Below are 286,500 nucleotides of genomic sequence, written 5' to 3'. Positions count from 1 at the left end.
TTTGAGAAAATCCAATACCCTTTCCTGATGAAAATTCTCAACAGACTAATGAGAGACAGGAACTTCTTCAATTTGACAAAGGACATTTGTAAAAAAAAAAACCTCTATAGCCATCATTATACTTAATGCCATTTTTCTCTCATTATGGTATCTGTTGGTCAGTTAATTAAAACTTTTTTTTTAATATTGTCAAATTTGTCAATCTTTTCTTTATTGTTTATGAAATTGTTTATAAAATTCTTCCCTACCCCAAGTTAACAAATATGTTCTTATGACTTTTAAAGTTTGTATTTATCTGTCTTTTACATTTAAGTATTTAACTCAGACTCTTTTCCTATATGGTGATTTGTAGGTTATGTCCATTTTTTCTAGAACTACACTTAACCCTTGAATAATGTGGGTTAGAGGTCCTGACCCCCATGCATCCATATGTGACTTTACAGTCAGCCCTCTGTATCCCTGGTTCCACATCTGCAGATTCAGCCAGCTGTGGATTATTTAGTACTATACGCATATTTACTGAAAAAAAAATCCACATATAAGTGGACCCACATAGTTCAAGCCCATGCTGTTCAAGGGTCAGTTGGTTTTATTTAAAAATTTACCTCCTTTTCCTCCACTATATGTAGTGTACCCATCGTTCTCTGTCAGGTGTCCACATGAACACAAGCTTTTTATTATGTTTGATTTCTCTGTTTACCTATCCTTTGCCAATGCTATGCTTCTTTCAATTACTGAAGAAATTTTGAATGAGTCTTAATATCAGGTGGAAAAAATTCTCTCATTTGTTCCTTATTTTTACCCATGTCTTAGTTAATCGCCCATTTTCATATACATTTTAGAACTAAGTTTATCAAATTCCAAATGTACATTAGTTAAGCTTTTAGCTGGAAATACTTTGCATCTATGGATCAATTTGGGGGAAGTGACATCTTCATAATACTAGGTATTTCATTCCATAAACTTGGTATGTATCTCTGTTTATTTAGGTCTTACTTAAATTCTCTCACTAAAATTTTGCAGTTTAGTCCTCAGAGGTCTTATGGACCTCTATAGCTAAAATTTCATTCAATTTATTAGATTCATTACTAAGTATTGATTTTATTAGGTATATTACTAAATATTACATATTTTATGCAATTTATCCTGTGACAGTTAATGCATCTTATTTCATTTTATAATTGCCTATTACTTGTGTTGCCTTCTGAATCTAGAATAATTTCTCTTCTTTATGCTGAAGGCATGCTCCAAATGTATTCAAAAGCTTATCAGAACTATTGAAAGATAAAGACCTGGGAAAACAGTGTCTTTAGGCTACTTGATCTGAGCCATGAATTAGGGACCATAAGAGTTTCCTTACCACTCAAGAGCCAATTATTAAAAGATAAGCAAAGATCAAAATGACTTATAATCCATTCTAAACTGTGTTCAGTTCCTTAACCTTCAGGATAATTTGCAACTATGCTCAAGAGTGAAATTGGCCTATGACTTTCCTTTTTCATAACGTCCCTATCAGGTTATGTGTGAAGGTAATACCAGCTTCATTTTGGCAGTTTCTTATTAAAAGATTAAATATAGACCTACCAATATGGCCAAGTCTTTCCACTCCTAGGTATTCACCCAAGAGAAATGAAGGCTTATAGCCATAAAATAGCTTATACACAAATGTTCAAAGCAGCTTTCATTATAACTGGAAATAATTCATCAACCGGTGAATGGATAAACAAATTGTGGTATATTCATACAACAGAACACTATCTAACAATGAAAAGAAATGAACTATTGACACAAGCAACATGGATGAATCTCAAAATAAGGATACTGAGTGAAAGAATAAAAAAGTAGTCCATACTATATGATTCCATTTACATAAAATTCTACAAACTACAAGCATACAACATCATAAAACCACAAACATAATAACAGAAAGCAGTGGTTGTGGGAGGGACGGGGATTACTAAAGGACATGAAGAAACTTAGGGGGTGATGTCTATGTTCATTATCTTTACTGTAGTGATGGTTTCATGAATTATACATATGCCAAACATATACATATGTTTACATATATGTAGTTCATTTTAAGAAAATTATGCTTCAATAAACATGTTTAAAATTACATCAATGGGGAAAAACTCTATGGCATTCTGCAAGAGTAGTTACGAATTTCTTCTTTCTTTTCCTTTTTTTCTTGTACTATGGAAGAGTTATATCTAATTAGATTTATTTCTTCTTTGAATATTTTAAAGAAGTCTGGTAAACGACAGAACAAAATTTTCTCAGTAGGGTGACTTGAGAACTAATTCAAAATATTTCATAGTTTAAGACTTCATAACTGCGATTCCTTCTTGAATCTAAATTGGATACGTCATATTGTTCAGTTTATTTGTCCATTTCGTCTAAATATTCACATGTATTTGGCCAGATTCTTTCCATTTTTGCAGAAGATGTTCTCTCTTGGTTCTAATTTGCCTGGCTCTCCTCTTCTCACGGTTTCGGGTCTCTGATTTAACACTGGTTCCTCAGACATTGCTGAAAGTCCAACTAATTCATCCCGCGACTTGCGGGAGGCATCCCCCTGAATCAGGAGAGGGTTTTATAACGCTTCTTTTATAACATTTTCCTTTCGAAAGGGGGCGACATTTAAACTAACTTCAAATAGACAAATCTCTAGACATAAAGACTCTTACCAGCGTCGAATTACCGAGCGCCAATTGAAAACCAATGGAAGAGTGAGGGTCGTCTTAAGCTAAAATAACCGAGACGTCCCGGTACTGCCGGAACAGGTGAGCAAAATTCCTTGACCTTTGTGCCCTGTCCCTCCCACCTCGCTCACTGTGCACACCCAACCCGGTAGAAGAGGGTCTGCAGGACCAGGGCTTGCGCTTTTCCCAATCCGCATACCTATGAACCAGTCTGGCCAAGGATTCTGAAGTACTTGCGGCCGAAGGAGGCTAACCGCCAACCCTACATTCTGAATCAATCAGATCTGAGGGGGTAATCTCCTCCGTGTTCGGATGCTGTAATCTGGCATCTGAGAGTGGGGACAGTGATGCCTGTGAAAGGCTCAAGGCGTGAAAAAAAAACCTACATTGCAACCACGAAGGGATTCGAACCCTCAATCTTCTGATCCGAAGTCAGACGCCTTATCCATTAGGCCACGTGGTCTTGTCCTTGTCTTACTACAAAAAAGTTTTTCAAGTGTAAAGAATCTGGACTACATATTATTTAGTGTAACCTTTACGAAAAAACATTTTTCCTATTAATTTTTATCTAACAGATGGTGCCATTGATACAAAAGCGAAGTAACTTCTCCGAGAAGTTACGGTACGAGGCTAAGGCGAAATGGAAAATTTGATTTTCATCAAACTTCTGCCCTTAGCTTTACACCAAATCTTTCTGAACAAAATTTTACACTTGCATTGCGATGCCTCTCTCACTGCGCTAACCTGTAAAGAAATCGGCGAAAAGGACTGAATGTCCCTCTGTTATCATAGCTACAGACAAACGCTCGGTTAACCTTCAGAATGAAGACAAAGTCAGATTAAAGACCCTCTGGTAGCAAATGAAAATCACAAAAAGACCCCTCCTGCGTCCCTCTACTAGGCGTCCAATCCAGCCAAGACGTCTTCAGTGAGGATTGAATAGAAAAGCGTCCTCCTAGGCCTGGCCCCTCCTGGAATCCACGGAGTAGACCCACTGAATATGCTCCACTGAGATGTCTGTAAAACCCCCAAGGATTGCGCTTAGTGAGCAATTAGAAAATGGCTGTCCTCCTGCTGATGCGGCTCAGAGGGAAGTAGCCATATTTCACGTTAGAAAAGTTGGGGTTCGAGTCAATTTGTGGTAGTCGTATATTTTCTTTCCAGCTCTTCATTTCCCCAGCCACCCTCATCTCAGGGATTCCCGACACCCCCCCCCCCCCGCCGCTAGTGATGGTGCAGGCTGCGGGCGAGGGAAGCACACGGACGGTGGGGAGGCGCGCGCGAGGCCTGGCTGGGTGATGCGCACCGCCTGCTTTGGACCCTCTGGGAGTGGTGAAAGCAACCCCGCCGGAATCTGACGCATCTGGGCGGCTTTATCCCCCATTATTAGGAACTGCGAGGGCTGGATTTTGGTCTTTATCCAACCTGCCTTCTCAGCACACCCTGGCTCCTAGCCCCACCCCCAAGACGATTACACATATTTGTTTCACTATTTAGAGATGCTGGAGAAATAGTATTTTCTCAAAAGTGCTTTTGAGCAGCGACGACACCGTGAAAAGACTGCGCTCTTTCTCTTGCTTTCCAGGAAAGCACCGTCCTGGTTCTCTCGGCCACACTAAGCCAAAGTGACAGAATGTCGGGGTCTGTCCTTAACCCAGCCTTTCAGTAAACATTCCAGGAACAAAACTTAAACAGATCTAAAATATGAGAAAGATTAACAACAACAACAGCAAAAAATGTGTATCCAGAAAGTGCGACAGAATGTGCAATGGTGTAAAGAATTTTGCCCAATTAATTTGAAAATTTAAATGAAACAGCAAATTCTGCAAAAATATAATTATTAAATTTGACTAAAGAAGAAATAGCAAATCTGTTCATAAAACCATTAAATACATTTCCACAGAGAAAACTCCAAACCTAGATGTTTTAACTTGGGAGGTTTATAAAAAATGTTTTAATGTTAATTAATTTTTAATATTTATTTTAAAATATTTTAATATTTTAATTATTAATATTTAATTATTTAATGTTATTTATTGCATATTACAGAATTGACATTTTTATATTTGGAGGGATAAGTACGTTTATCTACTGGAGGTACTGGGGATTGAACCCAGGACTTCAAACACGCAAGGCATGCCCTCTAATACTGAGCTATACCCTCCTGCTAACCTGGAAGTTCTATAAAACATTCCAGGGGAAATAATTTCAATCATACACAAACATTTCCAAATGTAGTAACAGATGGAAGCTTCTCCATTTCATTTTATAAGCCTGCTTTCATCCTAATAACAAACCCAGCACATCAAGAAATTAAAGGAAACAAGTTATGTTTACCTCAGTACAGGCAGAAAAAGCATTTAGTAAATTACAGTGTCCATTAATGATACAATCTGGAAACAGAAGGAAATTTCTTTGACCTGAATTTTAAAATACAGAAATAATCTGCAGAAAACATAATAAAGGCAAAAAATTCAAAAAATTCTGTTTGAGATTGGAAACACATGCGTACACCAAGAATTGCCACTTCTATTCCCTACCAGCCAAAAGGAAAGTTAAAAAGGGGTAATGAGTAGAAAGAAACAGAACTGTCGTCTTTTTTTTTTAACAGATCATAAGCTTGTGTACAAAGATCAACCAAATAAAAATAAATTATTATAATGAGCGTCAGAGTTTTAACACATTTTCATCACAGCTATAAACATTTACAAAAACAATTACATGCAATAAAGAAAAAGCTAGAGGGGGAAGGTACAGCTCAAGTGGCAGAGTACATGCTTAGCATGCAGGAGATCCTAGGTCCAATCTCCAGTACCTCCTCTAAAAAAAATAAAACTAATCACCTCCCCCATTAAAAAATTAAGAAATCATACAAAATGAGATATTAACATGATAATATTTCTATAACAAGAAAACATTCCAAAGCAAATACAACATGGTTTCATCTATAGAAATTACAAACTAAGCAAGCATACTAAATAATCTATTGTTTTATGAATATATATATAAATAGCAAAGCTAATAAATAAAAGCAAGGGAATGATTATTCACAAGCATTATTATAGTGGTTATCTCAGGTGAGAGAGAGATGTTAAATGGAGTGGGGCAAATGGAACTTCTAAAATAATGGCAATGTTCTATTTCTTAATTGATGGTTTTGTTTTTCTTTATAAAGTAAACTTTTTTTAAAAATTGAAGTGTAACAAACATGCAGGAAAGTGCCCAAACATGAGCATAGATAGAATATTTACATTTATGTACATGTATATCTGAATATATACATACACACGAATTTATATATCATTGAATATTTACAAAGAGAGCATATGTATGAACCCCCACCCAGACCTTTTGTTCCACTTTGTTATCACTATTTCCATCAAACGGGACTAAGTTTTGTCACTTAGGCTATGTATGTCAACAAATAAAACATTACCAGTATACCAGAAGCCCCTCTTATGCATCTCCAAATCTTTCTTCATAAGGTCAACCATTCTTTGGACTTCTGACAACATCTATTAGCTTTGCACATTTTAATAACATATAAATAGAATTATATCATATGTACTCTTTTATATCTGGCTACTTTTGTGTGGCAATATGAGATTTATCGATGCTGGAGCATTTAATAATGTTATCTTTTTGTTGCTATATGTATATATATTCATATTGTATGAATATGCCACAATTTATCCATTCTAGTGGTGAACGGTATGTGTTGTTTCCAGTTTGAGAACATCATGAATCGAGCTGTTAGGAACACTCTTGTTATGCTTTTTGTGGCCTTGTGCACAAATTTCTATTGGGTATTGTAATTAAGAGGTTGACTCCATTTTTGATATTTGCTGACAGTTTTCAAGACTGATCACTCTCACTCACATCTAAGCCAGCCCATAAGAAAGTGCTTGAGCTCCCTCTCTTGGCACTAGAGGGAAGATCAAACCGTACTAGTCCTGGTTCTCACTCAGGAATCTTCACCCCCCACCCAGCCCTCTAATCCAATAAAAACCAAAGCCTTCACCCTCCCTTGCTCTCTCAAGCCACTTTTGCACTTACTTGGGAGCCTCCCTTGCTCTTCAGAAAGCTTCGTTATGTGAGCAATAAAACATTTTCATATTCTCTTGGTGCATGTGTAGCATCACCAGTTTTGCCATTTGAATCATTTGGGTTTGGTGACCATTTCATTTCAGCTGAATGATTCCAAGACGGATGTATACTTAGGAGTGGACTTACTGAGTCACAGTAAGAATGTTTAATTTTACTGCAAGCATTTTTGCAAGTGCCATATGTGATTTCTATATATCTGTAATTACATATAAAAGAAATGAATAAATTGAAAATGGGGAAAAATAAAATATGACAAACTAGATAAAAAGATAGATGAAAGACAATTATCCATATCCCAGCAAACTCAGCTGTTGAACACAGGATTCTTTTTCAACACTATAGAAATGCCAGTGCCACTTGGGCCACTGGAATTTCTTTTTAATGTTGATTCAGGTTTTCTTTTATTTATGGAAAATTTTCTTTTTAATTGAAGAATACTTAACCTATAATACTATATTAGTTCTAGTTGTACAATATAGTGATTTCATGTTTCTACATTACAAAATGATCACCATGATAACTCTCATTACCATACAAAGATATCACATTATTGACATATTTCCCATGCTGTACATTTCACTCATTTATTTTGTTAACTGGAATTTTGTACCTCTTAATTTCCCTCATCTACTTTACTCATCCCTCCAATCCTCTCCCCTCTGACAAGCAACTGTTTGTTCACTGTATCTATGAATCTGTTTCTGTTTTGTTATGTTTGGTCCTTTGTTTTGTTTTAGATTGCACATATAAGTGAAATCGTACGGTATTTGTCTTTGACTTATTTCACTTAGCATAATGGTCTCTAGGTCTATCCATGTTGTCACAAATGGTAAGATTTCATTCTTTTTTATGGCTGAGCAATATTTTGTTATATATGTATGCCACAGGTTTTTTTATCCATTCATCTATTGATGGCTACTTGGGTTGCTTCCGTATCTTGGCTATTGTGAATAATGCTGCAATGAAATAGGGTTGCTTATATCTTTTTGAATTAGTGTTTTTGTTTTCTTTGGAAAGAAAAGCAGAATCTGAAACTAAAAACACTACCATTTTTAGCACCTGCAAAAATGAAATACTGAGGTATAATTCTAACAATATATGTACAAGATACATATGAGGAAAATTAGAAAACCTAATGAATGAAATCAAAGAAAAACTAAATAAATGGAGAGATATGTCATGTTCAATGGACAGAAAAAGTCAATATCGTCAAGATGTCAGCTCTTCCCAAACTGATCTTTGGATTTAATGCAGTCTCAAACAAAATCCCAGCAAGTGATTTTGTGAATGTCAACAAACTGATTCTAAAAGTTTATATGGAGAGACAAAAGATCCAGAATAGACTACACAGTATTGAAGGAGATGAATAAAATTAGAGGACTGATACTATCCAACTTTAATATTTACTATAAAGCTACAGGAATCAAGACACCTTGATAATGGTGAGAGAATAAACAAATCAATGTAATGAAATAGAGAGCCCAGAAATAGACCCTCATAAATATAATCAACTGATTTTTGACAAAGGAGCAAAGGCAACATAATGGAGCAAAGATAGTCTTTTCAACAAATGGTTCTGGAACAACTAGATATTCACTGGCAAAAAAAAAAAAAGAATCTAGACACAGATCTTACACCCTTAACAAAAATTAACTCACAATGAATCACAGACTTAAGTATAAAATGCAAAAATATAAAACTCCTTGTAGGTAACAGGAGAAAACCTAAATGAACTTGAGTATGGTGATGTCTTTTTAAATACAACACCAAAGGCACAATTCATGAAAGAAATAATCAATAAGTTGGACTTTACTAAACTAAAAACTTCTGCCCTGTGAAAGACAGTGTCAAGATAATCAGAAGGCAAGCCATAGACTGGGAGAAATATTTGCCAAATACATACTTGATAAGGTATCCAAAATATACAAAGAAAGAACTCTTAAAACTCAACAAGAAAACAACTCTAAAATGGTTCCAAGACCTTAATAGACGCCTTGCCAAAAGATATACGGATGGCAAATAAGCATATGAAAACATGCTCCACATCATGTCACTAGGTAAATGCAAAAGAAGACAACAATGAAATACCACTACACACTAATTAGAATGCCAAAATCCAGAACACTGACACCACCAGATGCTGAGGAGGTTTCAGAGCGACAAGAACTCTCACACTTTGCTAGTTGGAATGCAAAATGGTAGTCACTTTAGGAGATCATTTGTTACTTTCTTACCACACTAAACATACAATCCAGCAATCACACTCTTTGATATTTACCCAAAGGAGTTAAAAACTGATGTCCACGCAAAAACCTGCACACAGATGTTGATAGCAGCTTAATTCATAATTACTAAAACTTGGAAGCAACCAAGATGTCCTTCAGTAGGTGAATGGATTAATAAACTGGGGTACATCCAGAAGCCAACATGAAAAGGCTACATACTGTATAATTCCAACTATGTGGCATTTTGGAAAAGGCAAAACTGTGGAGACAGTAAAAGCTCAGTGGTTGCCAGGCTTTCAGGGTAGAGTGGTGGGATGAATAGGTAAAGCATCAAGGATTTTTAGGGCAGTGAAAATATTCTGTACGATGATACCATAATGATGGATACATGTCATACATTTGTCCATACTCAGAATGTACACCACCAAGAGTACAACCTAATGTAAGCTATATTTCTCCCGAGAGCCTCCATCTTTTCAGCCAATAATTATCTATGACACCAGGCGGAGAATAAAATTACCCAGGAGAGAAAGGGAGGAGAGGGGAAAGGGAGGAGGAAAAAAGGAGGAGATGAAAGAAGAGGGGAGGCTGGGGGGAGCGAGGGAGAAAGACTTCTTTGAATCCTGGAGGAAACTTGAAGACATGATCCTAACCTGAGACGTCATTCGTTCATTCATTGAAGCGTCTATTTATTCATTCAAAAAACACGGCGAGAACTTTTCTCTTACCAGGTACAACCAAACGTCAGTGTTGAGTGTACGGGCGTCTTCGAGGACCAGGATACCAGGAGAGGAAAAGCATCAGCACGCCCTAGGCAGGATAGACTGCGCTTTCTTGTCGACAGAAATGTGCTAGGATTATCTACAAAACATCCTGTTTATAATAATCAATCACTGACTCATGAGTTTATTGAATCTCTGCTTGAGGCATAAAATCTTAGTCCCAGAATAACCTGAAAAACAGTAGTAGTCCTTACTCGTTTTTAAACCTGGGCCACAGTGTGAAGCAACAATTCAGCCTCAGGCTGTGGCAGCAACCAGAGGATTAAAATTTGGGAATGTTTCTGCCAGACCCACTCCCCTGCCCTGGGCAGAGTCAGAACTCACCAGATGGGCACTTCTGAGCCACATACTTGACATTCCTCTGAGTCCCTCCTGGGACAACCTTCCCCAGAGGAAGTGAAGGTAGGCTTTCTTCTCCAGAAAATGACCCTCTTAAGTGAGCCTTTTCGTGATGGGAGGATGAGAGTTACACAAGTTAAGCTTATTTCTTAGAGTTCTACCTCTTTTGGGGTTGGCGGAGAAAGGAGACAGGGGCGGCTGTAGTACTGTAATTGGAGCAATTTCTTCATCCCTTCTCAGGGCTAAAGAAATGTTCACTAAAACCAGGAAGAACCAGGCCCCACTGGGATTTGAACCCAGGATCTCCTGTTTACAAGACAGGTGCTTTAACCAACTAAGCCATGGAGCCTGACAGACTACACCTCTCAAAATTAACTTTTATTTAATTCATCATTTTTCTTTTTTGAGAAATATCCAGCTCTTTTCCTGTTTCATTCATATACATACAAGCAGTTTGTGTGCATTTCAGTGACTGAATAAAGGTCTTGACAGTGTGATGATTACTATGCCTCACAGCAACACATGAGCTAAAACGAAGCCACAGACACATTTGAGACCAGAATTTGAGTGAAAATATTCTAAATACCTTACATTTTATAGCACTTCAGAATTTACCGGAAGCTTCTATATTTCTTTCCTCTTTGAACAACAATGACAACCCCAAACGCTGAGCATATTCTTATCATTCCTATTTCATGTTCAACTCCAAAAAAATGTAAGGACTTGTTCAGGTTTGCTCAGATAGCAAAGCACTGGGGTTAAGACAAACTCATCTTCTGATACTAATTCAATCACACTGTCAGTGCAGCGTTGTCTCAGTGCTGTGGAAACAAGCCCCCAGAATCACAGTGGCTTGCAGCCACAAAGGTATACTTCCTACTCGTGTTATTTGTCCGTCATGACTCTGCCCAGAATGATGGAGTCACCTCTACCTGAAACACTGATGGTCTCTTGACAGAGGAAGAAAAAGAAATGGCAAATCAAGGACTGTTCCTGGGTTTGTATCCAAAAATAACATGTCAATTCTGCTCACATTTCATAATCCAGAGTGAAGTAAATGAGTCAAATCTGATGTCTGTGGAGTGGGACAATATAAACTTACCCCTAGAAGAGGCAGTGAATACTTCTAAATAATAATAATTTATCACAACTACCATCCAGCATTGTCTCTTTTTGTTCTTTTTTCCTTTTAAAGATTTTTCTTTTTTCTTTTTAAAAATTTGTTCATCTCCTCCTTGTCTCTGCTGAAAATGTTCCATTTTGTGGCTTTTAAGCTCACAGCTTGGGAAACATGAGTATCAATTTTGTAAAAATAAGCTGGGGTAGTGTGGGAACTGTGGAAATTCAGTCAGTATATTGTTGCTATGTATTTGGGCTGAGTATGGGAAAGGATGAAAGATGAAATCGCAGTTAACTGAGTAAAAACAATGTAGTACTCCCCTGTACAACCCTCATCTGAGATCTTGATTGACAGCTTTGCATATGGCTAATAGTAAACACCACCACAAACAGGATATAGAATATTTCATCACCCCCCAGAATTCCCTCCACAATAACTAATTTTCACCAATGTATTCCAGCTGTTGAATAAACATAGTACATTTTATTCTGTGAATGGATATTTGGGTTGTTTCACATTTGGGCTTTTGTAAGTATTGACAGTTTCCCCCTACACTTACCTACTTACACACTGTGTCTAAACATGCACCTACAAAACAAACTTATTATCAACTTCCAACCAAACCACTAAGGATCAGCTTAACAAGCTTATCATCTTATTGACCCCCTCCCTTGCATTTGAATTCTAATTCTACCCCTTGAATTCACTTCCCTTCACTGATCAAGTCCGCCATTTCAAAGAAATTATTCCCCATCCTGAAGTCATCTTACAATCTTAATATCCTAATGAAATACAATAATAAAAAGACATACAAAATACAAGACCAAATTTTTTAATATTAGAATTAACAGATTTAAAATTACATCTTAATAAATATAACAAATATAACAGGGAGAAATAAAAGGATTATAAAAACTATACACTTTCTTAGCTGAAAGTGTACATATAGGCAATTATGTAGAGAATTGGTAATTTAATCATACTTTTCATACTCCCATAATGCCTATATACATACTTTGAAGTAACACCTTATAAATCAATATTTAAAGTTTTAATGTGATAAGTGAGCTTGCTTCTTGCTTGTTAATTTGTCTAATCTAGGTTGGATTGATGACAATGCTACTCTCAGGGGATAATGTATATTTAAACTGTTTCTATGTTTTGTTTTAATAACACTTAAAGTAGAGAACCCAGTCTCACAGAGGTATGTTGAGGGGAAAAGAAGAAGAGATTTTAAAGCAATCTCAGAAAGTTCAGGGTATTCATTTTTAACTTTTATCCAAAATGAAGCAAGTGATGCTGTATTTTCAAAATTCATTTTCAATCCTTCATCAGTAGCCAGCTTCAACAACTTATCCTGTAGGGTTACAGTTAAATTTAAATTATCTTTTGATGAAAGAAATGGATTTTGTATCCATGAATTTCCTATGCGTGGATCTTCTTTCGATGGAAAATACAATTCAAAACAATCTAACAAATTTGTAAGATGATCATTGATAACTTTTTGCAGATGTGCAATATCAAGATCATTACCTACTTCATTTATAATTGTTGTTAAATTATGGAACATATCATAACAATTGGTAGAAACTCTTTTTTTCCAAGCTTCTAACTTTTGTTTTTGTCCTTCAATCTTAACTGCCATTGAAAAACATGTTGCATTCTTTCCTTGCATGCACACATTAAGATCATTAAAAATACTGAAGATATCAGATAAATAAGCAAGTCTGGCTGTCCAATTCACATCTTTGAAAAGCTGGGACCAAACTGGTTTCTTGCTTTGCAGGAATACTAAGAGTTCATTTCGTATTTCAAACATTCTTGATAGAACTTTTCCCCGTGATAACCACCGTATCTCAGCATGCAGCAAGAGTTGCTTATGATCAACTTCCATATTATCACATAATAAAGAGAATAATCTTGAGCTTAATGCATTAGATTTTACATAATTCACAATTTTTACTATGTCAGTAAGCACACTATTTAGTTCAGGTGATATTTTTTTCATGGCAAGACTTTCTCGATGAATGAAGCAATGTGTTATTTTACATTCTGGTGCAAGTTCTTTAATCTGGGTGACCACTTCAGAATGTTTTCCTGTCATTGAAGCTGCACCATCAGAGCACACTCCCACACAAAACTTAAATTCCAAACCACATTTGTTGACAACATAATTCTTCACAGCTTCATACAGTTCTGAGCTAGTTGTGTTTGTTGGTAAAGAGGCGGAAAAGAAGAATTCTTCCTTTATATCATCATCATGTTCAAATCTCACATATACTAAAAGAATGATCATGTTAGCAATATCTCTGCATTCATCAAGTTGCAATGAAAAATACTTGGCTAGTTTTATTTGTTCTATGAGTTGATCTTCCATATCATTAGCCAGTTCCTGAATACGTCGCGCTATGGTGTCATTGGAAAGTGGTACTTGAGCTACCTTCTTTGCTGCTGATTCACCCAACATTTCCAAGCAAACTTCTTTGATGCAGTCCTTCACTAGGGTCTCGGCAATTGTGTATGGTGTTTTAGACTTAGCCACCGGAAGTGCTACTTTATAAGAAGCCCGCAAAGCACTAATGTTTATATGAGAAACATTGAACACCTGTTTTGGTTGGCTTTTCAATTCACTACTCTTTCTTTCAAAGAATTCTTTTGGTTGTGAACTTATTTCTTTATGTTTTGAATATAGATGCCGCTTAAGTTTCGATGGTTTCATTGCTTCATTAGCCAGTACATCTCCACAAATAATACATTGTGGTTTCAGCACTTCACCATCAATAACAGCTACAAAACCAAACTCGATATATGAAGGATCATACTTCCGGGTAAAACTAGCATGAACTCTTTTGGTTTTCAGTTCTTCAGGATGACTTCCATTGTTACCATTTCTTTTACTACTACTGCCGTATTCAGAAAAGGAGTGCCTTTTCTTTACAAAAAAGTCCAATGAAGCTTGTTTTGCCATCTGCAAATTAGAATTAAAAATAAGCAATACAAATTTTTATTAGAGAAATGCAAATCAAAACTACAATGAGATATCATTTCACACTAGTCAAAATGGCCATCATTAAAAAGCCTACAAAAAAATAAATGTTGGAGAGGGTGTGGAGAAAAAGGAACCCTCCTACACTGTTGGTGGGAATATAAATTGGTGTAGCCACTATGGAGGTTCCTTAAAAAATGAAAAATAGACTTACCATATGATCCAGCAATCCTACTCCTCGGCATATATCCAGAGAAAACTATAATTTGAAAAGACACATGCATCCCAATGTTTGCAGCAGCACTATCTACAATAGCCAAGACAGGGAAATAACCTAAATGTCCATGGAGAGACGAATGGATAAAGAAGATGTATGTGTGTGTGTGTGTGTGTGTGTGTGTGTGTGTGTGTGTGTGTGTGATGGAATATTACTCAGCCATAAAAATGAAATAATGCCATTTGCAGCAACATGGATGGACCTAGAGATTACCATACTGAGTGAAGTAAGTCAGAGAAAGACAGATATTACATGATATCACTTATATGTGCAATCTTAAAAAAGTGATATAAATTTATTTACAAACCAAAAATAGACTCATAGACATAGAAAACAAACTATGGTTACCAAAGGGAAAGGGTGAGGGAGGGATAAATTAGGAGTTTGGAATTAACAGATACACATTACTATATGTAAAATAGATAAATGACAAGGACCTACTATATAGCACAGGGAACTATATTCAATTTCTTGTAATAACATATAATGGAAAAGAATTTGAAAAATATACATATATGTATGTATATGTATAACTGAATTGCTTTGCTGTACACCGGAAACTAACATTGAAAATTGACACTTCAATAAAAAATAAAATTTTAAAAAAGCAAAAAAAAAAAGTAATACAAATTTTACTTTCCTTCTTTATCTAATAATGTCAAACTAGAAATAAAAAAACTAGGCTTGATTAAAAACATAAAATGATTTTTAAATTAAGTTATAAAGATAAATAAATGCTTACATTTTCTCAGAGTTTTACATACTTTTGGGTTACAGCTGACAAGCTAACCACAGCACATTACACATTGTAATCTGAACCTACTGTACTTAACTAATGTACAGCTCCTACTGACTCACTTTGAGAGTTTAACACCCAAATTAAATACTCTATTTGAAAAGATGAGTTCATGAATCATGTGCTTGGGTATTGCAGCAATGTCAAATTGTTTTAAGTTTCCAAATACTCTCAGTTTGTACCTTATTATGGACCAGTATAAATAGTTTGCAGACCAAAACTGGTCTGAAGATCACACTCTGAGTATCACTCACCCAAATCATGTGTAACCTGCGTATTTCAAAACATTAACCTGAACATACATTAGCTCTACTTCATGAAATCTGCTGACTGAAAATCTCTTTGGCCTTATTTCACACTCTCCATTTAAATCAGAAAACTAAAATCTTTCCCAACACAAGCTCATTATCTCCCAACCAAATTTATCATCTCCTGCCCTTCCTAAATATTTCTTCACTTGAGCTGAGATGCCCTTTCCTAGCTTATCTCCTCACCCAAACTCACATACAATTAAAACAAAGTAACGTTAAATTCATCTGTTCCCAAATTTATCCTTCTGTAGAAACATACAGCATGCATACCAGTTACCCCCTGGATTCTAGCTTTCTCATTCCCCAAAGAAATGTCTGACATCAGAATAATGTAAAAGAGATACTACTGTCCCCACCCCAGAATAATAAATAAAGCAGCATCCAAAGTTATAACTTTCAACTTGAAAAAAGGAGTGGAGAGAGAGCATTAAAACAATTAATTGGCCTTTCTTTGGAGAAAATATATCCAAGATGGCCATAGTGTCCTTTGGCATACCATGTCAAAAAATTCTCACTCATCATGATCAGAGTAAAGTGTAATAAGGCTCCTCTCCTGCTTTGATCTACAGCAGACACTCAAACTCTTACCCAATCTCCTACTTTGTCTGGTGAAAATGGTGTCTCTGATGGCTTCAACATTTTGGAAGGTTGAGCAGTCAAACTTTTTGAAATTTCATCATGTTTCCTTTTCGTTGTCGTGGTCTCACAGCAAAGACTACAAGTTACTCTATGACAATAACCCTCAGTCTCATGTTGAGAGGGCACTCCACAGACTGCGTGGACACCTCTATCACATGATACACAACTATTAGCACCTGTACATTCTTTCTCACAAACTACACATGATAAAAAATTCAGTCTGCTTTCAGGAGGAGTTTTTTGGGCCATCTTAGGAGTAATAGAAAGATTCTCTTCAATATCACTACTATCTGTGCCTGTCTCAATGTTTTCTTCATACTGGGCTCTTTGAGTATTTTCAAATTCTTTGTCAGTCTGGTCTGATTCATTTTCTGTGTTCAGACTTGCAACAAGTTCTTCAGTTAACTGAGAATGAGGAAGGCCCAGTTTAGCTTCAGAGATAAATGTACCTTCACATGGAGTCTGCTGCATGCCTCTGTGATAGGGTTGATTTTGGGTCATCTGAATAAACCACAAAAATTCAGCCCAGTGTGATGAATTATTAGTTTGCATCCAGGAGATAATCTGATTTTGGATATGCTCATTAGTCTGATTTACAGAACTTTGACTTTGGCAAGGCTGAGGTTTCCCATGGACAATTTTCAGTTCTGGCCAAATATTACTGAGTTCACTGACAATCTGGCTTGAAAATTCTCTCCCATTGTCAGATTGTAGGACACTCGGTGCTCCAATAATTGTAAAAATATCTAAAAGAGCATGTGCAACCTCCTTAGGTCTTTTAGATTTTAATGATCGCAAAAAACTCAACTTTGTACGAAGGTCTTGATAATGCATAATAAATTTATACTCCCCATCAGGATTCAATTGCATGTCTATAAGATCCACTTGGCATCTTGAGTAAACTTCTTTAATTGGCTTCGATGTTAGAACTTTCTTGAGTTTTGAATTTTTCTGTTGGCATGGTTTGCAGAGTGTCAAGTATAGCATTATAACTTCTTTTGTGATGTTCTTGTATTTTGCTTGTAACTCTTTTTCCATGCGGGTCCGTCCACCATGTCCAATGCTGAGATGTGTATCATGCAGTATGTCAAATAAGTCTTCACTGTGTAAATAATACCGTATTTTATCTGTTTCCCCATTTATAGCCTCAATCAGCTTCTCATGCCCTTGTACAAGGATCACATCAAATCTAGCCAAGCGACGGTAGTCAACTGATTCTTTTTTTGCCTTAGCTTTAGCTTCTTTCACTTCCCTTATTAATTGACAGTATTTTGCTTTAGAAAATATCTTGGTATTATTACTTTTGTTTTCCAGTAATACTGCCAAGCTTCTGAAAAACTTTTCTCTCATGTTTTCTGGTTCAATTTCTGCTTCATTAGTATCTAAGCTACTGAAGTTATCATCACCCATGCTTTGAGACATCATGGAAAGCCACAAAAATGACTCTAAAATAAAAAGGAAAAAATCAATTAGTATATTTGGGAATATAATCTAAAATATATACATTGCCCAATTAGCAACTAGAGCTTGGAGTAGAAGTAGATGCTATGGACACACAAGAGGAGGGCTACAATTTTCGTTAGGGAGACTACCCTTGGAGGAATAAAGAGAAGGTAATGAAGAACTCTAGCCACGAACAAAAAGTTCTGATAGAGTAAAGAGTAGAAAGCCAGAATGTGACTTTCCAGAGCTGTATCCAGAGTTAGCCTTAAAGTAAAGCACAATTTTATGTAAAACAGGAAGCAAACCAACGTTTATTATTTTTTCGTCTATGTATTAACTTTATTAACAACATAAGAACTTTTTTGGTGTTTTTTGTTTTGGGTTTTTTGTTTGTTTGGTTGGTTGGTTAGAGAAGCCTCAGAAATATAGTAATACATTTCTTAAAAGCCCTTAACTATACCACATTTTGTTTTATTCAGTCAGGTTAGCTGTTGTAGCAACACTTGGGACTTGAGTTTCAATATCATATATTTACATCAGCTCCCTTTCCATGCTTGTGAAACTATAAACTCAACACAAATAACTAATTTATTGTTATTATTAAAAAAGAAGCAGATGAACCTGAAGTAGTGAAAAAATCTCTGACTTAATATAGCATATTAAAATAAATGTTTAGAATATTCATAATAACAGAAGCATTTAGAATAATTCAAACTTGGCTAGTCTTAAGGAAACTATTTTAAAAAAAAAGAATAATTTAGAATTAGCATATTACCTCTAGAAGTCTTACGGCTGCTTAGAAAAAAATACTTTCTCTCAAGTCGACATTGTTTACACTACCAATTTGCCTTCCAAATTGAACTGGTAAATTTAAATCATTCTCAAATGTTCATAATTTCCAAAACTACATTCAAATTAATATGTTACTGAGTATTTTGGCTTTACTTAACTCTCAATTACTTCAACAAGATTTCCTTGATCATTTAATTTAAGCTTACAGTTAGTTCTCCTTTCTTAAAAACATAATCTATACATAACACAAACTAGCACTGTAACAGTTTCTTCTTTAACTGTTTCATATGTGGAACTAACACAATTGTAAGTTACTAAAGAGACAGTGAAGGAGGATTAATAAAATGGCCGCACTTAGGCTAACAGATTGCTTATTCATATGCTTGCCCTTAAAACGGTCAACTGATCTGACTGACAGTTCCAGGCCCATTGTCAAAACTAAAGCTATTGATCTTACTGTTTCTACTTTATTCCAGTAATTGAAAGTAATAATCATGTTTGGTCTCTGAGTCCTTCTCTAAGGAGAAGGTCACAGGACTGTAACCTTACAAAATAGCCTGAGTTACCAAGAAGACCACACCTTGAGTGCTTACGAGATAAAGAGATCTAACCTAACTGCTAGCCTCTAGAGAATTGGTCGCCTAGATGCCATTCTGTCTTCTGATGAGAAGATGATTCTGTTGATTATTATCGATGCTTTATTGTTTGAGCTATGGCTATATAACCACCCCACCCCATCCCCAAGGTGGGTTCACAGTTTTGAAGGCACTAGCCTGCTATGAGTCCCCTTTGCCAGGCAAAGCAATAAAATTGCCTCTTTTCTTCTAAGCTCCAAGATCTTGTCTCTGGGTTATTTGGCTTGTCAGAGACGGGGGCCAATATCTCGGTAACAACAGGGGTCACCTTTTTCTCTAGTATCTTTTCCATTATCTAACACACTACTACATAGAAAAATATTGGATAAAAATTTGTTAATTAACTTATAACGAAGATGACAACACTCATGATAAGCACTATCTCAAAATGTGACTGAAAAGACCATTACAGAGATAGTATTTCTTTCCATGCTGATACATTTTGTATCATGCTATGGAGCCATGAACACAAAGGAAGGTAAATATGATAAATTAGGGGGAGGGAAAAAATATAGGGCAATGTAAATGAGAACCAGGAGAATATGAGCTCCAGAAATTAGTAGAGTCAATATTAGTAGGTCTAGGATAAGCAGAAAATAGGGAGATGCTAGGACTATAATAAAAGAAAAAAATTGTGTCAGTTATACTTAAGCCTTTTGGAAAAGATAGCTGCTCCAGAACCAGGCCAGCCTATGCTCCTGCCTCCACCATCCACAACACTGTTAAGAGTCCTTAGATCGTTAATGGACATAGAGCTCAGAAATTCCATTTTCTTCAGTAGAACTTCCAAGTAGTATTTTCAAGTCTTAAACAGTCATATGTGACAAGAATTGGGAGCAGAGGCTATAGAAATGTGACCTGTGACTACAATGACAAGTGGTCAACATTAATATAGAAAGCCATCGCTGATTTATCCACAGGCACTTAATTCCATTGCAAAATATCCATGAAAAATCATGTGTTCAACTATTTTTTACATTATTACCTGACTGCTTAATTCAACTCTTTAATAGCACTGTACTACACTGGTCAGCCTTTCCTTCAGCTATATTCAGTAGAAGCTGCAATGGAAAGAGGTTTGACAGCCTTTCAACTACTGGACCCTTCCCTCTCCCAAATCTCATCCTCTTTCCAGAGACTACATTAGCCTCACCATTATCTTGAAGGAGGTGTGGCTCTGGGGATTCACATTCCATTCTGTCTTCTAGAGACTGCAGATGGGTACTTAAGGACTCCTTTGTAGTATCCAGAGTTGTCATTTCTTCCATAGGAACTTCCTGCCCATATGCACCCTGTGGGACCTAGGGGTAAATAGGTACATTTGGAAATTAATATAAGCAATCACTGCACAAACCATAGCTAAACCTCAAAACATTCTACTGAAATAGAATGACTATTAGAAGAACAAAAGTCTTCATTGAATTTGAAAGAGGAGTGCAAGAGAGATTAAGAAGAGAAATTTAAAATGCTAAGAAGAATAAAGCCAGAGCCATACAAAAGAAACTGACTATCTCCATTGGACAGGAGTTGATGTGCATCTCTGTGATTTCTGTTTTGGGGAATAACAATGGAAGCACATTAAAGGAATTGGTCCTAAACTGTGATAATTGGAAGAAAATTGTAAATGAGTTTCAGTGTGAACAATTAAGAGTAAGTATTTGAGGTGAGGGGTATGCAAATTATCTAATAGGGACTAACGAGCTGTTTAACCCAGGAAGAAAGCTGACAGTTGTTTTAGACCAAATGTTGAAAACATTAACCCAGTGTGTTATGGATAGGAAAAAAAGCCAAATCAGATAACTACATTGGGTGAAAATATTATCTTCTTACACTAATCATCTAGTATATGGTTTAAAATTAAATTTACCCAATTGTCCCCAAAATATACAGTTGACTCTTAAACAACATTGGTTTGAGCCTTGGGGGTCCACTTATGGGTGGATTTTTTTCAATAGTAAATATTACAGTACTATATAATCCCCTGGTTGAATCTGCAAATGTAGAAGGTAATACGGAAGAATCACATATAGGGAGGACTGAGTATTTTCAGCTGTGCAGAAAGTCACTGCCCCTAACCCTTCACCCCTTCTCTGGAGTTGTTCAAAGGTCACCTGTGTTTTCTGGGGTTTTTCTAAGTCCATGGTCCAATCAATACTTACACATTGTGTTTGGCTGTTATATCTCTCTTGCTTCTTTTAATCTAAAATCACTTCCTGCTTTTTTAATGACAATAAATTTTAAAAAGTCAGAGCTAGTTGTCATAGAATATCCCACATTAGGAATTTGACTGATTGTTTCTTTACAAGTAGATTCTGGTTAAACATTTTTGGAAGAATATTCCATAAGTGACGTGTACTTATTGTGTCATATCACAAGGTACATCAAGTTATCAAGTTATTTCATTGTAGATAATGCTAAAATAGATTACTTAGTTAAGGCAGTGACCACCAGATCCATCCATTTGAAAACATATTTTTTCCACTGTAATTAATATTCATGGGGTAATAATTTCAAACTATGCAAATATTCTATTCCCCAAAGGTTTTAGCACTCACTGATGATTTTTGCTTGAATCAATTTTTATACTGGGGACTGCAAAATAGTGAATTCTTACTTTTATAATTTCATCTATATTTATTAGATAATAATTTTCTATAAAGAGATTTCTGTCCATCCTTTTCTTAATTCAAGTTTTTTTAGAATTGAAGTATAGTTGATTTACAAGGTTGTGTTAGTTGCAGCTGTACAGCAAAGTGATTCAGTTATACATATATATAATTCTTTTTCATATTCTTTTCCATTATAGGTTATTACAAGATATTGAATATAGTTCCCCATGCTATATAGTAGGTCCTTGTTGTTTATCTATTTTATATATAGTAGTGTCTGTCTGTTAATCCCAAACTCCTAATTCATCCCCTCATCCCCCTACCCATTTCCCCTTTGGTAACCGTAAGTTTGTTTTCTATGTCTGCAAGTCTATTTCTGTTTTGTAAATAAGTTCATTTGTGTCATTTTTATATGTCAAGATACCACATATAAGTGATATCATAGGATATTTGTCTTTCTCTGTCTGACTTACTACACTTAGTATGATAATCTCTAGGTCCATCCATGTTGCTGCTAATGGCATTATTTCACCCTTTTTATCGCTGAGTAATATTCCATTATATATATATACACATATTCTTTATCCATTCATCTGTCAATGGACATTTAGATTGCTTCCATGTTTCAGTTATGTCTGTTTCTCTTTCTGGGTATCAATATAAACTTATTTTAAAATCCATTCTATCCTTACTCACTCTGATGTTCAAACTGACTCAGATTTGGCTGGTGGGAACCCCTTTAATCTGGCTCCTGAATCCTTTTGATATGATCCCACTAGTGTTCTTTTTAATAGCATATCCAAGCTTTCTAGAATGATAAACAGTACAAGAACCATATTGGATTTTTCCTGTCTCAAACCTAGTTTCAACTGTTTTTTCCAAGAAGCCTTTATTTATTCTAGAGGACAACAGTCTTTAGTAACAGAGATTGAGTAGTAGGAAGGCTCATTTTTAATGAGGTGTCATTACCTGTAGGCCTTTTCATGGATACAGCTAGTAAATACATTCTATAAAATACTGTGAATTCTGTTTCAACACCATAGAAATTTCCTCACCTTTCCATATTTCATATTAATATCTCCCTTCTCCCACAGTGAAAAAAAGCAGTTCAAAACTATATATATATATATATATATATATATATATATACACACACACACACTCACTTGCTCTAAACTACAATAACACAAAATAGTTTCAGAAGCACAATGCTTTGTGTTGCAGAAAGCTTCCAACAACATACCTACTAAGAAAAATTTAACATAGCTCTGTAGTTTTATAGGTCCATAGATTGTATCCCACTAAGAGTATGTGGTCAGAATACTATATTCAAATCACCTGAATTATTTGTTCCTCTATTATTGTTATTAATTTGATATACTGTTGACTTCATTTGTTTATCTTTTTGAATTTAATATTTTTAAAATACTTAAAACATTTACATATTAAAAAATTAAAATCTATATTCAGAGAAGTCTTGCTCATAGCCTACATTCTCATCTCCCTTACTCCCAGAAACTATTCTTTGTTGTTGATGCTTTACCCTCTGTGTTTATTTTTGTAAAACTAAGTAAAAACATTATATATATATATATTTTGTAAAACTAAGTAAAAACATTATATATACACATATATGTTTGCATGTATATACACATGTATTATATATACAAGTTAAATGCAAACATGTGTATACTTTTTATATTATATGTAATAGTTTACACCTTCCTTTTTCACTTAATATAAAAATATTATCTGGAAATCATTTCATACTTGTTCATAGATATCTTCTTTATTCTTTTTCTGTGTCTACATAGGACTGCTATATTGATGTGCCACTATATGGAAGGGCATGTAGGCTGTTTACAATATTTTGCTTTTACAAATGCTACAACGAAAAACTATGCTTATGTTGTTTCTTAGTTGTAGCCTTGTAAGTAACTTCTAAACAAGAATTTCTAAGTAAATTCCCAAAAGCAGTATTGCTGGGTCAAATGGTAAATTGATAAATAGGTGTTAGATGGTGCCAAAATCCCTCTGTAGAGATGGTACCATTTTGCACTTCTACCAGCTACATATGAAAGTACCTGTTTTCCCAGTCAGGCTAACAGATTGTGTCAAGCTTTTAAACTTTTGCCAATCTGATAGGTGATAAACGGTGCCTCAGTGTTGTTGTGATTTGTTCTTTTTATGATTGAAGTTAAGCATATTTTCATAGCCATTTGTTTGTAAAAAAAAAAAAAAACCTGCTCATGTCTCTTGATCATTTTTATTGCATTTGTTAAGGAGATTCACTTATATCTATGATATATTTTGCAAACATTTTGCTAGTTTATTATTTTGATTTGCTTGTGGGGTTTTTTTTTTGGCCTCCATTTTTAAAATGTTCCATGTAGAAAAAAAGTTTTTGATATTACTTCTGGATTTTGAGTAATTCTATATATCCAGATTATTTTTAAAAGTCATTCATGTTTTCTCCTATTCCTGGATGTTTAAAATTTTATATATTGATCTCTGACACATGTAAAGTTTATTCTGGTTCTGGGATATGGTGCAAGTTATGGGCTTCATGTGTTTCTTTTCAAAATGTCTATCTCTTTGTCCGAACACCATTTATGTAGAACACCATTTCGCCCCACAGTGATTTGAGATGGCACATATATCGTATACTCAATTTTCATATGTGATCCAGTCAACTTTGGTATTTTCTGTTGTTTCATTGAGCCATCTATTCATGTGTCTGTACCACAATTTTATGTAAAGAGGCTTTATGGTATGTTAGTATCTAATAAGACTTAAGACTATTCCTGTCTTCTTTACTCTTCAAGTTTTTCCTACTGATTCTTTCATGCTTATTTATACATAGGAATAAAACTTCTAAATAAGCAATTAGTTTTGTTTTTCCTAAGACAGTGGGTAGAATTTTATTTTCTATTGTCTTCAAGTTTGGGGTTCTAAGCAGAACAGATATCTTCACTGGCTATAGATGAATCTATAATATAGTGATATCTCATTAAGTTATCACCAAACAAGATAATCCTCTTAGAATTCACTTCAGTGGACACTGGCTGGTTGGCTGTGTTCCTCAGCTTCCCTGGGTTCTGTTTGCTTACTTCTTTATGTTACTTAACATTGGCAGGTAGTATCTCTTGGACTCAGCTATGGTCTGAAAGTTTGTGTCCCCCCAGAATTCACATGTTGGAATTCTAACACCCAAAGTGATGGTTTTAAGAGGCAGGGCTTTGGGGGTGATTAGGTCATGAAGGTGGAGCCCTCATAAATGGGATTAGTCCTGTAATAAAACAGATGGCACCAAGTCAATGTACAACCCAGAAGAGGGCTCTCACCCAAACATACTGGCACCCTTGTCTTGGATTTCCAGCCTCCAGGACCATTGTTTTTATTTGTTTATTAGCCATCCAGTTTGTGGTATTTTGTTATAGCAGCCTGAACAGACTATGACAGTATCAAACTTTACTAATGGTATAGTTAAATAAGGAAGATAATGAATAGGAGAGGATATCAATGATCACAAATAGGTTTATCTGGCAGGAATATTAAAAAGAAAAGTTATTACCACTGACTTTGAATAAACACTGCCTTCAACAGAAAAGCATGTTTACCTCCAAATCATCCATATGGCACTGTTTGTTACACTGGCATTTCATTAGGTTACACTTTCTTGGGAAACCAGAAGTAAATAAGGACCTATTTAAAGCTCTAATGTATTCTTTCTTTCAGCCTTTATGTAAGTTAATTTACTTAACTTTGTAAAATATGAATCTATAAATTCAGTTGTCACACCATCCAATATGTATGTTTTCTGGACTATGTTCATTTTTGTCATATGTTAAGAAATCCAGAGAAGGGCAGTTACTGGAATTGATTCCCATACCTAACAGTTTTGTCAGGGACCCTAGTTGTCTTTATATTTCTGCTCTGCCATTCATAACATATTGGCATTTGTCATCATGCTTATCATCACATCGTGGCTACCACAGCTCCAGATATCACATTCACATTCAAGAGATGATGTGGGAAAAGGCAGAACTAAACACACTTGTGCCACTTTGTAAGGAAAGTAAAAACTTCTCCAGAAACCCCCAGAAAATATGCCTATTTCTCTCTGGCCAGAACTATGTTGCACGGCCAACTCCAGTACAAGGGAAGCCAAAAAGTATTTAGTTAGGTACATAGCCAAAATGAACAAAATCAACATTTTTAAAGGAAGAAGAGGTATGTATCAGGTTGGCGGCTAAAAGCATCTGCAACAATGGCGTCTTTCCCTTTCCTTCAGAAATCACATAGAAACAAGAAAAATGAGAAACATTTATGCAAACTTGATATTCAACAAGACTAAGAAATATCTATAACCCTGAATCATATGAAAAACTATCAAATATGATCAGGGCATAACCCTGAACATTACCCAGGAATGACCAAACACCAAGGCCTACCAATGGCTGCATTTTTCAACAAAGCTAGAAGAGGAAAAATTTTAAAGTAACAGGTATATCTTAAGGGAAAAAACCACTATTGTTTATTTGAAACAAAGAGAAAAGGTGTGTTGCCTAGAGGTAAGAGACTGCCTATACAGGCATCTATGCGATAACATATGAACTCATGAAAAAAATATGCTTTCTGCAAAACTGCACAAAAAATAACAGGAATCATGGAGAAAATAAAGTTTAGGGTAGACTAAGTTCTACACAACTTTGTCATGAGAGCACTAATAAAACTATAGCAATTCTAGTAAAAACACAAGTATAGTCAAAAAGATTTGTTAAAATAAAAAAGTATTACATTAAGTATAGGATTTTGCCTTAGAAAGGTGATTGTATCTTGCTAGAAAGAGGTGTAAGGAAAGGGTGAGGCAAGGATGGAAGGCTATCATCACCAGAAGTTCAGGTGAACAAGCATTTGCACATTTCCCAAAAATGTAGTGATATTACAAGAAATATAATGATAGTTCGGGCTCATCATCTTGTTTTTGTTTTACTTGACACTGTGTTTGTTGCTTAAATATTCTTCCTTCAAAAAGAAACTGCTTATATGGCTCCAAATAGGACCTTATGGCACAAAGTGTAATCCCGCCATGTTCTGCATTGTAGTTATTATCTTCTATCCACTGCAACTGCTTCTCTATCATACTTAAAGCAGAAGATAACTGAGAAGTGAAAAGTTCTTGTGGGGCAGCTTTTTGAAATGCATCATCACCTTAGCACATCTTCCATCTAAGCCTCAGTATCTTCACTCTCAACTTTTTCAAATCCAACCTCCTTTGCAAGAGCAACACAGCTTGCTTTGATTTGGGGGAACTCTTCTGAAGGTTCAAGGCCTTTAAAATCATAAATTAAATTAGGGAAAATTTTACACCACACCTCATGCAAGCAGGCTTTTGTGACATTATTCCAGGCCTCCACAATAATTTCAGTAAGTTTAATCTTGAGTCAATTCCAGAATTCAATCACTGCGTGTGCATTATCACCCCCTGTAGGTACAATATACATCTTGAATGTTATCCTTAAATAATAAGCTTTAGGGGTGGGAGGTATAGCTCAGCATGTTTAGTATGCACGAGTTCCTGGGTTCAATCCCCAATATCTACATTGACCAAAAGAAAAAAAAAAAAAGCTTTAAAGGCTATGATCACACTGTGATCAAGGGGCTGGAGTAAAGTAGTTATATTAGTAGGTAAAAAGAGAGCTCTAATATTTGAAGAAAGTTCAGTAACTGTATCACTGAGAATTATAAGAATTTTGAAAGACAAATGGTTTCTCTTGCAATATTTAAAAAAATCATCTACAAAAACATCACCTAGAAGATAGGTAAATATCTGCCCTGTCATCCAGCCTCTCTTGCTAGATCTACAGCAGAACCCTCCAGCTAGTCATTACAATTCCTTTTAAAGCTTGTGGGGGCAGAGTGATATACTACCCAGGCTTTAGCTTTAAATCCTCACTGGCATTTGCACTCAGTATCCCAATCAGTTGATTGTTTGTAGCTTTAAACACTAGAGTTTATGTTTCCTTCTTCAAGACATAAGCTCCTGAGGGCATTTACTTCCAACAGAGACTGGTTTCATGAAAATTAAAGTCTGATCCAGGTTATAGCCTTCTTCATCAATTAAGTTTCTTAACACTGGAGAAAATGTCTTTGCAGCTTCTGCACTCACAGCTTCACCAGAGAGCTTGACATTGTGGAAATGATAGTGGTTCTTGAAGCCACTAAACCAGCCACTACTTGCACTTAATGAAGGCACTTCTGCAGGATTTTCCACTTTCTTCTTAAGGTCTTTATATATTGGTAACATCTTCTCTTTAATTTTGAGAAAGGTTGCCCTGATTGCTTCTTTGTTTGGTATTCAATCCACACACTTAACAAGTGTTCCATTTCTTCCATTTCCTTAGCCTTGTTCTAACAGATTTTGTAGCACTGGCTGCTGCTCCGGCTACATAAATTTTGTTTATTTTCCCAGCATTGTTTCTAATTGTTCGTGAAGTTGACTCTAATGCCAGATGCACAATCAGTGTCACATGTTCTTTCATTTCTCTCAAAACGTTTTATAATTTTGAGCTTTTCTTCAGTTGTTAAGTCTTTTCATGTTTTATACTCACTAGCAGAAATTTTATCACCAAGATGCTTCTGTGGCACTTGCAAACCCCCTTGCTTGCTCATTTTCTGGAATACAAAACACTTTAGCAAAAAGTGCACCAAAATGGGAGGAAACTATGCAAATAAGCACTACCAAAACAGTGACTGGGGCCAACAGAGCCAAGAGGAAGGATGTGGAGGTGAACCAGCATTATGTACAGTACTGTTATGTCTTTGTAACTTGCTGCATTCGCTGTAGTCACATACTTTGTATTCAGCTGCTCTTACCTGGTGGCCCCAAATGTCAACTTTCTGGGAAGTCATGTATGAGCCGGCAAATTTCATCATTACACTCACTCATTTCCCTATTTACTGATCTCATGTGAAAGGTTTTGCATTCTAGAAAAATGTGTTTTAACAAATCAGACTGTATACATAAAACATTCATATTCAAAAAGAGTTCAGATGAATGTATGGACGGTATCATTACAGAAATGTAAGTGTTTCGCAATATCCATAATGTTCTAAAATTACTGTCACAGAAAGCAGTATATGCTCTTAAAAATAACCTTGAGGGTAATGGTAAAAGAATACTGCGCTCAATACACCTCACATATCAACAACTGCAAGTACTGAAAAGTTTCTAGAAAATGATGCAGTTAATCTCTTTATTGCACACATGAAGACATTAAAGCCCAGAGAAGATGCGATATGCCCAAGGTTACATAGCTAATTAGTGAGACTATCATCGAATCCAGATTTTATGATTCACTGTTCCCTGATATTTCCATTAAATTAGGCTGCTTCTCTATTTATCTCGCCTAGAAGGTATTCCTCATATTCTTACAATGATTTGCTTTCATACATGGTAAAAGTAGTAGATGTCATAAGAAGGGATAGCTACTTTAATCTTACAGTTACTAAATAACATATATTTTCTACTGGTAAGAGATAGACCAAGGTTTCCCATTTGGCCAAATGATCTACTTACTAGGATTAGCTATCATTTACATGAAAACTGTTATCCCAGAAGCATGATTCTATTTATCTACATCAGCGATCACATAATAATGCCCAGAACCAGAATTCGCAGCCATCAGTGAGAAGTTAGTCCCGCTTCCCCCACCTTGGACCCATGCACTCAAATTCTCCGCAAAAGACGGCACCTCCAACCTCCAATTTCTCACCTGCTGTCGAGGTTCATCCAGCTCCCTCTCCAAATCTTCCAGCACAGTCACCACCTCCTCTCCACTCTCAGGATGCTGCTCCTGCACCCAAGCCTGGAGCTCCTCGGGCAGAATGGTCAGGAGCTGCTCCAGCACCAACAATTCCAGGATCTGCTCCTTGGTGTGTATCTCGGGGCTCAACCACTGACGGCAAAGTTCCCGGAGTCGGCTCAGCGCCTCCCTGGGGCCGGGAGTCTCCTGATAGCAGAACTGCCTGAAGCGCTGTCGAGAGAGTTCCCTGGTGTGAGACAAATGCCTCTGTACGCAGGATTCCTGATCCCAGATATGGTCTTCTTCTTTGACCTTTACTTGGATAATCTCCCCTGGTTCCTCTGAAGCCTGGCCAGCCTGGGCTGGGAGGACCCCGGGGGCTGCCGCCATCCTTAGTTCAGCTCAGAGGAAGACTGTTCGACTAGGGTCCAGGCAAGGCAGACGGGTGGTTTTACTTGAGGTCCCCACCCACGCCTTGGTAAGGAAAGCTTTTGATATAAGAAAACCCTGTTAACACACAAAAAGTACAGACGTAGCTGAAACAAATTTTTGTTTGGGTGACAACCGGGCAATTACTTGAGCAATTCCACTGAAAGTGAAGCCATCCTCTGATAAGACCGACAATAGTGAGCACAGAACTACTCACTAAAGCTGCGGGGTTACTTGGGAGATGGAAAACTGAGGAGACTTTGGCCCTAAATAAAGCCTGGGAGTACGAGCCCCGGCGAGGAAACCAGAGCGATCTGTCCGAAAACGACGCTCCGGGTAGCCCAGGCCCGGGCTGAGGGGTGAGGGCTCCTCCCACACCACGAGCCGTCGGCGGAGGAGGCCCGATGGTCGCCGCGCAGACACACCCTCCCCTCAGCCGCTGCTTCCACCTCTGAGGAGCTCTGACCCCTCTGGCGCCAAGCCAGATAACCGGGCCGCGGGCAATACTCCCAAGCCGAGGGAACGGTTCCCCTGACACACTCGCCTCAGGCCCCGGCACGTTCCCGCCAGGCCCGGGGAGCTACGCTCACTTCCGGTTCCGCTCTAGGATTCCAGGTGGTCATCTCATCTCGGTGGTCGTGGTACCGGGGACTCCTGAAGGTCGGGAAGCACAGAGCCTTCACTCCCTAGTTACCCAGTTCTCTGTCATTCGGTGAAAAAAAGGTTCACGGGGTGACTAGAGCTAGGGTAGAGGCTGCTCCGGGTTTTCTTGTCACGATGATAAACCGTATCTCTAGCACTCAGACCCGCGGTACTCACCACGGCATCCTAAGACAAACGTAAAAGAGCCTCCCTGCCTCGAATGTCAAGTCAAGGAATTTGTGGGCTCCGCCCGGCCTTTTCTTATGAGATTTGAGCCACCGTCTCCTTTCCCAGTCACCATAAATCAGACTCGAAAAAGAACTGTAAGATCTATTTTACAGATGGGAAAAATCAAGACCTATACAGTGATCTTCCTCCCCTAACTACAGCAATAGCCATTTATGCCATTTCTGGCTCTGTGAACGACGCTGTAAACAACTCCGGGAAACTGGCCCCAAAAAACTAACGAGCAAAATCGGGACGTGTTTTCAGAGTCTAACGAGTCACTGGAGTGGGGCAACCAGAAAATTCCCAACTGGCTCATGATCCTTCAGGCAGTGTGCTCTGCCAGGCAAAGTATTTGAAGATGCATGAGGCTGGCAGTGCTAGAGTAGATGCAGTTAAGCAGAGAAAACTCTGTTTCAAGAGGGAAAAGCTGAGGAGCCGGTTTCTGCCGAAGGTCTAGAAGCACAGGAATCATCGCAAGTGCCAGCCTTGATTCCCCTTCCTCCTGCCCACCCAGCGTGCCCCTGTGGCCTTGTTAAGAGCGCTCAGTAAATAATATGCTCGAGGAATGTTTGTTGAATTGCTGAATGGCTTCCTTTCCCTATTCTCTCTTTCCTTCTACTTCGTTCTGTATTGATTACTCACATTTAGGCATTTCTGATTCAAGAGACTGAAGAATCAGAATATTTCTTTTGTTTCGAAATCTCTAAATCAAAAATTCTTACCCTTGGGGTCTGTAAATGGCCTTGGGTGTGTCGCTAAACCCAATGAAATTGTATATAAAATTTTTGTCTATGTGCCCAAGTCATCAGCTCCTCAAAGGACAGAGATGGAGCTCCCCATTCATTTTCCTAGCCACTATTAACGTGTTGCAATTATCTTTTGTGGTTTTCCCCTAATCAACCGCTAATCCTTTGCAGTCAGGGATTCTAGCTTCCACCTCTTTCATTTTCTGCGTGCCAAGATCATGGACATGCTGAGAACGTAGGAGTAAACATGACTTCTAAGTCCTCAACTGAAGGGCATTAAATTTGGGGGGAGGGGGATTTTCACTTTTAATTACTAACGTGAAATATATATATATATATCACAGAAGTGAACACGGCAAAAAGTGGGACATTCCTTCATTTCCAATTCCACTTCTCAGAAAAACTCATGCCAAGAGTTTGGGATATATTCCTCAAACCTATTTTAAAAATGAATATATAAACTCATAAACTATGACTTACAAAAATTAGGTCATGCTATATATTACGATTCAGAACATTCCAGGTTTTGTTTGTTTTAAACTTAGACTAAATCCTCTCCAAAAACTTGCCAAACCGAGTGAATGTTATTCAATCATAAAAAGAAATAAGTACTGATACAGGCTACAACATGGAAACTTGAAAACACATGTTAAGCGCAAGAAGCTAGACACAAAAGGTCACATACTGTATGACTCCATTTAAACTAAATATCCAGAATAGATCAATCCATAGAAACAGAAAGCATTTTAATGGTAGCCAGGGGTTGAGGGGAAGGAGAAATGGAACAGTGACTGCTTAATGGGTATCAGGTTTCCTTTTAAGGTGATGAAAATGTATGGGAACTAGATAAAGATTGTTGGACAAACTCTGAATGTCCTAACTGCCACCGGATGGTTCACTTCAAAACAGTTAACTTTATGTTATGTGAATTTGACTTCAACTTTTAAAAATTGCATGTCTTCTCAATGAGGTGATATTAACACACTAAATAAAATCATAAACTTGCAAAAAAAAAACTTGTCAAACCAACCTGTGGGTACATATATCTATCCCATTCTTTTTAGTAGATGTTTATTATTCCCATTAAGTGAATGGACACATTTTCAAGTTTCTGATATTGCAAAATATTACAGTGAGCATCCTTAGACATATATTTTAGTTTTTTTTTAATATTTTGTATTTCTATAGGATGAGTTTTTAAGGAAAAATTGCTGAGCTAGAGATTATTTTGATAGATATTGCCAAACTGCTCTTTGGAGGGATATTTATCCAGTCTCACTAAGTGCCTCAAGACACCTTACTTGCCTGAGCCCTTTCCAAGGCCCTGAAAGGGGACGCCCTGTATGAACAGATGTTTTTGTGAAACTTCCAAAAGTATTTTATAGTGGAAATTGGTGAAGACTGCAGCCTCTTTTTACTCCAACTTTTCTTGCATACATCATACATGCCTTGGAGTGGCTGTATCTAATTTTGTGTTGATTATGTCTATTCTTTTTCTTAAAAAGGACCTCCTAAATTGTGTAAGCTTCAGACTTCACAAAAATCTGGATCCGCCCCTGCTGGTCTTCCAGAAAGCTAATTTACGCTCCTGGCGGAAGCGGAAGAGAGAGCGCCCAGATTGCTTCAAATTATAATTTTCCCATTACCTCTTCCCCAGCAACAATAAAGCATCAGATTTCATTATCTGTTATCTGTCTCAGTGTCTATCGCACTGAAGCCTGACCTAACTCTTTTGCACTGGAGCTACCGAAGTTATTATGGAGGAATTATTTAACCACCACTACGGATGGTTACTTACTTTCTCAGTTGGTCCCATGGTGTAATGGTTAGCACTCTGGACTTTGAATCCAGCAATCCGAGTTCGAATCTCGGTGGGACCTCTGAGGAGACGCTTTTGTACTTCCTGGTAAGACATCTGAACATGAAACAACACATTCTGCTGCTTTACACAGCACATTTGTCGTCACTTACAGCAGTATTCCGCTCTCCTACTCTGTTCAAAACTGAAGACCGAATAATTCTCCTGGGAAGCAACATACCCTCCTCCACAAAGCCAGAGATCCTTAGTAATGTTTAAGTAGTTTATTGGGAAGGGGGACACTTTAAATGAGCAAACTGGGTGAAAATTGCAGTAGTTAAAAATAGGCTGAAAATATCCTGCAAGTACATATTTGCTGTACATATCGGTTTAGGCAATATTTTCCTGTGCCCCTCAATTAACTAATTGCCTCCTCAGAAAAATATCTGGAGACTCCGCGTGAGTATAATCAAGCATCTGACAGTAAATACTGACCGTACTCACAACTAAGCGGCGAATACGGAACTATTCCGGTAAAGGGGCTGTTCTCGTGGAACCACTGCCTTCAGGTACCCAGGCAGATGTCCAAAGAGAACCTCGCGACGAGGGTGGGATTCGAACCCACGCGTGCAGAGCACAATGGATTAGCAGTCCATCGCCTTAACCACTCGGCCACCTCGTCTGCCGATGGTGGCACCTCCTCAGACGCTAATGAGGCAAAATCATGTCCTTCATCCATGCAATTCGTTCTGCAGTATCGTATTGAATTCCGTTTTTTTCCTTTTTCGGTTTAATCCTAACTCAATCCTCATACCCACAATCAGATATTTTTAGATACATTTCACAGCAACCACAAAACTGATAAATGACGTTTAAAGTGGTTCGATTATTTGGCACAACAGGTTAAACCAGTACGCTTCGGCGTTAAATACACAGATCCTTGTTGAACGCATGAGTGAATGAATGAACATAGCCAGGATTTCAACCCTGATTTCCTGACACGTCTCCTGTCGGCTGCTTTGAGTTCTCCCAGAGACCAGGGTCCCTCTGCCGCTGCATTCTGCATTCGAGGGGCCGAATTCCCTACGTCCTAATTACAATATCTCTCGGGATTCCTATTTTCTGGCAGAAACCAGGAAACAACAAAACCTGGCTCTGTAATTCTTACATTCTGAAATATGCAGGATTGCTAGGAGACGCCTACATTTCTGTATTGCTACCTTCTCTGGGGCTTAGCATTAATCAGTCTGCGACATACAGCAAACGAGGTTGGAAAAAAAGCAGAAACCCCCAAGGGGTTGTAGAGTAGATTGAAGTCAGAGTGTACGACTAATTTATGGTGGCTACAGCGGACACCGAGAAAGGCCGAGTGGAGAAAGCCCCACTAGTGCAGGAGCCAGGATGCCTGGGTCATGATTGTGGTTCTGTCTCACTCATCGTGTGACCTTGGGCAGGCCACTTAACCAGTTTCCTATCCATTCCCTTCCGCCTCCACAATTCCACCCTCACTCCCGCCCCCTAGGAGGAAGCTGAACTTGACAACTTCAAATAAACCTAGCATCAAAAAACTTCTTTCACTCACTAGGATTCAACTGCTTTTCTATATTTAGTGCAGGATTTTGGAGATAAATATGAAAAGATTCTCACATGCTAAAACACTGTTGCTCTTTCCTTCCTGTGAAAGCTCCACTTTGGTTCTCCTATTGGCAAGAATGACCCTCTTTTCCTCTCACATTCCTTTACTGAATTTCATAAACTCACTTTCAACGTCCAAGCACCCAGCATGGGAAACTCACCTATATTCCATGGTATAGAGGACTAAGAATTTATTCATTTAATGAGTTTGTTTGTTTGTTTGTTTGTTTACAATGTAGTTCGTTTTTATGATTTTCCTTAAGTCTTGAGCTATGACTACCATTCTGCTGGTCAAATCCCTTATGTTTCGCTTCTTTATGTACTTCTTCTATACTTCCAGGAAAACTAATTTTATACCAGTGTCTTCAAAACTATTTTCCAATACAAACTTTGAGGGGGAAATTCCCCCTCTTAGGTTAACAAAGATTTTATTTAGACAATTTTTCTTCCAATCCCCTCCAAAGGGCAGGGATCATATTTCTCTATTCATTATATTACACCCAGTGCATTGACATGTAGTAAGCACACCATAACTATTCTTGAGTGAAAGAATGAATGAATGATAAAAATCTAGATTTTTTTAATGAAAGAACCACCAAACACCAAAAATCAAGGTACACAGAGAGACTATTTTCAACATTTAAATTTCTTGGGCTAATAAGTAATACTACGGGGATGCTGTGAGTATTAAATGAATATGTAAAGTGCTTTTAAATGCCTGGTACTTAGAATCACTATGTAAGTTCTTTATATTGTCATATTTTCTTCATAAGAAAGAGAACCAGCAGAGGAAAAAAAAGAAACAATATCACTACAGGCAATCCACAGAAGTAGAAAATCAAATAGCTAACAAACATACTATAAGAAGCTCTATTTCATATATACCAAAAGTATGCTAATTAAAACAGTAATATATAATACTCTCCCTTTTACCAGGTTGACAAATATTTATAACATCAATAATAACAAGTCTGGGCAAGAGGATTGGAAGGGATGTGTTTTGAAACAGTGTTGTGGGAATACAAATTGGGAGAAATACATTAGAGAATAATTCTATAATCTCTATTAAAATTTAATTAAAACCTTTCTAAAACACAATTATTAAGTGAAAGGGGAAGAAAATGGACGTATAGTATGTATAGCTTTGTTACTATTATTATTTTAAATATATGTATAAGTAGATTGACAAAGAGTTTTAGATAGTACCAGCAAGGACCATTTAGCCATAGCCTCAATTTTATGAAGGCTTAAATTTGGATTTTTCTTATTACCTCCAAAGTACATTATTCATGTAATTACTGTATTTGGTGTCACTGGTATCAAAAGAATTCACCTTTAAACATAATTACTTCAAATTCATCCCAATTTTGAAAATCTTCCTATTGTGTTTTTTGATATGCTTAAAGCCTGAAAAAATGGAAATGCCATGGACTTTTGCAACTTCTGAAAAGCCTTGAGTGGTATTGACATTAAAAATATCTGCAAGAATATCTACTAACCGTCAAAAGTTGGTTTCTCTAAGGCTGAAATTATGGGACTTTATACATCCTGTATCATTTTTACAAGGCCTTAGTTTTTCCTTAGTCCCAAGCGTATATTAATTATGTAAATTTAAAAAGATTAAAATAGGACTTCCAGTTTCCAGTCCAACATATAAAGAGCTTGGAAGTCATCACTCCCATCCTCACAACAAGAAAAAAGCTGAACAAACTGCAAAGCATCAGAGAATTGAAGTCACAAGGCAAGCTGCTGCCCTGAAACCTGGAAAGACAGGCAGAGACTGGACAAAGAGAATCACAGTTTACCAGGAGCATAAACCCAGGAACAGAAGCTAGCAGCTGAAACCAGTACCTGGGTAGGAAAACTTAAACTATAGTCAATGAATTTTTGGAGACGCAGAGTAGAATAACTGGCAAGTTAAAAACTCCAGTGAGGACCCATCCTGGGAGGGCCCCATACTTTCCTGAGTTCTATCTCCAGAAGCTCTACCAGGTTCTTACTTTGAAGATCAGAGAAAAATCCCCCTCACACTTCCAGCAGGGAGAGGGGGAAAGTAGCCATGTTTGATGAATACACAATTCTAGATTGACAATTATTTTATTTCAGTTCTTCTAAAATAGAATTCATTTTTCCTAGATTTTATCATGGAAGTTAGACTTCTGTTAACATTCTAATTTTTCTTCCTTTGCTGGAGATCTATCCATTCTCTCTGGTTGATTTTAGACCTTCTCTTATCTTTGGTGTATCCCTTGGTAACTTCTAAACTATTTTCTGACTCTAGGAATTGTTTATTCTAGATATTTCATATAAGTGGAATCATACAATATTTGTCCTACTGTGTCTGGCTTATTTCACTTAACATGTTTTCAAGGTTCATTATGTAGCATGTATCAGAATTTCATTCCTTTTTAAAGTTGAATTATATTTCATTGTATGTTATTTTGTTTATCCATTCAACTGTTGCTGGACACTTAAGTTGTTTCAATTTTTTGACTATTGTAAATAATGCTGCAGTGAACATTCGCATATAAGTATCTGAGTCCTTATTTTCAATTCTTTTTCAGGGTAGAATTGCTGGATCATATGGTATCTCTATGTTTAGCTCTTTGAGGAACAGACTGTTTTCATAGGAAAACAGAGGAAGTGAGAATCAGTTTAAAAACAAAACAAAAACCTCCCTGGCCCAAATTCTCATCCTGATCAACAGCAACCTCATCCACTTCCGCTGGACAGGATCGCAGGGTTGGGTGTTGATTTACTGGACACGAGGATAGACTCAGCCTAGGAGAGTGGGAATAAGAGAGTGGCTTAGAAAGTAAAAATTACTCAAAATATGTTGGGGACATTGCAAACAGGCATAGGAAGCCAGTTTGAAGGGACTTCCACTGGCCAAACCTGGAACTATTAGTACACCAAAATAGTTGAGTATTGTAATCAATTATAAACCACTGAAAAAAATAGAAATTCATACAAATGATACATTGATAAATGAAGAAAATAATGGGGGAAAAACAGGCTTAGTAGCATGCCAAGCACTGACTATAAATGTGGTGGGAGAGCTGGATTTGGAAAAATCATTATTTTGCATCTATCATACTAAAGATTTGTTCAGATAGTGGATGTTGAATCTTGGGGGAGATTTTGATGAGGAACAGTCCTACAAACCAGGTGATCAAACTTAACTTCACCAATGAGTGATGGAAAGTCTTTACCTGTCTCCAGCATGATATTTTAAGAAGCACACAACATTATCTATATTATATTGCTCTGGGGAATGCATAACCTGAATCTAGTCATGGGAACATCAATCAAAACCACAGTGAAAGAAACTCTATTTTTAAAAAGAAAAGAAAAAAATGCACTATTATTCAAATTGCATGTCAATGTCATAAAAGACAAAGAAAGTCTTAAGAAATATTCCAGATTAAAGAAAACTAAAAAGACATGCCATCTAGATGAACACCTGATACTAGACTAGATCCTGTATGATGCGGGGAAATCGGGACAATTGGTCAAATTGGAATGCAGACTGTAGATTAAGTATAGCTATTTACTATGTTAAATTTACTAAAGTTCATAATAGTACAGCGGTATAGTAGGAAATACAGTAGTAAAATTATTTTAGGGTAAATGAACATGATGTTATCTCTCAAATGGGAGAGAGGAAGCAAAGGATAAAGCACATGGGGTAAAATATTAACAATAGCTAAGTCTAGATAAAAGGTATATGGTTATTTTGGGGTGCTACTTTTATGTTTTCAAATTTTAAAATTGTTTCAGAGGGAGAGAAAGAGAGGCTGTGCTGCACGTGCCCGAGAAATCAATGGCTGTGAATTGGGACCGGCCGGTTCCTTAAAATAATAGAAAGCTTCCCCCTAGCTCCCCAAACCATCCGGGGTACTAATAATTCTTCATAGTTTCCCGGTTCCCAAAGGACTGGTCACGGAGAAACAGAAGCCAGCCCTGCCTTGCCTTTTCACCTTTTATCTAAGTAACATCCCCATCTTCCATCAGCTCCGCACATAAGGGGGCAGCCAGGGTTTTGCGGGAGGCAAATGTTGCTCAGGTGAACTATCTGAGCTCCTTAAGTGATGCCTGTCACCCCGGCTCGTGCTTCCAATTTGTCCTAAGCGATCGATCCAGGACATCGTGAACCCACGGGGACGTTCCCTGCCATCACCACGGAACATTCAGTGGATCTTTTTTTTTTGACTTCCGGAAATGGAGATAATTTGAGAGTCTTTGTTCCAAGGGAGGTGGTGTTGGACCCGGGAAAAGGAGCGCTACAGGAGAGGACCCTTTTTGATTCCACCTCTGCTCGCTTCCCAACGCCACTTTCTCAGTCGGTATCCTGGCTGCTCAGCGTCCTGCTTCCGCCTCCTGAAGCCTTACGTGTGGAAAGAGGAGTGGAAGCTGTCTCTTTTCAGCTTCCTTCCTTTGGAATCTCATTCTCTCGCTTTCTTATGAGGTCGCTGCGCAGTCTGTTCCGCAAATGGAGAAGTTTACATCCACGTTTTCTCTGCAGTTTGCTAAGTCCTTAAGAGGCAAAGAAATAATGATTATAAATCACGAAAGGAATCTAAGGAGGAGTACTTACTGTTGGGGGTGTAGCTCAGTGGTAGAGCGCGTGCTTAGCATGTACGAGGTCCTGGGTTCAATCCCCGGCACCTCCACCAGTTTTTGAGAGAATGTAATTGGACCACTTTTCCTTTCATTTCTCCCCTTAAACCTGTTGTCTTCTTACATTCAATTTTCTGCCTACTTGTACTGCCTTTGTGGTACCCAATTTCTGCCCCAAGAACATTACCACCATCAGAAATGGCCTAGGTCAAATGTGACTAGCGTTTAAAAAAGATAATTGGCCTGATTTCTTTGGATTCCCAGCTAAAAACACAAAAGAAGAAAACAGATAAACATAACAGGACAAACAAAACAGGACTTCAGTTTCCTTCACTTTCTTCTGAATTCTGAAGACTTCTTAGAGCAAAAATCACACATGTACTGAGGATTCGATTATATTAAGAAGTTTTATTATTTTTGCTGGTTGTGATGTTATTATGGCAGTGTTAAAAAGAAAGTTTATAACTAAAATATTTATGGTCAAAATTAGTCTAATGTCTGGAATTTGATTTTTAGTCCTGGAGGAAAAAAAACAAAATAAGAACAACAAAATTATGATAAATGCTGAAGATTGGGTTATTACCCAACACGGGTACATGGGTACTCATTTTAGTATGATTTCTACACTGTTTTAGTGACCAAAACAAAAAGTTAAAAATTTAATACTTAATATATATATTATATGCTTTATTTGTATATTAGATATATTTTCATTTTTAGTTTCATCAAAGAATTGCTTTTCTGTTTCTTTTTAAAAAATATTTTTGAGTTATAAATGACATAAAATATATTAGTTTTAGTAGTACATGGCATGTGTTTCTCGAAAATCATTGCAGTGTATATAGTTTTCTTTCAGCTTTATTGAGGTATAATTGACAAAATTGTAATTATACAATTACAAATTATAAAGTTGTAGGATATAGTTAAAGTATAAAGCATGATGATATACTTATAAGGTAAATCAAAACTACAATGAGATATCACCCCAAACCTGTTAGGATGGCTATTATTAAAAAATAAAGTGTTTGTGAGGACATGGAGAAATTGAGACCCTTGTACACTGTTGGTGAGAATGTGAAATGGTGCAACAGTTATGGAAAACACCACTGAAAGTCTTAAAAAAAGTAAAAATAGAACTCCCAAATGATCCAGCAATCCCACTTTGGATATTTATTAAGAAGAATTAATAGTCAATTGCCAGTAGTCTGTAATAGAAAACTCATAGAGGCAGAGAATACAAAAGTGATTGCTAGGGACTGGGGAGGGTGGAGGAAATGGGGAGTTGTTGTTTGATGGGTACAGAGTTTCAGTTATGCTGGATGATATTAGAGATCTGATGTGCAATGTAGTGCCTATAGTTAACAATAAGCTATTGTGCACTTCAAAATTTGTTAAAAGGGTAGATACTTCTCTCTCTCTCTCTCTCTCTCACACACACACACAAACACACATACACACAACCACAACAACAGCAACAACAAAAGGCCATAAGGAAACTTTGGGAGGTGGTGGATATGTCTGTTACCTGGTTTGTGGTGATGATATAAGAGGTGTTTACTTATGATCAAATGCATTAAATATGTACAGTCCTTTGTATGTCAGTTATATCTCAATAAAAGTGTTGAAAAGAAAAATCTGAATAATGGCAAGAGTTGGCAGGTTTATTACTGATTTGCTGGTTTTCTTTAAATATTCTAGAAATTATTTTATTGTTGATTTTAAATATTGCAAATAATTTCTCCCAATCTGTCAGGGTTGTCCAGAGAAACAGAACCAATAATATATATGTATATACGTCAGTAATTCGGGTCTTTCTGATGAGAAGAAAAAGTTAATATTTAATTCACTCAAGTCACCTTAGATTCAGTTGAACCAGACCATCACTCATTCAACAAGCAATTGAAAAACTGGCTCACAATAGGTTGTATATATGAGTCAAAAAAGGAGCATATTGGTGAACCAGGATCGAAAAAAAAGGTGTATCTTAAATAGCTCAAACAATTCTGATATAAAGCTCAAAGTCTAAGTCTTGAGATCCAAATAGCCAAGAAAAGAGGGTAGAATTATCTTCAACCAAGCTTCATAGAACTATATTTCACCTTCAGTCAGTTGATGCCTGCCTGAATGTAAACCCCATTTTAGAGGAGGCTTGATAATCATTTGGGGACAATAAGGACTAATGTGTCATAAAAGTGTCATAAAATTGGAAGGTGTTCTGAAGTATTTACGTAGTCATAAACTTACAATTTCTATTAAATGGGGGACTTTGAACAATGTGTTCCCAGTAGTTCAATTACACCTAAATCACAGGTTTAAAAGACTCCATTACCTGTTTTACTATAATTCCTTCCGAGGGTTAAACAGTAGTGAGCAATCAGTTGGAATTCCTACACAGGAGTTTAAGTAAAGTGGAGATGCCAGGGATCGAACCCGAGACCTCATACATGCAAAGCATGCGCTCTACCACTGAGCTACATCCCCACGCATGAAAGTTTTCTTTTCCTTGTTGACTAATAAATCCCCCCAAAAAGTATGGCTTGTAGCTGCAAGTTCTGTGAGGCCTTCAATCTACATTCATAGAAACATAATCAGGTAGATTGAATAAATGCTTAGTAAATGATAGCATCCACATGTTCCATGTACTTCCCCTTGACACCATTTAGCACAGTTTATAACTGTAGATTTGTTATTTAATTCTTTGCTTCCTTCTCTAGTAAGACAGCTTCAGGAGGGCCAAGCCTGTGATTGATTTTTCTCATAACTGCATCAAGCCGTTAGCATAGAGCCTTGCACATCGCGGCCACACAATAAAGAATGGTAAAATATAAAGGTATACTCTGTTCAGGATATGTTACAAAACAGAGAATCTTGCAATGAAGTGTGTGTGGGAGAGGAGGATTCACAAATACGTAAACAGTAGAACAAGTGCTCTGGCAAAGACAAGCGTGCGTAACTACAGCAGCAGACAAAAAGTATACCACATTCTTGATCAGAAATTGAGGACTCCAGGAATCTTGGAAGACAAGACTTGGCCAAGTAATTAGAAGTCAAGAGTTGCATTTCAGGACCAATTTGGGTTTGCAGTAGTGGGTGGCTGTTCTCAAATTTCGGCCAAAGCATCTCTCTTACACGTTTATTCCACGGGATATAGGTTTCCTTACCCAATCTACTAAATGGGATTTTTCTTCTTGGACCAGGCTGAGAATTACACACATACTGACTGTAAATAATTCCAAGCCCAGAACCTAGATTGGCTGCACCTTGCAGGATGGCTCTCTCCCAGTTCTTTCCCCAGCTGGATTGGCTTCTGTTTACAGTTTGACTTTGTACTACATCATGAAATTTCCCAGTGGTTTGCTGTAGCCATTTATGGTTCTATGTTTTCTGATGCCAGGCTTTCCAAAAGACTCTTGATCTGAATGGCTTACATTCAGGGTCCTGCTGGGATAAAAGCCAATATTACAACCACTTTTTCTGAGCTGTGCCTGGTCAGGTTCAAGAGAATCCAAGGGCTTTAGTGACACTGATTTAAGTAACACATTTTTTTTTTCTGGTTGTCAAGACTTGTGAAATTCATATAATTCTTGCACAACAAAGTAAACAAAATATATTTGGGGGAAAAGTTGATCATATATCCTAAAGAAAAATATTATGAGGCCCTATTAAGTACACCACCATCTGATACGGCCAGTGTCTTGGGGATGTAGCTCAGTGGTAGAGCGCATGCTTTGCATGTATGAGGTCCTGGGTTCGATCCCCGGCATCTCCAGCTTCTCAGTGTCTGCCCACTAACTTTTTAAAAATGTTGGACCACGATAAACAGATATAGGCGGTTTTCAGCACTTCTGACAAATTGAGCAATTTAAAACTTAAACTGCTAAATCAGGTTTCATCCTACTTTGAAAGTAAAATATGCTGATACGCTGCTCAAAAAAATTTACCTTGCTTCAGACGCCAAGGCCCCATCAAACTCTTGGGGGAAAAAAGTCACCTGTGAGCAATACAACTCTTGAAATTACAGAAATAGGCTCTTTCACATTTGGGGGGATTTTCTCCCAGGAATCTTCCAAGATTCCTGGAGTCCTCAATTTCTGATCAGTACGCTTTCTGTACTTCTGGCAAAGTTGCTTATAATCTACTCTTTTCCATCTTAAATTTCCTTTCCAAAAAGAAAACAATAAAGAACTTAGGAAAATAAATCTGAAACTTCCCAGGTTTTTCTCTTGATTAGTAATTTTTCATGATTACATATTCATATTGACTTCCACGTGCATTCCAATTGCTTTAGTATAAAACTAAAACTCCCCAACATAGCCAATACAGGCCTGTGATGGTTTACCCCTATCCTTTTCCAGCCTCACTTCTCATCCTGTCTGCACATATTCTTTACATTCTAGCCCTATTGGCTTTCCTTCAGTCCTATGCATGTAGTCTGGCTTTCTCTGATTGGGTAATTTCTCTGCCTCTCTTTTCTACAAATTCTTTCCCTTTTTTGCAACTCAAGTCTCTCCCTCTATGACCTCTCTGATTAAAGAAAATCTCTCATCTATGTTCTCCTAAATCTCATTCTTTTTTGTAGCATTTATCATAGTCATGGTATTATACTTCTGTTTGTGATCATGTAGTTGATTTCTAGCTCCTCCTCCCTTTCCCCTAAGCTCTCATCCCCTTGGAGGTGGAGGCCAGATCTATTCATCTTACTTTTCAATATGCTGGATGTGTAGGCATTACAATACATAATTTTTGGAATGAAAGGCTGAATAAATATTTCATAGTTATGAGCTAAAGTAGATAAAGGTAGATCTTCTGCTGCTTGGGGCCAGTTGTAAGAGTTGTCTGTATGCATTGATTTTCTTCGAGAACTCATTTCAGTGATCTCACATCTAGAAACATAACTTCTTGAAATCGGCATGCTGGCCCAGAGTCGTGACACTGCCAACCAGATGTCTGTCTCTAATGGCCCAATTTAAGTCAGCCTAGGACAGAGAATAATAGTCCTATAAAAATCAACTTCAAGAAGTAAAATATACCTCTATAATAGCCTATGTTTCCTTAACATCCATTTGTGATTTATTCTATTGGTCAAGGATTTTTTTTCGTTGGTTTATGGACGTCCAAGAGCTTAAAAGGGTCAGTGAACAACTTCAAAGAATATACAAAATTTATCCATGTGTCTGTTGGGTTTTGTTGTTGTTTTGGGTTTTGGTGGGTTTTGTTGTTGTTGTTGCTTTGGGTTTTTTTTTATTACAAATATTTAGACACTCTCAAATGTTGATTTTCACAGTAGCTTTTTAGTCTTTTAAGATAAATTTACATTTTTTTCCTATTAACATCTCTTGGAAAAGACTTAGTGCCTTTTTTTTCTGTATTATTATTGAGTTATAATCAGTTTACAATATTGTGTCAATTTCCAGTGTAGAGCACAATTTTTCAGTTAGTGGTGGTCATAGGCAAGTTTTCAGCAAATAATCTAATGAGTTCATATGTCATACAATTTGAAGAATTATTATTCTAAATCATACTGGATATTGTTTAATTTTTAAAATAAGATTATTTGACATTTAAAACCATGACTTTGAACTGAGAAATATTAGGTTAAAACCCTAGCTTGTTTATTTATTTACTAACTACGATTTGGGCAGGTTACTTTATCTCTCTCCAAGTCTCAGTTTTCTCAGCTGTAAAATGTGCATGATAATGCTTCTTTCATGAGTATTTTTAGGGATTTAAAAGTATGTGAGAAAATACACAAAATGCAACATAGTAAGTGTTCGATAAATTGCAACCACTTTTCATCTATGTATAATTTAAGTGAAGTTGCTCGTTGTTTGAGAAACCAGCAGAATATTTCTTTAAATGGTTTGAATTAAAAGTTTCCAATTTTATTTTGGAAATTCTCTATCCATAGTTGATCTTGAACATCCAAGTAGTTAAATTCCGTATGATAGATCACCAGTAGAGAAACAGAGTCATTGAGACTGAAGATACAATGAGGAGGGGTTGCAGAGATTTAAAAAGCTCTAGGCAGTGCATTTGGCACTGTAATTAAAGATGGTTTCAGACTAAAAATTTGCTAAAGTATGACTCAAGTATAAACAGAGACAGGCCCTGCTGGGATTCGAACCCAGGATCTCCTGTTTACGAGACAGGCGCTTTAGCCAACTAAGCCACAGAGCCAGCTGTGCAGCAGGTGAAGCTTCCCTTTTGATCAAATCGTGCTCAATTAGGTGAAAAGCTGTATTGAAGTCGATAAGAATTACTGCGCACGCATGTCTCTAACAAATGGACTGTAGAAAAGGCAGACCCGCGATAGAGAATCCTGGAACATAAGATTCCCATCAAACCTAACAAAACGCATACACGCCCTCACACCACAACATAGAAAAAGTACTTAGAACAACCATGAAATGGGAAAGAGTGGGCACCAGCCGAGTGCTCATTGTGGAGGAAGGGGCTTCTCTGAATGAAGTCAGAGAAGTTCTTATGATTCCACCATTGTAGTAATTTAGAACCGTCAAGTGAGTGGATATTCCAAAAGTAGAGTGAAAGGCGTTTCTAGCAAAATAGGCTAGTTAGAACTTCAGTCAAAATGGCATTCCTGGTTGTTAGAAGATGGCACACGTGTACACTGAAAAACCAACAAAACAAAAGCAAACAACCCCAAATTCCAAACCCATTCAGACTCTGCTAATAGTCATCAAATTGTTGATAACTCTGCTTGAGGAAGTAGCAGTCAGCAAGGAGGCGGCTCGGTCTGAGCTCACTTAACTGGTTTAGGATTCAAATCCCAGGGGACTTTGCCTGCCCGAGGCCGGGAAATGACCCCTGCTCCTGCAGCTCTCGGGAAGGTGCACAGATGGAAACCGCAGCTCGCTCGGGTCGGGGAGGGGTCACAAACCGGGAAATTCCTCTCTCAATGCTGCCTTCTTCATTTTGGTTCTTTAAAGGATGTTCTTTAGAATTTTCCTCATGGACCCTCAACTTGTAGAAGCTAAACGAACATGAACTGATTGTATAATCACAAAATTAAGAATCTATTCTTGAACTGTTAAAAGACTGCATCCTTGTTTTCTGCCTTTAGTTAGAACAAGGTTGGTGCTGAAAGGGAGGAGAGTGAGTTGATCAGCTTAGCAGATGCTACTGCACATCCACCCAGATTCTGTTGCCTGGTTAAAATGCAAAATTAAGAGGACTCCAAAATTCTTTATTTAACCAAGTAAAGGCTGAAAGGAACTCTGGGCCTGGTAAAGCCCTTGAATTCCAGTCTTTTAAAATTCCTTTCTTGAACCAAATGTTCTGGCACTGCCATTTTCTATTCCACTCAGAATGTTTTTATTGGGACTATAAACTTATTTTCTTGCTAACCAGGATAGTCACTTTTTAATTTAATCTGTACTAACAAACTTGTATGATTAGGACTACACTAGTGCTCCATTTACAGTTACTGAATATTGACAGAGTTTGGAAAACAACACCCTCAAAATCAGAATGGACCAGGAATTGCAGCATTTCTGAATTTTAATTAGCTGAATTATTTACGCTCAGGAGTATATAAATTTCAGTCACAAAAGTACAACTGGGATAACAGCATTTATGGTGAAAAATTGTTCAAGTGTTATCCAACAAGAGTGATATTACTGAATACCTACTATGTATCAGGTGTTGAAATGAGTTCTATGGATACCACTAGATGGCCACAGACAATAGAAAATAAAACAAGACATTTTAATAAAAAATTTAATTTTATAATAAAAGAAGTAAGATGAGCACTTAACAGGGACAGGTAATTCTCAGTACTATAAACACTGCCCACTTCAATGCATTTATGATAATTTCTCTTTAATGTATTTGATTTTTTTGTAGAAAAAGGATGTGTGTGTGTGTGTGTGTATAAACTGTGCAAGTAGTACTTGGAAACAGCTTTAAAACTTTCAAGTTAATCCCAAATATTTAACCAAAATAGGAATCTCTGCCAAAGTGGAATGAAATAAATCTGATCAAGGCCCAATAGCAGGAAGATCTGCAAAGTACTTGCAATAAAATTGTCACAAGAGTAGAAAGAGGTAGAATTAGTGAAACCTATTCCAATGAGGTCCTCCCAGAAACAGATTTGCACTCAGGCAAGCAACGTGTGAGTGAATTGAAAAAGCAAATAACACATGAGACCCCCCAGGCCAATCTGATGCAAAAGTGCTTGATTAATATTAGACCCAAAATAACTAAATGAGGGGTATGAAATGGATACTGGAACATGGGGATTTTTCATAATTGCAATGATTTTTCATTATCCTCAGTGAATGTTTCCTCTGTTAAGACTAGGGTGATTCAACATAATGCTAGCTAGTAGGTGTTATTAGTTGAATTTTATTCTCCTAAAAATTCATATATTGAAGTTCTAATCCCCAGTACTTCCGAATGTGACCTTATGGAGAAAAAGGGTAATTAATTTAGTTAAGATGAAGTCATCCTGGAGTAAGGCAGGCCTCTCTGTTACAGTATGACTGGTGTCCTTGTAAAAAAGGAAAATCTGGGGAGACACACACACACACACACACACACACGTGAACACGAAAGCAGAGGCTGGAGAAGGGTATGGTGCACTTACAAACCAAGGGACACCAAAGATTGCCAGCAAATCATCACAAGCTAGGGGACAGGCATAAAACAGATTCTCCCTCACAACATTCAGAAGGTACAACACTGCCAACACCTTGATTTTGGATTTCTAGCCTCCAGAACCATGAGATGATAAACTTCTATTAAGCCACGCAGTCGGGTAGTTTGTGTTATTTTGTTACGGCAGCCCTAGACATCATCCTCTGAGTATGAATTAAATTTTTTCTTAAATTTTGCCCCAAACTTAACTGAAAAAATTTTATTTAGAAAGGGAACTAATGAATAAGGGGTGATGGAAGGTAAGTATGAGAGGTTCATATACCCTAACTAAAAAGCTGAACAAAAATTACTGTAAATTTTAATAGATATAATACTTGTAATAAAAGATAAAATGCAGATTGAAAGGATACTCATGGATTTCAGGATGGTGGTTACTTTTATGGAGAGAGGAAGGGGGCTGGAAAGTGCAGGATAATGCTTCAATCATACTTCTAAATTATTTCCTAAGGAAAAGAAAGATCTGGATAAAGGGTACATGACATCTATTATAATATTCTCTGTATTTGTGCTTAAAATATTTTGTAATTAATTTTAATTTGAATAAAAGAAAAATATTTGCATACGCTTTCGTATTATCATATTAGAAAAACAATAGAGAAGTAAAACTACAGGTTAGTGCCTTGCAAAGCCCCAAATATTTACATATTGGCTACACATGTAGTAGAGCCTCTTCCCTTGAGCATGTCAGAACTTTTATACTTCCTAGAAAATAGCAAAGTGCAGAGACATTTGCCATTAAGTAGCAAAAATGTTAGTTGACAAAACAAAACATATCTACAGGTAATGATACTGTAACTTTACCTACAAGTGTGGAAGTGTGCTTTTCCTGCAACATAGTGACATAAGAAAAGCCAAGTCTCCAACGTCTGATGTCAAACATACCAGAAAGATAATACAAGCAAAGGGAAAAAATAAAGACAATGACTTGGAATAGTGATCTGAATTTTCCTCACTTTGTGAAACAACAAATCAAAATCATGCAGAATTTACCTCAAAAGAAACCATTGAAGGAAAAATATAGGCCCCTTTAAGGATTAAGCACAGGAAGTTCTATGTGAGCAAATTAGCTCTCCCCAGTATAACTTTTTTCTGTCTCTTCAGTTTATTTTAATTTTTTTTAATTTTTAACTTTTATTGGTGAATAACTTATTTATGATACCAAGAAATATGAATATTGCATTTGTATGCATCTAGCACATTTGTTATTTTGTTCATTACTAGAAAGTTAATCCTTTTGTTGTCATTTGGTAGAAATTGCTGGATATGGGAGGCTATTTCAACCCCCATATCCAACCCTCCTCTCCTCTGATCACTTCACACTGTATGAACTTAAAACATGAGGTATTCATTCCCCCAGCCTCTCTTATATCAAGGGGTGGCATATACCTAGGTCTGGCCTAAAAGATATAAATAATAGACTACTGGGAAGTTTTGGGGACAGCTTTTTCCTTCTTCGTAAAGACAATACATATGGGACTGGTGTCAACTCCTCCCCCTTTCCTTCCCAGATTGAATGCAGATCTGATTCCTGGAGTTTCAGCACCCGGCTTGTGGTTATGAGGCAAAGGCACTTCAAAGAGGTACCTGTGCTGATGTCACTGAGCTAATGAGACAACATTAGTAATAATTTTTTTTCAGTTTATATCTATACCTTGATTTTTAATATACAAACTGAGAAATGCTCATTAGATAAGAGAAGGGCATCCCCTATGACTCTCAAGAGAACCCAACAGGAACTGAGGGTTCAAGGGAACTCCTAGACCCCTAAATTCTTTTCCAATTTTCAGTGTCAGTCTTTCCCCATCAGTCCTCTAAATTTCGCCTACAAGATCTGGAGAAGCTATAAATTTCACTGATTTAGTAATTTAACTACCCAAAAGTTGAAGCTGTATGTGATAATCAGCTATTTCATTTCCCCTCAACAACAAAAAAATTTTTTTCACTATTGTGACAGAAAGCTTGAGGCTTCCATTTATGCCATGAGTGGACAATTTAGACACTTAAGGACATTTTCCCTAATCATTAAACAGTCTGACGTAGAGGATGGTAAAACATTAATTTTTTTCTTTTAACACTGGGCTCCTATACCTCCTCTAAGAATTTGGTACACTCACTTCCCTCCTGTCCATGAGCCCTTGACCACACCCAGGCAAAGGCCGCCTGAAGCTGCTGGAGGCCTCGTTGAGAAATAAACAAGAACACAGAAAACTGTTTTCTGAATTTCCTTCACTTGTGAATGTGACAGGGTGTTACAAATTGGAAGTGGAGACAAAAGCATCACGATGAAAGAGATGCTGCATTCCAAAGGGGAACAGATCTTCAGCAAAACACACAAAGATTTAGAAGGAGAAGAGGATTCTTTAGGAGAATCAGAGTAGCTTTAGAATTAGCGAGGCAAATTTAGAGATTACAAAAGAGATCAGTAGAGCAGGGATCAAATCCACAGCGATGCGAACGCTGTGAGCTCACCGGCAAAACGCAACCGAGAGAGAAACATTTCTGCGCCAAAAATGCTTCCATTTCTCTCCTTTGTGTTCGATTTCTGAGAGAACTGTTACGTTTCGAGAAGCGACATTTACCCAGTGCTTTCATAGCCTCCGGGCTGGGAAGAGTGTATTTTCTTTTTAGAGAGCTTCCGGTGAAATCCATCTTTCTGATTGAGCCTAAAAATGTGAAACCTGAGACAGAAGCTCAGCTTACAGTCCCATCCCCCACTCCAAACCCCAGCACCAAACCAAAGTGAGAATCCTAATTCGTCTGCAAATCTTCTAATTTAGAGTTTACATTAGTAACTGTCAGTTTTTTGGTATTTTTTCATGGAACAGGGACCAAAGTCACTCTTGATTTCACTTTGTGGAAGGCCATCTCTAAACTCTGCCGAGGATGGAAAGGAATAAAATTTTAAAACGGAAAGGTTACTAGCATAACTGGAGAAAACTATAGATACCTGGAGGCAAGATGATTAATCTTCAGATTCTACAAGAATGGGCTGTGACCGTAACGTAGAAGAAAGATGTTTCGAGTAAGGACACAAAAGGTTGGAGATGCTGGGGATCGAACCCGGGACCTCATGCATGCTAAGCATGCGCTCTACCACTGAGCTACATCCCCACTACACGAGAGCCTGGTTTTCTGAACTATCTTCATGAAACAGAACAGTAATTTACAATTGCACTTTTACACAAATGTTCTTTTCTAAATGATACAGATACAATTTTCACCCTCTATTTTACAGGATTCTATTACCAAGGAATTCTAATTAATCTGTATCTTGCAGACATTCAGTGACTAATGAGAATACATTGAGCTCGGAAATCTGAGTAGGAAACAGTCTGCCAGACCCTCCTTTTCTGAGTGCTTTTCTCTTTTGTCAAAAGCTATGAGGGACAAAGGAAAATTCCTTACAGAAAAGTTAAAAAAGAAAAAAAAAACTTTGCCAATGACTGTCTTTAATTATGAAACCTACCAAACTATCCCCAGTTTTCCTCCCCAATTCTGCACCCTCCTCCCAGATTCCAGAAACCGCTATACACCTATATTTAGAAAACAAGGAGACAATGAAGGGATTTCTGTTACAAAAATAAATTCCTTCCACTCTTAGCAATGGGGGTGGAGGGGTGGGGGGAGGTGCGGGCTAAAGGATAAAGATGTTGGATTGCTTCCTGCGACCTTCTGATCCTCATTTTATCCAAAGAATACAAATCAAATCCACGGAATATGAATCTTCTGATCTTGCTCTGATTCTTTGGAAAGAAATGCAAGGAAATAAGTTAGAAATGTTACCTCTAAGATTGAGGCAAAACCTCTAATTCTGTTGTGCTTTATTCTCTGCAGAGGGAGTGGTTGGTTAGAATTCAGACCCCTTTCTCACCAAGGGTTGCAAACTGAGAAGGTTTTATCCCTGCCTAGTTCTGGGGAAGTCCCTGGACAGGGTGACCTGTGAGCAAATCTGGAGGAATGAATACGAATGTCAAATAGAAATGAAAGGAAAGCTGAGGATACAGCATGCATTCAGGAGTGAAAGTGTATGTAGTTTGGAATGGTTGGAGTTGGGGCAAGTAAGTTGGAGATGAGGCCAGAGAAATCAGCTTGACAAGATTACACAAGCATTTCTCATCTTTTCCCCTTGCTAAAAGAATCTAAATTTCATTCATGTAGTAGAGATGATGGGCCCAGACAATTGGCATAAATTATGAGTCATCTAAAATAATTATGGTTTTCCCATTTCCTTTTGCCAGTGATTGTTTTAATGGTAGGTTCATGTACCTCTGGTGGATAAGACATACCAGGCTGTCTGCTTAAAATCTTCAGATTTTTTTCAGGATAAAAGGAGAAACAAGAGAGGAGAGCCACACGTCTTAGTTTAGCATTGCTATTTGATTTCTGACGAGTGTGGTTAGAGATAACAGTCTGGAATCCTGAGAGAAACAGATAAAAATTATATTCTTTTGTAAATAACCACAATTTCCCTAAGAGAAATGTAAAAACAGCCCAAAAAAGAGGTTTTCTGTGACTATTAGTTGTCTGTTGCTGAATAATACTCCAAAATTTACAGGTTTGAAAAATTAATGTCTATTATCTCACAGATTGTATGCGTTGGGAATTCCAGTGTGGCTTGGCAGGGTAGTTCTGGCCCCAGGTGTCTCTTGAGGTTGAACTCAGGGTATCTACTGCACATTCAGTGCCCTGAAGGTTTGACTGCATCTGAAGCATCTGCTTCCAAGATGGCTCATTCACATGTTGGTAGGAGGCCACAGTTTCCCATCATACCTGTCTTGGTGACTGACTCAAGTAGGAGAAGACTGTACAAAGGCATGATTATCAGAAGGCAAAGATCATAGGGGGTCTTCTTGAAGTTTACCTAAGACACTGTGTTACTCTTAATTGCTTATTAGTACTTATAGCAATACTCACAAAAGCGTGAGTTTTACCTTTAGGAGTTTGACCAGATTCTCACATTAAATATCTAAATATTGAGGGGAACCCCCTCATGCTTCCAGCAGAGGTGGGAGAAGCAAAACCATTTTGAAATATGCCAAAGCACTCTGTTGTTCTCAACAAGACCTGCCTTCTAAAGAATCTATGTAACCAGACTCTCACCTGCTGGGGTTTTGTCAGAGCCTAACTGACCTGGAAGGAGGAAAATACTCAATCCCAGCTGGCTCTAGACATTAACATGAGGGAAAAACCCAACTCCACATACTTTGGCTATCCCATTCCACTTAAAACAGGAAGAAAAAAACTTGAGAGATAGTTGTAAAGTTCACGACCCAGAGGCATAAAGTCATTAAAAGACTGAGAAGACCTAATCATAGAACTGTAGAAAATTTCTCTTCTCCGACACCTCACCACCACATTACTAAAGTCCTGTTTACCCTTTTATCAAGTACACCAAGTCAAGCTATCAAGAGAAAATTACAAAACATATCAAAAGGCAAAAAAAAAAAAAAAAAAAAAAAGACAGAGCAAGAGCAGAACTAGACATGGCAGGGTTGTTGGAATGAGCAGACCAGGAATTTAAAGCAACTACGATTAATTTGCCAAGGGATCTAATGAATAAAGTAGGTAGGACACAAGAAAAGGTAGGCAATGTAGGAAGAAAGATGAAAATCCTAAAAAAACAAAAAGAAATACTAAAGATTAAAAACATAGTATCAGAAAGGACAAATGCCTTTAATGGGCTTAATTAGTAGAGTGGACATAACTAAGGAAAGACTCTGAACTTGAGGATATATTAATAGAAACCCCCAAAACTGGAAAAAAAAAAACTGGGTAAGTGTGCAGGCAGGGAATAAAGGGGAATCTCTGTATCTTTCACTCGGTTCTGTATTTTTGTTCAAGTTTCATGTAAACAATATCATATTTCAACTTCTATATACACTACAGCACACTCATCACCTAAAGTTTAGTTTCCATCCATCACCGTACAGTTAATCCTCTTTACCTATTTCACCCTCCCTCCACCCCCTTCCCCTCTCATAATCACTCTTCTGTTCTCTGTATCTGTGTGTTTTCATTTTGTTTGTTTATTTTATATCCCACATATGAACGAAATCACATTGTATTTGTCTTTCTCCATCTGACTTATTTCACTTAGCAGACACCCTCAAGGCCCATCTGTGTTGTTGCAAATGGCAAGATTTCATCTTTTTTGTGACTGAACAGTATTACATGGTGTGTGTGCATACATATCTATATATTTATATCTATAGATATCTATAGATATATATATATCTCTAAATATATCTTACATCTTCTTTATCCATTAATTCGTTGATGAACACTTAGGTTGTTTCCATATCTAAGCTATTGTAAATAATGCTGTAATGAACATGGGGTCCATATATCTGTATGAATTCATGTTTTTGTAGTCTTATGATAAATAGCCAGAAGTAGAATGGCTGCATCACATGGTAGTTCTATTCTTAGTTTTTTGAGGAATCTCCATAATGGCTGCAGCCCAATATAATCACAAGGGTACTTTCAAGTGAAAGAGGGAGTCAAGAGGATCAGAGTCAGGGAGAGATTTGGAGATGTTACACTGCTGGCTTTCAGGACAGAGGAAGAAGCCACAAGCCAAGAAATGTGGGAAGCCTCTAAAAGCTGGAAAAAGCAAGCTGTGATTTAAATCTTAGCATTCTAAAAGGTCCCTTTGGAAATGAAAAATGGGTGAAAATGAATGGTTAATTGAGAAATTTAAAGATTGGACAGGCAAGGCTCTTAGAATTTAGCTTCATCCTTGAGGTGGTTCCTGCTGGATCTCAGTCTCATGAGTTAAAAAAAAAAAAAAAATCAGCTGTACTTCAGGCCCTTGGGAGAGTTCAAGCCTCTGACTATGCTTTCTCCTGGGTTCTTAAGAAATGGTCATAGGACAGGTCTTTATGTTCTGAAATTTACTCCTGAGTGAAGATCCCGCCACAACTCATCTGAACTCATGCTATAATAACTGAACTAGCCTTGTTTTCATCTCATTTCACCAGTCATAATCTCTTTTCCACATTATTTACAGAACTAAATTTATAAAATTAAAATCCAAGTGTGATCATCTTGTTTGTAATGTTTCATTGGCTCCTTATTACCTATTGAGTCTTCTAGGAAGGTAAACATAGGGAAATTGTCATTGGAAACTTTTTTTTTAGTAGCTGCACTTTTCTTTTATGTTTAAGGAATATGACAGTTTTAGAGTCAGATGCTTGCTTTCCAAGGCTACTGCCATTGTTCTAGCCAAGTAGATATTCTTTTCTACTGAAGTTAACCATATTCAGTATTTGCTTTTTGCAGCCCAGAATACTAATTGATACAGAGTTCAAAATCTTTAATGAACTATATATTCCAACATCTCATGTGTTTCCCTATCTCATCCTATATTCTAGCCATATGTGACTAACTCAGTTTTCTAACATTTTATGTCATGTCTTCATGTAACTTGCATGATGTTTATTGTGACTAGAATAACACTGTGATTCTCACTTCCAGCTGTAAACCTCCCACTTATTCTTTATTACATATCACAAGTGTCTCTTCTTTTGTGGAACTTTGCCTGACCTGCCTCACCAAGAAGATTTGATTCTACCTTCTGTCTCCTGGTGTATATTTTATAAACCTCAATATGGTAATTATGATAAAGATAAATGATAAGTATTGTTTAGATACTGGCTCTCTCTCTCAACTGTATCCCCTGTTAGCATAGTTACATAGTAAATGATTGGATTTCCTCTTAACAAGTTGGGCAGAAAAATACATGTTGCCATTATTTTAATGTATTTTTAAATGTGGACAGAAGCAATAAGTAAATTACTGTTACATTATCGATAGTCCAAAACATTCTGTTGAATCGAGGAATGAACACAAGTACAATGCCGAAATTACGTAAAGTCTAAAAATTCATTTAATTACAGCTGCTCAGATTGTAACCTCAATTGGCTCCTCAGTGCCGACAGGCAATTTTTTAAGGGCATCTAACCAACTCTGCCTTCCATTTCCACAGGCTATTCCTAACCCTTACTACTTTCCCAGATCTCCTACACTGGACTGTGATCAGCTCTCCTGCACAGATACCTTGAGTAAAGCCAAAGATGCAGTGAGAAATAAAATGGTAACTATATTAGTAACTATAGCATATGAAGAAATTCCTCTTATGGTCCTAGGATGGACCCTGGAATACCGACATGCAACTACCACATCAACACTAAAAAGACATGCTATTTTGTCTTCCCCTAAAAATAAATCACTAAAATATTTTATCCTTACGGATTATTTTCCAGCAGAAAGTGGGAATGGATAGGACCTCTTCTAATTGAGCTGAATAGTTCTTTGATATACAGTTGCATTCCCTTTTCCTGGACATGTTCATAGGACAGATTTACTCCTGAACTATCCCTCTGGCTTTATACTGCTGGCTGCATAATAAAACACCCAGAGAAAGTTTTCAGGGAGGAGGGGATATGGCGGTGGTTAGTTAACCAAACGAAAGAGAAATAAACACACAGATGGAAAACAGCTCTATTTAAAGAAAATACTAATGGCAAGAAAGAGAAAGGGCTGAAATATTTTATTTAATAATGAGCGGTCAAAGGCTGAAGTAGACGAGGATGAAATGGATATTAAATAAGGAAACCCTTGGAGATGCCGGGGATCGAACCCGGGGCCTCATACATGCGAAGCATGCGCTCTACCACTGAGCTACATCCCCTGCTGGAAGCTGGCTGCTGAGAAGGATTCCTGTCCTTTTAAAAGCTCAAAAGCGTTTTACACAGTTATTTTGTGTTCAGACTAGCCGTCACTGAGGATGAATTACACCTAAAGTCTCCATTGGGGATCATTGGGTTCTAGGATAAGAACCTTTGATTATTTCATCCTTGTGTTATCTTATTTAACCTTAGTAAGGATCTTAGGAGATAAATACTATTATTACTCTCATTTAAGTGCTAAGAAAATGAAAGACTAAATATTTCCTCCAGAGTCACATGACAAGTAAGTGGCAGAGCTGGAATTTGAACCCAAGCAAACTATATTTTAGCATGTTTGTCTTATTTTTAAATTTTAAGCTAAAAGCTTATACGTACTTAGTCCTGTATATATTTTTTGCAATACTACTGTTCTTTCTGTCTATCCCGGTTCAATTCTACTTTGCTTTGATTATTGTAGATTTATAGTATGTTTTATATCTACAAAGGAAACTCTTCTCTCACTATTCTACTAATTTTTTTTTCAGTATCCAAACTAAATATATCTGAATTTGGGGGAGAGATTTTTATATTTATAGGCTAATATGAGGAGAACTGATTTTACAATACCCAGCATTCTGATCTGGGAACAAGAAATCCTCTCCATGTACTAGAGTATGTATATAAAACCCTCATTAAGATAGTATTGCTTTTTTTTATGTAACTGGTGGATACTTTAATTTATTATGTTTACTCTTTATTACAATTATCACATTGCCTCCTTATATTTCCTTGTAATTGACTATTGTCATGGTGGCTTTAAAATGTCCACAAATTATTTAATATTCTTCCCTTAAGAACAGGAGACTAATTTTCCTTCCCAGAGGAGAGCCACATGTCCTATTGAAAAGGAATCATATTACTCTATCTCAATCCTGTCAGCATTGTTCTCTTTCCTCTGGTCCTCTTTTGTTCCAAATGGAAGAAATGATAAGAATTATTTGATTTAATGTCTGCCAGTTTACCTGTGATGTAATAGTGGGGATTCATCTGTCAAGCATCCTAAATGGAAAGTTGGAACATTATTAAGCAAATAACCTCTGAATGTCTTCAAGGAGCCTGGATTGAAAAGGCTTATGTAAAAATTGTATACAAAACTTATCATATTATATAATATTTTACACTTATTCTCTATCTAATTAAATTCTGTGTGTTTGACATCTAACATATGACCTGAAATAGAAGAGAACCACTAATTGTGTATGTGTATGTGTGAGTACAGTATGATTTTTATGAGAAAATACCTCAAGATTTGCAGTCCTAAAATCTGGGCTTGGAATTTAATGTTATTTGAAAGTTGGTGACATAGGACAAAATTTTGAACTTATTTCATTATCCTTTACATATCCATAAAACAGGATCATGTAAAAGGATTTTTTATAATATCAAAAGATGTTATGCATGGTATGTGCAGTGATATTCCAACACATGAAAAGGATCTTTCAACATGACTTCTCTGGGATTCCTCTGAAAAAAACCACACATTGGCTTCTATTTTCCCTCAGGATATAAATTGGTTTAATATATGCTCCATATGTTTTAGGATTTTCTGAATAGAGTATTTTGGGCATGGGTGTGTTGTGTCTTCTGATTAAAATGTTGAGTTCCTCACAAAATTCTGTAATTTAAGAGTTAATCTCACATACTTCCATTGAACAGATGTTTCAATAATGCTGTGCAAAGAAAGACTGGATTTTGCCACAAAAATTCATAAAATAATTTTTGAGATATAACTGGAGACAAACAAACAAAAAATCCTCCATATCAGGAATGTACAAGACTCCACCTGGAATCCAGTCTGCTTCTGTCACAAAGTAGAGTAATGATTTAGCAGGGACACTGAACATGACCTTAGCTGTGCTTTACACCAAGACACAAAGGCAAATTAAAACCAGCTCAATTTCCCCACCCTACACATTTCTCTCCCTCACTGTTTCCTATTCTAAAATTTTAGTAGTCCAAAGAGTCTTTTGGACCAATAGAGATATAAGTTCTTCCAGACAAATTAGGTCCTTTCAAGTTCAAAATCTACTTCATGGGATTTCTGTGAACATGAGCAGAAGTCTCACACAGTCAGAGGAGGGCAAGGAGGAGATAGCAATAACCTCAGCTGCATTTCTAAGCATTTTCTGGGATTTCTAAGGAAGTTCAAGGAACATTATGCTACCTGGAATGAAACCAGAGTCCAAGATCACTCTGGCTTAATACACATTTTCCCATGAGTATCATTAATAAGTTCCCAATCTTCAAATCACAATGCATCTTTTCTATTCTCACTCTACACACTATCCCTCTCTTCCATAGTAATAAAACTCATCTCAATCATAGATTCCTGCAGAGTTGCTGTCTTAGGGAATCACTGCGGTTGCCAAATACCTTCACAGGACTGCGTCTTAAATTTGCAGGCATCTCAGTCATGTTCAAATCCAAGCTTCTCCTCCTTTCTGTCTCAATCTAACATCCACAAAACAAAAACATAACAGACTACCAACAAGCTGAAAGGAATCCATCCTTACTCAAAGTGATCCCATCATCGAAGATTTCACCCCTTTCTTGCTTAGTTGCTGGAAAGTTTATCTGAATGTCTTCATTCAAAGGGTTATTGATTACTTTTTCCTCTGGGGGCTCAAATGCTGAAAGTACTCAGTATACACTTTTTAGATATAAGATTGCCTAAGGAAGAAAATGTAGACTCCGCCCGAACAGGGACTTGAACCCTGGACCCTCAGATTAAAAGTCTGATGCTCTACCGACTGAGCTACCCGGGCTCATACTGTATGGTTTTCTGACCACCCAGTAAAGGTGAGTTCATTTAGGTTCTTTTCAATTTTGTTTTGCATTCTCAAGGTGCTAAAAACCAATTGCTTTACCTGTACCTCATATACCCAAGCCAAAAGCAGCTGGTGGATCCCACTTCTACACGCACTAACCTGCTGCCACCACATCCAGGCACTGGGTTTGAAACAATTTGGCTTTTCCCAAAAATTCAACCACAACGGTTCTCTCTGAAGAGCTCGGCCAGGGAAAGAGCTCCTTGATGCTCTTGAAAACCAACAGACATTGGGTAAAATTAAGCGGGATCTTTCTGTTGGACAAAAGTTTTCTGCTCACTTCCCTAAAATGTACAGAATTCCAATATTTCCTTGTTCCTATAGAATGCAGAGAAAAGAGGTGGAGCTTGGACACGTCCTTCCAACCCACTTATGCAAATCCCATCCATGATATCCCTCAGGGACTATGGTGTCCAGAGTCTCGGTGCTTTTTGGAGACTTTCCATCTTTCATGATTCTGCTCACTGTCTTAGTTTATCTGAGGCTGTATAGAGGTTCCATGTTTACTCCAATGAGCATGAAGAATAAGAAGGAAAAGATATATCGGTGTTCATAGCATAGAAAACACCCAGTACAAGCTTTTGCTCTCTGCTAGGAGCTGCTAGGAGTCACTAGAAGGAAAATAAAGAGGACAACAGAGGTAATTCACTCAAAAAGAAATTTAAAAGCAGTCCGTACTTGGCATCTGTCCTGAAATAGACCCTGCTTTGTAGAAGCATTTCTTAACAGGGAGAGTCTAAAAGCAACACCCTTGGACCTCTGAAATAAAAATGGAACCGATTTTGATATATCCATGCAATGTAGAATCATGTTCACAAAGTAGTTCTATAATTTTTATTGGCTCCTTGTTTATAATGATAATTTTTGTATTAGGAAACACAGAAATTTGTGCATCTATTTATTCTTACCCTTCTCTCTTCATGTCCCGGATCCCACATATAATTCCCCTACAAACACACACATACACACACACACACACACACACAAAACCTTTGGTTGTATCTCGGAAGTCTTTGGTATGTTGTTAAATCATGTACTCCACCTTATGACTTTATTTAAAATTCTAAAAACAAGAAACTGGAATTCAGTGGGCAAAGATAGGAAATGCAGAAGGGAAGAAATTTTAAATTCACTACTTGCCAATATCCTTGCGATATTATTTCAGCCAGAAATGTGTGTACGAAGTTGAGAGTTCTCTGGCCTGTGAAAATCTCCAATGAGACCCAATTTACCAACTACCAGAACAACCGCTCTGCTAAAATCCGGCATCTAACAACAACAACAACAACAACAACATAACAAAAACCAAACCAAAACAAAAACAACCTTTAACACCTTAAGTCTTATTTTCACCCAAATCAAACTGTTCCTGCCAGCTAATAGTGTTTGATTGTTCAATGTTCTCCCAGTCACTCACTCAGAAAGATCTGGGATCTGCACCCCCACCTCAACTGCTTGCGTCCAGTAATTGACCGAGCTGGATAGGCAGGTGGAGGGAAACGGGGCGGGAGGGGCTCGACAAGAAGGTGTGGCAGGGGAGGCAGGTGGCAGCTTTTCTCTTGTCTATCACATGACGCAGATCTGACCGTTCAGTTAACTAAAAGAACTAGAATAGAACCGTTTCTTTCCCCCTTTATTCTGTCCCTTTTCTGTCCTCCCCTTTCACGACATACCCAATAAAACCCAATTTGAATGTGCCAGTGGTGGCAGGATTCTCGCTTCGGAAGTAGGAGATTCTGGTGGGGATGATTCCTTTCTTTTTCTTCTTCTTCTCCTCCTTTTTTTTTTTTTTTTTTTTTTTTTCGTTTTGCCTGTGTCCCTCCCTGGGAGGTGGTAAGCCCGACGGAGTAAAAATGGGAAAATTATAAAAGCAATCCACTGCACTTCCTTCCACTGCACTTCCTTTTACAGAGAACAAGAGAAATAAGAGAAAAATAGTTGTTCAAGAGACAAGTGGAGGTGCCAGGGATCGAACCAGGGACCTCGTACATGCGAAGCACGCGCTCTACCGCTGAGCTACACCCCCCAGGCTCGGATGCTATTCGCTGTTTCGTAAAATATTATTTCTTCTTCTTTCTTCTTCTTTTTTTTTAATCTAAGAGTTAACCGCTGAAAGTCTACCAGGTTCACAATTTCCGAACTTACTAAACGGGATACTTTCTAGTGTCTTCACTAGAAGAAGAGTTACTAGATTGTAGTCAGAAAGGCACCACTTCTGACTCCAAGAACTTCCCCTTCTTGTTAGCCTGTTCCAAGGCCCAGTCATCAGTAGACAGTTTGGGTGAAAGTTACTTGCCTCCATCAGGCAAGCTTCAAGGAAATCATGCCTCCAACAAATACCGCAGCAGTCGTGATTCAGCATAGCAGTGATGATTGCAATGCTTCTAAGTGCAGAGGCAGCTGCCAGCTTTAGTTAAAATGTTGCCGGAGATAAGGTTCTTGTCTCTCACAAAAAGGAATTCAAGAGCGAGCCATAGTAAAGCGAAAGTAGAGTTTTTCGGGGAGATACAAACTCTATAGACAGAGTACGGGCTTCACAGAAGGCAAGAGAGGCGCCCCAAGGTGTTTAGTTTTTATGGGATGGGTAATTTCAAAGGCTAACAAGAGGGAGGATTACTCCAACTATTTGGGGGAAGAGACGGGGATTTCCGGAATTGGACCCCGCCAGCTTTCTGGCCTTTTATGATCAACCTCTGAACTGTCCTGTCACCTGTGGGTGTGTCATTCAGCATGCTAATATATAACAAAGAGCATCTAATGAGGCTCAAGGTCTACTGGAAGTGGAATCTTCTGCCATCTTGGACAGTCGATTCTAACCAGTTAACCTATCCTCAGCTGCTGTGCCATTTTTTTAATGGTTGCACCATCCTTTGAGAGATGTCTTTGCCTGTTCCCTCACTGAGAAGAAGCTGGGATCCACATCCCGCCACATGCCACATTCGGTGGTAGATCTGAACTACTGCCATCTGTGTGGAAGGGAAATGAGGGGAGAGAAAAATCAGGCGTTAGGTTTTTGCTCCTCAGCCTTCACACAGGCACAATGAAGAACACAAAAGGGAATTTAACAAGATTGCCCCAGGGCCTGTTTTACTTTTCTTTGATCCTTCTTTTCTTTCTTGTACCTCCAGAAACTGTGAAATGGAACCAAAGGAGTATGCGCTCATTCACGTGGTGGTCGCATGTTGTTTCCTCTCCTTTGAGGTCATCCTGAGTGAGCATGATTTTTGCTCTCATTCCTTCTAGTCTTACTTGTGCTGATGTAGCTTGAATGCATATGGCTTTGAAGTCGAAAGAAAAACACTGGAATCCAAGAACAGCAATATTTACCATTTATAGGTAGTATCTCAATATGATGAGGATCGAAATGATTCTAAAAACTGAAGACCAAGATTGGTCCTATCAGTTTTAGGCAGAAGTGTGATCATTCATGAATTAAGTTTGGTTTCTTCACTTTCATTGAAGGGGAGGTGCTGAGGCATAGTCGGTTATTTGTAGAAATGTGCTGTCTAATCAAGCAACAAAGCTATTGAAACTTAGGTAACAGTTCTGTTCTTTTAACAGAACAAAATGAGTTCTTTGAAAGGAAGATTGAATTCAAAGGCCGTTGGAACGGACGCTCGGTGGTTTTCATAACATCAGTGATGCAGGAGATTTTTATAAAATGGCACTTTATTAAAAACTCTGATGTCCAAGACATTAGTGACAAGTTGCATGAAAAATGCTGGCTTGGAAATGTTGGCTGAATGTATGGCAACATAAAAATAAAATGATTTACTATCCATATCAAAGAATGTCAAGAAAGAAGTTGATGTAAGAGAAGAAATTGGGTTGTCATACCTGGATCTTTATGACCTGACTTTTCATCTACTTTCAACTTTCTGTATTCTAATCTCAGAGGTGAACCTCTCCTTCATTTAAGAATGCTTAATATTGTTCTGTCCTGGAGCCCTTAAAATTTGGAGTTTCCAGACAAAGGACAAAACTCTACCAGTGATGACATATCAGCTACAGGGGTGTTTTGTCAGTAAGGAGAATGTGAAGGCTCTGATATTTTTAAAATGTCAGTGATGTTCAGCAATTTCCCTCATGTCACCAGTTTAATAAAGCAATGAAATCAAGATGGTTAATGTTAAATATTTTCTCATAACACCTTTCACATCACACTCTCTCTCTCTCATACACACACATATACAATATAGTGATTCTTCTTTTATGAGTCAATTCACTGTATCTTTTGACTGATCCTCACACTCCCCTTACCTCATGCACAGAAACATAAAAAATCTCAAAGAAATAGAACTGAAGTAAAAGTTTGTGGCTGAGTAGCACACTGGAATTTCTCACCACCCAGCTTTCCTAGACTTTTCCAACTAAATTTTGGATTTTTATTTTAAAATCTTTAAATGTAATCACAACCAGAACCAGTCAATTAAATGTAGTACAGTTGATGGATTATGATAGTTCCATTTGGATTCCAAAGTTTCAATATGAAATTCTCTGTAAGGAAGGGGAATATATTTTAAAATCTGAGAAACCAGTTAATTTTGATATCACTCCTATGATTACCTATGTGTTTGTGTGTGTATGCAAAATAAAACAACGAAATGTCTAATATTAATAATAAAGGCATTTGTAATGGAGAAGTTTGAGCTGGAGGCTAAATTCTACAGTGAAGGTGAATGAATGACAATAGGAGATGTTAGGAAAGGGGAAAAGTGATCTCCAGAGGCAGATATAATAGGAAACTTTGCATAGCAGAATAAAGAAGGTAAAGTCATTCCACAAGTGCAAGCAATTGTCCTTAATCCATGGAGATGGTGTGTCTGCATGTTTAATACTTCCATAAATGCTTAAGACTCCTCTGTATTCCTCCTTTTGCAGCTTTGTCAAGAGGTGATGTTCTCTAAAACATACCCAGACTGTGAGTTCAGGACAAGTAGAAGGAGGAAGACATTTTCCTGCACTCTAGTTTCTTCTTTCAATTATGGAATCCAAATACGACAGGACAGGGATGGAAGTCTGCATGTTGAAAGAGCATCTCCCTCCTCCTCAGCTCAAACCTAGCATTATTGAACACAGACATCTCAATCTTTCAGGAGAAGGCAAGGACACAGAACAGTGACTTACTTTTAACTAGAGTGATCACTTCTGTATCTGTCATCAGGGCTTCATGGGACTGTGGCCAGTGCAGTTCACAGGATTCTGTGTCCAGCAAATTATGTAGCCAGTCTGTCCTACATCTCACTACTGGAGAATCCCGTGTTCTTCACCCCAGAGGAGGAACTGTTGCCCCCAAAGTACTAGAGCAGGCTGATGTTTTCAGATTTTCCAGCCGCTTAGTTTTTAACTTTCCTCGAATTCAGGAGGAAACCCCTCCTGAACTGGTTCTTGACGCTCGTTTGAAGTGCACAAAAGATGAAGTGGGAGCAGGTCAAGCGTCTTAGGAGATGGTCTTTCAAGTCCAAGAGATTTTCCAGCGCTCAGAACAGTTTTGCGTAGTATGAGACTTTTGCCAACCTAGCGGTAATGGTGGGAGAGGAGGGAATTGAGACAAACAAGCCTCAATGATCTCGTTGTATCCGGAAGAGAACATGGCATAGTAGAGATGAAAAATGAAAGCAGAAAACTGTTCTTACAGAAGAACAGAAGGAAAAGAGAACGAAGTAACCAGTCCAAGTGGAGGTGCCGGGGATTGAACCCGGGGCCTCGTGCATGCTAAGCACGCGCTCTACCACTGAGCTACACCCCCTCACTGGTCACACGTAGCGTGTAAAAGAAATTTTAATTGGCAGAATTTGCACGTCACGTGAAAGCAATAAAAAGTGGGCTACTCTTTTGAACTCCGACACAGCATTGGGCCTATTGGGCAATGAGACTTCAGCATGCTAAAGGAATTCGATGTTCGTGAGCACAGTTGGAGTGAGCACCTTTTACAACTCTTCCTTCATGGACCAGGAGGCAAATTACTCTCGGAAGCGACTAAAACGCTCGGCCTGCCGAAACCCGGGATCGAACCAGGGACCTTTAGATCTTCAGTCTAACGCTCTCCCAACTGAGCTATTTCGGCTGGCTGGAAGCGCAACTTCCTGACATTTAGTTTTTAAGGTTTAGGCTGTTTTCAACTTCTGTGTTTCAGAAGGTTTCAGATTCCTTCAGCGTGGCTCTCTCGTTCTACAATATACTTGCCTGCCCAGAAGGAATTGGAATTTATTGCCTTCCATGTCTGCCAGCTGCATCCAATTCTTGGCAGCGTGAATGAACTGACAAAGGCCAGAGACTTGGAAAAAAGGTGATAGGGAGGGACTCAATGGAAAGCCTTTCTGCTCCTCTGCATCCTGTCACTTGACCCAGAAGCAGCTCAGAAACTAAAGAAAATATTACTGGGGGGCTACTAATTATCTCTTCGTTCTTTTGTCTCTCACAATGGCACTGAGTTCCCGAGGCTGATGATGTGTTTGTTGTCTCAGGCTCGGGAGAGGCTGCATGAGCCACCTCTTTTTGTTTGTTTGTTTGTTTGCTTGTTTCAATCAAATGTTCCTTGGGAAGACAAACCTCAACAGTGATGATGAGGCCCTTGGAGAGGAGTGAAGGGGTATGAGTTTAACTTTACTACTGAGCAGGAAAAAGTAAAGGAATATAAAGAGGAAAATGGGAAAAGACTGTGCAAGCATGGTTTAAGAGCGTGAAAGAGGGCAGTAATGGAGGTGCTAGAAGTAAAAGATTGCTTCAGAGGTACTGGCTTAGAAATGTTGAATGAATATGTGGCAAATTTAAATTAAATGATTTGGTATCCATATCAAGCAACATCATGAAAGAAGTTGTAGATGTTAGAGAATAAATTGGATTGTGAAACCTGAATCCTTATCATCTTACTTTTCAACTCCTTTCAGTTTTCAGTACCCTTATCTCAGCAGTGAACTTAACCTTTATTTAAGAATGCTTAATACTATCTCCTGAATCCCATAGCATTTGGACATTCCAGACAAAGGGCAAAACTGTAACAGTCATGGCATGTCAGCTGCAGGGGTCAGTAAGGAAAATGAGAAGGCTCAAGTAGTTGTTAAAACGTCAGTGATGCTCAACAATTTCCCTCATGTCAGCAGTGTAATAAAGCAGTGAAATCAACATGACCTTATGTCAAATATTTTCTCAAACATATACATCTTACATAAAACATACACACACACACACACACACACACACACTACAGAGATTATTCTTTTATGGGTCATTTCATGGTGTCTTGTGACTAAACCTTACAATAGCCTACCTCTATTCATATACACACACATTTAAAAAACCCTCAAAGTGAAGTGTAATAAAAAGTGTGATGCTGAGTAGCATATTAGAATATCTTACCCTCCAACTTCCCTAGATTTTTCCAACTAAATTTTATATTTTTATTTTTAAATCTTTAAATGAATTCACAGCCTGAACAGGTCAGTTAACATAGCACAATTGAAAGATTATGATAGTTCCATTCAGACTCCCAAATTTTGATATGAAACTCCTTTAAGAAAGGAGGATGTATTTAAAAAGCTGGGAGACCAGTTAATTTTGAAGTCACTCCCATGATTACGTATGTGTGAGTGTGTGTGTGTGTGGGGGGGTGTTCAAAACAGAACAACAAAAAACGCCTACATCATTGATTAACAATGACAGCATTTGAAATGGAGAAGCCTGAGCCAGAGTCTAGATTCTGCAGCGAAGGTGAAGGAAATGAGGATGAGAGATGACAGGACCAGCGGAAAGAGAGTGCCAGAGGATGGTATAGTAAGAAGGTTTGCCTGTAGAGCAAAGAACCTCCAGGAAGAACCTACAAGCAGCGCCTGACATCTATAAACTAGGAAGGGAAAAAAAAAAGTCTTTAATACAATTCATTTATACTTTAGATTTCAAGAACGTGATCCTAGAACATACATTTGGCCGAATCACCAGATATTAAGGATGGGTAGACGTAGTGGGACTTAAATCTGAGAGAGTGAAGGGAATGTCTTCTTTGGAGAACGTGACCTCAAAGCTACCTACAGCACTGGCTTGGAGTCGCTTGGTGGGGCGCTCCTTGCAAGAAAGACACATATACTTTGAGTGGAGTGCGCTCGCTAGAGTTTGTGTAATTTGGTTCAGAGAATAGTTGATTTTGCATGGCTCAGCAAATCTCCACTACTTCCTGTTAGGAATGAAAGAGCGCTGAAACGGCGGGGGTGTAGCTCAGTGGTAGAGCGCGTGCTTAGCATGCACGAGGCCCCGGGTTCAATCCCCGGCACCTCCACTTGGGAAGTTCGTTCAGTTCTCACTTTGGCGAAGCAGGAAGGTTTTTGTCCCTCTGAGTGTGCAATAAGCGCAAACTTTCCTGCTTCAGTTATCAATTCTGTTACGCCTACACCATATCCTCTTCCGAATACAGTGAGATAATTGAGACTTACTTGCCCTCAATTCTGTTGTTCCCTCCATTTCTCTGCAGTCACTTTGACGAATCTCTGCTATGTTGGCTTATATTATGCAAAAACTAACCACTGATTCGTTAGTTTTGTTTTGTTGTTTAGTTGAAACTGCAAGCATTCCTTTCCAGGACTATACCCCGATTCTCCTACATCGCCTCAATGACTTGGAACAGAACACAGAGACCCTCAATGATGAAATGCTGAATGAATCACTGTTTCTCTTCTGGTTCTGTTTTCCACCCTGCCCCTCTGAATCGGCGTTTTAATATTCCTTTTGAGCAAAGAGCAACTATCCCAAAATGTTTTGCCAGGGAGAAGACGAAGTCCAACAACATAGCAGAGATTCGTCAAAGTGACTGCAGAGAAATGGAGGGAACAACAGAATTGAGGGCAAGTAAGTCTCAATTATCTCACTGTATTCGGAAGAGGATATGGTGTAGGCGTAACAGAATTGATAACTGAAGCAGGAAAGTTTGCGCTTATTGCACACTCAGAGGGACAAAAACCTTCCTGCTTCGCCAAAGTGAGAACTGAACGAACTTCCCAAGTGGAGGTGCCGGGGATTGAACCCGGGGCCTCGTGCATGCTAAGCACGCGCTCTACCACTGAGCTACACCCCCGCCGTTTCAGCGCTCTTTCATTCCTAACAGGAAGTAGTGGAGATTTGCTGAGCCATGCAAAATCAACTATTCTCTGAACCAAATTACACAAACTCTAGCGAGCGCACTCCACTCAAAGTATATGTGTCTTTCTTGCAAGGAGCGCCCCACCAAGCGACTCCAAGCCAGTGCTGTAGGTAGCTTTGAGGTCACGTTCTCCAAAGAAGACATTCCCTTCACTCTCTCAGATTTAAGTCCCACTACGTCTACCCATCCTTAATATCTGGTGATTCGGCCAAATGTATGTTCTAGGATCACGTTCTTGAAATCTAAAGTATAAATGAATTGTATTAAAGACTTTTTTTTTTCCCTTCCTAGTTTATAGATGTCAGGCGCTGCTTGTAGGTTCTTCCTGGAGGTTCTTTGCTCTACAGGCAAACCTTCTTACTATACCATCCTCTGGCACTCTCTTTCCGCTGGTCCTGTCATCTCTCATCCTCATTTCCTTCACCTTCGCTGCAGAATCTAGACTCTGGCTCAGGCTTCTCCATTTCAAATGCTGTCATTGTTAATCAATGATGTAGGCGTTTTTTGTTGTTCTGTTTTGAACACCCCCCCACACACACACACACTCACACATACGTAATCATGGGAGTGACTTCAAAATTAACTGGTCTCCCAGCTTTTTAAATACATCCTCCTTTCTTAAAGGAGTTTCATATCAAAATTTGGGAGTCTGAATGGAACTATCATAATCTTTCAATTGTGCTATGTTAACTGACCTGTTCAGGCTGTGAATTCATTTAAAGATTTAAAAATAAAAATATAAAATTTAGTTGGAAAAATCTAGGGAAGTTGGAGGGTAAGATATTCTAATATGCTACTCAGCATCACACTTTTTATTACACTTCACTTTGAGGGTTTTTTAAATGTGTGTGTATATGAATAGAGGTAGGCTATTGTAAGGTTTAGTCACAAGACACCATGAAATGACCCATAAAAGAATAATCTCTGTAGTGTGTGTGTGTGTGTGTGTGTGTGTATGTTTTATGTAAGATGTATATGTTTGAGAAAATATTTGACATAAGGTCATGTTGATTTCACTGCTTTATTACACTGCTGACATGAGGGAAATTGTTGAGCATCACTGACGTTTTAACAACTACTTGAGCCTTCTCATTTTCCTTACTGACCCCTGCAGCTGACATGCCATGACTGTTACAGTTTTGCCCTTTGTCTGGAATGTCCAAATGCTATGGGATTCAGGAGATAGTATTAAGCATTCTTAAATAAAGGTTAAGTTCACTGCTGAGATAAGGGTACTGAAAACTGAAAGGAGTTGAAAAGTAAGATGATAAGGATTCAGGTTTCACAATCCAATTTATTCTCTAACATCTACAACTTCTTTCATGATGTTGCTTGATATGGATACCAAATCATTTAATTTAAATTTGCCACATATTCATTCAACATTTCTAAGCCAGTACCTCTGAAGCAATCTTTTACTTCTAGCACCTCCATTACTGCCCTCTTTCACGCTCTTAAACCATGCTTGCACAGTCTTTTCCCATTTTCCTCTTTATATTCCTTTACTTTTTCCTGCTCAGTAGTAAAGTTAAACTCATACCCCTTCACTCCTCTCCAAGGGCCTCATCATCACTGTTGAGGTTTGTCTTCCCAAGGAACATTTGATTGAAACAAGCAAACAAACAAACAAACAAAAAGAGGTGGCTCATGCAGCCTCTCCCGAGCCTGAGACAACAAACACATCATCAGCCTCGGGAACTCAGTGCCATTGTGAGAGACAAAAGAACGAAGAGATAATTAGTAGCCCCCCAGTAATATTTTCTTTAGTTTCTGAGCTGCTTCTGGGTCAAGTGACAGGATGCAGAGGAGCAGAAAGGCTTTCCATTGAGTCCCTCCCTATCACCTTTTTTCCAAGTCTCTGGCCTTTGTCAGTTCATTCACGCTGCCAAGAATTGGATGCAGCTGGCAGACATGGAAGGCAATAAATTCCAATTCCTTCTGGGCAGGCAAGTATATTGTAGAACGAGAGAGCCACGCTGAAGGAATCTGAAACCTTCTGAAACACAGAAGTTGAAAACAGCCTAAACCTTAAAAACTAAATGTCAGGAAGTTGCGCTTCCAGCCAGCCGAAATAGCTCAGTTGGGAGAGCGTTAGACTGAAGATCTAAAGGTCCCTGGTTCGATCCCGGGTTTCGGCAGGCCGAGCGTTTTAGTCGCTTCCGAGAGTAATTTGCCTCCTGGTCCATGAAGGAAGAGTTGTAAAAGGTGCTCACTCCAACTGTGCTCACGAACATCGAATTCCTTTAGCATGCTGAAGTCTCATTGCCCAATAGGCCCAATGCTGTGTCGGAGTTCAAAAGAGTAGCCCACTTTTTATTGCTTTCACGTGACGTGCAAGCTCTGCCAATTAAAATTTCTTTTACACGCTACGTGTGACCAGTGAGGGGGTGTAGCTCAGTGGTAGAGCGCGTGCTTAGCATGCACGAGGCCCCGGGTTCAATCCCCGGCACCTCCACTTGGACTGGTTACTTCGTTCTCTTTTCCTTCTGTTCTTCTGTAAGAACAGTTTTCTGCTTTCATTTTTCATCTCTACTATGCCATGTTCTCTTCCGGATACAACGAGATCATTGAGGCTTGTTTGTCTCAATTCCCTCCTCTCCCACCATTACCGCTAGGTTGGCAAAAGTCTCATACTACGCAAAACTGTTCTGAGCGCTGGAAAATCTCTTGGACTTGAAAGACCATCTCCTAAGACGCTTGACCTGCTCCCACTTCATCTTTTGTGCACTTCAAACGAGCGTCAAGAACCAGTTCAGGAGGGGTTTCCTCCTGAATTCGGGGAAAGTTAAAACTAAGCGGCTGGAAAATCTGAAAACATCAGCCTGCTCTAGTACTTTGGGGGCAACAGTTCCTCCTCTGGGGTGAAGAACACGGGATTCTCCAGTAGTGAGATGTAGGACATCTTCGGAGTGAGTACTTACTTCTTATTTATGCAAACCACCCTCGGAATCAATTGAAACACACTGTGCTGAAACCCAGAATTGAACCTGGGGCCTATGCACCCTCAGTCTAACATTCTCCCAACTGAGCTATTTCAGCCTACTGCAAACTCAGCTTCCTGACGTTCATTTTTAAATACATATGTTGTTTTCAACTTCTGATTTTGAAAGTCTTCAAATTCCCTAAGAGTGGCTGTCTGGTTATTCTTATATTTGCCCGCCCATGAATAACTTCGAATAATTTGTCTCCCATGTATGCCAATTGGATCCAACTCCTGGCAGCGTAGAAAGGACAGGTGAAAAAGGAGATTTTGAAGAGAGATGATAGTGAGGGACTCAATGGAAAGCCTTTCTGCTCCTCTGCATCCTGTCACTTGACCCAGACATGGCTCAGAAACTAAGGGAACCTAAGGGAATATTTTAGGGGCTCCCTTACTTTTCTCTTCTTTTTGATGTTTCATCTCTCATAATCTCCCAAAATACTGAGAAATGGAATCCAATAATGCTATAAATTTGCTGAAAGAATACAATATACAAGAACATTACCAAACTAACACTCGTCACAATATTCCAACTAACAGGAGGCAACTGTCACAAAAACTTGAAAATTTGAAAGTTTGAAATGACATATCTCATCACAACAAAATTTCTTCACACACAAAAATTTGTAATGAAAATCAGGTTGCAACCAAGTCAGTTTATGATTGGCTCCTTTGTTAGCCAGGCAAGGAAATCATTTACTGTGGCAAGGTAATTAAGTAATGTTTACTTGTAGTAGCCAAAGGAATATGTCTAGATAAAAGATTCTTGTTTAAAATTGTTAGTATTTTGGTGAGAACAGTTGATTGAGGCTTGAGGACATTGGGAGAAATATCAATGGTTGATTTTAAAAATAAGACTAACGGTGGAGGGATAAATGGGGAGTTTGGGCTTTGCAGATACTAACTACCATATATATCCAGCCACTAGAAGATCCCATTGTGAACACTCAGAACATTAAGCAGGCCAGACCTCAGTAGCCTTCTGCCAGTTAGAAATAACTGGAGAATAAATTCAAACACACAGAACCTGAACCCCTATGGGTTCAAATTTTGTTTCCCCCAGTCAGAAAATCCTAAGTTTACCTGTTGAGCTGTCAGAATCTAAAGGTCCAGCCACAGCACATATGTTCAACTAACTTGTTGAGAAATCTTGTCCTAGTTGCAAATCTCCTTTGCATTCTCTTCATTGCAGAGAAAACTCCATTGAGAAGAAAAGCTATAAATGCTAGGAGTACGTTTTGTTCTCTTCTCTCTTTCTGTCTTCCAATCCTTTAAGAATCCAGGCCAAGAGCTATAGCATCCACTAGAAAATGTCACTGCAAGGTTTGCAGATCGTGTTGCTGGACTGCAAAGTGATGTTTCATTTCCTGGTAAGTATTGTGAATTCCTCCCTTTCTCTCTTTCCAATTTCACCACATACAGTTAAAGTCTTGAGGAAGCCTGCTACTCTTCATCCCTCTGCATTGTGTTTTTCATTTGTCTTGCAGTCTGTGTAGGCAGAGGAGAAAAAATTGAGGGAGTGAGCATTTGAAGACACAAGGGTATGGTCCACAATGAGCCTCTTTCTTTTGGCAGATGGAGCTGCCACTCAGGCAATCCCTTGGCAAGCAGGCCTCCGAGTTGGCCAACTTTGGGAAGACCATGTGTAACTGTATCTTTTCATCTAGCCTGCAATGCTCCTTCCCCTGATATCACCACAAGACCAGATTCAGATAGAAGCTTCAGAAATAAAGGAGCTAAACAAACTAACCTCTGTTCTGCCAAATATGTGGTCCTCAAAGCCATCTTGTAAAGGAAAATAATTAGTCACCAACTTTTTCTCAGCAGCCACCTGTCTGGGTGGATGTAGGTGAGTTGTGGTGAGATTACGGAGCAAGGAAGATGCTCTAGGTTTAATCTTCCATATCTCTATGCATGCACTTCTTCACAGCTCTTTTTTCCTCTCTTTTCTGTCTTCTCTCTTTTTTTTTTTTTTCACTTTTGCATTTCTTTACTCATCTTTCCCTGCTTACACTCAAGGGAGACTGGTTATCTAATTCAGTTGGTTGCCTTAAACACTCAAGCATTTCTACTCTGAGGGCTTTGGAGCCCATGGCCTAACCTAATTGTCTCAGAACAAGGAAGACTAGGTTGACTGGAACAAAGGAAGATATTGTTCACTGAGCACAGCAAACAGGTCCAATCCACATTAACGAGCCAGTTCATGATTCATTTGCAAAAGAATTGAGCAGTAGGGGGGCAAGAATGGAAAGAGGAAAAAAATAAGAGGACAGTGAACAAGTTCCTACTCCTGTTTTCTCAATTGTGCCTTTCTCAAGAAACAGGTTGCTAGCTGAGAAGCAAAAAGCCTGCCCACTCATTTTCTTCCACTCCCTTATCTTCCACATGCCAGTGAGAGCAACTAAGTGCAGTAACCAGACATTGAAGCCTATAGATCTCAGTTCTGTCTCCGTGGGGAGATGCTGTGTAATACCCCCACTTGAAGGGGAAGATACAGCTCAACTGGTAGATAGCATGCATGAACTCCTGGATTCAATCCCCTGTACCTCCTCTAAAAATAAGTAGGTAAGCCTAATTCAAGAAATAAATAAATCCACCACCTCTCACAAGAATGCTATGGCTATCCAGACATCAGTTCATTAAATAAGTGGATGAGGTAGAGTCCAAAGATTTTATGGTTTTGCTAGTTTCGTCCCTTGGAGAAAATGATCCATTCAGAATATTGATCTTCTTGCAATTTACCAAAATCACTGTCCCCGTGCTTTCTGAGGAAATCTGCGCATAGTCCCTGCCTTTCTATCTTGCTTGAATTTTTCTGCCTAAGTTTCCCTAAGGCTCCACATCAACCAAATACAGTAAGGTCAGGCGGAGCAAAAGGAAAAGAAGACTGATGAATAACGCTTGGGTCAAAGCTGTAATTCACAGAATGGCTCTGACCCCAGTAAAAAGCCAAGGGAATGAAAGCACAAGAAAGGAGTAATTTCTTCTTCTTCTTCGTTTTTAAGAAATGAATGTATAGTTCTCGTTCCAAGCTCTATTCCGAAATACATCAGTGCAAAGTCATTCTCTGACAAAAGAAAACCAAATTGGGGTTGTTGTGTGGGCTCCGTGGCTTAGTTGGTTAAAGCGCCTGTCTAGTAAACAGGAGATCCTGGGTTCGAATCCCAGCGGAGCCTTTCCACCCTCCGTAGTTGAAGGCTTATCTGTCCCACCAAGCACCTGTTTTGCTGTCTTAAAATTACGCAGAATGTTTTCTACAGTCTGCCTGTCACCACCCTCCAATTTTGGATGTCACAGGTGGTTTCCAAAGGCTTTGGAAACAAAATGGAACTGATGTGGGTACGTTAGCACAACGCAGGACTATACTGAGACAGCAAAGAGCAGAACTGTGATTTTAGTACACTACCTTATTTTCTTAATGTTTCTTTTTGGAAACACAAACTGCATCTTCCCTTGCTATTTTCCTTGCAATGTTATCTCAGATATTCCAATCCTAACTTCATGTAGAGTTAAGAACAACTAATTGAAATTCAGAGATGGAATATAGACTGTGGCATGGATTTTAATAAAATATTCACTAGTGTTCTTGAGATAATTCAGTGAAAGGTGTGTGGAGAGACTGGGTGTGGGTGTGGAGATGGATATACATAACCTCCAAAATTTGTGAAAGCATAAAATAAATGTTGATTTAATGTTGGTCAGGGACAATCCCCAGTACCTCCACAATTCATGGGATCAGTGAAAAGTGCAAACTAGGGGCCCTTGTTCAAAAAACAGGGGGAAGGTGCCAGTAAAGACAGTGAAATATAAATTTAGCTTTCTTCTTTCTTCCTCTTCTCTTGACCTGTTATGGTATTTTTTAAGTTGCTATTTAATGTCATTGTAATTAAGTAAAAGTAACATTGTAAATTATAAGCATGAACTGTACTGTACATCTTTATTTTGCACATCAAAATTCACAGGGCATTGCAATCGCTGCATATATAAGGGAGAAGCAAGAAGCAAGGAACGCCAGACACGCTGCATGCGTTTGCCATGTTCATGTGCGACGCTCCGCTGTTCCATCGAACAATTACAAGATACGAATTCGAAGATATAATTGTCCAGGTGGTTGCAGGTGGTTGCTGAAATTGCTCATCCTCCCGAATGTTGACTAAAACAACCTGCCGAAACCCGGGGTTGAACCAGGGACCTTTAGATCTTCAGTCTAACGCTCTCCCAACTGAGCTATTTCGGCTAGTTAAGGGTAAAACTTCTTGACATTTACTTTTAAAAGTTGAGATTGTTTTCAACCGATTTTTAGAACATTTCAGACTCTGCAAATGTTGCTGTTCAACTGTCCAATATACTCATTCATCCAAAAAGTTGTGGTTCTGTCTCCCATGTATGCTTCTTGGATCCAATTCCTGGCAGACTGGAGTGGTAGGTGGAGGAGAGAGACAAAACAAAAGTGATAGGGATTCACCGGAAAGCCTTTCTGCTCCTCTGACCCAGCTCAGAAAAATAATAGACATTAAAAAAAAAAAAAGTCCTAGGGTCCCTTATTTCTCTCTTCTTTTCGTTCGTTCTTCCATAATTCAAAGACGCTGAGAAATAGATTAATTTTTGTTTATGCGAGATGAGCTTTCTGTCCTGGTGATGATTTCTAGTGAGCTGTTTCCTTTCTTTCACGCTCTTCCATCTACTCTTCAACATAGTTTTTCGGCCCAAGTGAGAAGACCTTGGACAGAACTGACTGGGCTGAAAAGAAACTAAGAGCAGGAATGGTAACAACTTGGGTTTAAAATGTGTCATTCCTGAGCTTAGCCATCACCAAAAAAAATCTAATTTAGAAATTGTAGAAATAATGGAATTAACGGAATAAATGTTCTGACAAAAGAAATAGCTTTGCCAAAGAATACAGAAAATGGGTATATTTCCTAATATGTCGAAAAAAAGAAGGATTTGTCACGAGGGGGTGTAGCTCAGTGGTAGAGCGCATGCTTTGCATGTATGAGGCCCCGGGTTCGATCCCCGGCACCTCCAGAGGTGTTCATGGTATTTTACTTTCATGTTTCTTTAGTCTTGTGGGATCTGCTTTCCTACTTTTTCACTTTTCATTACTTTGGTTTTTTTTTTCCTGCTCGTATGGAAAGTATTCCTCATTGCTGTGACAGCATAAGGAAGAAAAAAGAGAAGAAAAATACAGGCTTATTTACCATTTGTGAATGCCACCAATTTAACCAGGTTTTTAACCTGGACTACCATTTCACAGTACTACTTAAGAGAAAGAAGATCCAAAGTAAGATGGGCAGGAAAAAAATGAAAAAGAAAAAGAAACCTATGAGCAATTTCTTAGCCAGAATAACTAATCCTAAAGACACTAGCCATGGGAAAAATTAGGATGCTGGGAGCAGGATTCCAACCATTCCTGGAAAAACACTTTGGACTGTAAACCAAATGCCTAAGACACACAACTATTCATGAATCTTTATCACATACCTGGAATAGAACGCATGAATTTAAATAAGGGATTTGTTTCTCTAGGAAGAGCCTGGAAAAAGAAAAGTAAGGAAAACTCCACTGCCAACCTACTTTAATTTTGGAGACACAGTGATGTTCATTCTTTACTGCAGAGAACACTTGGCTTTTAGATAAATTCAAGTAATGGAGAGATCTTGGCTTCTAAAAGCCAGCCACCTCCTTGTTTCTTCCCTATCCTTTCCACTGAATTCTCAAAAAGTTGAGAATCAGATGCTCAGCAGCAGATGTGTGCTGTGGAGGCAAGAAATATTCCCTTTCAATAAACCAGACCTCATGGACAGTATTTCTGTTCAAAGGTTGTCCTTTGGGGACTGGTGGAATTTATGCTGTTTCCTTTTACAGACTGCCCAAGAGAAATGCAATTACTGCAGAGATAGTCACTTTACTTGGAGGATGACGGCAGAAAATGGGACTTCTATTGGTCTTCTAAGGGAATTTTAGGACCATAACAATAACCAGTATAAACCAAAAAAGAATATGGTCAGCCTAGGAGCAATCTCATTTCTTTGTTTTTCACGTATACTAATAATAACCTCCTATCTACTAGTCTTAATGAAAATAAACAGAAGTCCTCACTCGACTCACTCTTCAGAGGCCTTCTACTCCTAGCCACATGAATATCCAAACTAGGGGTTCAGCGATGGCTGCAGAATTTGAGACTCAGATTATAATGTGTGTAGGTAGACATTCGCAAGAGGCTATCTTGTAAGCATTTAAAATATGTCATTTCCAAATCCAAACTCAATGCTTCCCCTTTATTGCCCCACTTTATGCTCCCAACACAAAAATAAGTTTAAAAACTGATAAAAACAACAACAAACAGAACTCTACCTCTTCTATTTTTACTAGCTTTGTGAAAGGCATCACCATCTGCATAATCCAATCTATCTGCAAATCTTCTAAGTCCTAAGTATTGGTCTCCAATAAGAGTCCAAATCTTGGATTATTCTAACATGTTCTATCAAATTTCTCCCTTGCCTTTCATCATTAAATTCATTGTTTTATTTACCTAGCTGATCCTTGAAAAGAATCTCCAAGTTTGCCTTCCTATCTAGATTAGGACAGAGAAAAACATCACTGGATTGTATCCATTTATGACTTTCTCATTCAATTGCAGCTCTAGATTTGCCCCCTCAATGTCCTGCTTTTCATGAGTCAGCCGAAGCCAACAGCAGGACGTGAGAAGAGAAGGAACACACTAACATCCTCTAAAGACCTTTTTGGAGAAGGCCAAGTTCCAGCTGGCTTCCATACATAAGTCGAAATAATGTAGAGGAAAAGGAATATTGACTCCTCAACAAGAATCAGGGTGACCATCAGTTACAGAAGATATACTGAAATATAGGGTTCACCTGGTCATGCAGATCACTGGTAAAGTGCAGGCTAACCATGCAGAAAAGTCCAGGCCATCTTGGATTCCATTATTGTCTTTCCCTTTCCTCATCAATGCTGTATTTAGAAACACATCCAAATTTCCCCATTAAAATTTTTCTCTTGTCATTTTTTCCCCTGCTCACATCCACAGTAAATCCATTACCCAAAAGATTGCCTTTAAGCTGATCTATTTCAACTCTATGCCTCTGGCATCTACCAAATTCATTGCATCAGCACAAGTATGGTAAAAGGAAATAAGAAAAAAAAACTAAAAATAGACTTACTGCAGGATCCAGCAATCCCACTCCTAGGTATATATCCAGAGGGAGCTTTAATTCGAAAAGATACATGTACTCCCCATGTTCATAGCAGCACTATTTACAATAGCCAAAATATGGAAACAACCTAAATGTCTATCAACAGATGACTGGATAAAGAAGTTGTGGTATATTTTTACAATGGAATACTGCTCAGCCATAAAAAATAATAAAATAATGCCATTTGCAGCAACATGGGTGGACCAGAGATTGTCATTCTAAGTGAAGTAAGCCAGAAAGAGAAAGAAAAATACCATATGATATCACTCATATGTGGAATCTAAAAACAAAAAATAAGACAGAAATGAGCTTATTTACAAGACAGAAACAGAATCACAGACATAGAAAACAAACTTATGGTTACAGGAGGGTAAGGGGGAGGGAAGAGAGTTCGAGATTTGCAGATACTATTACATATAAAATAAATGAACAAGTTTCTCTGGTATAGCACAGGGAATGATATTCAATATCTTTTAGTAACTTATAATGAAAAAGAATATGAAAACAAATATATGTATGTATATGTATGACTGAAACATTATGCTGTACTCCAGAAATTGACACAACATTGTAAACTGATGATATGTCAATTAAAAAAAGAAAGAAAAGGAAAACAGAAAAAAAAAAAAGGAAGTAGAGTGAGCCCATGCCCCTATTATTCCATATCACAGTTTACCAAGGAACAGGAAAGAAAAAGAAAGATGGAGAGGAAAGGAAAAGAGGCTCACAGTCAATATTTGTTAACAGATCCTTTTGTATTCTCATCTGGGCCCGTGTCAATTAGAAGACTGAAGACTGATGAACAGAAAACCTGCCCACTGACTTTTCCTCCTCCTGCTTCCCTTCCACACCCAATGTTGCTGGTAGTTGAAACTAATTGCCAAGTGTGGCAGGATATCAACTCCAACTTTTTCAAAGCCAAAGAACAAGAGAAGAGTATTTCTCAAGGAATGCTGGGCTTTCCCAACTTGAAAGTGGAAAAATTATTAGTATCAAAGAAAGTAGATTTGGTCAACACAATTCAGCTGGAACGGCTCTAAAGATCTAGACTAAAATCAGGAATTTCTCCCCATAATTTGAAAAGCCCACAGTTTATGTCAAAACAAATTCTCCTTTCTGTAATATGTCACCCTAATACAAATGCTTCTGAATTCTCTTTCTCAAGAAAAGGGCTTAGAAGACTAAGGGAAAAGAATCAGAATTACATGCCTTTAATCTTTTCTGCCTTCACCGATAAACACTTATGTTCAGTATTTCAAGCCATTCGATGAAAAACTTACTGGATTACTTCCATCAACATCATATGGGAGATCCTGATAGAGAAGCAGTATGAGGCTTCTGACTCTTTAGGGAGGTCATTGGCCATATGCAAGTGGAAAGCATCCCAGTGAGGAAACAGCCATTATCTCTGCTCTTTCTCGGCCAGACAATACTATCTGCTTTGTGATATTTAGGACCTCCTAAAATTTTCATATTCATAGATGAGACTCTGAAGAATTCCAGGGCTCTTTGGTTCTCCCCCTCTTCCCACCAAGTATCTATATCTGTAGAAGGCTTTCCCATTGTGATCATGGATTCTCCCAGGGAAAGCAGTTTGACAGTTTGCTAGGCTCCCCAGTCTTGCTTCGCTGCCCTGTGTTTGCTCTTTCATTCCCCCAGCCTATAAAAAAAAGTCAGTTTCTTTTAAGTTGATAGAATTTTAAAGGTCTTTTTATTTCCCCCCTGAAATCCTTTGTGGACATAAACGTCAAGAAGTGAGGAGATTTGGAACCAGAACAGAGGACAATCTCAGAACATGTGATACACGAGTGAGCAGTAAGAATCAGCTGGAAAATGCCCGTTGGCTGGGCATCCAACTCAACATGGTGTGGAGTTGAATTTGGCTGCCTCTGATCTGGGAAGCACTTCATCTGAGCCGGTACTGCTGAAGATTTGTGTTGGAAATTTGCGATTTTTTCCTGGAAATTTTCCTAGTGAAAGAAAGTAATTTTCACGTAGTTTGCTTGTAAATGGGTCTTGGAGGAGGCTAACAGAAGTGGCAAAGTCCCAGAATCAAAAACTACCAGTCGGACCATAGTCTCGGTGAAGCAGCTAGACAATATCTAGTTTAGTAATTTCACAAGTGCTGGACTTTAACCCAGCGGACTTTCTCTTTCAGAAGATAAAGGCAACAATCTCAAAACAAATCCCCAAGATACCCCCAGCAGCAGGGGGTGTAGCTCAGTGGTAGAGCGCGTGCTTCGCATGTACGAGGCCCCGGGTTCAACCCCCGGCTCCTCCATCTGCGTCTCTTTCTTTATGTGTAACTTTCATTTTTCTTTTCTCATACATTTTGTCTTGTTTCTTCTGTTCCATTTAACAAAAATGTGTAGTCCAATGGATTCTCTTCAATATTACACCATTTCTACTCCATGGACCTTGGTGCCACCCAATACGCGGGCGTTCACGGAAGGAAGAAAGAGGAAAGAGAAGAAAAAACTACACACATCAGCATCTCCTCCGCCAGAAACACGGAGTCTGCAGCCAGACTGAGGGATCCATTCACTTTGGGTTCCATTTGGCAGGATTCCTAAATAGCAGGAGGAAAGAAGATCGGAAATAAGAAAAAATAAGCAGTTCCTCGAAGTTTCCTTAGTTTTTTTGAGCAATGGGTCGTCTGAGATGGAGGAACAGAAAAGCTTCCCATGGATTTCCTCAAGCCTTTCTTTTCCCAGCTCCACCTACTCCCCCCTCCTCCCCCTCCTGCCTCCGCCGCCGAGAATCGGAGATAAGCCACAGAAATGCTGGGTCCCAGGCCCCGGGTATTTCTTGGTGAATGAGTGGGTGGACGTTGGACAAAAGTAAGGTGGCACTTAGCAAAATTTTTGCCATGCAAAGGTCTAAAACATGATCTGGAAGACTGGAGAGCCTGGCTCACGCTTGCCGGAATAACATAGATGAGCAAGTGATCAACGGATTTTAAAGGTTAGATCCCGGGTTTTAACAGCACTGTAATTTTTATTCCATATTAAATCGACTTCCATAGGAAATTTACACAAAGTACATACTAGAAGACACCCACTAACTCCCCACCATCTCCTCAATCAAAACATCTAACTGAAAATCTCAGGAACGCTGGCAAACGGCAGATTTAAATTCCTTACCTTCTACATTTCCTCACTAAACTTTACTTTTCTGTCCTTAAATCATTAAATGAATTAATAACATGTCATGTAACATTACACCGAAGTTCCAGACAAAGATGTGGCCAAAAGCATTCTGGTGGAAAGAAGAATAGATAAATAAGTTGCGTATATTTAACAAAAACAAAACAACAAAAAACACAATGAATGAAATAACACCATTTGCAGCAACGTGGATGGACCTGGAAATTGTCTAAGTGAAGTAAGCCAGAAAGCAAAGGAAAAATATCATATGATATCACTCATATGTGGAATCTAGAAAGAAGACACAAATTAATTTATTTACAAAACAGAAACAGACTCACAGACAGAAAACAAACTTATGGTTACCAGAGGGGAAAGGGGGTGGGAAGGGATAAATTGGAGGTTCAAGATTTGCAGATACTAACACTACATGTGAAATAGATTTTTTTAAAGAACCAAGTTTCTCCTGTATTGCCTGAGGAACTATGTTCAATATCTTATAGTAACCTATAATGAGAAATAATCTGAAAAGGAATACATGTATGTACTTTTATGACTAAATTATTATGCTGTCCACCAGAAATTGACACAACACTGTAAACTGACTATACTTCAATAACAAATTTAAATTTTTTAATTAAAATAAAACAGACAACAAACTAGTTAAGATAACTCTCCCTCCAAAAAAAAAAAAAAAGAGGAGGGGAAGGATAGGAGGAGGCAGGTGGTTGCAATCAGAAAGAAGGAACTAGAAGAGGAAAGAGGGAAAGAAGACTTGCGACTAGGTCTTTTTGGATGCCTACTATTTGGATGGCCCTGGAGGTAATTTGCACCCGCGTTGCCTCTGTCTTCTCTGCTCCCTCTAGAGATACAGGTAACTGGAATGTTCTCTTCCTCCTAAGGGAAATGGGCTTAAAAGTGCTTGTGCCACAGGAAGGCTCGGCCTTTTTGCCTAAGACTGGCTTTGAGAGAGACTGGCTGCTCTTTCCAATTCTGGAAATCAGTTTTTCAACTATATTTTTTGAAAGTCTCTGAGTTTCTTGGAAGTCTTTGAGTTTCCCACGGACAGTATCCTAAACACCACTTCACTTAGAAAAGCACAGCGCTCCAAGACTGGTGATTGGACTGACCAAGGTCTGGTGTGCGGTGGAAGCGTAGGAGTGAGTGGGGAAAGGAAAATGGGACGGAAATTTTTCTCTCAAGCCTGTCTGTCCATTGACAGAAGCGCAGCTGAGGGAAAAATAGGATTGGGTGCAGGGGTTGGGAGAGTAACCTAAAGGGAATTTTCCCAAAGCTCCTCCCCTTCTACCTTTTCTTGAAGTCCGTCTTTTTCTTCCCTGTTTCTTAATAATAATGAAAAAATGCAACAAAGGAGAATAGACCTTGTATGATGTGCTTGGTGCTTGGCTTTCGGGATATCGATTCTGAGCGAAGAGCTTCTGTACTTCACTTGGTCCTGGCTTTCCTGTGCTGAAGCAGTCAAGCTGGGAGGTGTCTCAAGAATGTCAAAGTCCATAGTTAAATAATTAAGCACCAAAGGACACATAATTTAAGTTCTGCATGGGCGGGGGTATGGATGTGGGGGGTGGCGGAATAAAAAGGATAGCAGAGAATTCAGCCAGAAGGGAGGAAAGAGAATAATTGGAGGTGCTGGGGATTGAACCCAGGGCCTCGTGCATGCTAAGCACGCGCTCTACCACTGAGCTACACCCCCCTGAATAGGTAGCCTCCTGCACTATCTCAGTTTACTTATTTATAGCATTGTGTGAAGGTGTTGCCAAACTACAGTCCACTACTATGATCAGGCCCTCTGTTCCTGAAACCTGTGGACTGAATCCTGTCTCACAGATGCGGCAGGAAAAAGAGAAATGGATTCTGAACCGAAATATCCTTAGGTCTTTCCGTAGTCCTCGTCCCTCATCAAGGACTGCTTTTAGCCAACTGGAACTGTCAGTTCCAGTCCGCCAGGAGGGAGCGTCCCGAAACTGAAACTTCTGTTTGGTCTTCTGATTCTCCCTTCTTTAAAAAGTCCTCCTCTGCCCACGAAGCTGCCAAAAAGATGCAAAAAGGGGCATACAAAGACGCGTTCTGTGAATGTGGAGGACAGAATGTAGATCCAGGTGTGAACGTAAGACAGGAGGGTAATTCATTCACAATACTTGACGGAAACAAAGAGCGACAAATCAGGCCGTTTAGCAGCCTCTTCCAGCAGCAAACAGGCTGAGCATTTTCAAAGGCTCACTCGTGGTTGAATACCTCTGGAGCAGTAGCCCCCAGGTAGTGGAGATGTTGGAAAGGTGATGTATCCTGATATGGAAGCAGTATTGAATTTAGAAACAGAGTCCAACTGCGGTTTCCTGCTTGGGCATTTCACTGGCATCAGTTGATTTTTCCCCCCAAGTGTGTTTGGCTTTAACGTACAAGGGAAAGACTGAGGGGAAATAGTTATGAGGTAATTAAACGTTTTCGATTTAAATAGATTTCCACTGAAACTGTCACACTCCTGGGTAGCTTGGTTGCACCTGCATCAGGCTCTGAGTCTGAAGACCCGGGATTCACGACCCGCTTCTGGTGTTGATTCTTTCACTTTCCCCATAACTTCACACACACACACACATATATATACATTCACGAAAGACTACTGATTTCAGCTTTGATTTGGAGCAAGCAGCTCTGCGAATATGTGCAGTGCATGTTACCATTCACATGCTTATAATTTTCTTTTAGCCTCTGTTGAATGTTATTTAAACATCGTCATAGAAATTAGACAGTGGCATCAGTCCTGTAAGTCACTCTCGTGTTGAATGTGGGTACTAATTGGCACAAGAGCCCTGCTAGATATGCATTCGCTCTCTGCAGCAAAACTTTTGCTCCAAATCCTTTTAAACACCCTCTTCTCTTGTGTGTCTAAAAGAGAGATAATTTTTATTTTATAAAAAGAGTTTAATTTTGTAACAGTTACAGATATGGAGGAAAATGGAGAGGACATTACAGAGAGTTCTCATATACCCTGCACTCAGTTTCCCGTATTATTAACGTCTTACAGTAGAATGATACATTTGCCAAATTAATAAAATTAAAATTTTTATATTTTTATTTTGAACTAAAATTGATACATTTCAAAAAACTAAGTCCAGAGTCAATTCAGATTTCCTTAGTTTTTACCTAATAGACTTTTTCTGTCCCAAGATATTGAACCAGAAATGCCACAGAAGATCTAGTTTAATAATTTTTAAATTGGTGAACTTTCTCTCAGAGCACTTTCCCTTGCCAACTTTCAGGTTTCTCAAAACCATCCAAATATGGTACTGATCTTTTATGAAGACTTTCTAGGGCAAGCTGATTTTTAATGTTAAGCAGGTGTCTTCCACATACAAGGCCTTGAGTAAAATCCCCTGTATTTCCATGTATGTTCTTTACTCTGTAAGCAAATCCTTCTTGCACTTTTTCATTCATTTTCTCCTGATTTCCCTACTCATACAACAATTAAACCATGATCCAATGCACTGCCTTTTCATTGCCCCAGTTCTACTCCATAGACCTTGGTTCCACACAGGGTGGTTATTTTGGCAAAAGAAAGACAAGATGGGAGAAGAAAAGGAGGAGGGAGAACAGTCCACCCTAAATCTTCACCAAGAAAAAGAGGCTTACCACAGGATTAAGGGGAAGTTCACCTTGAGTTCTATTTTTCAGTAACATTGAAAACCAGATCAGGGAAAAAAGATGGAAAGTAGAGGGAAAAAAGAAACTGACAGACATTTTTGTTGAGTCTTCTAATTTTTGAGTCATGAAATAGACAATAGAGGAACAGAGATGCTTCCCACTGAACTTTCCTATCTTTCTTCTTTCATTTCTTTTAGCCATGTTTTGTTATTTTCAGTGTACAAGTCTTTCACCCAGTAGTTTAAATTTTTTCTGGGTACTTTTTTAAAGATGCTATTATTGTAAGTGGAATTTTAAATATTTTCTTTTCAGATTGCTCATTGCTGGTGTATGTAAAAATAACTTATTGTGTGTATGAGTGTGTGTGTGTGTGTGTGCGCGCGTGTTGCTCTTACACCCTGCAACTTAGCTGAATTTGCCTGTGCTCTTGGATTTTTCTTTTTTGGGAGGTTTTTGATTACTGTTTCGATCTCTTGTAACAATTTGTTCAGATTTTCTAAGTAGGAAGCTATGCTGTGTGTGGAAGGAGGATCCCTCTGCCAGGTGCGGCCTGATTTTCGCAAATCTTGGTGTCCTGTGCTTATAATGAAGGCAAATAATAGAAAGATGAGAAAACAATCTACTTATTAGCTTTAAGTAAATTCTCAGGAAAAGTTGGATTTCTGAGCTGGGACAGTTCAGTTGACAAGCATCAGATTCTCGCTATGAAGGTCTATTTTGCAAATGCCTGTTCAGGGCTTCGTATCTTCCCAGCCCTCCAAATACATATTCCTAACTCAGATAGAAGCTCTTCAAAACCCAGCCTTCTCCAGAGAAATCTTTGCAGTGGGCTTTTCTACCCCTTCTTATCCTTTTCTTGGCCACCCTCTACCTGTTCTAGAGAAGGACTGTGAGCTAGAAAATCCAGGGTCACTATGGTACCAGTAATTATACATGCATTACCACCTCACTACTAGGTATTATTTAGTTATTAGATGCGAATGACACAACGCTAGGTATTGGAAATTAGGGGGCATGCTAATTTTGCTTTTTTAAGACTCTTGACTCATTTCAGGTTTCTTTCTCCAGTCAGACATGAGAAGTCAAGGGGAAAGATTTAGTTTCTTGTTCAGCAATAAAGAAACGACCACGAAGGGACTCGAACCCTCAATCTTCTGATCCGGAATCAGACGCCTTATCCATTAGGCCACGCGGCCAAACACAAAGAGGTCTATTTAATCATGAAGGCTGAAGCATAGTAGGTTTCTATTTTCAAATTTCTAATTTCAACTGAAGAGAGATTCCATTAACAACATTCCTGCTAAAAAGGCAGTAAACCTCTATTAAACCCCTGACAACAGTTACTTAAAATTAATACCGTGTGAGGTGATCACAAGTGATGCAATCCTTTGAAGACACTCTTGTCAAAGTCACTGATAATGATGATGCAAGTGCCGGAGGAGAAACATGAGCCAAGAACTAAAGTCTGCAATGAAGGGCTGATGACAGCATAAGGAGAGGGAGCTTCAGAGTTTGGAAGGTTCTGATCTGTTCTGTCTCAAAGATACTATGGCCCTTCCTCCAGGGAGAAAAATCTAAGCTCAACGACGAGCAGGTAGGCTAAGTGCGATGGCCTAGACTAAATGAGTCTGGTTAGACCAAGAAAATGCCTCTGCTGTTTCCCAAGAAAGTGTTGTCACTAAGTCCCTTTCTTTCTCACAATGGTTTCTATGAGAATCTAAAAGTCAGATTGGATAATGGTCCCTCCTTGTTTTCCCGTTTGGGGGACACAGGGCTACTGGCCCCAGAAGAAGCTGAGGAATCAAAATCCACACCACAGTGGGCAGGATTTACAGCACAAAAGTTCCAAGGGCTCTCAAGCTCTCAAGATTATTTCCATATTTTGAGATTTTCTCAGTTGCAGTTCCACACCTCCTCACTTGTGGATTTTGTGTCCAAAGAATACAGACCAAAACCTCAAAAGGCCAGTAAATTTTTGAAATCTGATATTTTTTGTTCAGTCTAGGGGAGGAAAAAATTCACTAGCAGACAAAAGAAGCGGAGTACAGTTGGCCGACTGAGCAAAACCACCAAATTCTAATTTTCAGAGTATGCTATGGCACTACTGGTAAGATTGCCACGGGGGCTTGAAGAATGATACTAAAGAGCTAAGAAGGAGCTTTTGAAAGCATATAAACTTCTATTTATACAGATATTATCATTTCCCTCCAAAGCCATTCAGTGCTCCTTTCTTTAGCGCCTTCTCTGGGATGTTTATCTGCTGTGCTCCAGGCAGGATTTCCTTGAAATTTTAAAATATTTTGAACAAAAGTATTACCTAGGGAATCTAAGGAAGATTTGAAAGCATAGAATTTCTATTCTCACTATATCAGTCTGTGTAGATATTTCACTTGAGGAAATGGGTGGAGAAGCATTCCATATTTAGAAGCCTTCTGTTAATTGAGCTTTGAAGAAAGGAGTTTGGGACTTTTTGTTTGTTTTTACTAAATCAGAGGATCTCCCAAACCCTGGACCAAATTGGGGAAGGCTTTAGATCTTCAGATGACAACTCTCTCAATTTCATTATTTCAGCCACACTACAAAAAACAAACAAAAAACATAATCTAAGATTCTAATAATTTTCTCAGCTTTGGACTTTGGAAAGCACAGCATTTTCTCTGAGATGTGACTTCACTGTGCAATGAACATTCATTCACTTATGCAGAAAGAACTGAGATTTGCAGCTCTCGTGGTCTGGCTATTGACCCAACTAGTTGTGTGCATGTGGAGAGGGCTACAAAGGAGAGAAGGAATAAAGAAAAATCAGTGGGTGCATGTTTTCTATTCAACCTGCTGCCTGCTTGCTCCTTGATACAGGTACAGCTCAGGAGACAGAGACAGGAAATTATCTGTGGTCATCTTTTCTGGTTTTTTGGGGGGGGGGATAGGATCATTTTTCTTTCTTATTCCTTAATAGTGCTGTGATTGGAACCAAAGGAGCATGTGCTGGTTAATATGGAGTTGGCATATTTATTGGAGTTGGAGAGGTCCTGCATAAAATATATCTTTGTCGGTTTGTTCAATCTAATATTCCTTGTCCTGGCATAACCACACTGTTACCAAGGCCTATGGAATCTAAATGGTTGAGTACTGAAGATGCTTTGCCTTTGGATGTAAGCAGTAAACAGTGAGTAAAAACATGAAGGAAAGAAAGAAGAGAAGGTGAATTTGGAAGGAGAAGAGGAGGAATGGGAGGGAAGGAGAAGGAGTTAGAAAGGACAAAAGAGGGAAGGAAGAAAGATTGAATGACAAAAAGGGAGAAAATTAAAGGAAGGAGGAACAAAATTAAAGGAAGGAGAAATGGCTCAAACGCAGAGGAAAGCATGGAAGAAAGCTTGAAGGAAAGCATGGAGATGCAGAAAAGTAAACCCAGGCCCCTCTGCTTGCTAAATATTCTGTTCCACTCAGGAATACCCCTTTGGCTACTTAACTATTAAGACGACATCTGTGATTAATTATCGCCCTTATTTGTGGGTATTTGGAGGATGAATAGTTGGCACAAGGCAAGCTGTGTTTCTCACTGTTATTTCTAAAACATTTAAACTGACTATACCAGGAGAAGCATCACTGAATACTAGACCAAAAGATACTGTCCCACATGGTTCTCATTCTCCCACCCGCCAGCACCAAAACCCACTTTCCAAAGGAATTCTTGGGGGGAATTTTCATCCACCAACAGAAAGGGCCCGTTATGGAACACTTTCTTGCATCTTCAAATTCTTCCTCTTTCAACCATCTTTCCCTCTGCCTACAAAAGCTGTAAGAAAAATGCAGTAGGATACAAATAGAAATAGTGTGTGTTGCCTGGAAAAATTTAGGTGAGGTACTTGGCAAGAAATGAAACCCTCTGTGTCTAGCAATGTAGTCTGAAATCCAGTGATGTTTTGTCTCGGGGATGTGGCATCTCAGGTTCTGGAAACCTGGAGGAGGGAGACAAAGAAGAGAAATGGAAGGAAAATGCTCCTAACAATTATAACATTTTTTAAAAATAGAATTTTCTTAGCAATTAGGAATTAGAAGAAATCTGATGGGAACTAAAACATGAAGCATAAAATGAATTGACCAAATGTTGAAGATTGATTAGATACTCAGGGAAAACATTAAAGATATGAGCCTGGGTAGCTCAGTTGGTAGAGCATCAGACTTTTAATCTGAGGGTCCAGGGTTCAAGTCCCTGTTCAGGCGCAGTGCCCTTTTACCCTACAGAACATTCATTAAGTGAGTAAATATATTAAGGGGTTGCTTTACACTGATTGAAACTTTGTTTGCTCTTTGATTTACAAGTGGGAAGTGATTAAGTGATAAATTTATCAACCCTAAGGGACAGTGTTGAGAAATTGTTTTCCAAACAATGGAATATCCATGTCTGGAACTCTATAAAGGTTGCTGACCTGAGGATTTGGATTTTATGTGATGTTTAGGAGGATTTCTTTCATCAGTTGACTGGGAAAAAAAAAACAAAAAACAAAAAATTTCTGAACTCTAAAAGCAAAGAAAAAAAATTGAAACCAGAGATTCATGACATTTTACCCATATAGAAAAACAATTCAAATGACAGTGGCTATCTCGTCAGAAACCATAGAGGTCAGGAAGAGTGGCACAACATTTTTCAAGTGCTGAAAGAAAATAATTGTCAATCCAGAATACTATACCCAGAGAAAATATCCTTCAGTAATGAGGAGGAAATCAAGATGTTTTCAGATGAAGGAAAACTAAGATAATTTGCTGCCCACATAACTATTTTAAAAGAATGGCTATAGTAAGTTCTCCAAACAGAAAGGAAGCGACAAAAGAAGAAATCCTGGATATCAGGAAGGAAGAAACAACAAGGTAAAGGAAAAAAAAAAAAAAAGATGCTAAGAACAATAAACTTTCCTTGTCTTGAGCTTTCTAAATTATGTTTGAAAGTTGAAGCAAAGGTATAACACTGTCTGATGTGGTGCTAAATGTATGTAAAAGAAATAGTTAAGACAATTACATTGCAAATGAGGAACAGTAAAGTGACAAAAAGGGAGGAAAGGTTGCTACACTTCACTTGAACAATACTCTGATAAGTTAAATATACATAATGTAATTCTTAGAGTAACCACTAAAAAAAAAAACTATACAAAGAGATACAATTTAAAAAGTGTTATAGATAAATGAATATGGAATTCTAAAAATGTGCATGTAGTCAATTAAAAAGCAAGAAAAAGAGAACAGAAAAATGAAAATAGAGAACAAACAGAAAACAAAAAAAGCCAGACTTAAGCCCTACATACAAATAATTATATTAAATATATTTTTACACTAAATGTAAATAGTCTAAATGCATCAATTAAATCCACAGGGTGGATTAGAAAAAATGACCAAACTATATGGTATCTACAAAAAATTCACTTCAGATACAACCTATAAATATATAGTTTGAAATTAAAAGGATGAGAAAAAGTTAAGTCATGCAAACATGAATCAAAAGAAAGCAGGGGTAGCTATATTAATATCAGATAAAGTAAATTTCAGAACAAAGAAAATTAATAGAGACAGAGAAGGACATCATATAGTGATAAAAGTGCCCATCCACTAAGAAGGCATAGCAATCCAAAATATGTATGCACCAAACAGCAGAGCTGCAAAATATGTGAAGAAAAAAAAAAGATAGAACTGAAAGGGAAAATAGGCAAATCTGCAATTATATTTGGAGACTTCAATTATAATGTCTCAGACTAATTGATGGAACAACTAAACAGAAAGTGTTCAAGGATAACAAAAATACCACCAGCCACCAGAATCCAATAAACATATCATCCAATATGAGCAGAGTACACATTCTTTTCAAATCCATCAGAACATATACCAAGATAGAATATATCCTAGGGCATAAAAGAAACCTCAACAGACTTAATAGAGTTGTATGATACAGAGTGTTCTCTGACCACAGTGGAATTGAACCAAAAATTAGCTACAGAAAGATAAGAGCAAGGTATATAAACACTTGGAAATGAAACAACACAGTTCTAAATAACCCATGAAATAAAGGAGAAGTCTCAAAGGTGATTAAAAAATAAACAGACAAGGGTGGGAAGGGACTTGGCTTTCAAAATGTAGAATAGATAAACAAGATTGTGCTGTGTAGCACAGGGAAATATATACAGGATCTTGTGGTGATGTGAAGGAAAAGCCAGGCTGGTCTAACAAGATAACTCACAGGTCTAGGAATGTGAAGGAGAGGCTGGGCTGGGCTAACAAGATAACTCACAAGTCTAAGTATTGGAATACTGATCTGAGTTCTGCTGGACTAACTTGTAAATCTAAGTTAATTAGTGTTGGTTTGCTGTTTATGTTTTTTTGCTAGCCAGCTGGATTTTCAAAGATACATATCTGGCTTTGGAATGTTGGTTTGCTGCCTCCCCACCTCCACTTTTGTGATGATAATACTGCTAAAGCTGTTCCATGCCTATTGGCCGAATACCCCAAGCTTATACTTTACCCTATAAAGCCTCATGCTCACGTCTTGGAGGTGCTCAGAGCTTCGGAGCAGAAGCCCCTCTGAGCCCGCCGGCGTAATACGTCTGAGTACTCCAACCCTCCGAGAGGTGCTAGTTTCTTGACTGGCCTGTTGTTTCCATAACAGTGGCTCACAGCAAAAGAGAATGTGACAATGAATGTATGTATGTTCATGTATAACTGAAAAATTGTGCTCTACACTGGAATTTGACACAACATTGTAAAATGACTATAACTCAATAAAAAATGTTTATATAGAAAAAATAAACAGACAAATAAAAACACAATGTATCAAAATTTCTGATACACTAAAACAGCACTAAAATTTTCTGACACATGTTAAACAACTCTGAGAGGGAAGTGTATAGCACTCAATGCATACAAGAAAAGTAAAAAGTTTCAAATTAGTTATCTAAGTTTTCACTGAGAGAGCCAAGGGGATAAAAAGCAAAAGAAACCCAAGGCAAAGAAGGAAGAAAATGATAAAAGAATACCCTTACCAATGCCTGGGCCAGCTTGGTGGTGGGGAAACCTGGCGTGGGTTTGTCTCCCTGTGTGTAGCACTGGTTCTGAGATGCACTGAAATGAAGATGGGGACGGGAACGGACAGCAGGATGCCGCATCAATTTTTGCCCCTCTTAGTATACACGGAATCCTTTTCTGAATGAAAGAACACCAGGGAGAGTTTCAGCGGCTGGGCCCGATGTTCAGAATGAACTCGCTGTTTGCCAAGTGAGTTCTTCAGATTCCATTGTCCCAGTGCAAAGGGCAGACGCTTCCCTCCTCACCCAAAATTTGGAGCGACAGTCAACTCAGCTCCTAGCTTTAGAGGAAATACTAAGTTACCTCTGACGAACTAAGCCAGAAATCGCCCTTGTTTAAAAGTTCCCCACGTTGATTCTGAAAATCAGCGAGAGAGTCCAAGGTGAGTGAGCTGAACTGCTTGGGAAAGCGAACACCAGGAGGTCAAAGGGAAGGAAGGAGAAAAGAACACAGGGAATGATAACGAAAGGGAGGCTGAGACATGGAGGAGTCCGGGGCTGCAGTGAGTGGCTCCAGAAGGTGGAGGAGGAAAAAGGTGGACGAGGTTGGCTTAGGTTGGCATAAAATTTGGATGGGCGCGGAGGCAGTGAGCATTCCTGCTGCCCGTCTCCACTGCGCTTCCGGTAAAAGAAGTGAGTTGAAAGCGCTTTCCCGCAGGAAGATCCCCTTCGTTTTGCCCTGCACTGTTGCGGCTCTCAGAGCAGCTCGCTGCTCTTTCCATCGTCGGAGAACCTGAGAGAATGCGGGCGGTTGGGTTTCTGTTTTCGGTGCGTTCCGGTCGTATTGGTGATTATGGACCGCGTGGCAGGGAAGTGCAGTGTTCCGATCCCCACGAGCTAGCGGTAGGAGAAGCGTTCACGGTAGAAACAGGTTCCGCCTGCATCTTTAGGCTTCAGAACCTGAGGTATAGGTAGGAGTGAGTTTTGTTTTGTTTTGTTGTTTGTTTGTTTTTTAGTGTGTTGAACTTAGAATGCAAGACATAAAAACTAAGAAAAATGAGGCAGTAACTGAATATTTGTAACTTGAAGTGGTTATCAGAAAGACCTGGGTCCTGTCTCTAGGTAGTCCAATGTCGTCCTTCTCTGCTGCAGTCGTCTTGGTGAGGCCGAGGCTCACAGCAAGAGATGAGAGAAATCACCCGAATCCTTTAGGTTATGTTTTCACTTTCCGTATGTAAAGGATTGTAACGGGGGAAAGGTTGGTAGAGGTAAATCTGTAATCCTCGAGGAACAGATGTGAACAGTATTGTATCAGAAGAAGAAAGAAAAGAAAAAAGAAGCTAGTACGTGGAGGTGCCGGGGATCGAACCCGGGGCCTCATACATGCAAAGCATGCGCTCTACCACTGAGCTACACCCCCTTCTGACAGGCCACCTACTGATGTTCTCTAAGAATAAACTTTATTTCGTGAGGCTCTGGATCCCTAGGCATCTTGGCAGTAGCGTTTAATGCTAATGGACTTCAGGCAGGAGACACTCAGGACCCAAGGATACTGATGCTTTAGAGTACAGAACTGAAATGAAAGGCAAAAGATTGGAAACATGTGTCAGATAACCACAAGAAGTTTCCACCGTGGCTTCAAAAACAGTTAGGGTCTCCTATTATGCTTGGCAAGAAATCAGATTAAGTCCCAGGTTTTGGCTCTTTTGGTTTCCTCAGGTACGTCTTAACCTCAGACATAAGGGCAGTGAAATTCAGCTTTTTTCCTGTCTAAAATGCTTCATGATATTTGTTGTTTGCTCCATCGGAATATTAAGGACTGGATTTGATGGAAGAAAGCCTTAACCACTAAAACACACACACACAAAACCCTAGAGTGATGCATTCAGTATTGTATTGTAAGGGGCTTTTCTCTTCCAATCTAGGCACCCAGGTAATTTAGCAGACCCTGTCAATAACCCAAAATCTCTGCTTCTTAAAGCATGGGTGAAACAACAGTTTCAATGGAGAGAAGTGTTAAAGTATGACAGTGAGACCGAAGACAAATAGCCATAAGATTTTAGGGATAAAGAAAAAAATATTTATTTATTTGTCCTTTCATTCCTTCATTCATTTATTTGTAGGGAGAAGAGGGGAATGTGGCATTACCAAACAGAAGACAGTGCAGAAAAGAAGGTTTTTAAAATTATTTTGGAAACGAGAAGCAGATTGGACGATGGAGATGAGTTAGGTTTGTTCATGTTAAATTCAAGATTTACGTGGTGCTAACCTGTGAGATTGTTACGTGGCAAACTCAGGCAATCACCCAGGTCTCCAGCCTTGGATCTGGGAGTAATCAGTAGACACAAGAGTGTGAAGGATGGATAGAGACAGAAAAGTGTGCTAACTAATGATATTTGAAGGAAAATAAATTTGTTCCTGGACGTTTCTAGAACCTTGGAATTTATTGTGGTTAATTAAGACTGTGTCCTTTGAATTACACACACAAAAAAGCCTTAAGAAAACCCATTTCCTGGACCCAGATTTCTAGTGGTTAACCCTTTGTCCTTCTGGCTTGTCCGTCTATGAGATTTTCCCATTTTTCATAAAATAACATTGAGTCCCTTTTGAAATTGGAAGAATATGACTTGTCTGGCAGACTTGCCCTTTTGGTTGGCTCATGGAACTTTAAGCTCATGAAAATGCTGAAGAGGGTTATCTTGACTGTTTGATGCTGTGAAATATTAGGTTTATGATGCTTTCCAGTATTGGATTCCCAGGCATTCATAAAAATAAAGTATACTTTTTTTCCTTTTTACCCTGTGAACAAAGTGGGAATTTAAAAAATTAAATCCCTAGAGCTATAAAAATATTGAATAACTGTATGGTACACATGAAACTAATATGATATTGTAAATCAGCTATACTTCAATTTTAAGAAATCTATAGCCATCTTCAGATTATTGATTAATTTAATACAGAATTCTTCTGAAGAATTAAACATCTAAATTTAGAGACAGAACACACTCAGGCCATATATACTTAATTCAAAAAATTTGAAAATACATAATGTAGGTGTTCAACCCTACACTGTTCAAAATAGTAGCCATTAGCCATCTGGAGTATTGAACACTTACAATTGAGATATGCTATAAGTGTAAAACATATACCCGGTCTCAAAGGCTTAATATGGCATTTGAAACATAAACTATATCATTAATAATTTTTAGGTTGACTACTTATTTAAATGATGTTTGGGATATAGCAAGTTATTTACATGTATTTCTTAAATTAATTTTTTTTTATTTTTTAATGTGACTACTAGAAAATATAAAGTTACAAAAGAGACTTATTTATGGCCTTGTTATATTGCTATTAGATAGCCCTAGTTACAGAAGACATTACATGTTTAGGGGCTCTTCTGGGAGAACCACAGAGCCAAGGAATATGGCACCCGGTCTGCTGGTTTCCTACCATGCATGGACTTGATAGCATTCACTTGCATAATCTCCTTTGATCTTCACAGTATCCCTTTTCACATAAACATCATTAGCCTCATTTTTCAGATATTGAATGGGAGACTAATTATGTTTTGGGAATTACCCTAGACCTCCCACGTCAATAAAATGTAAAGGAATCATTACTGTATTAGGCTATAAAATACTCAATGATGCTGTTTGTCCAAACAAATATTTCTTGATGAAATAAAGTTCAAGCTTCTGAGTTGAGGAGGGATAGGTGGCTAGTGGATAAAGATTCTAGTGCCAAGTTCATGTACAATGAATGTCCCTACCTTGACGTTGCTTCTCATTTTTTACCAGTTTTCCATTTGCAGTTCTGATGTTGAAGTATTGTAGATTATTTTCTTCCAACACAGTGTTCAGGAGTTGTCAGCTGGAAACAGATATTGTGAAACTGAAACAGTAATTTGAAAAGAAGAAAACAATTCAAAGTAACATGAGAGCAACCTATTATCCCTAACAAAGAGTTTCAAGAAAGAAGTAGAAGTTAAAGGAAAAAAATGGGGTATTTGTATTTGAATCTTCATGGCTTTATTGTCCATTTGTTTTCATTTTTCAGTATTCTAGGTCCCCTTGTGAATGTTTAACAGGACAGTTCTTAAAGGAGTGCTTATTTTCATTCTTTCCTGGATAACAAAACAGAAATAACTTAAGATGTGCAAATTCTAGACAGAAGTGCAAGCTTGAAGGAATGTCTTGTCAACAAGAAAACTTGGGATGTTCTTGTAGTTGTTTAAAAGTTCCATGATATTCAACAATACTCCTTATTCCAGCAGTTTTAAAATGGGGTGAATTCAAGATACAAACTAGTATTTTCTGATTGGAAAGTTTTCCTTGCATATACCATACCAACATATACATACTTACACACCGTAGTAGTTTTTTCCTACAGCTTCCCCCACCAACAATCCTTGTGATTAAAAAGATCACACACACACACACACACACACACGCAAACACACACACACACCCCAAAGCAGAAATGAATTGAAAATGCAATGGCATGTAGACTATTGGAATTTCTTAGCCCCTGGAAAAATACTTTCCTAGGTTTTAAAACTTTAAGTAAAATGTCACTATGTTAGTTAACATTTCATGGAAGACTTCAGTGGAATCTGCAACCAAAGGAGAGGGAGATAGATAGATGGATAGATGGATAGATAGATACACATACATTATACACATACACTTTTCTTGATTGGATTTGCAAAACCCAGTAAAAACCGTGTATATACATAGACTTGGGGGATTGGGACGAAACCGTTGTGTAACAGGGTAGTAATTACACCAAACTAAAACGTCAGTGCCGAAACCCGGGATTGAACCAGGGACCTTTAGATCTTCAGTCTAACGCTCTCCCAACTGAGCTATTTCGGCTGACTAAAGAAAACCTCATTTAGTCATTCTCTCAAAATACTAAAGTTTTCATTTTGGGGGGCCCGTCTAATCTTACTCTGTTTAGCATTACCCATTCATTCGCCCAAAAGTTTGTGGGCTCCCCTGAAATCCATGTCTAAAAACAGGACCCGGTTTTGGGATACAGTGGATGGGCTGGTAGAGGAGAAGGGAAAGAAAGAAGAGAAATAGGTAAAAACAGGAAGCAGAGGCTACTCTGCTACTCAAAGACTGCTCAGAAAACGAAGAGAATTCAACTTTAAATTATAGAGCCTCTTCTTTCAGTTCTTTTTCTGTCTTGCTCTTCAGTGACAGGGCTAAAAGGATTGTCGGGTACGTTCTTGCTGAGACTGTCTTCTTTTTCATCTTGAAGAAATCCTGAAAGAGCCAGTTCTTTCCTTCTATTCACATCCTTTTCGTTTTCTTCCTTGTGCTGACGGCCACCGTGGGGGAGTGCGGAGACCCAGAGTAGAAACCGGAAGCATTTAGGGGAACCCATTGGATAATGTGTTTATTTCCGTGTCAACAAGCAAAACGTGTTTTTAAAAAGAGAAAAGTAGATGCATGTATATGGTTGCAAACCCTCTTGTAAGGAAAGGGCACATCACCACTGAACTACACCTCTCATAACAGAAAAGTCATTAAGATCCACTTTGAACGACTCAACGTATTTCTGAAGGGTCTTCAAAGATAAAATTGTTGGCCAGATAGAAAATCCATTGTCTCAAATCTCATTAATTCTTAAACATCTAAATTATACCCTCTTAATCCTCGTAAGCTACCACACCAGGAGAAATGTAAGGATTGCAAACCAAATGAAACCATTTCTGCTCCTAAGACATTCATCCTATCAGCTTTCCAAGTTTCCTGCCCCAGCAAATTGCCTGGAGGCATTTCTTCTGCATCAACCAGGAAAGATTTCCGGATGCAACTTTCTTTTCTGACTTTAACCTCTCCTCTGTTTTCTCTTATTCCTCCAAATTTTTCAAGCTCTCTCCTCCTTAAGAAGAAAGATGAGCTACAGTCTGAGAGAAGATATTTCAATGCTTATATTTTACAAAGACCCTTATCTGTGAAGGACTTCTACAAAACACAAAGAAAAAGACTAACACCTCTCTGAAAAAGAACAGATTAACATGCATTTCACAAAAATTGGTTACCTTACCCAAAATAACCAATAAGCAATTTGAAAGGTGCCCAATATCATTGCTATCAGGGAAATGCAAAATTAAAAACAGAATAAAATAATACTTCTCTTCACCAGAATCACTTACCTTTAGAGAACTGACAACATCAAGTGCTACCGAGCATGTGGAGCAACTGGAATATTCACACACTGCAGATGACACTGTAAATTGGTATACCCACATACTTGGGAAATTATTTGGAAATATTGACTAAAACTACATATACATATACATATACATTATGACCCAGAAACTCCACAGCTGCATTTATACCCAAGAGAAATGCATGAGTATTTCCCTTGAAGGACATATACAGAAATGCTAGTGATAGCATTAGACATTTCAGTCCCAAACTAGGAGCATCCCAAATGTTCATCAAGGGTAAAATGAATTAATAAGTTGTGATGTATAATATGCATACAATAGAATACTGCAGAGTGATGAAAAAGAACTACTGCAACTAGCAACAATATAGATGTATCCAATTTTTAAAAACTGAGTGAAAGAATCCATACTCAAATGAGTACCTATTGTCTGAATCTATTTACAGTAATTTCAAAGCACAAGAAAAATCAGTCTATGGTGATAGAAGTCGGAGAGTGGTATTGACTGGGATGAGTCACAAGGAAGCTGCTGGAAACTGAAAACTCATGTATCTTTGCTAGAGCTGTTGGTTACTTGGACGTATGCATACTAACCCAACAAGCTGAATGTCTTGTCAACAAGAATAATCAGGCTGAATAATTAAATTTTATGCATTTTAGTTTATATTCATTAAGCCTCAATTTAGGTAACAAGAAAAGAAGAGAAGAAAAAAGGATCTCCTTGGATACCTCCTCGAATCCAGTACATCCCATCTCTTCATTAGTGCTTTTCCGATTGTGGTCTGCAGATTGATGCCCGTCTAAGAATTGTTTGTTTACCCATCTGTGAGTATTGGAAACTTTTATAGCAGTTCAACTGTGCCAGGATATAGGATTTTTTGATTCGGAATCAGATAGCTTGTCCATTAGGTCGCACACCCACATTTGCTGTTGCTTTCAGATTCCATACAACTGGAAATTGGGTGTTTGGGAAAACTGCTACTTGCTTTTTTTTTTTTTAAATAACCTTTGACAGTGGCCCACGTGCTAGTGACTGCTGAAAGTGCTTAGAGAAATTGGGCCGGTAATAGAACTAACAAGGCAAAACTTTAATGAATGAGCACAATTACCTCCCTGCATCCCAGAGAGGTTAAGAAAGAACTTGCTCCAGCCAAGACAAATCAATTTGACAAAGACGTTTCAGGAAGCAAGAGATCTTAGGGAATGCAGGTGAATAAAAATAAAACATGAAGTGGAGGTACTGGGGATCGAACCCAGGACCTCATGCATGCTAAGCATGCGCTCTACCACTGAGCTATACCCCCTTGGTTCTACAAGCCCCTCAAAAGACTTTCTGTGACCCTCTAGTGGCTGCCATTCAGTCTTTGACCACTGACTTATCAAGACAAAGTCATCTTAAATTCAATTCTGCTATTTCTAAACTCCCTGCATTACGTCCTCTTTCAAGCACTGCTACTCTGGGAGAAACCTTAATGGTAGAAAGAAAGCCATTGTTTCTGATTTGTGGTCAGCTCATGATCAACCCACCTCGAAGTCGGTTTCCCATCAGATTAGATTGCTTCGCAAGTGCTTCCATTCCATCACTTGGAGAGTCCCGGAACACAACATCCTCCTTCAATCTTTCTGAATATTACTGTCTGTATTATTTTGACTCTTGGATACATTAATGTTCGGCATAGTCAAAAAATAAAAATAACTCAAGTGTGTGCAAAAATACTCTAAAGTTGAATATGAATAGAAATAAATCTAACTCCATTTCAAAAAGATAGCATAAATACACTGAAGAGAAAAAGAAAGAACAAATCCAAGTAAATGTTTTATACAGTACTTCGTCCCAATCATAAAGACTAGAAGAAAAAAAAGTAAACAAACTGTAACCTTTATGTAGTGGGGTTATTTTTTGCAGTGTTAAGGGTATAGCAATTCTGATATTTTGCATGAATTTGATTTATTTTTGTCTACGTGAACTTACTTTTGTGTGATTAGGAACGTGAATGCATATTGATGTTGGAATTCAGGGCTCTCACTGTGGAAGGAATAGGCCTGTTGGCTCTGGATGGGAAATGTGTGTGTGTGTCCGTGTGTGTGTGTGTCCGTGTGTGTGTGTGTATATATACATGTTATATATATATATATTTATATATAATCCCCCCCGATCTGTCTGCTAATAGGGCCTAGAAAAACAATACCTCAGTAACAATAAGCAATGCTAGCCCCATATCTTGATTTTCATTCCCACTAAAAGGAACCAGCGTTACTTGTAGGACCCACAGACTCCACTACTGGACCAAGGGAAGTACAAGAGGAAACTAAGATACCTTTCTGTGCTGGAATATAAGTGCTTGAAATCATGCGCACAATTCAAAAAAATCCAGAAGCCAACTTGAAGGGCCTCTTATGGTTCAAATCTGGGGCACTTTGTGACGAATGATGACAATAAATGGTTATAACCCCTGGATACTTAAATGAATAAATATAGAAGATGGGAAAAATTTCCTTACACTGGTATGCTAATTAATAAATGCAGATGTAATAATAAAGTTACAAAATTATTTAGCCACCATCGGAATAATGATGGACTCTGGGGAAATTCATAAATTAATGCTAAAAACAGAGATAAAAGTTTGATGAGGATCAGAACATTTATATTGTCTCAGAGTATTTCCTTACAGATTACCTATTAATTAGAAAAGGGAAAACAATAATTTTACAGGGGAAGAAACCTGTTAGACACAACTTTAACCAAGTCATCAAAGCTAACATCACTAGTAATGGGAAACTGCCATCACATGCTCCTTGGTGTGATAGAGGGAAACATCATTTCTGTGATATTCCAAATATTTCTAACCTGAATCTAGTCTAATCATAATATAAATTGAAGAACATTCTACAAAATAATTGGCAAGTGCTCTTTAAAAATATGTCAACCTCCTGAAAGACAAGATTGAGAAACTATTCCAGATTAAGGGAGACTAAGGAGTAGCTAAATTCATACATGATTCTGGAATGGATCCAAGTTTGGGAGAGAAATTTCTATAAAGGATTTTATTGGTAAAATTAGTTAAAGTTAATATACACTATATATTAGAAAATAATTTAAATCACTGGTAAATTTCCTGAATTTGATAACTGTGCTGTGGTAAGGAAATGTCCCTATTCGTAAGAGCTATTTACTTAAGTGTAAAATGAAAAGATTATGAGGGACTTCTGGCCTCCAGAAAGTTAGAAGAATAAATTTCTGTCGTTTTAAGCCTCAAAGTTAATGATAATTTGCTATAGCCTCCATTCGACACTAATACACTTCGTAAACTTCTGCTCTGCCAGCTACCTTGAGTGATTTTGAGGCTCACGAAGTCTCAATAGTGCAGCATAAAAACTAATGTCTTCGGTCATTTACTTTTCTTGTGAGCAGGCAATAAGTAAAAGTATCAAGAAGGAAACGGCTCAAATCTCACGTTTTAAGGAGTAAGAAAGGCCAGCAAAAGGCTGGAGGTGCCGGGGATTGAACCCGGGGCCTCGTACATGCGAAGCACGCGCTCTACCACTGAGCTACACCCCCCGCCCCGAGCGATGATTTCGCGTCGAGGTCTTCCATGAAATATCTCACTTTGTTCTCTGGGCCTCTCCCCAATTTCTGTTTGTTTTTAGCAGCATTGGGTGTTGGAGCAGGAATTGTGACTACTTTAAGATAGAGGACCCCAGGGAGCTATGAGGGATACTGATTTTTTAGCAAATAAAACTTGAAGTTGGAACGAAATATATCGAAAACTTGTGTCAGAAAATTGATATTTTTCTTGGATAAAACACTTCTTGTTATTGGCTGTTGGCTCCATAGGGAAGTTAAGGGCAAGATTTTAATGGAAAAACTCCAGATGAAAACAAAAACCACCAGCAATTCATTCAACCACTCATTCCTAACAGGCTATTTATTTTCATTACATCCTGAAGGCAGCTAAGAAGGTTCATAGAATAGTCTAGGAGAGCAGTGCTCAAGGCGTGAACTAAACAGCAGATTCCACAAAAAAGTGTGGAGATTTGTGAATATATTTCTCCTGACAAGAGTGGATACAAGTGGCAAAAAGACATTGTAAAACTGGTACTTTGAAAACAAGAGAGAAAATATGTCAACAGAACAGAAAATGATTTATTGCTCCTACTACAGAAAGTCTGGCTCTTGTGTGCTCGCACTGAATCTTTCTTTGAAGAGATAAATCCCAAAGCCAAGACATTTTAACTTGAGAAAGATTTTATCCTACTTCAAATGTTGCTGAGCAGAAACAAAGATACAAAATTCCTAGTTCATTTTGGAAATAAGCACAGTCTTGATTGAAAAATTGCAAATTTTTTATTTAAAAGAAAAACATCATATTGAATTCAATTATGCATATTGATCCAAAAATATTCATAAAAATCTTATTACCATGAGAGGGGAAACAGCGTTAATTATTAGAACACAAAAATGGTTCAGCAATAGAAATACATTTTTTTGCAATTGTTTTTCTACATTAGAATAGGAAGTTGGAAAAAATTAAAATACATCCATAAATTTATAATATATATCCTCTTAATTCATATCACAGCACTCAAACCAGTGCTTCTCCAACTTTAATGTGCAAAGGAAACACTTGGGGATCCTGCTGAAATGCTGGTTCTAATTCAGTAGGTCTAGGGTGGAGCTGATATCCTGCATTTCTAACAAGCTCTCAGGTACCAATTCTTTTTGGTCCAAGGACCACACTTGACCAAGGGTATGGACAAATCCTTTCCGATAGAGGGCGCAATAATCTTAGGTAAAATCATTTCTATAAATCATCTAAGTTATCTAATTAAGTTCTATTCTCGGAGAAGAGTAAAGACAGAACAAAACTGAAAATTAATCCGTGATTTTTTACATCTTCAGCCCAATCTATTTCCCAATGAAGCTATTGCGGCCGAAGTGTGACTTCTCCACATCCATTGATGAAAATAAATTTCTCAGGTTCTCATTTTGGATCGCTCGTCTTTTCTCCTCGCAACCTGCAGTCTGATCATGGCCAACACGGGTCAGAAAACAAAACAAACTAAAAAAAAACTGGCTTGAGACTCTATGTTTTTCTTTTGTTAAATCTTTCTATCTTTATCTCTTCTTTCCTGCTTTATTAATAATACTGCAAAATGGAACCGAAGGCAAAAGAGCTTGTCAGTTTGGTGACGTGCTTTTTGTTCCGAATCTCCAGCTGCTGAGCAAACCAAGACTTTGTCTCCTCGTAACGTTTACGTGCTTTTTGTTCCGAATCTCCAGCTGCTGAGCAAACCAAGACTTTGTCTCCTCGTAACGTTTACTCCCTTTGCTTATGCAGCCACCTGGGTGCTGCCAAAGCCGAGGAGTAGAAGCCGGGCAGCACTAATAATAATAGCAAACTGTTGTAAATAGGTTTACTTTCTTTTCGAGCAAGAAAAAGTAAAAATGTTGGGGGAAATTTTAAAGGATTTTCAAAAGTGGAGGTGCCGGGGATTGAACCCGGGGCCTCGTGCATGCTAAGCACGCGCTCTACCACTGAGCTACACCCCCTTGACACATTTACACCCTCGGGAATATGTTCAAGACACAACACAGCCATTTTGGGTAGGTTTTGCAAGAATTAATATCAAGCTAAAGTCTAATCTACCTAAATCTCGCTGATTTCCAAAACTTTAAATCTAGGTCCTAAATCTAGGTCCTATGCCACGCTTTGCTGAAAGAAGAGTAAATTGTATTTTAGACTGAAAGCCTCCACTGGTGGTCCCGGGACCTTCTTGACCCTGTCAGTCTTGAGTCACTTCCCCGCTGCTGTTAAAAGAGACCGGGATGAAACATTCTCTTCTGTCTTCACTCTCTCCTTTCCTCTTTCCTTGCTGCTTTAAAGGGCTGCCAGAAAGCCACAGAGTATAATGCGGGGAATACAGAAATAGAGGCCATATTAGTTCCAGAAGGAGAGAGAAGACTGAAGGTCAAATGCGTGGACAATGATCGCTCCCCGTTTCGGGTAGACTAGTCCTCCGGAGGAGAATGCCAGGGAAGCCATTTAAGGAGGGTTACACCTGTGATGGACATTAACTCTTTGTAAAACCCTCCACACAGGTGCACTGGTTCACTAACCGCATCCTTTTTTGAGGCTCTGAGCCTCTCCCTTCCAGCCCCATACACCAACAGAGCCACAGGTAACAGAACGAAGTCCTATCTTCACTTCCCATAATTGAAAGCTAGAATCAGCAGCCCTAAATACCAGCTGAACCCACTACGCCAGGTCTATGGAATATACTCATGTTCTGAGGGTGTGAGGGAGCCTATACCTACACCTGTAAGAAAGGTCAGGCTCAAATCCAGCTGTTTGATTCCAAAGTGTTAACCATAATGGTAAATAGCACCCCTGAGATTTGAAGAAAAGAAAAGAAAAAAAACTGGGACATTCAAGTCCAAACCCATGTCTGTTTTTTTTTTTTTGTAAAGAGTGTTAGAGATATAATTCGGTATCTTATGTCTAGGCTACCCCTTCATACTGCAGACTTTTTATAAATATGCAGTGTTATGCTCTTGTCTAAAACCTGAGAAAAGTGTTCTCATTTTCATCTCAATAATTGCCAACTTTTTTAAGGATTTAAAAAAAATTTTTTTAATTTACAATGCTGTATTTATTTCTGTGTAATTAACTGCCAGCATTATTAATGGAATGAATTGTTGAAAAAATGAAATAAGAAGGAAATGTTATTTCACTTAAATATTTAAAGTGCACTTATTGCAGACTGATCACATTTGTCTTCATAAGTCAGACAAAGACAAATATCATATGATACCACTTATATGTGGAATCCAAAAAAAGATACAGATTCTATGTACAAACCAAAATCAGACTCACAGACATAGAAAACACACTATGATCACCAAAGGGGAAAGGGCAGAAACGGATAAATTAGGGGTTGGGGATAAACAAACACACATTACTATATATAAAATAGATAAACAACAAAGACCTACTGTATAGCAAAGGGAACTACATTCAGTTTCTTGCAATGAGTTGTAATGGAAAAGAATCTGAGAAGAAAATATGAATATGTATGTAGATGTATAACTGAATCACTTTGCTGTATACATGAAACTAACATGGTAAATCAACTACATTTTAATAATTTTTAAATTTTGTCTTCATTGTTTAAGTAGTATATCTTTGGCCTTGTGTGTGAGTCAGGAAGTGACAGTTCAGACTCACTAGAGTCCATCTAGTTGTTTCCCTCATTTATTTCTATCTTGTATGCATAATTATGCATCAATTTAATTACACATGTTTTAAAATGAAGGCTTTTAGGAAAAATGTCTTACCATACACTCTCACCATCACTTCATCTAAACTGGAACTTTTTTTAAATAGACTTTATTTTTTAGAGCAATTTAATTTTTTTAGAATTTTTTAAGTTGAGGTAAGAGTTGACATGTAACATCATAATAGTTTCAGGCATACACATAATGGTTTGATATTTGTATGTGTTGCAAAATGATGGAGCAATTTTAAATTTACAGTAAAACTGAGTAAAAAGTACCATGAGTTCCCATATATTTCCTGCCCCAACCCACACAGTCAGTGTCTCCCACTGTCAACATCTCACACCAAAGTGGTGTATTTGTTACTGTTGATGAACCTAAATGAAATTGATATATCATCATTACCCAAAGTCTATAGTTTACATTAGGGTCCTCTCTTGGTGAACAGTCTGTGAGTTGACAAATGTACAATGACATGTATCTATCATTATAGCATCATTCAGGGTAGTTTCATCTCCTTAACCCGTGACTTTTTATATAAAAAAGTAGAAAATACATCATCAAAGAATAAAGGTTCTTTCCTTTGAGTTGTATAAGTATAGTTTTGTGAAGATCTCACTATACTGTCTTTTTCTTTTTCTTTCCTGTGCACAGGAATGAGAATTTAATCACAGATTGGCATCAGATCAAGAACCACTTTTTGCAACCCACTCTGCCCCAAGGTAATCCAGACGCTAATAAAGTAGACAATTTTTAATGTTTTAATGTATGTGCTCTCACACAATTTTTCCTCCATGAGAGAAGGAAAAGAAAACCTTGATATACAAAGTTAGATGAGCACTTTCAGAGGACCATCAAGACTTTCTAATTGCCGTAAAAATAAATTGATCTTTATTTTTATGATGGTCCAGTGTTTTAGGATGGTCTGGTTTCAGCATTTGCCATTGTCTGGGCTCAAGTCATATTTCAGCACTCTCTTTTCAATGCTCCCTCACCCATGGTGGGTGAGATGATCCAAAGGCACCCTCAGGCTGCCATGTTGCAGTGAGAGTGACAACACCACAAGGTAACAATTAGGTATCTGCCATGTGTCCATTTTCTTGTGACAGAGAGTCCAATATGGGATTAATCTGCCATGACTGACTGTCTGGTGGCCTTCTGAAAACAGCTAAAGAGGCACCCCTGCAGGTGAGGACACTAGATAGAGTCTTCAGGACCACTGAAAACCAGTGCTCACTCCTTCTCCATAAATGTTCCCAAAATATGTTTACATATTTGATATTGGAGGAAAAATGTCCCTCTTTTGTGTCGGAATCCTTATGTATTTGAAAATAAGCTCTTCTCATTCGACTTTATGCTGAATCTGTTAGCCTCAGGGGACCCTGTGAAGTTCTGAGAAACAAAATAATAGTATGGAACAGATCAGAGGCTTTGATAATATGGGATCCAGAAATTCAAGGGTCTGTTTCTCTTAGTCTGAGCCTCTGTGTCTCTGGGCCTGTACTGAAAATCAGGACTGAAGGTTAAAGGTAAAATTATTTGGTTGAGAAGAGAAAAATCACTGATTCCATGTACTATACTTGGTACTAGACAGCTATTTTCAACTAAAACATGAAAGAAAAAAATTTACAGACAGCAATAGCATAAGACTTCAGGTGATTTGTGATTTTGGAATGTTATAATATAGAAACAAGGAGATTTTCAACTGTCTTGGGAGCCTCAATTAAAAATTGGAAAAAATTTAATGATTTATTATGGGAAAATCAACATCTGAAAAATAGCTCAGTTACGACTATTGAATTCTATTCTAAAGGTAGAACTTTTGAAACTAAAGTAAAGGCCCTAAACAGCTATTACTGGTATTGTAAAAACAGTTTCTAGGTGTGATTTTAAGAATCCAGAAGGACATATTCAAAAGCAACAATCTACCATTACAGAAAGATATTGTCATCTCAAAACTCTCATACTTAGCAAAGGACTTTGGTGTTTCCAAGATGACCATCTGGTGATGCCTAAGTCAATCTCCAAAACTTTGATACTTATATTACATGAAAGTACTCATGGCAAGGACAAATTCCTCCAAACTTTTCAAAGTTATTGTTAGGAAAACTTTGTCCAAGAGGATTTTTGAGTAGTTGAATCTTTTCTACCTGTATTTATCGTATGTCCGCCACAAAGAAAACTAAAGTTATGGCAAGGCTTCAATGCTCTACCTCAAGGACCATTTGGATATTTACAAATAGATTTCACTCAGTTGTCCAAATTTTTTAAAATTAAATACATTTCAATAACATATTCAAAAGTAAAACTGTATAATTTTTGGTTGGATTGAAGCTTTCTCTTGCAGAAGACTGATCCTTTAACTTAATGTTGTCAAATAGAACTTTTTTACAGCAATAGACATGTTGTATAACCATGCTGTCCAGACAGTAGTTATAAGTCACAAGTGGCTGTTGAGCACCTAGAGTGTGGCTGAGGCAACAGTTCTGGTACCAAGATATGATATTTTTTAAAGTTTACAGATTTTATTTCTCTACTTGGGAAATACCTTCAGCACTCTTAATTGACAGAGAAATCCACTTTAGAGGTGAAATTCTTAAGATTCTCCCATTAAAACATACATCTCATTGTCCTTATTCTCAAAACTCTGAGAAAGTGAGAATTCATGTTTTTTAAAATGAACATTTTCAAGTTTTCAGAAGTTTCTTTTGCCCCAGATTCTTTTAGTCCTATTAAAAGATAAACTGAGGCACCTTTAAAATTTCATAAGAGTATCTGAGCAAAAATCAACTCAAATCAGACGGTGCCAAACCAGAATTTGTTAGGCGAGCTCTTCTAATGAGAACTAAGGGAAAGACATATAAAAAAAGGTGAAGAAGCAAAGAAAGAAAATTATTTGCGTGACTATAGCATAAAGCCTAGTTGGCTGTTTGTGATTGGTTGTCCTAACTGTTTCTATTTTGTAAGCTTGAAGCATTTACAGGCTTAGTTTTAGTTTGCTTGTGTAGGTATTAGTGCCACTTCAGTCTATTGGCCTGTTTGTTTAATTAATTTAACAGTCCTAATGTACTCAGATAGGGTAGGGGGTCCGCAGAGAAAGAGAACCAGGTATTACTTTGTCGACATAAGAGAAGCCATTTTAGGCCTAAGTCATTTTGTGATCTAAGCCTGACTGCAATGTTTGCGCTTGCAGAAGAAAGTCTCTGTAGTTAATGGTTTTAAGGGAACAAAAGAATATAAGAACAAAGAGCTATTACCAGGCCAGGGAAATAACTTAACCATATCAGAGACCATATATCAGTGGTACAGACTCCCATTTCTGTCTCAAAGACAAAGATTAGCCTGAAGCACCTTCTTGAGCTGTTGTGCAGGAACCAAACACTTTCTACTGCTCAACCACCAAACTAACTGGAACCTAAGGAATGGAGATGTTGGCCTTTTCTGAACCCTTGTGATTTCAGTCAACTAGAGCCTGGACTCTGTCAGTCTTTGCCCCAGTTCTATGCTGAATTCTCTTCAGCACCCTTAACTTAAATTTTCATGAACATACATGCACCCTTAACTTAAATTTTCCCTAATTTTGCTGTTCGGGGAGACACAGCTTTGAGGAATATTCCCAGTGTTCTCTTTACTTGCTGCAAGTAATAAATCCTTCCTTCTCAGCCTCTTTGAATTGGTTGTGTCTTTTGTCTCAATACCCACCAAGAGGTGAACCCAGTTTTCAGGTAACACTAAGATAATATGACCTATGCCACAAAATCTTCATATACTCTTAACATATATCATTGTTAGAGACGTCTATAAAGTTTAGATTGGTTCTTCCTTTGACAGATTCTACTTTGTTACTAACAGAGTTCAGGTCATGCTACCCTCAAATATGACATAATTTGGCATATTGAACATTTTAAGCTGAAGGAATCTGAGACAACAGCAGAATCAGAAATGTCACTCTTATCTCCCTTCATTACCTTTCTTCCCTGAAACGAATTATAAAAGTTGACCTGTGAATCAAAACAGTATGGTATTGGTACAAAAACAGACATATGGACCAATGGAACAGAATAGAGAGCCTAGGAATGAACCCACAAATTTTGGTCAACTAATCTTTGACAAAGGAGGCAAGAATATATAATGGAATAAAGACAGTCTCTCCAGCAAATGATGTTGGGAAAACTGGACAGCAGCATGTAAGGTAACAAAGCTAGAACATTCCCTTATACTATACACAAAAATAAACTCACAGTGGATCAAAGACTTAAACATAAGACAAGAGACAATAAACCTCCTAGAAGAAAATACAGGCAAACATTATCTGACATACATCTCAGAAATGTTCTCCTAGGGCAGTCTACCCAAGCAAGAGAAATAAAAGCAAGAATAAACAAATGGGACCTAATGAAACTTACAAGCTTCTGCACAGCAAAGGAAACCGTAAGTAAAACAAAAAGTCAACCTACAGAATGGGAGAAAAATTTTGCAAATGAAACCAACAAAGGCTTGATCTCCAGAATATATAAGCAGCTCATATGACTTAAGAAGAAAAAAAACAAACAACCCAATCCAAAAATGGGCAGAAGACCTAAACAAGCAGTTGTCCAAAGAAGAAATACAAATGATCAACAGGCACATGAAAAAATGCTCAATATCACTAATTATCAGAGAAATGCAAATCAAAACTACGATGTGGTATCACCTCACACCAGTTAGAATGGCCATCATTCAAAAGTCCACAAATGACAAATGCTGGAGAGGCTGTGGAGAAAAGGGAACCCTCCTACACTGCTGGTGGGAATGCAGTTTGGTGTAGCCACTGTGGAAAACAGTATGGAGATTCCTCAAAAGACTAGGAATAGACTTACCATATGACCCAGTAATCCCGCTCCTGGGCATATATCCAGAAGGAATCCTACTTCAAAAAGACACTTGCACCCCAGTGTTCATAGCAGCATTATTTACAATAGCCAATACATGGAAACAGCCTAAATGTCCACCAACAGATGACTGGATAAAGAAGATGTGGTATATTTATACAATGGAATACTATTCAGCTGTAAAGACAACAACATAACGCCATTTGCAGCAACATGGATGTTCCTGGAGAATGTCATTCTAAGTGAAGGAAGCCAGAAAGAGAACGAAAAATACCAAATGAGATTGCTCACATGTGGAATCTTAAAATATATGTATATATAAATACAAAACAGAAACAGACTCATAGACATAGAAATCAAACTTGTGGTTGCCAAGGGAGAGAGGGGTGGGAAGGGATAGACAGGGAGTTCAAAATTTGTAGATACTGACAGGCATATGTAGAATAGATAAACAAGATTATACTGTATAGCAGAGGGAAATATATAGAAGATCTTGTGGTAGTTCACAGCGAAAAAAAAAATGTGACAATGAATATATGTATGATCATGTATAACTAAAAATTGTGCTCTACACTGGAATTTGACACAACATTGTAAAATGACTATAACTCAATAAAAAAAAAAGTTAAAAAAAAAAAAGGTGACCTATAAGAGGTATCCTCCGAATGCAGGAAAGGATGCATCCTTATCTCCAAAAACAAAAGAATGCCAAGAAGAAAGAAGACCCTTAAAAAACAAGCCTTGCTAAGTTTCCCCCACTTTACCACAATTACTTCATACTCCTTAACATATGGCGACAAAAAATTAACCAATGGTCAATCTAAGAAAGAAATGGAAAATATTATTTGAGTCAACAAGGACCTGGGTTATAAGCAGGATTACAACCTGGGAGACAGTATTTCAGAAATCTCTGAGGACTGTTTCATTCATTAGAGGTCAAAGTACAGTTATATAAGTTTTTGAGACACCTACATCACTGACAAACAAATCAAATGATGTATTGACAGTTTTACACACTCCAGATCTGTAGGTACAAAGTGAGTAGTGGGTCATCCCGACCCCTTACAAGGTTAAGAAGGAATGTTATCTCCTGAGAAGGTCTGGTTAATGTAGGTGCACAGTATGTACTAAAGGGGAGGGAGGAGACCCAAAAAGGCAGAGAAGAACTGAAAGAGAACGAAAGAACCAGGAAAGAGGCGGGCGGTGCACTTTCAGCAAATGATGAAGAAGCCAGGAATGATTCAGAAAGAAAAAGGTACTTTTTTAAAAGTGGAGGTGCCGGGGATTGAACCCGGGGCCTCGTGCATGCTAAGCACGCGCTCTACCACTGAGCTACACCCCCTCCTGGCCTAGAAGGCTCAGAAATATTCCTATGACCCGTCACTATAGTTCCCTCATTAACAAAAGATATCTTTCCGTACGCAATACTCTCTCGCGGCTAGGTTGGGAGAAGGAAAACTAAATATTATACTGAAAGTCCCCGTCTAAGCCTGAGGTCTCCCAGTACGGGTCTCCCTCTCTGACGCCAGCTTGATCGCCACCTGTGGGTGTTGAAGGGAGACAGTCCCACCTGGCCGCCCCCAAAAAGAGGTCGGGGATAAGACCACTGCTTAAAAAGTTGCCAAAAAACCGAGAGTATAATGCAGGAGGATAAAAAGAAGAAAGCCGTAAAAGGTGCCATGGGGGTTTGGGTCCCGGTAGGATAGAAGACTGGAGGGGAATTGCAGATCGGCCCGCGTCGGTCGCAGTCCTCACTAGGGCAGGTTCACGCGTCCAGCCTCCAGGACGAGAACCCGCACAGCGGCGGCCTCCCTAGGGCTCTGGGCCTCGAATCGTGAGCACCACCGACACGCGCGCACCCGGAAAAGAGGAGTAGATGACCGAGCAGCCTTTATAGCGCCCCCTTTCGGGCCGAATCCTCTAGGGACTGGAAAGTACACAGAAGGAAGGCATTTTAAGAGGTAGACTTGATCTGCAAAACAATTTAATTGTTTAAACCTCCGTGCGCCTGCAGTCGTCAGACCCCTTCCCCTTCTAGACGCAACCATCAGGAGCTTCCCGCAGTTCCCGCCGACTCAGGGCACGACGGTCAACCTAGAAAATAGTATGTAGAGCAAATCCCACATCCTTATCCATCTAAGTTTTCTTCTGATTCTCTCTCACCCCTGAGGAATTCTTGGAGACCTGAAATCACCATCTCTCCCCTTCGGTTCCTCACCAACACCGAGCCTGGTCCTCCTCACGAGAGGACCCTGCGGAGAGCCAGGGGACCTGCACGTGTGGCAGGATAGACGGGGTGTCGAATAGACAAGGGGAAACGGGGTATACAAGTCATGGCCACAGGCGACCCTTGGGACCCAGAGATTAAAGGGACATATAAGTGCTTTTTTAGACAACAATGCGGGGATCCCCAAAGTTGGAGAATCACCTGGGGGAACTTAATAAAAGTACAGATTCCCGGGCGCCACCCCCTAGACGCTGAGTGCTCACAGAATCTCTGGCTCGGAAATTATGTTATTTAAATCTCTCTCAGTTGAATCTGATGAACAGACCAGTTTGGAACCACTGGGCCTGCTTACAAATCTAGGGACAGAAACTGAAAGGAGCTAAGATCCCGGAAAAATGAACACAGGAGAAGGAGAAAGACAAGGAGGAAAGAGAGAGGACCCGGGAGCAGGAAGCAGAAAGGTGGGGGGAAGAGTGCTATGGAATCAAGCCCTTCAAGAGGCTCGGGATTTGGATGGGCAGAACAGTACACGTGTCCCAGATCCCTGTGGCTCCTGCGCTTTCTCTGTGTGGGAGAGAAAAAAGACCCCTTGCTCTAAGGTGAGAGAGCCAAAGGCTTTGGTCCTGCTGGTCCAGACATTCACAAACTTTAGGTGCACCAGAATCATCTGGAGGGCCTGTTGAAATATAAATTGGGGACATCATCTCCAGAAATGATTCAGTGGGTCTGGGGTGGAAGGGGAGAATTTCCAGTTCTAACAGGTCTCCAGATTATGTCGATGGTTCCTGGGACCAAATATCACAACACCTGTAGAATTTAAATCATAAGAGAATCTCATCAATGGAGAAGGCGCTGACTTAAATCTCATAACAAACCTTACTCTCCTTTACCATGCATTTCTTGGCAAACTTCCCACATCCTTCTTTGTTTTTTGCTGAAAATCATAGTTAAACCTGCATTCTAAGTCAATTCTTTGAGAGTTGTTAATTTCCCTGGGTGTCCCCCACGTGTATATGAGCTATACATGTTAATAAACATGTTTTCTCTTCTCTCCATCTGTCTTTTGTTACAGGGGCTCAGCTGAGATCTTAAAAGGTAGAGGGAAAATTATTTTTCCTCCTCTGCAGTTGGGAGATCTGTAACCATATACAGGTGTCTTTCCAAGGTGCAGTAGGGAAGCCTATCGGTGTGGTTGTCAGGGGCAGTGTTGAGTGTTGAAGAAGGATGCTGTCTGCTTAGGCCTTGGTGCCTGGGGCAGCAGTGGGAACCACTGACTTTGTTTGCTTGCTTGCTAGAAAAGAAAGCATAAGAGGTGGTTCCCACACTGTTGAACAGAATAATGCTTAAGGCCTGAATTAGCAGAGGCTTTAGAGATGTGAAGGAAAGGACCTACTGGAACCAAAGAAAGAAACTGGATAAACAGAATTTAGATACCTGATGGATTTAAACAGAGAAAAGGTAGAGAGTGCACTCAGGACATGCACACACACACACAGCTTGACTAATGTGGAAGAAAATTTCTAATGTACAGCATAGTGATTCGGTTATACATATATTTACATATTCCTTTTTATATTCTTTTTCAATATGGGCCATACAAGGTATTGAATATAGTCCCCTGTGCTATACAGTAGGACCTTGCTGTTTATCTATTTTATATTAGGGGAGACCAATTTTAATTTGCAAATGGTATAAATGCCAAAATAAAAATCCAAGAGAACCCACTGGAGAGTTTAGGCTTCAAACATTTAACATTATCTCCTCTGGAATATAACCACCTGTTTCCAAAAAGTGCAACTTCATTGTTATGCAAAATTCATTCCCAGCTAGCATCCATAGTCCACCTTCAAATTTCTAAATTTGTTTGCTAGAGGATATTAAGAGTCCTTCGGTCTGTATTTTCACTCTTGGTCAATGGATTATTAATAAAATCACAAACTCTAGCATGTTCTTTTCTTAAAGTTTTGTGTCAAAATGGTTTCATTTCTACAATATGGTCCTTAACAGAAATGAAAGCAGCAGGTCTGTAGTTTGTTGAGCTTTATATCTGCACCCCACCCCCAATCCCTACCCCTTCAAAAGAAAGCTCCCAGATTCGAAAATACAGGTTTCTATTTCAGTGGAAAACCACATTTCCTTGGCTATCTAAGAACTGAAGGGTGTGGGCAACAATGATGCAGTAACATTTGCAGTCACGTGATTTACCAAGCTGAGCTTAGATCGAGAGATAGCTATAGATGTAAAAGTTATCATGGAGAAATTTTCGTTTCCTTTTTCCCTCTCTGAAATGTAAAGTCTAAGGGTTTTAATCCTAAATTTACTTTTATGGCAGTGCAAATCTTGATTTCTAAATATGAATGGGGGAAGGAAAAATCTGTTAAGCAGACAAAAGAGAGAAGGGGAAGGAAAGAGAGAGAATATTCTTCCTCACACCCGGAATAAAAATCCTCAGGTTTTTAACTGTTTCTTAGGGTTTTCATTTCCTTCTGAAGTCTCCTATGTTGTGGAAAACTTACATTAAATGAATTGGTATGCTTTGTTCTTGTTAATTTGTCTTTGTCTTTTTTAATTTTCAGACACAGCAAAAGACCTTAAGAGGTTGGAGGAAATTTTTTTGCTCCCCTTCACTACCTTCCTAAAATAAATTGAGATATTTTTGTTGTTTTTTGTGCTCTGCATCAGTTTATATAATACTATATTGGAATGACAAGGAAGCACACTTGTTATTACTAGAAATATTGTGCTCATTCTAGGACACCCTCCAGCCACCCCAGTAGTCTCTCCCTCCTCAGTGTCCCTAGATTCCAGCCATGAGCTAGATGTCAAAGTCTGCTGCAGGCACTCCAAACATGTTGACTGACACGTTTGGCAATAATTTATTCTGCATTAACCTCAAGAGAAGATACTGCAGGAGAAAATAGTGAGAGAAATGAGAGATCTTGGTAGGAAAAACCTTTTTGTGAAAGAGTGCAAGATGCAGGAGGGGAGAAATTTTGCTTTGATTTGGTTTTGTTTCAAATAACTCGCTATTTTCAAGGAAACAAAATTGAGTAAATGGATAGATGGGTGTTATTGCTTTACTTCTAGGACAGGATAGAATTACTTCTACAACTTTCTTATTCCACCCACACTTTTGGTAACCGTGGTTCTTTCAAAAAACACTATTGCTCTGTGGATTAACCCTATAAATGAACCAGTGGACATCTCCTTGTTAAGAACAAGTCAAATTTGGGAAGTATCCAAGTCAAGAATGGAAGTCATCGAGTTCCTTGACAGCATCCATTCACTCTATTCTTTTTAAACTCACACTATATATGAACTGAATAAACTATTTTTTACTGGGCTTAAGCCAACCTTGCACTTCCAGGAGCACCTTCTGTGAAGATTCCAGGCCATCACTGCCCTTCCTTCAGCATCGCTATCTTTCTTTCAGATTCCTGCCCTCTCCGTTCTCTTTGCTGTTTTCTGTACGAGACGCAGCATCAGCTACCGATTCGAAGTCTTCCTCTCTACCCCACCTCGTGAGTCATTAAAGACTTCGACAGGGCCCACATTAATGAACAACTAACAGATCCTGACATCTATGTATGAGTTTTCTCAGATTTTAGACGGTGTTGTAAATAGTTTTAACTGTTCGTGAACTTAATCTTAAACAAGGAACTATTTAGCTGGATCATCAGAATTAACGGTAGAAAAGCCCCTTCCCCCTCTATCTACATACCTTTTATTCTTTACCGGACAAGCTTCTTCCGTCCGTTGGCCGCGTGGCCTAATGGATAAGGCGTCTGATTCCGGATCAGAAGATTGAGGGTTCGAGTCCCTTCGTGGTCGCTTTTCTTCCTCTTTGCTAGTCTGATTTAGGGTCGGTTTGGAAAAAGCTTGCAAGATGTTTAAAATCTGATTTGCCTCTTTTCCCTTCTTGTTGCTGTCATCTGGTTGTCAGTTCACACGTGAAAGTAAAACTGTTATTTAACAAGGGTATGTGGGACCCCGACTGTCTGAAAAGTGCTTTACAAATGAACAAGGAGGAAATAGCACATCCTCAAGGTGCTCACCTTCTACTGGACCCACTGAGAACCTGAAGGCACTTAGTCTTTTCAAAGTTGAAATACTGAACTTTTTTTTTTTTTTTTTTTTTTTTTTTTGGAGATGGGGAAGAGGGACGGGGAGTCACTAAAGAAAAAATCAACTACATGGGACAAGGGTGAGTTAAATTTTTAAATTTCTGGGAACAAGGTCCCTGACTAGGATTCTCTATGACTGTGGCTCTAAATGGTTTGAGACCTGCCTTTTCCAGATTTACATTAGCTACCATAAATCTAACTGCCTCTACCTCCCAAACAGCAATCTCAGAGATAGCCTGAAGGCAGTAGTCACCAAATGCTTCTATTCCAAACTGAACTGTCCCCTGGAGCAACTTCTGTGTAGTATTGATAGGTTTAGTTCTAGCAAAAATGCAAATGCCATAAATGGATCTGACAGGAGAGACATTCCTCAAATAATTTTAAAATAGAACTACCATATGATCTAGCAATCCCCTCCTGGCTATATATCCAGAACTGAAAACAGGGACTCAATGAAATATTTACAGTCGTGTTCACTGCAGCATTACTCACAATAGCCAAGAGGTGGAATAAATTCATATATCCTTGGAAGGATAAATGGATAAACAAAATGTGGTATACACCATGGAATATTACTGTCTATAAAAGGAAGGAAATCTTGCCACAGGCTACTACATGGATAAACCTTAAGGATATTATGCTAAGTGAAATAAGATAGTCACAAAAAGACAAATACTATATGATTCTACTTTTACAAATGTTGATGAAAAATTAATCAACAGTCAATCTAAAGAAGAAGAATTGAATTTTATTCAAGCCAACGTGAGGATTATAAATTGGGAGACAGTCTTTCAGAAAACTCCAAGGACTGTTCCACCTTTTTTGAAGTCAGAGATACAGTTACACACACTTTCAAGACAAAGGATCATTAAACTAAACAACACAATGACATTTTACAAAAAGTTCACCAAAGATACATAGTCCAGACCTACAGGTATGAAGCAAGCAGCAGGTCACCATGACCCCTCATAGAATTAGGAAAAGACTGTTATCTTCTAAGGACTACATTGCTGGCATTACTTTCAGAAGAAGGAAAAAAAAACATTGATCTTTATGGTTGAGCAGACATTCCTGCCTTTGAGGTCTAGTTAATGTATAGTAATAGATGCACAGTGCACATTAGGGAGGTCCCTGTCAGACAGGGAGTGCTATGCTTAAATTTTCTTGTCCTGCCTTCAAAACATAAATTTTATTCCATCACAAAGTATCTAAAGTAAACCAATTCACAGAAACAGAAAGTAGAACAGTGATTGACATTTCATGGGGTGGGAGGGAATGGGGAGCTGTTTAATGGATAGAGCTTCAATTTTGTAAGATAAAAAGTTCTGAAGATGTGTTTCACAGCACTGAGTATTCCTAAAACTACTGAACAGCACACTTAAAATGGTTGATTTTTTTTAACCACAATGAACAATATAAATATTCACTTAGAAAATCAGTTTGACATAAATGTATGGATTTCTGGATCCTCAATTCTACTATGTTGGTCTACATGTCTGTCCTTATGCCAGTACCATACCATTTTGGTTACTGAATCTTATACTAAGTTTTGAATTCAGAAGTCTGAGTCCTCCACCTTTGTTCTTCTTTTTGAGGATTGTTTTTGTTACTCATATTGCAATTCACCTTGAATTTGGGGAATGGCTTTTTATTTTCTGCAAAAAAAGGATGTTGGAATTTTGATAAGGATTATATTGAATCTGTAGATCACTTTAGGTAGCATTAACATCTTAATTTCTATTTAGGATCATGGGATATCTTTCCATTTATTTGGGTCCTCTTTCATTTCTTTCAGCATGTTTTGTAGATTTCAGTGTACAAGTCTTTCAACTCCTTGGTTAAATTCATTCCCAGGTATTTTATTCTTTTAGATACTATTATAGTTGAAACTGCTTTCTTAATTTTCTTTTTGGATTGTTCATTGTCGATATATAGAAACACAACTGATTTTTGTATATTGACCTTGTACTCTGCAACTTTGCTGAATTCATCTACTAGCTCTAGAAGATACTTTGGGAATTTCCTTGTGGATTCTGTGGGATTTTTCTATATATAAGATCATGTCATCTGTGAATAGAGACAGTATTACTTCCTTTCCAATTTGGATGCATTTGATTGATTTTTCTTCTCTAATTGCTTTGACTAGAACATTCAGTACAATGTTGAATAGCACTGGTGAAACAGGTATCTTATCTCATTCCTGAACTTAGATGAGAGCTTTTTAGTCTTTCAACATTAAGGATGATGTTCATAAATGCCCTCTATCATGTTGAAGGGCATGATATTTTAAGTGGCAGAGTACAGTCTCTTTCATACCTCATGCTCCATGAAAGTGGGACATCTGTAATAGAAATGAATAAAATGTGGTTAAAATAGGAATACTGTTTCATTTCAATAAAATGCTATCTTTCTACATCAAACTTATAAAAAACTGAAGAATACTGGGATGAGTTAACTGAATTATCTACTAAAGAATCCTGGCCTAAAGATGTTTCAACAAGAAATCAGATTTGGAGACTTGTACTATGGCTTTCCTAGGAGCCTTCTGCGGGTGGTCCTTACTCATTTACAGTCAGCCCTCCATATCTACAGGTTCTGCATCTACACGTTCAACCAAACCCATATGAAAAATATTCAGAAAAAAAATTCCAGAAAGTTCCAAAAAGCAAAACTTGAATTTGCCACATGCCAGCAACTGCTTATAGTGTTTAGTCTTATTAGGTATTATAAGTAATTTAGAAATAATTTAAAGTATACAAGAGAATGTGCATAGGTTGTATGCAAATACTATGCCGTTTATTTAAGGGACTTGACCATCCATGAGTTTGGTATATCCGCTGGGGGTCCTGGAACCAACCCATGGATAATGAGGGACAACTGTACATCTACTCATCAATGGAGATATTGGGCCTGTGTTGTGGTTTTTGTTGGGTGCCTTCTGAACCTACTTTCTATGCTGGGTATTCCTCATTTTTTAAAAGTATCTCCATTTTAATTTCAGCTGGAGCTATCCACAATTTAGTTGAATTTTAACTTCACTTTTTAAATCTTAAACATGTTTTACATTGGTTTGTACTGGTTAAGTTGATCATATGATTTCAGTCGCCAGGATGAAATTTACCATTCTAAGGATAGCTTAGTCAAGTCCTCATTTATTGACATTTTAATTTTTTATTTATTGTAAAAATATGGAACCCTTCACGAATGTATTTAATCCTTGAGCAAGGGTGATGCTAATCTCTGAACCATTCCAACTTTAGTATATATGCTGCAAAGCAAGCACTATTCTGGCATTATTTTACTCACACTTCAAAAGCCACACAGGTCAGATACTCACTCCCTATTACCCTCCAAACAATTTTTAGCTAGTACACAATCATGTGACCTTGGCTAAGTCCATCACATTCAATTACAAGCAAGCTGTCATGTATAAAGACCTAAGGACACGTACAGAATCCATCTCCTGGGAATTGAACACTGGTAGGGACAGTGAAGTCACAATCTTCAGAGAGAACTATGATTATTTCTTTTACAATCTATGGGTTGTCCTAAAGCCCGTCCACCTACTTGCTTTCAAAATTCTTGCTCTACCAAGAGGTCAGTTCTTCCTAAAGGATGAGAAAGCAGTAAGATGGACAGAAGGGTAAAAATCTCTATCAGCAGGTGATCATTAGTTCCTAAATGCAATACCAAAAATGCATGTGATAATAGTTTCCCTCAACTGTAATGAAAGGAGAAAAGTGCAAACCAAGTAATGAAAATTCATCATCTCAAAAATGTCCCCAAATACATTTCCAAACGTAGATTAGAAGGTAGAAATGCCCTGACTTGAGAACCACTCCATATTCACACAGATAAAGTTTATTTGCTGCTTGAATAAACAGAATAGTTTGTTTCAAGTGGTTTGCTTCATAGTTTTCTATAATTAAAAGCTGATTCCTTTTTTTTAAAGGGAGATTCATATTTCTCAGTTTCACTTTAAAAGAAGAAGCATTTATTAGTTTTTACCTCCAGTAGTAAGGAAATGCCATTCACAGATAAGTTGAGAGTATGCTGACTATATTTTATAGAGGAAAGAAACCTTGAGAAGTTTAACACAGTATCATAGTTTTATATGGAACATAATAACACATTAACTAGTACATTGTACTTAAAGATGTTACATTCTGTATTTTAGTTCAAGAGTGAATATTACAAAGCACTATTTTCAAAAGGGAAGTCTCAGAGTGATTGCGCACTTCCAATATTTCATCTACCTCCTGAATTTCAAAGTTTTCAAGTATTTACAGGCTCAAATGAAATATTCTTCATTCTTGCCTAAGAGTCAGGCTGGAGCTTAGAACTGGACACTGGCTGAGACTGGCTCTTTCCTGAAGGATTATGACTGAAAATTTACACTTATCTCTGCTAAACCAAGCTCTAGCCAACTCATCCCCAGACATGCCCTTGATAGATTTGCTGATGCTGAGTGACTGTGGTGTAGTAAGAAATATATGTGGTCTTTGCCCTGGGTTCCCGGCACAAAGCTGCTCAAACTCTTGGGATTTCCCAGTGATAGGGGTGTCATTTGTCAGTTATATAAGATCTCCTTTTAATCTAATGCTAATGAGGTAACTTAGGGTGCTGTCCTTAGATTTCCTTAGAATAAAGCTGGACACCAGAAAGACCAAGAGATTAGGAGGCTGGAAATTTCATTCCACCCACTCACCTCTGAGTAAGGGAAGAGGGGCAGGGGAGCTGCAGATTAAGCTCTATAAAAACTTTTGAGGGGAGGGTATGGCTCAGTGGTAGAGTGTGTGCTTAGCATACATGAGGTCCTGGGTTCAATACCTAGTACCTCCATTAAAATAAGTACCTAATTGCCTCCCCCCAAAACAAAAGCAAAAAAATAAATTAATTAATTAAAATATTAAACTAAAACTAAAACTAAAAACTTTTGAACAACAAGAGCTGATGAGCTTCCCAGTTGTTAGAGCATCTACATGCCTGGAGGGTGGTGCACCCCAATTTAATAAAAACATAAGTCCTTGCAATTTTTAGAGTGAAATAAAAGAAGTAAATGATGTCTATGACATTTAAGAAAGCAGCAGACAAATAATCTAACAGAAAAAAAGTGGACAAAAGTCCTGAATAAGCATGTTACAAAACGGGATATCCAAAGGGCCAATAAATATCTGAAAAGGTGCTCACCCTCATTAGTAATCAAGAAAATGCATATTAAAACTATAGAGAGATAATACTAGATATTCATGGGAATGGCTAAAATTAAAATGAAAGCCAAAATCAAGTGCTGATGAGATTGCAGAGAGGCTGTAACTATCACATACTGCTGGTAGCACAACCACTTTGGTAAATTATTTGACAATAGCTATTAAGCTGAACATACACACAACCTGTGATCCAGCTCTTCCACTCTTGGTGTGTAGCCTAAAGAAATCCACATATATGTGCACCAAAAGAATGTTCTTAGCAGAATTGTAACGGTTTTTCAAACAACTTGAGACCTTAGATTCTTTGCCCACTATTTTGCCATTCTGCTGACTTACTACTGAAATTCATGGCTAGCATCACATGTCAGTCTAGTTGAAAAATAGGGCTACCGAGGAACTTGCCCACTGTCCAACTGCTGGGCAGATGCCTCCTCCCAGACCTAATTCCCTTCCCTGAGGATAGCTCACATTCTCTGTCCCACCTGTTCTCCTGGTTCATCCAATTCTTCCTCTAAATCCTCCAGCACAGTTAGCAACTCTTCCCTGCTCTCAGGATGCTGCTCCTGCACCCAGGCTTGGAGCTCCTGGGCAGAATGGCCAGGAACTGCTCAGTATCAGCAGCTCCAGGATCTGAGTGTGTTTCAGGTTCAGCCACTGGTAGTAGAGCTCCCACAGCCTGGAGCCAGCTCAGAGTTGCTGGAGCTCAGGTGTCTCTTGATAGCAAAACTGAAACACTGGCAAAATAGCTCCTTGTTGTGGGGTTCTTCCTTTGAATGTCAGATTCCTGTTTCCAAATATGTTCATCTGCCTCCATTTTCAGGATCACAAATCCCACAGGCTCCCCTGGAACTTGGAAGGACAAACCTTCAGCTTTGCTTGGCTTCATGGTCTGCTGGGTTGAACTAACTCCCACAAAGAAGGTATTAAACTCTCTCCGTTGAGAGATAGTCCTCCTTGAGGTTATATCCACTGTGGCAAGGAAGTAGGAATCTCTGGTAAACAGAACAACTTAAATGTCAGATACATTCTGACTTACAAAATGGCATAAGAAATTACTGTTAGGAAAAAAAATGCTAAAATTATTTACATGCTACCAAATGACAATTTCCAAAGTAATCGTCCGTAAGCAAAGAAAGCCTGTAAGAGACAACAAAATCACAAATTTAAATTCCCAGATAATGAAAGATTCTTGCTTTTCCTGCTTCCCAAAGAATTAAGCTGCCCCTTCATCTGTGATTCCACAGCATTTGTTCACCGCCTCCACGGTAATTGCCAGATGATGGTGGTACTAAACGTTTATACGTCTATCTCCATCCACCACAAGAGCTGATTTCCCTCCTCCTATATAATAATCTCACACTTAAACAGGCCCTTAGAGTTAACGAAGTGTTTTCACAAACACAGGATGTCACAACAAAACAGGGTGAAAACTGAAAAGACAAATAAACTGTAATTTCAAATAACTCTAGGGCTCCGAAAAAGAATAATCAGTAACATCTTCTCTTGTTTAAACTTCTCCCATGTGGCAGAGCCCGCGAGCCCCTGCGAGAGCGCGCAGCCCAGCCGTGAAGCTGGTGGTCCGCGTGGGCCCGAGTCTGACCTGTGCTGAGGACCAGCAAGGGGTCCAAGAGCGCCAGAGCAGAAAAGTGGGTCCGGACCTGGGGTTCCAATGGGTCCGCACAGCTGCTCCTTCCGCGGAACCCAGGGACCATCTCACTCCTGAGTCACCCCAACCTTCCAGCCTGAGAGTCCCACCTTCTGACCCCGAGCTCCAAAACCGGGAGCTAAACTTTAACTACTACCTAACCCTAAAGGCGTGTCCTAGAGCGAGCCTAGCCTACAACAGCCAAGGTTACTTCCGGGTCCTCTCTAGGACACTGGAGGTCTCGCCTTCTCAGTGGTTCCTCCAGCTTCAGTTTCCTGCGCCCAGAAGAGAAAAGCAGCCAAAACTTTCAAATTCACTCCTCACATCCACCAGATACTAACGACTCTATATATATATAGCACTATGTATATATATAGCACGGGGCGCTATATTCAATATCTTGTAGTAACCTGTAATGAAAAAGAATATGGAAAGGAATATATGTATGTACACATATGACTGAAACATGCTGTACACCAGAAATCGACACAACATTGTAAACTGACTATACTTCAAATAAGAAATAAAAAAATTGAAAATTGAAAATTAAATAAAATTTAAAGTAGTTTGTTAAAATTCTGTAATTGTGTTTTTGTTTGTTGCTTTAACTAAAACTAACCTTTTAAAATCCAATATCATTGTCATATAAAAAAGTCATTTATGATAGCACACTTGCGTCTTTTTTCTTCTAGAAATTTTCAAGGGAAACATCTGCTATCTCCTCTCCTTCATAGTTCTCCAAAGAAACTACAGATTCTTCCAGAATCTTTTTTTAATTGAAGTATATTCTAATTGAAATATATATTTTTAATGAAGTACTTGAAACCATGTGGTTCCGGCCATCTGAATGTAGAATGTAGCTCTTCAAGTGAAACAACGGGATCTTGTCTGTAGTGAATGTCTCCTGAGAATTCAGTTGTCAAATCAGCTTTCTTTTTACCTACCCAGGTTCTCAGTTTGACCACTAGGATAAAAATCAATAATTAAATGAGTACATTCATGAGTAGTCATAATGACAGAGCAATACATGAAAATGTAGATATGAATCATCATCAATAGCTGACATTAAACACTTATTCTCAAGATTCAGGATGTAGATTCTTCTACTGAAAGACAGGGAAATCTTGGAATGTGGTGTTCCTGAGGCAGAACCAAAGTCATTGACTGGAATATAGGCAACACAAGGAAATACATTGATTTTACTGTTTTTTAAATTAAATTAAAATTTTAATTCTATCCTATTCTGCCCTATTGTATTATATTTTTATATTTTTACTGCCACAGCCCCAGGGTTACATCCCTTGGTACATAATAAGTACTCACTAAATATTTGTTAGTTGAATGGTAATTAGAAATATCCTAAAGGTTCAGGGGGAAAAAAAGTGGATAAATGAAATAGGAGATTTCTATCCTGTGGAATGATTTGCAACATTTCCTTTGTAAGGAAAAAGATTAAGTGTTCACATAGAAAGAGCCCGATATATATTAAGTGATAAAATGTATCAGAGAATAGTATGTTTGTTATGATTGCATTTCTGTAAAAACAAATGAAATATTTATGAACATATTTACGTGAATGCAGAGAAAAATAGAAGTGTAAGAAATACAGTAAAATATTGATAGTGGCTACATTTGGAAGAGGAAAGTACCGCTTTCATATTTTATTCAGGAGTTAAAATGGTACTCAAATTTGACTGAGGAAACAAAACAATAATTATCAGATGCCAACGTGAGTGTGAAGGTACATAATTTACAAGGGAAATGTTTGAGAACCAGTTCCATGACTTTTGAAAATGGAGAAGATAGCAGAGGATCTATATAAGATTTTTTTACAGACAGCACTGTCATTGCCAGAAGGCAGTGGCACTAGCCGGCAAGAAAGTACTACAGGAAGTATTCATGGGAGGGCTTGGGTCTGGGACAATGCAAGTAAGCAGGATATAAAGTCAAGCAGAGTACCGCTGCATCGGTCCCTTTCTCCTCCGACACCAAAGGGGAGGGAACTATTGGGGTCCCAAATCTAGCTGCTTCTAGATTATCTTGCGATGCCTCAGAGAACCCAACCTCTTGTAATCTCCTCTATTGAACAATTTAGCTCCAAATTTCGTGGCTTCTAAAAAATATCGCGATGATTCCGCTTTTAATATTGTCGGTGTTAACAGTCCCTGCCAGAAATTTTTTAAAGTCAGTTTTTAATACTATAGGTCCGCATATTCCTTATGCACATTGCTCTTATCAATATGCTTGTTTTGAAATTAGGGGAAGGGAAAAAAAAGGAATGTGTCAGAAGTGGGATTCGAACCCACGCCTCCATACGGAGACCAGAATCCCCAACGCGGGGAAGCGTAGCTTGAGTCTGGCGCCTTAGACCACTCGGCCATCCTGACACCTAGCGGAAAGGGCGAGATTTTCCACTAAAATAGATCGAAGCAGCAGCATCTCTGTGACGTAAACGCAAAGAAACGGTTGGTGTCCGGGTCAACAGGGTAACGGCCAGAGAATCAAAAAGCCACCTGTGGATTGAAAGGGAAGACTTCGAAGGAAGGGAGAAAAATGTTTATGTATAAAACTGGACACAGGTCTCTTGTGGGCCTTTCGACTGTCACTCCCATCTCGAGAAGGTAGTGCGAACATTTCCTGTGCCCAAACAGCTCATATTTCGGGAGGGAAGAAAAGAAAGAACATCTTTTAGCACAGGTCTCTGGGTGGGTTTTCTAGCCTCCAATCCTCACTGAAATCTTGAGCGTGGTTAGCCTCGCTCTAGGGTTTCTGTCTTTTGAAGAGCGTGAGGAACACCACCAATAATCTAACAGACCCACATTCTATGGCATGGCCCCTTCTATCCCCTCTAGGTTCCTTTTCGTCCCCAGATCTGCACTGTCACTCGAGAAGTTTCTTTTGGGCTCCGAAAGTGACAGTTGAGGAATAGCCTGGGAAAATCCATGTGGGGCACGGCAGCTCCCGCGAGTGTAGACTTAAGGACAGTCTCTGCCCCAGGGGACTGACCTGTCCCAGGTCCACAGAAACGACCGGAGCGACACGCTTACCTCCCGACCTTCCCGGTCACCCTCAGATATTCCGGATTCAGAGTCTCCATGGCGTCCATTGCCTGTTCGTGGACAACAGTGGCTATTTTTAAGAGGGATGAAAGTAAGGGGGACACGCCACATCTCCTGACTCAAGACTTTTCCAGATGCTTCTCGGCTTTGTGCAAAATAACCTGAACTCTGAGTCTTGAAATTCACATTATTTTAATGAAGTCCCAAGACTAAACAGTAAGAAATTACTCCTCCAACTAGACTGAGAGCCCTTAGAGGTCAGGTAGATGGCGCTAAAATAACCTTCCTAGGCCCAGTGCCTGCCCAGGATGGTGCCTGGACTTCATGGTAGGAAATCAAGAAATTTATTTGACTCACTTGCTTCAGCTGCTGTATTTGGGCTGTGAGTTTCAGAGAGTAGAAACAGGTTTGGAAATTTTTAGTAGATTTTGTACCGAGAAAGGTTTTCCTTTTTCTTTGTGTAAGGTAAAGTTTAGGTCTCTTTCCTGCATGAAGAGACAGTCTGAATTTCAGCAGAACCTATCTTAGATTCTTAGACTCTTGGTGTCATATGTTATTTTTGGTAGTTAAAAAGAAAATGGGGAGTGGGAAGTAAGGGAACAATGGTTTCCTAATTTCCCTCCCCTCAAGATTAGAGATTTGCTCTATTTTGTTTTATAAGCTATAGTTGTTCCAAAAGTGATTCCCGACATAGCAATTGTAGCCTCTTCAAAGTTTATATTTTTTTCTAATGGCAAAGTACTGCAGATATCCCATAGCAAATGGATATTGCTGAATGTAAGATTATTTCTAATTTTTCATTTTCCTGAGAAATACTCTAAAGAATATCCTTGTGTAGAAAGATATTTTCAAATATCCATAATTATTTTCTTAAATTTCTACAAGTGGAATCACTAGACCAAAGTTTACCCAGTTTTAAAAGCTTATGATACACTGTCCAATTGCCTACCAAAAAATTTTGAAGCAATTTAGATAATCCAAAGTTGACCAACAGAATACTATCAGACAATAACAACAAAACATTTTACTGGGTAAAAAATGCTAAGGTATTGTTATATAGCTTTATTAGTGAGGTTGAACATTCTTGTTTAAAGGATTTTTATATTCTTCTGTAAATTGCTTACCAAATTTTTGAGGTGTTTGTCTTTCCTTATCGACTTGTAAAATTCATTACATGAAAAATAAACCCTTGTGATGTATTTTACTTACCAGGAATCCAGGCAGAAATTCTTTTTACTAACAAGAATCCCATTAAGCCCCTTAAAACATTTAGTCAATTTCCATTTCATAGAAACTGTGAGCTATAAAATTGTAAGGTTCCCATGTCAATCTTTAAAAACCAAACTGTGGCCCACATTTAGTGTTCTTGTAATGTTATCGTGCTAAAATTCACTTTTAGTCCTGGTCATTTTTCTGTCCCATCCTTATTTCTTATTCTTCCTTCATGGCATGTTAAACTCCTGCAGACCCTAGAGTAGATAGTTACTGGTAAAAGTAGGTACCACAGGTAGACTGGCCCTCCAAGGCTTGTCTCTGATCTTCATCCCACATGGAAAAGCATAATCCATATATATTGTGAGGCAGGATATGACATGTGGTCACGTATTCCATCTCAGTTTGAATCCTGGCTCTACTTTCTAGCTGTGTACCTTGGATAAGTCATTACCCTCTCTGTGCTTCAGTTTCCTCATCTGTAAAATAAGGGCAATAGTACCCACTTTGTAGGATTGTTGAGCATTAAACAACTCATTGTGCATAAAGCACTTTATACCATGTATTGCTGTGCGGTAGTACTTTACATACACACGTTATACATATTTCTATCTATTGAGAGTGTTCAGGAAAAGCTAACCTAGCCTCAAAGGTCCTCTCTTTAGCTCCTGGTTATTTCTCTTAAAATCTGATGGTGGGGAGGGTATAGCTCAGTGGTAGAGTGCATGCTTAGCATGCATAAGGTCCATTTAGAGAAAAAAAAAAAGGAAATGAACAAATGAAATCTAATTACCCCCACACACCACCACCACCACCGAAAAACCCTGATGAACAAATGAATGAATTAGGACACATCACCAATTCATGACCTTCAGCCATGGACCCTCAATGCTGTGTACAAGACTAAATAAGATCATAAATCTTGTCTTCTGAGGTCATGTCCAGAAGCAGAAAAGATCCAAATCCCCTGGAATGGAGCTGTTCTCTCAGCCTGATCTTTCCTCCTCAGCACCTGGTGACCTCCATGCCCCCAAGGGCTTAGGCTGGTGGTTCTGAGTTGGGAACCAAGTTCTGGGCCCTTTGATTTACACCAAAAATGGCTGCATTACCTCACTGTCAGTTATAAAAAGGACTTGAAAGAACACTTTCTTAGTGAAGTAACAGAATTAGTTGATACAAAGCTGTAGGCTGTGGTTGTCCAACACTACTTTCTCAGCACCATTAGAAAGCAGTGACACAGTACTGTTTTATCAACCAGTTCGAAGCAAAATATTGGCCAGAATGGGATTCTGGACCCATAGGGGAAATCAATACCATTAACCACCACACCCCCCACCAACATCTATGAATCCAATCCCACCAAGACCCAGAAAACAACGATGTAAACATCCATACTCACTTTATTTTCTAATAGAGAGGGATGTACTCAAAGTAGGACTAAGAACCATCACTGGGGCTTGCTCAGAGACCTGCCTTAGCCTTCTGACCTCAGGATGCCTCGTGATCCAATGGCCATGGGGATGGAACTGCCCCTTGATGGTACACATATTAAAAGGTAAATTCCCCCATTCCTCAAATGAGATGGGAGGAGACAAAAGTCCCTGGAATACTGACTGCCCCAGAATCCTTCCAGGGATAGTGTATGACTGACCGTCAGTCCATGAATGTGTGTGGGAGGGGATCTAGGGACACTGGATGGTGCTGGGCAGAAAATTCACCTTGGATGATGTGCAGCCAGCACTAGGACACACCTTTCATTAGAATGAAGGGAGCTGACAAAGCCCTCAGAAAAAGACAGAGGCAAAGAGCACATTGATTAGAACATTATCTCAGAGGTGGGGCCGTTTCCCACCATTATTGTAAAATAACTGTAACTAATCAAAAGACATAGGAGGCCTCTTTAATGGAGTTAATAAAACTATGGCAGATTGGGAATCGGGGTAGAGGTACTATTCCCAGAAGGAAAAACTGGGATAAAGGGGGCCATGCTGACAGGACTTTGCAGCTCTGCTCTAGGTTCTCAAAAGCCTCAGTCCAGAAATGACAGCAAATACCCACGATCACAATGTGGGGCTGAGCCAAGGTCTACATATCTTGCATGGCTCTCCAAACCCAAGATTACTTATATTCTTTATCCCCTCCAGTAATGTGTGAGACCAAAAAGTGTGAAACACTGGAGGTGGGCATCTGGTTTTTATTTCTGGGCAATCTGGATACTTGTCTTTACATGCCCCAGTTTTTGTGAGAAGGGAAAGGACGGCAGAGAACACAGACATCCTGTCTTGCGCTGCAGGGGCATGGGATGTGGTGAGGGTATCCAGCTGTGACGGGCAGGAAGCAGCAAGGCAACAAGATGCCCTCTGCCTGGGGTAGGGTTACGGCCAACAGCCCTTTTGGCCTGAGTTCAAGGGGAGGTCTCCATGGAATGACCATGATTCCCAACATGGCCAGAAAACCCATCGATCCCACTCATGGGGCAGATGATCAGAGGGGCTGCGCTCTTCCCTCCCGAGTAACTCAGACTGAAGTAGGGCCGGACAGGCCCACAGAAGGTAGCATGAGAGAAAGTAAAGGTGTGACACCTCTCTGTCACATTGTAGAAGGAGACCTCGCCAGCATCATAGTCCAAGAAAATCCCCACCCGTTGGAGTGGGGTCCGCAGGGGGAGGGCAGTCATCGGGGAGGTAAGAGCCCAGTATTCTTTCCCATACCACAACGACACTGCCCAGAATCCATTCTGGGGGGCCGAGGTCACTCCGCCTTTTCTGCACACTGAGTCTTCACAGACACCTATGGTCCACTTGGCTTTATCTCCCACCTCCACCTCCCAATAATGTCTCCCAGCGATGAAGCATGGAGAGCCCAAGACACAGGGAAACAGATTGAACCGCTCAGGGTTGTCGGGCAGGTCCTGCTGGAGGTAACTGTACCGCACTTGTCGCAGGTTATCAGAGAGGATCAGGCTAGGGTAGGCGGTGTCTGGATCCAGAGTCACATCCACTGCAGAGAAACAGAGGGGCAGGGAGGTTCAGCTGAGGGCCAGGAGAGCCCACTCCAGAACACCCAGCTTCTCTCCTCCTACCTCCCTAAGAAAAGAATAAGAGCTTTCCAAATGAGGCGCATTCACCTTACAACGAAATACGTCCTGAAGGTGAAATTCCAAGAATTACTGTTTGGATTAGCCAGTTATCTTTTAGCCACGATACACTGAAAGTACTGAAATTTTACCTTCATTGCTTTCTTTCATATCTTAAACCACAATATCCATTACAGACTGAATTTGAGGTTTTCTTACATGTATGTCCAATCCCTTAATCTGAAAGCCTCAGGGACCAGAAGTTTCACAGAATTGAAGATAATACAGAATTTAGACAGGCAGGGTGTGGTACAGCACTGTACAACCAAGTATCAATAGATCTGCTGCAAAACATATGAATGTTCACATTACGTGGGATAGAGGCACTAAATAGTCTCATATGCATCTTATAACCACGTGATTTCATTTTAAAAATCACTGATCCACATTCTCTCATTTGTTCTTCACATCTTGTTCAAGAGGAAGATTCCCAAACATTAACCCTCTGCACCAAAGCTCGGGCAGGCTGACTCCCACAAAAGGTTCATGGTGGTTGACTGGTGGAGGTGACCAAGAACCCCAGATACTGGGTTTCTGGTTCATCCATCTGCTCACAACAGTTGCCCATTTTTTTCTCATGGCATGGGTATACCTCATACCTCCAACCACACATTTAACTCCAAGGGAAGGACAGTGTCTTACACCCTTTCATTCCCTCTACATTACCCTACACAGTATTTTTTAAAAAGTAGGACATAAGCAAGGTATTCAATTAATATTCATTGAAAGAATTAAACGTGGATCACAGCCAGGAGACATCAACGAAAGCAGACCTGTTTGTATGTAGAGTCCCTCTGTTCATGAAGAGGATCCCATGAAACAATAGGCAGTCATGTTACTATAAAAAGTACACACCTGATTTGAGTACCTCTGAGGTCACAAGATTTCCCTGGCCTCTGGGGACCTTAAGTGAAAGGTGTTGGTCAAGGGGAGGGAGAGTTCTAACTCCTGCTCTGAGACACAGAGAAGGGATGACACAAGATTCCTCCAAGATTCTCCCTAGCACTCAGAATAAGAGTTGAGCTCAATCACTCTTTCTGGAAGGATGACTGCCTTTTGTAAACCACACACTGCCCCTGAGGCTAGGTGGACAGAGCAGTGAAACAGCGTATTAGCAGTGCTCTACTTTTTGGGAAGTGGAGTTTCCACTCTAGGATCCTTCATAGCATCTGAGTTTGCCTTCCTATTTCAAAGGTCCATGGTTTCAGCTCTGAGGCATTTTAGGAGGCAAAGATACTGTAAACACACAGAAACAACCAATGTATTCCTGTGATTGTTGTTTATCATTTTTTATAAGTGTAACTTAAAGAATCCCAATTTAGGCAAGTTCCAAAATCATGCACAGTAGTAGTTAGGTTCATAAGGATTTTTACTCCTTTTCCAAATGGTTTTGTCTCCCACCACTTACCTGAATATAACTGAGCCTCCCTCAATTCTGAAAGAACAAAAGAGAAAAGAAGTTATGGAAAGCATCTGAGAATTTCTAGGGAAAACCTAACTGAGGTAGCTTGGGTTGGAGTCATCATAAAGAAATGGTTTCCATTCGACACCCCAGAACCCCTGTTGTCAGTCATGCACCAATTCCTTCCCACTGTTTATGACTCTTATCATCCAGCCAACAGCTTCAAGGGAAGAGAGATTGGGAACTTTGGGCAGAAGGATAACCACATGCCCGAGATTGGTAGCATACGGGGTCAAACTGAGCCAAGATCAAGGATTCCACCCCACAGTGAGCCAGCTGGCTCTGTGAGGGGAAAGACGGCTCCAAGTCTTCATCATACATACTCTTGGCTTTCATAAACCATCTCTGTTCTGGGGGGCTGGGTGTTTCAAGTGACACCTGCTACCACACTGGGGCAAACAAGGCCATTCACTGTAAAACACATTTATGGTTGACAAAGCATTTTCACAGCTATGTTCTCAGTGAGCCTTTGAAGTGGCAGGAGAGGAGCAGGAGAAATAAATGAATCAGATCAAGGAATGTCATGTCTGAGCTAACCACTCCTGGTATCATCCACTGTATTAAATGGAGTTTCTCCCTGTTTGGCTTGTGGAGGACATGAGAGCATCCCCTAAATCTATGTTGCTAGATGCCAACAAAGCATGTATCTGAAAAGATACAACATAAAGTTTTAGCATATGTAAGACATTATCAGAGATTATGGGGATGTGTAATCTGTAACAAGTAAGGAAAGGGTTTACCTACACAGAATAATCTCAGACTCTACCAGACTACCTAGGGATCTTAGCATTTAGTATATAGCCAACTCCTAACTGAATGTGGCTCATGAACATAAAACTGTATTTGTAAGAACTTCCCTTAAATACCTAGAATATCATATTTCATAAACATAAATATAGGGGTTACTACGTGTCCCATTTCATTCTAAAGACTTTAGAAACAGCATCTAATTCAACTTAATCCTTACAACCTTGTAAGGTGAGAGCTATTATTTTCCTCATTTCACAGGTAAGGAAATTACAGTGTAGGATCCTTATCAGGTGACAGAGCTGGACCTGGGACCCAGGCAGCTGGACTCCTGAATCTCTGTTCCTGACCCCTTCCCTGGAGGTGCTGCCTCAGTCGGCACCACCTGATTCCTCCTGTCCTGGTCAGCACCAGTGCACAACCATCAGGAACTCGATCAATTATAACTACAAACACAATTACAGCTCAAATGTTATGGAGCTAGGATAGCTTCTGTTGATTGTCTTTCTCAATTAAAAAATAATTTTAGGGGGAGGGTATAACTCAAGTGGTAGAGAGTATGTTTAGCATTCATGAGACCCTGGGTTCAATCCCCAGTCCTTCCTGTAAGAATAAATAAATAAACTGAATTACCTCCCCCAACCAAAAAAAATTTTTTTTAAATACTCAAACTAATTCTGGATTAATTTTTTATTGGACTACCCATTTTTCTCCTTCATTAATGTAGATTGAAAAATGAATGCATATAGTTAAAAGACTTCAAGCTGAAACAAGAGGCCATTAATTGAAAAGAATTAACAAAGCAATAAGGAAGATGTAAATTCAGGAAAGGCTGGCCGCTGGGTATCATCCCTTTCCCATGTTCCCACACTTTAGTGCAGATGTTTGTCTCTCCAGGAAACTTCAACATCAAAAGCCCGTTAAGCAGACAAATTTACCTTGGATTTTCTCCATATCTGACTGCATTTTTTCTAAGGGGAGAAAAGAAGATATTCAGCTTGCATCCCACTATTTGGCTGGAAAATACATCATAGGCAATACACAGATATTCAGAGGATAAATCCATGTCCCCTCATGGACCCCTTCTTTCCCATTACCTGTGAACTGCTTCAGACTCTCAGTCAAGAACAGACATTTCTGGGCAAAAATGTGGATTTTCTCCTGTAGATCTGGAGGTGTGATCCAGGGTTCAGGGATTCTGATTCGCTCAGCCCTAAGTTTTAATTAAAAAAATAAAAGAGTGAATCCGTCTCCCAACTCTACAAACTTTCAAGGTCCAGGACACAGCCTGGGTTAAACTGGCTGACACAGGCAGAGACAGTCTTTAATTCTCCTCCTAGACTATGATCCTTGAGACCGAAACAGGAGAGACATCTTATTTGTATACCCTCAAAACACTAACTAGCATATGGTTTTTCAAGTGGTCTGTCCTCAAAAAGGTCTACTGAATTAAATTATATGTAAGGCTGACCTTGCCAGATTCCATGACAAAGTCCTTGATATTTATGGTGGGCAATGACCCAGAATTCACAGGTGCCCAAATACAGTGAGAATGACACCTTCAAACAGACAGGTACTCTCTGGACAATACCGTTACCCACCACCTGCCACAAAGGGTCTATGGCAAAGACTGATTGCTAGTTACCCACCCAACATCCTTTCTTTCATCTTCTAAATTTTACTGGGTTCATGCCTGCGCCGTCTGGATGTGACTTTGTGACTGAGTTCTGGCCAGTGAGAGGTTAAGAAGTATCTTGTGGTAATCTGAAGTCTGTTTAAAAAGGAATGTGATGTGACTAATCTTCCTCTTGCTGGTTGGCATTCTGGCAACTACCTTGGACTGTTAAGAATGAGGATCATACCTTACGAGTGGCAGAAGTATAAATGGAAAGGAACCCGAGAGACCTTTTAATGATCACTGAAGCCACCATACCAGCCCCAGGCTACCTTCTTACACCTTTCTTTAATGGTTATAAATTTTTTTTATTACGTTTAAGCTTTAAGCCAATGAAATTTTAGGCTTCCTGCCTCATAGAACCTAACTCAAGGTTTAAAGTCACAAAATGATAGGATCTAAAGGATCTATCTCCCTGTTAGTTCAGAACCAGACTGGTATCAAACAGTAAAAGCAGCAAGTGAAAGCAGTATTTGTTGCGGTCACTCGGCAGGGATTGCTACAGGCTGCAACTCATTTCCATCCTAGGGGTCCTCAAAACCTGAGTTCTATCAACCTAATTCTATCCACAAAGCCCTCGCAGCCAACCTACCCCATCTAGGAGGCCCTCCACCATTTTCCTCAAATGCTCCCAGAAAATCAAGCTGCATTTCCTCTGGAGGGTTTTCACCTTTCAGGATCTGAATCAGCTTCAAAGTTCAGCTCCCTCAAAGTCAGTCTCCAACCCAGTAGGCACTCCTGCACCAAACATTACGTTCCCAAGACCCATCCCATTCGTCCTCGCAACACAACTTAAGTCTGGGCTTCTTGCTCATTCTGAGCTCTCCCTTCTCTGTCATGTCCCAACTCCCAGGTGCTCTTCTTCACTTTCCATCTGATGATACAGTAGTGAAATAATGGGAACAAGAGCCAGAAGCCAGGGAACTCATCAGTAATTATATAACTCTGAGCTGGTCTCGCTTTTCTTAAACCATATTTGCCCCATTACAGAAAAAGAAAGAAAGAGAGAGGGAGAGAATATGAAAGAGAGAGAATTCTGAAATGCTTAGGAAGCAAAAACCATAAAACATCCTTGCACTTTGCCCAAGTCCCTCCAAATCTCCACCCTTGCCATGGAAGTGTCCTCATAACCACCAGCACCCTTCCAAATGAGCCCCTGCTCCACCCCGACACCCTCATAACTGTCAATAAGTCCTCAGTTTTACTGGGAAAGAGCTGTGGTCCATCTAGTTCTTTGCTCAATAGTGACTCAGTTGAGGGACAGGCAGGATGTGTGGCAATTTGGTAAGAAGTCCTCAGTTTTTGGGTTCCTTTCAGGATTTCTAAGTGTGAAGGAAACAGTCTTCTTGTGCTTGGTTTATCAATGGGGAGAGAGAAAACTGTACCTGCTCAATGTGTCCCCGATGTCCTACAAGAGAAAGGAAAAGGATAACCATGAGAAATCATTCATAACTTCAGTCTTCTTTCATGAGTGTTTGGTGAAAACCCAACTATGGGGTGGCCCTCCTGAGTTCTGGCCAGTGAGAGGCAGGAAGTGTCTTGTGGTAATTTGAGAAGTCTGTTTAAAAATGAATGTGATGTGACCTATCTCCTTCCTGCTGATCCGTATGCTAGCAACTTGGACTGTTAAGAATGAGGACCATACCTCCCTGGGAGAAACCAAGGAGACAAGGAACACAACTCACAGTTGGGGAGCTAAAAACTCGGCAGAGGAAACTGGGATGCACACTATTTGCTATACCTAACACTTCCTAGGTCCTCCTCCTGCACACTTGTCAAGGATCATGATTTCAGATTTACTCACAGAAGTATCCCACCTTTGGATCCCAACTGCCTACCTGTCCAGCTTGCTTCCTTTGATTTATTATTGTGAAATAATTTCAAATACACAGAAAAGCTGCTGGTACAAACAGCTCCTGTATACTCTTTCCCCAAACTTATAAACATATTTATCTTCAGAACCATTTGAGAGAGTACTGTTTCCATTATATCCCTTACTTCTTTAAAATTCTCTAAGAACAAGTACATTTTCATATATAACTATAACATAGTTAGCAAATCTATTCCATATTCTAATTTAAACAATTGTCTTAATAATGTTCTTTAAAACCATTCCCCTCCTCACTTCGGTAATCCAGGAGCATTCATTGCATTTAGGTATCATGGCATGTGTCTGTAATCTGGAATGACTCCTTAGCATTGACTGTCTTTCATGACATTGACACTGGTTTAATACAAGGCTAGTTATTTATAGAATGCCCCTCCATTTGGGTTTGTCAGATACTCCCCACTGAATGAGTAAATTCATGCTGTACCATCTTTGACTAGTGTATGCTGTTTCCTCCTAAAGGTACCTTTTATTCACTTGTCTCTTATTGGTGTCATTTTGATCATTGTACAATTACTTTTTTTAGTAATTAATAAGTAATCTAAAAGTGTTACTTTGTGGGGTGCCTATAGCTCAGTGGTAGAGTGCATGCTTAGCATGCACTAGGTCCTAGGTTCAATCTCTAGTGATACTTTGAAATTTTGTTAACATTCCAATTCTTATCAAATCCCCTTTCCCCTTAGATTTATTATCTCTTGATCATTACTGTCTCACTTTTACTACGATAGTTGCCAAATGGTCATTTTCTAGTTTCAAAATTCCTTCTATATTACTTAGCCAACATTTTAATAGAAGAATTTCCCCTTTTCATTCAGTATCGATTCACAGATTCGTACCGTTTATTTGAGACAGTGCAATTGAGTGACCCAAGCTGTATCAACCAGAGCCTCAACTGTACATGTTTCTCCTCCAGTACAGAGCCTGGAAAGCCGCTGCTGCTCCCAGAGCTGACAGGGGACGAGGGGGCCCTGGATACTACTTGGCAAAGAGAGAAGGGAGACGTCTTAGCAGGGGGCCTGGCCGGGGGCTCTAGGCCTTACCTGCAGGAGCTCCCTGGTGGGCTGCTGCTGCTTCTCTTCCAGCTGGGCAATCAGGTTGCTGAGGTGGGAGATGTTGCAAGAGAACTGGGTGATGGCACCATTGATACTGTTGTAGATGGCCAAGTCTAGCTCCTCGAGGCGGGCCAGTAGGCGATACTCATGCTCCTTCAAGGAATGATAGAGCTGCTCAAACTCCCAAACGATCTTCTCCCTCTCCATCTGGGTCAGGCTCTGTGTGGATGGCAGGGCAGGGCAGTGAAGAGAGGAAAGGCTACTTCAGGAGCCCTTCCCATTCCTCCCCTGACTACCCACCCCACGACCTCATCATTTCATCCCAGTATACTAAAACAAGCATCCTGTCCACACACTCATTCTTCCAGTCTTTACTGACTGGATATATAATGGCTGAGAACTGAATCACCCCAGTGACAACCAAGACACAGTCCCTGCCCTCAAGGAACTTAGTCAGGAATTACATGATACACAATCATGGATGGATAAGCAAAGCAGGGTGACAGCCTGTGGTGGGAGAAGTTAATACAGTCATCACAGAAGCAATGTTCACAGAGTCTTGGAGGATGAACAGGCGTCTACCACGTGGTCCAAGAGCAGGAGAGTTTTCCAGGTAGGAGAAATGGTATGGGCAAAGGAGTGAGAAGGCAAGCAGTTGTGTCCAGCTGGAGTACATGAATGCTGAGGGCAGAGGCCAGAAGAAACCAGAAAACACTTTGCCTGGCAGGCTAAGGGGCAAGGAATCTGTTGTAACTGGGAGCCATGAAACACTGTCAAAAAAGTGACATGGTCGGATGTGTGCCCTGTGGAGGACGACTTGGAACATGCATCATTTCTACAATAATCCTCACATAATAACCTTGACAGGTTCCCTTAAACCCTTCACATGCAATCCATTCCCTCTGTCTGGCCTTCAAGGGTGTGTATCACCAACCCCGTCTCACTGGCTTTGAATGTGATGCTCTGTTGGTACAGATCTCCCCCCATCTCCCACTAATGAGGCTCTATTAAAGCTTTGCTCTAAACAAAGGGCCAGCAAACTTCCTTTGTTTAATCTCTTGGAGTAAAGTTTTACTGGGACACAGCCACACCCATCATATACATATTGTCTTTAGCTACTTTTGAGCCACTACAGCAGAATTGAGCAGTTGTGATAAAGATAAGGCCTACTATGCCAAAAAGATTTACTATGTGGTCCTTTACAGAAAGCTGACTGGCACCTGTTCTAAACTCTACTCCTCCTGAGAACATACCCCCACAACCATTCCTCTGGCCAGTCTTCTTAAGCATTCACTGTGCAACAGTGTTGCACACACACCATTGTTTATAAATTCTTTTGATGAGCTCATACCTCTCCTTAACTGGACAAGTCTTTCAACGCATAAACAGTTTTAGAAATGGAAAATTAAAGCTGAAAGAGAGTGCTTCTCAAAGAGGGTGATATTGGCACCCTGGCTGGGGGACAATTCTGCCTGGAATGGGGCTGATTTTTGCACTGCAGGACATTTAGAATCCCTGTCACCCCTCCCCAATCACTCCATTCCTTAGGTGACACCCAAACACCCACACCACCGGAGGGGACCAGACGGCAGTACTAGCCTTGCTAAAGAACTAAAAGTCTACTCCAACCTACCCATTTTACAGATGAGGAAACTGAGGCCCAGAGAGGCTGTCTTCCTCTCTCCATCTATTCAATTGGCTAGTGTCAGAGCCAAGAAGTAGGTCCAGGGCCCTTCTTCCTCTGAGAAGGGTTGTCTCTCCCCTTTGACAATCTTCCCAGAGGACACAGTTGTGTCCTCTCACACAATGATTTGAGTCCACTCAAGCTCACTAGAAGATTCTCCGTCCATCAGACCTATTTTTAAGCAAGGGGAGCTGAGGTCTTGGTGAATCTTGTGGGCAGAACAAGTGATAGGATCTGATGGCATCATGGGAATAAGTTCCTTGTCCAAAAGTTCTTTACTACCCTGGCCAGGACTGACAAAATTTTCTCACAAGACACTACTAATCGATGAGTTTGCTTTTCAGATGCAAATACCTCTAATGGGTGGAAATTTTTAATATTTTATTTATTATTTTAAAAAAATGCTTAAATACGTAGATGGTAGATCTGTAAGGATGTATTTAAAAGTCTGTATTTTTTGTTTTGTTTTTTCAGAACAAACCCCTCAAATATCCCTATCACAAATTAGCACATTAGCCACTTGGCCAAGGCCTTGGGAGACTTAGGGCTTGGGGAAGAGAACAAAGAAAAAGTTCAGAATTGAAGCACGGCCAAGAAAGGGAACATTCTAGCAAGAAGCAACAATGGGGCTCATGGAAAGCCACTGACAGCGTCTGTCAGCAGAATGGTATCAAAGGAGGTTAACTGTGCCCAAGAATTTCACCTGTATCAGCTTTGTCAAGGATCAACCCTGATCTACACAAAGCTAGCAGTTAAACTTTTGATAGCTCCTATCTCTAGGGATTCTAAACTTATTCGAGTCTTTTCCCCCAAATGTGGGAATCCCTTGGTTCTCCAGGCGAGTTCCCAACTGACATGTAGGGTTCTTCCACCCACACCTAGAAGTTCTGGGTGACCTGACTGCACATGGTTAAGGGAAATAACATCAGCCTTACAAAATAAGGGAGCTACCAGCAAAACTGATATTATCTGTGAGTTCCAAAGAATCTTACCAACAGCTCAGCTCGTGCCTGCTCCCCCTGTGCCCGACGCCTCTTCTTTAAATCTTTCACTCTTTTCAGGTGGTCCAGCTGGTTCTGGATTTGCTCCTGAGAAAAGCAAAAACAGTTGGGGGAGTTCAAGATTATGCAGACCTTAGCATCAACATGACTATTCTCCTTATCACATATGCAACCCACATTTCTGATGCCAAGTTCCTGTTGAAAAGCCTGTCCTTGGACCGCACCGCCATCACCAGGGCACAAAGGTCACCATACCTCTCCTTAGGTAGTTTGTATCTCAAATGATGGATCAACTACCTGTCCTTGGAAGGGTATTGCATGGCTTAGTGGAAGGTGACTGGATTAGGAGGCTTTAAGTTGTCAGTCTTTCACAGAAGCATCCTGAGAAAATGACTTAACTTCGTATTTTCCTCAGGTGTGACACGGGCAAACACCACCTTCCCAACCTACTAGAGGGTTATCACCAGTGAGTAAAATAATATATCTGAAAGCACCATAAATGTTAAGTGAATTAATTTTGCATGAATGTACTCACATTTAAACGTGTACTTAATTGTGTACATATTCCTGCAGTCCTCAAACACACAGATCATGCACTCCTTGAATGTTTCCTTACAACTGTTTTAGATTTAATACTTTGTTTCCATGTTATTGTTTGGCTGGGCCAGTCTGTTGTTTCAAGAGTTCACAAAGGGATCCACGCGTCATTTTATTTCACTCAATCTTCATAACCATGTTATCTCCTATGAGTCTCATGGTGGTTAACTGACTTAAGCAGTAAGGAGCTCGTTCTTTTCCGTGAGCTTCTAGAAGAGGATGGAGCACAGGGAAGTGATTGGGGAAGAATTAGGTGATGGGCATCTGCTTCATGTATATACAGCCAGTTAATGTCCGGCTGTGTTTTGTCTGAGATCATCTAGAAGCCAGCAGGAGTACGGGCGTCTCTGAAGCTTGCCGATGTGTACATGGTTTTACGCGCATCTTTTATACAGTCAAGGGGGTGTCTCCATGGGCCGTCTTTATGTATAACGTGCCCGTGAGTGGGTAAACGGAGGGGCACATAAAGAGAGTGGGGGTGGGGAGACTTCTGGCTTCCTCACCAGCTACAGGTTTTCCTCCCAAACCTGAGTGCCGAGGCTCTGGAGCGGACAGAGAGGAAATGACGGCTGTGAACCACACGTCCGGCTCAGCCATTTTCTAGGCGGAAAAAAGGAAGCCCCTCTGGGTCTCTCCTCCCTTTGTCCGACTCGCGCTCCAGCCCCTCCCGGCTCCGCGCGCCCGGCCCTCACCTTGAAGCCTTCCACCGCCTCCTCCAGCGGCAGCACGCTGTGGCCGCGGTGCTCGCGGGAGCGGTCGCACACCACGCAAATGGGCATCTGGTCCTCCTCGCAGTACAGCTTCAGGGGCTCGCGGTGTTTCTCGCACACGCCCATCTCGCCTCCGGGCCCCGACGGCCGCTCAGTGCGCAACTGCTTCACCAGCTGGGTCACGTTGGCCAAGTGCCGGTTGGGCCGCATGTGCCTCTGCGGGAAGGTCTCCCGGCACTGCGGGCACGACACGTTGGTCTCCGCCGCGCCCCAGCAACGGGCAAGGCAGGCGCAACAGATGTTGTGGCCACAGTCGAGCATCATGGGCTCGACAAAGTACTGCAGGCACACGGGGCAGGTGGTCTCCTGCTGTAAGCACTCGGCCACGCTCCCGGAGGCCATGGCGCGGGCCCGCGGGGGCGCACGGGCATGAGCCCCGGCGCCTAGCCCTTCACGGAGCCCAACTCTACCGCGCTCCCTCCCGTTCGCTGCTTCTGGGCGGCTCGGGGAGGCGAGCCGGACTGACGGAGGGCGGCGCCTCCCGGGCCCTGATCCCAGACGCGCCCGCGCGCTGCAACCGCAGTGTGGCCGGGCCGCTCCCTGCGCCGCTGCGCCCGGCTGAGTGAGCGCGGGGGTCCTGCAGCCCCACAGAGCCCAGCGGCTACGCGAGGGGACCACGAACGGGATGCCGCCGCTAGGACTCGCGGCGCCGCGCGCTCGTAACGCACAAGACAACGTGGCCGCGTCCGAGCGGATCCCGGCGGCCGTGCAGACCCCGCCCCGGCGCGAGCGGAAGGGGCGGCTCAGGGGGCGGGGCTTGGTGCTGGCCTCGGGCCTGCACCGTTCTCTCCACAGAGGTGCTGGGAGGCGTCGCCCCCGCCTTTGGGTAGCAAGCGCAAGAGGGGAACCTCGGGGACCGGTCACCGAGGCAGGCGGTGTCCGCGGGCTCGGCGGGGACAGGGTCTCCTGCCTGCAGGCTCCGGGCCCAACGCCGAGCTTCCGAGGCCCTGGGCCTGGCCCCCTGGTCTTTTGTTGGGTTTCCTGTCTGGTGCCCAGGCCTCAGCTCCGGCGAGAGAAAGCTAGCTTTGTGTTGGTGTGGGAAGAAGAGCCATCTGGCCTCCCCGGGAGGCCGAAGGGATGAGGGTAGCGGACAGAGCCCCACCCAGTCTGTGAGGAGCTTTATCAAACAACCCCATTTACAGGCACTCGCAATTTCGTTTCCAAAAAGAAAGGCTTAATTATCAGGTGGCAACATTTCTGTGACAGAAAAAGACGAGCCCAATTCTGCTACTTCCTACTGTGCCTAAGCAAATTGGTTTATCACTCCGAGCGAGCTTCAGTTTCCTCTGAGGTGAAATGAGAATAATTCTACCGTAGCGAGGAGGGAGGCTTCATTACATCTAGTTTTTTAACGATAAAAGTGGTTATGTAATGGAAAGGGATGTTTATCCATTAAAAGAGTAAAAGACCCACTGCACAGAGGATTGAATAGAGCCTAAACCCGCTTGCTCCTTCCTGAAGTAGAGGGAGATTGATGATCCTGTGGGTGACAAATATTTGCGTTGCTCCCTCATCCCTACCTCTGAATTTCCTGTTTTCCTTTGCTATTTCCTCAGTATTGTCCTTCATTCTCTATAGATTAAATTGAATTTGGACAGCCTTGCTTTGCTTTAGCTCTCAACTTGCTTCTGTTCATTTTAATTTCCATTGCCACTCTTTGACCCAAATTATTTCAAGAATGTCAGTTTGCAAATTTTTTTAAACATGTGCCAAAATTTTTATTTAACTTATTAAGAGGGATGATAATAAGGGAAGGTACAGTGAGTAAGATATTAATATCGGTTCAAAGCATTTCAGAACCTAGGTATTTGAAGGCAATTTAACATAGAAATGTTTTGGTAAGATAGTTTGCAAATATTTTTTAAATGAATTAACTAGCAGCTGAATGTAACCAATTCCACCAGTTTCCCTATTTCCCGTCTTTTCCTCTAACCTATTTACATAACACTTTAAGGGAGAGAACTGTCCTTAAAAATCCCCTAAAGTACTTTCATTCTGTCACTTCTCAGAAATCTTCAAAGCTTCCTTTTTGCCAACAGGACATTGTTGAAACAAACCCTTGGGCCTGGGGTCCAGTCTGAGCACTTCTGGCCTCCAGCATAGGCTGACATTTCAGTCCTTTTTCAGTGCTGCCAGCCCAGCCTCTGACTCAGCATTGACAATCCTCTACAAGGACTACTCATGAATTCTACCTCTTCCTTGGAGCTTAACCTAAAGAAGCCACACTGATCTCTCACCTTTCCAGTGGGCCTCCTGTATTCATACAGAACCTCAAATTCTGGTACTTGGTTATTTTCTATCTAGATTTTCTTTGACTTTCCCTTGTGTACTATTTTTACCTGTCTTAGACTCTATCAAGTTTCTAAATCCGAGCATACTTTTTGAATAGGAAATAATTTGTGCTGTCACATAGTCCAACACTTTATTTGTAAATAAAGAAACTGAAATCAGATACTTTAGTAACTCCTTAAGGGTAGAGACTCCTCTCCAGACCTCCTCTGATCTTCATTATGCCTTGCACATAGCTTTAATCATATTGAAAGTATTTCAATACTTGTTGAATTATTGAATTAATAATTAACCTAGTGATTCCACTGTTACATTTTATGCATACTTCTTAGCTTTATAACAGTTATTCATTTGTAAAATGACAGGTGCAAATACCAATACCTGTTGGAGACAAAAAGGTAATTTAATTGAGCCAGCCAGACCAGGGTCACCATAGGGAAAGATGAGGACAGTGACTAATTGGAGATCGGATGTCTTTCCTGTGAAGCAGCTCCTTATCATCTCTAGCTAAAGTAACCATTGAGAATGTAAGCCCAGAATATTGTCAAATTTTTGACTTTCAAAAGAAGGTAGAAATCTGTAGGTTTATGTGGAATTTATTAACTTTCAAGTCAATGCTTCATGGTCCAGGACAGCTGCTCAAGCTAACTAAAAATTATAAAAAATCATCTCTGCAAGATGAAATTGACCTCCTAATGAAAGAGTAGAAAACTAACAAGATGGCTCTTGAGTTGTTCAGGCCTGTATTTCTAGCTAAACTGATCTTATGACTAACACACTCCCCTCCCTGTGCCCTCTTTTCTTAGAGTAACTTACCTTTTTACCCTAGAGGTCTTGAAAGGTCATGGACTGAACCTCAAGAAAATGGGCAAATCCTCCTAAGTTCTTCCATAACAATAGCAAGTTATTATCAAAATAAAGAGAGTGTAACACCCTGTAAAACGCCCTGATTGTTATCACCTTTTCTGTTCCATCCAGTTTTTCTATAAAATTTCAAGACCCAGCCCCAAGATGAGCTCACAGTCTGTAAGGCATTTGCTTGCTATGACTCCCTTTGCCTGGCAAAGCAGTAAAGTTGTTCTTTTCTATCCTCCCCAAACTCTGCCTCTGAATCTCAATTTGGCTATTGGGGTACAGAGGCTTGTTTTTCGGCAACACTAACCTTTAGTTAGGGACTTCTGGTACAGCTGTTTATTTTCATATATGCTTTCAGTCTTAACACAACATGGAAGGGACTGTTGTTGACTATTTTATAGCCAATCTCCACTCCTTCTTTAAAGTTTTGTCGACTGAAATAAATGTGCAGCCTCAAAGTTGAGAGTTATGTTTTATTTGGCGGGAGGACTTGAGCCAGGATGACAGCCTCTCAGATCACTCTGAGGGACTACTCTGAAGAGGTAGGGGAGAGGAAGTAGTAGATATAGGGGCTTTATAATGAAGACCAGGCAGTTGGAACAATAAAGGATTACTTGTTATCTAAAGAAAACCAGGCATCTCAAGTTAAACAATTTAGTGCTTTTCTATGTATGGGAGGAAGCAAACATTTGGGCTCATTGAATTCATTCCTTTGACAAGCATCTAGCTATCTAAGGCCAGTATCTTGTCCTTTATTATTCTATTTCCCCTCAGAGTGTACCATTGTGAGTGGCTGCAGAGGCTGGGCTGCAGGCTTGTCTTCACTGGGGGGTGGCAGCAGCCACTGATGACTTTATGGTTTCAGCATTCTTTGTTTACTGATACGGTTTGCTGTATTTTTCGTTCACAGTTTTATTCCAGGTAGCAATATGCCCAGCTAAGAGATACTTCCCAGGCCCCTTTGCTGCCAATACTGTGGTAAATTCATGAGTGCAGTGCTGCAATACAAAATCTTGTCTAGCTGGTTATGGACATGCTTAGGAACGCCAACTCACTCAGCACTTCTTTCACACTTCAACATGGCCCTGAGATTGTGGGTGGCTAGTGATATCTATGTGGAAATTTTAGGGTGGGCATTCTGAGATAGCTTCTTAAAAGAAGCCTACTCAGTTGGAAAGTACACCCTTTTAACCTCCCCTCTTCCTAATTCTTTCAGCCTGGAATGTGCACATGATGGTAGGAGCTTGAGCAGCTGTCCTGGACCATGAGGCAGTCTTGAAGATGGAAGCCATCACTAAGATGGTGTAATAAAAGGTAAAGAAGCCTGGGTCCTTATTCACTACAGAGTGCCCACACCTAGTCATATCTTTGAGAGAGACTAAAGCAACTGTCTTGTTTTGGCCACTTATTTAGATTGTCTGCATATGCAACAGAAACTAAACCTAACTAATAAATACTATTTTTATTAATAAAATGTTTTATTTTAAAGTAAATCCCTATTTCAAAATAAGTTCCCCCTCACCCTATCTGCTGTAAGGGTGCCGGTAATTTTTACTAGTATTGGCTAAATCCAGAGGACATTTTTCAGCCTTTATCTTAATGTTTCTGAGGCATTTGGCGCTGTTGACCCCTTTCTCCTTGGACCATTCTTCTTCTAGGCACCAAACTGAGAAGGACCTGATAAAGCTTATGATATTTTGCTTCCCCTATCTTTTCTTTTATCTGCCTTTACCAAGTGATACTAAAGTTAGTCTGGGAAAATAAAAGTAAAAAAGAGGCAGAAAAAGCACAAGGCTACAGTAATTAAAGTAAGAATAAGCCAATAGGTCAATAGGACAGAATAGGAGAAGTAGGCTCAAATCTTTTTGTCAAACAAGTGATGTCAAACCCAATCCCTGTGCCCGATGCATAGTGAAGCCAAACAAACTAAAATGTCAGAGTTTGGAGCAGAATAAGGTTTATTGCAGGGCCGAGCAAAGAGAACCGGTGGCTCATGTTCAAAAGATCTGAACTCCCTGATGGTTTTCAGGGAAGTGTTTAAAGGCAACATTTAGGGTGAGGGCTGCAGGGTGCATGACTTTCTTCTGATTGGTTGGTGGGAGGTAACAGAGTGGTGATCCAGGAAGCTCAAGCATCAACCTGGTTCTCTGACCAGTCTGGAGTCTCAGCTGGTAGTTGCCATCCACCACCTGCTTGGGGGCCTTGTTTCCAGCAGAACAGCTCAAAGATACATATCAGATTGTTATGTATATCCCTTGAGCAGGAACTAGGATTCTGTTTTATCTTGCTGTGCTGTTGTTTCTTGACTGCTTTCCATTTGTTTCTGCATTCCCTCATGTCCTAATTAGAAATTGTTTGGAAGCAAAGGAAGGCCTAGGAAACTGAAGCCTTTTTCTACCAACAAGAAAAAGGGGATTCAGAAAGACTTTGTCTGCCTGGGAGTGCCCTGCAGGGTCCTACTTGATTTCAGTCCCCCCTTTTCTTTGATACTCTTCAATCTTGAGGGGCATAGGTGTGGGACAAGAAAGGGAATTAAAGTTTTAGATAGAGAGGTTAATCATAAACTCAACAAAGGAACTCGATTTTAGGGGGACTTGGCTTCAATCTGAATAAGAATTTTATAGAAGATGGAGAAACTGCAGGTTACTATTGCGTATTCAATAACTGATCCTGGAACAGCTGGTCAGCTGTTTGGGTTGGGGGGGGAGATCCCATCTTACTTCTTACAGCAAAATGTATACCAGATAAGTGAAAGATTTAAATTAAAAAAAAATGAATTCACAAAAGCTTTTTTGGAAAAAAAAACTTACTAAAAAAAAAATCTGTTGTCTGAAAGGTCTTTCTAAATAAGACCCCAAACCCAGAAGCCACAAATGGATAAATTGATTGTATAAAATTAAAAATAAATGACATCTATACAGAAAAGTACCCCCAAACAGTTGTCTACAAAAAACTTAATCAGTCAATCTCAGAAAGAAATGGAAAATTTTATTAGAACCAAACTGAGGGTTATAACCCAGAAACAACTTTTTAGAAGGCTCTCTGCCCATTAGAGGTCAAAGCACAGTTATTTAAGTTTTTGAGACAGAAATTAAATTAATGATGTATTAAATGATACATTAAATGATGTATTATTGACAGTTTACACAATCCAAATCTACCTGTACAATGCAAGTAGTGGCTCATGGGTCATCATGGCCCCTCACAAGATTAAGAAGGAATGTTGTCTCCTAAGGAGGTCTGGTTAATGCAGATACACAGTACACACTAAAGGGGAGGGAGTAGGCCCAAACAAGCAAAGAAAGATTTTATGTTTAAATTTTTCTTATCTTGCTATAAAATATGATTTTTTTCACCACCGTCAAATGATAAAGGAAATTGGGAAAAGGTAGTTTTAGCAAATAAGGCAAGAGGTGAACATCCTTGAGAGATAAAATATTATCACAGTAAGTAAAAAGCAAAGAGAGGAGGGGAGCAGTGGGGAGCAAAGGTTATGACAGATGGTACAGGGGAAAAGAAACAAATTGTTAATGAACGTGTGAACAGAGGTTTAACTCACTATTAATAAAATAATGGGATGCTGCTTTTAATTTATGAGGTTAGTAAAGATTAAAAAGCCTAACTATACTCAGTATTGGTGAGAACATGAGGAACGGGTATTCCAGGTCACTGTGGGAATGTATATTCAGAGAACGTTGTTGAGAGCAACTTGGTAAGAGCTAAAACACATTTTTTTAATGCATATACACTCTTTGAGCCATCTACTTCTCTCCTATCTGCACAGGATGATTGATTACATAAGGATTGTCATTATAGCATTGTTTGGATTTGTGAAATGCTGGCACCAACATAAATATACTTCCATAGGGGACAAGTTAATAAAAATACTACTCAGGCATACAATGGAATACTAGGCAGCCACCAAAAAGAATAAGTTAGATCTATATATACTAATATAGAAAGATGTCTGTGATGTATTCATTCATTCATTCATTCATTCAAGTGTGCATTGAGTATACACTATGGCTCTATTCTAGGCTCCAGGATACAGCAGGGAACAAAACAAAGTTCCTGGCCTCCTGGATTTGCTTTCTAGAGGGAAATAAGGACAAAAGGAAACCAAGAAATAAATATATAGTACAAAAGATGCACAAATAAAAATAATCAAGATATGGAGGATGGAGAGTGCCTGGGGTGTTATTTAATATTGAGTGGTCAGGGGAGGTTTCCCTTATGAGATATCCAAATGGCTGCTGCAGTTTTGAGTCTCAAATCTATACGTCACGAGGTATTTATCCCAGAGAAATGAAAACTTGTGTTCACATCAAAATCAGCATGAAGCATTATTCACAATAGCCAAACCTAGAAACAGCCTTCAGCAGTGAGTAGTTAGACAAATTGTGACACAACCATATCATGGAATACTTTTCAACAATGAAAAGGAATAAGCTATGGAAACGTACAACTTAGGTGGATCTCAAGGGAATTATGCTCAAAAGTCAGTCTCAAAAGGTTATATTCTGTATGATTCCATTCACAATATTTGGGAAATGACAAAATTATAGAGATCGAGAACAGAGTAGTGGTGTATGGTTTAGCAAGAAGGGGGATGAGGAGGTGTCTGTGACTATAGAAGGGATCTTTGTGATGGAACAGTTCTGTATTTTGACTCTGGTGTTGATCACATGTGTTATCTATATATATGATAAAACTGCACAGAACTCAATACACACACACAAGTGCATATAAAAGCAAGAGAAATCTGAATACAGTTGGTGGATTTTATCAATGTCAATTTCCTACTTGTGATATTGTACTATGCTATGCAAGTTGGTAACACTGGAGGAGATTAGGTGAAGAGTATACTGGGTTTCTATTATTTCCTGCAACTGTATGTGAATCTACAATAATCTCAGAATAAAAAGTTAAAAAAAATTTCCGCATATCACAGCTGCCATGTCTTGTCTTTTTCCAGTCAAACAAAGCCTTGTGTTTTGCACTTAGAGGGCTCTTGGGGTCCTCAGCCACTGTGGAAGATGTCTTTATTAGTCTACTCCAGCTACCAGAACTAAACACCAGGCTGTGTGGCTCAAACAACAGGAATTTATTTTTTCAGTTTATTTTCTGGGGACTGAAAGTCCAAAGTCAAGGTGTCAGCAGAGGTGGTTTCTCCTGAGGCCTCTCTCCTTGGCTTATAGATAGCCACTTCCTCTCTGTGTTCTCACATGGCCTTTCCTCTGTGCACACTCATTCCTGGTATCTCTTCCTCTTCCTGTCCGGACACTGGTCCTACTGGACTAGGGCCCTATCCTTATGACCTTATTTAACCTTAAAAAGGATTAGCATTATGTTATTTAGCAAATCAATATGTGGTTACTAATTGAGACAAGTGTAATGAAGGAAGAGACAGGATACTATGAAAAAGAGTACCAGCAAAGGTAGGAAAGGCATCCTGAACAGCAAGGGGGAAATTATTGAAGAACAAACACAGGGTATGTGGGCCTGAAGATTATGATGCCTTTGTGAGCGCTGGTACCATTTTTATTCCATTTCTGAGCAAAATGTGAACAAACAGATGACTCTGCTCTCCTTACAGGTGGCCCACTCCCCCCAGAATCAGCCTCCCATAAAACTTCCTCTGTCTTCCCGATACAATAATTTACTCTTTCTTTTGATATCTTTGCAACTTACACTGTGTAACACCTGACATTGAATAAGACACTGTCTTATATTGTAATTTAAAATTTATCAATGTAAAATATACAAGTTTTTGGTGTGTAGCTTAATTAATTGTGACATGTGTGTAGGTAGCCACCATCCAGATCAAAATGAAGACTATTTTCAGCATCCCAGAGGGCTCCCTCATGCTCTTCCCTGTCAATACCTACCCCTAGAGGTTCCTTAGAAGAAATCACTGTCCCAAATGGCTAGAAACATCCATTAATTTCACCTGTACTTGAACTTCATGTAAGTAGAATCTTACAGTAAGCTCTTTTTTGTGTTTGGCTTTTTTTTTTTTATGTCTGTAAGATTTATTCTTTTCTATACCAGTAATTCAATATTTTTTTCTGCTGTGTAGTGATTCACTATATGAATATATCACAATCTAATCATTTTGCCCTTGATGGTTATTGACTTATCTTAAGTTCTTGGGTTTATTGGGTTTGGATATCTAGTGTGGAAATCTAGTCTGTGGTTCTTTATCCCTGGGATCGATGTCTACTGACAAACCTTAAACCTCCTATGTGAAGTAGACGGAGAGGAGATACGTGCATGTGGAGTTCCGGGAGACTGCTGGAGAAGGGGTCTGGGGATTTGGGCTCACTGCCGACATTCCCTCCGCGCAGCTCTGAATTTTCGCTCCCGCCCTTCTGCTCCCTCTGAACCGGCCAACTCCTCCAACTTACGTCAACAACCAGCCTTCACGCTCAAGGCTCCTAAATCCCACTCACCTTGCCCCTCTCTAGTCTGTACTAACACGCTGCTTTTTCCCCCTACGTCTACAACGGTTCGCTCACTTCTTCCCCGCTGAGCTCCCGCCAGTTCCGCTGGTTTGCCAAGCATCTTCTTGGGAATCCAGCGCGCACGCTCAGTGTTCTTTCTTGTAATGAATGGATCAAGGGTGTTCTCTCTTGTCCAATCTGGAGTCGGTGCCGGGATTCTAGGACCATTGCACCTCAGTGCACTGGAGCGTGCAGGGTAGAGCAGAGGGAAGGGAAGGGAGAGAAAGGTCAGTTGCATCCCAGAGTAAGAGGAAGGCCTCACAAGTTCAGCAGAAGTTCCAGACTTTCCTGAAAAAGAAGGTTCAGTTAATTTATAAGGATTTACGTTTCTATTTCTCGGATAAATCCTAAACTGTAAAGGAAGTTGAAAGCTCATAGTGAATGTACATTCATCATAATTGAAGATTTTTCTCATTTCACAACTTGAAATTCAGCTGTCAGGATGGCCGAGTGGTCTAAGGCGCCAGACTCAAGCTTTGCTTCCTCGGTTGGAGGATTCTGGTCTCCGAATGGAGGCGTGGGTTCGAATCCCACTTCTGACATGCTGTTTTTTCCTCTCCTGCTCTAATCAACTGCGTTTGCAGCCATTTTTTGGTTCCCATTCATTCTTTACTTTTTCCTTTTCTGTCCTAACGACATACCTTCAATGAGGTCTGGTCCCTTTCCTTTCCGTTTTGATTGCTACTTGTTACGGATCACGTTTTGCTCTGTGCTCTGGTTTGTTTACTAAAGGCGCTTTTCCTGAACGCGTATATCCCCCCGTGGAGTCCTGGAAGAAAAAGTCTGGGGGGAACAGAAAGACATATACACAGACTGGGTGATTATAGTCTGGTCCTGAGCTCACAGGCCAGTGGGACCGTAGTCTCGTGTCCTTTCTCACTGCCCGAGTTCAGCAAAAATGAAAATATGGGAACTGAAAACGGTTTGGTTCACTCTGTTATCTGATTAAAGGAAAAAAAAAGAAGCAAGTGAAGGTTCCACCGAGATTTGAACTCGGATCGCTGGATTCAGAGTCCAGAGTGCTAACCATTACACCATGGAACCTCCCTTGGATACGCTTTTGCACACCGTCTTCCTGATATCTCTTTCTTTGTGCTTTTTTTTTTTAATTGAGATGTAATCGACGTACAATATCACATTCGTTTCACGTATACCATACAGTGATTCAAAATTTTTATGGATTGTACTCCATTTAAAATTATAGCCTTGTGCTTAAGATTTTTTTAAATGAGAGAGAGGTATAGAATACAATTTAAAATGAAATGCCACTTTAACAGAAAGTTCTGCCTCTTTTTCCTAATTGATTTTTTTGTTTTTAATTTATGGGACTTTTTTTTTTTTTTTTTTGAGATGAAAAATCTCTCCACTTTTCAGCGGAACGATGAGGAAAAGCCAAACGCTAGTGTGTGAGGTGAATGGGAGGGGACTTTCACTGATTGTTTCCATGACACTTCGTCCCAGGTTTCTTTCCCTCCATGTAAGGGGAAGCAGGAATTTAAGAATAGTTACCTCTAATGGTTTTGATTTTGCCTTCATTTCTCACTCACACAAAGGCAAATTAGATTTAATCTTACTTACAGTTCAAAGGAGAGAAAAGAAAAATACATTTTTCCCCTACATTTTTGCTTATTCATTCTAGGATACCTGCAGACGTCTCCACAGCAACCTGAGTTTCTTGGTGCTTCCTGTTCAGCAGTAATCATGAACTTGCTGTTTTAATATCTGTCCTCCTACTCTGAAATGACTTAAGTGCAAGACCAGCTTTCATTCCTCTTTGACACTCTAAGGTCTGGTACATAGTAGAAGCTTAATCAATGTCTTGTTGCATGAACACATAGATGGAAAGATGAATGAATGAATTTTAATGAATGAATGAATGAATTTTAATGAATGAATGAGTGAATAAATATTCAGATAGTCCAGCATGGGCCTCTTTTTGAAGGTTTCTTTTTCCTTCTCTCCATAGGATAAATCTGACAAGTAAAAGGAGCATGATTGTTGCTTTCCACCACCCCACCACCCCTTTCCAGATCCTAGCTTCCAGGTGGACATTCCAGTGTTCATATGGCCCCACAAATAGTGTGTCCTCTGATGCGGATGGCCAAGAGAGAATATCATAGGGTTGGGCATAGTCATTCGTTTTTGGTTTTGTTTTGTTTTTAATCTTAACTTTATTAATATAACATGATTATTTACCTATCACTGTAAGAACATATAATAAAGAGATTATATTCATAGCATGACTGGAAGAAATACTCAGGTATAAAGTACTACTTTAGTCAGTCTAAATGTTAATTACTTGGCATCTACTCTTCATGTGCCTCTGATAGCCTTCCAAGACTGAATTGCTTAGGAATCCCTGAATAATTTCATGGCATTCATCCTTTTGTTGCATCTCCAACCAAGCAAGGTGACTGTCACAGAATAGCTGCTTAATAAATACGGGTTGAAACGAATATATCTGTTGAGAGGTGAGGAAGGAAGCAATGAAATTCTAAGACTTTTGGCCAGGTGACTATAACTTTCTCCTAAGTGTCTGCACCCTCCCTCCCCACACATAAGCTCTCCATTCTATCTTCATTAAGACCACTGAGGAGAATGACTCAAGGAAGAGATGACTTGAGCCCCACAATCCAGAAGTAATCTCTCCCCTGGTAATCTGAGCAAAATTGGTTTACAGTCATCTGGTAGCAGAGCTGAATCCAGAAAGACTAAGTCAGTGTGGCATAATCAGCAGTCCAGAACTGAGGTCAGCTGGAGTGTCCTGTAGAAATGGGGCTTCAGAACACATGACCCTTCAAACTGAATATCTCCAGGTCTTTCTGCTCCTCAGCCCTGTATACTTTGCTCACTTAACAAATTAGAAAGATACTCTTTCGTATGTTAACTTATTCGTTGATACTTACCACAAATATCTATGTAGTTTTCATGATGCAGGAAAGCAAGAAAAATATGGTTCCTTATCTGACAAAACTTATGATACATAGGGAAAAGCAGACAATTACACAAAAATTTCCAAAAATTATGATAAATGCTAAAATAAATGGTGATCGGGTGATAACTGAGCATAGCCAGTTCATGCCAACAGGAATGCCTAATTAAGAGCCTGCCAGAGGAAGGGACGGTGGCGCTGGGGCCTGTTGCCTTGCATGTTCCATTTCTCCTTTGCAGTACTTATCAGATTGCGATTTAAAAAATTATTTATAAATTTGTGAATTCACTTATTTGATTTGTAAATAAATATCCAGTCATTCTAACACCACAAACAAAAGTGTCTAAAGTAAAATTTATAATCTCCCTCTTTCCTGTCCTCTGACACTGTTATCACTAGGAACAATTTTGAATGTGTCCTTTTATACATTGTACTATACTATACTGTTCGGTAACATTCTTTATTTTGATAACAATATATCCATCATGTCATTCGTAGTTCGATTGCACTCTTTATCGTAGAAATTGTGTCATCTTGGGGCCATTATGCGTTCTATGTTTGTCTCACTACTAGGCACCAGGGCGGGGAAACCCTCTCCTTTGTTCCCTTCCTTATCCTCAGTGCCGAATTGTAATTCTGGAGGGAGAGATCAAGGGAGGCTTCCAGGAGAAGGCAACTACCTAGCTGAGGTGTAGAGGATAAGAAGCTTTGAGAGAAGAGAGAATTGCTTAGAACAGATGCTGAGGGCGCCCAGTGGAAGTCGCAGAGGAGCCCAGAGGCGGGGGAGCGCCTCTAGTTCGTGTGAAGTGAGAGGCGGTTGAGTGGCAAGGCGAGGCCCTTGCGGAGAGTCGCTACAGCTTAGACCAGTTTAATTAGGATTCAAAATGAGAAGGCTGCTGGGATGCTGAGAACTGCGGCGGGGCAGGACCTGTCTCCACTGGTAAGTGGATACAGGGAGACTGACAGCCCCTCATTCATGGGTCCATCATTTATTAAATAATGTAATAAGTTAAGTACTACTGTATCTATGGGGCCTAAGTAAATAGCTGGCACTTAGTAGGTACTGAACTCTTCTTTTTTTACATAAACAAATGAATTAAATGAAGGTCTGTTATATGTTTCATACTGCTGGGTGGTGAAAATACAGTAAGGGGGTAAGTAGCACACACAGTGTGTGCTCATTAACTTTTTGTTAGTTGAAATAATCAGTTGAAGGCCTATCATGATGTGAACACTGCAGGACAATGTGTATGGGTGTTTTCTCTGGCCTCGGGGAAAACAAGTGGTAGGGGGAGAGGGAGCGTGTAAGAACTTGTGTACACTGGGCATGGAGAAGAATACCTACTCAGACAAAAGGTGTAAAGCTAGCTTGGCAGCGGTGGGATTCGAACCCACGCCCCCGAAGAGACTGGAGCCTTAATCCAGCGCCTTAGACCGCTCGGCCACGCTACCGCCCGCGGCGCTTATTTTTATGTGCATGGCATCTGACCCAAACAACTCCGGTTACAGATCCTTTTTCTCTTCTCCTTCTCTCGCCCCTCTGCGCTGTCCCCGTGGGCCCTTCCTGCTCCCCGCACAGCTCGAGAGACCCCCTTCCCCTGACGCTGCTTTCTCATGGCTCCCAGACTGACCCTAAAATGTGACCCCGCAGGTAGCGCGGGAGGAAGCTCCTGGCCCATTTGTCACCAACACAGGAAAAAGGGGTCAAGCGAACTGAGAGTTGCAATGGATGCTGTGGGCTCCAGATCCACTTGGACTCCAGAGAGTAATCCCCCGGACTTAAGGGGGCGGCGTTTGGTTTGAGCCCGGGAGCTCAAGGAAAGAATCTTGAGCCCCCACCCCCACCCCCAAATCCCCCGCCCACCTTCATACATCTCAGGAGACCAAGCTCCTACATGGAACCTCACGAGGAAGGCAAAGAGTGCGGTCCTTACTATTTAAGTCTTGTTTGCCTATTAGAAGGCCCTGGTCATTCCGAACAGAACTTCTACAAAGTCTTGTCCTCACCGCTCCTAAAGTCTTTGCGGGAAAGTTCTCAGGGGAAACTGGCCTGGGCTGGTAGTTGATGTTTTGCCTTGTTCTGCGTGGCCTTGTCATCCAAACTTTGAATATTTTAGACGTGAATGAAACCATGGTTCCGTTCTTGTTTTGAAAGACTGTGATGAAGAGAATTTTTAATCGAATCTTTCTTATAATAAACTTGGTAGACGTTTTTTACAAGTGGGAGGGTTAGTTGCCTCCTTAGCGCAGTAGGCAGCGCGTCAGTCTCATAATCTGAAGGTCCTGAGTTCGAACCTCAGAGGGGGCAACAAAAGTGTTTTCCTTTCGTATATCTTAAAAAAAAAAAAAAAATCCGAGGAATTTGCTTTGATGAAACTGAACGGATAATTTCCTGTTAAGCGAACCATGTAATGTTCAGATACAAAATAGTAATTTTCAGTAAGATTAAGTACTCCAAAATTCTTTCAACTTTTCTTATACCATTTGTAGATACAGTGAGGAGATTTTTTAAAAAATGACTTTCTGATATGCTTGGAAATTGTTATAAAAACATCAAGGTCAAGAAACTTACTGGTTGGGAGAGAGGAGGGGATGGAGGGTTATACTGGGGATGTGGAAGGTGTAGTATGATGGGAAAATATTTTTATTAATTATTGATTATCTTTTGCTATTCTTCTGGAATTGCTTCACCACCAGATCACCAACGACATCTTGCACAATAAAAGAAAAAAGTATTTCCCCCCCTCGGCCTCTTTGTGTTGGACCTCTTTTCCTGCTTCCAGTGCTCTTGACTGGATCTCTTAGTCATCCAAATTACAAGATGCCAGACAGTAAAAAGAGAAACAGGAAATGAAGAAACACGAAGTGATATTTAGAGTCAGGATAAGCACCTGACTCAAAACAAGGAAGGGTGATATTTAATATCCAGCTCTTAACATCTCAGCTTGTTGAATGGGAGGTATTGGACTAATATTTATTGAGTGCCTACTATGTGCCAAGCACTGGTCAGAGCTGTCCCCCTCACTGTTAATCTGTTTTGTCTGAACTTCAAATTCACCCTTGAATACTCTTTTCTAGGGTGTTGGTTTTCTCTTAGGTTCTGTCAAGAAGAGGAACCAGAAGGAGTCTGGAAGGCAGGAGAAGACAAGAGAAACTGTTTTCTGAATTTTGCTATTTCAGTCAGTGTCACTCCAATAAGGGCAGTTGATTTCAACCTCTATTTTCTTAATCCCCTATCTCAGAGTCCTCAAACCCCTTCCCTTTTGTTCCCTCAGCCCTAGAAGGTGGTAGCTATTTTCCATAGTTATTATTTCTGTTATCTCTGGGCTACTACAATGATCCCAGTTGAAATACCCAGTGTTCTTTCTTTTTCTTTTTCTTTTTAATTTTGGCTTTTAAAATAATTTATTTATTTATGTTGGTGGGGAGTAATTAGGTTTGTTTGTTTGTTGATTAATAAAAGTACTGGGGATGGAACTCTGAGCTATAACCACCTCCCACTAGTGTTATTTCTGAACTAGACCTTGACTGATACATAAGGGCTGGGGTATATTGCACTGTACACAACAGAAAATGCTCCTGATCTCATGGAGTTTACTGTGTTTTAGTGGGACATAACAGGTGATGCAAATCTGGATTTTTAACAGCAACCTCAGGAAATCTGATCTGAATGCAATCAGTTGAACAAGATTTTGGAATCCCTCCGCAAATACCCGGTTATTTCATGCTGAGTATTGCTCAGGAGGTCACTTCCTCCCAGGATTCTCCTTTTTCGTCTGATCACTCAGGGCTTGCCTACTGATCAGAACTGGCAGCATACCTTCAGGTATGACAAGGCAGATTAAGAGCAGAGCAAACACCTCATGCTTTCCAGAGAACTCTCAAAAGGTTGAAAGTGCCCTTTCCTGTTCTGCTTTGTGTCTGCCTTTCCCAGTTAAAGCGCTTATTAGAGCAATGAGCTACTGAGAAGAATGAGTTACTTTGACACCTCTTCCTCTCTAGGTCCCCTGAAAGAGTCTGGGCTCAAGTCTTCTGCTTCTTTCCAAATGTTCCCAGTCTCTCTGCACCATTCCTTGACACTGTCACATAGTCGGTAGGCCAAATCTGCACAACCTACTACGGCACATTAGCCTAATTTGTGTTTTCCCATCATCTCTTTCCCCACTTTGATACATTCTTTATGTGAAACCAGCATAATTTTTTGAAATCATATGTGATCATGTTGTTCCTCTCTGCTTAAAATCCTCAGTGATTTTATATTGCTGCAAGGGTGAAGTCTCTGTATTTTGCATTCCTAGCCATAACCTCTGAGCCTGTCAGTCTCTGATCTGTCCTTCTCTTTCTGTTCACCTTGCCCCTCACCTCTATCAGTACTGTCCCAAGATATCTGCACTCAAACACCTCAGGCCTTCTTTAAGTTCTCTGGATGTGTTCTGCTCTTTGCTCTTCCTGGAATGTTGGAGCCACATTTTTGTCTAATTTATTACTATGAAGACTTTGGGTCTCCATTTAAGCATTATATCCTGAAAGAAGTCTTCTCTTACTCTCTGTAAGAGGTCGCCTCCTTTTATTATCCATTCTCTTGGAGATGTGGGGTAGGGGGCACTTGGAGTGTGCATACTTTTGTCTTAATTTTCTACCGCTATACTCTCTTTATCCTGATTTAAGTCTGTGAATGTTTTCCATTTTATCTTATTACAGTGAAGTTGTGTAGAACACCTTGAATCCATTCTTGAATAGTGGCATGAATAAATACGTAATTAGAATGGTACCACGAGACAACCTTTGTGTTAAACCTAGCGTTTGAGGAAGAAATTTCTGTTACAGGATTTAGGGGTGGAAAGCGAATGAGAGATTAAACAATTTGTCTAAGATGGCACAACAAAAATGATTAAATATGATGTTTTAATTGATCTGTTTTAAAATAAAAATAATAATGGTGATAACACCTAACTTTCATTGAACTTAGAAAGTCCCAGACACTATTCCAAGAATTTACTTGTATTATCTCATTTAATTTGGAAACTTGGGTGATGAAATTATACTTATTTGAATACACATCTCAGTAACCTATACTTTTTCTTAAGAGCTTTTATCACAATGGCTATTTAAACACTTACTGTGTAATTCATAGTTTAAAAGGCTGACTTTCCCTTCTAAAGGGTAAACTCCACTAGGGCAGAGGTGGTGGCTTTCCACCGCTGTAAACCGAGGGCAAAGCAGAGCTCCTTGCTCAAAATAAATACTCAAAACCTGTTTGTTGAGAGCTTTTTGGGTTAGGCATCCTTGAGTTCTGGGGGCAAACCAGAGCACAAATTTGGAAGATGAAGGACCAAACAGCTGAGATTATTAAGTCTCTAGTTATATACAACTTTTAGAAGTAATTGTTTAGATTATATTACCCAAGAATGAGGGTTATTTTTTTTCCATAAGCTAGGAGTAGAAATAGTCATGAGCCACATTCAAGGAGGGCAAGGATAGAGTTAGGAATAAAGAAAAGGAACATAGACGGAATTTTTAAGACACTGAACTTCATCTATGTACTTTCCTTCTCGTTAGGTTATACAAGGACTCACTCTTTCAAGGAGCCCGGATAGCTCAGTCGGTAGAGCATCAGACTTTTAATCTGAGGGTCCAGGGTTCAAGTCCCTGTTCGGGCGAAGTTCCTGGTTTTTAGCGTCCCAGAATGAGTAATTTCACACGACATATAGGAATAGATTATTATAGATGACGAAATGAGAGGTGTTTTGGCCCACATGTGCGACTCATGGAAGCTGAAAGATGCCGAGGCGAATACCTGGGGCCTCTATAGTCGAATGAAGAGAGATAATATTTAAGGATTGTGCCAGAACTAGATCCTTGCCTATTAAATGCCATTTAATTAAAAATAAACAAATAATAAAAGCCAGAGTGAAGTTACTGCACCCCCTTTGTAAAGGATGTAGTTAGTCATTTGTAAAATTTAAAAATAACGTAGAAGTCCTCTACTCAAGAGTTGGTTGGTAAATGAGTGACTGAAGAGGTTTTCTGGACATCCAGATTCAGCAAAGGTAACAGGACACACCAGTCCCAACAGCCAGGAGGTAGGTTTTCTTTAGACAAAGTTCGCAACGTTGTGTCGCAATGGCCAGGAGGTAGATTTTGGATAGACAAAGGCCACAACCTTCGAATGGTCAAACGAGGGCAAAACAGGACTGCCCCCTCTGAGGTTCGAACTCAGGACCTTCAGATTATGAGACTGACGCGCTGCCTACTGCGCTAAGGAGGCAGATGGTGCAAGCTTCTAGTCAAGGATTTTTAACACTGGATTTTACTTTGCTTCAACTAGTTCTACTCAAGATTTCCATTGAAAATGAAATGCTCTCCTGCAACGACGTATAAACACAACAGCTTCTACAACCTGAATCCGATGAAGAGAGTCGCTGTTGATCCCCCTGCATAGTTCTGAACTGATGACCCACCCCACTGCCCCTCAAAACTGAAGGAAAATGTCAACCTCCTTCCCAGAAACCTGCACCTAACCTGCACTACCCTCGTCCATTGCCCTCGTCTCGAGGAAAGAGGAAAAAGTCCCGCTTCCTCTCTCCTTCCATACGCGATCCTTCTCATCAGTATTTTAAACACATTGAAGTGTTTACTAACTTGAACAACAAAACATTTCCTCTAACTCGTCGCCTGGGTATCCAACTGCCGCTCTATCTCATTCGGCCCTTCACAGGCTTATTTCCCATAAAATCGTCTGTCCTCATTTTAAGAAAACACCTCCCCGAAGTCCTATCAGCTTTTCAACAGACTACAATCTCCCCTGACCAATCCCTCTGTCCCGAGGAAGTCCAAAGGGGGTTTCTGGATATATGGGACTTACAGGTTTAAAGACTAAGGTGTCGTCCTTAAAAAAAAAAAAAAAAAAAAAAAAAGGAATAAGGTGTCCTTGGTGCAAATTCTTGGGAATCTGTTGGTATGTGAAAGCTCTAGTTACAGGAACAGGAAGAGGTGAAAAGCTTGGTTTACTTACTGTCTTGATTTGCCTGGGGGATGCCCTGGTTTTAGCACTGCAAGTACCCCTTCCCGGAAAACCCCTTTCCAGGGTGAGAAAAGTCAGGGTTTTCGGTGTTCCCAAATGGGTGAGGACAGTCGGGGAAAGTACAGAGAAACCCGATGACAGCTTCACCCTCTCACTCAACCATCCCGCCCTTGGAGTGCTGAGAGGAACACTGATTTCATTGTGAAAAGGATGCGGCACATACCATTCGACTTCCGTAGCTGCAGTCTCTGTTTTTCCCCGGCCACTGATTTTGGCAGCCGTAATTTTCGGGTCAAGAGTTTTGCATTCCTTTGAAGGCTGTGACTTAAATTTGGGAAACAAGAGTTTTGTAGTCGTGAACTTTAACCGTTTGGCTCTGCCTGTAGATTAATTGTGCTTTTTATGGAAATAGAGTTAGATTAATTTTTAACGCTGTGATTAGTATGACCATATTTGTTAACAGTCTAGATAGAGAAAATGAGAACGATTACCATATGAATGCCAGCGTGGCCAAGACATCACTGAAAAAGTGTCAATGACAGACAGAAGAACACATGTAATAGGATTAGAGATGTAAATAACTCAGAGTACTGCACAATATGTAGAAAGAATTTGCATTTGGAGATGGTGGAGAAGGAAGTGTGAAAAGTCCGTGGGGAGACTGACTCTCCCAAGTCTAATCTTGGGATAAGAAAGGACGGAAGAGAACTTTTGAATCAGAAGTTTTTTCGTCTTCAAACGACACCAATGCCCAGTCAAAAATAGCATTGGGAATAAAACTTGGAAAGAATACACAGTATCTTATTGACTGCTCGAGTTTCTGATTCAGAGGTTGCAAGCTAGGGGCAAAAAAAAAAAAAAAAAGGAGGTGGGGAATTTGATACTATTTATCCGCCTTTATCCGCCTCTTGCAGTGCGGAGCTGATTCTGTCAGATGACCTTGCTCTCTACACTTTAACAACTTCAAGTGATGTATCAAATTATGGCAACCAAAAAAACTTGCCCTAGCTCCTAGGACTTTAATTTGAAACATGGTGTTGAAATATCTTCTTGATTTGTAGGTGGAGTTAATAAAACTCCAACACCCACTGGATGTATAAAACAAGCGATTGTTGATATCTTGTTCAAATACAAACAAGATCTTGTTCATCTATCTGCATATTTGGCAGATAGTACAAATGTAAACTCTGGCAAATTCCATTTAGCCTTACCAAAGAAAATGAAAAGATCTTATCTGCTAAACGTGCTACACACTTTGTATCCATAACAGTGCTTGAAAAGACTATGGTTTGCTTACTCATGATACTGAGGCTTTCATGGTTTATTGAGGTTTATGGTCACTTTTTAGTTTCTTCAAAATGTGCAGAAGCACGTAGAGTGATTTCTGATTCACAGAAATGGAGGGAGATAGCCTCTTTAGGCATGTGTCTACAAGGTGGCTATCGTTGTTGCTGGCCATAGAAAATACGTTACAGTATTGGCCTACTTGAAAATCTTTATTTTCAAAGTGTGGAATAAGAAGAATACCCTTCTCTAATTTGGAAATATTTTGAGGATGAGAATGGAGGAAAACACTACAGTAAAATGGAAACTTATATGCTCTTTCTCCAATATTCTTTGATGTTATATATATTGTGATAAAAACTCATCACTGGAAAAAGTGACTCATTTTGGGGGAAATTATGACTGCTTCAGAATGAAATAATAATAATAATTAATAATAATAATAATAATAATAATAATAATAATAATAATTTTAAAAGGTATCAGAAAGGAGCAGCCAAGTAGTCAAGTTAAACAGGACTTTCTCAATTTTTTTGCTAGTCAGGTGATCAGATCAGCTCATGTACACAGAGAATAGATGAGGACTCAGGTCAGGGTTTAGAGACTGGGAAGAGGAGGAAATAAAGAAGGAATTACATTTAAGTTGAAAGAAAACCAAGAGAATGTGGTGTTCAGAAATCAAGTGAAGAATGTGTTCCTATAAAGAGAGAATTTCAACTGGGCCAAGTGTTCCTAAAGAAGCTGAACAAATTGAAGACCAAGTGCTGACCATTGGATTTTACAAAATGGAGGCTGCCGGGGCTTAACAAGGGAGTTTTGGTGGAGTGGAGGGGATAAAAGTTTGGTTTAGAGTCGGCTAAAGGGAGGAGCACTGTTAGAGGTATTCTTTACCCATTCAGCTATTCAGATTCAGGCTTGGAGAAGGTGGTGGTGTGTTTGATATGACCAAGGGCTGAGAGTGGGGCAATGGAGAAGAAGGTTGTGCAAGCTAGTAATGCTGTAATTAATCACAAAATCTAAGCTGTAGAAAGAGGGATGTAAAGGTGGGGGGGGCATTTTCTCCTTTTTCTCTTCATTCTCCTACTGCCGTCCTCAGTTTCTGAGATCTCTAAATTCTGAGTCAATTCTCTTCCAGTGTGAAAAGAAAATTCCTATCAAAACATCCTCAATCAACTCTGTAGCCTTCCTTTCAGTCAGCTCCAAATCCAGTCTCGCTGACTTTGGGGATTTCAAAATATTTTAGCATGCAATAGCATTTCTTCATCTGCCTGGACAACAGTGTTAAGGCACCAGACTTTAGGCCTGTCATTCCCATTGTTTTCTCCCTGATTTTCAAATCCCACTTCTCCATAAGAAAAGTATCATCTTGGAGAAGACCACCTCCCATAACACATGAATGGCATCATCACACCTGCATCCTTTTTCATCTTTTTCTCTGTTTTATTTCTCATATTCTACCAGCTTCCAAGTCCTGTGAATTCCATCTCCTCAGTACTTCCTGAATCTGTCTCCTTTATTCCACTGCTGGATTATTACCACTGTTTTACTTTTCCCTCCTCCTCTTCCCTCTGTATCTGTCCTTTGCTACTGTACCGGCCTCCAATCTGGTTTCTTGGTTTCTAACCTTGCTTGTCTCCATTTTTCAGTGATGCAGGGCTGTCATACACAAGTGCCTGTGACAAGACACTTGGGGAGAAGGTGAAAAATGCTAAAGTTTGACCTGACGCCTGAGAGCTAAGCCAAGAGTCCTTGGAGAGAGGTGGCATTTTCCTTTTTTTATACTTTATCAGCCCAAGAGTTGCCTTTCTGTAATTCACCACCAAAGTGGGTCATTATTACATAATTTGCACAAAGACACCCTGTGTCCTAGCTGTGGCCCCTCTTCTACAGTACAGGCAGGACAAGTTTTCAAAAAAATACCAATTATACTGACCTTTATGTTCAGAAGGGCACTTTGTTTCTGCAAAGCCTTTGAAGTAAAGTTCAAAGTTGTTAGCATTGAAGATACAGCTCACAATGTGTCCTTATTACCTACTAATATGTAATAAAGAATTCCAAAACAGAGTGGCTTGTGGTATGCAGAATAATAGCCATTCTAAAAATATCCTCTAATCCCTTGAACCTATGAATGTTACCTTACATGGTAAAAGGGACTTTACAGATGTGATTAAGATTAAGGACTGTGAGATGGGGAGGTGATTTGAATCACAAGTCCTTAAAACTGTTGGGGGAAGCAGAAGAGTAGGTAAAGAGATGTGGTTTGAGGTCTGGACCCACTGTTGATGGCTTTGAAGGGCCAAGGAATGTAGCAGCCTTTAGAAACTGGGAGTGGTGGCCATTATCTTTCAACCAGCAGGAAACAGAGACCTCAGTCCCACAGCTGCAAAGAAACAAACTCTGTCAACAGTTTGAAAAGGACACAAGTTAAACAACAAGGTCCTACTGTAGAGTACAGGGAACTATATTCAATACTGTGTAATAGCCTATAATGAAAAATAATATGAAAAGAAATATATACATATGTATAACTGAATCACTATGCTGTACACCAGAAATTAATGCATCATTATAAACTGACTAGACCTTGATTAAAAGTAAATAAATAAATTAAAAAATAATTTTTTTAATGAAGCAGGAAACGGAATCTTCCCTAGAGCCTCCAGAAAGAGATGCAGCCTGCCTACACCTTGTTTTCAGCACAGTGAGACCACACCTGACACTTCTGACCTACAAAACCCCAAGCACACAGGGTGTCTTTGTGCAAATAATAAATTTGTATTGTTTAAAGCCAATAAGTTTGTTATTTCAGCAACAGAAAACCATTTTACTGTCTCTCTTGATTCTGTGGGTTGACTGGGTTCATCTGGGCAGTTCTGCTCTGTGTGACATCAGCAAGCACTCTAGTCCTCTGAGGACTTGATTGGGCTGCCATGTCCCAGGTGGCTCACTCACATGACGGGCAGTGGCATTTGGTGTTTGTGATCTGTGAGGAGCTCAGCTGAGGCTGTTGCCCGTAGTGCCTGGCTGTGGCCTTTCCGTGAGGCTTGGACATCTCACAGGCTAGTGACTGGGTTCTGAGAGGGAGCTTCCCAAGTTGAGCATTCCAAGAAACCAAGTCAGAAGCTGCAAGGGTTCTTTATGACACAGGCCTAGAAGTGGCACAGTGTCTCTTCAATGAAATTCTACTAGGGCAGCCAAGATGCACTGTGGGAATGTGCTTTGCAAAGGGGTGATTACTGAGAGACGTACTATGTTGGGGTCAGTTTTTGGTGACTAGCTACCACACAAGTTGCTCTTTTTTTCATTTTCAGTTTCATCTTGATCTTATTCCTCTTGGCCCATGCACCTCTGATTCTTTTCTCAGGTCTAACTGAACTAGAAACTAGTGATTTTCCCAGATGGTCACACCTTTTCAGCTTTGCCCCTGTTCATGCTTCATGGAAAGAATCTTTCCATGCCCTTCTATAATTCTGACACTCAGTTTCAATGTGTGGGTTTCCCCCAACACCACCAGGCAATTCTTTACACCAGCTGGGTGTCCTGCAATTCAACTTAATTCTGATACCACCTACCCAAAGATAGCATCAGATTTTACTAGTTAAGGGCCTAGTCCCACAAACTGCCCTCCACTTCAGATGCCAATCACAAGTCTAGGTTGTCACTTGTGCATCAGATCAACTGGCTATAAACAGGAGGTTTCAAAGACTCCCTCCTTTGGTTCAATTAATTTGCTAGAGCAACTCACAGGACTCAGAGAAACATTTTACTTATTTTACTTTGCAGATTACTGGTTTATTATAAAAAGATATTATGAAGGAAAACCCGGGCTGGGCTAACAAGTTAACTCACAAATCTAAGCCGGGCTGGGCTCACAAGATAACTCACAAATCTAAGTATTGGAATACTGATCTGAGTTCTGCTGGACTAACTCGTAAATCTAAGTTAATTAGTGTTGGTTTGCTGTTCGTGTTTTTTTTTCGTTTGTTTTGTTTTGTTTTTTTGCTAGCCAGCTGGATTTTCAAAGAGATATATCTGGCTTTGGAATGTTAGTTTGCTGCCTCCCTGCCTCCACTTTTGTGATAATGATGCTGCTGAAGCTGTTCCATGCCTATTGGCCGAATACCCCAAGCTTGTACTTTACCCTATAAAACCTCATGCGCATGTCTTGGAGGTGCTCAGAGCTTCGGAGCAGAAGCCCCTTTGAGCCCGCCGGCGTAATACATCTGAGTACTCCAACCCTCCGAGTGGTGCTTGTTTCTTGGCTGGCCTGTCGTTTCCGTAACAATATCACTCAGGAACAGCCAGATGGAAGAGATGCAAAGGGCCAGGTATGAATAAAGGGTGCAGAACTTCCATGCCCTCTCTGAGCTGACCACTGTCCCACATCTGCAAGTTTCACTAGCCCAGAAGCTCTTTGAACCCTATCCTTTTTGGTTTTTATGGAGGCTTCATTACATAGGCACAACTGATTAAATCATAGGCCGTTGGTGACTGGATTTAATCTCCAGCTCCTCTCCCAGCCCAAGAAGCCAGGAGTGGGGGGGGGGGGGGAATTGGGAGGGTGGGAGGAGGGAGACTGAAAATTTAGTTTCCCTGGCAACCTTATCCCATCCTTAGGAGACCTAGAAGCTTTCCAAAAGTCTCCTCATTAACACAATAAAAGGTATATTTATGTCTCTCATCAATTAGAAAATTCCAAGAGTTTTAGGACCTCAGTTCCAGGAATGTGAGGAAGACTAAATAGTACTTCTTATACATCATAATTGCCACATCCTTTTTTTTTTTAAAGCCAACCTAATTATAGCTCACCTTTAAGACACATTTCAGGCTCTCATCTCCTCCAGTAAACCATCCATATTTCAGGCCAGGTGGCTTTATTGGCGACTTTCTCTACATCCACGGAAGAATCTATGAGTGTATCTCAATTCTCACTGCTTTACTTGCCTGTATTCTTTATCAGGCCAGAAGCTCCTTAGAGGAGTGCATTTGGTCCTTGCAGTTTCCCCAGGTGGACCTAGCATAGATGGTACAGAGAAGGGCCTTGGGAAATGTTGGCTGATGGAGTAGTAATTGAACAAACCTCTGCATAAGTTTATTGCTGACCACAACACAGAAATGCTCCCAACATGACATTGTACAAATGTCAAGGTTTCAACCATGCCAAAAAACAAAAACAAAAACAAAAACCAGATGTGTACATGAGAACAGAAACTAAAAACAAAGAAGGGAAAATGCCCATAATCAGTTGGCAAGCCAGAACTGTGGGTATCTTATTTTTCTCTTTAATGTTCTAATATCACCATGCTGTCACTGCTAACATAAGTGAAATTGTGTAGAACCATCAGATTCCGAAGTGTCAACAATCTTATCAACCTGCAGCACGGGCCGCTGATCAGCCACGTTGGCCTAACCTGGAGTTTCTTAGAAATGCAGAATCTCGGACCTCACCCCAGACCCACAGCCTTAGAACCTGCATTTTAGCGAGATCCCCACGTGATTTTGTATGCGTACTGGTGTTTGTGAAGAACGCACCGTGCTTAAAACAATTTTTCACTCTTTCCTTTATTAAATTTCCAGCTATTTGTTTAACCGACTTTTTAACAAAGATTCTGAGGGCAGGATAAGGGAAGCTTGTTCACATCTCTGTCAATGTTTTCTGCGTCTCTTCATCTCGGTTCTGTCAGCCACTTCTAGCAATCTAGAGTGGGCAGTGGCCTGGGGACCGGGGAATCGCCGGGCAGGTGGCGCCGCGCAGCACGCAGGACCTAGGGGAGCGCAACCTCCAGGCCCGCCGCGCCGCATCTCCCCGCGCCGGGCACGGTGGCGCGCGCCTGTAATCCCAGCTTCCTGGGAGGCTGAGGTCGGCGGATCGTGGGTGCCCGGGGGTTCGGGACTACGGCGCTGTGTAGAGCGGGCGTCCGCACCGGGCCTGGCACCAACATGGGGCTCCCGGGGGAGCCCGGGGGCACCAGGTTGTCTAAGGAGGGGGGACCCGGCCCAGGCCGGACACGGAGCAGGTCAAACTCCCCGTGTTGGGCGGCGGTGGGACCGCGCCTGCGAGCAATGCCTGCAGTTCTGCCTGGACATCCGACGAGACCCGGTCTCTTTTATTTGACTTAACAGGATTCTCTTTTTGAAAAATCGTTTTCCCCCAGCATTATTGTTGTTCACAGCGGACCACTTGACTTGACGGGTGGGGCGGTGTACATACTACTATTAAAAGATAAACTGAGGCATATTACAATTTTAATGTTTTATTTGAGCAAAAATGGATTCCAGGCGAGGAGTATCCAATCTAGCTGAGGAGCTCCGAGGGACTGTAAAAATGAAAGGCTTTGATAGGCAGAAGGGAGCAGGAACAAGGAAGTTACACTAGGCAAAAAAGCTGATTGATTATTGCAAGGTTACTTTCCTTCAAGGGATGACTGGAGTCTATCAGGCAGATTACCTAACTAGCACTGATCAGGTGATTCCTGATTGAGTGGTTTTAGAGCACATTTCTGGGAGGGCAGAAACTGTAAGTGTAGGTTTGATGACAATGAACCTTAGGATAAATGACTCCATTTTTGGCCTGTTGTCTTAAATTTTTTTTTTAATTTAACATTATCATATACTTTATCTTTAAGTTTTGCACACAGAGAAGGGTGGTGCAGTCAATCCACACTGGAAGAAACTCTTCTTAATGGCTTATCCTGAGAGTTTCTCCACCCTACAATAAGCCTTTCCCAAAAGAGTACGGCTGCACTGCATTTTGTAAATAACCACTGCATTAGAATTGCATTGCATGACGACTATATAATCCAAGACAGATTTGCAACAGCCCTGAACTTCAACTTTTTTTCAGAAACTTATTCAAAAATCTGTACACAAATGTTCTTATTGGATTGGATAAAAGACCTAAAGAAACACTTCACCAAAGAAGATATATAGATGGCAAATAAGCACATGAAAAGGTTTTCAACATCGTCAGCTACTAGGGAAATGTAAATTACAACCATGAGATGTCACTATATACATCTCAGAATGGTTAAAATAAAATTAGTAACAATGCCAAATGTTGATGAAGATAAATACATTGTTGGTGGGAATGTAAAATGGTACAGCCACTCTGGGAAACACTTTGGCAGTTTCTTTAAAAAGTAAAGACATAGGTACCATACCATCCAGCAGTTGTACTCCAAGATATTTATGCCAGAGTAATGAAGACTGATATTTACACAAAAACCTGACACACAAATGTTTGTAGCAGATTTATTCATAATAGTGAAAACTGGAAACAACCCAAATGTCCTTAATGGGGGACCATTCAAACAAACTGTGGTAAATTCATACCACAGAATATTACTTAGCAACAGAAAGGAATGAACTATTGATGCACTCAACAGCCTGGATGACTATTCAGAAAATTATAGTGGGTGCAAAAAGCCAGTCCCAATAAGTTACATATTATATAGCTCCATTTATATAACATTCTTGAAATTAAGAAGTTATAGAAATGGAAAGCAGTTAAAGAAATGGAAATGGCAAGGGGGCAGGAGGAAGGTAGGTGTGGCTCTAGGGCTCCATGAAGGATCCTAGTGGTGATAGAAGTGTTCTGTATCTTGACTTTATCAATACCCTGATACTAATATTGCATTATAGTTTTGCAAGATGTCAACATTGGGAGCAACTCAGTAAAGGGTACATGAGATCTTTCTGTATTATTTCTTATAACTGCATGTGATCCTACAATTATCTAAATGTTAATTGAATTCTAAAAAGATGGAGGTCAGGACACTGAGAAGTAGTCATTTCTGAAGAGTCCTTAGAAGTGGAGGAGAGGGGAGACTGAAACAGAGTAGACAAAGAGTCCAGAGAATAAGAGGTCCAGGGAAGATTGCTTCATGAAGGAAGAATTGTCAATAGTTTGCATCCTGCGCAAAATTAAGTTTAGGGCCAAAAAAGAGCCAAAGTATTAGAAACTTGGAAAGTTGATGGTAATGGTCTCCTAGGATTGGAAGGTGGACCTCAGCTGATGAGCAATTGATGAGGCAAGGAAGTGAAGACAAATACTGTACCTGCAAGAAGTTTGCTGGTGGGTGGAAGGAAAGACTGGGAAAGAAGCGTGAAGGTAAGATGGGAGGGTGTATGTTCTCTTTTTGTTGTCTAAAGATGGAGATTTAGGCATTCTGCAGTTTGAAGACAGGCATACAAGTGGGAGAGAGATCAAAGACACAAGGACAGAATGGAATTGGGAGAATGGCCAAAAACTCAGATGAAATATTAATTAGCCTTGGAAAGGAAGGGAAACTTTTCCTCTGAGTAGGAAGGAAGAGATTGGGATATGTGAAGAACCTGCAAATTAGGAGGCAAGGGAAAAGGAAGCTATGGGAATATCTTGATTCTCTCCATCAAGGTTCAGGCTCAGTTTACCATGACCTTCACACCACACCCCTCCACACCCACCCCTTTCAGCCAGGAGCCACCTCTTAACTCAACTCAAATGGCTTCTTTTTTCAGGAACCTTTCCTTCAGTTCCCCTGTCTTACAGTTCTCTTTCTCTTCAGAGTTGCATAGGAGTCCACTTGATAAATACTCATGGAACATGGTCCATAGGAACCATGAAGTCGAGAATAAAATGTAATAGGTATTTCTCATATTAAATTTCTTTTTTCCTTGTCTATCTGGAGGACTGATTTCCTTTGCATTAGAAGCTGGCAGAAAATAAGATTGGGGGAAAGAATTAGGGAGAAATAGGAGGCCACTGAGGCCTCTTGACTTACTTAGGCATATGGTTGTGGGAACAATTTCATGAGAGTGAAGAAGGGGTAGGTTTGGAGAAAGACGAACATAGAATAGGTGGAACAAAGTCCCCACCAGGAAAGAAGATACACGCTAAGTATTACAACGAAGAAGGGAAAGTAGTTTTCCTTCAGCACATTTGGGTCCGCTTCTTTTGTTTAGTGAAACGTAGTAGCCCATCCCTAGTCTCCGACTGGAAGAATCTTTTCATCGCACAATCCGTTTGTGTCTTCCTTCATGAGTTTAAAAATAAAGTCGCCTATTTTTCCAGGGCATATTTTCATGTTTGTAATGGGTACGTCCAACAGTTTATCATGATTTCTAAAGAAAAGTAACGCCTGTCTGCCGAAACCCGGGATCGAACCAGGGACCTTTAGATCTTCAGTCTAACGCTCTCCCAACTGAGCTATTTCGGCTCCGCCCCCAGGGTCTTAAAAAAATGCATAATGGCTTATCTTTTTATTCACTAAATGTTAAGTATTCGATAAACATCATGATAAACATTTTGAGGAAACCAAAAATAATTTTTAAGCTGGTTTTCATCTTAGAAAGCCTCACCAATTTATGAAGAGAAAGGCAAGGTAATTACAAATTAATGTCACAAGAACTGCTGTAACAATTTGTTAAATCTGCAACGTATCCCCGAATAAATCCACACGTTGGAGCAGGAAAAGAGACTCTATCCAGCTACCTGCCCCCGATTACTCCTTTTTCGGTACTGCTACATCTTCCTCTAGTCGAGATTTTATTGGATGGTGCCGAACATGATGTCTATGCGTAAACGAATATGATCTTGCACTACCTCATTGAGGAAATGGTAAAGGAGCGCTGTAGTTGAATATATAGAGCATTCCGCTCGTAGGTTTATTTTGAAAACTTTCTAGCACCTTCCCTGGTGGTCTAGTGGTTAGGATTCGGCGCTCTCACCGCCGCGGCCCGGGTTCGATTCCCGGTCAGGGAACAAAGTCTTCCTTTTCCACCTTCCGTACTTTCGCGAAGGGCGAAACTTGCAAAGACTAAAACCTAAATTGTTTACAAGTTAACTTTTAATTTACATATGAAGCTTTTTCTGCCTGCAAACTCTTCAACAGTTTTGGTATTCCAAGTGCAAAATGACAATGTAAATTTCTATGATTTAAAAAATTTTAGTAAGAACTTTACCTGCTCGTCACTATTCTGAAAGCTTTAAAATTTTAATTCATTCAGTTGGATGATCCAGTGAGCAGGTAATTTTGGAGGCAATTGACTAGCAGGTAATTTTGGAGGCAATTGACTAGCTTTAGAAATTGGTTGAGATTAGAGTAACACATTGTAAAGACAGTTATGAATAAAGATGAGAGGGAAGAAATCGAGAAGTTATTTCCCCGAGATATGTCTTAGCTGATTGTGGGTGAGTTTCTGAATCCCGGCGAGTGGCTGCAATTTTGAAACGCACTCCCTCTCCGTTGGATTTTTTCGTTTCAGTGCTCCAGCTGGGAGCAGGGAGATCGCCCTAGAGATAGTGACACAACAATTTATTCTTGTGTCAAGGCCGCCACGGGACTGCCTGATCTCTCCAGCGCCTCCACCTGTCTTCCGCTATGAATTTACTGGTTGCCTGGGGTTTCCTAAGAAAGGAAATAGAGGAAGGCCGTTGTTATTAAAGGAAAACTGCTGTCATAAAACTAAGAAACAGGCAGACAATGTATTCCGCATCTCTAAATGCGCATCTGAGAAATCTATTGAAAGCTGCTTGAGAAAAAGCAGATTCTATTATTCTCCTGACTTTTGACAAGGTTTGATGTCTTTGTGCTAATTGGCTCTTGTCTGACAGTATTGGGGCACGAATCTTTGTTACCTGGTTTATTTAAATAGCAGCCACAAATGTGTTGCTTATTTCCTTCTCATTTCTTATAAAAGTTCGATGCACATATGAACTTTCCACAAGCTTCCAGAGAAGATCGTGGTGTCTCTGATCTTACTCTACCAATAGTTGGGGACATGATGTTTTTATGATTATGTTAAACGAAGTAGTAGTAATCTTTTTCTAACTAACTGAACATTCCCTGCTCTCCCCCACCGCCCCCCGCCCCCGTATACAAATTCACAAACTTTGCAACATCTTTGAACTGGGATGTTTCTTTGTCCTCTTGCCAATATTCTCCTGGAGTTAGTAACCTTTGACATCTATGTAAGAATAATTTGTCTAAGAAACCTTGTTTTGACATAAGCATAAAAGTAGTATAGTTTGTCAAATTTTTGTATCTGCTGAAGCCATTCTGTGTCTTTCTGCTTAACGTTTCACAGAAAATTAACCCTCTAGGCCTGATGGCCATCACTTTCGGAACATCATCCTCCTATAATGATGTCATATTTTGTCTCTTTTATATGTAGCAAGAATCCTTTGCTTCCTTTCTTTTCATACCTCTGTTTTTAGGGAGGACCTCTAATTGTGTTTAATGCTTTTTTAACTTTTAAAACTTTCCCACATAAACCTAATTGGGTTAAAGATGAAGGAAAGCTATGTGATTTTTCTTTGAAAGCTATGTGATTTTTTTCCTTCTCCTGTTATGACTATTACTCATTCTCCATGAAAGACCTTTAATCTGTATTTTAGCATAATAGGTCCTGTTTACTCATGAGACTGCTCTCTAATTACTTGTCAACTCAGAGAGAAAAATGGCAAAAATCTAACAAAACCACATAAGGACAAGAGGAAGAAGGAAGAAGGTGAATGACTAAGAAAAATGACAACAGTTGGGGATCAATAAATCAATCAGTGTGTATTAAGGGCCAAGGTATGTTTGCACTACACTAGTCCCTATGGAAGATGAAAAATGAGCAAGATTCAATCCTATGTCGTAACATCCCTTAACCCTAGTTTTCCTATCTGTAAAAGGGGAATAAATATATTTGCTGCATAGAGTTGCTATGAGGAGTAAATGAAGTAATGCACAAAAAGTGCTCAGCCATACTATTATCCTAATCCATTTGTTTTTATTGTTATCGTTTTTTTATTACACGTAGGTACTAAGGATGAGTGGAGGAGACAGATACTGTAAACAAGTCTTCCATTGGGCAGAAAGAGTAACCCGCTGAAATTAAGTGTGAAAAAGCACGGCGGGGTGTATGTGTGTGTGTGATTTGGAAGCAGGCTGAATAATTGACCTCTTGGAGGTGGGCTTTGAAGAATGAGCAAGATTTCTGTTTCAGGGGGAAGCAACTTCCAGGGTAAGGACTAGAGGATGAGAAAGAGACACAAGGATCTGCTCGGAGCAGAGAGAGCCCGGACCCGAAGCCACAGAGGCGTTGGGGTGCAGCTGAAGCCGGAAGCCGAAAAGCCCCCGGGGCGGGGGTGTAAGGGCACCTGGCGCTGGTGGAATGTGTGCGGCGGTTGCGAGACAAGGCGCTGGCGCTTTCCGTAGAGTCTCTACTCAGATCTGAATAGCTAAGGTTTCAAATATAAAGTAAGTACGCTCCAGAGGGGCTGGAGGAAGACTATTTCAAACATAAACTATTCCTTCAGAGGCATTGACAGGATCTGTCTTTAGTTACAAGGGCATTCCCAGGAATTTGACATACATTCATTCGTTTGTAACAAGAATCGTATGTTTGTGTCACTCAACGCTGTATCCGCAGGGTCTAGAATTGTGCCTAGAATATACTGGCCGCTCAAATAGACAGATTATTTGAGCACTTATTTTCGGTTTAGCATTGTTCTACGGCAGTTAACTCTGGCCCCCGGGTAAACAAATCAAAAGAGGAAAAGAGAGGGACTGACTTTGCAGGATGTCAGAATTGTTTAACCTGGGCATGAAAACAGGGCGTCTATTACCAGGCAGTTTAAGAGGGAAAAAGGTACACCTTGGCAGCGGTGGGATTCGAACCCACGCCCCCGAAGAGACTGGAGCCTTAATCCAGCGCCTTAGACCGCTCGGCCACGCTACCACTTCCGGGATCCTCTCTCTTTCACATTTTCCCTAAGAGTGAAAGTCGTCCCCTTCCGGCTGCCACGCCCATGCCCCACGCAGGACTATTTCTTTGGCGTTCTTCGCACTAATCCATCCGTGAACCTCTGCCTGGTGTCCAGCCATCATCCAGCCCCACCCCTGACACCCTGCTTTCCCACATCTGGGAGTAGGGAGAGAGGATCTGAGACGCCCGCCCTTCTTGTAACCAACACGGGAGGAAGAGGCTGCTGGGGCCCGTCACGTCCAGCTGGAGTCGCGACGCCGCGGAGTTGAGTCTGGGAGTGGTTTTGGCTGAGGGGACTCTAGGAAAGAAAGGCAATCTGACGAGAGAAGCACAGAGCACAGCCCTCAGGAACACCTTGGTCTCTTTAGAAATGCCCCCAAGGTCAAAGGCAGTTCATTTCGAAATGCCAAGATTCGAACTATTTTAAAATACACTTACTGTCATAATGTAATACAATACATGGATAAAGTTACTATCTGCATTTCTCTTCCTAGTGCAGGCGGTATCGCGTAGGTGTCCCGGACGCAAAAGTTTTGACTCGGACAACTGTGTCGAGTACACATTCTGCGTAATAATCCCAGATCCTTGTGTCTCTTTCTCAACCTCTAGGCCTTAGCTTGGAAGTTGTTTCCCCCTGGAAGCCTTCCCTGATCCCTCCCTCTCCCTCTTTCCAGCTCCAGAGGGGACATGGAGGGGAAGAAGACTCCTGCCCTCATGGAACTTAAAGCATAATGGGGTTCATGCAATAGATAAGATATTGCCCAAATATGGTACAATCTCTATCAGAAAAAGATAGTTCTCTATGTATAAACTTTGAATGAAGCTCCAGATTTAAGAGAAGGAAGAAGTTATATTATAATATGTATTGCATGATAGATGTTAGGACACGCACCAAATTGTTCCCACTGTTTACAGTTAGTAGACACTTTTCCACGAGTCTCTTAGTTTCTGCATGTATTTCGAGTCTCTGTACTGTTTTTACTCACCAACAGCCAGTTCTCTGATTCCCTGCAGACACCAACTGGGTGTTCAAAAATTCAATTCAACTCTGACACTAACTATCTAGAGTTACTGCAGATCTCACAGGTTAAGGACTCAGATCCACAAGACCGTCCCCTACTTCAGTTGCCATTTGCAAGTCTCAGGCCTCCTTTACTTCGGACTGGCCAGCTATAAATCAAGGGTTCCCATGACCCCCTTCTCAGATTGAATAAAATTTGCTAGAAAGGTTCACAGAACTCAGGACACACTTAACTTTCACTTATTAGTTTCTTATAAATGGATGTAACCCAGGAACAAATGGACGAGATGCACAGGGCAAGTTATGGGGGTGGGTGGGCAGTACGTGGAGCTTCCATGCCATCTCCAGGTGTGTCACCCTCCCAGCATCGCCATGCATTCATCAGCTCTGAAGCTCCCCTACTTCTATCATTTAGGGGGTCTTATGAAGGTTTCATCATGTAGGCATGATAGATTATTATTATAACTCAATCCCCTTTATTATTATTAACTCAATCTCCAGCCCTTCTTCCCTCCTGGGAAGCCTGGGAGAATTACTATGAGAAATAAATTGTCCTTTGTCTCTGAAGGGTGGCAGAATATGCCACTTTGGCATAAAGATTATTTTGAGCTAAAGGCACTTAAAAAAAAAAAAAAAAGAGGTGCAAGAAGGATGTTCTGACCCTCCCCTTTTACTTCGGGAAAGCAGGAGATAAAAACCCCCATTTGGAAGATGTCCTTCCTAATACCAAGAGGAAAGTAATATTCTTATCATCAGGGATGGGAAGTTGAAGCTGAGAGAATTCTGTACAAACAGATCTTGTTAAAATAATTCTTATCTATCTTTAGCCTCTCCATTTATTTCAGTTACTTTAACACTATTGCCTCCCTTTGTTAAAGCTACTATAAAAGCATTTCAGTCTTGCCCCTTCTTTATATCTTCATTTTCTTATGAGGGCTCCTGTGTCGTGTAACACTTATATTAAATAGATTTGTATGCTTTTCTCCTATTCATCTGTTTATTCAGCTGAAAGCTCTCCCTTACATCTCTAACCCAGGAATCTCTTGTCTTCCACCAGCAACCTTGACAGTGTGGCAGGCTAATTTGTTACCTTAGAAATACAGTAACTATCAGACTGTTAACAGTTCTTGAAAGTTACATGTTGTCAAAGGACAGAGAAAAGGAGACAGAAACTATTGTTTTCACTTTTATACAAGTGTGTAAAGTGTTACCACTTTTGTGTGAGCTGCAATTCAAATTTAGGAACTACAATGTTGCAGAAGAACAAATATAGGATACTATGAGTGCATAAAGTTTCAGCTTAAATAACATTTACTGCTGTTTTCTTGTTTGCCCTCTTAGACACTTGTCTTTTCTTTCTATTTTGGAGTTTGAGAATTGACCTCTAGTACTTATTATCTCACAATTAATTCCCATTTTCCATTCTTTCAGTACAATGTATTTTTTTTTCATGCTGTACTATATTTTCCTTTTTTTGTAAAATTTGATCATATTGGATTTATTAGTTGTCTTAGCTATTCATTTGATTAGTTTTCTGTTACTATTACATATTCCCCAACTGTCCAACAAAAGCCTGAAATTCCTAAATACTCCCAACTACTCAAATGTATTAGTTATTCTTCTTCTCTGGAGACCTTCTTCCCAGAGTTCACTATCTTATATGATTATTTTGATAACTTCCTACTGTCTGTTTTTATGTTCTCATTCTTTTGGAAATTCTACTAATTAGGATTCCCTAGACTGCTTCTCTATATTTCTTTTCTTAAACCTGGTGATTTTTCTAAGTAAATTATAACTAAATTGATAACTCTTGTCTTGGTAACTTTTCAGAATTAGAACTACAGGAATCTTAGGGCTTCAAGAAACACTATCATTCAACTACTCATCTGATCTTTGAATTCCTTCTACCTCATGCCTGACAGTTACGAACTCATGGCAGTCTATTCCACTTTAGGATCCCTTTAAAATGTATCAACTTTTTCCCCAGGTAAAATATCTGAAATTTTTTCAGTGCTTTTCCAAAATTTTCATTTTAAGTGTTCAGGAAATATCAAAAGGTTCTTGGAGTTCAAGCTAGAAATTTGGGGCATCTTACTGAAGTATTGAGAGTCAATTGGAAGTTTTAAAAGCAGGTGTCAGAATCACTTTGCTGTACACCTGAAACTAACACAATATTGTGAATAAACTGTACCTCAATTAAATTAAAAAAAAAAAGCAGGTGTCCGGTTCATAGTAATATTTTAGGGAGACAATGGTCATATTGAAGATGGACTGGTGAGGATGAAATCCAGAAGTATTCCATTTGGGCCCAGCACAGTTTCTCAACTTTCACAACAAAATGTCAGGCTTGCTACCCCCTCCAGTTAACTGGTGTCTGAAGAATATGACTCTTCAATCAATAACAAAAAAATCAACACTCCAGGATTACTCAGAATTTAATTTGGAATTGAAACCTTGCCAGATTCTCTTAAAAGACTGACTGACGAAGTGACACGAAAGGATACACTATCGGGTTCTCAAGATGGGCTAAGGACTTTGAGTCCAAAATCCAAATGCACATCATGGCCTGTGGGTAAAATAAACACCTGGAAAATGTATACACATTTTTCAAAAGCATACACTATGCTGTTGCAATCACCAAGACCTCAGATTTTTCTAGGAGTGTTACCGACTAAAGTTCTTGGCCTCCTTAATCAACAGAAATTGATGAGGCCAGACGAGAAATTCTGCACTGTGACAAAAGGGAGCGAAAACAAGTTACAGGTTCCCTTGATCCCTCCCTGGGGCGGAGTTGGGGTGGTGCGAGCTGGTCCCTTAGATGGGGTGAGGGTAGGGGCGGGTCTAAAGGTCGGGCTGGAGGGGTGGCCCACCACCTGGTGGCGCTGTGTGCAGGAATCATGAGCGGTACCCAGCTTTTGCTCTCTGTACCGTGCTTTTGCTCCCAGCACCTCAGAAGTGGCAGTTAGGTTTTTGGTTTTTTTTTTTTTTTTTTTAATATCTTGTTGTTCATAACTCACTCCAACAGCACATGCACACAGTTAGTTTTAGTCCCTTATAGTTTAGTCCCTTATAGTTCAGTCCCGTGCAAGCATTGCAGCCCAGGGTCCCAGGTCCCAGCACATGACATTTTGCCATCAAGCATTAAAGTACAACTACTTGTAGTGTGTGTGTGCGTGGAGGATGGGGTGTCTGTGAAATTTGTTGATCATCAAATAAGGGGCCCTCATACTCAAAAAAGACTGGAAAAGTGCTGCCAATTCTCCAGACATAGCCTAAGCTGTCCTTAAGTCATATTATGTCATCTGAAAGCCACATATCCAGAGTTTGGGGATCTCACAGTTAGGGGGTCAGGGAACCAGGAAGAACGAACACAGGACACAAGAGGGGCCAGTCCAGGAAGTAGAAAAAGAAATGAGAAAGTGTAAACACCAGAACTGATACTCTCAGGTGTTGGTGGTCAAAATACTGACTAATGAAAAGGTCTGAGAAACAGTTACTGGAGAGAGAGTTTCCCCACTCTCATCAAATTTGTTGGGTCTCCACATTTCATGTTTTCTTTTCTTATGTCCAGTAAGGTCTGAGCTCACTCTGAAAGCTTTCCCACACGCCTCACATTCATAAGGCTTCTCCCCGGTGTGAAGTCGCTGGTGTCCAATCAGCGCTGCGCACTGGCGGAAGGCCGTGCCGCACTCGCCGCACTTATAGGGCTTCTCCCCAGTGTGGATCCTTCTGTGCTGCCTCAGGACCGAGCTATGATGAAAGGCCCTTCCACACACCTCACATTTGTAAGGCTTCTCTCCGCTGTGGATTCTTCGATGATTGGTCAAGTTGGATTTCCCACTGAAAGCTCTACCGCATTCTGAACATTTATAAGGCTTCTCTCCAGTGTGGATTCTTCGATGGATGGTGAGGCAGTGCCGATCGTGGAAAGTTTTGCTGCAGTCCTCACATCGATGGGGCTTCTCCCCGGTGTGTTCTCGCTCATGAGCTCGGCGTTTACACTTATGACGGAAGCCTTTCCCACACTCCTTACACTTGTAAGGCTTCTCTTCAGTGTGGATTCTTCTATGTGTGCTGAGCTCTGCCTTGCTGCTGAAGGCTTTCCCACACTGCAGGCACCTAGAGGGTTTCTCCTGACTGTGGATTCTTTTGTGTTTGCTGAGGTCTGAGCTCCGGCTGAAGGCCCTCCCACACTCCCTGCACTCATAAGGGCGCTCCCCTGTGTGGATTCTGGTGTGTTTGATGAGGTCTGAGCTCCCGCTGAAGGCCTTCCCGCACTCCTCGCACTCATACGGTTTCTCCCCAGTGTGGCTTCTGCCGTGGATGGTAAGGGAATGCTTAAACTGAAAGGCCTTTCCGCAGTCACTACATCTGTAAGGCTTCTTCCCGGTGTGGATGACCTGATGCATACGCAGACGGCTCCTGGTCTCGAAGGCCTTCCCGCAGTCACTGCACTGGTGAGGCCTCTCCCCACTGTGCGATTTTTTATGTCGGCAAAGAGCTGACCGACTATTGAAGGCCTTCCCACAGTGGGTACAGTCAAAGGGTTTCTCCCCAGTGTGGATTATCCGGTGCGTAGACAGCTGAGTTTTGGTCTTGAAGGCTTTCCCACACTCATTGCACACATAGGGTTTCTCGCCAGAGTGAATTCGTGCATGGAGAATTGGGTCCGAATGCCAACTGAAGTCTGTGCCACATCGCACACATTTCTGGAGCTTCTGTTCTGTAAGAACTCTATGTGGAACACAATTTGAGTCTGAACTGAAGTTTTTTCTCAGTACCTTCTGGTTCTTTCCTTTCTTGAAGGTCACTTTCTCACAGCTTTCTTTCTCTTCTCTCAGTTTCTCCCTCATTGGCATTTCCCGTTGACTCCCTAATTTGACATCTTGTACACCATCTTCTATGGCCTCTGGATCCTGGGACACAACTTTTAGGAGACTTTTCAATTTCACCCAACAGACTTCTCCATTTTCAAAAACCTCCTCTTGTTCCAAACCTGCCTTCTCTTCAGGCCATGTCCTGGCAGTAGATACTCAAACAAGAAAATAAAAATGTCAGATGTTCAGAGGAGAGGAAGTAAATGAGATGGCAGAGGTGAAGCACGGTACACTGCTGGAAGAGTAAATGACTTTCCCAGGCTTGAAAAATTGCCAGTATTCTGGCAAAGGTCAAAACAGGCTGAAATACTGCAAAGTACTAAGATATTTCAAACTCAGTAAACTTAAAAAAATCCTGACAATCTACTCGTCCCCTAGCATCTCCTAGTGAATGACGACCTCATACACCGAGTCATCTAAGGCAGGAAACTGGAAATCATCTTCAGCTCCTCATCATATTTACAAGTCCTACCTGTGAAGTGAGCTGCAGAAGGGGCGCTGAAGTGCCAGTGAATTTCCCTCTAGGGATGTGTCTGCTTTGCTCCCCAGAGGGTAACTGTGGTGTAACTCTGCCCATCTGGTAGGGTAGATTATATTTGGAAAACACCTGACCCAAACCAGGCTGGATTCTTTCCTCTTGAACTTTGGAATCATGATGGAAAAGGTGTAGCTCTGATGACAGCTAGAGATTTAGCTCTTAAATCTGAGAACCAGTGGCAGTGGGATGGTATATTGTGCAGTGGAGGGAATGCGCTGCCATTGAAACTGAGAAGTAGAGAAAGTCAATGTGACAAGCAAGAAGAATGAAGCAGACATATAGAGTAGCAGAGAAGACAGCTGGAGAGCAGGGCCTGATGGCATTCCAGTCCCTTCTTGAGCCTGATGTATGCCTGCCCTTCACTTCCATGACACATCCTGAAAATACATTCTTTTGCTTTTGCTTCAGATAGCTTGAGTTAATTTTTACTGTTGGCAGCCAAAGAGTCCAAATCAATCTTATTATCTCTTAACTTTACCCCTTCCCCTCCATTTCCACTGCCACTGCATTCTCACTAGCTAAGTTCAATACCCACCCCACTAAATGTCCTTTAATCTGGGTTCCCTCTAATCCATCCACTACACTGCTTCCAGATTATTCTAAGAATCAAATCTAATCATGTCACTCTTTAGCTTAAAACACTTCAATGACACTCCGTAGTTAACCAGACAGGAGGTACAGTCAAGAGCTCACTGTCTGGGTTCAAATCTTAGATATGACTCCTGGGACCTGTGCAAACTTGGGAGGATGCTGTAACTTCTCTCTGTGCCTCTATCTATAAAATGGGATCTAGACTATTCATGATTATTAAATGAGTCAATGAATGCAAAGCACTTGCAATGCTGAAATAAGTACTTAATCAATCTTAGCTATTGCTATAAGAATAAAGTTCAAGGTCTGTAGTTTATCAAAAACCCACTCAGTCATGATCTTGCCCATCTACTGCTTCTGCACTTTCCCCTTGGCTACCCCAAGTCCTTTGCCCTGGTCATCCTGAACTATTCACAGTTTGCATTCTTCTACTCCTAATACTTTTCTACATGTCATTCTCTCTGCTTAGAATGCCTATCCCCTCCTTCAACTAAATGATCTCACTTATTCCACATAACTTAGTTCAGTTGTCATTCCCTCTGCAGTCCTTGGGTCCCTAGGTCAGATTTAGATGTTTCTCCTCTATGTTTGTATATATCTCTATTTATATATCTCAATAATGCTCCCCATACTGTATTATATAATTACATATTTAGGTACTTACCTTCCTCACTGAAAATGAGCTTCTGGAAATCAGGGCCCATATCTTATCTGATTCTGTATCTCCAGAACCTTGTCTACTATCTGGCATACAATAGTTGTCCAATAAATGTTTGTTAGATGGAAGGAAGAGAGGAAGGAAGAGTAGGTACTGTGGATAGGGCAGTTGGAGAGGCTTGTAACAAAGGACCATTCTTTTCTGGAATGAAGAACTGGTAATATTTCACAACTGACTAGATCAGAAGGTCAGAGAATGGACAAAGTGAGAAAGAGGTAGAACTAGATATAGAAATAAGGAGAGCTTAGTGAAGAGACAGCCTCATGGGGAGAGAGATGAATTTGACTTCAGATATGTTGCTTTCCAGATGACAATGGGATATTCAAATAAAAACCAGGAGTCTGAAACATAAGACTGCTGCCTAGGAAAGAGGTTGAGGTGAGCATTACCAATGTGGCAGGCATCTGCATCAGAGCTAGAAGCTGAAGCCATGAGAGGAACTAACTTCACAATAAGAGATAATAGAAAAGGCAAAGGTCGAAAGCCTGGGACTCCAAATAGGGGAAGGTCCTGGAGAAACCAAAACAAAACTAGAGGCAGAAGAGCAATGTTCTCTGAGCAGTGGAGTAAATGATACACAGAGGGGAGATGAATTTTCTGAGCCTGTTTTGAGGACCAAATTGCAAAAAGCCCATTAGATAGGTTACAAAGAACCAATTAGATAATGACAAAGTAACTGCCCAGAGAGTTTGTTGTTTTCTCTTCCTTAAGACTTCCTAAATAGATTTCCTTCCAAGCCCTTGAGTATGGACGGCCCACCACTAAGAACATTCTATAACATTCTGTCACATTGAACACAGGAGGGGACTGAGCTTCTCTGGCACTCACCTGGAGAGGGGCAACTCAGGAATTCCCCATCCTGTGGATCCAGAACCCAGGGCTCTGCCCCTTGCTCCAGACGGGAGATCAACGGAGGTTTAGGGAATGGAAATCCTGGTTGTAGAGAAGGAATAAGACAGTGTGTAGGGCAACATGGAACTGTCCCAACACTTACCTTGACCCCTCTGTTTGCAGATGGAAACATAGAAGAAATGTTCATTTGGGTAGAGAGAAGGGTTTATTCAGGGGTCTGGTAACATGTAAATGAGCAGGTTTAGGCATTTTCTCAGAAAAGTCATACTCAGAAGGGCAAAGGGGATGCTGGGAAATAGTTGGTTGTATTTTCCCTGTTCTTTTTAGGGGAATGGGAGTCTGTATAGGGAGGTGAATCTGTTTTTGGCTGCTACAGAGGGGTTCAGGACTAGAAGCTGAATATAGAGCATCCAATGGAAAATGAGGAGGTAAGAATCCAGGGAGAACAGAAGCTATGTGTCTCCTTTATACTGAGGTAGAGTTTCATTCCAAAGAATCAGAAAACAGCAACTAAGTTAGACAGAAAATTATCTTGCTCTGTAACAGAGGCAACTCAAAATGAATTTTCGGGGAAGAGCCTAATGATAAAGAATGAAGGCTCTGATTTTCAATGTAAGACCCCATATACATCAACACACAAAGCAATCAAAAGAAAAAGGTAGGGAGACAGTACTAAGCCAAGTGCAGGGAAAGTCCTTACCAAGTGATACCACATTCCCGTAATTTTCCAACATCACATCTTTATAGAGGTGCCTTTGAGCGTGGGTCAGACACTGCCACTCCCCATTACTGAAGTTCACAGCTACATCCTCAAATGTCACTGACTCCTGAAACAACACGTTCCTGCTGTCCTGGAGAAAAGCCCATAGTTCCCTCAGGAAACAGAGGCCAAAGAAAGGAATTTGTGGGGAGAAGGTTTACAGAAGTGAAAGGCTGTTACTGTTTGGTGCATAATTTGGGGATGAGGTGAAAGGGAGCACAGGCTTTCCATAGCAAAAGATAACAAAAGAGGAAGCAATCTGCAAATGGTTTGTCATCCAATAAAATGTCTCTTATGAGAGGGAGCACCTGGATTTGCGAGTTGCATCACCAGGAAGTACAGTGAAAATAAGGCCACATTTGGAGGCAGTGATATACTCTCAGGAAGGAAGGAGGGGGCCTCAGCTCACTTGGGCCTGGCTCATCAGTGTGATATTTGCTCCCAGCAGGTTCCCTTGGCTTCCATCTTTGGCAAAGGCAGGATACTGAGGAGATGACAGAGCTGAGAGAAGAGAAATAAGCCAAGAGTCGGTTCAGCACAGTATTAATGAAACCTTCTGCTTTCACTCTCTCCTCCCCAAATGCAGAAGCTTCTGAAGCTCTAACCTAGGGATCAAGTCTACTGTGTTACAGTATCCTCCTTCTCCATTGTTTCTTTAGACTCAGTTTCCAGTTTTGGGTATCAGGCCCTGGACAGTAGCCAAGCCAACTGTAAGTGCATTCTTCCTCTCTCACCTATTACATCTTTTTCTCTGGTCTCTCCTCAACCTAGAATACTTTATCCTCTCCCTAAAAGGCCCAAATCACTGACTTCCAGTTTCTACAATAACCTGGCTTCCTGTATTTGAATTTTGAAGTCAAGCAGTGTACAGATATTATCTGGGATGAGATTAATTCATTTACATTATATATTAGGTAATTGTAAACGTTATGGTCATGAAAATCACCTGTGGGAAAATAATTCAAGATACTTTGAGGAAAAGAGGACTCGGATACTCAGGTTAGATATGAACCATAAAAGTGAATATATTTTTAAATTAAAAAATGGAATAAAATGAACAACCATCCATCCAGAAACTATATCCATTATTTTCTACCTCTCCTAAATTTGCAATAAATACGTTCTATATTATTAATTTTCATTTATCACTTATACACCAGAAATTTCAGGGTTTCTCCTCTAGAAGTTCCAATAATACGCTTAGAAATACATTTTACTTTTTTTTTTCCCCCTTTGTCAGTAATAGATACTAAAAGCTTACTTCTCGGGTGCACAGGTGCATCGTCTTTTGTCCAAAAGTCTGTGCCTTTGAGGATCTGATTTCATGACCCTAGAATTGCTAAATACCATCTCCTGGTATTTAGCATCAGCCATTTCTATACAAATCTTATCCACTTTTCTCTTCATATATGCCACCAAAGAGCATTTCTAAAGCCCAGCCTCATATTTCCCCATCTTTCTTTATTTTTCCTGAAGCTTCCCAACAAGACTTTTGCTTCTTCTTTTGCCATGGCTTTATCTTCTATTTCTCACATACCTATATTATAATTTAAAAATCCCAGGGTTAACAGATGTACAGAAATAAAATTAAATACACTAAATTTTGCATGTTGGTAAAATTGTGATTGTGTAGGAGTTACTGAATTATATTACAAGTTTTATATGTGAAAATATTCATGTACACATATGTAAGCTATTTATCATATATATCAAGTTGTATGTATAATAAGTGATTGATTACAGTCAATTTCCTTGATAAGTTGCTTTGTAAAATCTTTTCTTATGAATTTTTATTTTTTTCCAAATTTGGTTTAAGATGAGGGCAGAAACTGAATAATTTAAGTTTCAATACTGATCCAAGCCTCATACAGAAATATTAGATTTTCTTTTTTTTGGGGGGGTAGTAAATAAGTTTATTTACTTTTTTAATGGAGGTACTAGGGGATTGAACCCAGGACCTCATGAATGCTAGGCATGCACTTCATCACTGAGCTATATCTTCCCCTCCAGATTTTCTAAATAAATATTCATAATAAGCAGATATCCAGACCCCAGGAAGCATCTCCCACCTATTCTATGTCCGTGCTCCATTTTTAGCTGCCATAATTCCTACCACAATACCCGGTGTGTCTTACCTCTTTCCTGCAGGAGTTCGGTATCAGGGATGCTTGGGCTCTCATCCGGTACTATGACCTATTGCAAGAATAGAATAAATTTGGGGAGATTAAGGAGGGGAGGAAAATACATGGGAAGCTGCAACCAACTACAAAATTTTATTCATTGATATCAACTCCCAGAACTACCAAGAGGGGAGAGAAAAGCAAGGACTCAGTTCCTGATGCACCTTATGAAAAACAGAAATAGCATACAATTATTTTAAAACTTAAAAGCTTTAATGATCACCAGGCCATGGAGGAAAAATAGTATTTTGAAGGAGAAGACTTCCACAAGGTCAGTCCAGGCCCACGACACACCCACTGCTTTCCTCTTTTCCTGAACTCACTTTTCCTTCTTCCTCCTTCCTCCTTGTGATCTATTGCAGATCCTCCTCTTCTTACCTGCTGCATCTGTGTACCCAGCTTTTCCAGTCTTCTAACACAGTCCTGGTTTCTTTTCTGCTGGTTGGATCCAGCTCCCAAAGTCAGTTCTGGCTTTGCCCAGACAACCAGTTTTGAAGTGGCTCCAGTTTCTGCTGGCCTCTTTTCAGGGAGACAAGCCTTGGTGGTGACAGCCCAAGGGCCCCTGCTGATCCACAGGCAGCAGCTTTTCCGTTTGATGTGTGAAACACTGCCCTGGATTTGGGGTTCAACAGCAGTATGAAGCTAATGGTGATTTCATATCCTGTTTTTCTGCATATTCAACGAAAGGAAGAGAAGAGAGAGGAATGTGACCAAAGCAAAAAGAAGGAATCACTGAGAATCTGAGGTGTCTGTCGGAGATGATGGAGCACAGGAAGACGAATTGAAAATGATACTATATCCAGAAGATAACCTTCACTTTCACCATCCTGGTCCACATCACCATTGCCTGCCTTGCCCTCCACTATTGCACTAGCCATCTAACTGGTCTCCCTGTTTCAATCCCTGCTTTCTGTCGGTCTCTTCTCAATACAACAGAGTGTGCCATTTAAAACTTAAGTTGGATTATTTCATCTCTCCCCTTAAAATCCTTCAATGGGTCCAGCTTACTTAAAAGAAACAGTAGCATACAAGGCTTTAAAGAATGTGCCCATTATATCTCTGTTGTTCATTCAAGATAAAAGCTGAAGTCCTTAACAGTGGCATGCAAGGTTATGGGACGTGCCATTACCTCTTGTACTATTCTTTTCCTCCCTCAACCCTCTTCAGTTACAGACTTTTCTCTTCCATTTTTAGGCGCATTTTCCACCTTGGGGCCTTTGCACTGGCTGTTCCCTCCACCTCAAGCTATCTTCACAGTGAATAATCTTGCTTCTTTCAAGTATTTGCTTCCCAAGGAAACCTATTCTAAGTGCCCTATTTAAAATTACAGCCTACCCGCTCCTTCCAATCCTGATATGCCTTACCTTGCTTTATACTTCATCTATTTTTTTTCATATATAGCTTTATCACTTTTCAACATGGTGCATAAGTTTCTGTTTATTGTAGGTCTCCTTTTCACTAAAATGTAGGCTCCTAGGCTTTTAAGGGCAGAGATTTTTGTCTATTTCATCCACAACTGTATTCCCAAACGTCTAAAACTGCCTGCACCAGTAGGCGCTCAACTAGGATTTGGCTGAATGAATGAATGCACAAATGGATGCTGGGGAGGCAAATAAACAGGAAAAAAGGGTAAAAGGCGGCTAAAAGCAGGAAGAGCGGGAGGGAGTTAGGAATATCGGAGAGAAAGCCCGGTCTGGGGCAGGAACCCGCGGTGGATGCCCCTTCCAGCGGACCCGGCTCCAAAGCCCCGCCCTCTCCCCGCCAGCAATCCGGGGCCCCAGGGAGCAGGTGCATTTAAGTGAAGCAGGTGCCAGGTTCCTCCCGGGAACCTCCCTCGGCGGGTTCGGAGACCTCAGTGGCAACTTGGGAGCCCCTCGCCGAAGTCCCGTCCCACGCCGGCTGGAGGCACAGACCTTTCTGCCGCTATTCTCCCCTAGAAATGAGAAAATAAAGAAATCTAGACTAGCTCCACTTCCCGGTCCTTCAATAATCATTTCCGGTGACTTTCTAGGAAACCCTCAACTCGCTGGTCCAGGAGTTCCCTAGAAATTCTCGGCTTTCCACTCCCTTCCTCCCGCTCACCCCTTTCAGGAGTTTCCGCGGGCGCACGAGCGGGCGACAAGAGTCACGCTTACCGTACTGACCCGTTAATGCCGTGGAGGGATGTCTTGAATGGAACGGACAGAAATTCTGTGACATAACTATATGACAGTTACTTTTAAATATTAGCCAAGAAAGCAAAATAATTAGAGTGACCTTTTTTCAAAAAGTAAAAACTATGAAAAATTTAAGCCTACACAGAAGTTGAGAGATGAGTATAATAAACCCCTACATACTCGCCACTCAGACTTTACAACAAGTAAGTTTCTGGCACATTTGTTTCATCTCCCATTTTTCTTGCTGAAATAACTTTGCAGCAAACCTCAAACATGTTATTTCAATTTTATGCTCTTCAGACTGCATCTCTTGAAATAAAACCACAATGCCATGATCTCATCTGACAAAATAATTACTGGGTATCATGTAATACTGAGTCCATGTTAAGCTTTCCCAAATATATTAAATCTGCTGCTTTTTTGAATCAAGATCTAAATTCTACATGCTTTATTTGGTTATTTCTCTTAGTTCTCTTTTAATTTAGATCGAGAATAGTTCCTCCCATCTTTCACTTTCCCCCCGTTGAACAAATTGGGTCATTTGTCCTGAATGTTCCACATGCTGGGTTTCTCTATTTGTGTCCTCATTTAATTTGTTTCTCTAGCCTTGCATTTATTAACTAGATGTTAGTTCTAAAGATTTGATTAGAATTTGGTTAACCTTCATGGGTAAGCATTCTTATGCGGGGTCATGTACTTCTTTTTGCTTTGTATCAGGAGGCATATACTGTCTGATTATTTCACTCTTTGTGATGCTAAGATTGATCAATGAATTCGTCCCTTGATAGCTAGATCCCTCCATGTAAAGTTCTTCATCAACCTTTCATCTGGTGGTTTCATCCACTGATGATCTTTGCCTGAATCAAACATTTCATTGCAAACCTGTGATTTTCTAATTCAATATTTTTTACTCCACATTTATGAGTTGGAATTCCTTTGTAATGAAGGGTTTTATCTCATTAACCTCTCAATTCAGGGCTATTTGGTTATCCTGAAATGTCAGTTCATATAGAAAAGGCAGAATAAACATTTACTTTTCAATTTAATTGCCAATATTCAGGGTAAATACTTGTGCCCTCCATGCCGTGACCACTGATGTGTTAGCCATTCTTCAAAATGGCCATCAATGAGCACTGCCTTCCAGTATTCATACCCTTGTCTGAGTAGGGGTATGAACTCCCTCCCACATTGTACCAGGGGTGGTTTGTGTGACCAACCGAGTGTGGTAGAAATGATGTTAAGTAAATTCTAATATTAGGTTATAAAAGAAACTATGGCTTCCATCTTGTCTCTCACTCTTGCTCTCGCTCTCAGATCACTCATTCTGGTGGATGTCAGCACTGTTTTGTAAGGAAAAACCCAGGTGGCAAGGAACTACAGCCTCCTGCCAATAGCCATCTGAATGAGTTTACAAGTGGATCCATCAGCTCCCCGTCAAGCCTTCAGATGATCGAAGCCTGGGTTAACATCTTGGTTGCAACTTAAGGATAGATCCAGAACCAACCTCTAAGCTGCTCTGACCTGTAGAAACTATGTGAGATAATAAATATTGGATGATTGATTCAAATTTTGGGGTAATGTGTTATGCACCAATTGGTAACTCATTTTTCCCCCTCTTTTGAGCATCATTAATTCATGGACTTTTAAATAATATTCAAGGAATGTTAATCAATTGCAGTCATTTTTTTTTCCTTTTTGATGTTCAAATGGTTCTGTCTTTGACCAGTGGGAGTCCCTTTATTTTGTCTCCTGTATCCTTTTCATCTAACTCTAAGTCTCTGATAGCTTTTTTGCTTTCTGGTAGGGTAAGATATTTCAGACTTATTTTGTGTATTTCCTGCTTCAGACCTGGAATCAGACATTTCTCCAAGGAGTCTTGGTTCCTTTCAGTGAGAAGAGTGATTGCATATCTTTGTGAAGGGTCCTAACTTCTTTTAAAACTTATCAAATTGAGATAAAACTAACTTAATTATGGGATTGAATTCAGTCTACACTTGCTACCTGTGTGCATGAGACCCTAAGCAAGGTATATATCATGTTCCAGTTTCCCCAACTGCAAAATGGGTTCAAGGTAAACACCTAATTTTCAGAGCTGTCATGAGGGTTAAATGAGATAATATATGGAAATCATTTAACTCATCACCGGGCATCAAATATCATGATTAGCATAACAGAATTCCAGGTCTGAAAGATACAGTGATCACTAAGTACAACCCCTTCATTTCACACTTGAGGAAACTGAGACCCAAGAGATTTAAAATTTGCCTAAAACTACAAAGGAGGATAAACTTAGGAGGGAAACTAATGACTCCAAAGTCTTGGATCTCATATCCGGGCTATTTTGATGAAAAGCAGTCTTTCAGGCCAATCAAGTCTTCCATTATTCAAAAACAAAAGAAATTAGAAAGTACTTAGCACGCTAGTTATAACATGGTATTATGGAAAGTACAACAAGCTTATGTTCCAAAGACCTGATTCCTGGGTCTGTCACTCACTAGCTTGATCTTTTGGGCAAGTCATTTAAGTCCTTTGCACCTCAATTGCTGCATTGTAAAATAGTAACAATAAATCCTCCACTCACAGCTCATTGTGAGGATAAAAATACAGTATATTGTATATGAAAGTGTCTGGCTCATAATCATTGATAAATAATGATTATTATACAAAAAAATTCCTTTGATTCTTTAATTTAATAAAAATGTATCCTTCTCCTCTAAAGGGAATTGGGTTTTGTTTAGACTGATCCCTAAGTCTCTAAATCGGAAATTGAGTTCAGTGAATACTGCACAAAGGCACTGAGCAGGCTGCAGGAAGGATGCTATGCTTGGTCAGCATGGTCACCCACCCTCCAGGCTGAGTAGGTACAATCTTTCTTCCTGATATCAATCTACTTAGCAGTGCTAACATCCAGTTCACATAGACTCACAGGGCACATTTATGAGAGGCTTTGCTACAACCTTTGCTGATATGAAGATACTTTACTTCCACAGCAGACCCTTAGTGCTCCACTTTAATAGTCGGGTCCAACTGAGATAGAATTTATTTACATTATTCTTGGTTAACCCCAATCTCCTAAAATCTCCTAAAATAATTAATGATGGAATTTTGCCAGAGATTCATATCAAGCTTTCCAGTCTGTTGATTCCACTGTTCATCTTTTTCACTTTTTGAAAATTTGGATATTTGCCAGTCTTGGGCATGAGTCACACTCCTTAATAATGGCCTTCAGGAGCCCTGAAGCCAATCTGCTTGACATTCAGGATCCTTCGAGTGATTTTACCTGGGTATGAAGACCTGCATTCATTTAAGGCCAGTAGTTATTCTTTTACTATCTCCCTGTATCTCCTGAAATTTAATTTCTTCATATTAATGTTTGTCCTACCATTCCCAATTTGAAGGTCATGATCCCTGATGGAGAAACAGAAGCCTGATTGGTGTTAAGTAATTCTATGGCCCCTCTACTGTCTGTTGAAATTACCAAATTCAGTTCCAGGGTCCTTTGGAAAAATAAAAAAGCAAACATTTCAGCATACAAAACAATAATCTAAGAAACACTCAACATCTATCTTAATGTATAAATATTCCAGATACAATTAAATTCCCTTGTTTACTCATTCCCAATTCCTCCCCCTTCCTTCTCAGGTTAACTACTATTTTGATATTGATGTTATTACTCCCATACATGTTTGTATACTTTTAGTATGTATGTGGGCAGCCACATTTTATAGTATAATTTATATGTTTTACTAGTTTTATATAAATATTTTCACTCTGTACATATTTAAATTTGAAAGGCTTGATTTGATTTAGGTTCAATATTTTTGGCAAGAACGCTTCAAAAGTCTTATTATGTACTATGTATGTAATCAACTTTATGGTTTTGAGATTTATCCTTAATGAAAAATGTATCCTTAGCTCATTCGTCTATCTGTCACAGTATTTTTTATTTTCCTTCTAGCAATCTTGTTCATTGTTCTGATTATTTTTCCATTTTGACTCAAAACTTTAGCAAGTATTTTTTTGTCTTTGCTTTTATGGATATCATTTTGTTTATATTGTCTTTCTTTTTGAAATAATTTTCTTGGAGTTTCCCCTTCTAAAAAGATAACATCCTATACTTTTGTGCTAGCAAGTTCATATTCTAGTATAGGAAAGAATAACCTAAAAATATTTGCTATTTCCTCAAACTTTTAAATGTATCTTTTGTGCTTAACTTATATATGTTGAATATTTTCTGTTCAAGATTCTGCTGCTAATCATTACACTGGAAATATAACACAATGAAAATATATTATAGAAAGATAACATATATTAGAAATATATTTTGGAAAATACAGCATACGTTACTTACAATGCATGCTTATAGGGTTACAAATCCCCCAAATTATAAAATATTTAAATACATGTGACACATAGCTCTCCGTTAAATAAGGCTACTGGTACGAGGCAAATACTGATACTAGTCAGTGAGGCTTTGTGGTAGTTTTTTTTTCAGAATCACTTCAATTCATTCGTTTAACAAAAATTTCTTCAGCAACTGTTCTAAGGGCTTGGGATAGAAGAATGAACAGAACAATGAAAGATCCCTGCCTGGTGGAGCTTACATTCAATTCCAATTAACTCGTGCTTCCATTTTTCTATCGTTGTTTTCCCACTTCATACGCTGAAGGAGAGAGAAGTCATATTCAAACTAATCTGTTCTCATCGTGGCAAAAGTCCCAAAGCAAGAAGTGACACTGACCCTCCACCTTCTCGAGGTTTGCAGCGATGGACCAAAGAGAAGAGTCCTCCACCTGTCCTAGAGGGGCGAGCCGAGCGTTACCATAGAGATCACGGACTAGAAAGGCGCTCTTAGCGTCTCTTCCGGGTTCAGCCCTTCTTCTCTGAGGCGCAGGTGTGTTTCTTCGACCTCACCTAGGGTTGCCTTTGGACTCTTTCGGCCCCACCACGGGGAAAGCAAGACCTGCAAGGTAGGCGGAGAAGCTGAGGTCGCTTGGCTGGTTTGTGAGGCCGTGTGCGGGGTTCTGGCTGGAGGCCCTCACAGGCCTTCTAGGGCGGGAGGCGCCTGCGGCGGACGGTGGGAGGTAGGAGGGCCCGCCTGCTGAAGCGTGTTTTATCTTTACCTCCTGTGTTTCTCTCTCCTCCCCTTACTCCTCCTTCCTTAAGCCGCCCTTCAGTATTACAGTTAACAGTTTTTATTTGGCAAATTGGGTCAGGCCTTGTCCTAAGTGCATTATATGAATTAACAATTCTGAAATGACCCAATGAGGGAGGTACTATTCCTACTCCAATTTTTAGATAGGCAACTTGAAGCCTAGAGAGGCTAAAAAACTTGCCCACAGCCCCATAGCTGGTAAGATGAGGATAGAAAACCGAAACGAGCCGGTGCTCTTAACCCCGACACTAGACTACCCTCAGGATTCCTAAAACTCTGATGAGAGCTTTAACTTCCTTCCTCTTTGCCAGTTTCTTTCCCTGTCAGGCTCCTCAGTTCTTTTGTGATTTTTGTTGATGTAATACCGTTCCAATTCATAACTTTCTCCCTCTTTGTCCTTTTTTTCTCTTTCCCCCTGTCCTTTGCTTGCAGGCCAATAACCTGAAAGGCAGAGTGGAGCCTCTGAACTTCCCAGTCTCTAAAGCCACATTGCCAAGGGATAAAAAGTGCAGCTCCTGCCCCTTGGCTCAAAATGTCAGGTGCCAGGAGAAGGCAGTTATTTTGGATTGGTGTTCACAGGAATTTGGCTCCCTTGAAGAGGCCTGTCTTGAACAGCAGGCCCTGGACATCCTACCCGGAGAGAAACAGGGTGGGTACATGCAGAGAGGAGGTTATCGAAATGATGGGAGGTGGAGAGCGAGATCTGGATGGAGAAAAACAGGTAAGAGGAGGCAGTGTCTCTACTGGCCAGGGGAGAGGAACATTGAAAAATGTGATTTTCTTAAGGGCTCAGGAAAATAGTGGCAAAGTTCCTCAACTGAGATTCTTTCTTAACCTTTTTGTTACTAACTGTATTGATGGTCTTTAAAATTGTGTGCTTTTGTGGGAAAGACTGTGTGAATCCTCTTTTTCTAAAATGGAATGAGAATTGGATTTTCTCTTTTTCTATAGTCCAGAGAGATAACTCTTTCATATTTTTACTGGGATTTTAATTTTCACATGTAAATAATACTTTTTTTCCTTTCCTTTTGATGGCATTCTTACATCTAGTTTCCATCCAGTGCCCAGGAAGGGCAGAGCTTGGCATGTGGGAAGGTTTTGGCATCAGTTTTTGATTCATCAGTTACTCAACATCGGCCCATAGTCTTCCAGCCTGAGAATGTCATTCCTTTTTCTTAGGTTCTGCAACAGAAAGGAGGGGAGCTAGCAGTCATCTTTCTGCTCATGAGGTGAGTTCTGGTGGAAAAGGAGCTAGAGCGTGTCTTTGAAATGATGGTACCAAGAACTGATTTTTAGTTACGCATACGACTATTAAAAAAATAGACCTTAGTGAACCTTGGGTTGTCCTATACCTGATATATCTATGCGAGGAGAGGCCAGCCGTCAGTTTAATAAGGCCAGCTTTCCTTGTCAGTCCCTTGTACACCAGGAGCAGATGCTAAACAATTCACTTATTTATTCATTCATTTAATTCATCCATTCATTCACACAACATTTACTGAGTATATTTTAAGTGCCAGCTGATTATTTTGGGAGTAGAGATACAAATTTGAAGGACATTTGGCTCCTGCTCTCAAGGCAGTTCAGTCTGGTTGGGGAAAGAGACTAGGACATCTGTGAATGACAATCCAGTGTTGTACATACTGTGATAGAAGCAGGTACAGGGTGCTGTGGGAGTAGGGTCAGAGGTATAATGGGAATAGGATATTTGGTCTTTGTGTTTGAGTAAATGTATAGGGTACATAAGAGGAAAGGATTTATGCTTGGGTGACTGAGTAAATAAAAGTGCTGTTCACTAAGCCTGGCAATATAGAAGGAAGACATGATTAATTTGGATTTAGAGATGAGTTTGGGGTGCCTGTGGACATGCAAGCAAAGGTGTCCATTGCCTAAAGTCCGGAGTTTTGAGTTTAGCAGGGAGGTTGGGCTAGAAATACAGATTTGAGAATCGTCTGTCCAGGTTGAAGGCATGAATATAAATGCAGTCGTGAGGGAGAAGGTGTAGAGTGAGAAGAGCAGAGGGACAAGGATGGAGACCTTCAGGACACTGAAAATGTGAGAGGTGACTACACAAAGAGCTACTGTTGAAGGAGACTGAGAAGGAAAATTACAGGAAGTAGGAAACAGCAAGAAGGAAGTCAGAGAAAGGAAGGCAATGGTTAAAAGCAAATATTTCAAACAGATCAAATAAGGGCATAGTGGTACTGGTGGTGGAGGAGGAGTGCTACAAAGGTACTAGAAGGAAGAGCTGGAGGAAACCAGCTTAGTGATGTGATTACTGAGACTGACGCCTCAGCTCAGAGATTACTGCAGTTTACACCCCAGGAAAGACTATTAGGGGATTTCTGGATAGTTGACAAATTTGAATTCAGAATCTGTGAGGATATGAATTTGGAAATGAAAGTGTGTGTGGGATAACTTTGGAGTTTGAATTCATTACTGACAGGACAAGGTCTTTTGCTCCCATTGACTCTACTGATGACTTTCTCTCCTCTTAGCTACATCTGCTTCCCCTGCATCTGCCTTTGGTCATGAGAGTTGCCAAGGAGACAGAGCACAAGAAGAGGTATCTTTGATAATCCATCACCAGGTGAGCTCTGGTTTCTTTTCTCCTTCTGGAGAGTGATGATTCTTTCTGAATAAGGCCAACTGTAATTTTTTCCCGTCCACCTCCAAATTTTAGATGTTTATTCCTCACTAAATAGAATTTGTTGGTTTAACCCTTCCTAACCCGCTTACTGCTTTCTCTCTTCTTCCTCCACTTCTTCCACAATCATAATAAGAGTGATAGCATTTTATTCTAGCAAGAGCTCATGGTTTATTTGATCAAAGTCATGGGGTTATTCCCAACACAGCATGTATTTGTTGTTTTGGGAGCTTGTGATGTTTGAAGACGTAGCTGTTTATTTCATCCATAAGGAATGGATGTATTTGATCCCTGCTCAGAGGGACCTCTATAGGAATGTGACGTTGGAGAATTATGGGAATTTGCTCTCTGAGAAAGACTATTCACTCGCTTTGGTTCTCCTTTACTTTTTCATGGGTCAGTGTTCAGTATTACTTAGATAAGGATCATCTTTAGGGCCTCCTGAGGGAAAGTATCTTGGGACTTTCTTTGCGTCCAGAGAGAGAATTTTTCTCTCTTCTCACCAGTTTCTGGTTCTGTGGCTCTACTTCATATTTATGCAAAGACAGTGCTTCCTTTACCATTGCTGAGTCCTCATAAAACTCATCCTTTAATTCCTGTCACCTCCACTAGATCAGAGAGAGACTCTGCCATAGGCTTACTGCACGCAATCCATCAGAAAGAATTTCTTTTTCTTTAGCAGAAAAAGGGCAGCCTAGTTATATTATTGTAATTTTTTTTTTTTGGGTGGTGGGTAGTGGAATCATATTGAGTATAACATGTATACAGAAAATTATACAGGTTATAAGTGTACAGCTTAATGAATTTTAATAAAGCAAAGGGACCCACAAGGGACCATTGCCTGCACCTCAGAAGCCTGCTGCTTGTGCCCCCTTCAGGCAGTGCTTCTCCTGTCCTCCCCACCTCTACTTGAGGTAATAATTTTCCCAACTTCCAACCTGATAGGTTAATTTTGCCTGTCTTTGAATTTTATATAAATGGAATTGAACAGTATATCTTCTTTTGTGTTTTGGCTTCTTTTGCTCAACATATTTTGAGATTTATTCTTTTGTTGCCAAGAGTTGCAGTTTATTCATTCTCATTACTGTACATTCTTCCGTTGTGTGATAATATCACAAATTTGTCATTTTACCATAGCTGGTCATTTGAATTGTTTCCAGATGTGGTTATTACAAAAGGTGCTGCCGTGAACATTTTGGTATATGTCTTTTGCTGAGCATATGTGTGCATTTCTGTTATGTTTATGACAAGGAATTGTGGGGTCTTAGAGTATGACAGTTTACCAAGTAGTTGGACAAATTTACGTTTTTAAAGCAGTGTTTGAAAGTTGTAATTGCTCCACATGCTTGCCACACTTGGTACTGTCTTTTTTACTTGAGCCATTGTGGTGGGTGTGTAATAGTCTCTCATGTAGTTTTAATTTGCATTTCACTGCTAACTAACGAAGTTGAGCACCATGTTGAACATTTACTGGCTATTTAGACATACTGTTTTTTTTTTTAATTGAGTTATGGTCAGTTTATAGTGTATCAATTTCTGTTGTACAGCACAAGTTTCCAATCATATGTGAATATACATGTATTCATTTTCTATTCTTTTTCACGGTGAGCTACTATAAGATCTTGAATACATTTCCCTATGCTATACAGTATAAACTTGTTTATCTATTCTATATATACCTGTCAGTATCTACAAATCTCGTAGGCATACTATTTTGTGAAGTGCCTGTTCTTTTGCCACACTTCTAATTGGTTTTCTGCCTTTTTATTATTCATTTGTAGGGTTTATTTACATGTTTTTGGATCCTCTGAGGGTATTTTAAATCCATCTGTTGCTTACTTTCTGCTTATTTATTCCTTCTGATCTCTATTGACCTCTTACTGACCAGAAGTCTAGGACAAGGCTTTGGAGTAGCTTTATTTTACTCTCCCAATAATTGTATACTCTCACCTTCCCTACAAGGAGCATTGCAGTTTCCCAAACCTGCTGTAATCTCCCAGCTGGAGCAAGGTCAGGAGTTCGGTGGTTTTGATCTGCAGGGAGCTGCTTTAAGAGAGGCCCCTAGGAGCTCCTGTGCAGGTGAGTGATAAAGAATCTGAGTTTCTGTCTTCTATTCTGTTCTTTCTTTATCTTGGCAACTTAAGGACATACCATGTAGATCATTCCTAGCTGTGAATCTTGCATGTAAAGTCTTCCAGAAGAAAAAATAGAGAAAAACTAAACCCTGGAGTTTCAACCTGTCACCATTCAAAAAGCATATGGATCCTGCGCGCTTGGATTCATTTTATTTTCACTAACTTGGATAAAAGTTTATAATCTCCATTTCATTACACTCTTAAACCACCACCTTAATCTTCCCACAGGCCTGGCCATTTAGTCCAGTGCAGAGCAGTTTTCAACCCAGTATTCCTAGATATTCTCCTGCCTTTGTTTTCAAAAGACATAGGGATCTACCGGAGAGTATTTTCCTGAGTGATGACCACCTGAAACTGAGTCAGTGGGAGTACCTGTTACAAATAGAGATTCCTGAGTATCACCCATACCTACTACATAATTAATATCTGGGGGCAGGATTGAATCTGCATTTTTACAAGCTGCGTACGTGGTATACCCGTGAAAGTTTGAGGAGCGTTGTGCTAGATTGGGAACTTCTTGAAGTAAGCGACTGTAGTTATTTCTAGAACATAGTGACATATGATTCATGTTTAATAAATATTTGTTTTATCAACACTGAAAAAGCGCATGTGTATACCAGTCTCTTATTTCAGGGTCAGTTGCTATGTCTACAGTCTGTAGATATTGTCATTGAAGTAATATACAGTTGACTCTTGAACAACACAGGTTTGAACTATACAAGTCCACTTATATGCAGATTTGTTTTAGTAAATGTGTACTACAGTACTACATGGTCTGTGGGAAGATGTGGAACTGTGAATGTGGAGGGCTGAGTATAAAGTTATATGCAGATTTTTGACTAGGCAGAGGGTCAGCACGCCTCACCCCCTGTTGTGTACCTATACTGTTCTTATATTGAGGATACATTTTATTTTGGATTTTGATGAAGAGATTATTCATAGAATAGGTAGAACCTATGCCAGAAGAGACTTTGCATTCTTGTTAGGGAGAAAAAATATATGACCTGATTAGTTAAGATTTAACAAAATAGCATCTATAACAACTCATATATTAGTACAGAGTGTGTAGTAACTTCTAAGAGAACTCAAAGACAACTCAGTCCTCGTTTGACCAAAGTTGGATCAAAGTTAATCAGGTTTCCTACAGAAGGAATGTTTTGTGCTACACACACACACACACACACACACACACGAGGAGTTTAGAGTTATATTTTGAAAGAAAATACTGAAGATAACCTAGGAGTCAGAAGAGAGTGTATTCAAAGTGAGGTGTGCGACATTGGGCCAGGGCTGAACAAATTCCTTGAGTTGTATCTCATTCTTGAGCCTCATTGGTGGGATCACTGCAGATATAACCTATTTTTCGGTTACATTTTGTCTAGTTTGGAGGGTACTCTGAGGTTATAAAACCCTATCTTTATGTCCTTAGATTTTTCATTTTTTAAAATACATTTTTATTGAAGTATAGTATACAATGTTGTGTCAATGTCTGGTGTACAGCATAATACTTCAGTCATATAGGAACATACATATATTCATTTTCATACTCTTTTTCACCATAGGTTACTACAAGATATTGAATATAGTTACCTGTGCTATACAGTATAAACTTATTATTTATCTACTTTATGTATATTACTTAGTATTTGCAAATCTAGAACTCCCAATTTATCCCTTTCCAGCCCCTTCCCTCCCTGGTAACCATAAGTTTGTTTTCTTTGTCTGTGAGTCTGTTTCTGCTTTGTAAATAAGTTCTTTTGTCTTTTTTTTTTTTTTAGATTCCACATATAAGTGATATCATATGGCATTTTTCTTTCTCTTGCTGGCTTCACTTAGAACGACATTCTCCAGGTCCATCCATGTTGCTGCAAATGGCATTATTTTATTATTTTTGATTTTCTATTTTCTTTTACCACATATTTTATTTCCTTTTATTTTCTGCTTCAACTCATTCTCCTTTCCCTTTATTTCTCTCAGATAACTCTTTCCCAGTATTTCTTAATTTTGTCTTGCTCCTTGCCCATAATGTTTGAACAGTCCTTAGGCTTAGAAGATATCTCATCACAGCCCATTGTTCTTCCATGTAATCATCATCCACTTTTTTCCCCCACATGAGTGCAATAAATAAGTGACATTTTCTCTTTTTTCCTCCTTCCCTCCATTCCTTTTTTTTTTTTTTTTTAAATTTCTCTCTTTTTTTTAGTGTCAACTGTTAAGACCAAGATGGGAAGGTAGGGAATCAACTGAAAAACTGTCTTTTGAAAATAGTCACATTGAGTCATCTTGACAATACTCAGAAGAATTTGCAGAAAATTCACAAAGGCATTGAAAGATAAGAATAGAAATTCTAGGAAGATGAACGACAAACCTAAGAAAATCCTGATTTCAGAACAAAAAAATAAGGATTTAGAGGAAAACTTGCATCTTAACTTGAAATATGCCAAGTATAAGAGAATTTCAAATGGGCACAATTTCTGTGAATGTAGCACAGATTGTGAAAACATCTACTGGCAGTTGGATCTTATTCTCCATGGAAAATGCATGCCAATGAGAGACTTTGTGAGTGTGAAGACTGTGGAAAACTTTCAGGGTGATTTCAGCTCTCACAAAAAAATCCACAGTGGGAAGAAACCATGTATGTGCGACCAGTGTCACAAAGCCTTCATTGGGAACTCAGATCTTATTAAACACAAGGAAATTCACACTGGAGAAAAACCCTATGAATGTGGGGGCTGTGGGGAATCCCGACCCTCATGAACACCACAGATTCCACTGGGGAGAAACCCTTTGAATGTAATGAGTGTTAGAAAACCTTTAGTAGCAGATCAGCCCTTTCTCAGCATAGAGATTCACATGGCTGGAAACCCTACGAGTGTGTAACTGTGGGAAAGCCTTTAAGACTTGGAACTGCCTTACTGTGAAACAGAAAATCCACATTGGGGAGAAGCCTTGTGAGCTGACTGTAGCAAGCCCTTCCAGTTTAGGCACTGCCTTCCAGTGCATCAGAGGATCCATATTGGAGAGAGGCAGCTATGAGTCTGCAGAATGTGGGAGTTCAGACTTCCTAAACACAAAATCCCTACTGATGTCCGGAGTGTGGGAAGGCTTTCAGTTGCAGCTCTGACCTTACCAAACATAAAATAATCGACGCTGGGGAGAAGCCTTATGAGTGTCAAGAGTGTGGAAGAGCCTTCAGTTATAGCTCGGGCTTTCAGTACCACAGAGGAGTCCATACTGAGGAGAAACCCTTTGGGTGTAATGAATGTGGGAAGACCTTTTACCAGAGCTCAGAACAATGTATGCAAAAAGACTGCATGCAGGAGAGAAACCACGTAAATGTGAAAAGTACGAGAAAACTCTCAGAGGGGCTTTCTCAAGGAGCAGAAAAGAAGAAAGCATACTGAAGAGAAACTCCCTGAGTATGAAAATGAAAAATTAAGTCCAACATCCTTTTGGCAGCCACATCCACATCTGCCTGCCTGCAGCACTGGACACTAAGGAGCCCTTAATTTTGTGGGGGAGGGTGGGAAACAACCCTATTTAAAATTATATTCTGCCTCCTGGTAGTCTCATTTGCTTTTTCCTTACCCTACTTCGTTCCATACCTCATAATAATTTCTAATACATATTGACTTATTTATAATGTTTATTTTTTATATGTATTATCCCTCTGCTACAGTATAAACTCTACAAGGACAAGGCCCCTGGTCTCCTGTTTGCTGATGTATTTGAGGTCACTAGAACCTTTCCAGGCAAATAGAAGTGGTGGTGATGGTGGTGGTGGTGGGGCACAATAAATATTTTTTGAATGGAATGAATTCTTCATTTCCTTGATATGCTTTTTCTGGGTTACCCTTCAGTGTCTCCAGCCATTCCATTCCTCCTGCTTCTGCTGACTCCTTTTGGTTCCCTTATCCTAAGTTGTGACTGTGTCATGCTCTGGTCTTTAGGCAAGGGGTCATAGTAGTCAGTATCTTCTGACCTTCACTCCAAGCCTATTAAATGAAATGATACTCGCTATCACTGTGTCAACAGTATGTTTATATAAACCACACACATGCTATTTCTCTCTTCATTGGGGGCATTTCAAGGCAAATCATGGAATGGGAAAAATAAATACCTATGTTTATACTATTTTGTTCCATTGATCTATGTGTCTGTTTTTATTCTAACACCACACTGTTTTGATTACTGTAGCTTTGTAATAGTTTGAAATCAGAAAATGTGATGCCTCCAACTTTGTTCTTTCAAGATTGCTTTGGCTATTTGGGTTCTTTTGTGGTTTCATACAAATGTTAGGATTGTTTGGTCCATTTTTATGAAAAAATATCATTGGAATTTTGATAGGGATTGTATTGAATCTGCAGACTGCCTTGGATGATATGGATGTTTTAACAGTGTCAGTTCTTATGATCTATCCTTGAGAATATTCATGTATGTTTGAGAGGAATGTGTGTTCTGCTGCTTTTGGTTAGAATGTTCTATAAATGTTAAGGCCAACTGGTTTAATGTGTAGTTTAAGTCCAGCTTATACATTGAGAGTTGAGGGTGAGGTTTGAGGTACTTTTAGAATCCTTCTTTTCTTTTCTTTTTTGCTAATGGATTCAGAGAAGTCTGTCCATCCCTGTCAATTGCTTCGGATACTCTCCCCATGTAAGATTCCTAAGGGAGTTATATAAAAGGAACAATAACCAAATAGGACTAATACAATAGTTAATACTATTGAGCACTTTAATTGCACACTATACTAAACACTATGTGCAGTATTTTGCTTAATTTGTGGAGCAATGAGCAGAACTTTTCAAAAGCGATCCTGGGATCTTGCTCTAGGTTGTCTAGGAAATGAGCTAGCTGGAACTGGGGTTTCTCCCTCTTCCTGGGAGGAGGGTCTCACCTAAACTCGGTTTACTATAGGACCCCAGTGCCTTATACTCCCTAACAGGAGGGGCTACAACTTTCTGCAGTATCCATGGTCTCAGGTACCAGGCAGCTCGCCCTCAGACAACTCCTGCAAACAGCTGGCATTTAAACCCAGATAGCCTGGCAATGAAGTAGTCTTGTCTCACTGAGAAGTGGCATTCCAGTTTACCTTTTGAGAAGGTAGAGCAGTTGGGTCAGGACTAGAGCACCGACCCCACTGCACGTCAAACAGCTTGGCCTCGGCCCTGGTTCCCCTCTCCATGGGATTATGAGAGGATGGAGGCACCGTGCCTCTTGTGCCTGACTGTGGTTTCTATGTTTGCCCAATAAATCTTGTTCTTTGGTTCTCACTGTGTGATGTTGCAGGATTTATCCTAAAGCTTGTTGCACCATATCTTTGCAGCAAATTTATCAGAAGTGAGGTCTCAAGAGCGCGGGTGGAGGGCGCCACCTTCTGGGAAAGGAGTGTAGTTACAAGATTAACTTTTGTGTGTGTTGGGCGGAGATTGGAGGCTTGACTGATGAAGGAAAAATTGTCAGACACTACGGTGATGGGGATCCCCAAGAAAGAGCGAACGGTGGTCAGGGCCTCAAGAACCTCATGCCCAAGCAAATTTGGCCAGAGTTACTGGGCTGCAGGCTCTTCGATGGAGATGGCTGATTTTAAGACTAGAAAACCTGAAAACGAAGATCTGCCACTCAGGGAGACCGAAGGCAAGGCTTACTGGGACTCGATGGTTATGAAAAGGTGGGGAGTGGAGTCTGCTTCCTTATAAGGACCACCATCACCTGTGTGGAGGTCTGGAATACTTAGCTCTTGTTATAATATGGACAGTCAGTGCTTATACCTCGAAGGGTCATTTTTCAGTAGCACCACCTTGTGTCACTAAGGAGAAATGGCAGTAGTGGACTAGGACACTGTTCCTTTCCTGGTTGGGTGTGCTAACTGATTGAAACTCATTTTTGGAATTTCAAATTTGGAGATCATTCTGGGGGACAGGGAGCCCAAAGCGGAGACAGTGGACGTTCTGTTAATATTACAATTGGGGGTCGATGAATAAATTGGAAAATAATGACAATAAAGAAAAGCAGTGGGCCATGTTTGTATTTTGAGTTCATGGAACATTTCTTACCAGCAGGATACAATGATAGCAAGGATGGAAACTTTTGGTATTTTGGTTGGTGCACGAGAGCATAAAACCCGTCGTTTTCATGTGGCTACTGTAAATGTGCACCTAAAATTTTCGATAAAAATATGTTAAAGTTATGTTATTCTTTGACAGTATTTCCTTTGATGATACTACTGTATCTTAAAACAGAAACATTATAATTTCTCTTGAATCCTCAACTCCAAAGAACATCTATGGTTTTATAGATGAGTGATAATAATGAATATCCTCTTTAAGAAATATCTGCTGTTTCTGATGAATGTCAAATAGCTAATATTATTCTCTCTCACAAAGGAATTTTTTCCTTTTAAAAAAAAATCTATCTTTGTTTAATAGAACTGAGAATACAGACCAGAAAGAACATCAGTTTAGGTCAGGTTTCCCTGCCAAAAGATCTCGTTTAAAAGTTTTAGTTTTCCAAGCTTTTTATATTTAGGAATTGTGGGCAGGATTTTAACCTATATTTATCATTTCTAGAAGTTCTGTTTCTCTTAAAAAATGTTTATGTAGCAGCAGATGACTAATAGAACCAGGAGTAAATGAGACGTCTGTTTCCCCAAATTTTTGATAATAACATTGTGTTATCAAACTTAAAAAAAAAGTATGCCAGGGAATTCCCAGCGTTTTAGCTTGTTTAACTAGGTTATTATGAATCCAGGTGTCACTTACTAACCTAGGAGACTATTTATGCCCGTCTCAGGTGCTGGAGCAAGCCTCGGTATGCGCACCCTTCTAACCAGTTTGGCTCGGGAGTCTTTATTTTAGTCATCTTTTCAAATAAGGAAAAGCACATACTATACCACTCAGATATTGTTTCCCCAGTGTTTGTTTTTTTTTTTTTTTCATTATCGCCATCTCAATGAAAATTTAATACCACAGTTAAACTTTATCTGTTTATGTACAGTGGCTCTTTGGAGGGCCACCAATCATTGTACTAGCTAAGATCTTTGTCACTTGCCTAAGAGCCACTTTTTGCCCCCTTGGGGGTGATATATCTAATGTGAATGCATATATTGGGAGAAATAAAACAGGATACTGAAAGTGACCCAAACTTTATTATGGATGCACATAAATTAGAAGGAAATTAATTAAAAAGTTAGCAGTCATTACTTCTGGCCTATGAGATAATAAGCAACTTTTTCTTTTATTCCTTCTGTTTTTCTAGTTTCCATTCTCGTATGTACCTCCAAGGGATGTTGTGACAATTCAATATTATGCATATGATGAAAGAAAAAACTATACTATCCTTCCCTTCCCTTAAGTCTCAGTGTTTCATGTTAAAAACCTGAAGATATTGGCCCCAAGTTCATTACCCAATGAACATTCACTAAAGTCTGCAGGATTAACATTTTCTTGTAGATTTATTAAAAATATTCATTTAATCATTCTACAGACATTTACTGAATATGTAATTCATGTTAGCAGCCAATTTAGACACAGCAAAATCTCACATGAATAAGATGTTCTATGTTGTTAAAAAGTTCAGTGTCTTTCACTCATACATGCAGACAAGTAAAATGAGAATACCGTAAAACTGATATGGTCAGATTTTGGAGGGGATTCTAAAGATGCATTGATGAGATATCTAAGGACTTTTCAGATGAGGTAAGATTTCAACTGAGTGTTGAAGACTGAGTAAGAGACTTTTTAAAGTAATATATGCCTATGAATGTTTGGGATCAGCCCTTTTCACAAAGAAAAGTTGATAACTCATTTCCAGTGGCCACAATTTCACCATTCTGTACTTTGCTCCTTCATAGTCCTTACAGTACCAACAAGTGTAGATCATCTTTTTGCTTTCCCTCTCTTTTGATATTATCATCCTCTCTCAGATTCTTCATCTTTTACCAAGGCTCACACAACTGACAATTTTAAAATTACGTGTACAAAGGAATCAAAATCTTAAAATGAAGGCATGTTCTACTGTGGAAGTTTGGGAACCACAGGGCTTAAGGATGGAGATAAGACCATAAACTCATACAACCTACCCCCCCCAACTTCAGGCAGATAGTGGCTTACTTTGCCTTTGAAATGACATTGGAATGGCACTGCAGATGTGAGGACTTTCACTTGCTGAGAGGATTTTCAATGTCTGAAATGGCCAATTTTTAGAGAAGTTTAGTTAATTCTCCAGCATAGAGATTCCCAGATTTTGAATGTATTTACCAGTAAAATAAAGTAAAAAAAATTAGGGGAGCAAACATGAGATTACTAAATTTTTGTTTTGTCAAGAGCATCAAGCCCCTTTCTAATAAATTACCATCTACTACTACAATAGTTCAAGAAAAGAACATTATAAAGCCATAGTGCAAATAGATAGTATTAAATAAAGAATAATCTTTTATACTGACTTCATTTAATCTTAGTTGAAACTCAGTATTTTCCTCCTTTCTCCAGATTGGTAGGGGGAAGAAAAATAATGGAATGGCCATGATCTGAAGTCTGACATTTGGGACATTTGGAAACTACTTATCTAAAAGCTTTGAGAAATCTGTATTCACTTTCTTTCACATATCTATCAGGAAGGAAATTAATCAAAATCTATAAACCATGTTAATTTTCTGTTTAGAGACGTTCAGTGACTCCCTTTTCTCTATAGCAGTGGTTCTCAAACTTTAGCGTTGCTGAAAAACATAGATTTCTGGGGTCCAACCTCAGGTGGTTGATTCAGTAGATCTAAAGTGGGGCTTAGAATTTGCTTTCCTAGTGAGTGGCCAGGTGATGCTGAGGCTGCAGGTCCAGGGACCACACTGCCCTGCAGGAAAAGGCCCAGACTCCTTATCAGGCCATAGAAAGGTAAAAGCCAAGCTCTCAGAGAGATTCCAAAATACAGTGGCTTAATTAATATTAAATAATATGAAAGATTTTTCTCCTGTAATAATCTGGAGTCTTGCTCTGCTAATGGGCTGGTTCTGTTCCCATCTTACTTCCCTCTTAGAGTCTTTGTCAAAGCTAGGTACCCTTCACATTCAGTCGTGCCAAGAGGAAGAAGAAGGTGGAAGGTTAGAGCAAGTGGCTTCATGTTTGAGAATATGGCTGAGAAGTTGCACACGTCACTTTCCTGGCATTGTGTTGGTAGAGGCCAGGCTAGGAAATGTTATTTGTAGCATGGTAGCCCTATTCTCAGTTAAAACTTGAGGCAGAAGGTGGAATGGGTATTGGTGGGCTGTTAGTCTCCACCACAAAGGCTCCTCTGGCAGTATCAGGTGAATGAAAGGGAGTGTTATTTCTAATAAAAGTGGTACATCTGGGAAGAAAAAAATCAGTACAGTCTTACATGAGAATAGATGCTCATGTGAAATCTTTCCTCATTTCTTTGTACATTATTGTACTTACCATATTTATCTGTAGTCCCTGATTAGTCTTGAAGCTTTCTAAATGCATGAATTACATTTTATTTATGTATGTATCTACATCTCTGTTTATCATCTGTCTTATCATTTCTCTCTACTTCCTACTTACTTACAGAGTCAGTACCTAGTACAGTTCTTGGTACATGGTAAACACCCAAGAAATGCTCTTTGAATAAATGAATTGATTCCTTTTCTGTTGGTAAAGATCAATATTGTTTCTTTAGCTCTCTACACTCTGATTTTTTCCATCTAATTCATGACTTTGCCGGCCATTTTTCTATCCACAGTATTCTCCTGACTGCACTTTTTACATCTTTGTTTCTCAAAGTGTAGATCAGGGGGTTAAGACTGGGTGTGACAATTGTGTAAAAGAGAGTAAGGAACTTCCCCTCATCTTGGGAGGTGCTAGCCTGTGGCTTCATGTACATATAAATGATGGTTCCATAAAACAGAGTTACTACTGTGAGGTGAGAACCACATGTATTAAGGATCTTTCGCCACCTTGCTGCTGACTTGATTCTCATGACAGCTTGAGTGATAATTCCATATGAGATCAGAATTAGGGATAAAGGTACCAGAAGAAATACCACTCCAAGAGCAAAGACAACAACTTCAATTACTTTTGAATAGACACAAGCCATCTTGATCAATGCTGGCATCTCACAGAAGAAATTATCTACCTCCCGGTGCCCACATCTTGGCAACTTCAAAGTCAAGGAGCAAACAGTTAAGGCACTGCCAAGACCACTTATCCAGGCGGTCAACACCATCTTCTGGCAAAGCCAAGGGTGCATTATTACTGTGTAGTGAAGAGGTTGACAGACAGCAGCATAGCGGTCATAAGCCATCACAGCCAAGAGAAGACATTCTGTGGCACCCAGGTCAAGGGCAAAGAAAAATTGGAGCACACACCCTCCATATGTAATAGACTTTTTTGGACCCCATAGATTTACCAGCATCTGGGGGATAATGCTAGTTGTATAACAGAGGTCCAAAAAAGACAAATTGGATAAGAAGAAATACATGGGAGTATGGAGCTGGGTGTCTAGGTAAGATACAAGAATGATAGTTGTGTTTCCTACCAGAGTTACAATATAGAATATGAAGACAACCACAGAGATGATGCGTTCTAATTGGGGCCGATCAGAAAAGCCCAGAAGGATGAAGTCTGTTCTGGAACTTCCATTGCTTGTTTCCATTGCCCCTTATGAAAGGCTAGGAGACAATACCATGGTAACAAAAAATAGTGTCAGCCTTAGGTAGAACCAGAAATCTCCAAAGTTTGTCATGGGTATCTAAAACTCACTTATCTGCATGCTTTCTCGCATTTTGGAATATCTCTTTTAACCTACCCCCTGTGTTCATTTCCCAGAATCTCTCCATATTTAATCATTTCCAGAGTGGTTCTAAAAATAATATGTTAAACCCAGTCACACTGGATTGTGAATACTTGGAAAGGCTTAATATTCTGTGTCACTCATGATTTAATGTATTTTCATTAAGTAATAAATCCATTAAGTTAATTATCTAATTTTAAGAGTGGAATATATTTTGAGGAGTTGTTCCTCCTTGAAACTATGACATAAGCATCACTTGATCACACAAATATTTCTCTTACAAAGGAGTTGAGCTTGAGGTAAAAGTTAAATGAAATTTTCCTGGGATAAGCTCCACCATTTGCTAACAGAATGACTTTCCTTATTCACTTCCAAATGTCTACATCTCAGCCTTTATAATCACAATCATAATGATCATCACTGCTAACCTCCTTCTTCTATTTGCCTCCTCTTCAACATTGCAGACACTGTGGTTCTTTTGTCAGTTTTGATGTTCTCTACTATACTGCCCTTTTTTTTGTGCATGTGTTTTTGATGCCAGGAAAAAAAGCCCCTTATTTATATACATGTACAGAGGCCATATGTTTCTTTGAATATTGTTTATGAGTGTTATTACATCATCTAAACAGCCTTATTGGTTTGTTGCAGAATTAAAAGTTTAATTAATTCCAAAACCTTTGGTCATCACATACAAATAGCAACAATCTGTGTTAGCTCCTACTCACCTGGACGTTCAGCAAAATTAACAAGGCAGGAAATTCAAACAAAATAGTTTATCAAACAATCAATGAGTTGTTTTTTCCCCATAGAATTTACTAATTATATGAGTTGATCCTCTGGTTGCTTTGCAACTCGATAGATAAAACCATCACCTTATTTTGACTCTAAAAGAATACAGATAAGAGATAAAATTACATTAATCTTACTATTTCTGAATACTGTAACATATTAAATAGATGGACTATTTAATTACTGAGTTAATTTATGAATTTTTTATGCATGTGAGTTCTATGAAAGTCAGACCTAGGATACTTAACATTTACAGTGTTTTCGGGGCTAAGGAATAACAACCTATTTTTTGCAGTTATAGTAAAATAAGGTAAAGATAAATTACCTACAGTATATCATTGTTATAAGCATTTTAGTTAAAACATTATAATGTTATAATCATAAAGAAAGAACTGTTATTACCAAGAAGTATGAGATAGAGATGCAGTTTTTCTCAATACAAAATGGAAATTTAATTTAAAGAGTGCCTAATTTTTATGGAGTAGATGTCAGGTAAATTAAGCTTAGTGCCTTAAGTGCACAAATTTCTGACTCAGAGTGCCTGCGATCAAATTACAGCTTCACCACTTGGAAGCACTGTGTCCTTGGGCAATTTGTTTAACCTGTCTGTATACTGGATTCTCTATATGTTAAATGAAGGTAAATTGTGAGAGTTAATATTTGTGAAAACACTTGGAACTGTACTTGGTTCATATTTAATTCTAAAAATGAAAAACTATATTCACCTATCCACAAATCATTATTACTCTATCGCTTATTCCTTTCATTTTTCACACTGGTGATTTATCATGATGGTCTAGAGCTAAACTGGAATGCTTAAATTTTCTTTGGCATGATTTTTTAAGTGCACAAGCATACTTATGTTACAAAATTACTTACAAACACAGTGTACAGATTGAACGGATAAACCTCAGAGGAAAGGATGTGAGTTTTCAAAATGCTTTGATTACAAAATACACTTGGCTTTTTTTGACCACTTAAGGTTGGGATAGTGTTGGAAATCAAAAGGCCATAGAATTTTAGAGTTGAAATGAACCTAGAAAGCCATGAATCCAGCCTCTGGCCCCTCATAGGAAATCCTTCCACAGAGTATTCATATAACTCCTATTTTCCTAACTTCAGTAACAGGGAATTCAGTTGCATATGAAGCAGCCTCTTCCCTTTAAGCAATGCCTCTTACTCACTTCTTATGTTGAGCTCAAAGATGCTTCTTTGTAACATCCAAGCACTGGCTGTTTTTTTAAATTCTGGAAATAAACACAGAATAAGTCAATTTGACATGGCTTCGTTTAAAAAAAATAGTTTCAAAAACAATAGAAAAGTTTCAATATAAAATAAAACATGGATACAGAAAGAAAAAGTAAAAGCTTGATGAATTAAGGTGAATATTTTTGTAACTGACACCCAGGTCAAGAAATAGAACTTTGCCAACCAACCCAGGAGCTTTTCATTGTGCCTCATCCCAATCATAACCCTCCTCTCTTCCCCGAAAGTATCTGCTATCCTGATGTTTGTAGTAATCACCTCCTTGTATTTTAATAGTTTAATTCCCCAAATGTGCATCTAGACAATATTATTTAATTTGGCTCATTAAAATTTTTATATGTCTTTAAGTCTTTTAATATTAGAATCTATTAACAAATATACTCTTAGATTTATCTTCCCAGACTAAGTGCACAGATCACTGTATGAGCTTTAATTACTGTGCTTCTCTGGTTGCTATCCATTGGATGCACCATGGTTTATCAAATGCCTCAGATTAGTGAGTTCAGAAGTGAATACAGTACTCTAGGTGTGCTGCACATCTGTGATCTACATACATTTTCTAAAACATGTGTTAGCTGGGTTTACTGGGTGAGAAACATTCCTGGCTCAGTTTAAGCTTTGGATCACATAAGGCCCCAGGTATCCTTGTTAGAAGTGCTGCCAAGCCAGGAATTACCCTTTATGTAATTTAATCTTATGAACCCCTATATAGGACTTTTCATCTTATGCCTTTTAACATTTTCCATAGTGGTTTAAGCCTTGGGTTTTAAATTCTAGATATTATTTTAAATTTAAAAGTCAATGTGATATAAAAATGACACTTAGAACATGCTGAAGAAATAGATGTTAAAAAAGAGGCATGATATATTTTAATTAAAACACACTTTTTCATTTTTCATAGTATGGACTTCAGTTTCTAATAATATAGCATAATTTTACATTTCACTTTTTTGCGTGAAATTTAAGACAAATGAACCAGACATATTTAAACATAACTTGAACATACACAATGATATATAGAGAAAACTGGAAACAAAATTTCATTGTTATCTAAAATTTTGTAAAAAAATGAAAAGATACAAAATGGATCTTTTATTAACTGTAAAGTAAGAGGTATATTGCTATAGCTACACAAGTCAAGGCAGAAAAAGATAATATAAAAATATTTAAGAGTCCAGACTCTACAGTCAGACCACCTGTGATTTTATTAAAGCAGACCTCAGCTACTTTCCTACTGTGTGAACTTGAGCAAGCTAATTAACTCCTTTAAGCCTGAGTTTCCTTATCTGTAAAGCAGTTATTCTAGTAGCACCTGCTTTGTAGAATGGTTTGTGAAGAGGATTAAATGATATATTAAATATAAAATATTTAGTAAGATGCTTGGCACATAGAGAGCATTCAGTAACTTAAGAAAACCCCTAATGGCTCTTGTTGAAATTTAATATAATCTTCACTCCTGAGAGGGCATTAGTATATTGATATTTATTTACATCTCACATACCTTTCACATTTTGCTCTCACATTAGACTGAGGTCTAACAACTGTGATATCTAGGATCTGTTTTCTGCTCTATGTCTTCTTCTGTTGGAGATAGCAGAGAATACTTACCAGAAGACAAAAATATTAGAATATATTTATGCTTTCATGAGGGAAGAATTCATAGCTGTCATGCTCTTATGTAGTCCAAATGCACCCATGTTCCCATTATGGTGATCCTTCATTTCATTGAAAATTCAGAAAAATCGTTTGGCAAGTTATTGAGTCCATGAAATACTGGAATAGCCACTAGTTTCTTACACTAACATCACAATCATATTTACATTTAAATGCAACAGTTGATCTAAGATTTAACAGAAGTCTCTAATGTGGATGTTGCAGAAAAACTACATGTGGGATTGCTAGAAGAGTTGAGGAATTAGGTTTTGTTAAGTGTATTTTTGTTAGGTATTTGTAGCCTTTAATATATACTCTTGTTAGACACATTTGTTGATAGATTTCTGCCTAATTAAACAGAGTACTATGTTGGTCTCTGTGTATGCAAGAATCGTAATGATGTAGCAGGGAAGTATTTATGTACAACTTTAAAGGCTACTATGTTGATTTGGTTTAGACCTCGGGGACTGGTGTCCCCAGAGGTGATTAACAGATCTTTGACTATGGTCAGAGGCTTATCCAAACAACAATTTTATGAAAAGTTCCCTTAAGACATTAGGTTTTATCTTTTCATTTTCTATTTAGATTTCTTCCATGGATTCCAATAATTCTTCTCTGATGATTCAGTGATAAATTTATGTATTATATTAAATTTACTATTGAAGATTATAAATATAATATAAACCATATCTATAAAAATTAACACATTTAATTGAAATTTGGTTTATTTAACAGGTAAGATATCAATCAAGTTGGAGAAATATAGGCAATTATCTAGGTGGTGTGTCCACAAGAAAGAAATCATTTGGTTAAAAAAATTATGGAATGATCATAATTCTAGGGTCATGAGCCATATCATCATTGTTCCATTTTCAATGAATTAAAAATAATACCTTGAACACCTTTCAGCCTGTTACTCTGTTCAAAAACAGGAAACTTAACTAATAGCTTAGAGCTACCTATATGACTATACACTCTCCCTTCTTCCTACCTGATCCCCAGGGGAATCAGGATCTTGAATTTTGTGTTCACATATTTGCATTAGGATATAATTTATCTATTAATGCCTAAATAGCATGAATTTTAAAGTTTAGTTGTTTTTGTACTCCCACATATTTTATATGTGCTTTTGGGACTTTTCTTTTTTCACTTAACATTTGGTTGCTAAAATTATCCGATACATTTCGTGTGGTTATGGTTCTATTTTCATGCTGTATAATATTCTGTTGCTTGAATATATTACAATTATTTTTTCTATTCACTTGTTAATGGACATTTTTACTGATTACAGTTTTTGGCTCATATGAAAGGCATTATGATGAACAATTTTGTGTATGTCTCTTGGGACACATGCAAGAATGTCTTTTGGTATATTCCTAGGAGAGGAATTGCAGGTAACAGATGTCCAAAAATCAGAGGTTACTGAGGAAGAAGTATATGGGTGTATGAAGTCGGCTGTCCAGAAAAGACACCAGAATAGTTGCTGTGTTGTTTAGGAGAGTCATGATATGGAAGAGCAAAAACAGTCATAGAGACATTGAGCTGCAGTTGGGGTTGATCAGAAAAGCCCAGCAAAATGAAGTTACCACCTGAGCTGGCCTTGGATGTGTCCATCATCTTCACTTCTTGATCTCTGTTAAAAAAGGGTAACAAAGGAACCAGAAAGGGGAAACAATAGATCACAAAAATTTTATTGTTCACGTCTATGACTCAATATTGTGAAGGAGTAATGTTTCCAAACAAAGCTTACAAATTGTGGAAAATGTCTTTCTTGACCACTTTGTGTTCAGTTAACAAGCTGCATATAGAACTGTTTTCCATTACTTGGTTAGTGAAAATGATCTATCTCCCTATTGCCAGAACTGGAAATGCCCACCTGTTTGTTTTGGGATGTCCATTTTGTTTCAGTCATCTGCAAACCAGTGCTTTTAATAATTATTACTTGATAACATTTCAGTGCCTGGCATAGCAAATCCTTCCTTATTACTCTTTTTTATAAAAATGTCTTGATCTACTAAGCTCTCATTTTTCCAAATAAATCTTGAAGTCAATTTGTTACAAGCCAAACAAAATATAGGAAATTGTCTGAAATAGCTGCATTTTTTTAACTTTATATTTAAAAATTTCTTTTTGAAGAATGTGGCATGTCTTAATTTATTAAAGATTTTCCCCCTTTGGTAAAGATGAATAGTACTTTTTCATAAAAATATTCTATACATCTTGCTGTTTATCTTTATTGATATATTTTATTTAATTATTTGCTACTTATTGTTGATAGAGAGGAGAGCTATAGATCTTATTTTATTTCATTTTATTTTTTAAAGATTTAAAATATTTATTTTGTATATTCTCTCCTTGCTGAAACTATAGAAATATTTAACCATTTTCAATGAATTTATTGTGTTCAAAATGGAATAAAGTATGTTAACTTGAAATAATGATTGTTTTGTTTCTTATTTTTTTAAGGGAGTGTATGTGTATATCTTTCAGCTGACAGACTAGAAGTTTCTGTTATTTGTTTTTAAGCATTTTAGTTCATATCTTCATTTTTAGAGGCAGAAAGCAAGATATAATAAATTAAGACAAGAATAGTATGTAATGAGAGAAATGGAGTCCATGTGTGTTCTGAACTGACCTAAGCCAATTTGGTCAGCTTCAACTCCCAGGTTATTTTGGTAGATAATCATTGTCCCTGAAAAACTTGAGATGAGTACAGAGTTAGCAAGATTTCCTCTTTTTTATGGCTGAGTAATAATCCATCATATATGTATACACCACATCTTTATCCATTCATCCATTGATGGATGTTTAGGTTGCTTGTGTATCTTGGCTATTGTAAACAATGCTGCTGTGAACAGAGGGATGCCTATATCTTTTCAAATTAGTGTTTTAATATTACTGGATAAATACTCAGAAGTGGAATAGCTGGAACATGTGACATTTCTATTCTCATTTTTTTGAGGAATCTCCATACTGTTTTCCATAGTGGCTGCAAAAATTTACATTCTCAACAACAGTGTACTTGCTATAAACTTTCCTCTCAATAGTGCTTTTGCTGTATCCCAGAGATTTTAATATGTCATATTTTCATTTTCACTTGTGTTCAGATATTTTTGATTTCCTATTGACCCAGTAGTTGTTTAGTAGTGTGTTTTTCAGTCTCCATATATTTGTGATATTTTCAGCTTTCTTCTTTTAGTTGTTTCTAGTTTTATACCACTGTGATTGCAAAAGATGCTTGATGTGATTTCAGTCTTACTAAATTTATTGAGACTTATGTGCCAGCATATGGTCTATCCTTGAGAATGTTCCATGTACACTTGAAAAGAATGTGTATTATGCTGCATTTGCATCAAATGTTCTGTATAAATCTATCAAATCCAACAGGTCTAATGTTTCATTTAAGGCTGCTGTTTCTCTGTTGACTTTCTGTCTGATGATCTTTCCATGGCTGTAAGTGGGATGTTAATGTCCTCTACCATTATTGTGGTCCTGTCAGTTTTTCCCTTTAGGTCTGTTAATAATTGCTTTATATATTTTTATGTTGCTATGTTAGGTTCATATATATTAATAACTATTATGCCCTCTTATAAATTGTCCCCTTTATCATCATATAATGTCCATCTCTGTCTCTTGTTCCTTTTTTTTGGCTTGACATCTGTTTTGTCTAATATAAGTATGGCTACACTTGCTTTCTTTCAGCTGCCATTTACTTGGAGCATCATCTCTCATCACTTCTCTTTGAGCCTATGTTTGTCTTTAGAGGTGAGGTGAGTCTCCTGGAGGCAGAATATATTTGGGTCCTGTTTTTTAACCCATCCAGATGCTCTGTGTCTTTTGATTGGTGAATTCAATCCACTTATATTTAGGGTGATTATTGATAAATGAGGACTTAGTACTACCATTTTATTTTTTATTTTCTGCTTACTCTCTATCTCCATCATTTCTTCTTTCTTGCATATCTGTCTGCCATTTTGGTTTAGTGGTTTTCTATGCTGTTTTTCTCAGTTTCCTCTTTTTAAAGATCTTATGTCTGTGCTCTAGATTTACATTTTGTGATTACCATGAGTTTTGCATAGAACATCTCATAAAGCAAGTGTGATAAATTCTCATGAATGTTGATTGAGGCCTCGGTGAGAAAAGTAACCTCTCTCTAAAGAGAATTAGAGATGATGATGATGATGATGATGATGATGATGATGATGATTACTTACTTTAACACTTACCTTTTCAAGTCACATATTATTCCTTAAATGTGAGGTCATACTGACAAACTTGTACTGATTTGTTTACAGAAGCTCAATATATTTTAAGGATTTATTGTGTTTTAATATAATGGTCTGAATATATACATTTATTTTGGAAAAATAAAAGGGAGGTTAAGTATTTAAAATGTTGGTTTAATTTGCAACCCTAATGCAGAAGAAACTTAAACCAAAGAAAAAATAAAACTAGAGATACATAGGAGAACAAACAATTATAGGTGTAAAATATAATGTTCTCCTAAGAGTGCATTACTATTATATTTTTGGTGTACTTATTACTGAAGTTAGCAAATGACTTAAATTATCTCCTAACATTATTAGTTACAGATTCTTGCCAAGAGTAAGAACAAACTTTCCAGATACAAGAGTAATGAGTGAGGTGGCTAGATTATGTACATCAGGACCACATAACTGATATTCTCTCTATGTACTTACTGGTGAATTTTTTCTGTAGGCTAGTGAATTGTTTTTGAAGTGAACTCTAAAAGAGGTAGTATTTGGACAATAAGAACATTGACAATTTCCTATATCAAATATATTTTATGTGAGTCATTACTGTGTTGTTCTGACTGGGAAATTAAAAATTATCCAGTGACTCCTTCCTCTTCACATTTCAAGAATTGTGACATGATAGAGGAGAAAATATTATACATCTAGATTGATTACAATTTTAAATAATGGGGTCTTTTGGAGAAAGGTATCAGATCTTAGAAGACATAAAATTTTAATTCAAAAATCATCACATTTTCCCATAAAAAGGTAAGTACTGTATCAAAATAAATGGAAATAAAAATATTTATTCATCTTATGAAATTTCACTACATAAAAATTTACAAATCTATGTTTCTCAAAAATCACATAAATTCCACAATTCCATAGATCTGTGGCAAAAGCCTAATTCCAAACTCGTCATACTCTCTTTCCATTGAGATGAGACAATTGTAGAATAAATGTTTTATGAATGAATAATAAATGAATAAGACTGTGTTATCATCTTTAAAACCCTTTTTTTTTGTGCCTTCTTACTCCCTTGTATCATGATAAAGATGTAATAGACTTAAAAAGCAAAGACTCTTTACTCATGAAGTTGATTATCAGGTTTCATTGAACAAAAAGTGAATTGCTTCAGGTAATGCTTATGACAATTACTACCTTATAGATTGCATTGTCTGCACCAAACACATAAATGTTTGGATGGCATCACAAGAGGTTTAATGTAAAGAATCATTAGCATATTATTATTTAATATATAAATCATAATGCATACAAAACTTTTCATTCAGGCCTATATTTCTGAAAATCCAAGCATTAGCACTGAAAATACAAAACTAGATAACCAAAACAATTTCAATGGGGCTTAGAATAAATTAAGTGCATCCAAGTTTTTGTTTACATGCCCTTTGTGTTATACTATAAGCAAAAAAAAAAAACTTCTATGACCTGTTTTTCCTGAAGATATGCCAATGATCAGAAGCATAAAAGAGCTAAGTAGGATGGTTATAATATTATTTGCATCCACAAAATTTTTGCATACAAGAATTATTATTTTAATTAATCTCTATGATCTAGGAATTAGTTGCCTCAGTAAAAATAAAAGACAACTAGAAAACATTTCATTGCCTTATCCATGCTTTTTTTATGACTTCTAGTTCCTCTTCGATTTTGTAGATTTGTGGTCAACTCTCATCAGCTTCTTCAGTGCATCTTTCATGTCTTTATTCCTTAAGGTGTAAATAAGAGGATTGAGACTTGGAGTGATGATGGTGTAAAAGAGGGTGAGGAACTTGCCCTGGTCTTTGGAGGCACTGTTACCTGGTTGTAGGTACATGTAGATAATAGTTCCATAGAAGATGGACACCACAGTGAGATGAGATCCACAGGTATTAACTGCTTTTCGTTGGCCTGCTTTTGACTTCATTCTCAGCACAGCTTTGGCAATGTAACCATAGGATATAAGAATAAGGATGAGGGGTGTAAGGACAATGACAATGCCTAAAGCAAAAACAGACATTTCAACTGCTGTGGTGTCTATGCAAGCTATCTTGACCATAGCTGGCAACTCACACAAGAAATGATCCAGAAGCTTGTTTCCACATCTAGGCAAATTCAGGGTGAGTGTACATAATACAACTGAATTGGCCAAACTGATACTCCAGACCATGGTAGTCATCTTGAAGCACAAATGTGGGTTCATGATTACCAAATAATGCAAGGGCTTACAAATAGCTGTAAAACGATCATAGGACATAACAGCTAGGAGAAGGCACTCAGTGGAGCCAAACCACATGTAAACATAGAGCTGAATGACACAGCCCACATAGCTGATGGTCTTATCAGGTCCCCACAAGTTAACCAGCATCTGGGGGATGATGCTGGTTGTGAAACATAGATCCAGGAAGGATAAATTCCTGAGGAAAAAATACATTGGTGTGTGGAGATGGGGATCCAGGAGGGATGCGAGAATGATGGCTGTGTTACCAGCCAAAGTAATTAAGTAGAAGAGAGTGACAACTGCTGACAGGACCATCTCCAGTTTGGGATGGTCAGAGAAGCCAAGCAGAATAAACCCCTGTAGCAAAGTATAATTTCTTAGGTCCATACTCCTTTAGTGCCCAAATCCTAGAATGAGAAGATCAGGAGGAGGAGGTGGAGGAAGATGAGGATGAACAGGAGGAGGTGGAGGAAAGGAGAAGGAAGAGGAGGAGGAGAAATTTGTCAACAAAGACTAAATAATTTGATGAAATACAGAACTAAACAAAGGCAGAGAATTTATGTCACTAATTAAAAACTAATGGATAAAAGTAAAAATTATAGCCAAATAATCTAGTATTTGTTGTAGGTTCATTTATGGTGATGAGTTTAATATATTTTTATCCAAATGACCTTGGGAAGTTCACTCTTAAACTCAAGGTCTGAATTTTCTCACATGTAAATTTGGAAGTTTGGAATAGATATGATTCTATAATTCTCTATAATTCTCGTTGGCTTGATATAGTGAACTTGCTCTTTTACTTGGTCAGTGAACACATGTATAAAATATATTTATTTGACTAATGTCAGAATGAGGAAGAGTGTTCCTCTTTTTCCATATCTTAGTGAATAGCACCTTTGATCTTCCAGTTTTTTACACAGGAGATATGGCATTTATCCGTGGCATGTTTATCTATCTCATCCGCAATACCTAGCTTATCACCCAAACTGGTAAACTTGAATGCAAAGATATATTTTAACTATCCTCTCTAAAAACTTTCCATAATGACTACCCTGATCCAAACCATTATCATCTCTTTTCGTTTTCCCTTACATCCAATCTTACCTTTACATTGTTACAAGATTAAATAAAATCACATTATCCATGTGTTTAAACCTTGTCAGTCACTTTCTATTACATTTAAGAAATATTCTAATTCTTTGAGGTGGCCTGGATGGACCTACACGAGGCCTCAATCTCCTCTCACAGATTACTTTACACATATCGACTACTAACCTCTCAGTTTGTGTCAAACTCCTTCCTATCTTAAGCCCTTTGAAATCTTCTTTTTCTTTTGGACTTCTATTCATTGTGCAAATTCTACTCATTCTTTTGACTACCTCTTAAATATTTAATGTTTAAGAGAGATTCCCTGAACTCATAATCTCCTTTTGTTTGATGTATTATCTATGGAGAGATTTACGGAGGTCTAGTACAGTGTGGAGTATGACAGCATAGGCAGAGAGCTTTTGCTCATGTTTCTGCAAATTACTTAGCTGTATGATCACAGACAAGTTACATCAGACTTTGAGGCTCAGTTTTTTCATCTGTAAAAATGGGGACAATAAAATTGCTTGAGGTTGGGTGAGATTAAATGAGTAATAAATGTGAAGTGCTTAGAACAATGCTTGGAATATAGTGCATCTCAGTTATTGTTGGTGACTGCAATAACTGTAAGAAGATATAATCAGGCACCAAGTAGGAAATGTTTAACATGTCCCCCCGCACTGAAGTCTGTGAGATTTAAGAAAGCAGACACATGATGTCTATTGCTCTTCACTCTTGTCCATAACAGCTAAAGCTTTTCATATATATATGTATAGCTCCACGTGTGTATACCTAATTTTTGAATAAAAGAAAAGTTGCCATACTATGACTAATGATGAAAAATCACTTAGTTGTTAGTAAGCACTTTTTTTTTCAATAAAAACTTAGGCTGCTATTTTGTACTTACCTGAATAGGATGACAGAAGGTGGCAGATGAATGGAAAAGATTGTGGTTTAATCTGTATAGTAACAAATAACAGATTTATCTAATTTGGTGAAAAATAATTTAAAACATCAGTTTCTATTCAAATGAATAATAAGCTCATTATTATTCAGTAGTGTGATACAGGTAGGGTACCTTTAGACATGCAAGAGCATATCAGAACAGTCAAAACTTTTCACAATTGAACAGATTATCACTAGTCCACCTCCATTGTTTCCTATCACTGAGTATAAAAAGATAACTTCTTAATACTTGAAGCCAAAATAATGTCCAGAAAGCTTCCATTAAAAATAACTAAAAGAAAATATTGAAAAGTAACAGTTAAATATCTCACTGATGCCTCTCTCTCTCTCTCTTTCTATGGATATAGTATAAAAAGTTGTGCTTTTTGTTTGTTGTACATTTCAAATATATTTCCAGAATATTATGAAGAAATATTATGGCCAAGATTCAGAAGTGAACAGATTTAGAAGACTAAATGAATACACTGGTAATTTAGCTGTTTTGAGAGTCTTTTGGTGGTTTCCTCAGAAGTAGATTCCCAAGAATCATGATTTGAGCCTGGGTTCCGCCATTGACCAAACTGGTTAGAAAGAAAAAAATAACTCTCTGAAAGGTACTGTAAGTTGTTGTACACCACTAGAGCTCTATAATGTCTAAGCAGGGGGTTGAATGAATAATTAATACTTACTTATTTTGACAGGTTGGTGTGAGTAATTGTGTCTAACTTCTTCTGAATAAGACAGTGTTTCAGTCAAAATTATATGAAAACAAAATTGAAAATTAAAAAAATTAAAGCCAGTGCTTCACTGTTAATTTCTTAACTATTTCCATTATTACTATAGCCTCCAAAGATTAATTCAGGAAGGGAAAAAAAATCCTTCTACCTATTAAAATCCTGACATAGGAAACCTTCAAGTGATTTTTCATGCATATAGTGAGATTTAGAAATGGATCAATATCTGAGTCTTTCTAACTTCCAGAGTGTTAATGAATAAAATGTTATATTTTAATTCTTTATTTTCAATTTAATCTATGTTTTCATTTTTCATTTCTGCTGGATCAAAATGTCTGAAATCACACATTGAGACATGGTTCATGTCCTTCTCTTCACTATAATAAAGAATACATTAATCTTTCGTAATGAAGATAAAAAGGAGAATTTCTTTGCAGAGATTTATAATATTTATTTATTGTAAGCATCCTGAAAGAAAATCAGAAGAATCAGTCCTTATAGGTGCAAGGTCTCTTTCTTTTACTTCCCACAAGTTGTTTTACCAACCCAGGCACACTATTTTCCAAGAGATATTAAAGATTAACATTACTGTGATCCAGAGAGAGTTCCCTTGATGTTCTGCTTCTTGACCAATGTGGAGCCTACACTGGAAAACAGATTCTAGCTAAGCATTTGCTTTCCAGGGCTGCAGCTCTTTCGTGTTCTCCCAGCAGTGCCCTTGCAAATTCTGCTTTTCCTGATGTGTGTTAAGGTATAGATTCTCTGTAGGGCTCCTCCTCTTGAATGTGTGACGTCAGATAAGGGGATGAAACTTGTCAGCAATTCTCAGTACTTTGTTCTGACTTTAAATCAACCTGAAGATAGGTCTTGACCCTAGAGGAACATTAAAAAGCAACCATTAACATTAATTCAGAATAAGAATAGAACAAAATTTCTCAATGTTTCCTGAAAGCTCAAATCATTGAGAAAGGCTTTCTAAGCCATCAAGACTATATCCAGTTGACTTCAGTAAATTGCCATAGAAAAAGCCTGTAAATGAAGTAGTTGGAGAATTAGAAGATATCTTGATATTTCACTAGGAGAAATTTAATACATGCAAAAGTTTTTCGATGTGAAAGAAAGCTGTAAGAGGGAAATAAAGATATTTATTCAGACTTTTTTTCCCTCTAGTTAGTGAATATATTACAAATAAAAATTGCTGCTAAGTAATATGCATTTCCAACACTCAAGTTATAGCATGTGTTTATAAAATAATCTTACCATTAATAGTATGCATACTGATTTGGAAATAAAATTGTTGGATGGAGCAGATATCATTTAAATAACCTCTAATAGTTACCTGATGCCTGAGGTCTAGCAATCTGTGAAAGAGAAAATAGTCAATCTGCAAAGCCCTAAACAATAAGTTGAGGATCATAAGATTTATCTTTTTATTCAGTCTTAATGTGCCTTTGACTTGATGACCATAATAAGTAATTCAAACATTTCAGTGCCTATAACAATTAATTCTGTTTGTGTCTCAGAGGTCACTATTTAAACCCAAGATTCTGGAGTAAGTACGTATTCAGAAGATTTTTATGTGTTTGTTTATGTTCATAAGTTATAAGAGCTCCCTTGAATTAAAATTATGTACCACCAGGAATTACTTTAATAAAATACATAAGCATAAATTGACTGCCTCATGATATTTACATGTTTAAATGTTATGTTTCTCATCTCTGAGTCATAAAACAATTTTAACTCTGCTTCTGTAAGATAGTAATTGTTGTGATCTACATTTGAGACAGTGTAAAGTAGACAGAACCAGACGTTCTGGGCTGAAATCCTGTGCTTCCAGTTATCAGCTGTGTGAACTTGGGAAAATTACTTAACTTTTTGGTGCATCAGATTTCTTATCTGTAGTAGAATGATAGTAATTGTACATGGTTTAAAGGGTTAGTATAAGGATTAAGTAAATTTAACATATGTAAAATATAATATTGGATAACACATAGCAGTCAAACAAGTATTAGCTAATACTCCTTCAGTCAATTCTGGGATCTGTATGCTGTAAAAGTATTCATTTTTATCAATCTTGGGAGAGCTCATACTGGTATTTGACAAAACATGGTAAACACTTTCTCTTTTTCAACCACTTCTTTTAGGACTATATACATATAGTGTATATGTATATTCTCTATAAATATTATTATTCATAATGGTGATAGAAATATAGGATCAATCAATGGCACATTTTTGTCTATAAATATTCTAGACATACGGATACTTGAAAACATTCACTTTAATTAAAGATCTCAATTTCACTCATGTTTTTTCTCTTCCCCTTTAGTTTTCTACAGCTCTCCTTTACTTTTTTAAAGATTTCTTTAAAGTTGAATTTCAATATCACAATGTAAGTCCCAACATAAAAATATTCAATTTTTGTTTTAAAAAATGAAGAATAAAAACATATATAAAATTTCATGTACATATATCTACTTTAATTATATTACCACACAGTGACTCCCTAGTCCCTTGCTCCTTATTCTGTAATAATATTCCATGGGTTTTCTACTCTGGCAAAATTCAGAGAAATCATCTAGATTCTTTAACTTTTGAAAAATTTTCCAGGAATGGGTAGATCCAGATCGTGAAACAGGTGTTTTTGTCCTAGACATACAATATAATGTCTTTTTGAATGCCCTTGGCTAAATCAAGATGTGTTTTTCTATTCCCTTTTTATTTACCTTTTTTTCCTTGTTTGCTTTAGCCCCTTACTTATGGGAGCCATTTAAATGAAATTATTAGCAGTATCTCTCCATTTGGCTGCATTTCAGGATAAGTGAGATGTGTGGAAATTTTAGAAATACAGAGTCTGAGACTCCTATGCTCTTACCAGGGGTTCTAGTCTTCTCTGTTTATATTGTCTCTCTGGATAATGTTATATAGTTCCGAAGCTTTAAGTGCCATCTACATGTTGATGGCTTTCACATTTATATTTCCAGTCTTCTCCATTGAGTATCAGACTGGTAGTTCTAGCTGCCTAATTTCACTCATTTTTGGATATCTAACAAAAATATGAATCTAACCATGGCTAAAATAGAACTCTTGATTCCTACTGCACCAAATGTGCTTTCACCCCAGTCTTCCTAATCATAGTAAATGGTATAAACATCTACCTATTGCTGGCCAGAAACCTAAGAGTCATCCTTAATTACTCCCCTGACCTCACCTTGAAAGTCTGAATTATTTCAAAATTTACCCCTTCTCTCCATTTCTACTGCTTCTACAAGACACTGAGCAACTATCTTTCCCCGCTGCCCCTGGTCATCCGCATTATCCAATGGCTTCCTAACTTGTTTCCCTGCTCCAACTTTCTTCGCCTTCAATGCATTCTCCATGTGGCAGTCAAAAAATGTTCTTAATTTTTTTTTTCATTTACATGTTTGAAATCTTCCAAGACTCCTGATGCACTTAGAATACAATTCATACTCTTTACCATGACCTATCAATTGCTCCATGACCTGGCCCCTATTATCCTACCCACCTTCTCTTGTTCTCTTCACCCCTGTGTCTCTCCAGGAATGCAAGCATTTAAAGGGTTTTTGCATTGCTACATTTACCTGCAATATTCTGTCCCCAAGTTGAGTTCCTTATTTTTACTTTGTTTTTCAGCTATTATCTATTCAGTGAGGCCTTCCTTGACTGCCTAATCTAAACTAAGACACTCCCCACTCCAGTCATTTTCTTTCACATTTTCGTATTTTTTTCCTCAATGGCCGTCACTCTACATTTTGCTTTTTTATGTATTAGTCAGTTTGGGCTGCTATTACAGAAATGCTGTGACTGGGCTGCTTAAATAACAAATATTTATTTTTTATTGTTATAGAGGCTGGGAATGCCAAGATCAAGGTGCTGGCAGATTTGCTGTCTGGTGAGGGTTCACTTTCCTGGTTCATAGATGGCAGTCTTATTGCTGTGTCCTCACAGGGCAGAAGGGGTGAGAGAGCTCTCTGGGGTCTCTTATAAGTGCAGTAGTTCCATTATTGAGGGCTTCAACCTCATCACCTAATCACCTCCGAAAGGCCTTACCTCCTAGTACTATCACATTGGGGGTTAGGATTATATGAATTTTTTGGGTGGGGGACACAAACATTCAATCTGTAATATGTATCTTCCCACAATTAAAACATAAACTCCAAAACAATATTGTTCTTATCTCCCTTGCTTACCACTATAACTGAATGAATCAACTCAATACTGAGCATCTACATTTGACACGCAGTAGAGATATAGAAAAGAACAAAATAGATAAAACAGAAAAATTCCTGCCTTCACAGAGCTTACTTTTATTTGAGGAAGACAGGAACAAACAAACATAAAATATAATGAGCTTGATTGTGATGAGTCCTAAGGAAAACAAGGCAGGGAAGCAGATTGTGCACTTTGGAGGGTGGGACAGTGTGGTATTTGGATTATCTCTAGTCAGATATGGCCTCTGAGAAGTTAAACCTTGAGCAAGAGACTCAAAGAAAGCTTTTTAAAAAATCATCAATAAAATAGTCTAAAGAATACGGTTACTTTGTATGGAATCTTAGGGATTTGGGGGGAGTCTGCCTATATCAGTTATCAAGGTTCTCACTAAGATAAAAACATAAATTTGGATGCAATTAGTATGCTTGAATATGTCTTTCTTCACAGTGAGAAAGAAAGCAATTTAGGGAATTATTTTACAATTAGGCAACCAACCGTTTTGGTCAAAATCAGAGTTAATCTGTAGGTACAGTGTAGTACTGCTTGCCAGTCGAAAGGAATGATGATATAATTGTATATCCACTGAGATGGTATATTGTAATTTTTTGATAATAGTGTTTAGAGTTTTTCCCTTGACTTATTCTTTTAAAAAAAATCACATCAAATAAGTCTCTCTTCAGAAATACTGTTCATGCAAGTCTTGATATCTTCTCTTGTGCTTTTAGGAATTCTGTTTCCCAATATTTCCAAATAATAATTGGTCAGAACCTGTTGGCCCTGTGGAAAAGCTGCACTTGGCATTCCCTGATGATGCTCTAATGGCTTCCAATGGCTCTTCCTTGGTGCCTGGAAGAGGGTCCAGCATATAAAAGGGACCAATCAATGTTTGTTGACTACACAGCAGTTATAACAACCCCTGATGTGTATATTAAATATTATGCTGAATAAATGTTATCTAGGATTTATACATAAAATGTAATAAAACTAATTCATTATATGATATGGTAGAAATCAATTAAAACTTTATTATTTTAAAAGTTTTATACAATCTTTAAAAGTTACACTCCATTTATGGTGTTTACAAAATATTGGCTCTACTCTCTGTGTTGTACAGTGCATCCTTGTAGCCTATCTTACACTCAGTAGTTTGTACCTCCCACTCCCCAACTCCAATATTGCACCTCCACCATTACTATCCACTAGTTCATTCTCTTTATCTGTGAGTTTGCTTCTTTTTCTTATATTCACTAGTTGTATTTTTTAGATTCCACATATACATGATATCATACATTATTTGTTTTTCTCTATCTGACTTATTTCACTTAGCATAATACCCTTCAAGTGCATCCATGTTTCTGCAATTGGCAAAATTCATTCTTCCTTATGGCTGAGTAGTATTCCATTGTGTATATATGTATTTATATCTTTTTTATGTTATTGTAAATAGGATTGTTTCTTAATTTCCCTCTGATAGTTTGTTGTTAGTGTATAGAAAAACAACAGATTTTTATATATTAATCTTGTATCCTGCAAATTTACTGAATTCATTTAATAGTTCTAATTGTTTTTTTGGTAGAGACTTGAGACTTTCTAATATATAGTATCATGTCATCTGCAACTAGTGACAGTTTTACTATTTTTTTTAAGTTTATTTATTTAATTAATTTATTTTTTAGTGGGGGAGGTAATTAGGATTGTTTAGTACTTATTTATTCTTAGAAGAGGTAGTGGGGCTTGAACCCAGGACCTCATGCATCCTAAGCATTTGCTCTACCACTTGAGCTATACCCTCCCCCCTCAGTTTTACTTCTTCTCGTCCAATTTGGATGCTTTTTTTCCTCTCTCTCTTTTTAAATGAGGGGGAGGTAATTAGGTTTATTTATTTATAATTGGAGGAGGTACTGGGGATTGAACCCCGGATCTTGTGCATGCTAAGCATGCCCTCTACCTCTTGAGCTATACTCTCCCACTCTGGATGCCTTTTATTTCTTTTTTCTTGCCTGACTGCTATGTCTAGGACTTCCAATCCTACATTAAACAGAGAGTGGGCATCCTTGTCTTGTTCCTGATTTTAGAGGAAAAGCTTTCAGCTTTTCACTGTTGAGTATAATATTAGTTGTTTGTCATAAATGATTTTTATTATGTTGAGATATGTCCTCTTTATGCATGAGTGGATATTGTCTGTGGCTCCTGCTAGACTCACATGAGCAGACATGGAATATAAAAAACAGGCTGCAGCATTAGCAATGTGATTAGGTACAGGGAAACAAAAATCCCACCCTGACAAGGAGATTTTATGGGAAGTCAAGAGAAATTGTTAATGGAAAATTTTTGAAATAATGAGAGTGATAGAGATCATCTGAATGTTATGTACAAAAGGTAGGAATGATATTTATATTATTTTCTAAACTTTTGTGGGCAAAAGTTGGAACTGAATTTAAAAGACAACCGGGAGGGCATGAATGACAGAGGTAGTTTTTCAAAGAACACCATATTAATAAGAAAAAGTATAGTTCTACTGTGTCTCAATTTTTCTGTCTCATGCTCCCAAACTTTGCCTACTTCTAATCACTTGTCTTGTAAATTTGGGCTTTAACCCCATTAGGAGCTGTGGGGAAAAAAATCAGGTGACTCAGTACACCCATTCCTTTTGTATCCATACAACTCAAAGCAACTCTTTCCATTTTGGTTGGTGAAAAAAATTTATTGTCATTTTAGTACAAGTACAATATCATGTTGAAAGCATGTCTGTGAAGAGTTTTATCTTGTGAATAGTGCGCCAATCTAACCAAGAAAGCTCCTGAAGGGCATTAATTGCTACTTTGGGATTTATCCTCCTAATGGCCCCAGTCAGGGAAAGAAAGTCATATTATTCTTTTTGTTTCTGTAAAGGCCCCATTTGCTCTGGGGTAAGGCATCCATCCCCTGATACTTTAAATGCCCCAAAGAGTTCCCATGTTCTGCTAAAAGGAAATCTTTTGGACAAACCCTGCCTTTCTCTTCTGTGGCAGTGATAATCACAGTTATTTTCAGACTGCTTTCCATGGTTAGATTATGTACATTAGCAAAGGTGGAAGAGAAGGACAATTAGGTTAATGTTCTCAGGTCACATGACAACCAGAGAGCCTCCCATCACTTTACACATGATGAGGGCATAGACAGAAAGAGAACGACAGGGAAGGTAGACAAACACAGGAAGGTCAGTATTGAAAGAAGCTGGTGTAGCACTAAATCAGGTTTAGTATAAAGGAGTGAATAAGACAAGAATTAGAAAAATGTCTCTTAGTAACAATGGGGGTGAGAAGAAAGTGCTAAGCCATTCGCTTTCCCCATAATGTTTGACTTAAGGGAAGAGAGAAAATATTTTATTCCACAGTTTATAAAAGCTACCTTTAATAGGATCTTCATTTCCTTCTTTTCCATTAAGAAGAAAATCAACCATAAAGCTTTGAAATTTTCTCTTCCTGAATTCTGTATTTTTTTTTTCATCCCTTATCTTCATCCCTTTTTTAACTTTTAGAAGAGTGCTGAAAGACAGGTCATACAAAATATACCATAAAACTGCTACTTTCTTTTCACTAATGACATGAAATTCAGGTAGCTTTATAAAGGAGGAAAATTATGTCTGCATCAGAAAAAGTACCCACAGCATTTGAATTCAAATATCTTGTGATGTATTAACTCTTATTTTACAGAAATTAAATCTCTTGGAATTTTTCCATTATCCCCCAAAAGGTTAGTAGTCATTTACGTTACCAATAATATTAAATGGTATATAGATGTCTTTGTGCCTGCCTAAAGCAGTCTTAGCCAAATTCAATATTCCTAGCTCTCCAGCTTGTAACTCAACCAATTAGACATCTCTTGTAGCTTTTTAAAGAGTCAAGGTTACAATATTTGGGCCAATAAAAGTTCCCCAAAGACTGCAGGTTGAATCTGTCTTTTGTCATATTCTATAAGAATGTGAGATGAGCAGAAGTGGCAAGGCAAAGCTATATGGGAATATTTAAATGATGGTTTACTGTGTCTTGCAGCAATAACTATATAATAAATAAGTGTTTATTCATTCTATGAATGATTGATAATGCACAGGAGAAAATGAGTAACTGAAAATCAAACTATTAGTATGCATTTAAATTTCTTAACTTTATTTTTTACAAAAGAACAAGATGAACTTGTCATTGGATTTTATGTAATATTTGCATGTCTTTGTTAAAAGTTAGTAAATTTTCTATTCAGAATTTCCCATTCCAAAGTATGGAAATCCTAAAGACATATGATGTAATTATAAGTTATGATTGAGAATTTAATGTCTTAGATATTGTTTTAAAGCATATGAAATTTTGTGGGAATTATTTTTAAGCCCTGTTGTCTAGGTCTCCTAGCCCTGTGATATGCACACTTTCAATTCCAAATGCCACAATTGGACCCCCTCCCTGCTCCAAACACCCTTCCTTTCTCTCTTGCTCCCTCCTTACAGTTTTCTTCGACTCTGTATTTTTTTTTTTTTTGGTCTTCCAAATTTAGTTGTATTGTCATTTATGTTTGTAAGCATTTTATCACTGAATTGCTGAATCTATTTTACTTCTCAATTAATCAAGACTATTGGCTGTTTTTTGTTTGTTTGTTTGTTTCCATAAAGATCACTTGGGTAAGTGGCTTTACCACCTCAGCACTTCCTCTTTTACCTTCTGGGTACCCTTGTGTGGACATTGTGCGGTGGACCACTTCTGTGAAGTTTCAGCACTGCTGTGATTATCATGCGTAGATACCTGTGCTTCAGCTTAGCTTGTTGTGAATATTAATAAATTGATGTGTGTGTATGCATGTGTCTTTGTTTCTACTTGCATTTGCATATTATTTTTGTCTGGTAATAAGCTCATAGCATAAGTAAACAAGTATGAATATTTTTTTCTTTCTATAAACATATTCAATTGAAGTTGAATTTTCTTCACCCAGTATTAAAATTTTGAAGTTACTACTGAATTGTTTTTCAACTCATGGTAAATTCTCACCTTTACGTAAGATTATTAATACTTCAAATATTTCTTTCTGTGTAATGACAAAATTGGAAATAACCTGAAAATGCAGAAAAGGGGATACAATTTTTTTTAAAAAGATTTTTTAAAATGAAAATTTTCTTAGCTGTGGAATATCTTTAATCTTCATTTATCCAAATACTAACTTAGGGATGCATCAAAGAACTCATTCACTTGACAAATTATTGATTGTATCTATAACAGGACAAGTGTCTGAATGAAACATTAAAACAAAACTATAACAATCCTACTGTCATAATGGCAGTATTTGGAAGTGGCATAGATTTTTTTTTTCCCCCAATCAATTTGCAAGGCTTTGCTAATGAGTGGGCAATCCTTCAGTTTATATGATTCTTTCTTCAGGTACAGGGAAAAATGAATGATGAAGAAAAACAATGCAAGTTCTGAAGGTTACTTTGTTCTACTGGGTTTTTCTAATTGGCCTCATCTTGAGTTAGTTCTCTTTATGGTTATCCTGACGTTCTACTTGATGACACTGGTAGGCAACCTGTTCATCATTATCTTGTCATACTTGGACTCCCATCTTCACACTCCCATGTACTTTTTCCTTTCAAACCTCTCTTTTCTGGATCTCTGCTACACCACAAGCTCCATCCCCCAGTTGCTGGTCAACCTCTGGGGCCCAGAGAAAACCATCTCTTACACTGGTTGCATGATTCAGCTTTACTTTTCCCTTGCACTGGGAACCACAGAATGTGTGCTACTGGTGGTGATGTCCTATGACCGTTATGCAGCTGTATGTAGACCCTTGCATTACACTGTCCTCATGCACCCTCGCTTATGCCATATATTGGCTGCGGCTTGTTGGGTGAGTGGTTTTACTACCTCAGCACTTCATTCCTCGTTTACCTTCTGGGTACCCCTGTGTGGACATCGCCAAGTAGACCATTTCTTCTGTGAAGTTCCAGCACTGCTGCGACTGTCATGTGTTGATACCCGTGCCAACGAGCTGACCCTCATGGTCATGAGCTCCATTTTTGTTCTCATACCTCTCATCCTCATTCTTAGTTCCTATGGTGCCATTGCCCAGGCTGTACTGAGGATGCAGTCAACAACTGGACTTCAGAAAGTCTTTGGCACATGTGGAGCCCATCTTATGGTTGTATCCGTCTTTTTCATTCCAGTGATGTGCATATATCTCCAGCCACCATCAGGAAAGTCTCAAGATCAAGGCAAGTTCATTGCCCTGTTTTATACTGTTGTCACACCTAGCCTCAACCCTCTAATCTACACCCTCAGGAACAAAGATGTAAAAGGGGCAGTAAAGAGATTAATAGGGTGGGATAGAGAGATGTGACAGATTACCTGTCTGGTAGTTTTTGTTCAGAGAGTCTTATCTATCTTGGAGAGTTCCTCTGCTCCTTTGAGACTTAATTTTGGTCTAAAGCCAACCAAGCATGGAAGAAACATTCTATCCCAAATTTGTTGTTCTTTTTATTGGTTGATTCTGAAATATTATCTAGAGAAAACTTTTTTGACTTGTACCACTTTAACCTTTAATTATTCTGTACTTAGTGTCCATAAAAATTAGCAACTGTGTTTTAAAATTAATATGCTAATTTTTATGGATTGAACATTAGTGTCTACAGAAATAGAGGGACAGTATAGCAAAGACAGACTAAAAGTTTTTGGTGGTTGAGAGGCATTAAATTTACCTAAATGGTAAGAAGATACATAAGAATTCTTTGACTGAAACACATTTTTTTCCCCAAGATACTAAATTATATGAGTGTTGTATCCAGTTGGTCTATATATACACTTGTTACATTGAACAGTATAAAGAATTACGTATTCAAAATTGTTTATTCATTCACCCCTTTATTCATCTCATTCATTCATTCAATTAATTAACTAGATCTCTCCTAGATTGTGGGGTTCTTGGCAGCATAGATGAATAAAACACTTTTTTTTTTCCTGAAGAGAACTCATTCTCCAGTGGCAGATATGAAAGTGTTAAGATAGAAAAGGAAGTATCTATGCATGACTTAATTTTCACTGGGCACAATGCTAATAATAAGGTAACTTTTAAAAATCTAAAACAAAACAAGAAGTTTGGCCCAAAATCTTGAAAATAAATACCAATTGGTAATTTCTGCAGGAAGTTAATGCTATTAAATGAAATAAAACCAAACAAAACAGAATATGTGTTTAATTTTTAGTTGGCTTAGTTAATGAAAAATATATCATTTAAGATACCTTAACAGTTTTCTTTTTAAACATCATTAGTCTTTGCTGAATAGTATTAGTTTTTAATGTAGAATGGAAAGTTGGCCCATAATCTTTAAGTTGCCACTCCTAGGGATAGAGAGTAAGACTGATAAATCATAGCTGTCAGTTAATACAGTGGATGTGGTTTCTCTTCTCCCTCTACTTTTTCAAGATAGTTAGATGTATATAGATAGTGGAGATAACTTCTGAGATTGTGATTGATGGACTGCCAATTAGTGAGAATTTGTGTACTGGGAAAAATTAGGTCAAGTAGAGTGACAGCATCTAATCTCTGAAGCAGATAGTACTAGGCTCTGAAAACTTGATTCATGTAATGGATGTTTTACTAAATTACCTGAACAAATTATCGATAAAAATCATTGATTGGTACATGTTAGTTTATTTTGATTTTTAAACTTAATTTAATATGAATATTTATCATGAGTAAGGATATTGTAAAAATAAACTTATGTATGATATTTTTCCAATTAAAGTAATATATTTTCTTGTCATTTGAGTAAGTGATTTATTACATATATCCCCACCATCACCATGTGAAATAAATCCACTTTGCATATCCTACTTCAAAGTTGAAGATTTGTTCAATTGAAGCTAGTCAGCTTATACAGCAGGGATAGTGTTCCAAGGACAATTATTTTAAAGTAATATCTTGGAAACTCATCACTTTTGTAGCTCTAATCCAGATATTAGTAGTAGTTTTTCACCTCTTTTAAGATCTAGATGTAATTAACCTAGATCTTATTGAATGGCTTATAAAACTAAGAAAAAAAAATCTCCAGGATTTTTCCTAAATATCTGAGTGTATTACCATTACTTGGTCTCCTTGCTTGGACTGACTCTCTAGGGAATTTGTCTTCCCTTCTCTTCATCTTCTTTATCTTTCACTAGACATGAACACTTAATATACGGTACAGTCTCATGTCTTCGAATCCATCTCCCAACCAAGTCTCATTATATAGTAGAATTTTTCCTAAATAATTGGGGCCACAGGACGGGATCACTTCGCATATCACACAAACTTTACAAAATGTCAAAACATGGACTTCTCCTACCTCCATGGAAAACTTACCATTTGGAATTCTACATGAAGCACACTAGCCTTTCAACATATAAATGGCTCCCTTTTTTTCCAGGCCTATTGAAGTATAATTTACATGTAATAAAATCCATCCATTTAAAATGTACAGTTCAATGAATTTTTACAAATGTGCAATTGTATAATTATCACCAAAATCGAGATATAGAACATTTCCATCGCTCCTCAAGGAACTCTGTTCTTTTGCAGTTAGTTCTCTCTTTACCCACAGCCTCAAGCAACCATTCATTTTGTCATAATAGTTTTGCCTTTTTTAAATAAAAAAGAATTTCATGTAAATGTAATCATACAGTGTGTAATCTTTGAGTTTGGTTTCTTTCACTTAGCATGATATTTTTTGAAATTTATACATGCATCCCTCCTTTTAATTGCTGGTTAGAATTCCACTGAATGAATATGGCACAGTATATCCATTTATCTGATAATGGGCTTTTGGAATTATTTACTTTTTGGCTATTATGAATAATACTGTTATAAAAATTGATATACATTGTTTGTGTGATCAAGTGTTTTCATTTAACTTAGGTAAATGCCTAGCAGTGGGATTGATGAATCATAAACTAAGTATATGTTTACCTTTATTAGAAACTGTCAAAATGTTTTCAAAGTAGCTATACCATTTTCACTCTAAAGGACAGTGTATGAGAGATCCAATTGCCCACATTTTCTACAACACTTGGTATTGTCAATCTTTATGCTTTCAGTCTTTCAAGTGGGTTTATTAGTTATATCTCATTGTGGTTTTAATTTGCATTTCCTTGAGAACTATGATGTTGACTATCTTTTTGTGTGCTTATATTGTGAAGTTTCTGTTCAAGTATTTTACCCATTTTTATTGGGTCATTCACCTTATTATTGAGTTTTAAGTGTTATTTATATATCCTTGACTTAAGTCCTTTGTTAGGTAAATGTTTTATAAATACTTTCTTCTATCTTGTAGTATACTTTTTATTTTCTAATAGTATTTTTAAAAGAACACTTTTGTAACTTTAATGAAATATAATGTATTGTTTCTACAGAAAAGTGTGATTGGCATTTTGATTGTGATTGCATTGAATTTATAGACCAATACTGAGTCTTCTGACTCAGGAATACGGTATATATCTCCATATATGTATTTCCATTTATTTACATCTTTTTAATTTCTCTCAGAGCACTGATCTTGTATATATTTTGCTAAATTCATCCCTAAGTATTTAACGTTTTTGAATGCCATTGTAAATGGCATAGAAATACAATTGATTTTTGTATATTGCCCTTGTACCCTGTGACCTCGCTAATGCATATTTTATTTCTGGTAGACTTTTAATGGATTTCTTAGGATTTTCTGAGTGCACAATCATGTCATTTACAAATAAAACCTTTTATTTCTACCTCTCCACCTGTTATTCCTTTTGTATCGCTATCTACTCTGTTGCACTGGCTATGATTTCAAGGTTAATGTTGAATGGGAAAACTGGGAGGTGAAATCATTGCCTTATTCTCTGTCTTAAGTGGAAAGTATTGTCTTTTACCAAGGAGTATAATATTAGCTGGTTTTTAATTGGTGTCTTCCATCAGGTTTGGGAAGTTTCATTCTCTTTGTGGTTTGCTGAGGGTGTTTATCATGAAAGGGTGTAAAATTTTGTCCAACGCTTTCCCAGCATTTCTTGAGGTGATTTAATTGCTTTTCTTCTTTATTCTGTTAATATGGTTAATTTCACTAGTTAATTTTCATAGGTTAAACTAACTTTGCCTCCTGGGGGGAAAAATCCCTTGATCATAATTTATTATCCTTTTAGAGTCATTCTGGATTTCATTTGCTAATCACTTTTTTTGTTAGAGTTTTTTGTCTATAATCTTGAGTGATATTAAGCAGTATTTTTCTTTTCTTGTGATGTCTTTGTCTAGCTTCTGTATCAACTTAATGCTGGCTTCATTACATGACTTGGGAAATGTTCCTTTCTCCTCTAATTTCTGTAAGAGTTTATTTAGCATTGGTATTATTTCTTCTTTAATGTTTAATAGAATACCAGTGTACACATATAAGCCTGTAGTTCTCTTTGTGGGAACATTTTTAATTAAAAATTCAATTACCTTCATTGGTATAAAAGCATTAAGACTTTCTATTTCTTTTAGAATCTCTTTTGGTTATTTGTATCTGTCAGTGAATTTGCCAATTTCACCTTAGTTGTCAAATTTATTATTTATAATGTTCCTTTATTACCTTTTAATATTTGTAGGAGTCATACTGACTCCACTTATATTTCTAATATAGTAGTTTGTATCTCCCCCACTTTTTTTTAAATCAGTCTGGGTAGAGATTTGTCAGTGTTTGATCTTTTCAAAGTAACAACTTTAGTTTTCATATGTTATTTTTAATAATTTTGTTTTATATTTTATAGATCTGCTTTTATATTTGCTATTTTCTTTCTTGTGCTAGCTTTTAGTTTAATTTCATCTTCCTTTTTAGCCTTTTAAGGTAGAAGCTTAGATCATTGATATTAGATCATTTCCCTTTGCTTTAAACATAAGCATTTAAAGCTATAAATTTTCTTCTAAGCACCAATTTAGCTGCATCTCACACATTTCGATATTTTGCATTTTAAATTTCACTTTGTTTCAAAGAATTTCTAATTTTCTTTGTGATTTCTTCTTTGACTGAAGGGAATTGCACAGTGGGTGCTATCGTAAAAGAATAACAAGAAAAACAGATATGAGAGAATAGAGATTCCAGTTAAAGTGATAACTTCATATAAATCTAGAAATACATGACTATTATACATAATTTCTATCTTCTCTATAGCTTACCTATTATCCTATTAACCTACTCACACAAGTTTAATGAATTCCTCTTGAGAGCAGAGTCAAAGCAGAATAATCTAGTGTTTATAGTAAAGACAAATTTGTTACAAGTGCAGGTCATTGTAAACTCCAGAACTAGAGTATCTTATTGATCAGTGGGTGATTTAGATTCGCTGAAAGTAGGCATGAGGGACAACTAAGGAATACTATGGTCGTGAAATGGGTAAGCATCTCATTACTTGCCCTCTTAAGGGCCTTTTTGATCTGTCAGTCTCAGAACTATCTTTATTATACTAAACCAGGGAATATATATATATAGTACATGGAGCTTCTATTTGATTCTGAGTTGTGGGATAATAGCTATTTTATTTGTAATATTTAAAAAAATCTAAAATAAAGAATAATTAGAATTATTTATTAAAATATGAGTTCAAATTAAAATTCACTCTAATGGTAATAGTAGCTAACATGTATTGAATAATTATGTACTAAGCACTGTGGAAACTCTTATTGAGTTCTCACAAAAATTAAGACAACTGAAACATAGACTATTATATGGTACACCTCTTAAGTAGAAAGAAAAATACACAATTGCTCTCTTAAATTTTAAAAAATATATTATTATTATAATAAATGATTTCTAAACCAAGATTTTCTTTTTACAGATGGAATATATTAGCTAACTAGAAACAATATAATACTTTAAAAGTGTTTATTAATTCATAAACTCATGGTATACTTTTTTTTTTACAGTAACAAGTCAGTTACTAGATATAGTCTAACAATCACAGCTAATTTCATTTGTTTATGTATTATTGCAAAACTCCTGACAAGGCACCAAGGGAAACTACTGATGAAAATGTTTTAAAAATATTAAATAGTTTTGTTATGTTTCTGAGTTTTGGTAGTTACCATCTGAGTTATAGTTTGAGTGGTCTTCAAAAATTATTTTCAGTACTTTTGTGGGGCTAAACTTGGTCTTAAAGTTTAGAGATGTCAGGCAGAGAAAACTCAAATTAATAAGGCAAAGATGTATAGTTTAATCTTTATGTATTCCATTAAAACATGTTTCATGCCTCCCCATATGAGACTACCTCTGACAAGTTATCCTTCAAATTTGGTCTTTAGCGTGATGAGGAATTGGAGAAGAAATTTCAGGACCACTCATTCCCTTCCCCATAAACACAGCTTAAAGCATGGTTATCAGGGATGGTGGGTCTATAGAGTCATTGTTATCCTAGTACAACAGTGTGGCGTCATCTTGAACGTATTCCTCAGAAACTGTTCTAACTAGGACAACTCCTTGAAGGGCATTAATTGCCACTTTGGGATTTACTCTCCCAGTGGCCTCAGTCAAGGAAAACAAATCAGAGTGTTCTTCTGTTTCCATGAAGTCTTCATTTGCTCTAGGAAAAGGTATCCATCCCTGACACACTCAATGCTCTAATTAGTTCTTCCTTCTGGCTAAAACCAAATCTATTTTAGTAGACTCTGGACTGTGTCTTGTGTAGCAATGATAATCATAGTAATTTTCAGACTCTGCTTGCCTTTACTATTTTGATGTAGTAAATTAGATGTATGGTGTAGGCAGCCATTTATGGTGGTGATTTCAAGGAGGTGAAAACCAGAGATCAGATGGGTCCACACATAAAGAGGGCATAGGTTGGGTAGACAAATACAGGAAATGTGGACAGACACAGGAAGGACAGAAGGGGAAGGAGTTGTTTGAATACTACTTGAGCACTAAGTAAACATGTTAAAGGACTAATATAAGAAAAAAATAACTTGGCCAGTGATAGGTCGATGGGAAAAGAGAGTCGTGTCCACCATTTCCTCCATAATGTCTTGTTTAAAAAAAGAGAAGAAGGTATTTCATTCCATAGCCCATGAAAACATCCTTTGATGAGATCTTTATTTTCCTCTCCTCTGGTAAGAAGAAATTTAACCACGAAGTTCCTACCTTTACTTACATCCGTGTTTTTTTTAAATCTCATCTCATATTCCTTTCTAACTTTTATAAGAATGCTGAAGGGTGGGTCATGCAAGATATAAATATATCTCACAGCTGCTGCTTTGTTTTGATTAATGCACTTAGTTACTCAGGCAACTGTATGAGGAAGAAGAAAATTATATCTGCATCAGAAGAAAAAATGACAGCATTTGGGCTTATATTTCTCATGATGTACTATCTCCTATTCTAGGGAAATATTAAAAAAAACTTGGAATTTTCCCATCATCTCGCAAATGGCAGTGACTTCTGAGTGAAATAATCTTTATAATTTTCTACTTAACCATTGCTGTTTTTTGGTATACTTCTTCACTGTCCCGTAGGCTCAACCACAGCTTCTTTGGTGAGGTCTGAATGCTAGCCTTGGGCAGGAAGTGCCCCTTTCTTGTATACTGTCCCTTGTTCCAAGATACCATTTAGAGTTCTAGTTATATTTTTATAGTTACTCTCCTTCCATAGCTTAATAATTATTTATATTAAATTTTGGTTTAATTGCAAAAAATCCCGTTTTTTCAGTGTACTGTCTGATTATCCTGTATGATTTCTGAGCTGTAGAAACTAGTCTAGATTAGTGTACTTAGTTAATGATTCAGAGTTTTAAGTCCTGAATTAGTTTTACAGCCTTGGGGCAAAACTGTTTCTAACTTTCCTGCTGAAACTCAACCACTTATCTACTGCTAACAGCTTTTTCAAGAATTGTACTTATAAAACGTGAACAATTAAGAGACCACCCCAAGAGGTAACCACAGGTGAATCTGCTGTGATTTCTTTTTCTTTTTTCTTTTTCTTTTCTATTTTTTTCTTTCTTCTCTCTCTCTCTCTTTCTCTCTCTCTCTCTCTCTTTCTCTCTGTCTCTTTTTTTGCTATAGCTTGTTAGGAAGTGTGTGAGGAAAAATTCACTGTGGAAGGAGGGAAGCAGAAGTGATGCGGCAACACTGAATGAGGCAAAAGCATTCATAGAGAGGGAAGGATACTTAGATGCTGGTTACTGTGCCTTGTCACAATAACTATACAACAAAAGGCAGTCTTAATCTTACCTATGAGAGAAGAAAAGAATCACTTAAGAGTTATAATTTATTTATGAAACGCACTTTATTTTTTTAACAGAAAAGAAACAAGATTCTCTAGGAACAATACATTAACTGACAAGCAGCTATTTAATGATTTCAGAAAATACTTGGAATTCTCTAAGTTGGAGAATAAATATATATATATATATTATAAATTATGTTCAAAATTTAAATATTGTCTCAGTTATTGTTTTAGAGAAAAAGAAATAATGTAGAAGATTACTTCAGGCCCTGTGTTTGGATTTCTCAGCCTGTGATATACATGTACACACTTTCAAGTTTAAGCATCACTACTCACATTACCCTCCATTTTCCTTCATACTTACACCATTCTTTGCTTCTTTGCTTTCTCTGTGAATTTATATATTCCTTTTCCTGAAAAATTTCTATTTTCAAATCATTTATGTTCACATGTTATTTAGGATGCAATCTGTCACTGTTCTGCCCATGTATTTCACAGACCTATTCATGTGAACTAAGATTTTTAGCTTTGTTCATATTGTGAGTACCTGTAAGTTGTTGTGCGTGTCTGTGTGTCTCTTTTTTTGTGTCCCTATTTGTTTTAGTTTTCAGTTTAGAAATAAGCTGTGAGTGTAAGTAAACAAATCAGAAGATAAGGTTCTTTTTATAAGAATATTTAATTTGAGCTCATTTTTAACCCAATGTAAATACTTTGTGATCATAAATAAATTTGATATTTTTCATCATATCTTTTTATCTATACATAAAATTATTTGGATTGCAAATTTTTATATAACCACATAAATGGAAATGCTCAAAAGAAAACTAAAGCTATTTGTTTGCTGAAAGATTATTTGTTCCACGGAAATCTTCTGTAGCTATGTTAGAAACTTTTCAAGTTACTATTTACTCAAATGTCACCGTCGGGTGAATGAGAAGAATTCAAGAGTTAAGAAGTTATTTTCTGTAATAGGGAAAATATTTGGATGAATTACGAAGTGAAAAAAAGCCTTATATTTACTTTTTATAAATTTTTAATCTGATAAAATGTCAAATTGACAGAGAAGTTGCAAAGGTAGTACAAAGAACTGCCATTAGCTTTTTAAACCAAATTCAGCAATAGTTTACTATTTACTGTAAATAAGTATTTACTGAAATATTTATCCTATTATCTATCAACTACTTATGTGCCTATCTCTTCATGTATGTATCATCTATGTTTCTGTGTATCTATCTAGCTATCTATCAGTCGTCTGTATAGGTATCTGTCTGTGATCTATCTATCATTATGTATTGTCTGTCTATGCAATCTTTTTCTGGACCATTTGAGACTAATTTGGAAATATCCTGTCCTTTTGCTGCTAAATACTTGTGCTTTTTTCCTCTAAGAACAGAGACATTATTTTACACAACCAGTTTATAGTTAATAAGAAAATTTAATATGAATATAATATTACTATCTAACCCTGGTTCATATTCATATTTCTCCAATTGTCTCAATAGTGTTAACAGCTATTTTTCCCCAGTCCAGAATCCCACATTTAGATCATGTCTTTTTGACTTCCTTTAATCTGTACCAATTCCTCAGCTTTTAATTTGCAGTCATTGAATTCAATATTCTTGAAAAGTGTAGGCCAGCTATTTTGTCCAACTTGTCTCAGTGAGAGTTTGCCTCATATTTCCTCATTTTTAAAGTCAAGCTGTGTATTTTTGGCATGAATATGACCGAAGTGACATTTATTTCTGTTCAGAGCGTCATGTCAGTAGTCATAGGATGTTGGTTTGTCTTAATACTGATGATGTTAACATTGATTACTTGGTTTTGGTGATGTCCAACACGTTTTTCTATTGTAAAGTGTACTACTTTTCATTTTGTAGTTAGCAAGTAATTTGAGGGGAGATATTTTAAACTATGTAAATATCCTATTTCTCATCGTATTTTCATTCATTAGTTTTTAGCATCTATTTATCTTTTTCTAACTCCACTATTTCTTCTATATTTATTAATTAGGATCCTGTTGAAAGGAGTAGCTTTCTCTTCATTATTTATTTATTTATGTATTCTTTTTAAATTTATCAGAATGAGTGTGGATTCTTATTTCTTTCAGTTCACTAGTATCATAGTTTCTCTTAATGCCCAAATTGTCTTAGAATTGAACAGTAGTAGGACCTTCAAAATGGCTTCTGTTTCTTTCTCATGTGCCCCTATAGTTCTTGGAGAATTTCTTTCTTCTTTATTGAAGTATAGTTGACTTACAATGTTATGTTTGTTTCAGGTGTACAGCATAGTGATCCATTATTTTTGAAGACTGTACTCCATTATAGGTTACTTAAGATAATGACTATAATTCCCAGTGGCTACCAAGTAAATCCTTGCTGCTAATCTATTTTATACATAGTAGTTTTTATCTGTTAATCTCATACCCCTAATTTGTCCCTCCTCCCTTCCCTTTCCTCTTTGGTAACCACAAATTTGTTTTCTATATTTGTGAGTCTATTTCTTTTTTGCAATACATTAATTTGTATTAATTTTTAGATTTCACATGAGTAATATACAGTACTTTTCTTTCTCTGACTTATTTCACTAGGTATAATATTCTCTAGGGCCATCTGCAAATGGCAGTATTTTGTTCTTTTTTATGACTGGGTAATATTCTATTGTATATCTACACCACATCTTAATCCAATCATTTATTGATGGGCACTTGGGTTGTTCCCATGTCTTGGCTATTGTAAGTAGTAGTACTTTTATGAACACTGAGGTGCGTTTGTTTTCATTTTTTCCAGATATATATCCTGGAGTAGAATTGCTGGATTGTATGGTAGTTCTATTTCTAGTTTTTTGAGGCACCTCCATACTATTTTCCACAGTGGTTGCAATAATTTAATTCCCATTAACAGTACAAGAGTTCCCTTTTCTCTACATCCTCTCTAACTTTTGTTATTTGTAGACTTTTTGAAGACATTGTGACAGATGTAATGTGATATCTCATTGTTGATTTCATTTGCATTTCTCTAATAATTAGTGATGTTGAGCATCTTTTTATGTGCTTGTTAGCCATCTGTATATCTTTGGAAAAATGTCTCATTAGGTCTTCTACCCATTTTTTGATTGGGTTGTTTTATTTTTTTAATGTGGAGTTGTATGAACTGTTTGTATATTTTGAATATTAACCCCTTGTGGGTCACATCATTTGTGAATATTTTCTCCTGTTCTGTAGGCTGTCTTTTCATTTTGTCTGTGGTTTCCTTTGCTGTGCAAAAGCTTTTAAGTTTCTGGCGTTCCATTTGCTTATTTTTACTTTTATTTCTTCTGCCTTAGGAAACTGATCTAAGAAAATATTTCCATTAGATATGTCAAAGAGTGTTCTGCCCACATTGTATTCTAGGAGTTTTATGATTTCTTTTGTTGCATTTAGGTCTTTAACCCATTTTGAGTTTATTTTTGTATATGGTGTGATTAAATGTTCTAATCTCATTGTTTTACATGTAGCTGTGCAGTATTCCCAGCAACACTTATTGAAGAGGCTGTCTTTTCTCCATCGTATATTCTTGCCTCCTTTGTTGTAAATTAATTGACTATAGGTGCATGGGTTTATTTCTAGGCTCTCTATTCTGTTCCATTGATCTAGGTGTCTGTTTCTGTGCCAATACTATGCTGTTTTGATTACTGTTGCTTTGTAGTATAGTTTGAAGTCTAGGAGAGTTGTACCTACACCTTTGTTCTTTTTCTCAAGATTGCTTTGTCCTTGAATTTCCTTTTTTTTTTTTTTTGAGTGTATGTGGTTCTTTCCTCAGGTAACAAGAAATGAATGACAATGGACAAAAACAATGCAAGTTCTGAAGGCTACTTTGTTTTACTGGGTTTTTCTAATTGGCCTCATCTCGAGTTAGTTCTCTTTGTGGTTGTCTTGATGTTCTACCTGATGACGTTGATAGGCAACCTGTTCATCATTATCTTGTCACGACTGGACTCCCATCTCCACACACCCATGTATTTCTTCCTCTCAAACCTCTCTTTTCTGGATCTCTGCTACTCTACCAGCTTTATCCCTCAGTTGCTAATTAACCTCTGGGGCCCAGACAAAACCATCTCTTACACTGGTTGCATGGTTCAACTTTACTTTTCCCTTGCACTGGGAACCACAGAATGTGTGCTACTGGTGGTGATGTCCTATGACCGTTATGCAGCTGTATGTAGACCCTTGCATTACACTGTCCTCATGCACCCTCGTTTCTGCCATATGTTGGCTGCGGCTTCTTGGGTGAGTGGTTTTACCAACTCGGCACTTCATTCCATCTTTACCTTCTGGGTACCCCTGTGTGGACATCGCCAAGTGGATCATTTCCTCTGTGAAGTTCCAGCACTGCTGCAATTATCATGTGTTGATACCCGTGCCAATGAACTGACCCTCGTGGTTATGAGCTCCATTTTTGTTCTCATACCTCTCATCCTCATTCTCAGCTCCTATGGTGCCATTGCCCAGGCTGTGCTGAGGATGCAGTCAACAACTGGACTTCAGAAAGTCTTTGGCACATGTGGAGCCCATCTTATGGTTGTATGCCTCTTTTTCATTCCAGCCATGTGCATATATCTCCTACCATCATCAGGAAAGTCTCAAGATCAAGGCAAGTTCATTGCCCTGTTTTATACTGTTGTCACACCTAGCCTCAACCCTCTAATCTACACCCTCAGAAACAGAGATGTAAGAGGGGCAGTAAAGAGATTAATGGGGCAAGAGTGAGCCTGTATACTTGTGACATTAACCATATAATGGAGACTGTCTTCACCAATGGTTCCTCCACCATCCTTTCATCAACCACTCTTTGATTCACTCCCTCTATCAGCACTTATTGATCTTGTGCTCTCAGGAGGTCACAGAGTTCGTGGTAGCAAATGTGAATTAAACAGTCTGCCTAAATACCAATCACTCACTAGTGGAAACAACAGCTATGTGAAATCAAGAGCAAACATCAATGTTAAATTTTTTCAGTGCATAAACTGAATTAAAGAGTATCTTTTTCTTAATTGAAAATGAGACATGAAATTGTTTTAAGAATGGCTAAAAGAGCAGGTTATAATTCCTATGGAGAGATGATATTCTTAATTTTAAGAAACCTAGAATAAATCTTTTAATTTCTCGCCTTCTAGGCCAAATTCATCATTAAATTTGTCTTCTTTGGCTTAATTAAAGATATAGGGAAATACCTTAAGTCCTTTCTCCAACACTGTTATTCTCTTTTGAAAGTAGTTATGTTTGAGAGGAATTTTGATCTATATTCTTTATTATACCATTATTAACAGTGAGAGAACAAGTTTTATGAATCATAGCAACAAGGCCTCTGAAATAATGCAGAAAATGTAAGCATTTCATATTTCTTATTTTTCAAGGCAGTGAGAAGTGTAAAGGAGGTGGAAATATCTTTTAAAGCTGTGCTATACAGCTTTAAAGTAACAATCATTATACGTTAGATATTGTTATGTGAAATAAGGACTTGGAACACCTGTATAACCCAAGAAGCAGTACAGAATATCTGAGGTGAGTGAGTACCAGGCTTTGAAAAATGACTTGATAAATCTGACGGGTAGTTGAAAGAATAACATGAAAATATATTGGGAAAATTTTGTTTTAAAACCTGTATGCAAAATGTTAGTTTTTTTTTCTTTTTAAGCTTGATCTGATTTGAATATTTGTGGTTGGTATGTACATTATGAAAATCAACTTATATATTTTCCAAATAAAGACATGTGTTTTAAATAAAATAATAGTTTTGTTGCCTATATTATTGCTACCATCTCCAACTGAAATAAGTGTACTATGTATTAACACTTTAAACTGACACCATATTGGGCTAAAGTAGAGTAAGGCTCAAGGATAATTTAATATAAAGTAAAATCTTGGCAAAAGCCTGAGTTTTGTATGGTAACTCAAATGTCAGTTGTAGTTTTTGGGGCCTTTAAAGTTTAGACATGATTGATTCAATGCTATTTCCTAAAGTGTTAAAATGGAAAACACTTCCTAAAACTTCCCCTCAGTTTCCTGTGTGGCTTGCAATTACATTTATTATGGTATCTTCATCTTCTCCTTTGTGTGTCTGTGATTCTTTCTTTATGTACAACTTGACATAAACAATGATATTCATTTGTCATCAACCTACTGTCCAAGAAACCAAGAATCATGTATATAAAAGAATTTTCAGTAAATAATTGGGGCTACATAGAGTGAAGCATCGTGGAGCTAAAATAACTTTCAAGAACAAAAACATAGCTTAGTTCTTCGAACCATCTTGCACTTCCGAAAATTTTACTGTTTGGGACATCTCATGTAGAACCCTAATCTCTCACTATCTAACTTTAAAAATTTCTCACCTCCTTCCCTTTTCAACTTGAAAAACATTAAAGTATCTTTTTATGTATATAAACTACTTTTCTTAGAATGCTATAATTACAACACATATGATATTGAATCCTATCCACATTACCAGGATGTTCTATTTAATTTGTAATCTAAAACAAGGGTCAGTTGGTAAAATTCCCCCAAAGATTAACACAGAAATTATTGTATTTATTGTGTTGTACTTTTCAAACCAGTTTCGTGAACTTTATGCAATTTTATCACAAACCACAATGAGATATCATCTCACACCTGTCAGAATGGCTATCATCAAAAAGAACACAAATAGCAAATATTGGTGAGGATGTGGAGAAAAGAGAACCCTGATACATTGTTGGTGGGAATGATTTAAACTGGTGCAGCCACTGTGGAAAACAGGATGGATGTTTCTCAGAAAACTAAAACTAGAACTACCATATGACCCAGCAATTCCATTCCTGGGTTTAGATATGAAAAAAACAAAAATACTAAATTGAAAAGATACATGCATCTCAATGTTCAGAGCAGCATTATTTATAATTGCCAAGATATGGAAGTAGCCTAAGCTGCCCATCAGCAGATGAATGGATAAAGAAGATGTGATGTGTATACACACACACACACACACACAAAATGGAATACTACTCAGTCATAATAAAGAATGCAGCGATGTGGTTTGACTTGGCATTATGCTGAGTGAAATAAGTCAGACAGAGAAAGACAAATACTGTATGATATCACTTACATGTGGAATCTAAAATATACAACAATAGACACTGACTTTGGCTTCCCAGGTACACTCGTTGTCTGCTCTTTTTCTGGCCTCAGCTTCTTATATTGTTATCTCTGTTTTACAGATGTGGGGATGGAAGGTCACTGGTTCTCATGTGCTATGACAATGTCAAGTGATTTCAAGCATAATACATTTTCAGTTACAAGTCCACCATATGCCAACGGTAATTCAACAATTAAAGTAATAAAATTTATAGAAAGAAAATACCACAGAGACATACTGTAGACCTTCAACTGATTTCACAATGTTAATATTTTACTATGGATGGTTTGTCATTCTGTCTATAACAATATAATATTAACACATATTTAAAATATTTTTCTGAAATTTTATGGAGTATAATGCACACCCACCCTTAAGTGCTCCTGAGAGTATTTCCTAAAGATCTACTTCACAATCACAGATTATATTTGTGTGTTATGTCTTTTAGTGTGTCTTAATCGGGAAACATTTCTCTGTCTTTGTTTTCAGTGAGCTTAATGTTTTTGAAGAGTACAGGCCATTTTTTAGTTATAATATCTTTCGATTTAGGTTTGCCTGGTGTTTATGCATAATGGGAATGTTCATTTTTGACAGTTATACCACAGAAGTGATACTGTGTCTTCCTGAGCGCATCCTATTAGAAGATACTTGGTTTTTATTTATTCTGTTACTGGTAATATTCTATCAGTGATATTAACTCTGAACACTTGGTTAACATGCTGTCTGCTAGGCTTCTCTACTATAAAGTTACTATGTTTATAGTAAACAAAGTAGTTCATAAGTACCTTGTGGGCAGAATATTTAAATTAAGTAGAATTCTGTTTTGTTTTAACTTTCACCCACTAGTTTTATTTATTTACATTTTTCTTTTTTCTCCAGCTTTATTGAGATATCATTGACATACAGCATATGTAAGTTCAAGATGTACAATGTGATGATTTATACATGTATATATTGCAAATGCTTACCACAAAAATGCTTAGTTTACCCATCTAACCCCTTACTTAGTGTAATTTTTTTTGTAGTGAGAATATTTAACATCTGCTCTCTTAGCAACTTTCAAGTATATAATACAATATAGTCACCCTGTGGAAATTAGGTCCCCAGAATTTATTCATCTTAAAGTGAGGATTTTGTACTCTTTGACCAATATTTTCCATTTCTCCAAATCCTAGCCCCTGGCAACTGTCGTTATTTCTCTGAGTTTGGCTTTTTTGATTCCACACATAAGTGAAAACATAAAGTATTTGCCTTTCTCTTTCTGACTTATTTAAGTTAGCATAGTACTTTCAAGGTCCATCCCTGTTGTTGCAAAAGACATGATTTCTTTCTCTCTCATGACTGAACTTCATTTTATATATACGTATATTATTAAAATATATAAAATCTTGTTTATCACTTCATCTTTTGATCAACTTAGGGTGTTTACATGTCTTGACTATTGTGAACAATGCTGCAATGAACATAAGGGTGCATGTATCTCATTGATATTCTGCTTTCAGTTCCTTTGAATATATACCCAAAAGCATATATACCAGACTCCAGTATATATACTGCGATGTCAACTTTTCTGTATCCTTGGTACCCCCACATCCTCTCTAGAAAGGGAGCAAGGGGAGGTTTCAGGGGGATTGAGATTTCTCTGGGGAAAATTTAAAAACGGAGGCTTTGACCCTCAATCCCCAATATTTTTGGACTTGCAAACTCAGAGGGGCTGATCTCCTGTGATCCCAGCTTCCCCTCCACTCTTTTCCTTCCTGGCCCCAAATCTTGGTGTTAACTCCCCAACTCTGCTTTCCTTGTGCTTCATCTTATGCTAGTTTTCTCATAGCACAGATTAACACTTTTTAACATCAGAGTTGTGAGAATATAGGTGTTCTACGTATAATATTTTAAATGTCTAAATAAAGAATTACAAAGAAATAGAATTGTTTGTTAAAATATCAGTTCAAATTAAAATTCACTCTAATAGTAATAGTAGCTAACATGCATTGAATAATTATGTACTAAGCACTGTGGAAAATGTTTATATGTTTTTCTTATTGAGTTCTCACAACAATCAACACCACTGAGATACTGTTTTCTGGTACTCCTGTTAAATAGAAGGAAATATCCAATTGCTCTCTTAAAAGTAGAATTTTAAAAATGTAATCGTATTATAATACACAGTTTCCATACCAAGATACTAGAAATAAAAATTTTAAAGTATTCATTAATTTATAAACGCATGATGTACTTTTTTTAACATCAGTAAGTCACTTATTTGGTGTAGACCAGCATCACAGGTAATTTCATTTTTAAAAATGTATTATGGCAAAACTTTTGACAAGACACCAAGGGAAATTATTGATGAAAATGTTTTGAAAATATTCAATAGTTTTGTTAAATTTTCAGAGTTTAGGTGGTTACCTTTCGAGTTAAGGTTTGAATGGTTTTCAAAGATTAGTTTCAATATTTTTGCAGGGCTAAACTTGGCCTTGATTTTAGTGATATCAGGCAGACATTATGCAAATTAAGAAAAAATGTACAGTTTCGCTTTTATGTACTCCATTTTAAAAGATGTTTCATGCTTCTCATATCCGCCATATGAGACTACCTCTGACAAGTTATCTCTCAAATGTGGCCCTTAGCATCATGAGGAATTGGGGAAGAAGTTTCAGGACCACTCATTTTCTTCCCTATAAACACAGCTTAGAGCGTGGTTATCAGTGATGGTGGATCTATAGAGTTATTGTTATCCTAGTACAACAGTGTGGAGTCATGTTGAAGGTATTCCTCAGAAACTGTTCTAACTAGGACAACTCCTTGAAGGGCATTAATTGCTACTTTGGGATTTACCCTCCCAGTGGCCCCAGTCAAGGAAAACAAATCAGAGTGTTCTTTTGTTTCCATAAAGGCTCCATTTGCTCTAGGAAAAGGGGTTCATCCCCTGACATACTCAGTGCTCTAATGAGTTCTTCCTTCCAGCTAAAACCAAGTCTTTTGGTAGACTCCAGACTCTCTTGTGTAGCAATGATAATCATAATACTTTCCAGACTCTGTTTTCCTATTTTGATGTGGTAAATTAGAATATATGGTATAGGCAGCCATTTATGGTGGTGATTTCAAGTAGATGCATCCACACATAAAGAGGGCACGGGTTGGGTAGACAAATACAGGGAATGTAGCCAGACACAGGAAGGACAGACGGGGAAGGAGTTGTTTGAGTACTACTTGAGCACTAGGTAAACGTGTTGAAGGACTAATATAAGAAAATATCGATGGGAAAAAGAGACTCGTGTCCACCATTTCCTCCATACTGTCTTGTTTAAAAAAAGAGAAGAAGATATTTCATTCCATAGCCCATGAAAACATCCTTTGATGAGATCTTTATTTTCCTCTCCCCTGGTAAGAAGAAATTTAACCTTGAAGTTCCTACCTTTTCTCTACTTACATCTGTTTTTTTGTCTCTTATCTTGTATCCCTTTCTAATTTTTATAAGGATGCTGAAGGGTGGGTCATGCAACAGATACATATATCTCACAGCTGCTGCTTTGTTTTAATTAATGTACTTAGTTACTCAGGCAACTGTATGATGAAGAGAATTATACCTGCATCAGAAGAAAAACCTGACAGCATTTGAGCTTATATTTCTCATGATATACTATCTCCCATTCTAGGAAATTTTTTTTAAATCTTGAAATTTTCTCATCATCCCTCAAATGGCAGTGACCTCTGAGTGAAATAATCTTCATAATTTACTATTTGATCATTTCTATTTTTGATTCTGCTGTGGTGAACTGCTTCAGCATCCCCTGGGCTCAACTGTACCTTCTTTGGTGAGATCTGAACTTCTGCCTTGGGGAAGTGCTTGGATATTGTCCCTTGGTCCAAGATATCTTCCAGAATTCTAGTTACGTCTTCATAGCTGTTCTCCTTACATAGCTTAACAATTTTTTATATTAAACATTGGTTTAATTACAAAAAAAATCCTTTTAGGCAATATACTGTCTGATTTCCTGTCTGATTTTTGAGCTGTAGAAGGTAGTCTAGGGTAGTGTAACTAGTTACTGATCAAGAATTTTAAGGCCTGAATCAGTCTTACAGGTGTAGGGCTAAACTGTTTCTAATTTTCCTGCTGAAACTCAACCAGTTGTCTACTGCTAACATCTTTTTCAAGAGTTGCACTTTTAAAATGTGAACAATAAAGTGTTCCCAAAAGAAGTAATCACAGATGAATCTGCTGTGATTTCTTGCTTTCGCCATGGCTTATTAGAAAGTGTGAGAGGAAAAACTGACTGTGGAAGGAGGGAAGCAGAATTGATGCGGCAATGTTGAATGAAGGAAAGCATTCACAGAGAGATGGAGGGATACTTAGATGTTGGTTACTATGCCTTGTGTCTATTACTACATAACAAAAGGAGGTGTTAATCTTTCCTATGAAAGACTGAAAATCCACAAGAGAAAAAAAATCACATAAGAATTGTAACTATTTATGAAATGCACTTTATTTTTTAAACAAAAAAGAAAAGAAGATTCTTTGGGCACAGTATATTAAATGATAAAGTCATTTAATGGTTTCAGTAAATATTCAGAATTCTTTAAGTTTGAAAATACAAATATACATAGACATTATAAATTATGATAAGAATTTAAATATGGTCTCAGTTACTGTCCTAAAGAAAAAGAATTAGTGTAAAAACCTTCTTCAGGTCTTGTGTTCAGGTTTCTCAGCCTGTGATGTACGTTTATGACACTTTCTACTTTAAGCTCCTTTAGTTAGGTTACTCTCTATTTTCCTCCGTCCTCACACCCTTTTTTGCTTCTTGCTTTCTCAATGAATTTATACCTTCCTTTTACTAAAATTTCACTTTTCAAATCAGTCATATTCATATGCACTTTAGGTGGCATTCTATCACTGTTTCCCCATCTATTCACAAATGTATTCATGTGAAGTAAGATTTCCATCTTTCTTTGTAACATGAGTGTCCATAAGTTGATGTACATATGTTTCTGTGCCTCTTTTTTGGTGTCTCTATTTAGTTTTCAGTTTGGAAATAATAAGCTGTGAGTGCAATTAAATAGGAAGAAAAAGTTTTTCTATAAGAATATTTAATTGAAGCTCAATATTTTTCACCCTCTGTAAACATTTTGAAATCATATATAAATTTGATATTGTTCATCATATCATTTTATTACTTCTGAGATGACTTAGATTATAATTATTGTGTTTTCTATAATCACATAAATGGAAATGGCATGGAAATCCTGAAAAGGAAACTATTTGTTAAAAAAAAAGATGATTTGTTTCATGGAAATTTTCTTCTTTAGTTATGTTGGAATTTTTCAAGTTACTATTTTCCCAGATGTCACCCTTGGAAGAGTGAGAAGAACTCAACAGTTAAGAAGTTACATTTCTATTACAGGGAAAATATATGGATGAAACATAAAAGTAAAAAAAACCTTTATATTTTGTAAGTTTTTAATCTGGTAAAATACCAAATTTACAGAAAAGTTGCAAAAGTTGTACAAAGAGGTACTAATAACCTTTTAACCAAGTTTGGCAACAGTATATATTCTGTCTAAAAAGATTTATTCTATCATCCATCCGCTCTCTTATTTCTTTCTATCTATCTATCTCTCTATCTATCTATCATCTATCTATATCATTTATCTATCATATATGTATCTGTTATCTATCATCTATTTTCATTTCAAATTCTTCTTTGAATTTGATATTTTTGAAGAGTGCATGTTGGCTATTTTGCCCAATTTGTCTCAAAGTGAGCTTGTCTCATGTTTCTTCACTAAAAGTCAGACTGTTCATTTTGGGAGGAATATGACTGAAGTGACATTATGTCCTGTTTAGAGCATCATGAGTAGTCACATGATTTTGGTTTGTCTCAATGTTGGTGATGTTAGCATTGATTGTTTTGCTGTGGATGTCCACCAGGTTTTTCTCTTGTAAAGTCTAATACTTTTCATTTTGTAATTAACAAATAATTTATGGGGAGATATTTTAGATTAAAATATCTATATTTTAGATAAATATTAGATATTTATCTAATCATATTTTCATTCATTAGTTTTAGTGTTCATTAATGTTTTTCTAATTTTACCATTCCTTCTATATTTAATTAATTAGAAGGATCCTGTTAACAGGAATAGCTTTCTCCTCTCCATTATTTATTTACTCTTTTTTAGTTATCAACTAGTTTGTGGATTGTTATTTCTTTTAATTTATCAGTATTATAGTTTCTCTTAATGCCCACATTATCCTAGAATTGAATAGTGGTAGGACCTTCAAACTGGCTTCTGTTTCTTTTTCTTGTGTCCCTATAGTTTTTGGAGAATTCCTTACATTTTTGAGTGTATGGATTCTTTACTTGGGTAACAAGAAATGAATGATGATGGAAAAAATCAATGCAAGTTCTGAAGGCTACTTTGTTCTACTGGGTTTTTCTAATTGGCCTCATCTGGAAGTAGTTCTCTTTGTGGTTATCCTGATGTTCTACTTGATGACATTGGTAGGCAACCTGTTCATCATTATCTTGTCATACCTAGACTTCCATCTCCACACACCCATGTATTTCTTCCTCTCAAACCTCTCTTTTCTGGATCTCTGCTATACCACCAGCTCCATCCCTCAGTTGCTTGTCAACCTCTGGGGCTCAGAGAAAACCATCTCTTACAAAGGTTGCATGGTTCAACTTTATTTTGTCCTTGCATTGGGAACCACAGAATGCGTGCTACTGGTGGTGATGTCCTATGACCGTTATGCAGCTGTATGTAGACCCTTGCATTACACTGTCCTCATGCACCCTCGTTTCTGCCATATGTTGGCTGCGGCTTCTTGGGTGAGTGGCTTTACTAATTCAGCACTTCATTCCATCTTTACCTTCTGGGTACCACTGTGTGGACATCGCCAAGTGGACCATTTCTTCCGTGAAGTTCCAGCACTGCTGCGACTGTCATGCGTTGATACCCGTGCCAACGAGCTGACCCTCATGGTCACGAGCTCCATTTTTGTTCTCATACCTCTCATCCTCATTCTCAGCTCCTATGGTGCCATTGCCCAGGCTGTGCTGAGGATGCAGTCAACAACTGGACTTCAGAAAGTCTTTGGCACATGTGGAGCCCATCTTATGGTTGTATCCCTCTTTTTCATTCCAGCCATGTGCATATATCTCCTACCATCATCAGGAAAGTCTCAAGATCAAGGCAAGTTCATTGCCCTGTTTTATACTGTTGTCACACCTAGCCTCAACCCTCTAATCTACACCCTCAGAAACAGAGATGTAAGAGGGGCAGTAAAGAGATTAATGGGGCAAGAGTGAGCCCCTATACTTGTGACATTAACCATATAATGGAGCATCTCTTCACCAATGGTTTATCTACCACCCATTCACCCACCATCCATTCATCAACCACTCTTTGATTCACTCCCTCTATCAGCACTTATTGATTATGTGCTCTTAGGAGATCACAGAGTTTGTGGTAGCTCATGGTGGAAAAGAATGTGAAAAATGATTATATGTATATTCACTTATGACTGAAAAATTGTGCTCTACACTGGAAATTGACACAACATTGTAAACTGACTATAACTCAATTAAAAAAAAACAAAACCCCCCACAAAAGTATCCTTTTCTTAATTGAAAATGAAGCACAGAAATTATAAAAATTGATAATATTCAGGTGTAATTCCTATGGAAAATGGTATTCCCTAGTTTAAAAACCCTAGGATAGTCATTTAATTTCTTGCTTTTTGGGCATAATTTATCACAAAATTTGTCTTCTGTATTTGATCTAACTAAAGACTGTGAAAAACTAAATCTTTTCTTCAACACTTTATTCTTTTCAAATACTAGTTAATATTGAGAGGAATTTTGAGCTATATTCTTGATTATACCATTATCAATAATAAGAAAACAAGTTTTATGAATCATAGCAGTAAAGACCCTCAAGTGATGCAGCAGAAGTAAGTATCTCATACTTTTGTTTTCACAAGGTAGTGAAAAGTGTAAAGGAGGTAGAATTATCTTGTAAAGATGTGCCAACAGCTTATAAAGTCATCATAGGCTAGAAATTGTTAGGTGAAGTAAGTGCTTGGAGCACCTGCTTAACCTAAGAAGCAATAAGGAGTGTCTGATGCAGACTTAGTACTAGACTCTGAAAAATGAGTTGATAAATCTGATAGGCATTTGAAAGAATTACATGAAAATATATTGGAAAACTTTTGTGATAAAAGCTGTATGAGAAGTGTTAGTTTTTTCCTTTTTAAGTTTGATATGATTTGAATATTTTTGGTTTGAAAGTATATTATGAAAATCAACATATATTTTCCAAATAAATGAATTTTCTATAAAAGTAATAGATTGGTTATCTATATTGTTGCCACCATCTCCACTTGAAATAAGTGTAGTATGTATGTAACACTTTAAACTGGGCATATTGACCTAAAGTGGAATAAGGCTAAAGGATAATTCAATATAAAGTAAAATCTTGTCAATACCTGAGTATTGTATGGTAACCCAAATGTCGTGGTAGTTTTTGTGGCCTTTAAAATTTAAATATGATTGATTCAAATCTTATTTAATAAATTGTTAAATGGAAAACACATCTCAAACTTCCCCTCAGTCTCCTGTGTGGCTTGCAGTTACATTGATTCTGATGTCTTCTTCTCCTTTATGTGTCTGTGATTCTTTATCTCCAACTTGGCATATAATATGGAGTATATTCATTTGTCCTTAATCTACTTTTCAAGAAATGCAAAACCAAGAATCATATATATAAAAGAACTCTTAGCAAATAATTGGGGCCACCTAGAGTGAACCATCATTGAGCAAAAAGACTTTTAAAGACTTTAAAGACATAGCTTAATGATTTGAAACATCTCGTACTTATGGAAATCTTACTGTTTGGGACACTTCATGTAGTACCCTAATCTCTCACTATCTAACTTCAAAAAAACATTGAAATTTCTCATCTCTTTTCTTCCTTTCCTGCTTGCAAAACATGTAAATATCTTTTAATACATGAATACTATTTTTCTTGGAATGCATAATTTTCATGTATATGATTTTGAATCCTGGTCACATCATCATAATGTTCTATTTAATTTGTAATCTAAAATAAAGATCAGTTTCAAAAATTCCCCCAAAGGTGAACACAGATACATACATACATACATATATATATATATATATTATTTATTTATTTATTTATTATTTTTTACTTTTCAAACTACTTACATGAACATTATGTGATTTTGTCACAGGCAGGATGATAGGCATGTTTTTATTTTCACTGTAGATGAGTATACTGAAGGGAAGACGAAACGTGACTTGCCTAAGCTTAAACAGCTTGTATGTGATAAATCAGATAATGACAATAGATTTTTACTCAAGTTCCCTTGTTATGGCTAGCAACACCCAAGGTAAGCTAGAAATTGAGATCATACCATTGCCAATCCTAAACTTCAAACAACATTAAGTCAGTTCACATCAACACAGCACACAGGAATTTGGCTCACAGGCAATTTTAGTGAAGAACTAACAACGAAGTCAGTCTTTTCCCAGCTAAGAATGGAGACTAAATGCCCCGAATCATCAGCTTCTTCTTTATCCCAGTAAATTTCTACTCCCCATCCAGTCAGATATCTCCCAGTATCTGTCCACTTCATCTCATGTCTATTCCTGTGCAGTATTTTCCCTAAACACTCTCAATTATCTCATCTCAGTGCATCTCAGCAGTGCAGGATGATTGGCACAAATATGTCATCAGATAATCACAGACACTAGCTCCGGCTTCTAGCCCAGATACACTTATTCTCTGGTCTTTTATTGGCCTCAGCTACACATATTGTATCTGTTTTACAAATGTGGGGCTGGAAGGTCACTGGTTTTCACATGCTAGAACAATGTCAAGTGATTTCAGGCATAATAAATTGTCAAGTACAAATCCACCATATTCTAATCACAATTCAGCAACAATTAATCTAACAGAAAAGAAAAATAGCACAGACTTACCATAGACCTTCACCAGACTTCACAATGCAATATTTTACCATGGCTGCTTTGTCATTCTGTCTATAATAATATAAAATTAATATGCATTTAAATATTTTTCAGAAATATAGAGTAAAATGCACACCCACTCCTAAGTGCTCTTGAGAGTATTTCCTGAAGTATTTATTTAATCCAGGATCACAAATTGGATTTAGGTGTTATATCTCTGCTTGACCTATAATCTGGAAACATTTTCCAGTTTTTCTTTGCCTTTAATGAGCTCAATATTTTTGAAGAGTACAAGGTACTGTTTAAATATATCTTTCAATTTAGTTTCTGCCTAGTTTTTATGCACAATTAGAATACTCATTTTTGACAGTAATACCCCACAGAAGTGATATTGTTTCCTCTTGAGGGCATCTTATTAGAAAAAACCTGGTATTTATTTATTATATTACTGGTGATATTAACTTGGAACAGTTAGATAACATGGTGCCTTCCAGGCTTCTCTGCTGTAAAATTACAGTTTCCCTTGGTAGGTCATAAGAACTTTGTGGGGAGAATGTTGTAATTAGGTAGAATTCTTTTAACTTTCACCCACTAGTTTTATTTATTTATATTTCAATTTTTTCTCCAGCTTTGAAATATCATTGACATACAACATACGAAGTTCAAGGTGTACAATGTAGTGATTTATACACGTATATGTTGCAAATGATTTCCACAAAAATTGTCAGTTAACCCATCTATCCCTTCACTTACAAAATTTTTTTTGTAGTGAGAACATTTAATATCTACTCAGCAAATTTTAAGTATATAATACAGTGTTGGCTGTAGTACCATGTGTAGTCACCATGTGTGAATTAGATCCCAGGAATTTATTCATTTTAAAACTGAGAGTATACTCTTTAATGAACATTTTCTGTTTCTCCCAACTCCAGCCCCTAGCAACCATCCTTTTACTTGCTATTTCTCTGTTTGGCTTTTTTGATTTCACATAAAAGTGAGAACATACAATATTTGTCTTTCTCTTTCTGATTTATTTCACTTAGCATAGCCCTCAAAGTCCATCCATATTTTTGCAAAGGGCAAGATTTCTTTTTTTCAAGGCTGAATGATATTTCACTGTAGATATAAAATATTCTTCATTTATTCACCTTTTGATTGATGCTTAGGGTGTTTCCATGTCTTATAATGCATATAGTATCTTTTACTGGTATTTCATAATTCACATAGGCTTTCTCTCTCTTTTTTATTTTTCTTTCTTTCTGCTCCTGTGACTATATGATTTCAAATAACATGTCTTATAATTTAGTAATTCTCTCACCTATTTGGTTGAGTCTGTTTTTGAAGTTGTTTAGTGAATTCTCAGAGCAGTCATTGTTCTTATAATGTAGGATTTCTTTTTTTATGGTTTTAATTTTTTTGTTGAACTTTAATTTGTTCATGTAATTTTTTTTTATAATTTCACTTAATTGTGTACCTATGCTTTCTTGTACTTCATTGAATTTTTAAATGAGGATTATTTGTTAGACAGTTCATAGATCTATATTTCTTTAGAGTAAGTATTGGATTTTATTACTTCCCTTTTGGTGATGTCATGCTTCACTGATTATTCATGATGTTTGTGATCTTGCATTGGTGTCTGTGCATTTAAGGCCATAGGTACTTCTAGTCTTTACAGACTGGCTTTGGCAGGCAAAGTCCTTCACCAGCCAGCTTGTCCAGAGATTCTAGGTGGTCATTCTGGTGATGTCCATGGTGGACTGCTGCTGGAGTATTTGGGTGGCCTGGCACTAGGGTGCATCAAAAGCCTTAAACAGCAGTCAATCTAGCAATGGAGCCCTCCAGTATCATGAGTTAACCTCTAGGCCATGTTTTATGAGCATTGAAGCCTGAGACCAGAGGAGCTAGCTTGGGCCCTTGGAGCTGGCCAGTGCCAGGATATGTCAGAAGGCTGGGTATGCTGGCCTGCTATGAGCCTGGTACTTGGGAGTTGCCTCGGGCTATAATTGCTGGCCAGGAACTTGATGCCATAGGTGTTGGTTGGTGCCCTGTTTGGTTGGGAGCCTGGATTCACAGGATCCCTTTAGGATCTTGAAGCTAATGAAGCTTCCTCGAGCCATGGGAGCCTCCTGGAGCCACTGAGCTACTTGCAACTACTGGAGTTGGCTGGCACTCGGTGGGCTGGAAGTCTAGATTTGCAGGGCCCTCTGAGAGCCTGCAGCCATTACCCACTAGTTTTATTATCAGACATTCTTTAATAATTCTTCCCAGAAACAATTATTGCTATTTTGGTTCACCATATGGTGATTTTTAAAGTTCTGTTATTCCTGTGGAGAAAAGGGAACCCTTGTGTACTATTGGTGGGATTGTAAATTGGTGCAGGCACTATGGAAAACATTATGGAGGCTCCTCAAAAAACTGAAAATAGACTTATCTTATGATCCAGCAGTCCCACTCCTGGGCATATATCTGAAGGGAAATCTAATTTGAAAACATACATGCATCTCAATGTTCATAGCAGCACTATATACAATAGCCAAGATATGGAAACAACCTAAATGTCCATTGACAGCTGACTGGATAAAGAAATTGTGGTATATTTATACAATAGAATACTACTCAGTGATAAAATAGAATAAAATAATGCCATTTGCAGTAACATGGATGGGCCTGGAGATCATCATTTTAAGTGAAGTAAGCCAGAAAGAGAAAGACAAATACCATATAATAACATGCATATGTGAAATCTGAAAAAAAAAAAAAAGAAAAAAGAGGACACTAATGAATTCATCTACAAAACAGAAACAGACTCACAGACATAGTAAACAATCTTACGGTTACCACGGGAAAAGGGGTGGGAATGGATAAATTTCGCAGTCTGAGATTTGCAAGTGTTAACCACTATATATAAAAGTATATAAAAAACAAATTGCTTCTGTATAGCACAGGGAACTATATTCAGTATCTTATAATAACCTTTAATGAAAAAGAATATGAAAAATGAAAAAAAAAGAAAATGAGGGCTACACAAAAATCAAAATCAAAAGAGGCTTTGAAGAAATTGATTTATGCTTCTTTAAAGATTCTTTTCTAAAATTTCACATTTTTATTTTTATTTTTTTGGAGGGGAATTGGGAGGTAATTAGGTTTTTATTATTTGTTTTTTAATGGAGGTACTGGGGATTGAACCCAGGACCTTGTGCATACTAGGCACTCACTTTATCACTGAGCTGTACCCTCCTCCCCTAAAGATTCTTGATAGAGGAAAAATCAAAATATAAATCACATTATTTGAAGAACGTCAAATCACTAAAACCTTAAAATTCATATTAAAAATATCAGAATGAGTGAAGCATTTTGCCGGATAGGTAATGCAGTTTAAAAGTGAGGTTCAAAACTTGTAGCCATACAGCAAAGGATGCTTTTCAAAATGAAAAGGCAACCTCTAGAGTGAAAGAAAATATTTGCAAACCAATATCTGATAGGAGGTTAATATCCAAAACATATGAGGAACTCATACAACTTAAGTGAAAAAACCAGATACCCCAATTTAAAAAACAGGCAGGGGGTCTGAAGAGATATTTTTCTAAAAAAGACATACAATTGACCAACAGGTATATGAAAAGTGGTCAACATCACTAATTGTTACCAACCGTTTGGAGTCGGGCTCCAACAAGGGTCCTCCTGCCTGGTATTGGTTCAGAAGCAAGGGCAAGTTTTATTCTTTCATCAAAGAATGGGGAAGCATGAGGTCCTGCTTTTAGAGAATCTCTCGGACAGGCTACGGGCAGAGCTGCTTTGTTGGGAATCTTGTTCACTGGGCGGGCACAGCTGTGCTGCTCACAGGTCCAGATAACAGTACCCAGGGCAGTGTCTCTGCACACTGTCCGCCAAGCTCTGATGTTGGGGCCACCGTTTTGCCCTAGGAACTCTGGTCTGAAGTGCCAGGTATGAGGCCTCCGCAAGTGGTACCCTATGAGCAAGTGACACTAGGATAAGAACAAAGAAGAAAAAAGGTTAGACTTTATTACCCATATTTTATTTTTATTTTCTGGGAATTGTTAATGGGCTTTGCCGGTGACAAATCCCTCCTGTCTTTTGTCCTGCTCCTCATTCTTGAGGGGCACTGATGGGCAAAAGTCTGTCTTCTGTAACCACTTCCTGCTGATTTTGGGCATCATCATAACTCCGGGTAGTGGACCAGAACTTCTCCCAGCTACCTTTAGATAAGCTTGAATGTCACCAGAACTTAGCCCTAACTGTTGTGACCACCATTTGTCTACCCTTTTGGAGACAAAGGACACCAGGCAGTTTAAGGTACATGACCTAAATATTAGCAAGAGAATAATGTTCCTATGTCAAATTTTCCTAAAAATGAAGGCATGTTGGTCTTTTGCCCATAGGCAAAAGTGTGCCCTGGAGTTGAAGCTCACTGCCGTGGCCTGAATATCCCTGGTTACACTTTTGTTGTTTTCTGGAAGAGAAGCTTCAGATCAGAGAGAGGGTTGCTTGAGTGGTCAAAGGGTCCATTGCCCCCAGGTTGTCTCTCTCCAGAGTTTGGGTCGTCTTCACTCAAGTGTAATGTATCCACGCATTTCAGAGCAGAATGGGTGGTAGGATCACCATGTAGAGTCCATTCCACTAAGGAGTGAGCTAATCTTGTGGGCTGTCAGTTTTTGAAGTTTTTAGACACACCCAGTCTCCTGGTTGGAAGGGGTGTAGGGCCAGGTCAGTGGGCCATCATATTCTGTGAGAGCTTTCAGGGTTTCTCCCAGCTGAAGGGCATACTTGAGTTGTTCCATTTCAAAGGGGTTAACATATTTCTTCTCTGAGGCTTGGGAAATTTTGTTCATGTATTTTTTTTCTTTCTGATTTTGTTGAACTGTCTTTTTGTTTTCTTGTAGCTCACTGAGTTGTGTCAAGATAGTTTTGAATTCTTTATCAGCGAGATTGCTAAATTCCTTGCCTTTGAGCTAGGTTATTGGAGGATTATTACTGTTTTTTGGTGATGACATGTTTTCTTCATTCTTCATGTTTCTTGCATTTTTACATTGCTACTTTTGCTTTTGAAGTAACAGACAGTTTCTCAGATCTTTACTAGTTGGCTTTTGATGAGGTGTACTGTTTGTGAGTTCTGTCTGGGGTTTTCTTAGCCTTTGTATGGACACACCTGCACCACCCTTCTCCGTCTTGGGGCTGAATTCTTAAGTTTCTGTTCTTTCTCTGGTTCTTCCAATTCGCCAGACTGGCTGCTAGAAACCTCTCTTTTGTTTAACAGAAGGGGGCACTATAGCTCAATTTGAGGTTTCTCCCTTGTCCATAGATCCTTGGCTGTTTTTTTCTGAGGCACTTTCTTTATCAGATATGCTCTCACTGCCATATTTAGTAGTATAGAAGGAGCCAGCTGAGCCACTGGGGGAGGTGTGGGTTTAGCATTTGGGGCATTGGGGGTGCCCAGAGACCTGGTGGAGATTTGGGGGTGAAGTTCTCCCAGAGGTTCATGGGCAGCCTTCCTGCTGAAGTCCTGAGCCTAGTCAACTAAACTATACCTCTGTGATTCTTCTGTTTTTTAAAATATGCCTCCTTCCAGATATCCTACCTCCCATTGGACATGGAGGTCCTGCCTTAATAGTCTCTCATGGATTCAGAAGTCTCATGCTTATGATATTTAAAAGGAACATTAAGAAACTTAACCACACATTTTGTCCATACATTTTATTCATGTTAATATTTAATGCCACATTATTTAGTTAAAGATACAAAACACAGCACATTTGTTAAACAAGAGTAACAATGTGGTTTTATTTGAATTTTTAAAGTTGAGATGTAGTTGATGTACAATATTATATGTTACAGGTGTACAACATAGTGATTCACAGTTTTCAAGGTTATACTCCATTTATAATTATTATAAGATATTGGCTATATTTCCTGTGTTGTACAATAAAAATGTGTTTTTAAGGAAGCAATAGCATCTAGATATATTGAGGTTGATAAACTCATGAGACTCATGGTTGGTCCAAGGTGCAAGAGTGACTCACACTGAATGCACAGTGGCACCAAGCTGTCCACTAGAAGTGGCCAATCTCGCAGAGAGTGATGAAATGTTTCTTAGGTGATACTCTCATAGGAAGTCCACTGATGAATGGTTGCCATGATGATTAGCTTGAACTAATGAGTTTATATTATAATTTATATATATATATATTTACCACTTAACACAACTATGTTTTCAGTATGTAGCCACCAGAATATAACTATTTTTAATATATTTCCACAGAGTGACCTTACTGGTGCGTTTTAGCCAAGTATCACCCTTGCCTAACACCACAAAGAATATGAGAAACAACATACTTTGCAAGAACATCTAACATGATCTGGGGAATATGAGACAGGAATGAGTTGTCAGGTAAACCCTCATATACCTACTCTAACTGTAAAATAATTTATCTGATGTCTGCCAGCTATCACTTGAAAGTGAAAATGCTCCTCACCAGCCTGCCCAGTGCCCCCTTTACATCCTTATTCCTTAGAGTATAGATGAACGGGTTGAGTGTAGGGGTCACCACTCCATAGAAGAGAGCCATGAACTTGGGCTGGTCCCTTGAGATGGAAGAGGGGGGCTGAAGGTACATGCTAATTGCTGGGCCATAAAATAAGAAAACAACAATGAGATGGGAGGAACATGTCCCAAAGGCTTTTTTTCTTCCCTCTGAAGATTTAATCTTAAATACAGCATATCCAATACAAGCATAGGAAGCAAGAATTAAGCATAGTGGCACAGCTAACATAAAAATGCATACCACAGAGAGTGCGAGCTCATTGGCACCCTTTTCACCACAAGCAGCCTTTATCAGAACAGGAATCTCACATAGCAAGTGATCCAGTGTGTTGTGACCACACAGTGGTAACTGTAATGTAACAGTGGCCTCTGAGACAGCATAGGTCATTCCACTCAGCCACACAGTGGACGCTAATAGGATACAGGCATGCTGATTCATGACGAGGGTGTAGTGTAGAGGCTTGCAGATGGCCATGTAGCGATCGAAAGACATCAGAGCCAAAAGCAGACATTCAGTGCCCCCCATTATGTGGAAGAAGTAGAGCTGAACTGCACACCGCATATAGCTGATTGTCTTCTTAGAACTTCCCAGGTTAAATAGCATTTGAGGGACGATGCTTGTGGTGTAGCACATGTCCAAAAAGGAGAGGTTGGTGAGGAAGAAATACATGGGACTGTGCAATCGGGGGTCTAACTTGGACACCAGAATGATGGCTATGTTTCCCATCATGGCCATGGGGTATGTTATAAGAAGAATAATGAATAGAGGAAGCTCTAGCCAAGGACGGTCAGCAAAGCCTAGTAGAATAAACTCTTCGGGATAGGTGTTGTTAATTAATTCCATTGTCTTCCACTTGTTTAACCTATAGCAGGGAAGTTAGAAAGAGTTTTGAGAAATGATAAAACAATTACACACTATGCACAATTAAGCATCCAGGGATAAAAGACTGGCTACAGTAACTTGGGGCAGGAATAATTAAAGAATGTGACACCAGGTGAGTTAGTTTCTTTTCATGACACTACAAAATAAAGGCAATTGCCTTAAACAAGTAACCTAACCTTTCTGAAACTGAATTTCCTGCTTGGTAATAATAAAGATGACAGTAACTATGTCCTTGGGCTATGGTGAGGATTAAATACCATATGGTGAGGAGAAGTGACTGTGTTTCAGAAACTCCAAAGAATGCTTTTCATACTTTGACTTGCATGACTATCAGCTGAAGAGGCAGTTAAAATGGAGTTATTGGTTCTTATCTGCCAGTGTCTGATAGAATAGATGTGGCATTGTGCCTAGGAATCAGACGGTGGTTTTTTGTTTTTGTTTTTGTTTTTTTTAGAATCACTGCTGCAAGGCATTACTGAATAATCAGAAGAGTAAAAGTGTTGAGGTAGCCATAGCAGAAAGAGGAGGCAGAGAAAACCTAACACTGTGAGAATCAAGATAGCCTCGTCCGGATCTAAGTATATTATTATAGTTGAATAATTATATCGTCCCCATGGGGGAATAAGAAGGCTGGTTTTATTCAAATCCATCTTAATAATTTAGAATTGAGCAAAAACTTAAATATTTTCATGTCAGTTTCCTGAAGTATAAACTGAAAGAGTTTAGCTATGACATGTTTTCCTATATGTAAAAGATTTGTTTTTGGATGTAAATTTTCTTGCATAACTACTTCATTCAGATTGGGTGGTTGATTTTTCATGTTAAATTTAGGTTATCTTTCTTGTAGGAATTTTTCTTTACTGAGTGGGCTTATGCTGTTTTTATATGAGTTTAGACAGTTATCAATGATGTACTTAATTGTACATACCTACAAATACAACCCTTATGTCCAGGGAACTGGATCAGAAGGAAAGTCTTTATTCCAATTGAGGATCAGAGACCTATTCATAGCCACAAATTATTTTACATACTAAGAATATACTCCTTTAACATATATATATATATTTAGCTTAGTGTCACATTGTAACAACAAAATCAGCTAACTGAGTAAAGAAGTCTTTTGAGAAAATAATGTAATGAGATTAAAAAATATTTTTTCTTTTACAGTAAAGTGTGTCTCATGAAATCTGTAAGTGAGGAATATTCAGATGTTTGGTTAGGGTAGTGTATCCCAGGGACAAAATTCTGAGTTTCTCTGCCAGTTAATTCTCGGTTTGAGGGTAACAGATTACATTTGTAGAGTTGCAAAGCATAGTTTTCATATATTGTGTTTCATTAAACTTCAGAGCCATCCTGTGAGTTGCCACACAGAGCTACTCAGGGCTAAGATGTGACTATGGCCCTTTGATTCCATGCTACCCCTAGATCAGATGTGTGCAATACGAAAATAAAATAATTTCAGCTAATCCTTAATGAGCCCTGTGTGCCAAACACTACAGTAATAATTTTCCACCCATTAAATCATTTAGCGACTATCCCCAAACTCTATGACAAAGGACATTTTAGTGTTCATACTTTTAGATATTATTAATCATTCATCTCTATTTTCTGTTAATAGGTAGTGATGTTCTAAAGGTTAAAAAGCAAGCAGTTCTTTCAATGAGATAGTGAGATAGTGAGACTAAATTGAGATTTCGATATCCAAATATATACATTTAAGCGCTATAATTCTTTCCTAGATAGCTAATCTTTTCTGTGTCATTCTCATGATATTTTATTACTTTTAACTTCTGGATTCTTTGACATTTTTAAATCCAATTTTTGATCTACTTCCACTGATTTTCCGTCACTATTTAACTACATAGGGATCTATTTATCTGTGAATGTTTAAAGGCAATTTAATAAAATGCCAGACTATTCCTTTTGACCTCTCCTTTGTATTTCCACTAACATTTTCATTCTTTTTCATTTATTTATTTATACATCATTTTCATCACACAGTATCTTATCTATATTTACAGTGATTTTTAAGTTATGTGTAGGAAGAGATTATAGAACAAAGAAAAGTTCTTTATCTGACCTCATAACATTTGAACGAAATGTGGACAAGTCAATCCATCAAATTTTGACTATGTATTGAAAAAATTCACGTGATTGAATGAAGGCTACACATTTCACTCAGGTAGTATTTAATACTTGTTGGATATAGTGTTTATTAAAATTTATTTGCTTTTAAGTTTGGTTTAAATGAGAGACTGAGAAAGATTAATTACAAAGAGAAATTTAGTTGCTCTCTAAAGCCACTAAACTAATCATTCCTAAAGTTTAGGGAAGTCTCCTGAAATGAAATGTTCTCTGCTTTTCCTATTTATATTTGGTACTATGATGTACACATATTCCAACCTTCTCTAAGAATGGATAGTCTTTAAAACAACTGTCTTTTTACTTACCTTATTTTGATAAATGTCATTTAAGAAAAAGGAATTGTGAAGGAACACATTCGAGTTTTTCGAACTTTCAGAGGACAGAGAAACTGTAGTAAGCAGATGAGTATTCAAGAATTAGCTTTAGAAGTGTGAGTTTTTCATTTGATATAATGCTGCCAAGAAGAAAAAAGCCCAGATTAAGAAGACAATAGTAGGTAGTATCAAGAATGCTTTGTGGTTGCACTGTTTGTATTTTATTCCTGAGACCCCTGGGTATTGTTTTCAAACAGCGCACTTATGCTTGTCCCAGGTGAGTTAGCAGAGAAAATCACGGGGGACTGCGTTCTCCATGGAAATGTTTATGTGCAATTAGTTACCTACTGAATGAATTAAGATTGGTAGAAAATCTCCTCTATTGTTAGACATGTTTTAAAATAAACTCATTTCCCAACACACTGAAAACTAAAATTATTTTATTACTTTATTCATTTATTTTCCTTTTCTCTGTTTCTTTTATTGTCATGATTTTTAAAAATTGAAGCATAATCAACATACAACATTACATTATTTTTAGGTTTACAACATAATGATTTGCCGTTGTAAACATTGCAGTGATCACAGTAAATCTATTTATCATAACTCATTATACAAAATTACAGATTTTTTTTCTCTTTGTGATTAGAACTTTTAAGACGTACTTTCTTAGCAGCTCTCAAATTTGCAATACAATATTATTGGCTATAGTCACCATGCTGTACATTACATCCCCATTAATAAATTATTTTATATCTGGAAGTTTGTACTTCTTGATCCTCTTCACCTACTTTCCCACCATTCATCCCTTCTCCCCTCTGGCAAACCAATCTGTCCTCTATATCTATTAGTTTTGTTTTTTCATTTGCTCTTTTTTTGATTCCACGTATAAGTGAAAGTGCATGATATGTGTCTTTCTCTGTGTGACTTATTTCCTTAGCATAATACCCTCCAGGTCCGTTCATGTTGTTGCAAATGGGAAGATTTTATTCTTTTTTTTTTTTTTTATGGCTGAGTAGAATTACGTTGTATATATAATACCACATCTTTAGCCATTCATCCGTTGATGGACACTTAGGTTGTTTCCATATCTTGGCTATTATAGACAATGTTGTGATGAAAATATGGGTCATACATATTTTTGAATTAGTGTTTTCATGTTATCTGGATAAAGACCAAGAAGCGAAATTGCTGGATCATATAAGGGTTCTATTTTTAATTTTTTTCTTAACTTTTTTTTATTGAGTTATAGTTATTTTACAATGTTGTGTCAAACCCCAGTGTAGAGCACAATTTTTCAGTTATACATGAACATGCATATATTTGTTGTCACATTTTTTTTTCGCTGTGAGCTACTGCAAGATCTTGTATATATTTCCCTGTGCTATACAGTAAAATCTTGTTTATCTATTCTGCATATGCCTGTCAGTATCTACAAATTTTGAACTCCCATTTTTATTTTTTAATTTTTTGAGGAATCTCTGCACGATTTTCCATAGTGGCTGCACCAGTTTTGATTCCCATGAATAATGCACTAAGTTCCATTTTCTCCATATTCTTGCCAACACTTGTTATTCTTTGTTCTTTTTATAATAGCTACTCAGACAGCTGTGAGGTGATATTTTGTGATTTTGATTTGCATTTCTATAATCATTAGTGATGTTGAACATCTTTTCATGTGTCTGTTGGCAAATTGTATGTCTTCTTTGGAAAAATGTCTATTTAGAACTTCTACCCATTTTTCAGTTGTTTTTTTTTTGTTATTAAGTTGTATGGATTTTTTGTGTATTTTGAATATTAACCCCTGATTTGATATATGATTTTTAAATATCTTCTTCCATTTTGTAAGTTGCCTTTTAATTTTGTTTGTAGTTTCCTTCACTGTGCAGAAGCTCATTAGTTTGATGTAGCCTCACTGGTTTATTTTTGCTGTTGTCGCCGTTGCCTTTGGAGTCAGATCCAAAAAATTATCTCCAAGAGCAATGTCAAGGAGCTTACTGCCTATGTTTTCTTCTTGGAGTTTTATGCATTTTGGCCTTACATTTGAATGTATAATCCAGTTTTCATTCTTTTGCATGTAGCTTTCCAATTTTCACAACATCATTTGTTGAAGAGACTATCCTTTCTCCATTAGTCTTGTCTCTGGTGCCATAAATTAACTGACCTATGTACGTGGGTTTGTTTCTGGCCTCTATTTTTACATTCATTTGTATGTCTGTTTTTATGCCAGACACTATAGCTTTGTAGTATAGTTTGAAATCAAGGAGCATGAGGCCTCTGGCTTTATTCTTCTTTCTTAAGATTGCTTTGGCTATTTAGGATCTTTTGTAGTTCCATACAAAGATTTAAAATTATTTATTCTACCTGTTCAGTGAAGATGTACAAATGGCCAATAGGCACATGAAAAAATGCTCAATATTGCTAACCATTAGAGAAATGCAAATCAAAACTCAGTGAGATATTATCTCACACCAGTCAGAATGGCCATCATGAAAAAGTCCACAAACAATAAATGCTGGAGAGGGTTGTAGAGAAGAGGGAATCCACCTACAGTGTTGGTGGGAATGTAGTTCGGTGCAATCATGGAAAAGAGTATGGAGAACAGTATTGGAGTAATACTGGTCTCAGAGAATGAGTAACTGCTCTCTATTTTTGAAAGAAATTGTAGAAAATTGGTATAATTTCTTCCTTAAATGTTTAATATAGTTCACTATTGAATTCACCTGTTTTGGAAAGTTATGTACTGATTCAGTTTTAAAAATAGATATAAACCTATTCAGTTTATTTTTTTCTTCTGTGTTAGTTTAGGTGGATTGTATTTTTGAAGGAATTGGTCAATTTCATCCAGATTATCAAATTTGTGGGTTTAGAGTTGCTCATAATATTTCTCTATCCTTTTGGTGTTGGTGTTCATGAGGTCAGTACTAATGACTCTCCATCATTTTTTATATTAGTAATTTATGTCTGTTCTTTTTTTACTTAATTATCGTCCAGAAGTTTATCAATTTTAACTATCTTTTCAAAGAACTAGCCTCTGATTTTAATTTTCTCTATGGATTTCATGTTCCCAATTTCTTTAATTTCTGTTCTGATTTTGATTATTTCTATTTCTGCATACTTTAGATTTAATTTGCTTTTCTTCTTCCTCTGGTGTCCTAAGGTGTAAACTTTTATTATCAATTTCAGATCTTTCTTTTTGACTCATACATATATTCTTGTATATGCAAAGTCTAAGCACTGCTTCACTGCTCCCCCAAAACTTAGAAAAGTTGTTTTCAATTTTAATTTAGTTTAAAATATTAATAAATTTCTTGATACTTCTTCTTTGACCCATGTGTAACTTAGGAGTATATCAATTAATCTACAAGTATTTGGGGATTTTCACAAATCTTTCTATTACTGATTTATAGCTTAATTTCATTGTTGTTGTCTGAGAGCATATTTTATGTTATTTCTATTCTTTTAATTAAGTTTTATTGTCCTGAATGTAATCTGTCACAGTGAATGTACCATGTGAACTTTTGAGAATATGTTTCTACTGTTGTTGAAGTATTTTATAAATGTCAGTTATATCCAGTTGATTGATCACAGTATTCAGTTAACTATGTCTGCTGATTTCCTACCTTTTAACATATTAAAAAAATACTAATTCCTAGGTTTGTGTGTTTTTTCTTTTAACACATTAAACTCCATTCTCTGCTTGCTTGCATATTTTTTGAGTTAAAGTTGGATGTAATTCTTACCTTTGCTTTCTAGCAGTAATATATGTATATATATTTTACCTCTAACTTCTTGCAAGAATTTTCTCTTGTTCTTGTTTTTCTGCTGTTTAATATGATATATCTAGGTGTAGGCTTTTTGGTTTTTATCCTGATTGGTATTTCTGGGCCTATCATTTCAAGTTTGTTATTAATTACAGAAACTTCTCAGTTATTATTACTTCAAATATTTCTTCTATTCTTTTTGCTTTTTCTTTTCCTGCTGGTATTCCCATCATATGTATGGTATACCTTTTGTTAAATTTTGTAAATTTCTCAGCTTTTTTGGATTTCTTCTCTGGTTCTTTTGTACTCTTTTTTTTTTTTTTTTGCTTTGCACTTAGGACATTTCTGTTGACATATTTGCAAGTTCATTGACTCATTCCTCTGCCATGTAAAGTCTAATGATGGCCTTTCAAATTATCCTTTGTTTCTTTTAAAGTGTTTTTGATTTCTAGCATTTTCTTTAGATTCTCCTTTGTGCCTCTAATTTCTCTGCTTACATTACTCAACTTGCCATGTTATTCATTTTTACTGCCCTTAGTATGTTAATCATGATTATTTAAAATTCCTGTTCAGAGAACTTCAAAATCACTCCCATGTCTTTGTCTCACTCTAATGATTTGTCTTTTCAGACTGTATTTTTGCCTTTCGATATGACATAATTTTTTTGAAAGTTTGGCATAAGGTAATGGAAAAAGGAGTGTGGTATTAACTCCATGATGGGTTTCTGCTCCTGAGCGTCTGCTACAGTAAATTGTGATTCTCTGTATTCACCTGCATTCATTTTGGGGACAGCGGTTTTCACTGTGAGTTCAACTCTCTGACTGACCTAAGAGGAGTTGATTTTCAATCTGTTCAGTTTTTCTTTTGAAGATGGAAATGAACACTTCCAAACTCCTTATGTGTTAGATCAGAAACTGATTTTTCAATCTTTGCTTTTCATTTGGTGTTTTTAATCCATTTATATGTATTTTTTTTTAAATTGAAGTAGAGTCATACAGTGTTGTGTCAATTTCTGATGTATAGCATAATGTTTCAGGAAATGCTACTTATGGGTTTATATCTCTTTCTCTTAAGATTAAAACATCTGAAATTCTTCACACCTTTGGCAAGTTATCTGTGATTCTTGTTTTGGACTATACCTTTTCCCTTTTGTCAGATCCTGTCTGACTTCTGTGACTAATAGATACCTTTAAAAAATTTTCCCTATGATGGCCTTCACTAATTCTGGTTTTACCTCAAAATTAATTGAGGAAGTTAAAAAAATTGTTTTCTGGACATGGATTCTCAAAATTCTGATACAGGAGGTCAGTAGTGGGGTCAAGTTTGTGACTTTTATAAGCTTAAGTTTTCTGATGTGTCTCAAGGCTGAACAATAGTTCTTCATCAAGTAGGACCAGGTACATCAAATGTGCCAATACATGGGCAAGCTTGTCACACAGAGGTGTTTTAAGACATTCATTTCAGAAATATCTCTCAATATGTTTGCTAAGAAATATATATATATAGTATTAATATTTTAATAAATTTTATCTAAAATTATACACCATATGTTTATTTTACTTATGATGATATTACATAATAAAGAGTTACCTTCTTAGGAGAAAGTATATTCAGTAAAGAAGGCAACATACATTTTTTTTAATTTTGCCGAAATCTGCTTAATCATTTCTTAGTTGGCTGGATTTTCAAATTTATTTGCACAAACATGTACAAATAAATCATGATTTGTAAAACTTCCACTTGTTTTTTTCTCTCCTTTTTTTGTTTTATTAGGTAGAATTATTACAGTTCGACTGCACAACATATTTTTTATTTTAATGTTTAAACTAAGTCAATAACTAAGTTATCATTTATATGTGGTAGCTGCTATTATATTTATACCATAATTAGGTGGAAATAATAAGCCTAATGAATACTGACTTTTAAGTTGCAAATATAGTAAATGACTGCAAATATTATATTCTAAAGGAACAAATAATACTGAGATTTCAGACATCTGGGAAGATACAATGGGATAATTATGGGCAGCTTTCTCTGAATACTCCACAAATGTTTATTTTTTGTTGTTGTTGAAGTATAGTTGATTTGCAGTTACAATAGTTTCAGGTGTACAACACAGTGATTGAATCTTTTATAGATTAAACTTTATTTAAACTTATTATAAAATATTTACTATATTCCCTGTGCTGTGCATTACATCCTTGTATCTTATTTATTTTATACCTAGTAGTTTTTACCTCTTAATATTTTTGATGCGATTGTGAATGAGAATTTTTTAAAATTTCTCTTTCTCATAGTTTGTCGTTAGTGTATAGAAACACAATATATTTCTGTGTATGAATTTTGTATCTTGCAATTTTATTGAATTCATCAATGGGTTCTAGTAGCACATTGATGGAGTCTTTAGGATTTTCCACATATAGTATCATGTTATCTACAAACAGTGATAGTAGTACATCTTCTTTTCCAATTCAGATTCCTTTTATTTGTTTTTCTTTTCTGATGGCTTTTGCTGGGTATTCCAAGACTATATTGAATAGAAGTGATGAGAGTGGGCAACTGTGTCTTGTTCCTGATCTTAGAGGAAAAGTTTTAAGCTTTTCATCACTGAGTATATGAAGTTAGCTGTGAGACTGTCACATGTGGCCTTATGGGTTGAGGTATGTTCCCTCTATATCCACTTTATTGAGTTTTTTTTAAATCATAAATGGGTATTATATTTTGTCAAAAGCTTTTTCTGCATCTATTGAGATGATAATATAATTTTTGATCTTTGATTTCCTTTTTTTATCACAGAAGATATACTTTATTTATTGAAGTATAGTTGATTTACAATTTTATATTAGTTTCAGCTGTACAACATAATGATTCAATATTTTTATAGTTATACTCCATTTAACATTATTAGAAAATAGTGGCTATATTTCATTGTGCTGTACAATATATCCTTATTTAGCATATCAACTTTATACATAGTAGTTTGTATGTCTTAATCCTATGTCCCTATCCTGCTCCTCCCTACTTTCCTCTCTCCACTGGGAACACTAGTTTGTTTTTTATATATGTGAGTCTGTTTCTGTTTTGTTATATACATTTGTTTGTTTTATCTTTTAAATTCCACATGTAAGTGTTAACAGAGTATTTGTCTTTCTTTATCTGACATTTCACTGAGAATAATACTCTCTATCTATCTATATTTTTATAGAATCCCATCTCATTTATCCATTCATCTGTTGGTGAACACTTAGGTTCCTTCCATATGTTGGCTATTGTAAACAATCCTGCTATGAATGTTGGTACATGTATCTTTTCAAATTTCTGTTTTCCTCAGATACATACATACATACATTCCTCAGAGAGGAATTACTAGATCATATGGTAATTCTATTTTTAGTTTTTTTTAGGAAACTCCAGATAGTTTTCCATGGTGGTTGCACCAATTTACATTCCCACCAAGAGTGTACAGGATTCCCTTTTCTCCACATCCTTACCAACATTTGTTGTTTGTAAATTTTTTGATGATAGCCATTCTGACAGGTGTGAGGTGATATCTAATTGTGATTTTGATTTGCATTTCTCTGATAATTAGCAGTGTTGACCATCTTTTCATGTGTGTATTAGCCATCTATATATCTTCTTTGAAAAAATGTCTATTCAGTTCTTCTGCCCACTTTAAAATCTGTTTTTTTTATATTGAATTGTATGAGGTGTTTATATATTTTGGATATTAACCCCTTATCAGTCATATCATTTTCAAATATTTCTCACATTCAGTAGTTTGCCTTTTCATTTTGTTGATGGTTTTCTTTGCTGTTCAAAAGCTTTTAAGTTTAATTCGGTTCCATTTATTTGTTTTTGCTTTTATTTCTTTTGCTTTAGGAAATACAACCAAAAATATATTGCTAGTATTTATGTCAAAGAGTGTTCTGCCCGTGTTCTGTTCTAGGAGCTTTATGGTTTCCAGTCTTACATTTAGGTCTTTAATCTATTTTGAGTTTATTTTTCATGTGATGTCAGGACATGTTCTAATTTCCTTTTTATATGTAGTTGTCCAGTTTTTTTATTTGTTTCAAACTTATAAAACTGAACAAAAACAGTCCTGCTCTGCAAATTTTTCAATTCACTTCAATGCTTAATAAATCATTCATTTTTTTCTAGATTAATAAACATACTTATACATAATAATCTCTAATGCTTACAGATAATTCTTGCCTATTCCTGTAGTGTAATTGTTAAGTAGTTATTTCTGCATTTTCAGATTATTTTCATTGTTAATGACTACACATACATAAAAATAGAATAAAATTAAAAACCACAATGTATTATGTTTTGGTCCACAATGAATTACATAGGTTTTGGTAAAATGATGATACCTGGCAAAACACACATCTTGCTCATTAGTGAACATCACTACTGTCCCCTGATCATAGAATTATCACCTTCTTCTTTTTCTTTTCCAGCTTTATTGAGATAAAATTGACAAATAAAATTGTCAAGGGTTAAAGAGTTAAGATGTATTATGTGATGATTTGATATATGTATCCATTGGGAAGTGATTACCACAATCAAGTTAAGTAACACATCCATCATCTCCATTGTTATCATTTGTGTATTTGTGTGATAAGAACACTCAAGATCTACTCTCTTTAGCAAATTTCAAGTATACAATACAGTATTATTTACTACGATCACCATGCTATAGGTTAGATCACCAGAACTTATTTATTCTATACTATCAGTTGTCATAGTAGCAGTCACAGTTCTCCCCTCCTTGTCATATTATCACTACTATATAAATCATTATTAATCCATCATAGATCACAGCACACCCCTGAGAACTAGATGTTCTAATCCAAGGCAATGCCTATACAGACCCCTTGAGCTATTAGATTGTGCTGTAACCATGTTAATTTCTCTTAAAAACAAGATTTTCAATGATTTCCAGATACATTGAGTCAGGAATTATTTGCACATATGTAAATTTTGTAAATTACATAAAAATCTCTAAAACTATAATAATTCTTCAGTTCAGTTTTCTTCTTCTATCCTTGAATTTAAATATGATATATCTTTCTTTTCAAAAACAATTTCACCATGGGGGCTCCTGGTAAAACTTTTCCACAATTTTCTTTTAGTATTCTGTAGCAAATACCTCTGAATCTTAAGAGTTTGCTTTTTTTGATGTTTTGTATTTTCAGAGTATGCACAGCTCACAAAAATAATTATTTAACTATGTCTATATTATAGTTAAGTTTGAAGAATTTTAAAACATTTTTATGGAAGTAAGTAATGCACATCGAAGAGTTATTAGGGAATTCAGAGTCATGTGGAACAGACATATGTGGGAGCACTACACCCAGTGGCCAGAGCAGATGTCAGATGAACCCCTCAAGGGCCAGAAAATGCCAAATAGAGTGAGAATTAGCCAGGCTTCTGAGATATAATCTGGCAGTTTGTACTCTATACTCTATAAGCCTATACTTCAGCCTAAACTGAAATATTTTAGAAAACCTGTCTAGTTTTGGACTCACCTATTAAGCTATTTGTTAGCCAACTTCCTTCCAGAATTTGGCAATGAGAACAGTGAGTACAAAGGTGTCTCCAAAATTACAGTCACTGTTATTAAGAAGGTCCTTATAGAACAGGTTGATGAATACACAGTCTTTTCTTTCTTTCTTTCCTCTTAGGTTGTGTGTGCATCTTTTTCAAAGAGCAGATTTGTCTGGTTCTCTGAAATCTACTTATGAGTCAAAAGGTTTTTTTTGCCCAGAGTTCTCTGAAGAGCTGCCTTGACTTCTTTGTTCCTTAAACTATAGATGATGGGGTTGAGCATGGATGTTACTACTGTATAGAATAGGCTTAGGAATTTATCCATTCCTTGTGAATGGCTAGCCTTGGGCATCAAGTAGGTGACAGATGCTGAGCCATAGAAGAGTGTTACTACAAGTAGGTGGGAAGAACAGGTGGAAAGAGCTTTTCGGCGGCCTTCAAGGGAGGGCAAGATCAGCACGGCAGCTAGAATTCTGCCATAAGAAGCAATGATTAATAAAAATGGGCTGGAAATGCAAAGGATGGCCACGACAAAGACCGCAGCCTCATTGTGGGATGTATCGCCACAAGCAAGTGCCAGGATAGGGTGGAGGTCACAGAAGAAGTGGTCGATTTCACAGGGGCCACAGAAGTCCAAGGAGAAAATGTAGTTGGTCTGGCCCAAACCTACCATGCATCCCACTCCCCAAGAAACCACCACCAAACGGACACACAGTCCATGACTCATACGTGTTGCATAGTGAAGTGGGGAGCATATGGCCATATAGCGGTCAAAAGCCATGGCTGCCAAAAGACAGCACTCACTGATACCAAATAGTGCAAAGAAGAACATCTGTGTAGCACAACCCTCCCGAGAGATTCCTCGGGCCTCACTCACAAGGCTCTGCAGCATCTTGGGTACGACAGAGCAAGTGTAGCCAATCTCCAAGAGAGACAAGTTGGCCAGGAAGAAGTACATGGGGGTATGGAGGACCGGGTTGGTCCAGATGGCAAGGGCTATGAGAGCATTGCCTGTCAGTGATGCTAAGAACATGAGTAGGATGAGGGTAAATAAAAGGAAACACTGTTCAGTGACCTCAGAGAATCTGGCAAATGCAAAGCGTTTCACAGACATGCTGTTGTCCTGCCACAGGGAACAATTGAGGTTCATGACCTGAAAATAAGAAAGATGAAGTCATCAGAAAGATGCTCTCAGATATAAATATAAATCTTTATGTTACTCTTAATGAGCTCTAGCAAGTCATAGAGATAAATTTCTTACCTGCAATTCTAAAATTCAAAAAGTTTGGGAATTACACTCATCCTGAAACCAAATCCTATTCTGTGTTCACTACCCCAGCTGATTTGTCCAAAATATATCAGTTGGCAGGCATCAAATGGAAAAAAAAATCCAGGACAACTCTCTCTCATCCCTTCATTTTATAGTGGTCAAATACTACCAAATAAAGGTCCTCTCATACCTGTCTATTCTTTCCTTTTCTTTTGCCACTGACTTAATTTTTTCACTCATTCATTCAACAGATATTTATTGAACACAGAGTATTTTCAGAGTATTTTGCAGTTACTGTTGTAGGTCCTGGATTCAACAATGGAAAAACCTCACTTCTTCCCATGTGGGACTTAGGCAAAGCAAAAATTAAATGTCCATTCAATAATTAAATAATTGCTTCAATGCGGAGAATTAAGACCAAGGTATATCCTGGTGACTGACCAGTTAGATTGGATGTTCACAGAGGGCTCTTGATAATGAGAAGCATGAGCTGAGGTGTGAAGGGCAGCTCTCTGAAGACTATATCACAGCCATTCCTATCACATATATATATATATATATATATATATATATATATATATATATATATATATACACACACATAGTACTGCTGAGATAATTCCACACTGCAACAAATTTCTGTACTTGTAATATTTCTCATCTACCATTCCTTCTCCATCACAATGTCCTTTGCTAAATGAAAATTACCATTCCCTCAAGTTAAAAATTCAAATGAATTTTTAATTATGAATCAAGTCACTGACTTTCAGTAGAGACTTCTATCTCACCCTTTATCCAAATGGATCTCATATTATAGTCCTAGCAAAGTACTCAGATCTTTTAGTACATGTCTTGCATATATTTCCTTTTTCTTGTGCTCATTTCTCCCTGGGCGCTTGACATTTGCCTCCCTATTTCTCCATCTACTGAGCAGGCTATGTTCAAGTTCCAGCATAACTTCATCTCCTCTCTGGAAACTTGTTCCTAACTCCTGCTCTCCCTGCCCCCATCCTAGTCAGTTACATGCCCCCTCCACTGTGTGTTCCCATCACTCTATAACTGCTATGAGAGCACTTACACTACTCCAAGGACAATAAATTGTTCATTTCTTCCTGAGCGTGGTCTCAGACACAGACACAGAGTGTAGAATTATATTTGTACCGTTATATTCACCACCCTTAACAATGAATAAGCTCTTATGTAATGAAAAATTTAAGTGCTTGGCTTTATTCTGGCTGCCTATATATTCTGCCCATTGGTGCATATTCTATTTTCTGAGGTTAATTGTGATAAATCTCATCTCTCTTACATATCTTAAATGTGATGGTTATTTTTCTCTCAATCTGATAATTATTATCAATTCCTGACAAAATATTCCTTGTTCGTTTTGTGAATGTACTGTACTTTACATTTTTCTTTTGAAATGTCATCAACCAGAATTCTAAACAATGTTTGCCATGAAAAGGGCAGAAGAATGAGGAAGTTTTACTTCCATTCTTCTGGACTTTGTTCATTAGCATCACCTGAGATCATATTTATACTACATTGTTTTATAACACATCACTATTTATTCCACATTAATGTTTGATGCCAGTATGTTTAAAACAAAAGTATGCTTTTTGAGGGTTACAAATTATTATGAACAGACAAAAGTATTAGGTATGCTCACAAAAACACATGTATAAAAATGTACATTTTTGCATATTTACATATATCTGTACATTCACAGAGAGAAACACACATTCAGATCTATAATGAATAACATAGTAATCAAGAGTGTTCTGGAAATCGTCTATCTGGTTCAAATCCTAGTACACCTACTGCTGGGTCAAAGCTAACATTTGCTTAAATATCTGTTCCTCAGTTTTCCTGTTTAGCCAGCTTCAAGATCTAAGACATACATTCTATATAGTTCTGCTTTGGAAATAATCCAGCATAAGTGATTCATTTGGGGTCAGCTCCAGATAATTAGAAATGTTCCCTTAACTGACTCAATCCCTTTTTAATCTCTGTTTCCATAATGAAATATTTCTTTCTTTCCTGTCAGTCAAAGAAAAACGTGATATATTATTAGATATTTTATATGAAACACTTAGTACAGTGCCTGGCATACAAGAAAAACTCAATACATATTAACCTACATTATTCTGAAGTTTTCATTTCTAAAATGCTTAATAGTACATACAATTTGTAAATTGGTCATTAAAGATTGTAGAGATGATTACCCATTTCTTTCCATAATTTACCCATAGTCATTTCATCTAGGACTTAATATTTATCTGGGTGATGCCTTAACATAACTCAGCAGAAACAATTTTATCATTTGATTAGAGTAACATATACAGGGTAATCTAGGCATTTCCATTACCTAACAATAAGAGATATATCTATTTCCTGTGAATTAATTTAGAGCAACTTATAGCAGTTTTATGACAGGGATATCAGCAAATTGAGTAAATTGGTATACCCTTCAGAGAAGGAGAAAAATAATATAAAAATAATGGCCAGAACTGAAAAATACTTTGGGTATTGGCTATCCATTTTCACACTTTAATCCACCATCTTCCACAACTCTCGTAAGACATCAATTATATCACATACCTTTAATCATAATATTTGAGGGAAAAAAGTAGGTTGTATTTGCTTCTGATGAGCCACTCTTTGATTTTCTCTGCACCCTGTTCTTATAGCCTCCCCAAATCAAGAAGATGGAAATCACCCCAATCCTCACTTCTAAGACTGTGCACTGAGAAGCTTTTGTTATAGTCAGGACCAGGTCTGATCTCAGGAAGATTATATGTCTCCTGAAAGAGCATCATGTCCCTCCTAGCAATGCCCTCAATCACACACACACACACACACACACACACACACGCACACATGCACACGCACACACGCGCACACACACACATGCATACAGGGCTGTGCTGATGATATCATGACATATTTGAGCTTTTCTCGGGCTGAAAAAGAAAAAACAGGGATAGGATTATGTTATACTTCATTTTTTCTCCTTGTTCTGAATCCTCATCCTTCCTCCCTCCCCTAGGAGAGATATTTTCTTCTCACTAGAGTGTCAGGAAATAGTTTGATTCTCTCTCAGGAATTGCCGTGGACAAGACTGTCTCTGTTTGTTGGTAAATGCTAATATTTAGGAAGGAAAATATGTTAATGTAAAAGACAATGTAAAAACAAAAGTCAAAGTAAATCAACAGTAAAATATAATAAATAACCCATATTATAGGTAGTTATTGTCATAGGCTGTGTACATAATATGGTATGAATTCAAGGGAAAGGTACTCTGGAACCAGATATTTGACTAATCTAAACTATTAATATGAAATATTCTGATTTTAATTTTTTGTCTGAATTAAGCAAAATAGTCATCCAAAATAATTATGAAAACTACGTTAGTAACTTTGTCACATTATATTGATATAGTTATTATTTATTCTGATTATTGTAATAGATTCATTAATAAATCATAATAATCTAGTTATATGAGCTTGACAAAGTGCCAACTTGCTTCTATCAAAAGTAACTAAAAAATCAAGAGTCAAAGATACATATTAGGATGATGGAAAAACTGTAAAGTACTGAATACTTATTTAAACGATATAAAAAGTGAATAAGGTGTCGAATATTTATTATTGATATAATATAAAGGCAAAGGAGAAAGAACTGGGAAAAGGAAGTTGTCATTTGAGTAGAAAATTCCTCTTATTGCCTCCCCATTAAATAAATTATGCACTAGAGGAGATCAAGATGGAGTAGGAAGACGCAAAACTCCCTTCCCCAATGAATTCATCAAAAATACATCTATGTGTGGAAAAAGGCTGGATGAAAATTAACTAGAGGCTAGCAGAGAGACTCCTCTATAGCCAAGGCTTTAAGAAATATCCACATGTAATTGGGTAGGAACAGAAGCTATAAGGTTGAGACCTGTGCCCCTGGGAGGGGCTCAGAGGAAAACGGAGATTACACGGGCAGACATTCTCCTCAGGTAGTGAGTGGTTTGAGCACATATTGGGCGCCCAGCTCTGGGATCCTACACGGGGAAGACAAGCCTCCTTGGCTGGTTGGAGTACTGGTGGGACAAACAGAAGAAGGTGTGAAACCTGGACTCCATTCCTAAGGAGCACGTGCACATTTGCTTGCTCCTGAAGTAGTGAGGAGAGGGACAATTGAAAACTGCCTCAGTGGCTTCCCAAGGCTGTCCCCCAGGCTCATGCCCCAACCTGAGCTGAGCAAATGCTCTAGCCCTGCTTGCTTCAACATGCAGCTCCACATTTACATTTTCCACACTCTTTTCTCTCTCTTCTCCTTTTGGAACCCATAAATTTGAATGTTGGTTCCCCTTGATGTTGTCCCAGAGATCCCATAAATTGTTTTCGTTTTTCAAAATGTTTCTTTTTGCTCTTCTCATTTGGTGGTTTTCATTAATCTGTCTTCCAGATCACTTATGCATTCTTCTTTCCTTCTAGTGTGTTTTTTTCTAACTTTTTTTTATTGAGTTATAGTCATTTTACGACGTTGTGTCAAATTCCAGTGTAGAGCACAATTTTTCAGTTATACATGAACATACATATATTCATTGTCACTTTTTTTCTGCTGTGAGTGTGTTTTTCATTTTAGTTATTGTATTCTTCAGTTCTGAATGGATCATTTTTATTTTCTAGTTCCTTGTTAAAATTCTCACTGTGTTCATCTGTTCTTTTCCCTAATTCAGTTGGCATTCTTCTGTTTACTGCTTTGGATTCTTTATATAGTAAATTGTTTATTTCTGTCTTATATGGGAGCATCCCTATGCAGTCTGTGTGTGCCCAGTGGCTTTGGTGGGTTTGAGGTGCACACAAGTGATGTCTTTCCTTAGGGTGTCCTGACAGCTATCACCTTGGTAGAAGGTGGGGCTAGAGATGAAGGGGCTGGGGCCAGAACCAGCTGTGAACCAGGCTTCTCCTCTGCTCAGTGGCCACCTGTCTGGGGCATGGGTGTGTCCCAAATTGCTGGAGCAGAAGCCCTGAGGGTTGGGTCAAACTGGCTCCATTTCCTTTAAGTTTATTGCCCTTTTCCCTCCCAGCACCAGCCCCTGCAGCGCCAGAGGGGAGCAGTGCTGGAGCAAGAGGGACTGGTGTGTTTATTTGGCAATGGTCAGTGTATTGGGTGTGGTAATCTGGCCACCACAGAGATCTGGTCTGCTTCTGACGTGCTACCTGATGGCTGCCCCCTCCCAGCTCAGAGGCCACTTAGGGTTGGAGCTGCCACAGCATCCCATGCAGAGCCTTTTCCTTGGTCATGGCAGCCCTTGCTTCAGTTGGAAGGGCGATGTGAATCTCCAGCTGTGCTGGAGCATTAGCTCTGCTTAGTGCAGGGCATGTGACAAGGTGGTCGTGTGAAACCAGTCGGCCAGCAGCATGGTTTCACTCTGCCCTTTCCACCCTGCTTCAGGAGGAAGCCACTGTTTGTGTGCTACTCCTGAGCTGAGTCAAGGCTTCCTACAACCCACGTGTTAGTCTCATTGGCCTTCCAAACAGCCAAAGGGACTCTGCTTCCCTTTGTCAGACCCCGGGACTGGGCTGCCCAATATGTGGCTTGAACCACTCATTCCTCACAGAACATCTCAGCCCAGGTAATCTTCCTTTTCTTCTGAATCCCCTCGTACGGGCACAGGTCCTCACCTGACCACTTCTCTTCCCCTCCTGATTCTGAGTTTATCCTTTTTATAGTCATGGTTATACAGGAGTCTTTCTGCTAGTCTCCAGTTAGTTTTCAGTGAGAGTTATTCTACAATTAGTTGTATTTTTTATGTGTTTGTTGGAGGAGATGAGTTCTACATCCTCCTCCTTTACCATCTTGATTCAAATCCAGCATATTCTTCAATCTTGTTTTTCTTCTGTTGATCTTACCATGCACTAGTCTGGCTGATAATTGTCTCTAAAAGATGCCTGAAATAAATCTGAGAAAACTAATAGTTGATGATTATGAGTTGTAGGAATACAGGTGTTCTATTCATAATATTTTAAGCATCTAGAATAAAGAATAGCAAAGAAATAAAGTATAATTGTTTGTTAAAATTTTGGTTCAAATAAAATTAACTCTAATGGTGATAATAGCTAAGATGTATTGAATAATTATGTACCAAGCACTGTGGAAAACGTTATATATTTTTCTCTTTGAGTTCTCACAACAATGAAGACCATTGAAATGTAAAGATTATTTTCTGATACTTCTCTTAAATAGAAAGAAAAAATACCCAATTTCTCTCTTAACATTACAATTTTAAAAATCTAATCTTATTACAATTTATAATTTCTATGCCAAAATTTTCTTTCTACAGATGGAGTATATTAACTAGAAACAATTTAGCAATTAAAAAATATCAATTAATTTATAAACTCATGATCTGCTTTTTTAAACAGTAATAAGTCAATTATTACATGTAGATTTGTAATCACAGTTAATTTCATTTGTTTATATATTATTGCAAAACTCTTGATAAGACACCAAAGGAAATTACTGATGAAAATGTTTTGGAAATATTAAATAGTTTTGTTATATTTCTGAGTTTTGGTAGTTACCATC

The 286,500-nt window shown here is 38.2% G+C and overlaps 10 protein-coding genes, 4 long non-coding RNA genes, 41 other non-coding genes and 1 pseudogene across 62 annotated transcripts; 20 read left to right on the top strand and 36 right to left on the bottom strand.

Moving 5' to 3' along the window:
- Positions 1–3,092: 3,092 nt before the first annotated feature.
- Positions 3,093–3,165, bottom strand: TRNAR-UCG (transfer RNA arginine (anticodon UCG)). Its single transcript has one exon. It is a non-coding gene; the product is annotated as a tRNA-Arg (tRNA).
- A 7,265-nt stretch (positions 3,166–10,430) lies between these two features.
- TRNAT-UGU (transfer RNA threonine (anticodon UGU)) lies at positions 10,431–10,504 on the bottom strand. Its single transcript has one exon. It is a non-coding gene; the product is annotated as a tRNA-Thr (tRNA).
- A 1,650-nt stretch (positions 10,505–12,154) lies between these two features.
- Positions 12,155–30,545, bottom strand: SCAND3 (SCAN domain containing 3). The gene is made up of 4 exons (XM_006215243.4): positions 29,542–30,545; positions 20,308–20,455; positions 16,234–17,729; positions 12,155–14,243 (listed from the first exon to the last, which is right to left on the bottom strand). Exons 1-4 carry the CDS (start codon positions 29,959–29,961, stop codon positions 12,327–12,329), a joined length of 3,981 nt encoding a protein of 1,326 aa, XP_006215305.2. The 5' UTR covers positions 29,962–30,545; the 3' UTR covers positions 12,155–12,326.
- Positions 30,546–33,424: 2,879 nt separating this feature from the next.
- TRNAQ-UUG (transfer RNA glutamine (anticodon UUG)) lies at positions 33,425–33,496 on the top strand. The gene has a single exon. It is a non-coding gene; the product is annotated as a tRNA-Gln (tRNA).
- A 518-nt stretch (positions 33,497–34,014) lies between these two features.
- On the bottom strand, positions 34,015–34,096 carry TRNAS-GCU (transfer RNA serine (anticodon GCU)). The gene has a single exon. It is a non-coding gene; the product is annotated as a tRNA-Ser (tRNA).
- A 5,554-nt stretch (positions 34,097–39,650) lies between these two features.
- On the top strand, positions 39,651–39,722 carry TRNAA-AGC (transfer RNA alanine (anticodon AGC)). The gene has a single exon. It is a non-coding gene; the product is annotated as a tRNA-Ala (tRNA).
- Positions 39,723–42,078: 2,356 nt separating this feature from the next.
- On the bottom strand, positions 42,079–42,150 carry TRNAA-UGC (transfer RNA alanine (anticodon UGC)). Its single transcript has one exon. It is a non-coding gene; the product is annotated as a tRNA-Ala (tRNA).
- A 1,216-nt stretch (positions 42,151–43,366) lies between these two features.
- Positions 43,367–43,438, top strand: TRNAA-UGC (transfer RNA alanine (anticodon UGC)). The gene has a single exon. It is a non-coding gene; the product is annotated as a tRNA-Ala (tRNA).
- A 2,334-nt stretch (positions 43,439–45,772) lies between these two features.
- Positions 45,773–45,846, bottom strand: TRNAT-CGU (transfer RNA threonine (anticodon CGU)). The gene has a single exon. It is a non-coding gene; the product is annotated as a tRNA-Thr (tRNA).
- Positions 45,847–56,965: 11,119 nt separating this feature from the next.
- TRNAA-CGC (transfer RNA alanine (anticodon CGC)) lies at positions 56,966–57,037 on the bottom strand. The gene has a single exon. It is a non-coding gene; the product is annotated as a tRNA-Ala (tRNA).
- A 2,729-nt stretch (positions 57,038–59,766) lies between these two features.
- TRNAK-UUU (transfer RNA lysine (anticodon UUU)) lies at positions 59,767–59,839 on the bottom strand. Its single transcript has one exon. It is a non-coding gene; the product is annotated as a tRNA-Lys (tRNA).
- A 2,017-nt stretch (positions 59,840–61,856) lies between these two features.
- On the bottom strand, positions 61,857–61,928 carry TRNAA-CGC (transfer RNA alanine (anticodon CGC)). The gene has a single exon. It is a non-coding gene; the product is annotated as a tRNA-Ala (tRNA).
- A 3,651-nt stretch (positions 61,929–65,579) lies between these two features.
- TRNAA-AGC (transfer RNA alanine (anticodon AGC)) lies at positions 65,580–65,651 on the bottom strand. The gene has a single exon. It is a non-coding gene; the product is annotated as a tRNA-Ala (tRNA).
- Positions 65,652–65,896: 245 nt separating this feature from the next.
- TRNAF-GAA (transfer RNA phenylalanine (anticodon GAA)) lies at positions 65,897–65,969 on the bottom strand. Its single transcript has one exon. It is a non-coding gene; the product is annotated as a tRNA-Phe (tRNA).
- A 2,133-nt stretch (positions 65,970–68,102) lies between these two features.
- On the top strand, positions 68,103–68,174 carry TRNAA-AGC (transfer RNA alanine (anticodon AGC)). The gene has a single exon. It is a non-coding gene; the product is annotated as a tRNA-Ala (tRNA).
- Positions 68,175–68,894: 720 nt separating this feature from the next.
- On the bottom strand, positions 68,895–68,966 carry TRNAA-AGC (transfer RNA alanine (anticodon AGC)). The gene has a single exon. It is a non-coding gene; the product is annotated as a tRNA-Ala (tRNA).
- Positions 68,967–71,097: 2,131 nt separating this feature from the next.
- On the top strand, positions 71,098–71,170 carry TRNAF-GAA (transfer RNA phenylalanine (anticodon GAA)). Its single transcript has one exon. It is a non-coding gene; the product is annotated as a tRNA-Phe (tRNA).
- A 245-nt stretch (positions 71,171–71,415) lies between these two features.
- TRNAA-AGC (transfer RNA alanine (anticodon AGC)) lies at positions 71,416–71,487 on the top strand. The gene has a single exon. It is a non-coding gene; the product is annotated as a tRNA-Ala (tRNA).
- Positions 71,488–75,114: 3,627 nt separating this feature from the next.
- On the top strand, positions 75,115–75,188 carry TRNAT-AGU (transfer RNA threonine (anticodon AGU)). Its single transcript has one exon. It is a non-coding gene; the product is annotated as a tRNA-Thr (tRNA).
- Positions 75,189–76,176: 988 nt separating this feature from the next.
- TRNAF-GAA (transfer RNA phenylalanine (anticodon GAA)) lies at positions 76,177–76,249 on the bottom strand. Its single transcript has one exon. It is a non-coding gene; the product is annotated as a tRNA-Phe (tRNA).
- A 716-nt stretch (positions 76,250–76,965) lies between these two features.
- Positions 76,966–77,037, top strand: TRNAA-UGC (transfer RNA alanine (anticodon UGC)). Its single transcript has one exon. It is a non-coding gene; the product is annotated as a tRNA-Ala (tRNA).
- Positions 77,038–80,918: 3,881 nt separating this feature from the next.
- LOC140687772 (uncharacterized) lies at positions 80,919–117,233 on the bottom strand. Of its 2 annotated transcripts, XR_012062296.1 has the most exons (4): positions 116,957–117,233; positions 96,815–96,915; positions 82,370–82,484; positions 80,919–81,795 (listed from the first exon to the last, which is right to left on the bottom strand). It is a non-coding gene; the product is annotated as an uncharacterized lncRNA (long non-coding RNA). The 2 variants fall into 2 exon arrangements; XR_012062295.1 differs by lacking the exons at positions 80,919–81,795; positions 82,370–82,484 and adding an exon at positions 95,180–95,841.
- Positions 81,436–81,507, top strand: TRNAA-CGC (transfer RNA alanine (anticodon CGC)). Its single transcript has one exon. It is a non-coding gene; the product is annotated as a tRNA-Ala (tRNA).
- Positions 84,015–84,086, bottom strand: TRNAA-AGC (transfer RNA alanine (anticodon AGC)). Its single transcript has one exon. It is a non-coding gene; the product is annotated as a tRNA-Ala (tRNA).
- TRNAR-CCG (transfer RNA arginine (anticodon CCG)) lies at positions 87,159–87,231 on the bottom strand. The gene has a single exon. It is a non-coding gene; the product is annotated as a tRNA-Arg (tRNA).
- On the top strand, positions 90,187–90,259 carry TRNAK-UUU (transfer RNA lysine (anticodon UUU)). The gene has a single exon. It is a non-coding gene; the product is annotated as a tRNA-Lys (tRNA).
- On the bottom strand, positions 94,391–94,462 carry TRNAA-UGC (transfer RNA alanine (anticodon UGC)). Its single transcript has one exon. It is a non-coding gene; the product is annotated as a tRNA-Ala (tRNA).
- TRNAF-GAA (transfer RNA phenylalanine (anticodon GAA)) lies at positions 97,847–97,919 on the bottom strand. Its single transcript has one exon. It is a non-coding gene; the product is annotated as a tRNA-Phe (tRNA).
- TRNAA-AGC (transfer RNA alanine (anticodon AGC)) lies at positions 100,461–100,532 on the bottom strand. The gene has a single exon. It is a non-coding gene; the product is annotated as a tRNA-Ala (tRNA).
- TRNAA-CGC (transfer RNA alanine (anticodon CGC)) lies at positions 102,716–102,787 on the bottom strand. The gene has a single exon. It is a non-coding gene; the product is annotated as a tRNA-Ala (tRNA).
- On the bottom strand, positions 104,708–104,779 carry TRNAA-AGC (transfer RNA alanine (anticodon AGC)). Its single transcript has one exon. It is a non-coding gene; the product is annotated as a tRNA-Ala (tRNA).
- Positions 112,646–112,717, bottom strand: TRNAA-AGC (transfer RNA alanine (anticodon AGC)). Its single transcript has one exon. It is a non-coding gene; the product is annotated as a tRNA-Ala (tRNA).
- A 127-nt stretch (positions 117,234–117,360) lies between the features above and the next one.
- TRNAR-CCG (transfer RNA arginine (anticodon CCG)) lies at positions 117,361–117,433 on the top strand. The gene has a single exon. It is a non-coding gene; the product is annotated as a tRNA-Arg (tRNA).
- Positions 117,434–118,454: 1,021 nt separating this feature from the next.
- Positions 118,455–124,746, bottom strand: LOC107034640 (uncharacterized). Its single transcript, XR_012062293.1, has 2 exons — positions 123,419–124,746; positions 118,455–120,067 (listed from the first exon to the last, which is right to left on the bottom strand). It is a non-coding gene; the product is annotated as an uncharacterized lncRNA (long non-coding RNA).
- LOC116284512 (U6 spliceosomal RNA) lies at positions 120,909–121,009 on the bottom strand (annotated as a pseudogene).
- Positions 124,747–126,862: 2,116 nt separating the features above from the next.
- On the bottom strand, positions 126,863–126,968 carry TRNAL-CAA (transfer RNA leucine (anticodon CAA)). The gene is made up of 2 exons: positions 126,931–126,968; positions 126,863–126,908 (listed from the first exon to the last, which is right to left on the bottom strand). It is a non-coding gene; the product is annotated as a tRNA-Leu (tRNA).
- Positions 126,969–130,234: 3,266 nt separating this feature from the next.
- On the bottom strand, positions 130,235–143,585 carry TRIM27 (tripartite motif containing 27). The gene is made up of 8 exons (XM_006215241.3): positions 142,787–143,585; positions 141,489–141,584; positions 138,801–139,031; positions 137,258–137,280; positions 135,295–135,410; positions 135,136–135,168; positions 133,397–133,423; positions 130,235–131,852 (listed from the first exon to the last, which is right to left on the bottom strand). The coding sequence occupies exons 1-8, from the start codon at positions 143,204–143,206 to the stop codon at positions 131,257–131,259; spliced, it is 1,542 nt and encodes a 513-aa protein (XP_006215303.1). The 5' UTR covers positions 143,207–143,585; the 3' UTR covers positions 130,235–131,256.
- A 1,322-nt stretch (positions 143,586–144,907) lies between these two features.
- On the top strand, positions 144,908–154,609 carry LOC107034641 (uncharacterized). 3 transcript variants are annotated; one of them, XR_012062299.1, is made up of 4 exons: positions 144,908–145,145; positions 147,225–147,322; positions 154,151–154,298; positions 154,478–154,609. It is a non-coding gene; the product is annotated as an uncharacterized lncRNA (long non-coding RNA). The 3 variants fall into 3 exon arrangements; XR_012062297.1 differs by having other exon boundaries at positions 154,151–154,303; XR_012062298.1 differs by lacking the exons at positions 154,151–154,298; positions 154,478–154,609 and adding an exon at positions 150,046–150,184.
- TRNAL-CAA (transfer RNA leucine (anticodon CAA)) lies at positions 152,948–153,053 on the top strand. Its single transcript has 2 exons — positions 152,948–152,985; positions 153,008–153,053. It is a non-coding gene; the product is annotated as a tRNA-Leu (tRNA).
- Positions 153,484–153,555, bottom strand: TRNAQ-CUG (transfer RNA glutamine (anticodon CUG)). Its single transcript has one exon. It is a non-coding gene; the product is annotated as a tRNA-Gln (tRNA).
- A 2,204-nt stretch (positions 154,610–156,813) lies between the features above and the next one.
- Positions 156,814–156,895, bottom strand: TRNAL-AAG (transfer RNA leucine (anticodon AAG)). Its single transcript has one exon. It is a non-coding gene; the product is annotated as a tRNA-Leu (tRNA).
- Positions 156,896–157,678: 783 nt separating this feature from the next.
- On the top strand, positions 157,679–157,751 carry TRNAM-CAU (transfer RNA methionine (anticodon CAU)). Its single transcript has one exon. It is a non-coding gene; the product is annotated as a tRNA-Met (tRNA).
- Positions 157,752–161,030: 3,279 nt separating this feature from the next.
- Positions 161,031–161,103, top strand: TRNAK-UUU (transfer RNA lysine (anticodon UUU)). The gene has a single exon. It is a non-coding gene; the product is annotated as a tRNA-Lys (tRNA).
- A 535-nt stretch (positions 161,104–161,638) lies between these two features.
- Positions 161,639–161,711, bottom strand: TRNAM-CAU (transfer RNA methionine (anticodon CAU)). Its single transcript has one exon. It is a non-coding gene; the product is annotated as a tRNA-Met (tRNA).
- An 11,164-nt stretch (positions 161,712–172,875) lies between these two features.
- TRNAF-GAA (transfer RNA phenylalanine (anticodon GAA)) lies at positions 172,876–172,948 on the bottom strand. The gene has a single exon. It is a non-coding gene; the product is annotated as a tRNA-Phe (tRNA).
- A 473-nt stretch (positions 172,949–173,421) lies between these two features.
- TRNAE-CUC (transfer RNA glutamic acid (anticodon CUC)) lies at positions 173,422–173,493 on the top strand. Its single transcript has one exon. It is a non-coding gene; the product is annotated as a tRNA-Glu (tRNA).
- Positions 173,494–176,377: 2,884 nt separating this feature from the next.
- Positions 176,378–176,459, bottom strand: TRNAL-AAG (transfer RNA leucine (anticodon AAG)). The gene has a single exon. It is a non-coding gene; the product is annotated as a tRNA-Leu (tRNA).
- A 3,465-nt stretch (positions 176,460–179,924) lies between these two features.
- On the bottom strand, positions 179,925–190,002 carry ZNF311 (zinc finger protein 311). 3 transcript variants are annotated; one of them, XM_072945477.1, is made up of 7 exons: positions 189,875–190,002; positions 188,402–188,692; positions 187,979–188,036; positions 186,253–186,344; positions 185,784–185,934; positions 185,060–185,164; positions 179,925–182,539 (listed from the first exon to the last, which is right to left on the bottom strand). In XM_072945477.1, the coding sequence occupies exons 2-7, from the start codon at positions 188,408–188,410 to the stop codon at positions 180,951–180,953; spliced, it is 2,004 nt and encodes a 667-aa protein (XP_072801578.1). In that variant the 5' UTR covers positions 188,411–188,692; positions 189,875–190,002; the 3' UTR covers positions 179,925–180,950. The 3 variants fall into 3 exon arrangements, with proteins under 3 accessions (XP_072801578.1, XP_072801580.1, XP_072801579.1); XM_072945479.1 differs by having other exon boundaries at positions 185,784–185,910; XM_072945478.1 differs by having other exon boundaries at positions 189,937–190,000.
- Positions 190,003–195,007: 5,005 nt separating this feature from the next.
- LOC102535795 (uncharacterized) lies at positions 195,008–204,264 on the top strand. 3 transcript variants are annotated; one of them, XR_012062281.1, is made up of 6 exons: positions 195,008–195,149; positions 195,767–195,983; positions 196,514–196,563; positions 197,833–197,924; positions 199,944–200,060; positions 202,320–204,264. It is a non-coding gene; the product is annotated as an uncharacterized lncRNA (long non-coding RNA). The 3 variants fall into 3 exon arrangements; XR_012062280.1 differs by having other exon boundaries at positions 195,767–196,055; XR_012062282.1 differs by lacking the exon at positions 202,320–204,264 and adding an exon at positions 201,895–202,311 and having other exon boundaries at positions 195,767–196,055.
- A 5,528-nt stretch (positions 204,265–209,792) lies between these two features.
- On the bottom strand, positions 209,793–210,757 carry LOC102536043 (putative olfactory receptor 2W6). The gene has a single exon (XM_006215382.4). It carries the CDS (start codon positions 210,755–210,757, stop codon positions 209,813–209,815), a length of 945 nt encoding a protein of 314 aa, XP_006215444.1. The 3' UTR covers positions 209,793–209,812.
- A 9,756-nt stretch (positions 210,758–220,513) lies between these two features.
- Positions 220,514–221,467, bottom strand: LOC102529352 (olfactory receptor 2W1). The gene has a single exon (XM_015248795.3). It carries the CDS (start codon positions 221,465–221,467, stop codon positions 220,514–220,516), a length of 954 nt encoding a protein of 317 aa, XP_015104281.1.
- A 12,029-nt stretch (positions 221,468–233,496) lies between these two features.
- On the top strand, positions 233,497–234,435 carry LOC102536303 (olfactory receptor 2J3-like). Its single transcript, XM_006215383.1, has one exon. It carries the CDS (start codon positions 233,497–233,499, stop codon positions 234,433–234,435), a length of 939 nt encoding a protein of 312 aa, XP_006215445.1.
- An 11,650-nt stretch (positions 234,436–246,085) lies between these two features.
- LOC102529614 (olfactory receptor 2J3-like) lies at positions 246,086–247,084 on the top strand. Its single transcript, XM_006215265.3, has one exon. It carries the CDS (start codon positions 246,099–246,101, stop codon positions 247,029–247,031), a length of 933 nt encoding a protein of 310 aa, XP_006215327.2. The 5' UTR covers positions 246,086–246,098; the 3' UTR covers positions 247,032–247,084.
- An 8,730-nt stretch (positions 247,085–255,814) lies between these two features.
- On the top strand, positions 255,815–256,751 carry LOC102536780 (olfactory receptor 2J3). Its single transcript, XM_015248776.3, is given in 2 exon segments — positions 255,815–255,829; positions 255,831–256,751. Coding segments are annotated over 2 exon segments (936 nt in total).
- Positions 256,752–265,897: 9,146 nt separating this feature from the next.
- LOC102537019 (olfactory receptor 2B11-like) lies at positions 265,898–266,836 on the bottom strand. The gene has a single exon (XM_006215385.3). The coding sequence runs from the start codon at positions 266,834–266,836 to the stop codon at positions 265,898–265,900; it is 939 nt and encodes a 312-aa protein (XP_006215447.1).
- An 11,999-nt stretch (positions 266,837–278,835) lies between these two features.
- LOC140687615 (olfactory receptor 10C1-like) lies at positions 278,836–279,810 on the bottom strand. The gene has a single exon (XM_072944709.1). The coding sequence runs from the start codon at positions 279,796–279,798 to the stop codon at positions 278,836–278,838; it is 963 nt and encodes a 320-aa protein (XP_072800810.1). The 5' UTR covers positions 279,799–279,810.
- Positions 279,811–286,500: the final 6,690 nt, after the last annotated feature.

The sequence above is a fragment of the Vicugna pacos genome, chromosome 20 (assembly GCF_048564905.1).
Source record: "Vicugna pacos chromosome 20, VicPac4, whole genome shotgun sequence".
Lineage (NCBI taxonomy): Eukaryota > Metazoa > Chordata > Mammalia > Artiodactyla > Camelidae > Vicugna > Vicugna pacos.
This window is presented reverse-complemented; position numbering and strand designations above follow the sequence as displayed.

What these genes read in the sequence shown, in the direction of transcription:
- SCAND3 (XM_006215243.4), bottom strand. Translation starts at nt 29,961, where the DNA reads ATGGCGGCAGCCCCCGGGGTCCTCCCAGCCCAGGCTGGCCAGGCTTCA. An exon ending in TGGATGAACCTCGACAGCAG is followed by an intron (nt 20,456 to 29,541) that starts GTGAGAAATTGG and finishes ATTTACCCCTAG; the next exon opens with GTCCCACAGGGTGCATATGG. An exon ending in CAGACAAAGTAGGAGATTGG is followed by an intron (nt 14,244 to 16,233) that starts GTAAGAGTTTGA and finishes TCTAATTTGCAG; the next exon opens with ATGGCAAAACAAGCTTCATT.
- TRIM27 (XM_006215241.3), bottom strand. Translation starts at nt 143,206, where the DNA reads ATGGCCTCCGGGAGCGTGGCCGAGTGCTTACAGCAGGAGACCACCTGC. An exon ending in GAGTCTGAAGCAGTTCACAG is followed by an intron (nt 135,169 to 135,294) that starts GTAATGGGAAAG and finishes TTCTCCCCTTAG; the next exon opens with AAAAAATGCAGTCAGATATG. An exon ending in AGATATGGAGAAAATCCAAG is followed by an intron (nt 133,424 to 135,135) that starts GTAAATTTGTCT and finishes TTGTTCTTTCAG; the next exon opens with AATTGAGGGAGGCTCAGTTA.
- ZNF311 (XM_072945477.1), bottom strand. An exon ending in CGGGAATGTGGTATCACTTG is followed by an intron (nt 185,165 to 185,783) that starts GTAAGGACTTTC and finishes CTCTACAACCAG; the next exon opens with GATTTCCATTCCCTAAACCT. An exon ending in CCTGAGTTGCCCCTCTCCAG is followed by an intron (nt 182,540 to 185,059) that starts GTGAGTGCCAGA and finishes TTCTTGTTTGAG; the next exon opens with TATCTACTGCCAGGACATGG.
- LOC102536043 (XM_006215382.4), bottom strand. Translation starts at nt 210,757, where the DNA reads ATGGAAACAAGCAATGGAAGTTCCAGAACAGACTTCATCCTTCTGGGC.
- LOC102529352 (XM_015248795.3), bottom strand. Translation starts at nt 221,467, where the DNA reads ATGGACCTAAGAAATTATACTTTGCTACAGGGGTTTATTCTGCTTGGC.
- LOC102536303 (XM_006215383.1), top strand. Translation starts at nt 233,497, where the DNA reads ATGATGAAGAAAAACAATGCAAGTTCTGAAGGTTACTTTGTTCTACTG.
- LOC102529614 (XM_006215265.3), top strand. Translation starts at nt 246,099, where the DNA reads ATGACAATGGACAAAAACAATGCAAGTTCTGAAGGCTACTTTGTTTTA.
- LOC102537019 (XM_006215385.3), bottom strand. Translation starts at nt 266,836, where the DNA reads ATGGAATTAATTAACAACACCTATCCCGAAGAGTTTATTCTACTAGGC.
- LOC140687615 (XM_072944709.1), bottom strand. Translation starts at nt 279,798, where the DNA reads ATGAACCTCAATTGTTCCCTGTGGCAGGACAACAGCATGTCTGTGAAA.